Source organism: Malaclemys terrapin, unplaced genomic scaffold (assembly GCF_027887155.1).
Source record: "Malaclemys terrapin pileata isolate rMalTer1 unplaced genomic scaffold, rMalTer1.hap1 H_1, whole genome shotgun sequence".
Classification (NCBI taxonomy): Eukaryota; Metazoa; Chordata; order Testudines; family Emydidae; genus Malaclemys; species Malaclemys terrapin.
Genome location: NW_026530195.1, coordinates 298,466 through 575,755, shown reverse-complemented (window position 1 = coordinate 575,755; position 277,290 = coordinate 298,466). Strand labels below are relative to the sequence as shown.

Genomic DNA, 277,290 nt, shown 5'->3' with positions numbered 1-277,290 from the left:
CCAGGCAGTGTGAGTGCCACTGAAAATCAGCTCACGTGCCACCTTCGGCACACGTGCCATAGGTTGCCTACCCCTGCTCTAGGTGGGGGGATCAGGAGGAGTGATTGTTGCAGAGCCCAAGTGGGCCCCTGTGATCCTGTCTGCACAGAGAATGGCCGACACCCTGTCTCCTGATGGACTGGGCCCCTCCCCTGCAAAGGTGCCAATTGAAGGTGTTGGAGAACAAAGAGATCAGGTGACCTCCTGGCCCAGGAAAGAGTCAAAGCCCAGAGGAGGAGGGGCTGGAGGGGGTTTCAGAGTTGGAGCTGGCTGGGGACGTAAGGTGAAGTGCAGACCCCATCATGGACCCGGCCGAGGGGTCCCGTTCGCCACTGTACCAACAAGCTCTGGTTTAGACCGTATTCCTGTCGTCTAATAAACCTCTGTGTTACCAGCTGGCTGAGAGTCACGTCTGACTGCGAAGTGGGGATGCAGGACTCTCTGGCTCCCTCAGGACCCCGCCTGGACAGACTCGCTGTGGGAAGCGCACGGAGGGGCAGATGCTGAATGCTCCGGGGTCAGACCCAGGAGGTGAAGCCGTGTGAGCTCCTTGCCCTGAAGACAGTCTGCTCCCAGAGAGGAGACTTCACCAGAGTCCTGACTGGCTTTGTGGGGAGCAGTTCCAGAGCATCGCCCGGGGACTCTGTGACACTGGCGTGGGGACCCGTTCACCGTACCTTATGGGGACAGTGCAGCTCCCGCACGGTGGGGCAGGGTGGCTCCAGGAGGGATGGGGCAGCGCAGCAAAGATCCCAGTTGCCCCCGCTGCTGGGCACACAGAGAAAACAGCCCCTGGCGGGGATGGGGGGCGCTCGCCTGGGTGTGCAGAACTGCCCATGTCCCGCTGCCCACCCTGGCGAGAGCCGGCGGGGGTCCTGGCCCCAGGCTCTCGGCTGGGCCCAGCAGGCCCCCTGCAGTGACGCCCCTGCCCCCCACGCTGTGTAACCCGGCAATGTGGGTCCCCTCCCAGGGCTCTCAGCCGGTTCCGCCCCGTGGGGCCAGGGCCTGACCCCCCTCCCCGCTCAGACGCCAGGGCAGCCGGTGCCCCCCATGGCCAGGCGGCTTCGAGCTGGGACAGCGGGGCGGGCAGGGCCAGTCCAGCCCCTCGGTGGGAGAATAAAGACAGGCCCTGTGACAGATGGACGCAGGCGGCACCTACGGCTTTATTCAGCGACCGGACGCGCTAGGGTCGCTCAGCACAGCAGAGGGTGGGGGGCTCCCAGTGCGGCCCATGACCGCGCCCCCCGTGGTATCTGGGGGCCCAGGCTGCCCCCCAGGGGTGGGGGACATGGGGGGGGAGACCTCAAAGGATGCTGGGAAATTCTCAGGCTATGTCAGAAAAGGTGCAGAACCAGCATTGAGTGGGGGAAGGGCAATAAATTAACGATGGTGGCTGGGGGGCGGGGAGCCCGGGGGGGGGATCTCAGGTGGCAGAAGGAGCCCTCACGTGGGGCTTTCACAGGTGGTTTCTCAGGATGTGGGGTGCAGGGGGGGCCAGCAGGGGAGTTTCTCAGGCCCCCTGTGGCAAGGTTCCTCGGGGCTCATCCAGCTGTTGGTTCGCTCCTCGAAGGCGGGTTCCCCGCGGGGGGCGGGGGGGGTCGCTCTCCAGAGCTGGGGGTCTGCCTGCAACAGAGAGCCGGGGGGTCATGGGGGGGAACGGGTCCGACCTGGGCCCCTGCGCTGGGGGGAACCAGGCAGTCCAGGGTAACGGGGACCCAGGGTGGAGAGACAGATGGGGACCCAGCCCCTCCTGCACGGGACGGCTGCTACCACAGCCATGGGGGCGGTAAGTGGGGAGGCCCTTCCCCTCCCAGAGTCCTTTGTGGAGGCTCCCACGTGGTGCAGCCTGAGCAGGTGGCCCTGGGAGTGCTGGTGAGGGTGGGGAGGGGTCAGGGTTTGGGGTGCAGGGCACAGGGCGGAGGTGGGGCAAGGAAGGTGTGGGGGGGCCAGGGCAGGGCACAGGGTGGAGGGGCGGGGTAGGCATGGGGGGGGCTGGGGCGGGGTAGGCATGGGGGGGGCTGGGGCAGGGAAGGCGTGGGGGGGCGGCCAGGGGCATCGTACCTCGCGCTCAGCGGTGCAGGTTCTCGTAGTCGGGCCCGTCGTCCTCGCTCTCCCGGTCGCTGGCGCCTGTGACGGGAGCCGGAGGGGGTGAGACGGGGCTTCCCAGAAACCCCCCCAAACCCAACCCTTGGGGCTCCCCAGAACCCCTTCGGCCCCCCAGGGCTTTCCCAGAACCGCCCCCCCAGCCCCTCCCCACGGGACTGTCCCAGAACTGCTCCGGCCCCCTCCCCCCATGCTCCCCAGAACCCCCCCCCAGGCTCCTCACAATCCTCCCAGGCCCCACCCTCAGGGATCCTCAGAACCGCCCTCCCCAGCCCCACACACAAGGCCTCCCCACAGCCCAGCCCCCTTGGGTGCTACTCATACACCTGGCTTGTAAGGAGGTTCCTGGGTCCCCAGCGAGGTGGGTTCCTGGGAGGACAGGTCCCCCAGGCTTGGGGACCCCCCCACTCACAATAGCGGGGGAGGGGCAGACACCCCCCCAAACACACTCACCGTAGTGGGCGTCAGGGAGGCCGGATACAGGCTCTGGCATGTTGACGTACTCCAGGCTGTCAGCTGTGGGGAGCGATCGGGGGCAGTGAGCCACGGGGGGTGCAGGGGGACCCCCGACTGGGGATGGAGGAACTGCTCCAGGGGATCCCCGTGCACTGGCCCCTGGGGGGTTCAGTCCCCACTACCCCCCCACCTATGCACTGGGATCTCGACCCGGCCCCTGGGGATCCCGTGGGGGGGGGGTTCAGTCTCATCTCCTCCCCCAACCCCTCCCCTGCTGCTCCTCCCCATGGTCCCTGCCCGAGAATCGCTCTCTTTCCCCCGTCAGCCCCAGTTCCAGGATCCCCCCTCCATGAGCTGGGCCAGGCACGGACAGACAGATGGGGCTGGGGGTCCCGCACTCACCCAGCGACTCCCTCTGGGCCTCCGGCATGTTCTCGTACTCATCCCCCATTCCCACTGCCAGAGAGCGAGAGAAGGGGTCAGTGAGCGGGGAGGGCCTGCCCTCCAACTTCTCCCCACAGCAGGGACCTGGGAACTCCCCAGGCCCCACCCCCCAGGCTCCAATCTGGGACCCACCCAGAGATGTTCGGGTCACCCCTCTCCCTACAGATTACACCTGGATCCCAATACAGCTGGGTGACTGGGGGCCGGGGACACACCCAAATGGGGCGCGAGGGATGAGATAGTGACCAGGGCAAGAAGGGGTCAGTTGGCTGTTCCCCCCCCCAGCGCAATGCCAGGGGGCAGAGAGAGGTTAATGCTGATTGCAGGGGACAGTGGAACTGCCTGACACTAGATCCACTCAGAAACGGTCCCGGGACAGTATGGGCCCACGCCAATGCTGGGGGACAGGTACTCAGAGTGGCCCTCTGCTCCGGCCCTGTGGGAGATGGGTGGGCTGGGCGGTGGCCCCGACTCACCTGAGGACGCGCTGTCCCTGAGCTCTGGCCCCGAGGTGACCAGCTCCGTGGGGGACGTCTCGGTGACGCTGTCGGGAAGCACCTCACTGCAGGGGGTGGAATGGGAAGGGTGAGACTGACCAACCAGAGCATGCACCACACTCCTGCCTCTGACCCTGCCCCAACCCCCCCCATAGCAATGACCCCTGTGACACCCTGACACCCCCATATTCACCACTGTCATGTCACTAGGGTATGTTTGTACAAAGTCTGCCTTGTGAGGTGTCATTCTAAAAGTCCTGATCTGCTAGATATTAATATTTCGTTAGATTGTAGGTGCTATCGTCGTATGTGAAGTTATGAAGTTTGGCTGTGTAAGTGTTACTGAAACATGTTGTGAGGTTGAGAACACCCACAAGCAGCCTTCCAGGTACAACAACGTTAATGGCTTGTTGAGGAAATGCACAAGCACAAGGATCACCCCAGGAACTGCGTACAATAGAATCATAGAATCATAGAATATCAGGGTTGGAAGGGCCCTCAGGAGGTATCTAGTCCAACCCCCTGCTCAAAGCAGGACCAATTCCCAACTGAATCATCCCAGCCAGGGCTTTGTCAAGCCGGGCCTTAAAAACCTCTCAGAGAGAGCACCACACAATGGGGACTGTCTGAGCCAGGCCACAGAAAAAGAGCTTTCCAGCAAGTGGGGAGAAGATAGAAAAGGGGGAAATGACATCCTGGGGGGACCTCACTCCCCCCGCAACAACACACCTGGAAACGCCTGAGGGGCAAGGACTGAACTGGGGGAAGTGATGGGCCCAGGCTAGAAGGAGCTTTAGCCTGTGAATGAAAACCTGGGAAAGCCAAGGCAGCTTGTGCCTGAAGAGTCTGCCCGGCTGGTTATCACTCAGGGTGAGAATTTACTCATTTATATCCCACCTATCTCGTGTGTTAGGCTCAGGTTGCGGTTTTACTACGGTAATCTGCCTTGATCTGTTTGCTGTCCCTCATCATCACTTCACATCTATCCTTTGTGGTGAATAAACTTGTTTTTGTTTTCTCTAAACCCGTGTGTGGGATTCATAGCCGGGGGCCGAAAGCTGTGCAGATCTTCCCCCACATTGAGGAGGGGGTGGATTTCAGGAGCTTGCGCTCTGCGGGTCTCTGGGCAGTGCCAGATGATACAATTTGGGGTTCACTCTCCACAGGGGGTTTGCACTTGAGTGCTGGGCAATCTCCATGTCTGTGTCTGTGTCTGGCCCTACCTGTGTGTGCTGGAGGTGGCTTGAGGGCCTGGCTCAGCAGGGCAGGGTGAGGGAGCCCAGGCGGGTGGAACCGGGGGGGCTCAGTGGGACCCCAGAACATCAGGTGGTCCCCCGGTAGGGGGGGCAATCTGTCACAATTCCCATCCATGATCTTTGACCCCCAGGCTTGGCTCCAGTGTCACGCCCAGTCCTGCCACCCCATGGGCTGTCCCCCCAGGCCTCCCCGGCCCATCTCCCGCCCCGAGTCCGTCTCCCCCCTCTCATCTCCCTGCCCATCTTCCCCCAACAGCTCCTCCCCTGCAGCCCGTACACGTAGCCGGGGGTGTAGATCTCGTTGTTATAGTCGTTGTCGTCGTCGTCGTCCCCACGGGGTCGCTCTGCAATTGAGACACGGGGGGTGGGTTAGCATAGGGGGGCACCGGCTGCTCTGACCCCTTCTCTCCCTGCCCCTTCCCCTCCTGCCTGCCCCCCACCCTCTGCCCACCCCCCCACCCCCCCTCCCGACTCCTGCCCCACCCTCTGCCCACCCCACCCCCTCCCATCACCTGCATCGTCCTGCCCCCCAACCTGGCAGTGGTTCTGACACTGGCCCCTGCCCCCCCCCACGCTTCCCGGGGAGGGGGGTGGTCCAGACTCACCCTCATTCTCATAGCTGGGGACGCTGTCTAGAGGGGGAGGGGAGAGAAAGGTGTCAGTCACCCCCAAAGACCAATGACCCCTCCTCCCCCTCCCCATATCTCTGCCTGTCACTCCCGCCTCCTCCATCCTCCCCGTCCATCTGTCTGTCCATCACTGATATCCCGGCCGTCCATCTCCCGTCCCCGTCCCCCCAGCCGTCTGTCTGTCCATCACTGCTATCCCATCTGCCCGTCCCCCCAGCCATCTGCCCGTCCCCCCAGCCGTCCGCCCATCCCCCAAACCGTCCGCCCATCCCCCATTTGCCCATCCCCCGTCTGTCTGTCCATCACGACTATCTCATCCGTCCCCCCCAGCCGTCTATCCATCCCCCTGTCTGTCTCCCCGTGTTTCTGTCTGCACATCCCCATTTCTCTCACCCCCCCCCCCCCACTCACCGTTGTCGGTCTCTGTCCTGGTGAAGGAGACTTGGCGGCTCTGGGGCGCTTGTGGGGATCGCCTGAAATGGATGGGGGGCTGGATTAGGAGGGGCAGGCCAGGCCTGAGCCCCCCCCAGCCAGCACACGGACACCCCTGCCATCCCCGACATGTCCTGCCCCATCCGGAGCACACGCCCACCATACCCCCGGAGAGGAATTTTCTGTAAGATTTTGAGTGAATACGGTGGGTGCCTCAGTTTCCCTGGATGCTGCATTGTTCACTGGCGGGTGGGAAGGGCCCTGTGCTCTCTGCAGAGGCCCAGCGATGCAGGTGTGAGGGTTTGGGCCAGGTCCATGGAGCGTGTGTGAAGTCAATGGCAAATCCAATCACCGGGACGTTTGCTAACGACTGCCTGGCGCCCCCCCACCCGCAGGCAGGCAGCCAGGTGTGCCCCGCCGGGGAGGACAGAGGAGCCAGGCGGGGCTGGTAAGTGTTGGCTGGGGGGGAGCCAGGGAGCGGACAGGGCTCAGAGCAGGAGCCAGGGGGTCTCTGCAGCGGGCCGGGCCGGGCTGGGCTTTAACCTGCTTCTCTCTGGGCTACCCGAGGGCTGTGCCCGGCCAGTCCCACAGGGACCCGGCTGGGTCTGCAGCCGCTGCCTGGCCCCGCAGGAGCTGGCGCTGGCGGTGACACGTCTCCCTCAGGCTCCGACTCAGGGGGACTCGTGGGGCTCACCCTGGAGGAAGAGTGGGACCCCTGGGGTCTGTAGTCCCGACCCTGTGGCTCTGTGACACCAGCACACGCCCTGACACGCTTGCACCAACACACACCCTGACTTATCCCTGCTGACACACCACAGCAAGGTGACTGCAGCGCCCCCCCACCCCCCAGCAGTGTCTGTGGGGCCCGGCCGGCACCCACCAGCCCAAAAAACTGGACCTGGGGCGGCCAAGGCCTGTGGGGTGGACTCATGGGGCACTGGGGGAGCCACGGGTTCTGGGCAGGGATTGAGGGAAAGCCCCATGGGGTGGAAGTCAGCAATGTACAGGAACTGCTCAGAGTGGGGGTATCCTGGGGGTGGGGAGCAGGGCAGGAAGGGGGGGGTTGCTGGGGTACTCATGGGATGGACAGGAACTGCTCAGGGTGGGGGGCAGGGCAGGGAGGGGGGGTCGCCGGGGTACTCATGGGATGGACAGGAACTGCTCAGGATGGGGGGCAGGGCAGGGAGGGGAGTCGCCGGGGTACTCATGGGATGGACAGGAACTGCTCAGGGTGGGGGGCAGGGCAGGGAGGGGAGTCGCCGGGGTACTCATGGGATGGACAGGAACTGCTCAGGATGGGGGGCAGGGCAGGGAGGGGGGTTGCTGGGGTACTCATGGGGTGGACAGGAACTGCTCAGGATGGGGGTGTCCCGGGAGTGGGGGGCAGGGCAGGGAGGGGGGGGGGGTCGCTGGGGTACTCACGGGATGGACAGGAACTGCTCAGGGTGGGGGGCAGGGCAGGGATGGGGGTCGCTGGGGTACTCATGGGATGGACAGGAACTGCTCAGGATGGGGGTGTCCCGGGAGTGGGGGGCAGGGCAGGGAGGGGGGTCACTGGGGTACTCACAGGATGGACAGGAATTGCTCAGAATGGGGGTGTCCCGGGAGTGGGGGGCAGGGCAGGGAGGGGGGGTCGCTGGGGTACTCACGGGATGGACAGGAACTGCTCAGGATGGGGGTGTCCCGGGAGTGGGGGGCAGGGCAGGGAGGGGGGGTCGCCGGGGTACTCACAGGATGGACAGGAACTGCTCAGGATGGGGGTGTCCCAGGAGTGGGGGGCAGGGCAGGGAGGGGGGGTCGCCGGGGTACTCACGGGATGGACAGGAACTGCTCAGGATGGGGGTGTCCCAGGAGTGGGGGGCAGGGCAGGGAGGGGGGGTCGCTGGGGAACTCACGGGATGGACAGGAACTGCTCAGGGTGGGGGGCAGGACAGGGAGGGGGGTCGCCGGGGTACTCACGGGATGGACAGGAACTGCTCAGGATGGGGGTGTCCCAGGAGTGGGGGGCAGGGCAGGGAGGGGGGGTCGCTGGGGTACTCACGGGATGGACAGGAACTGCTCAGGGTGGGGGGCAGGGCAGGGAGGGGGGTCGCCGGGGTACTCACGGGATGGACAGGAACTGCTCAGGATGGGGGTGTCCCAGGAGTGGGGGGCAGGGCAGGGAGGGGGGTTGCTGGGGTACTCACGGGATGGACAGGAACTGCTCAGGGTGGGGGGCAGGGCAGGGATGGGGGTCGCTGGGGTACTCATGGGGTGGACAGGAACTGCTCAGAATGGGGGTGTCCCGGGAGTGGGGGGCAGGGCAGGGAGGGGGGGTCGCTGGGGTACTCACGGGATGGACAGGAACTGCTCAGCGGGTGGCACTGGTTGCTGTTTGATCTGGTTCCTGGAGGGATCTGGGGAGACAGGACAATGGCGTGACTGGGGGGCAGGGGGTGGGAAGATGGGGGTTCAAGGTGTGGAGGTGCAGTGGGGCACATGGCCGGGGATGGGGGAGCAGGGAGTACAGGGTGGGGGTGGGGAATAGGGGATGGGTGCAGGGGAGACGAGGGGTCACAGGGGAACAGGGTGGGGGTAGGGAATAGTGGACGGGGTGTGTGACATTATTGACATAATCTGGGACCATATAGAACATGGTTGCAACCAAGGTCCTGTATCAGGGGGTAGCCGTGTTAGTCTGTATCTACAAAAACAACAAGGAGTCTGGTGGCACCTTAAAGACTAACAGATTTATTTGGGCATAAGCTTTCATGAGTAAAAACCTCACTTCTTCGGATGCATAGAGTGGATGCACTCTATGCATCCGAAGAAGTGAGGTTTTTACTCACGAAAGCTTATGCCCAAATAAATCTGTTAGTCTTTAAGGTGCCACCAAGGTCCTGTAGTGGCACCAAATCTTGTATAAAGGGGGTCAAATGGGGTGTCTAAGACAAGGTTATGGTTTGCTGGTTATGATTATGCTGTCTATATGTGTGTATCAGTTTTGTAGTTGAAGTTACGAATATTGGCTCTATACTGTCTGTATTTCACACTTATGCTATGCTGCTGGGTGACATCCCAGACAAACTGGTGTTAGCTCTGTCTAGCCTGCTTGATGGCCCATTAAGGACCATCAGCTATACAATGGACCCATTGAGAGAAGGCAGATACGCCTTGTAACTCAGCAAAGTATGCAGGGACTGGCCCATGTGACTCCAGACTCCATTTTGCTGTAATTTTCCACAGTAAGAACAAAGAGGTGTTCTTACACCTGGAAAAGACTATATAAGGCTGATGCCTCATCTCCATCTTGTCTTCAATCCTGCTTCATACCTCTGGAGGGACTTTGCTACAAACTGAAGCTCTGAACAAAGGACTGAGGACCCATCCCAGCTGGGGATGTATTCCAGAGACTTGATTTGAACCTGCAGTTTATTCCATCGCTGCTGCAAGCCTGAACCAAGAACTGTGCCATTACTGTATGTAATTGATTCCATTTAACCAATTCTAACTCTCATCTCTATCTTTTTCCTTTTACGAATAAAGCTTTAGATTTTAGATTCTAAAGGATTGGCAACAGCGTGATTTGTGGGTAAGATCTGATTTGTATATTGACCTGGGTCTGGGGCTTGGTCCTTTGGGATCAGGAGAACCTTTTTCTTTTACTGGGGTATTGGTTTTCATAACCATTCGTCCCCATAACGAGTGGCACTGGTGGTAATACTGGGAAACTGGAGTGTCTAAGGAGATTGCTTGTGTGACTTGTGGTTAGCCAGTGGGGTGAGACCGAAGTCCTCCTAGTCTGGCTGGTTTGGTTTGCCTTAGAGGTGGAAAAACCCCAGCCTTGGGCTGTAACTGCCCTGTTTGAGCAATTTGTCCTGAGTTGGCACCTCAGTTGGGTCCTGCCAGAACCGCATCATTACAGGTTGCAGGGGATACGAGGGGTCACAGGGGTACAGGGTGGGGGTGGGGAATAGGGGATGGGGTGCAGGGGATACAAGGGGTTACAGGGGTACAGGGTGGGGTGCAGGGGATACAAGGGGTTACAGGGGTACAGGGTGGGGTGCGGGGGATACAAGGGGTTACAGGGGTACAGGATGGGGTGCGGGGGATACAAGGGGTTACAGGGATACAGGGTGGGGTGCAGGGAATACAAGGGGTTACAGGGGTACGGGGTGGGGTGCAGGGGATACGAGGGGTCACAGGGGTATGGGGTGGGGTGCAGGGGATACGAGGGGTCACAGGGGTACAGGGGGGGTGCATGGGGGGTACTCACAGTTGGCTCTGGTCAGCACCATGAAGCTGTTGGGGGGGACACAAGGTGGGGGTCTGTGGGGGGCAGAGGAGATGCCATTAGAGCCAGGCAAGGTCCCCCCTCAGCACCTGCCAGATACCCCCAGGGAGCCCCCCTGCCCCCCCAAACTCACCCCAAGGGAGCCCCCCTATGCCCAGACCCCCCTGCCCCCTGGCCAATCCCAGCCCTTAACACCCCACCCCACTGCCCCGCCCTTCGCCCCTCCCCCAGGGACCCCAAGCCCCTGCCGGGCAGCTCCCTCGTTGTGCGACAGACAGACAGACAGACAGACATGGGGACAGACGGACTCACTTGTACTCGTAGTCCCCGACTGCCTGGGCTCCGTGGGCTGGCGAGAGAGCAGGGCGCAGCGTTAGGGGTGGGGGGCGGGGGGGGCCGTCCCACTCTGCTCCTGCGGGGGATGGGAGAGATTGAGGGGACAGGACCCCCCATGGTAGCCCAGCACGGGGGAGGGGGCTGGTGTGGGGTCTGGAGGGGAGCAGGGTGTATGTTGGGGGGGCTCAGGGGGGAGGAACGTGTGGGGGTTTCCCTGGGGGGAGCAGGGTGTTTGTGGGGGGGTTCTGGGGGGGAGCAGGGGTGGGGGTAAGGGGGTACCTGGGGGGGCAGAAAGGCATGGGGGGCAGGTGAATGTCACGCTGCCCCCATGGCTGGAGCTGGGGCAGCCCATGTGCAGCCCCCCAGGCCCGGGCCACGTTGTATGGGGGCGGGGAGGGGGGGGCACTGGACTTACCAGGAGACCCCGTGTCCCGGCAGCCGATGCAGAGAGCCGTGGCCAGCACCGCCGGGAGAACCAGCACGAAGGCCCAGAGCACCCCGGCCAGAGAGATGGCCTCCATTGCACCTGGGGGGGGGGGAGAGAGTTAGGGGGACCCTGGCCAGAGAGACGGCCTCCATCGCACCTGGGGGGGGGGAGAGAGGGAGTTAGGGGGACCCCCGGCCAGAGAGACGGCCTCCATTGCACCTGGGGGTGTGGGGGAGGGGAGCCAGGACTCCTGGGTTCTCTTCCCAGCTCAGGGAGTGGGTGTCACGGAGTGTGGGGGGACACAAGGCCCTGCACCCCCGGCTTCCTGCGATTCACCATGACTCTCAGCCAGCCAGTAAAGCAGAAGGTTTATTTAGATGACAGGAACACAGTCCAAGACAGGTCTTGCAGGTACACACAACAGGACCCCCCTCAGTTAGGTCCATTTTGGGGTCGCAGGGCCCCACAGCCCCCTTGGGAGGTCAGAGCCCTGCCTGGGCTCCCCTCCATTACACCAGCCAGCTCCTGACAACTCCAACTCCCTCCAGCATCTCTCACCCAGCCACTCCTGGCTCCTCTCCCAGCCTTTGTTCAGTTTCCCGTGCAAAGGTGTCACCTGGCCTCTAACCCCTTCCTGGGTTCTCATGTTACATGCTCAGGTATTCTCCCTCGGTCAGTATCCCATCCTCCAATGCAGACCATCCTAGCCACACTCCCCTGCCTTCCCAGCCAACACTCCCCACTCAGGATTCAAAGACCACATTAAGAACAGACCCAGTTCATCACATCTCTCCCCCCTTCAAGACTGAACTGAGCGGGGTCACTTCAGCCAGTGACCTGGGGAAGTTCGAACCTACCCCCATTCCTGTGGATGCCCCAGCATCCCTCCCATTCCTGGGTGAGAATTACACCAGGCCCCTTCAGTTTCACGCCCCCCACTTAGGTCAGGGGTGCTCGATGGCACTGGTAGTTCGCATGTGGGAAGGTTTATGCGGCCTGTGCCCTTTTCCCACCCCCATACCTCTGGGGTTCCAACTGGGCTGTGGTCTTCTCCCAGCGCTCCAGTCTGGAGGTCGGTGATTCGGGCTCTCTTGGTTCAGAGCCCCCCTTTTTACCCTGGCCGCCCTCTGGAAAGGCTCCTCTATGCTGGGCAAGGGTCCTAAAGCCATTTCCCCTTGTCCCAGGCCTTCCTCCCCCTCTGACAGGGGTCCAGGATCCGCAGTACTGTCGGACAGTAACAAAGACCCCAGGCCAGTAAAAGCTCCGTAGCAGCCTCTGCTGGGTACGCCAGGTTCCCTGGTGCCCTGAGAGGGGAATGTCATGGGCCCGGCACAGCAGCTGGCGGCGATACTTCTGGGGTACCACCAGCTGCCTCCTGATCCCCCCTGACTCCATTTCCCCTGGGGGAGCCCATTCTTGGTACAGGAACCCCTTCTCCCACAGGAACCTTTTCTGGCCACCTCGTCCCATGGTCTGTACCGCACTGAGGTCGGCCAGGTCCCTTATTTTTCACAAAGAGAAATTTTTTTGCAATTTGGCCTGGAACTTAGCAGCTGGGACAGGGATGACCACCTGCTCTCTTTTGCCAGCTAGGTCTGAAGCCGCAGCCTCCCTGATCCGTGTCCCTGGGTGTTCCCTCCCCACCGTTGTCAGGGTGCAGTGCCCCTCGCCAGCTCTGGCTACAGGTTACGAGCAGGGCACCCTGGGGGTTGCTTGGCCAGTCCTCAAGGTCCCCCCCCCCATTAACACCTCAGTGGGCAAATGGTGGTGCACCCCCACTTCCTTGGGGCCCTCCTTGGCCCCCCACTTCAGGTGTACCCTCGCCACGGGCACCTTGAATGGAGTCCCGCCCACCCCCGTCAGGGTCAGGTAGGTGTTGGGTATCACCTGATCTGCAGCTACCACCTCGGGCCGGGCCAGTGTCACCTCTGCGCCCGTATCCCAGTATCCATTGACCTTCCTCCCATCCACCTCCAGGGGAACAAGGTACTCTCTCCGCAGGGACAGCCCCGCGCCCACCCTGTAAACGGAGAACCTTGAGTCCGGAGCATCCGGCCCCCCAGAGGAGCTGGCCGGGGGCACCCCTCCCGCCTGAGCCGTTGGGAAGCTGTCAGCCCTGCTTGCCTGGGCTGTTTTTACCTTGTCCGGCTGGGTCTCTACCAAGTTGATCCTCTGTGGGTTCGGTCTGCTCAGTCTGTCCTTGAGCTTGGGGCACTGGGCCCGAACGTGGCCTCTCTGGCCACAGTGATAACAGCCCATGTCCTGTGGGTCCCCTCGAGCCGGTCGGTTGGTCCTGACACTGGGTGTTCCCCTTGGGAGAGGGTTCGCCATGTTTCCCCGCTGGGAGGTCCCAGGGTCACTCTCTCTCTGCGTTGTGGCGGGCCTGTTCCTTTGGGACTCCTCCCTGTCATCCCCTGCCCGACTGTTCACAAACTCGTCGGCGAGCTGGCCTGCATGCTGCGGGTTCTCTGGCTTCTGGTCCATCAACCATCGCCTCAGGTCGGATGGGCACTGCTCATACACGTGCTCCAGTACGAATAGGTCAAGCAGGTCCTCTATAGTTTGGGCCCCAGCTGTCCACTTGCGGGGATACCCCTGCGCCCGGTTGGCTAGTTGTAGGTATGTGACCTCACGGGTTTTACGCTGACTGCGGAACCTTTTCCGGTACATCTCAGGGCTCAGCCCAAACTCGCGGAGCAGGGCCTTTCTGAACAGTTCGTAGTCCCCTGTCTCCGCCCCTTTCAGTCGGCTGTACACCTCCCTGGCTGTGGGGTCCAGTGAGGGGATGAGAAACTGGAGCCTGTCTGCAGGGTCAACCTGGAGCAGCTCGCAGGTATTTTCAAAGGCCGTCAGGAAGGTCTCCATGTCCTCCCCCTCCTTACGCTGGGCCAGGAAGCACTTATCAAAGCTCTTTGCAGTCTTGGGTCCCCCCTCGCTCACCGCAGCCGGGGCCCCACTGCTCCTCAGCCTGGCCAGTTCCCGCTCATGCTGACCTTGGTTCTCCTTCTCTTCCAGCTCCTGCTGACGTTGTTTCTTTTTATGCTGACGCTTTTTCCATTCTTTTCGCTTCTGCTTCAGTTCTTGCTTCCTTAACTCAAGCTTGTCTCATTTTCCATTCATATTCCAGCCGCCTCTGCTCCAGGGACGGGGAGCTCTGCCGGGACGATCCCCTGCTGGCCGCCGGGGTCGGGGTGCCCTCGGTATTCGCTGGGCTTCCCCCAACCCCTCCCCTAGGGATAGGTAGGCCGGGTCTCGGGATGTCCTCGGCAGCAGTCTGACCCCTCCCAGCCATGTCAGGCCCCGGGGCCCACGCTGCATCCGCCGGGCGGCTGGCCTCAGGGACAGGGCTCGGTTCATCCAAGCGATCCCTCTCCTCCAGCCGGGCAATGAGCTGTTCTTTGGTGAGCCTCCCAATGCGCAGCCGCCTCTGCTTGCACAGCTCCACCAGGTCGCTCTTAAGGCGTTTAGCATACATCCTCCTGCTGGCCACTCGCCGGCCTGTGCTCTCCGCTTTCCACCGTTCCAGGGGGACCCCTAGTGTGCCAGCCCTTCTTCAGGTCACCACCTCTCTGCCAGGGTCGAGCTGCAGCTCCTCTGCCCTGGGACCGCTCGCTGCGATCCCCCGGAGGACCCTGTTACTGCAACAGTCCTTCTCGCTGGTCACACACTCCCAGGGGTGAATCGCCCCCTGAAACCGTCTCTCTCTGACTCTTCAGCACGCCTGGTCCCCGTCAATCCCCCTTCATTTTACTGCTCCCCAGTCACTTACTGCAGACAGCACCGTCCACGGGGTGCAGTAGATCCCACCACTGCCACCAGTTGTCATGGAGTGTGGGGGGACACTAGGCCCTGCACCCCTGGCTTCCTGCGATTTACCATGACTCTCAGCCAGCCAGTAAAGCATTTAAAGACCACATTAAGAACAGTCCCAGTTCGTTACAGTGGGGTTTAGTATTTAGGGGAGGGGCTGGGAACCCCAACTTCTGGGTTCTCTCCCAGACTCTGGGAGGGGAGTGGAGCTTGGTGGGTTAGAGCAGGGTGGGCGAGTCTGGGAGCCAGGACTCATAGAAGATCAGGGTTGGAAGGGACCTTAGGAGGTATCTAGTCCAACCCCCTGCTCAAAGCAGGACCAACCCCAACTAAATCATCCCAGCCAGGGCTTTGTCAAGCCTGACCTTAAAAACCTCTAAGGATGGAGATTCCACCACCTCCCTAGGTAACCCATTCCAGTGCTTCACCACCCTCCTAGTGAAATAGTGTTTCCTAATATCCAACCTAAACCTCCCCCACTGCAACTTGAGACCATTACTCCTTGTTCTGTCATCTGCTACCACTGAGAACAGTCTAGAGCCATCCTCTTTGGAACCCCCCTTCAGGTAGTTGAAGGCTGCTATCAAATCCCCCCTCATTCTTCTCTTCTGCAGACTAAATAACCCCAGTTCCCTCAGCCTCTCCTCATAAGTCATGTGCTCCAGACCCCTAATCATTTTTGTTGCCCTCTGCTGGACTCTTTCCAATTTTTCCACATCCTTCTTGTAGTGTGGGGCCCAAAACTGGACACAGTATTCCAGATGAGGCCTCACCAGTGCCGAATAGAGGGGAACGATCACGTTCCTCGATCTGCTGGCAATGCCCCTACTTATACAGCCCAAAATGCCGTTAGCCTTCTTGGCAACAAGAGCACACTGTTGACTCAGATCCAGCTTCTCATCCACTGTGACCCCCAGGTCCTTTTCTGCAGATCTGCTGCCTAGCCACTCGGTCCCTAGTCTGTAGCAGTGCATGGGATCTCTCCAGATTCCTGGGTTCTGTCCCCGGCTCTGGGAGGAGAGTGGGGGCTGGTTGTTAGAGCAGGGGGGGCTGGGAGCCAGGACTCCTGGGTCCGTTCCCCAGCTCTGGGAGGGGAGTGGGGGCTGGTGGTTAGAGCAGGGGCTGGGAGCCAGGATGCCTGGGTTCTCTCCCCGGCTCTGGGAGGGGACGGGGGGCTGGTGGGTTAGAGCAGGGGCTGGGAGCCAGGACTCCGGGGTTCTCTCCCCATCTCTGTGAGGAGAGTGGGGGCTGGTGGGTTAGAGCAGTGGGGGCTGGGAGCCAGGACTTCTGGGTTCTCTCCCTGGCTCTGGGAGGGGAGTGCGGGCTGGTGGGTTGGAGCAGGGGCTGGGAGCCAGAACTCCGGGGTTCTCTCCCAGTCTCTGTGAGGAGAGTGGGGGCTGGTGGGTTGGAGCAGGGGGGACTGGGAGCCAGGACTCCTGGGTTCTCTCCCCGGCTCTGTGAGGGGAGGGGAGGGGGGCTGGTGGGTTGGAGCAGGGGGGCTGGGAGCCAGGACTCCTGGGTTCTCTCCCCGGCTCTGTGAGGGGAGGGGAGGGGGGCTGGTGGGTTGGAGCAGGGGGGCTGGGAGCCAGGACTCCGGGGTTCTCTCCCCGGCTCTGGGAGGGGAGTGGGGCCTGGTGGGTTGGAGCAGGGGGGCTGGGAGCCAGGACACCTGGGTTCCATCCCTGGCTCTGCTGCTGCCCGGCTGTGATATCTGCACCAGGCCCTCGACCCTTGAGCCTGGCATCACTGAGCCCGTCTCTCGTGGGGTCTGTGCAGCGCCCAGCGCGCCGGGTCCCAGGCTTGGCTGATGGTGGGACCGGATCCTGCCGGTTCCTGGGGGGCGAGGCTGAGTCACCGGGGTGGGGGAGGCCGGATCTGCTGCTGCAGCAGGTGGGTGGAGGGAGCGGGGCTGCTGGCTCAGGCGCCGCTCGGCTCCGTCTCTGCAGCTGCGGTTTCCACCCCAGCGGCGCCCAGCTCTCGCTGCAGCTGCCGCCCCCGGGGAGCCTCGGCTGGGGCCTGCACCAAGCTCCCGGCAAACAGCCGCAGCGGGGCCCAGCTCACACGCAGGCCAGGCCCCTGGGCCAGAGACCCCGGGGTGCGCCAGGCTCCCGCTGCCCCAGCCGTCTGCACCATCCCCACACACGCCAGAGTCACACCTCTCTGATTGTCCCTTATTATAATAGGACCTACCCAAACTCCCTGGGCTCTGCCCAGTTGCTCCTCCCCCACTGCCCAGATCAAAGGCCCATGAGTTCAGGTGCTGCCCAGACACAGAGGAAGAGACAGTCCCAGCCCCACAGCACTCGCAGCCCAAAACACACAAAGGGTGAGAAAGGAAACTGACGCTCTGCTGGGAGCAGGGACCAGCCCCAAGTCACACAGCTCCCAGCCAGGCCCCAGTCCCCTCCCAGAGCTGGGGAGAGAACCCAGGAGTCCTGGCTCCCAGCCCCCCCTGCTCTAACCCACCAGCCCCCACTCCTCTCCCAGAGCCCGGGAAAGAACCCAGGAATCCTGGTTCCCAGCCCTCCCCCCACTCCCCTCCCAGAGCTGGGGAGAGAACCCAGGAGTCCTGGCTCCCAGCACCCCCTGCTCTAACCCACCAGTCCCCACTCCCCTCCCAGAGCCGGGGAGAGAACCCAGGAGTCCTGACCCCTAGCCCCCCCTGCTCTACCCACTAGACCCCCCACCCCCGAACCACGACAGAACCCGGAGTCCTGGCTCCCAGTCACGACCCCCATCCTGCGCCTGTCCCAGTCCCCATGTGTCAGAGGGGCACAGCCCCACACAGGGCTGGACGCGTCTCCCTGGCAGGCCCCCATCCAGGCCAGGCCCTGCCAGTGCCGCTCCTGCAAACAGGCCCTGGCCGGGCAGCCTGAGCCCTGGAGCGTGGCCAAGGGGCGACCACAAACCACCGGGTCGGTTAGGGGCGGAAACCGGCAGCGCTTGGGAACTCACTCGAGAGGAACCAGGGGGGGTTGTAGGGGAGCTGGAGAACAAGATGGGGGGGACCCCCATCAAGGTCAGGATTGAGGGGCACCAGCAGGAGTAGGGTGGGGAGACCAGGGCTGATGGGGGCACTGGAGAGGTGGGGGGGAGCAGTGGGGGAGCCCGGGGCTAACGGGCGCTGTGGGTCGGGGTTGAGGGGCAGTGGAGAGGTGGGGGGGCAGGGGGGAACCCAGGGCTAACGGGGGCTGTGGGTCGGGGTTGAGGGGCAGTGGAGAGGTGGGGGGGCCAAGGGGGAGCCCAGGGCTAACAGGGGCTGTGGGTCGGGGTTGAGGGGCACTGGAAGGGGGGGCTGTGGGGGAGCCCAGGGCTAACGGGGGCTGTGGGTCGGGGTTGAGGGGCAGTGGAGAGGTGGGGGGGCAGTGGGGGAGCCCAGGGCTAAAGGGGACTGTGGGTCGGGGTTGAGGGGCACTGGAAGGGGGGGCAGTGGGGGAGCCCAGGGCTAACAGGGGCTGTGGGTCGGGTTGAGGGGTACTGGAGAGGTGGGGGGGGAGCAGTGGGGGAGCCCAGGGCTAATGGGGGCTGTGGGTCGGGGTTGAGGGGCAGTGGAGAGGTGGGGGGGGGCCAAGGGGGAGCCCAGGGCTAATGGGGGCTGTGGGTCGGGGTTGACGGGCAGTGGAGAGATGGGGGAGCAGGGGGGAGCCCAGGGCTAATGGGGGTTGTGGGTCAGGGTTGAGTGACACCGGATAGGTGGGGGAGCAGCAGGGGAGCCCAGGGCTAACGGTGGGTTGGGGTTGAAGGGTCCCAACCCCACGGCGCCGTTGAGTGACCATCCGGCTCCGCGTGGGCCCTGGCCGCATGCTTGCACTGCCTGTCCCGGCCCGAGGGGGGCGCCGTGCCCACGCCAACGCCCCGCGGATGGAGCTCGCGCTCGAGGCAGCAAAACAGGAAAAGCCGAGATGGTATCGGGGGGCGCGGCACACCCTGGAGACGCTGCCCCCCGGTGCCCAACCCCACCGTGCCCCACGGCAACACCTGCTCTGGGCAGCCCCCCAGGGTCACCACTGGCCCCTTCGCAACCTCATCTGCGAACCCCAGCGGGCCCCAGAGGGGAGATGCCTGGTCCAGGCCCCATCTCCGGACAGCGCCCAAGGCCCCCACTGAGCCTCGCCCCCACCTCTGTCCCTGCAGGGGTCACAGGCACAAGCCCCGGCTGGGGGGCCACAGCCCCCGTCTCCGGGAGTGGCCGCGCGGGGTCCAGGGAATAGCGCCGTGGGTCTGGGCCAGTGACTGGAGATTTGGGGGAGCTGAGAGGCCCCCCACTCCAACTCCCCATCAGGAGAGGCGGGGGGATTTCACAGACAGGGGGCCAAGCAGAGTCTGGCTCAGACCCACAGGACAGGCTGGAGACCCCCCAGTCCAGGGCCCTCGCCCGGCCCCCGAGAGGGCCCCAGCCCCGAATCCAGCGCACAATAGGGTCACCCAGATGGCAGGCTGATGCTAGCAGCTGGAGGCGGAGGGGAGCGTCCGTGCATCTGGCCGGCCCCGGGGGACAGACGCCACGTCCGGCTTCCTGTGGCTGCAGCCGGGCGGGGGGGCCCGCACCTACCTGGGCCGTGGCGCGTCCGGCGCTGGCTCCTCCGGCGCTGCCACCCACGCCGCGCTGCTCGCGCTCTCCCCCTGGCAGGAAGCTGCGGCGGGCAATGAGCTCCCGGCAGGAAGTCGTAGCGCTGAGCGAGCGGCAGGTGTGCGAGGTTCGGAGGGCCCCCCCCACAGGGGCACGAGGGCTCACGCTCTTGTGCAAGGGGGCGAGTGGCTCACCGAGGAGCAGAGCTCACACCCAGGGTAGGGGGGGCGTAGTGGGGGGCTAATGCCCTCCCAGGGGGGAGCCGGGCCCCGCAGCATGGCCCGGAGTCCTGCCCCCCGGGACAGAGACCAGCAGCAGGAGACGTAACAAAGAGTTTAATGGGGTGAAAATATGGTGGCTGGATGGGGGCAGGACCCCAGCCCCCCACAATGCAATGGGGACCTGTATGACCTTGGGGGGCCTCACAGCCCACCTCCCCAAGGAATCCAAGAGCCCCCCCATAGTCCCTAAGCCCTCCCTGCGCCAGGGGCCTGGGGGTGTTCAGTTGGGGGTCCCTGGCTTGTCCCAGCCCAGGGTGCCCCATCCATGTCCCTGACCCCGTTTCCTTCACAGGGGGCTCCACGCCCACATAAAAACCAGCCCCCCAAACTGGCACAGTTCCGCCCGCCCTGAGCCCGGCCAGTGGGGGGCAGCGAGAGTCTCTGCATGGCCGGCGGTGCCCGGCCCCAGCGCCGGGGGTGTGGGTGGTTCTCAGATGAGGACACTGGAGACGGGCACTTTGGTGGATCGGCCGCGCTTCGGCACCACAATACGCTCCTCCGGCTCGGTCTCCTCCGGCAGCAGGCCTGGCGGAGGGAGGGGGGAGAGTCAGGGGGGCTGACACGGTGGGCAGTGGGGCAGGGCTGGGGCAGGGCTCGATGTGGGGGCACCAGGGCTGCAGCCTGGGCACAGAGCTGCAGGTGCCATTGGGGATGGGGGGGGGGAATCTTGATTACCAAGATTTCGGGGCAGTGGGGGGCACTGTGGGGCTGTACGTATCCTGGGCACTCAGCTCGGCGGCAGCGTGGGGGGCTGGGGGTGCAGCAGGAGGTGACGGGGTTAGAGGGAAGCGGGAGGCAATGGGGTTAGGGGGCTGCGGGGCGCTGGGGGTTGGGGGGGGGATGTACCCTGGCTGCTCAATTCGGCGGCAGCGTGGGGGGGCAGGGGTGCAGCAGGAGGTGATGGGGTTAGGGGGCAGCGGGAGGTGACGGGGTTAGGGGTCTGGGGGTCGCTGGGAGTCAGGGGGACGTACCCTTGGCGCTGAGCTTGGCCTGCTTGCGGTTGCCCTGGATGAAGAGGGCAGGTGTGGGGAGCTCAGGGGGGAGCGGCAGGAGGCAACGGGGTTAGGGGGCAGCAGGAGGCTGGGGTGCGCTGAGCGGCGCTGGGGGTCAGGGGACGTACCCTAGGCGCTGAGCTCCGCCCGCTTGCGGTCACCCTGGATGAAGAGGGCGGGTGTGGGGGGCCGGGGGAAGCTGTGGGAGGTGACGGGGTTAGGGGGCAGAGGGAGGTGACGGGGTTAGGGGGCTGCGGGGCGCTGGGGGGGGATATACCCTGGCTGCTCAATTCGGCGGCAGCGTGGGGGGGTGGGGGTGCAGCAGGAGGTGATGGGGTTAGGGGGCAGCGGGAGGTGACGGGGTTAGGGGGCTGCGGGGCGCTGGGGGGGGATATACCCTGGCTGCTCAATTCGGCGGCAGCGTGGGGGGGTGGGGGTGCAGCAGGAGGTGATGGGGTTAGGGGGCAGCAGGAGGCGACGGGGTTAGGAGTTTGGGGGACACTGGAGGGCGCTGGGGGGACATACCCTGGTGCTGAGCTCGGCCCGCTTGCGGTCGCCCTGGATGAAGAGGGCAGGTGTGGGGGGCAGGGGGGAGCTGCGGGAGGCAACGGGGTTAGGGGGCAGTGGGAGGCAATGGGGTTAGGGGGCGCTGGGGGTCGGGAGGATGTACCCTGGGTGCTGAGCTCCGCCGGCTTGCGGTCGCCCTGGATGAAGAGGGCAGGTGTGGGGGGCCGGGGGGGAGCTGCGGGAGGCGACGGGGTTAGGGGGCAGTGGGAGGCAATGGGGTTAGGGGCCGCTGGGGGGACGTACCCTGGGTGCTGAGCTCGGCCTGCTTGCGGTCGCCCTGGATGAAGAGGGCAGGTGTGGGGGGCCGGGGGGGAGCTGCGGGAGGCAATGGGGTTAGGGGGCAGCAGGAGGCAATGGGGTTAGGGGGCGCTGGGGGTCGGCGGGACGTACCCTGGGTGCTGAGCTCGGCCCGCTTGCGGTCGCCCTGGATGAAGAGGGCAGGTGTGGGGGGCCGGGGGGAGCTGCGGGAGGCGACGGGGTTAGGGGGCAGCAGGAGGTGATGGGGTTAGGGGGTGCTGGGGGTCAGGGGACGTACCCTGGGTGCTGAGCTCCGCCCGCTTGCGGTCGCCCTGGATGAAGAGGGCGGTGGCGAGGAAGAAGCCGCCCCCCAGCACCCCGGCGAAGGCACTCAGCATTAGGGCATACTGCAGGCTGTGGAACTCCAGCAGGTAGGACGGGGGGCGGCCCCGCTGGATCCTGTCGCTGATCTGGGGGGCAGAGAGGGTGAGCGGAGCCGTCCCACAATCCCCAGCACCCCCCCGGTGCTGCGAGCTTCCCCCCAGCAGTGCCGCTGCCGCGCACTCACCACGCCGATGAGGTAGGGGCTGCCGGCGTCACCCAGCAGGTGGGACATGACGATCTGGAAGGACTCGGCCGTGGAGCGGCGTGTGGGGACCACGACGTACTGCGGGTGAGAGGGGCGGGGTCAGCACAGGCTGGGGGGGCCCTGCCCCCCATCCACCCCGCTGTGTGTCCGTCTGCCCCTGCCCCCTCCCCCGCTCTGTGTCCGTCTGTCTGTCCCTGCCGCCCCAGGTCGCTCCCAGGGGCCTGCTAAGGGCCGGGGCGGGGGGGTGTCACTCCCAGGGGCCAGTGCGGAGGGCGGGTGCCACTCCCAGGGGCCGAATAAGGGCCAGGGTGAAGATCACTCCCAGGGGCCGGCTAAGGGCCGGGGTGAAGATCACTCCCAGGGGCCGGGGCAGCGCTGGCCCTGTGGCTCTGGACACGCGGCCGCAGGACGGACTCACCAGCAGGATGTCTGCCACGATGGCCCAGTTGAGGGACAGCAGCGTCTCCCCAATGAAGATAAACACCTGCAGGGGGAGGGAGCCGGTTACTGAGGCTAAGGACCCCCCCTGCCCCTCCCTGAGTCCTCCCTCCCCGGCCAACGCTGGGCACCAGGCACACGAGTGTGTGGGGTGTCCACCCCCCAGCCCTGCTCCCCCCAGCCCCGGCCACCCCCCGGTCCCAGGCACCCCCAGCCCCAGGCACCCCCCAGCCCCGGCCACCCCCCAGCCCCAGGCACCCCCCAGCCCTGGGTAAATCTGGGTGCTGGAGATAGGTGACCGGCTGAGCAGTTTTTGGTTAAAGTCTGCAGCTTTGGGGGCGTGGACCAGACCTGGGTCTGTGCTGCAGCAGGCTAGCATGTCTGGCTCAACAAGACAGGGTTCTGGAGTCCCGGGCACCCCCTGGCCCCAGGCACCCCCGGCTCCAGGCACCCCCCAGCCCTGCTCCCCTCAGCCCTGCTCTCCCTGGCCCCTCCGGGACTCACATAGGTGGTGGGCCCCCGAGCCCCTGTCCCCCCGGCTCCAGGCACCCCCAGCCCCCGCCCCCCTCCCCCAGGACTCACGTAGGTTGCGACGCTGCTGCCCTGGGCCCCCCCCAGCCCCTCCCCCCCCCGGCTCCAGGCACCCCAGCCCCCGCCCCCCTCCCCCAGGACTCACGTAGGTTGCGACGCTGCTGCCCTGGGCCCCCCCAGCCCCTCCCCCCCGGCTCCAGGCACCCCCAGCCCCCGCCCCAGGACTCACGTAGGTGGCGACGCTGCTGCCCTGGGCACACACCAGGGCCAGGAAGAGGAAGGGCGCGGAGCCCAGCAGGCCGGCGGCGCAGACCAGGGGGTCGGCCCGGGGGTTGGTTCTGCGGAGGCGCTTGGAGATCTCCACGCCGGACCCCACGCCCAGGAACCCCGTCACACAGGTGATGAGCCCAAAGATCAGGCTGTGAAGACAGGGGGTCAGAGGTCACCAGGGAGAGAACGGCCCCCAATACCCGGGGGTCAGAGTTCAGGAGTCACCAGGGAGAGAACGGTCCCGACACCGGGGGTCAGAGTTCAGGGGTCACTGGGGAGGGACGGGCTTGACACCAGGGGGTCAGAGTTCAGGGGTCATTGGGGAGGGAACGGGCCTGACACCAGGGGGTCAGAGTTCAGGGGTCATTGGGGGAGATAACGGCTCTGATACCGGGGTTCAGAGTTCAGGGGTCACTGGGGAGGGAATGACCTCAACATTGGGGGGGTCAGAGTGCAGGGGTCACGGCAAGAGAACGGCCCCGACGTTGGAGAGGAGTCTGAGTTCAGGGGTCATTGCGGGAGAGAACGGCCCCAATTCCAGGGGGTCAGAGTTCAGAGGTTACTGGGGAGAGAACAGCCCTGCCACCAGGAGTCAGAGTTTGGGGGTCACCAGGGAGGGAACGGCCCTGACACCAGGGGGTCAGAGTTCAAAGGTCATTGGGGGAGATAACGGCTCTGATACCAGGGTTCAGAGTTCAGGGGTCACTGTGGAGAGAACGGCCCCAACATTGGGGGTCAGAGTTCAGGGGTCACAGGGGAGGGAACGGCCCCAGCATTGGGGGTCAGAGTTCAGGGGTCACTGTGGAGGGAACGACTGACACCAGGGGTCAGAGTTCAGGAGTTACTGGGGAGAGAACAGCCCCGACATTGGGGGTCAGAGTTCAGGGGTCACTGGGTGACTCCCTTTTCCAGAGTGGAGCTCAGGGCCGAGCCCCCCAGCGGCGCTCACCTCTGCTGGGAGCTGCAGGTGTCCCCGTCGGGGCAGGGCCGGCACTGCCCCGTGGCCAGGCAGGAGCGGTACAGAAACGCCGGGGCCCACAGTGCCAGCGACCCCGTCACGAACGCCACCGCCGTGAAGCCCAGCGACGACAGCACGAAGCTGCGGCTGCCGGGGGGGGGAGGGGGGGGGGAGAGGTGAGAGCCCCCCCCGAGCACCGATCCCATCCTGCTCCTCCCAGCGCCCCCACTGATCCCCAGCCCCGCCCCCCCCTCTGCCCCGATCCCATCCTGCTCCCCTAGCCCTTCACTGACCCACAGTCCCACCCCTCCCAGCCCCCTGGCCCCACCCCACTCCTCCCAGTCCCCTGCCAATCCCCAGCTCAGCCCCACTCCTCACAGCTGCACTGACCCCAGTGCCTCTCACCCCTCCCCATCTCCACCCCTCCCAGCCCTATACCCTGCTCCTCCCAGCCCCACCTCCTCCTGACCCCTTCTTTGTCTGACACCCCCGCACTTTCTGCTCCTCCCATCCCTGGCCCCTGCCGAGCACCCACAGTTCTCTCATCACCGGCCCCACTGCACCGCCCCACTCACTTGCGGCTCAGTGCCCGGACGTCGGCGGCCCAGGAGGTGTAGCGCAGGGGGGAGTCGGAGTGACGCTCCACGGCCCCCCGTGGCGGCTCCCGCAGCACCGTGACCAGCAGCACCACAGCCACCACGCCCAGTGCCGGTGTCACCTGGGGGGGCAGAGAGGGTGACCCCGTGTCACCATGGGGGGATTTTCTTAATGTTTGGTATGAATATTGTGTGTGCCTCGGTTTCCCCTGTGTGTTGCAGCTGAATTTCAGACAGAGCTGCAGAACGATTCCTCCTTAGACAAGCTGAAGGGCCTTGCTGGCCGCAGCGCCGAGGAACCCTTAAAGGGGGGCTGCAGGGAAACAGTCCCTTCGGGGGCTGGTGGAGAGGTTCAATGGGACCCTGAAGATGATGCTGAAGACTTTCCTGGACCAGCATCTGCAGGACAGGGACACGTATTTACCCCACGGGGTTCTCCCCTTTGCAGCTGCTGTATGGGAGGGGAGTGAGGGGACCCCTGGCTTGGGGAGGGGAAGGCTCCCCCGAGGGAGAACCAGTGCTGGAGCATGGACTGACTTTCTGGGAAAGGCTCGCTGAGCTCATGGGTCCGGCCAGGGAGAACCCAGCCAGGGCCCCAGGGAGGCAGAAGCTCTGGGACGACCGCTCAGCCTATGGCACCGGGGACCAGGTGAGGGGGTCTCGTCCCGGTGAGGAAGAACAAGCCACAAGCTGCCTGGTGTGACGGAGCAGGGAGCAGGGCAGATTTGACCTGGGAATGTTGCAGGGGGGTTGCAGTGGGGATGTGGGACTTCCCTTGAAGGGAGCTATCTGAGCTGTAACCTGAGCCAGGAACTGGGGTGGGGAGAATTAACACCTTCTGCCCGGGAGACTGGACAAAGGAGAGGAGGAGCTAGGGGGAGGAGGAAGAGAGGAGCAGCAGGAGGAGTTTTGGGTTTAGTTTCAGTTTGGGCTGGGTGGTGCAACGCAGGGAACCCCAAGCTGGGGTCTAAGCTCCCTGAACCTCCCAGAGGGACCTAATTGAGGGGGTCTGGTCAGACCTACACACTCTGCTTGAGACTGTGTTCCTGTCCTTAAATAAACCTTCTGCTTTACTGGCTGGTTGAGAGTAGCAGTGAATCTCGGGAAGAGGGGTGCAGGGCCCTGACTCCCCCACACTCCGCAACAACTGGTGGCAGCGGCGGGATCTACTGCACCCCGTGGACGGCGCTTCCTGCAGTAAGTGACTGGGGAGCAGTAAAACGAAGGGGGATCGACGGGGACCAGGCGTGCTGAAGCGTGAGAGAGAGACGGTTATTACCCCTGGGAGTGTGTGACCAGCGAGAAGGACTTTTGCGGTAACAGGGTCCCCCGGGGGGATTGCAGCGAGTGGTCCCAGGGGGGGAGGAGTCTGCAGCTCGACCCTGGCAGAGAGGTGGTGACCTCGAGAAGGGCTGGCACACTAGGGGGCCCCCTGGGAACTGTGGGGAGCTGTGAGCACACAGGCCGGTGAGTGGCCAGCAGGAAGATGTATGCCAAGCGGCTTAAGAGCGACCTGGTGGAGCTGTGCAAGCAGAGGGGGCTGCGCAGTGGGAGGCTCACCAAAGAACAGCTCATTGCCCGGCTGGAGGCGGAAGATCGCGCGAATGAACTGATCCCTGTGTCTCAGGGAAGCAGCCTGGCAAATGCAGCGCAGGCACCAGTGTCTGTCCCAGCTGGGAGTGGTCAGCCGGCTGCTGAGGGCTTCCCGAGACCCCTCCTTCCTATGCCTAGGGGAAGGGTGGGGAGGAGCCCAGCAAATACCGAGGGCGCCGTGACCCCCCCGGCCAGCAGGGGATCCTCCCGGCGAAGCTCGCTGGCCAGCAGAGGATCCTCCCGGCGACGTTCGGCATCCGTGGAGCGGAATTGGCTGGAATGGGAGAAAGAGCTAAAACTGAGAGAGCTGGAGGATCGTGAACAAGAGAGACAGCGTGAAGAGAGACAGCATCAGCATGAAGAGAGACAGCGTCAGCATGAACGGGAGGAGAAAGAGAGACAGAGACAGCATGAACGGGAGGAGAAAGAGAGACAGAGACAGCATGAACTGGAACTGGCAAGACTGAAGGGCAGCGAACCCCCGGCTGCGGCAAGTGAGGGGGGACCCAGGACTGCACGGAGCTTTGATAAGTGCATCATGGCCCCACGCAAGGAGGGGGAGGACATGGATGACTTCCTGGAGGCCTTTGAGACGGCCTGCGAGCTGCACCGGGTTGATCCCGCGGACAGACTCCGGGTCCTTACCCCCTTACTGGACCCCAAAGCCGTGGCATTGTACCGCCAACTGGAAGAGGCAGAGAAAGGGGACTACGAACTATTCAAAAAGGCCCTGCTACGAGAGTTTGGGCTGACTCCTGAGATGTACCGGGAAAGTTTCCGGAATCAGGATAAAACCCCTGAGATCTCATATCTGCAACTAGCCGTCCGCATGGAAAGATACGCCAGCAAGTGGGCTGATGGGGCCCAGACGAAGGAGGACTTGATTAAACTGCTGGTACTGGAGCAACTGTATGAGCGGTGCCCATCCGACCTGAGGCTGTGGTTGATGGACAGAAAGCCAGAGAACCCGCGACACGCAGGGCGGCTGGCCGATGAGTTTGTAAAGAGCCGGTCAGGGGGTGGCAGGGAGGAGCCCCAAAGGAACAGGCCCGCCGCGATGCAAAGAGAGAGTCACCCTGGGACCTCCCAAAGGGGGAATATGGAGAATCCCCTCCCACGGGGAATGCCCAGCGTCAGGGACAACCGACCGGCTCGAGGGGACCCACGGGACATGAGCTGCTATTACTGCGGCCGAAGAGGCCACGTTCGGGCCCAGTGCCCCAAGCTCAAGGACAGACTGAGCAGACCGAACCCGCACCGGGTTAACTTGGTAGAGGCCCAGACGGACGAGGGGCAGGCTTCTCACGCAAGAGGGGCTGGCAGCTTATCAACTGCTCGAGAGAGAAGGGCCCCCGGCCAGCTTCTCTGGGGGGCCAGATGCTCCGGATTCAAAGTTCTCCGTTTACAGGGTTGGCGCGGGGCTGTCCCTGCGGAGCGAGTGCCTTGTTCCCCTGGAGGTGGATGGGAAGAAAGTTTATGGATACTAGGACACGGGCGCAGAGGTGACACTGGCCCGGCCCGAGGTGGTGGCCCCAGATCGGGTGGTGCCCAACACCTTCCTGACCCTGACCGGGGTGGGCGGGACCCCATTCAAGGTTCCCGTAGCGAGGGTACACCTGAAATGGGGGGCCAAGGAGGGCCCCAAGGACGTGGGAGTGCACCACCATTTGCCCACTGAGGTGTTGATGGGGGGGGACCTAGAGGACTGGCCAAGCAGCCCCCAGACCGCCTTAGTTGTGACCCCTAGCCAGAGCCGGCGAGGGGCACTACGCCCTGACCTTGGGAAGGATGTCACACCGGAGGCACCGAACCCTACCCGGGTGGGGAGGGAACACCCAAGGACAGGGCTCGGGGTGGCTGGGGCTTCCGACCCAGCCGACGAGACGGAGCAGGTCCCCATCCCTTCCCCAGCCGCCGAGTTCCAGGCCGAGTTGCAGAAGGACCCCTCCCTGCGGAAGCTAAGGGGCCTGGCTGACCTCAGTGTGGTACAGACCATGAGGAGAGGATGCAAGGAGAGGTTCCTGTGGGAGAAGGGGTTCCTGTACCGAGAGTGGGCTCCCCCAGGGGAAGTGGAGTCGTGGGGGATCAGGAGGCAGCTGGTGGTTCCCCAGAAGTTTCGCCACAAGCTACTGTACCTGGCCCATGACATCCCTCTCGCAGGGCACCAGGGGATCCGGCGCACCAGGCAGAGGCTGCTACAGAACTTTTACTGGCCCGGGGTCTTCACCAACGTCCGGCAGTACTGCCGATCCTGTGACCCCTGCCAGAGGGTGGGGAAGGCCCGGGACAAGGGGAAAGCAGCGTTGAGATCTTTGCCCATCATAGAGGAGCCTTTCCAGAAGGTGGCCATGGACATAGTGGGACCTCTCAGCAAGACGACCCGGTCTGGGAAGAAATACATCCTGGTGGTGGTAGATTTCGCCACCCGCTACCCCGAGGCAGTGCCCTTATCGTCCATCGAAGCAGACACTGTGGCAGATGCGCTGCTGACCATTTTCAGCCGAGTGGGGTTCCCCAAGGAAGTCTTGACGGACCAAGGGTCCAACTTCATATCGGCCCTACTCCGGTGCTTGTGGGAGAGATGTGGGGTCCGGCACAACTGGGCCTCAGCATATCACCCCCAATCCAACGGGCTGGTGGAGAGGTTCAATGGGACGCTAAAAATGATGCTGAAAACATTTATGAATCAGCACCCGCAGGACTGGGACAAGTACTTACCTCACCTGCTGTTTGCGTACAGAGAGGTACCCCAGGAGTCTACCGGGTTTTCGCCTTTCGAACTGCTATATGGAAGGCGGGTAAGGGGGCCCCTGGACCTGATGAGAGACGAATGGGAGGGGAAGGCCACTCCTGATGGAGAGTCGGTGGTGGAGTATGTCCTGACCTTCCGGGAACGACTTGCCGAGCTCATGGACCTGGCCAGGGAGAGTCTGGCCAGAGCCCAAAGGAAGCAAAAGGTCTGGTATGACCGCACAGCACGGGCCCGCGCCTTCGCCACTGGGGATCAGGTGATGGTCCTCATCCCCGTGAGGAAAAACAAACTCCAGGCCGCCTGGGAAGGGCCCTTCAAGGTTGTCAAGCAACTAAACGAGGTAAACTATGTGGTGGAACTGTCGAACCGGGCACACCACCACCGGGTGTACCATGTGAATATGATGAAGCCATATTATGACAGGGGGAATGTGGTGTTGGCCGTGTGTGGACAGTGGGAGGGGCAGGGAGATGACCCTTTAGTAGATCTATTCCCTGGGACAAGAGCTGGCTTCCCCCTGGAAGCAATTCCCCTCTCTGATCGGCTAACCCCTGCCCAGCGAGCTGAGATCGGAAGGGTGCTGCATCTGTACCAACAGCTGTTTTCCAACCAGCCTGGACGCACTAATCTGACTGTCCACCGGGTGCAGACAGGATCGCACCCGCCTATAAAATGCTCCCCCTTCCGAGTCACAGGGAAAACTGCTCAGGACCTGGAAAGAGAGGTCAATGACATGCTGGCTTTGGGGGTGATCCAGCCGTCTTCCAGCCCTTGGGCCTCGCCAGTGGTGCTGGTCCCCAAAAAGGACGGGTCGATCCGGTTCTGTGTGGACTATCGGAAGCTCAATGCCATCACTGTAGCCGATGCCTACCCCATGCCCAGGCCGGACGAGCTCCTAGACAAGCTGGGAGGTGCTCGGTACCTTACCACTATGGATCTTACAAAGGGCTATTGGCAAGTGCCGCTGGATGCAGATGCCAGGCTGAAATCGGCCTTTATCACCCCTCTGGGGCTCTATGAGTTCCTGACCCTGCCCTTTGGCCTCAAGGGAGCGCCAGCCACCTTCCAGCGCCTGGTGGATGAGCTACTGAGGGGGATGGAGAGTTTTGCCGTGGCGTATATCGATGACATCTGTGTCTTTAGCCAGACCTGGGAGGACCACATATCCCAGGTTGGACAAGTGCTGGACCGACTCCAGGAGGCTGGGCTGACCGTAAAACCGGAGAAGTGCAAGGTGGGGATGGCTGAGGTATCCTACCTAGGCCACCGGGTGGGAAGCGGCTGCCTAAAGCCGGAATCAGCCAAAGTGGAGGTGATCAGAGACTGGCCCGCTCCTCAAACCAAAAAGCAGGTCCAAGCCTTTATTGGGATGGCAGGGTACTATCAGAGGTTCGTGCCCCACTTTAGCGCCATAGCCGCCCCCATCACTGAGCTGTGCAAGAAGGGGAAGCCAGACAAGGTGGTCTGGACCGAGGAGTGCCAGGAGGCTCTCCGGGCGCTGAAGGAGGCTCTGGTCAGTGGCCCAGTTCTGGCAAACCCAGACTTTGACAAGCCCTTTATGGTGTTCACCGACGCCTCAGACACAGGACTGGGGGCGGTGTTAATGCAGGAGGATGAAAAGGGGGAGAGACACCCCATCGTGTACCTGAGCAAGAAGTTGCTACCCCGGGAGCAGAACTACGCGGCCATCGAGAAGGAATGCCTGGCCATGGTTTGGGCCCTCAAGAAACTAGAGCCATATCTCTTTGGGCATCACTTCACCGTGCACACCGACCACTCTCCCCTGACCTGGCTGCACCAGATGAAAGGAGCCAACGCCAAGCTCCTGAGATGGAGCCTGCTCCTGCAGGATTATGACATGGACGTGGTCCATGTGAAGGGACGTGACAACCTGATAGCGGACGCATTGTCCCGGAGAGGGAGCCCTGAACTTCCCCAGGTCACCAGGCAGAGTGACCCCGCTCAGTTCAGTCTCGAAGGGGGGAGAGATGTGACGGAGCAGGGAGCAGGGCAGATTTGACCTGGGAATGTTGCAGGGGGGTTGCAGTGGGGATATGGGACTTCCCTTGAAGGGAGCTACCAGAGCTGTAACATGAGCCAGGAATGGGGGTGGGGAGAATTAACACCTTCTGCCCTGGAGACTGAACAAAGGAGAGGAGGAGCTGGGGGGAGGAGGAAGAGAGGAGCAGCAGGAGGAGTTTTGGGTTTAGTTTCAGTTTGGGCTGGGTGGTGCAACGCAGGGAACCCCAAGCTGGGGTCTAAGCTCCCTGAACCTCCCAGAGGGACCTAATTGAGGGGGTCTGGTCAGACCTACACACTCTGCTTGAGACTGTGTTCCTGTCCTTAAATAAATCTTCTGCTTTACTGGCTGGTTGAGAGTCGCAGTGAATCTCAGGAAGAGGGGTGCAAGGCCCTGACTCCCCCACACTCCGCAACACCTGGGACGGGCCCTTCGAGGTCATCCAGCAGCCGAGTGAGGAGAACGATGCGGTGGAACTGCCCAGCCGGGCTCACAGCCACCGAGAGGACCAGGTCAACGTGATGGAGCTGAACTGGGACAGGGAGAGGCTGGTCCTGGCCGTGTGTGGCCAATGGGAGAAGGGGGAAGATCCCCGGGGGGGTCTCTTCCCTGAGCCAGGAGCCGGCCCCTTGCTGGAATCAGCTCCCCTCTCTGACCAGCCAACCCCGGCCCAGCGGGCAGAGATCAGAGAAGTGCCGCATGTGACAAAGTGGGAGGTTTCTTCTTGAGGTTTTGCATGAATACGGTGTGTGCCTCAGTTTCCCCGTGTGTTACACAAGACCGAGCTGGTGGGGCTGCCTCTGGCTGCCTGCCCAGAGAATGGCGGAAGCACTCCGTAACCCGGCAACGGTGCCTGCAGCAAGGTGGAGCCGGGGGAGGGGTGCAGACCAGGTGACCCTTTTGCCCGGGAAAGGGACAAAGGACATAGGAGGGGCAATGGGCGTGTCTGAGGCCGGGCTGGCTGGAGTCGGGGGGGGGGGGGCAGGGTGTGAGGCCCTGCATCCCCCCACGATGGACTTTGCTGAATGTCCCTGATGTCTGTGCTAACAAGCCCTGTTGTATGCTGGGTTCCTGTCGACTAACCTGTCTGTGTCACACGCTGGCTGGGAGTCCCGGCTGGCTGCGGAGTGGGGGGGCCCCTTTGAGGGGCATGTGAGGCTTCCCCAGGAGTCCGATCACTGCGGGGAGCTCATGGGGTGAACGGGACTGAACGCTCCGAGGTCAGACCCAGGGAGGCCGAAGCCAAGCAGGCTTCTTGCGCTGGTGAGAGTGAGAGGAGTCATGCTGCCCCGGAGACCTGACAGACTTCATTCAGAGCGGCCAGGAGACTGACTCGTGACCCCATGTTCCTACCCGCAGGTGTTCTCCAGCCAGCCGGGGCTCACTAACCTGGCTGGCCATGGCGTGGGGACAGGAGCCCACCCTCCCATCAGGTGCTCCCTGTTCAGAGTCACTGGGAACACAGCCCAGGGCCTGGAGAGAGAGGTCGGGGACATGCTGGCTTTGGGGGTGATCCAGCCGTCCTCCAGCCCCGGGTCCTCTCCCGTGGTGCTGGTCTCCAGGAAAGACGGGTCGATCCGGTTCTGTGTGGACTATCGGAAGCTCAGTGCCATCACCGTGTCCAATGCCTGCCCCATGCCTGGGCCTGACGAGACCCTAGACAAGTGTGTGTGTGGGGGGGGCGCATTACCTCACTACTATGGATCTTACCAAGGGCGACTGGCAGGTGCCTTTGGATCCAGAGGCCAGGCTGAAATCTGCTCCTATCACCCCCTGGGCTCTGTGAGCTCCTGGTCCTGCCTTTCGGCCTCAAGGATGCCGGTCACCTGCCAGCAGGGGATCAGTTACTGAGGGGGTGGAGAGTTTTGCCCTGGCATACATCATGGATAATATCTGTGTCGTTAGCCAGAGCTGGGAGGACCAGGTGTCCCAGGTGCAGAGGGGGCTGGGTCACCTCCAGGATGCAGGGCTGGCTGTAAAAGCTGGGACGTGCAGGCTGGGGATGGCAGAGGCGTCGTACCTGGGCCACAAGGTGGGGAGTGGCTGCCTAAAGCCAGAGCCGGCCAAGGTTGCGGCGATCAGAGACTGGCCGCTCCCCAGACTGAGAACCAGGTTAAGAAGTGATTATTCCCCTCTATTCGACATTGGTGAGATCTCATCTGGAGTACTGTGTCCAGTTTTGGGCCCCACACTACAAGAAGGATGTGGAAAAATTGGAAAGAGTCCAGCGGAGGGCAACAAAAATGATTAGGGGTCTGGAGCACATGACTTATGAGGAGAGGCTGAGAGAACTGGGATTGTTTAGTCTCCAGAAGAGAAGAATGAGGGGGGATTTGATAGCAGCCTTCAACTACCTGAAGGGGGGTTCCAAAGAGGATGGATCTAGACTGTTCTCAGTGGTGGCAGACGACAGAACAAGGAGTAATGGTCTCAAGTTGCAGTGGGGGAGGTCGAGGTTGGATATTAGGAAACACTATTTCACTAGGAGGGTGGTGAAGCACTGGAATGGGTTCCCTAGGGAGGTGGTGGGATCTCCTTCCTTAGAGGTTTTTAACGTCAGGCTTGACAAAGCCCTGGCTGGGATGATTTAGTTGGGGGTTGGTCTTGCTTTGAGCAGGGGATTGGACTAGATACCTCCTGAGGGCCCTCCCAACCCTGATATTCTATGAAACGGGCCCAGGCCTTTACTGGGATAGGGGGGCTCTACCGGAGGTTTGTGCCCCACTTTATCTCCCTGGCAGCTCCCAGCACTGAGCTATGCGAGAAGGGGAAGCCAGACAAGCTGGTCTGGACTGGGCCGTACCGGAGGCTCTCCGGACGCTGAAGGAAGCTCTGGTCAGGGGCCCAGTGCTGGGAAACCCAGACTTTGACAAGCCCTTTATGGTGTTCACCAATGCCCCAGACGCAGAGCTGGGCACGGTGCTGAAGCTAAGTGGGAGAGACCCCCCATCGGGTACCGGAGCAGGACACTGCTGCCCCGGGAGCAGGGCTATGGGGCCACAGAGAAGCAATGCCTGGCCCTGGGGTGGGCTCTTAAAACGCTGCAGCCGGATCTATTTGGGCGGCGCTTTACTGTGTACCCGGACCACTCGCCCTGCCATGGTTGCACCAGCTGAGAGGGGCCAACGCCGAGCTCCTGAGGTGGAACCTGATCCTGCAGGATTAGGAGATGGACGTGGTCCACGTGAAGGGAAGTGCAAACGTTACAGCCGATGCTTTGTCACGGAGAGGGGGGCCTGAACTTCCCCAGGTCACAGGCTGAAGCAACCCCCGCTCAGTTCAGTCTTGAAGATGGGAGAGATCTGACAAAGTGGGGGATTTTCTTAATATTTTGTCTGAATGTTCGATGTGCCTCGGTTTCCCCTATGTATTGCACAATTCATTCTGTGGTGGGGCAAGAGCGTTGGATTTTGCAGAGACTCCTGAAAGGGGCACAGGAGAACCCCTGCCTAAGACCAGGTGTGACTGTCACCTAGCAGCTGCCTGGGCCCAGCCAATGATCAGACACTTTGTAACTTAGCAACTGATGGCGGGGGGGGGGGGGAGAGAGAACCTTGGGATGGAGAACAAAGGTCTGCCTGGGAAAGACGACAAAGGACAAGAAGGGGCAACTCTGGGTGTGACGGAGGGTCCTTGGTCTGGAGGGGAGAACCCGGGCTCGACCAAGTTGGACTTCGCTGACAGTTCCTGCTTTCTGTGCTGACAAGCTCTGTTCTACGCTGTGCTCCCGACGACAAACTGGGAATGTGACAAAGTGGGAATGGTCTTCATGTTTTCTCTGAATACTGTGCGTGCCTCAGTTTCCCCTATGTGTTACTTAAGTGTCTGGTGGTGGGATGAGGGTGTGTGATCGTTGCAGCGACCCCTAGCGGGCAGGTGTGACTGCGACTGGCTGCCTGGGACAGAGAACGGCCGACACTGTCACCTGGCAGGCAATGGCCGGGCCCATCCTCTGCAAGGACCAGCCAGAGGTGGGAGGTGTCGGTGCCGACCAGGTGACCTGCTGGCCTGGGAAAGAGACAAAAGGATGGAGGGGGGGAACAGGAGGTCTGGGGCCAGGCAGCTGGAACTGGGCAGGCTCCTGTTTGGGACTCGGAGGGGAGAGTCCAGGACTCAGGGTCCCCCAAAGACGGGCTTAGGTGGAAGTCCCTGATGTCTGTGCTAAGAAGCCCTGTTCTACGCTGAGTTCCCGAGGGCTGATAACCTGTCTGTGTCACACGCTGGCTGGGAGTCCCGGCTGGCGGCGGGGGGGAAGGGGGAGGAGAGGGGGAGTCCCGGCTGGCTGTGGAGTGTGGGGGGGGGGGGCAGGGCCCCTCCGCCTGCCCCACGGCCCCGTCCAGGGGGACTCGTTGAGGGGAGCTCATGGAGTGAACGGGGGGCCGGATGCTCTGAGGTCAGACCCAGGACGCTCCCCCTACTGATAATGTTCCCCGAGGGGTGTCACAGGACAAGAGGGTCCTGTCAGCATGTCACTCAGGGGGGCTCCAGAGCTCCGAGCCGGCCCCCGTGACACCCCACCCCCGCCCAGCCCCCCAGACTCACCCGCAGGGCCCAGTGCCAGTCATCAGCCAAGTCCTTCACCTTCGAGCCCACGATGTAGCCCAGCCCGCTGCAGGGGAGGGGGAGGTTAGAGCTGGGACCCGCACCAACACCCCAACACCCGCCCCTTACCCCCACTGCCCCAAAACCTGCCCCCGGCCCCAACACCCACGCCATACCCCCACTGCCCCCAACTCCAGGCTTCCACCTCCACCCTGCCCCTGGGCTCCCATCCCACCCCCACTGTTTCCACCGACTCCTCCACACTGCCCACTCTGACCTCAACACCCCTTACCCAGCCCCCTACCTGTCCCTCAACATCCCCAACCCCGCCTCCACTGACCTCAACACCCCCCACACCTACCTCCTTACACTGACCCTCGCCTACTGTGGGGGAGGGGAGGTGAGAACTGTGACTCCCACCCCCTCCCCGGCCTGCCCTGTGCCCCCCAGCGCCCCTCACCTGCCGACGGGAATGGCGAAGTAGAAGAAGGCCAGCATGCGGCTGCGCTGGTCGCTAACGAACAGGTCGGCGATGATGGTGGGGGCGATGGTGGAGTAGCTGGCCTCCCCCACCCCCACCAGCCCCCGCGTCACCAGCAGCAGCCAGAACCGCTGTGCGGGGGGGGGGGAAGAGGGAGAGACGGCTTAGAGACGGTGACGCACCCCAGCCTGCCGAGGGGTTGAGATGCCCAGGAATGGGGAGTTCACCCCCCAGCTCCCCACGAGCCACAGGTCCGGCCCGGCCACCCCACGACAGTAAACTCCCCATCACGCTGAGGAACCTGGAGATGGGGGAACCCAGTACGGGGGGGAACCCTGTCTGTAACGATTCACTCCGAGTGCCATGGGGAGCAGCCTGCGCCCCACGCCCTGCATGCACAGCTCCCCCCACGCACAGCCCCCAGCCCCTCTGCACCGCTCCAGCTCTCACCCCCTCCACCCTGCACCCACAGCCCCCCGCCCAGCTCCAGCCCCTCACCCCCGTGCGCACAGCCCCCCCCACGCACAGCCCCCAGCCCCTCACCCCCCTGTGCGCACAGCTCTCCCCACGCACAGCCCCCAGCCCCTCTGCACCCCCCTTAGTCCTGGGGGAATTCTGCACCAAAAAATTAAAAATTATGCGCACAATCTTTTGAAGTTCTGCAAATTTTATTTGTCAAAATAACACTACATAATCATGCCAGTTTCAATTATTTTGGTAATTTATTTCAACATACCTGTCAGCAAGTACGTCTGAAACAATACAGACGCACACAAAAATCCCCCCAGGAGCAGAGAGTTAAAGAAACCCCTCTGACAACCCAGTTCCTGTTTCTCTGCCCCCTTCCCCCTCCCAGAGCCCAGCCAGGGGGCCAGACACCCACAACACCTCCCCGCAAAGCCCAACCGCAGGGTCCCCCGGCCCAGATACCAGCACCCCTTCTCCCGCAGAACCCAGCCGCAATCCCCCTCGGCCGAGGTACCCTCCCCCCCCAGAGCCCAGCCAGGGGGCCAGACACTCACAACACCTCCCTCCCCAGAGGCCAGCCGCAGGGCCCTCCTTGCTCAGATACCTGCACCCCCTCCCGAGCCCAGCCGTGGCCCCCCCCCGCCCAAGCACCTGCCCTCCTCCTCCCAAGAACTCAGCCACAGGCCCCGACCCCCCTTGCCCAGACACTCACCCCCCTCCGCCCCAAAGCCCAGAGGGAGAAACAGCCTGATGTTCAGTCCCAGGTTTGCATGGAGTTTCCTGCACACCACCGTCTCCTTCCCCCAAGGCATGCTGGGAACTGCAGCTTCCAGGAGCCCTCCAGCTCCCTCCCCTTCCCCCCAGCAGTGTCCTCTATGTACGAGCTGGGCTCTGTGGGTCCAGCAGCCCCTAGTGGTGGCCTGAAGCCCTGCAGCCCATTTCTGTGGGGAAAGGAAATTCTGCGCACACGTTAATTTCTGCAAAATCGACTCCTGGGGGAATTCTCTGCTAGATATCCCAGCATTACTGCGCATGCACATAATTAATAAGCCGTGCATATTTTACATTTTTTATGCAGAAAAAAGCTTCTACCGAAACGTTGCTGCAGTTCTGCCTTTTGCCCACCAGAGGGTGCTGTGGCACAAGAACAAGCAGCTCCCAGCAGACAGTAACTTCTGCAGTTCCACCTTTGGCCACCAGAGGGCGCTGTGGCGATAGAACACAGCAGCAGCTCCCGGCCAGCGAAGAAAGAGAAAGAGACGGCCTTCTTTGCAGCAGGCCAGGTCAGGAGACAGGGGCTATGGGGGGGGGGGGGGGCAGACAGCGTGAAGAGCTGGGGGGTCACACAGGGGCTCATAGGGGCTAGTGAGGGAGGACAGACTGGGGCAGAGGATGAATGGGAGTGGAGGCGCAGGTACACATGGTAATGGGGGAGCAGGTACAGGGACACATAGGGACAGGGGGTGGCTGAGGAGGCACACAGACACATGGGGGCAGGGGGTACAGGGACACATAGGGGCTGGGTGGTGGCTGAGTGGGGGCACACAGACACATGGGGGTGGGAGTACAGGGACACACAAGTGACAGGGGAAGGGGGTGCAGAACCACATGGGGATGGGGGAGTGGGTGTCTGAGTCTAGGTGGAGGGAAACATGTGGACAGGGGGTGCAAGGACACATGGGGGTGGCGGGGACAGGGCAGATGTGCCTGACTGAATGGGAGAGGCTAGGGGTCAGCCAGAGTCTGCATGGGGGAAGCTCCCTAACAATCCCCCCCCCCCCCTCCAAACCTGTTCCAGACTTTTCGCACCCACACCCAACAACCCTCCAAGTTCACACCCAGGCTCCTTCCCTCTCCCTCAGCTCCTGCGTTACCCCTGACTCCCCCCAGCCTTTGCCCTGCTTCTGAGGGGGGCGGGAAATACGGTTCCGTATGGTAGTTTACATGAATTGTTACTGTGTTAATATGCCTAGTAAGGAATCTACTTGTCAAAAAGAGATTTTCTGAATCTTTTTTGTTGTCTGTATTGTTTCAGACGTACTGGCTGACAGAATTTTAAAATAAATGACCAAAAATAATTGAAACTGGTGTGATTACATGGTGTTATTTTGACAAATACAATATGCAGAATTTTAAGATATTGTGCACAGAATTTTAAATTTTTGGTGCAGAATTCCCCCAGGAGTAAAAATTCTGCATTGCGCAGTGGCACAGAATTCACCTAGGAGTACCCCCTGCACCGCTCCAGCCCCTCATCTCCACAACGCCCCCGGCCTGCGCGCACAGCTCCCCCCACGCACAGCCCACAGCGCCCCCCCCGCGCGCGGCCTGCCAGCCGGTACCTCCTTGGGGATGAAGCTGGAGCCCAGCGTGACGGCCGACCAGAAGGCAATGCCCAAGCAGAGCAGCCGCTTCCGGTGGTAGCGGTCGCCCAGGTACCCGAAGATCGGGGCCAGCACCATGTAGCTGCTGATGAACACTGCGGGGGTGGGGGGGTGTTAGAACTGGTGCACTGTGCGGGGCACAGCCCCTCCCCACCAGAGAAGACGCCGCCCCAGCCCCCAGAGGGTGTCACCCCACATACCCGGTGCGTCCCTTCTCCCATCGCTATGGGATCCCCTCCCTCCCCCTGCCCCCATACCTGTCTGGAGGAGCCCGGAGCTGCTGTCTCCAATGCGAAAGAACGACTCAATGTCGGGCAGGATGCCTGGGGAAAGCGGGGGTGGAGGGGTGTTAAAAAGTGGGGAGAGCCCCCCATGGACCCTGCAACCCCCCACCTCTGCCAACCCCTAGCCCACCTCCCACGGCAGATCTCCACACCCCATGCAGTCCCCCCGACCTCTGCTGGCCCCAACCCCCCACTGCTCACACAACCCTCTCCATCATGCAGCCCCGACCCCCACAGCTCCCACCCCGTCCACCAATACCCCCCACAACCTTCCCACGCACAAACAGGGCCACCGCCCCCTCCCCCGCACCCCCAACCCTCACCGGCCACGGTGAAGCGGTCCATGTAGTTGAGCAGGTTGATGTAGCAGAGAACAGCGACGATCATCACCGAGCGGGGGTATGAGATCCCGGTGACGGCCTGCACCCCCACTTCCGGCTGCCCCCGACCCGCCCGCGGCCCCCCCTCCGCCACCTCCTCCTCCGTCTCATCCGCCTGGCTCAGGAATGGGGCAGCGTCGGGGTGGGGGCCGTGCCGGGTCGCCATGGCCGGGAGTTGTGCAGCCGCCTCACAGGGAGCCCGGCTCCGGAGCGAGGCCTGCGGAGGGCAGAGAGAGAGAGGTTAGTTACCCCAGCACTACAGCTTCCCCTGCCAGTTACAACCTCCCATCCCCACATATCCCCAGCCCCACGACCTCCCATCCCCACATAACCCTGCCCCATCACCTTCCCAACCCCCAATAGCCCCGCCCCATGATATCCCATCCCCACATAACCCTGCCCCTATCACCTTCCCAACCCCCAATAGCCCCGTCCCATGACCTCCCATCCCCACATAACCCTGCCCCTATCACCTTCCCAACCCCCAATAGCCCCGTCCCATGATATCCCATCCAAGCAATAGCCAACCCCCCATGACCTCCCAACCCCCCCAAGAGCCCAGCCCACCATAACCCCACCCCGCAGCTCCCCCCAATCCCCTGTAACCCCAACCCCACAGCTCCCCCGCAGATCCCCCCGCTCCCATAACCCCAACCTCGCAGCTCCCCCATCCCCCCGCCCCCTGTAACCCCACAGCTCCCCCCACCGATCCCCCCCACCTCCATAGTTCTCCCTGCAACTCCCGCCCCCCATAACCCAATAGCTCCCCCCCCCATCCCCTGTAACCCCAACCCCACAGCTCCCTCCACGGATCCCCCCCGCCCCCGTAACCCCAAACTCGCAGCTCCCCCATCCCCCCGCCCCTCGTAACCCCACAGCTCCCTCCACCGATCCCTCCGCCCCATAGTTCTCCCTGCAGCTCTCCCCGCCCCCCATAACCCCATAACTCCCCCCATCCCCTGTAACCCCAACCCCACAGCTCCCCCCATGGATCCCCCGCCCCCATAACCCCACAGATCCCCCCGCCCCCGTAACCCCAACCCCACAGCTCCCCCACCCCCATAACCCCAAACTCGCAGCTCCCCCATCCCCCCGCCCCTCGTAACCCCATAGCTCCCCCCACCTCCATAGTTCTCCCTGAAACTCCCCCCACCCCCCGTCACCGCATAGCTCCCCCCCATCCCCTGTAACCCCAACCCCACAGCTCCCTCCACGGATCCCCCCCGCCCCCGTAACCCCAAACTCGCAGCTTCCCCATCCCCCCGGCCCCTGCAATTCCACAACTCCTCCCACCGATCCCCCCGCCCCCCATAACCATAACCCCGCGGCTCCCCCCGCCATGACCCCATTACCGATGCGGGGCACGCTATTCCCTGCTTCGATCATGTGACCCCCTGCGCGTCACCTGACCCATCGCGAGTCCCGCCCCTTCCGGGACGTCACCGCTGACCCCTAGCCACGGTAACCATGGTAACGGGGAACCCCCGCGGCACCATGGTAACCAGCCGCGACCCCCCGCTGATTTCCAGCGGAGACAGAAGCATGGCAACCACCGGGACAACCCCCCTCCCCACAGCAACCCCTGTCGCCGTCACCATGGCAACCACCGGGACCGGCTCCGTGCGCAGGCGCTGAGCCCAGGCCCCGGGGAGTGCTGCCCGGCGGGGGGGGCACTCGGGGGAGCCGGGCCAGGGCCGGGGCGGGGCGGGGGGGCCGGGCTCGGCTCGCCGGAAGCGGGAGCGGGGCTGGGGGGCGCTAGGGGGCGCTGTGGGGCGGGGGACTCAGTGGGGGGATGGTCTCCCCAGCGGTCAGGGCTGGCCCCAGGGGGGCGCTAGGGGGCGCTGTGGGGCGGGGTGGGGGGCTCAGTGGGGGGGCGCTCTCCCCAGCGGTCAGGGCTGGCCCCAGGGGGGCGCTGTGCGGTGGGGCGGGGGACTCAGTGGGGGATGGTCTCCCCAGCAGTCAGGGCTGGCCCCAGGGGGGCGCTAGGGGGCGCTGTGCGGTGGGGTGGGGGGCTCAGTGGGGGGGCGCTCTCCCCAGCAGTCATGGCTGGCCCCAGGGGGGCGCTAGGGGGCGCTGTGCGGTGGGGTGGGGGGCTCAGCGGGGGGCGCTCTCCCCCGCAGTCATGGCTGGCCCCAGGGGGGCACTAGGGGGCGCTGTGTGGGGCTCAGCGGGGGGCGCTCTCCCCCGCAGTCAGGGCTGGCCCCAGGGGGGCGCTAGGGGGCGCTGTGGGGTGGGGGGGGTTAGTGGGGGGGCGCTCTCCCCAGCAGTCATGGCTGGCCCCAGGGGGGCGCTAGGGGGCGCTGTGGGGCGGGGTGGGGGGCTCAGTGGGGGGCGCTAGGGGGCGCTGTGTGGGGCTCAACGGGGGGCGCTCTCCCCAGCAGTCAGGGCTGGCCCCAGGGGGGCGCTAGGGGGCGCTGTGGGGTGGGGGGCTCAGTGGGGGGATGGTCTCCCCAGCAGTCAGGGCTGGCCCCAGGGGGGCGCTAGGGGGCGCTGTGGGGCGGGGTGGGGGGCTCAGTGGGGGGGCGCTCTCCCCAGCGGTCAGGGCTGGCCCCAGGGGGGCGCTGTGCGGTGGGGCGGGGGACTCAGTGGGGGATGGTCTCCCCAGCAGTCAGGGCTGGCCCCAGGGGGGCGCTAGGGGGCGCTGTGCGGTGGGGTGGGGGGCTCAGTGGGGGGGCGCTCTCCCCAGCAGTCATGGCTGGCCCCAGGGGGGCGCTAGGGGGCGCTGTGCGGTGGGGTGGGGGGCTCAGCGGGGGGCGCTCTCCCCCGCAGTCATGGCTGGCCCCAGGGGGGCACTAGGGGGCGCTGTGTGGGGCTCAGCGGGGGGCGCTCTCCCCCGCAGTCAGGGCTGGCCCCAGGGGGGCGCTAGGGGGCGCTGTGGGGTGGGGGGGGTTAGTGGGGGGGCGCTCTCCCCAGCAGTCATGGCTGGCCCCAGGGGGGCGCTAGGGGGCGCTGTGGGGCGGGGTGGGGGGCTCAGTGGGGGGCGCTAGGGGGCGCTGTGTGGGGCTCAACGGGGGGCGCTCTCCCCAGCAGTCAGGGCTGGCCCCAGGGGGGCGCTAGGGGGCGCTGTGGGGTGGGGGGCTCAGTGGGGGGATGGTCTCCCCAGCAGTCAGGGCTGGCCCCAGGGGGGTGCTAGGGGGCGCTGTGCGGTGGGGCGGGGGCTCAGCGGGGGGCGCTCTCCCCCGCAGTCATGGCTGGCCCCAGGGGGGCACTAGGGGGCGCTGTGTGGGGCTCAGCGGGGGGCGCTCTCCCCCGCAGTCAGGGCTGGCCCCAGGGGGGCGCTAGGGGGCGCTGTGCTGCGGGGTGGGGGGCTCAGTGGGGGGGCGCTCTCCCCAGCGGTCAGGGCTGGCCCCAGGGGGGCGCTAGGGGGCGCTGTGCGGTGGGGTGGGGGGCTCAGCGGGGGGCGCTCTCCCCAGCAGTCATGGCTGGCCCCAGGGGGGCGCTAGGGGGCGCTGTGCTGCGGGGTGGGGGGCTCAGTGGGGGGCGCTCTCCCCAGCGGTCAGGGCTGGCCCCAGGGGGGCGCTAGGGGGCGCTGTGCGGTGGGGTGGGGGGCTCAGCGGGGGGCGCTCTCCCCCGCAGTCAGGGCTGGCCCCAGGGGGGTGCTAGGGGGCGCTGTGCGGCAGGGTGGGGGGCTCAGTGGGGAGGCCAAGCACCGGGAGAAGAGGCTGCGTCGCCCGGCTGGTGGAGCGGCTGGATGCCCACCCTGCGGGCGCTGTGGCTGCTGGACCCCGACAGGCTGGCGCCCGGGGCTGGCAGCGGCAGGAGCAGGGGGAGTTGCTGCCCAAGTGGCCCCGGTGCCCGATCCCGCTGCCAGCCCCTGCCCACAGCGGTGCCCCATGACGCCCCCCTGAGGCAGGGGTGGGAGGTGCAGGCCCAGCAGGTGCCCATGCTCTGCCCCCGGCCCCACCTCTGGCTGCTTGTCAGTGCCCCGGAGCCGCCCTCCCCAAGCGGGAGGAGCGTGCACCTGCTGACCATGCCATGTGACCTGTGCTGACCTCTGACCTCACGCCCTGCTGCCCCTGCTCCCCCAATCCATCATCTCCGAAACTCATCAAATCACCTGTGTGTGTGTGTGTGTGGGGGGGGGGGGTGCACAGGTAATACTCCCTGTGCTTTGAATTCAGTGGTTAAGGGGGGGGGTAATGGGGGCTGGGAACACAGGGCATGGGGGGCACGGGGGCCTCAGATGTTGGGGGATCTGTTGGCACTGGGAAGGGGGAGTTGGGAGACTGGGGGGTGATTACCTCCCCTCCCCTGGACAGGTAGGTGGGAGAGTGGGGGGCTGCTCCCACAGATGATGCCAACCCCCTTTGCCCCATGGCTACCGGGGAGAGGCCAGGGAGGCCCTGCCAGGCTAGGAGGGGTTAAGGAGCTGTCACGTGGAGGGGAGGCAGAACCACGTGCCTCCCCGCCCCCCTGGAGATGCGGAAGCAAAACCCTGGGCAGGGCCAGCTGCAACCCCAGTGTGAGTGCTGTAGGCCCGGATTCGAACTCAGCTCTGGGAGAGGTGGGGGGCTGGGGGGTTAGAGCGGGGGGCTCAGGGCCAGGGCTCCTGGGTTCTCTCCCTGGTTCGGGGAGGAGGGGATCCGGCAGTGAGGGCCAGGAGCCAGGACTCCTGGGTTCTATCCCTGGCTTGGGGTGGGGGTCTGGGAGCCAGGACTCCTGGGTTCTCTGCTCACAGGCCCCGCTTTGCCCCCCAGCCTGGGATGGACGTGGGTGCCTATCTCTCCCGCATCGGGTACCAGGGCCCGACAGAGCCCACCCTGGAGATGCTGCGGGGGCTGCACCGTTGCCACCTGTTCTCGGTGCCCTTTGAGAGCCTGAGCGTGCACTGTGGGGAGCCCATCACCCTGGCGCTGCCCCTGCTCTACGACAAGATCGTCCGGCGGCGGCGCGGCGGCTTCTGCTACGAGAACAACGGGCTCTTCCAGTGGCTGCTGCGGGCGCTGGGTTTCTGTGTCGTGGGGCTGGCCGGCCGCGTCCGGAACCGCTTCACCGGGCGCCTTGGGCCACCCTGCGACCACCTGGTGCTGCTGGCCCGGCTGGGGGACCAGCGCTTCCTGTGCGACGTGGGCTTCGGGGACGGCTTCCTGGAGCCCCTGTGGCTGGAGCCAGGCCTGGAGCAGCCGCAGGAGGGCGGCACCTTCCGGCTGGGCCTGGCGGGGGGCGTCTGGGCGCTGGAGCGGCTGCGGGCGCCAGGCGAGGAGGGGCAGATGCTCTACACCTTCACGCTGGAGGAGCGGGAGCTGGGAGACTTCGCCACCATGTGCTGCTACCACCAACAGGCCCCCAGCTCCATCTTCGCCTGCAAGTCCTTCTGCAGCCTGCCCCAGCCGGGCGGCGGCCGCCTCACCTACATGGGCTGGCGTCTCATCGCCACGCGGGGCGGGGAGCGCACGGAGACCCCCCTGCAGCCCCACGAGATCCCCGCCCTGCTGCAGCACGCCTTCGGGGCCCAGCTGAGCGGGACCCTGGTGCCCAAGGACCAGGAGATACAGCCGCCCCCCCGAAGGGGAGGAGATGGGGCCAGCTCCCCCCCACTGAATGAAGGAGCTCCAAGAAATGAGGTGGAGGGACCCAGAAACACCCCTGGGTGCCCGGCTCAGAGCTGTCGGGAGGGTGAGCTGTAAAACAGGCCGGCCAGGGCAGAAACCTGGCTGGGGGGAGCTGCTGGGCCCAAAGGGAAGAACGGGGTGGGGGGGGGGGGGCTGGGAGCCAGGACTCCTGGCTTCTGTCCCCAGCTCTGGGTGGGGAGCAGGGTCTAGGGGGTTGGGGCAGAGCTGGGGCCCAGGACTCCTGGGTTCCATGGCTGGCTGGGACACAGACTGTGTGATCCTGGGTGGGTCCATCCCTGCTGTGTATTGAGCGTGTGAGCTCTGTGGGTGCAGGGCCTGTCTCACACTGAGCAGCGAGGGGGCCCTGAACCCTGGGGGCAGGGATCAGTGCGGTGCCAGTCGCTCTGGCCCCACAGCTGCATCCACCCACCCCCTCCCCACAAGTAAAGGGCAAGAGGCTCAGGACCGACGGCTGGGTTCATTTCTTTATTTATTTCATAAAAGCAGCTTCGCCCCCCTCAGTGCTGGGGATAAACGCCCCTAAAGTCCCCTATTTACAGAACAGGTCGGCGGGGCTGGGTCTGGGTCTAGGCCTCGCTGACATGATGGGCAGGCTCCGGGCCATGCCTAGGTGCAGGGGGTGGGGGCAGGGCCGTGCCCAGCTGCTGCAGGGGGTAGGAAGGGGGATCCCCCAGGCTCAGGGACAGCAGCAGCCGGCTCCGTACCCAGCTGTGGGGAGGTATCCCGCGGGGGGGGGGGGGAGGGGGCGCTAGGCCCAGGCCTCCATTGGGCTCCAAGCCCAGCTATGCAGGGGCGGAGGCATCCCGGGGGGGCTAGGCCCAGGCCTCCATCGGGCTCCATGCCCAGCTATGCAGGGGCGGGGGCATCCTGCGGGGAGGGGGGCAGGGGGGCACTAGGCCCAGGCCTCCATCGGGCTCCATGCCCAGCTATGCAGGGGCGGGGGCATCCCGGGGGGGCTAGGCCCAGGCCTCAATGACGTCGTCGGGCTCCATGCCCAGCTGCTCGGGCGTGCGGGTCCCCGCCAGGCGCTGCCCGTCGAAGAAGAAGCGGAGCTGGTGGCCACCCAGCCCCATGGCCTCCTGGTAGCGCTCCATCAGCCGGTGCAGCGGCTCCGCCTGCCGGGGGTGGGGGGTTAGCAGGGTGGGGGCACACGCCGCAGACATGCACTACAGGGACTGCCCCAGCATCCCTCCCAAAGCAGCCCCAGGAGGAGAGGGGCCTGCCCCAGACTAGCCCCGCTCCCGTGACTGCCCCAGCCCCCCCTCAGCCAACAGCCCCTCCCCCCCGAGACTGTGACAACCCCCTCCTCCCCCCCCTCTGCAAACAGCACCTCACAGCCCCCTGGCATGGCCCCTCCCCCTGTAGGTGCCCCCCCAGATGGTGACCCCTCCCTGTAGCCCCCCCTTACCTTGGGCACGTTGAGTGTGAGCTGTGAGTCCTTCTCCTGGCCTCGCACGGTCAGACGTAGCTCCCCAGGGCCCGGCCCGGCCCCCGGCTCTCCCCCACCCTGCGGCTCCCCAGCTGCCATGTCCACCACGCAATCTACAGGGGACAGACGGAGACAGAGCGTGGGGGCGGGCAGCTGGGGGCGCTGCACTGATCACTCCTGTTTCCCCCGTCCCGGGTTGGGGGACCCCCACTGATGTCAGACCCCCCGCCCCAGCCCAGGGGGCACAGCATGCACTTCGGGGCCAGTAACCCGATTTCCACTACTGGCCGCGGACTCGTCAGCTGGCCGCCATGGAGCGGGAGAGAGGCCTGGTGCGTGGGGCCACCATGAGCCTCCAGTGGGAGGCAGCTATGGGGGAGGCAAGGGGACCCCAGGACGGCTCAGGCGGGTGCAGCAGAGATGCTGTCGGGACAGCTCCGCTGGAAAGCCATGTGCAGCATTGGGCGCCCCCAGAACACAGAAATGTGGGGCGGGAAGGGACCTTGACGGGTCACCGTGCCCAGCCCCTGGCCAGCCAAACCTGGGCCGGCCTTGACAGCTCTTTGTCCAACCTGTTCTTAGACACCTCCCGTGCGGGGGACTCCCCAACCTCCCTCAGCCTGTTCCAGGCCGAGCTCCCCCTCTTACAGTTAGACAGTGGTTCCTAATATTCGACCTAAGTCTCCCTGGCCGTAGACGGAGCCCATCACTGCCTGTCCTGCCTCCAGCGAACATGGAGAATAACTGATCCCTGTGACGAACGGGGAATTTTCTGTAGCATCTGTAGAAGTCTCACGCCAGCCTCGGTTTTCCCTATACTTTGCACGGCTACCCAGTACCAGGGGAGGACTAAGTTTGCTCTCAGGGCAGCCTAAGACACGGGGTATGCGCATCACCGCCCTGGCTGGTGGAAGAACAGTCATTAAGGAACTGGCTGAAACCGCCCCAGATCAGCAGTGGGGCCAGAGAGCCGATGGCAGCGCTCCTGACTCCTGGCCCCACGCTCTCAGTGGGAAGCTGGCACAGACCCCAGGTGGGGAACCAGGGGCTAGGAGGGGCGAGATGGACGCTGGGGGCTCTCACCCGGGAACAGACTCAGGAAGGAAGTCAGAGAGCGAGTGAGCGAGACACACAGCCTGCCCCAAGGGGCTTCCCACAGCCTGGGGGGGCTCTAGGCTGAGCAGAACGGACTGGGCTGTAACCTGCACCCCTCTGCGCTACCCTAAGGGCTCCCTGTGCCGTGCCCAGCTAACACACCTGACTTCATGCCAGCGCTGTGGGGCTGTCCCTGCCACGCTGGGCGAGGGGCACCGTCCCGGCAGCATGGGCACGTCTCTGCCAGGGTCTGGCTCAGCGGGACTCGCTGGGCAGAGCTCACGGGGGAAGCAGGAGGCTGCAGCCCAGAGGTTCAGTTCAAGGCAGTGAGGCCACGTGGGGGTCTGGCATATGGACGGGATTTCCCGGGACTCCGATACCAGCCCTCGCTAGAGCTGACCCCTGCTCTCAGGGCCCCTCCAGCTGCTGGGCTCTAAACTCACCCAGGTTTTAACCTTCCTCGGGTCAGGGTTTCAGACCCCGGCTCTGGACTCTCCCCTTTGTCCCCACTTGGCTAACGCCCGGTGCCCAGAGCTGCCCCCGGCATTCCAGCTGGGCCTGCCCAGCGCATGTGGAACAGCTCCCGCCCGTGTCTCACATACAGCGCTGCTGCTCACACCCCCAGCCGAGAGCCGCCTGTCCCACGACCGCGGCCCGTCCGCGCCTGCCCCGCTCTGCCCACAGACCCTGCACCTGTGCCAAGAGAAGCCCCCTGCCCCTCACTCACCGATGATGTCGGCTACGCCCAGGCCCAGGCCCTGGGGGGTGCTGCCGGGGGGCAGCTCTGTGTCTCGCAGCAGCAGCAGGATCTGCTCCGGCCGGACCTGCAGCCTCCCGGCCATGTGCTCCACCACCGCCTGCAGGGGCTGTGACTGCGCCGGGGGAGGGGACAGTCAGGGAGGGACAGGGGGACAGCCCGGCTCAGCCTGGCAGCCTGCTGGGCTGTTCGGGGCCAGCGTGAGCCAGGCAGCAGGGCTGGCACGGCCGGTGCCAATCGCCTGGTACATTCACCACCGAGTGACTCCAGCTGGGCCCATACAATCCCTGGGCCATTTCCGAGAGATCCAGTGTCGGGCAGTTCCGCCGCCCCCTGCAATCAGTCTTAATCCCACCCCGGCCTCCCAGCTCTACACTGGGGGGGTGAACCAGCCCCTTGACACCCTTCCTCCACCTGGCCGCTGTCCTGCCCCGACACCTCCCATGCCCTACCCACACCCGCCTAAGTGGTGCGCTGTGTGATCTGCGCTCTGCCTTCCCCGAGATCCTCCACCCCACAAGGGCATGGCCGGGGTCTGCACGCTGGGGCAGGGGCTAGCTCAGAGCCCAGCTGTGGGGGCAGGGTTGGAGATACAGTGTCTGCGGGGGGGAAAGGTTGTGGGGCTGGGCGGTGGCATGGGGGATATATACGGCCTGCACAGGGGCCCGGCACACATTGAGGGGATGGGGGGCTCACTCTCCAGCCACATGGGGATGTGGAAAAGCTGAGAGGTGGGAGTGCAGGGGGTGGGGGGGGTCACTCACCATCTCCATGGCGACGCGGTGGATCTCGGCCCGGCACCGCACCTTGAGCTGCAGCTGCCGGGGCGCGGGGGACGGGGGCGGCTCCACCAGGATCACGTCGTCCTCGGGCAGCTCCTCCCGCAGGCTGCGCTGGGCAGCCGAGAGCCACGTGCTGAGACCCCGCAGCTGGCGTGCCACCTCCCTGGGGGGCAGGGCCGTCAGACCCCCACAGACCCCTGTGCCCCACAGACCCCCCTCCCACACCTCCCTGGGGGGCAGGGCCGTCAGACCCCCACAGACCCCTGTGCCCCACAGACCCCCTCCCACACCTCCCTGGGGGGCAGGGCCGTCAGACCCCCCCAGATCCCTGTGCCCCACAGACCCCCTCCCACACCTCCCTGGGGGGCAGGGCCGTCAGACTCCCCCAGATCCCTGTGCCCCACAGACCCCCCCCCCACAGACACACCTCCCTGGGGGTCAGGGCCATCAGACCCCCACAGACCACCCCCATTCCCCACCTCCAGAGACTCCCCAGACAGATCCCCCCCAGAGACCCTCCCCGCTCTCTACAAGAGAGGTGCCCCCCAGAGAACCTGTCCCTCAATTCCACAACTCCTGACGGGGCAGAGATTCCAGCAGAGACCCCCACACCCAGCCTCAACACCCCCCCCCCCCCACTCCACATCCGGGGAGTTACTCACCGTCGGGTCCGGCCCCTCTGCCGGCGTGTGGGCTGTGGTGGGGGAGGGGGAGAGGGAGACTCGTCCCGGACCCTGAGAGAGAGTGTGAGCAAGCGAGTGCGCAGGGGGTGAGATGGGGGCTGTTGTGAAGGGGGCCTGGGAAGCTGTGCCCCATAAGTGACCCCCCCCAGGGGACAGACCCCAAAGCCAGAGGCCACAGAGCCTGAGCCACGCCCCCATCTCCCCTTTACAGCCCTACCCCCATGGTAACCCTGCCCCCACCCCCCATTAGAGCCCTCCCCCCATATACCCCCATGGTAACCCTGCCCCCACCCCGATCCCCCCCACCTCCCATTGGAGTCCTGTCCCCTCCCACCATACACCCCCCACGGTAACCCTGCCGCAGTCCCTCCCCCCCCACCTACGTTCTCGCTGCCCCCTGCTGCTGCAGCTCCTCCTCCGGCCAGTCAGTGCAGGGGCCCTGGGGGAGGCGTGGGGCGTGAGGCCGCTCCGGCCGGGGGGGCGTGACAGGGCCAATCTCATCGACGTCCAGATCCGCCCCTGGGGGGGGGGGGGGGGGGGAGGGGAGACAGCAGCTGTGATGGCCAGGCAGGGGGCACCTCTCCCCACAGCTGCCCCCCAAAGACAATAAACCCCCATCCAGTGCACGTACCCCGACCCCCCCAAACACATCCAGCACACAGCCACACATTAACGGAACTGGCTCCGCATATTGCCAGCCCAACACCAAGGATTGTAATGACTCTGTAAACTCTGGGGTCGTACCCTATGACTGGAGAGCTGCTAATCTAGCTCCTGTTTTTAAGAAAGGGAAAAAAACGTGATCCGGGAAACTCCAGGCCTGCTAGTTTGACCTCAATTGTACGCAAGGACTTGGAACCAATTCTGAAAGAGGAAGTTGTTAAGGACATGGGGTGAACGGTAACTGGGATAAACTACAACAGGGTTTTACAAAAGGTGGATCCTGCCAGACCGCCCTGAGCTCCTTCTTTGAGGAGAGAGCTGATGTTTTAGACCAAGGAAGTGCAGTGGATCCAATCCACCCGGCTGTCCGGAAGGGTTTGGATCCAGTTGCACATGGGAAACTATTCGTTACATTGGAGAAGAGGGGGATTGATAGGAGAACTGGAAGGTGAGTAAGAACTGGTTAAAGGGGAGACTGCAACCAGCCCTATTGAAAGGTGACCTGTCAGGCTGAAGGGAGGTTACTAGTGGAATTCCTCAAGGATCGGTCTTGGGACCAACCTTATTTAACATTTTTATTACACCTGTTGATTAATTGCAGTTAACTCACTCAGTTAACTCAAAAAATGTCATCGCGATTAATCACAGTTTTAATCGCACTGTTAAACAATAGAATACCAATTGAAATGTATTAAATAGTTTGGATGTTTTTCTACATTTTCCTATATATTGTATTCTGTATTGTAATTGAAATCAAAGTGTATAGTTTTTTTTATAAATGTTTGCACTGTAAAAATGACAAAAGAAAGAGTATTTTTCAGTTCACCTCATACAAGTCCTGTAGTGCAATCTCTTTGTCGTGAAAGTGCAACTTAAACAAATGTAGATTGTTATATAACTGCATTCAAAAAAACAAAACAACGTAAAACTTCAGAGCCTACAGGTCCATTCAGCCTCCTCCTTGTTCAGCCAATCGCTAAATATAAACCAACTTGTTTCTCTTCATTTACAGGAGATACTGCTGCCTGCTTCTTGTTTACAATGGCACCAGAAAGTGAGAACAGGCATTTGCATGGCACTTTGGTAGCCAGCTTGCAAGGTATTTACATATAGGTATTTTTTAATTGTGATTAATTTTTTTAATCGCTTGACAGCCCTCATTTTTATTACTGAGCTTGGCACAAACAGTGGGTGCACGCTAATAAAATTTGGGGATGATACAAAGTGGGGAGGCGTTGCCAATATGGAGAAGGACCGGAATATCCTACAAGAAGAACTGGATGATTTTGTAATCTGAAGTAATAGAAACGGGATGATGTTTAATAGTGCAAAGTGCACTGAGGGACCAACAACAAGAATTCTTGCTCTAAGCTGGGGACTTCTCAGTTGGAAGTGACAGAGGAGGAGAAAGACCTCGGTGTATTGGCTGATCACAGGCTGACTAGGAGCCGCCAATGTGATGTGGCCATGAAAAAGGATAACAGCCCTGGGGTGCATCAGGCGAGGTGTTTCCAGTGGAGAAAGGGATGCGTCAGTACCATTATACGAGGCACTGGTGAGACTCATCTGGAGTACTGTATAAGAACGGCCACACTGGGTCAGACCAAAGGTCCATCCAGCCCAGTGTCCTGTCTTCTGACAGTGGCCAGTGCCAGGTGCTCCAGAGGGAATGAACAGAACAGGGAATCAAGTGACCCATCCCCTGTCACCTCTTCCCAGCTTCTGGCAAAGATGTTCTGGTCTCTCATTTGTAAGGAAGATGAATTCAAACTGGAACCGGTGCAGAGAAGAGCTGCTAGGATGATCCGAGGAATGGAAAACTTCCCTCATGAGAGGGGACTCAAAGAGCTTGGCCTGTTTAGCCTGACCAGACGCAGGCTGAGGGGAGATAGGATCGCCCTGTATAAATACATCAGAGGGATACATACCAGCGAGGGAGAGGAGTTATTTAACTTAAGCGCCAATGTGGATCCAGAACATATGGCTATAAACTGGCCATTAACAAGGTTTCTAACCATCAGAGGAGTGAAGTTCTGGAGCAGCCTCCCAAGGAGAGCAGTGGGGAAACCCCCCAACTGGCTTCACGCCCGAGCTTGATAAGTGTATGGAGGGGTTGGTATGACAGGACTGCCTACAATGGCGTGCGACTGCCCGTAGCAAAAATTCCCAGCGGCCAGAGACGGGACACTAGATGGGGAGGTTCTGAGTTACTACAGAGAATTCTTTCCCGGGTACCTGCCTGGTGGGTCTTGCCCACACGCTCAGGGCTAACTGATCGCTGTATTTGGGGTTGGGAAGGAATTTTTCCCCGAGGTCAGATTGGCCGAGACCCGGGGGGGGGGGGGGGGGGTGTTCACCTTCCTCTGCAGCGTGGGACACGGGTCACTCACAGGCTAGAACTAGTGTCAGTGGTGGAGTCTCTGTAACTTTAACCCATGATGTGAGGACGTCAGTGACTCAGCCGGAGGGAGATTCTGTGGTCTGTGATCAGATCGGGGGTCTCTCAGACTTTAAGGGCACAGGAGGCCATCAAACATCACCACCCCTGTGGGGACTCCAACCACAGCCCGGCCAGACACAGCCCCCGAGATGTATCCCTGCTGCCTCCTCCCACTCCCCCACAGCACATACATAGTCCCCACCTCCCCGAGGCCAAACCCCCCTACTCCCGCCCCGCCCTAGCACCCCCTTACCTCCCTGCCACTGCAGGGCGGGCACCTCCTGGCGCAGCTCCGCGGGGCACAGTTGGAAGCTGCTGTTCACCTGGCGAGGAAGGGGGCATGTTACCCACAGGGCCCTGCTGCACGGGCACCCCCATCGGAGCACGAGCCTCAGGATGGGCACAAGAGGGATGAGCATGGCCGGGAGGGGGGGGGGGGGGGGGGGCTGGGAGCCCGGACTCCTGGGTTCTATCCCCGGCTCCAGAAGTGGAGAGGGGTCTGGTGGTTAGTGCTGGGGGAGAGGGGGTGCTCGGATGCCTGGGTCCCTGTTACCTTGTTCGAGTAGACAGGCACAGCAGGGATCTCGGTGCTGCACAGGACACGCCGGCGCTTGGGGCGCGGCTGCCCCGCTGCCCCCCTCGGGGGTCTCACAAGCTCCCCCTCGCTGTCACTGCTGCTGCTGCCCCCCACGTATATTGGGGGTGGGGCAGGGCCAACCTGGATGGGGATGGGAGAGCCAGGGTTAGGGGGCAGGACTCCTGGGTTCTACCCTGGGATTCCTCCAGTGCAGCCCCAGGGGGGCTCCCCCCACCTGCCCAGCGGCCCCCTCAACCCTGCGCCAAGACGGGGCTAGGGAGGAGCAGACCCCAAGTCCCCTCACCCACTGCCCCCCAGAGACCCCCCACAACCCCACCCCTTTGCCCAGAGACCCCCCCACTGCCCCCAGAGACCCCCCCACTGCCCCCCACCCCTGCCCAGAGACCCCCCCACAGCCTCGCTCCCCAGAGACCCCCACTACCCATCCTGCCCCCAGAGACCCCCCACAGCCCCACCCCTTTGCCCAGAGAGCCCCCCATAGCCTCGCTCCCCATAGCCCCCCCACTACCCCTCCTGCCCCCCAGAGACCCCCCACAGCCCCACACCCCTGCCCAGAGACCCCCCCCATAGCCTCGCTCCCCAGAGACCCCCCACTACCCCTCCTGCCCCCCAGAGACCCCCCACAACCCTGCCCAGAGACCCCCCACAGCCTCGCTCCCCAGAGACCCCCCACAGCCCTGCCCAGAGACACCCCCACAGCCTCGCTCCCCAGAGACCCCCACTAACCCTCCTGCCCCCCAGAGACCCCCCACAGCCCCACCCCTTTGCCCAGAGACCCCCCACAGCCTCACTCCCCAGAGACCCCCACTGCCCCTCCTGCCCCCCAGAGACCCCCCACAGCCCCACACCCCTGCCCAGAGACCCCCCACAGCCCCACCCCACTGACTAGCCCCCAGCCCCACCCAGAGACCCTCGCCACTCACCTGCTCCGCCATGGCGCGGGCTCCCAGGTCACTCCCACCCATTGGCTTAGACCTTCCCACTCAGCCCCGCCCCTGCCCTGCCATTGGCCACGGCTCCGGAGGTTCGGTGACGTCAGACCAGGCGGCTCCGCCTCCCGCGGCGCAGGGGCCGCTGGGAGTTGTAGTTCCTAGGTGGGGCTGGGGGGCTCAGCTCCACCCCCTGAAGCACAGGGGCCGCTGGGAGTTGTAGTTCCCAGGTGGGGCTGGGGCTCGGCTCCACCCCCTGAAGCACAGGGGCCGCTGGGAGTTGTAGTTCTCACGTGGGGCTGGGGGGCTCGGCCCAGCGGCTGGGAGACTTGGGTGAACCACAGGAAACCCCGCGCAAGCCTGGCACGCCAGCACCAGCACCGCCTCGCCGTAAAGCGGGAGGATTGTCGCGCCAATGCCAGTGTCCGCGAGAGGCGCCAACATCGTCAGCGTCGAGGCCCCGGTGATCCAGCCCCCGCTGAGGTGCAGCAGGCACCGTGCGCCCGACGTCCACCCACCAGAACAACCTCCGTGCGCCCAACGCCCCAAAGGAGAAAGGAAACGGGGAGGCCCAAAGAAAGGAAAGACAATGGTCACGCAGCCATCATGGGCCAACCCCGTCTTCCAACACCACCTGCCACGTCGGCCAACGAGTTCGAGGGTCAGACTCCTAAGGACCCATGAAAAATAAACCCTGTGAAAGCGATCGGCTTCGACCTCGAGGGAGCACCGGTGACGGGCTCCCAGCCTGTGTGACGAAACACTGCCCTTCGCTTTAAACCTGCTGCCTGTTACTGTCATTGGGTGACCCCTCGTTTTGTGTTATGAGGAGGAGTAAACAACACTTCCTTATCCACTTTCTCTACACCAGTCAGGGTTTTACAGACTTCTATCGTATCCCACCTTAGTCGTCTCTTTTCCAAGCTGAACAGTCCCAGTCTTATTAATCTCTCCTCACACGGCAGCCGTTCCATGCCCCTAATCATTTCTATTCCCTTTTCTGTACCTTTTCCAATTCCAGTCTGTTTTGAGATGGGGCGACCACATCTGCACGCAGTATTCAAGGTGTGGACATACCATGGATTTATATAGAGGCAACATGATATTTTCTGTCTCATTCTCCCTTTCCTAGTGATTCCCAGCATTCTGCTCATTTTGTGACGGCCGCTGCGCACTGAGCAGATGTTTTCACAGAACTGTCCCCAGTGACTCCCAGATCTCTCTCTCGAGTGGTACCAGGTGGCTTTGGCCCCATTGGGATAGCAGGGGGCTGCAGGCCTCACAAAACAATAGTCCCATGGATGATCATTGAGGTTTGCAAACAGGCAAAGTAAGAAAAATGCTGCTTGCGAACGCCTGAATTTGACTTCAGCCTTTTGCCTTTGTATCTGCTGTCACGTGACATTGGTAGTTTGTGTTTTAATACTTTATCAGGCTCTCACTTTGTGGAGCTCAGCAGTTACTGTCCTTAACTAATTATTGTCTGCCCCCCCCCCATTGCCTGGCCTCACCCCATAATGTCTCACTGTGACAAAGTGGGGAGCTTTCTTAGTGCTTGGCATGAACACGGTGCGTGCCTCAGTTTCCCTGTGTCTGTGTGTGTAACGAGGTGGTGGGAGAGGGTTTGTTGTTGCAGAGGACCAGGTGTGACCTCGCCTGGCAGCCGGGACCCTGGAGATGGGGGACCCAGCGAGCCCCCAGCTTGGCAGTCAGCTGGTTCTGGCCAGTGTGGGGCTGAGGAGAGAGGGGCCGGTGACCTGACCAGCCGGTTCCAGCCCGAGGGGAACAAAGGACGGAAGAGAGGGGCCCAGGTGACCTGTTTACCTGGGACCGAAGACAGAGGACGAAGGAGGGGCTGTTGGGGGAGGGAATATAGGGGGCTGGGCTGGAAGCAGGAGGCGGCTGGGGACAAGGAGCAGCCAGAGCCCATGGGGACGGGGACAGACCCAGCTGGCCGGGGCTGAAACTGGCCAGGCCCGAGGGCCCTGAGAACTGCCTGGGCTGGGCTCTGACATTCAATAAACCTCCTGTGTTCCCCGGCTGGGAGTCACTGCAGGGTGGAGACCGGAGGATGGCACATTGTTCCCTCTGGGGGTGGAGGCCCTGGGGGCCCAGAGCGAGGGGACTCCATGAGGGCCCCACTGCACAGACAGGCTGCTGAGGGCTCAGAGGTGCGGTCACCGGAGGCAGCGGAGTCAGAGGGACCTAACCCCAGAGAGAGAGCGCAGCCTTCCCGGGGGGCTGTGTCACACCGAAGGGGGGCTGCTCTCGGGGGCCGCACGGAGCCGGCAGCCCAGGGCCTGGGTGACAGCCGCCCCTGCGAACATTTTGGTTGGTGAACATGGAGCAAATGCTTAATAATAAACATTGCTCTTAGCTGTAGAAACTGTACAAAATAATTTCCAGGGCTCAGCCGGCTGCTGTCTCTGCCCCTCCTCCCGCTGCTGCTTCCCTCCTCCGCCCCCAGGTTCCTGTTTTCCCTCTGCGGCTGGTCCCTGGGGGTGCTGCTGGGCGTTGGCGTCCATTTCCCTGGCTCTGCTGGACGGGCCCCGCTCGCGGTGTCTGTGCCCCTGGCTCTGGAGGGGCTGCTCCGTGCAGGGTGCTCCCTGAGGAACGGCTGGAGTGTGGGCCAGCCCCAGGCTGGGAGTTCACCCTGAGTCCCGGAGCTGGGCTGAGACCCCCTGCTGGTACCAATGCCCCCAGCATGACAGCCCCAGAGCCAGGCCCTGCCAGCGGGATCTCCATCCCCAAAACTGCTCCTGCCAATAACCAAGCCAGAGACGCGCTCTCCCTGAGTCTGCAGGCTCCTCCCCAGCGCCCAGGGTTATCGGGGTATGGGGGGAGCTGGCGCAAAGCAGCCCCCACCCCTGGGGGTTTCTGGCTTGAGACGCTGGGTTGGGACAGTGCAGCCGCAGTTCCATCCTGAGTGATGTTGTGTGGGGAGGCCCCAGCCACACCCTGCAGCTGCCAGTTCCACAGGTGAACCATGTACTGTGTCTGCCTGGGAGATGGGACAGGGCAGCCCAGCTGGGCTCCAAGCTCAGGGATCCGGGTGTGACGGGATCCCCCCGGGGTGCCACTTGGAACTGGGGTACCACTGAGCCCGCCTGACCCACCAGCCTGGGCTCCCTTTACCCTGTGCTGCTGTGACAGGCTCTCACACCCCCTCCAGCTCACAGCTGTAGGGACACACCCAACTGCAGCTTGTACACACGGATGCTGAGATCAGCTGAGGAGTTGCCCAGTACTCAAATACACACACCCCCTCTAGACAATAAACCCAAACTTGTACCGTCTTGTGCTGCTGTGACGGTGCTGCCTGTGGGAGCCGGCTGAGGTCACTCAATCAGGGTGAACTGCAAACAGAACGGGGCAGCAAAACCCCAAACGCTGGTGGATCTTCCAATACTGAGATTTCCCAACCAGCCCAAAACAGCCTCTGTATTACCTCACTGGTTACTCAGAAGTCCAAATAATTTAATTCCCTTAAAGTGCCCAGCCTCAGGCCTCCGTCCAGACACACGTCAGATATGATGATGATTCCTGAAAATCTGATCTCATCATATAAAAGAAAAGGTTCTTCCAACCCCAAAGGATCAGCCACACACCCAGGTTCAATTAAAACTTGATCTTACCCAAAATACACGCTATAGTCAATTGTTAACTAAACTAAAATTTATTAAAAAAGAAAAGAGTGTGTTGGTTAAAAGATCAATATACAGACAGACGTGAGTTCAATTTCTTGAGGTTCAGATACCCAGCAGAGATGGTGAGTTTGTAGTTGCCAAAAGTCCTTTTAGAAATAGTCCATAGGTTGTTGTTTTTCTCCATTTGAACAATTTATTAGTATGTCTGTTTTACAAGTTTTAGAACAAGAATCCCAGGATTTTGCCTCCAGTGTTTTCGCCTTGCTTCCCCATGGTCCATGCTGCCAGCGGAAGTTGTCAGCACTATGTACCCAACTGACGTGAAGGCAAAAGGTTGTTCTGCCACTTTCCCAGGTCCAGGTTATAGTCCAATGTCCATATTCAGGGTGACTCCAGTCAGTGACTGGGGATCTCAATCCTTGTGGCTTAGGGTTTCAGATGTTAAGTTCACTGAGAGACTACAAGTCATCTCCCAAGTATCTAGAGATGAGAATGCAGGGGATGGCAGGTAAACTCAAGAGATTCACTGCTCAGCTGTCCTGCTCTGCAGACTCCGCTACCCCGTCTTCCCTCTGAACCGGAGTCACAGACTGGTCACTCCCAGAATCAGCCTGGAGACCTTCCTGTCCCAACAACCTTGTCTCCCCAACAAGCTGGCCAAGCACAACCACTTGGTCATAGGGCTGTTTAAATTCCTTAACAGCTTTTACTCCATCTGAGACCTTCTCTAAGCTACCCACACTGGATCTTTCACAAGGAAAGTCAGTGGCTCCATTCACCACAGAAAATTTCTGGCTGTTAGGAACTGAAACTTCTGGGGTGAGAGCAGTCGGGTTTATTAGCTGTCTGGGACACGGCCCAGAACGGCTTGGTTGGCAAACAGAGAACACAATGTTACAGCAGGGTCCTGCTTGCTCAGCCCAGCGCCCTCTGATGAGTCTCCATCTTCCAGCAGCCCACACTTAACAACCCTGCCTGGCCCCTCCTCAGTCCTTTGTTCCCCAGCTCATCCAGCCGTCCATCCGGCTTCCTGCAGCTGCCTCCCTCTGGGCAGAATCGAACTCTTTAGTAACTAATATCTAAAGGTTTATTAATAGAGAAAAGAAGACAAGCCTTAAACATGGTTACTAGCTCATATGCATACAATAATGGCAATGTTCTTGGATCAGGGCTGTAGCAGTGATGGAATAGACGGCTGGCTTGTAAAGTCTCGTAGCCAATTTCCAAAAGATTGGATGGTCCTCAGTCCATAGTTCAAATGACCCTTGTAGCTGTAAATCCAGTCCAGAGAATCGGAGCAGGAAATGAAGACAAATTGGAGATGTCTCAGGGGTCTTTGATAGCCTCTGCCACGTGCTGGGAATGTTACTGTCCCAAACAAAGCCCACAGGCACAGTGTGTGGAAAATTACTGGCCCAAGATGGAGCCCAGGGTCACATGAGCACGTCACATGACCTTACACGCCTTGCTGACTCACAGCGGCAGCCATTACCCGGATTCTGGCTGAGGCGTCCACAGGAAGGCTCACCTGGCGGGACCAGCTCCCTCTATGGTTAGGGGAGTCTCCTTTAATGGGCCATCGAACTCGGATAGTCCACGCCTGGGCGGTGTTACCCCAGGAACAAACACAAGGGCTAAGGGCTTGTCTACACGTAGATTTTATAGCGCTCTAACTCGCTGGCTCAGTAGCAGGGGTGACTCTAGCTTTTCTGCCGCCCCAAACACGGCTGTCCGGCGGCTTTCAGCGGCACACCTGCGGGAGGTCTGCCGGTCCAGCGGCTTCGACGTACCCGCCGCCGAATTGTCGCCAAAGCCGCGGGACCACGGACCTCCCGCAGGCATGCTGCCGAAGGCTGCCTGACTGCCGCCCTCGCAGGGACCGGCAGGCCGCCCCCCACGGCTTGCCGCCCCAGGCATGCGCTTGAGGCGCTGGTGCCTGGAGCCGCCGCTGCTCAGGGGGGTGAAAAATCACCCCCCTGAGCGCAGCAAGTCTGAGCGCTTTAAAGCGCTAGTGTAGACAGGCTCCTGGCGCTCGGAGCGACTCCCCTCGTGGAGGTGGATTACCAGGCGCGCTGGGAGAGTTGTCTCGTGCACAACCCCACTCGCACATCACAGTGCTGCTGCGGGAGCACTCAGGTGGCAGCGCTTTGAACTCTCTCGTGTAGCCGTAGCCTGAGTCGACACTTAGCAGCTTAAAGCGCCTTAAAGGGACAGTGCGGTCGCGCTCTCTGGTGGTTTGTCTGCGTGGGTCTGGGCTGAGGTGAACACACTGACACACAACGCAGAGCACACAAAGGAGCCTCAGGCCCAGTCCCCTAAAGTTGTGTAAAAGGTCACAAAGAGGCTTCCCCTATCTGGAACAACCTCACACTGGGCCAGTGGACGGGGGCGGGGGGGTGGTACACATATAAGCAGGATAGCCATACTTAGCTATTCGCAACTTTTCCAGTGACACCGGACATGACGTACTTGGTACAAGTTCTCTTGCAGTTGTAACACAGTGGCCACACCAATGCTGTACACAGTCACATATCAATCACACAGCATCACAAGGGGTCAGTTTGTTCTCTCCTCTCCAAGCAGTTTGCAGCTGGCTCTCTCTCTCCCCAGCACCGGCCGTAGCGTGAGTGCAGGACAGTCAAAAAATGGCCATGTCTCCATCCAGAAGCGGGCCACCTGGAGGGAGGAACAGAACGGGAATGAGGCCCCTGCCTGGGGACCCTGTGAATACACCAGGCTCAGTCCCTGGGAGCTGACCCACCTCTGCTCCGCACGTTGCCCAGGCCCTGCCATCCACAGAACAGACCCTGCCCCGAGAGGGGGAGAAACCACCCCCTGACCTCACCCAGGTGGGGGCTGGGTTCTGGGGGGCCCCAGAGCTCGCTGTCTGCCCTGGGAATCCTGGGACATACTGAGCTCAGACCTGGCTGTAACTGCTCCACGCTGGGTATCGGGGAAACAGCCCCCCCAGCCTCTGAGCTGTTCGTTAGCTCTTCCCTCCCCAGGCCAGAGAACCAGGCTGCCAGCATGGTCAGGTGCTGTCCACCCTGGGCGCTGATGGTGAGGGAGTTTGGAGAGCGGAGATATGTCCCACGCTGGCTGGTAAAGGGGAGAGTTTAACGTGTCTCTCCAGGGAACTGACTCGGGCTCCGCTGGGAAAGGGGGCGGGTGGGGAGAGACAGAGCTGATCTCACACGAGATGCCCATGTCCCGGCTCTTGGCTTTCTCCGAGCTGAGGTGTGAAAACATTTAAATCCCACGCACCCAAACAAGGAAGCACCAGGACTGGGCCAGGAATCCCCCGGGGCTCGTAATGTGCTTGTAACGGCCGAGCCCAGGGGGACCTGCTGACAGGTGACTCTAGCTCTGCTACCCACCCTGACGAGGGGATCACCAGCTGGCCCTTAAATCCCAGGGAATCCTTCCCTCCTTGGGGTAAAGGGGCAACATCCCTGCCCCAGGCTGCTGTGGGCAATGCTGCACACACTGTATTTACGGCTGCACAAGGGGTTTCATTCTACACCTTTGCTAAAGTTCCTGTGAGGTTTGGCCCCCGAGGTGACTCGTGTAACGTCTGGGCAGGATCCCTGCAGCCGTTTGAGCCGGAGAGGAACGAACGAGAACAAACGACTCTCTGGCCCTGGTGTGAAAAGCTCCCAGCCCCACTGACTGGCGCAGGGCTGCCGCTGAAGGTGCTGACAATCTCCCCGCACTCCACCCGGAGAGCTGTGTGTACGGGGCGGGAGCAGGAGCTCACAGGCACAGCTTGGTGGTGTATTGGCAGGGAGATGAGTGTGCCGTTTGCAGTGTGTCTGTATCTGGCCGGGCACGTCTACACAGCGGCCGGGAGGGGTCATTCCCAGTGGGGACAGACAGACGGCCTGGTGCTAAAAACAGCCGCGTGGCCGCGGGAGCTCAGGCTAGCCACCGGAGTACAGCCCTGCCTGGCCCCTGGGGGCGCACTCGGCGCTAGCCTGGCCCCCCACCCCCCGCTGTGCCCACACGGCTATTGTCAGGCGGTAGCTGGAGCAGACTGAGTGCGTGTCTGTCGATCCGGGCTGAGCATGGCACGTCCCAGCGGCTGGGCACACCCCTTCCAGGCCCCAGGAGCTCCCCTGCGAGGTGCGAGTCTGTCACCGCCCCTGGAAACGTGTTGTGGGAGCATCAGGCGACGGCTCGGAGCTGCCCCAGAACTTGGCGCTTCCTGACTTTGTAGGGTTCATGCTGGGGAGGGGCAGGCGGGGGGGTGGGGGGGATCACGTGTAACCAGCCTTCCTGTCTTGTAAACAGGTTGTAGACTAGGCTGATCTTCATAACCTGAGTCCAGGAGGTTGGGGCCAGGTGACAACTTCTGACAGGGAAGCTAGGCAAAGGGGCAGGAGGAGTTGGGGTGTGTGGCTGCTGAAGGCAGGAAAAAGGGGTTTCAGTTTGGAGCTGGCTGGGGAGATGGGGGAGGCCCGGCACCGGGGTCTGGGCTCCCCACCCCCCAAGATGGTCTTGATGGAGGGGTCCTGTTTCCTGTACCTACAAGCTCTGGTTTAGACCGTGTTCCTGTCGACTAATAAACCTCTGTGTTACTGGCTGGCTGAGAGTCACGTCTGACTGAGAAGTGGGGGGTGCAGGACCTTCTGGCTCCCCCAGGACCCCGCCGGGGCGGACTCGCTGTGGGAAGCACACGGAGGGGCATATGCTGAATGCTCCCAGGAGAGACCCAGGAGGTGAAGCCGTGTGAGCTTCTTGCCCTGGAGACAGTCGGCTCCGAGGGAGAGGAGGCTCCCCAGAGTCCTGACTGGCTTTGTGGGGAGCAGTTCCAGAGCATCGCCCGGGGACGCCGTGACATCCACTACACCCCATATCCAACAGAACCCCCTTCCCCTCCCCCTGCATTCTGTGCCCCCTATGCCCCAAATCTCCTTGTCTCCCCATGGCACCCCAATCCACACATGCCCCTGCAGCCCTGCACCCCACAGCCTCCTGCTCCCGCTGCGCTGATCTGCCACCCCCACAGCCCCTTTCCCCCGGTCCGTGCCCTGCTCACCCGCCGGCACGCCGGGGATTGTGATGTGTGTCTGCTTCATGCCCCTCACGCCTTGGAACGTGCAGCTGAAAGTGTCGTCTTCGCACGGGGTCTGGATGGTGAGGACGGACGTGAGCCGCCACCTGCCCAGCCCGAGGTTGCGCCGCCACGTCACCACGTGGTGCTGCTCCGTCTTCGGCATCAGCGTGTTCAGCTCCCCGGGCTGCCCAGGCCCCAGCTCCTTCCCCTGGCGCTTGCTCCTCCAGGTCAGGCTGTCTGTGTCGCGGAGCCTCCCCTCCGCCTCGCAGAGCAGCGCTGTCACGCTGCCCTCCGGCCAACACTCCCAGACACGGATCGAGGACACTGCGGGGAGGTGAGCGCGTCAGGCTGGGTGGGGGCAGCTGTGGGGCTGGGGGAGAGGGGACGGTGTGGGGAAGAGGGAAGGGTGTGAGCCCATAGGGAGGAGGGCGTGGGGGAGGGGAGGTGGGGGGAAGGGCGTGAGCCCAGTGGGAGAAGGTCGTGGGGAAGGGGAGGCGGGGGAATGGTGTGAGCTGGAGGGAGTGGGTCATGGGGCAGGGGAAGGGCAGGAGCCCATAGGGAGGAGGGCGTGGGGAAGGGGAGGCGGGGGGAAGGGCGTGAGCCCATAGGGAGGAGGGAGTGGGGAAGGGGAGGCGGGGGAAGGGCATGAGGCGGAGGGAGGGGGTGGTGGGGGAGGGGAGCGCAGAGCATGAGGCTGGGGAGGGAGGAGGAACCCCTCGGGGACGGGGTCTGGGCCCACTTACTGCTGATGCGATAGCTCCAGTACCCGATGCACAGCAAGACCACGACCAGTAGGGGCACCATGGCCAGCCATAACCACATCCAGACCCGAGTTGGGCTTGGTTCGGGTCCTGCGAGGGAGAGGCACAGCGTTACTGCTCCGCTCCCAGCCCCACACCCAGAGCAGTTAAAGACCATCCAGGCTCCTGCCAGGGGCTGCGGCGTGACTCAGGTTCAGTGTCTGGAGCCCAGGACGATGCCCCAGAAGCACCAAAACCAGAGACAGACGAAGCAGGCTGCTCCCTCCAGCAATGGGCTCCACCCACCCACCTTGCCCTAGGCTGAGACAGACTCTGCTCACAGGTTCCCCGGCGCCCGCGGGAGCAGATGAAAGTGGAGGCTGGTCATCTGAACACAGTTGGGGGAGCAGGGAGGGACCAATGCCAGGGAAGGGGGCAGCACAAGCGGAGCGATGCTGAGGCCGGCTAGGCCTGGGGGGGTGTTAGACCATGTCACGGAGTCCCCGGGCGATGCTCTGGAACTGCTCCCCACAAAGCCAGTCAGGACTCTGGGGAGCCTCCTCTCCCTCGGAGCAGACTGTCTTCAGGGCAAGAAGCAACAGAGGGTCCTGTGGCACCTTTGAGACTAACAGAAGTATTGGGAGCATAAGCTTTCGTGGGTAAGAACATGAAGAAGTGAGGTTCTTACCCATGAAAGCTTATGCTCCCAATACTTCTGTTAGTCTCAAAGGTGCCACAGGACCCTCTGTTGCTTTTTACAGATTCAGACTAACACGGCTACCCCTCTGATACTTGACATCCAGGGCAAGAAGCTCACACGGCTTCACCTCCTGGGTCTCTCCTGGGAGCATTCAGCATATGCCCCTCCGTGCGCTTCCCACAGCGAGTCCGTCCCGGCGGGGTCCTGGGGAAGCCAAAGGGTCCTGCACCCCCACTTCACAGTCAGTCGTGACTCTCCGCCAGCCAGTAACACAGAAGGTTTATTAGTCGACAGGAACACAGCGTAGGGCAGAGCTTGTTAGCACAGAAATCAGTGACTTTCGGCCAAGTCCATCTTGGGGAGTCGTGGGCCAGATGGCCTGGACTTCCCCTCTTCCATTCCCCCCAAGCAAACTGCCCAGCTTCCAGCGACCCCACCCCCAACACTCCCATTGCTCCTCCTCCTCCTTCTTTGTCTCGCTTTCCGGACAGTCACCTGGTCGCATCCCCCTCCTGGGTCTCAGGTTAGGAAGGGCACCAGTCATAGCTGGCCCAGCCTCACCTGCCCCAGAGGTCTCAGCCAAAGTCACACACCCCTATTCCCACCACCGAGGTATTGGTGCAGCACACAGGGAAACTGAGGCACAAACCGTATTCATGCAAAATAGTAAAACTCGCATACAACTGTTAGGAAGGAGTTAAAATTCAGCCAGCAAAAAAAGACAGAATCTGCTAAAAAGCAAGGACATAGTTTCTGTCAATACCTAGTAACTTAGCTCAGCTTAATAGTAAAAAAGAACAACGCTGACCCTCCCTTCACAACCCACCGGATGTCTGTGAGCACTCATCCCTACCCCCCGCCTCCTTCTTCCGCAAAATACCCATACAAATTGAATGCAAATAAAATAACCTCTATATGTACGCACTGTTCTTATTTTTACCTTTGTTTGGGGTTCTGTCTTGACTTATAACGTCTGTCTCTGTATGTACAAATAAATGCAAATAAATTAATAAAAGAATGTATATAACTGGCCACTATGGCACCATATATTTGAAGCTGCTTGTCAGTCTTCCCAATACCACAAATAACCCCCCTTCAATATCATCTATGCTTACCTAATTCTTTAAAAAAAAAAAAATCTTTTTGCTTAACACAACGTAACAAGGGAAAATCCCCACTTCGTCAAAGACACTCCCCCACCCCAACCCCCCGCCCGTCACACTCACCTTTCCAGGTGACGCTCTGCGCCAGCGGGGTGGGCAGCGCCGGGTGCTGCACGCGGCAGGTGAAGGCGACCCGGGTGTCGGGCTCTGGGCGGTCGAGGATGTAGCTACTGCGGAGGGTGAAGGACCCGTCCGGTTCCCGTGTGGGGAGTGATTCCATGCTGTGCAGGATCCCCCTGTCCCGCAGCCATTCCACCGTGATGTTGGGGGGGTAGTAGCCACTCACCTGGACCTGCAGGGCGCCCAGCCCCGCCGGTGTCACCACCGTCTGCAGGGTCAGGGAGGGCCGGGCTGCCGGGTGGGAAGACAAGGTCAGGGTGCTGGGCTCCCTCCCCATGGGCTGGGGCCCCCAGAGGGGACCATCATAGATTCATAGACTCTAGGACTGGAAGGGACCTCGAGAGGTCATCGAGTCCAGTCCCCTGCCCTCATGGCAGGACCAAATACTGTCTAGACCATCCCTGATAGACATTTATCTAACCTACTCTTCAATATCTCCAGAGACGGAGATTCCACAACCTCCCTAGGCAATTTATTCCAGTGTTTAACCAGTTAGGAACTTTTTCCTAACGTCCAACTGTCACGGAGTGTGGGGGGACACACTGGAGGGGCCTGGTGTAATTCTCATCAAGGAATGGGAGGGATGTTGGGGCATCCATGGGAACGGGGGTAGATTCGAACTTCCCCAGGTCACTGGCTAAAGTGACCCCGCTCAGTTCGGTCTCGAAGGGGGGAAGAGATGTGACAAACTGGGACTGTTCTGACTGTGGTCTGTGAATGCTGACAGGGGAGTGTGGCTAGGATAGTCTGCATGGGGGGATGGGAGACTGACCAAGGGAGGATACCTGAGCATGTAACATGAGAACCCAGGAAGGGGTTAGAGGCCAGGTGACACCTTTGCCTGGGAGACAGAAAAAAGGCTGTGGGGGGGTTGCTGAAGGGGGAGTTTCAGGAGCTGGCTAGGGACTTGGCTGGGAGGCAGATGGGGCTCTGACCTCCCAAGGGGGCTGGGGCACCTGGGGACCCCAAGATGGACCTAACTGGGGGGTCCTGTTGTGTGTGCCTGCAAGACCTGTCTTGGACTGTGTTCCTGTCGTCTAAATAAACCTTCTGCTTTACTGGCCAGCTGAGAGTCATGGTGAATTGCAGGAAGCCGGGAGTACAGGGCCCTGAGTCCCCCACACTCGGTGACACCCTGCACACCCGGCCCCTCCAGTTTCATGCCCCCCCTTAGGTCGGGGTGCTTGATGGCACTCGTAGTTCGCATGTGGGAAGGTTTATGCGGCCCGTGCCCTTTTCCCACCCCAATACCCCTGGGGTTCCAACTGGGCTGGGGTCTTCTCCCAGCGCTCCAGTCTGGAGGTTGGTGCTTCGGGCTCTCTTGGTTCAGAGCCGCCCTTTTAACCTTGGCCACCCTCCGGAAAGGCTCCTCTATGCTGGGCAAGGGTCCTAAAGCCATTTTCCCCTTGTCCTGGGCCTTCCTCCCCCTCTGACAGGGGTCACAGGATTCGCAGTACTGTCGGACAGTAACAAAGACCCCAGGCCAGTAAAAGCTCCGTAGCAGCCTCTGCTGGGTACGCCAGGTTCCCTGGTGCCCTGAGAGGGGAATGTCATGGGCCCGGCACAGCAGCTGGCGGCGATACTTCTGGGGAACCACCAGCTGCCTCCTGATCCCCCCGACTCCATTTTCCCTGGGGGAGCCCATTCTCGGTACAGGAACCCCTTCTCCCACAGGAACCTTTTCCGGCCACCTCGTCCCATGGTCTGTACCGCATTGAGGTCAGCCAGGTCCCTTATCTTCTGCAAGGAGGGATCTTTCTGCAACTCGGCCTGGAACTCAGCAGCTGGGACAGGGATGGCCACCTGCTCTTTCTCGCCGGCTGGGTCTGAAGCTGCAGCCTCCCTGAGCTGTGTCCCTGGGTGTTCCCTCCCCACCAGGTTAGGGTCCTGCGCCTCGGGCAAGGCACCCTCCCCAAGGCCAGGGCACAGTGCCCCTCGCCAGCTCTGACTGTGGGTCACAACCAGGACACCCTGGGGGTTGCTTGGCCAGTCCTACAGGTCCCCCCCCATCAACACCTCAGTGGGCAAATACGGGTGTACCCCCACATCCTTGGGGCCTTCCTTGGCCCCCCACTTCAGGTGTACCCTCGCCACAAGCACCTTGAATGGGGTCCTACCCACCCCCGTCAGGGTCAGGTAGGTGACGGGCACCACCCGATCTGGGGCCACCACCTCGGGCTGGGCCAGTGTCACCTCTGCGCCCGTATCCCAGTATCCATTGACCTTCCTCCCATCCACCTCCAGGGGAACAAGGTACTCGCTCCGCAGGGACTGCCCCGTGCCCACCGTATAAACCAAAAACCCTGAGTCTGGGGCATCCAGCCCCCTAGAGGAGCTGTCCTGGAGCTCTCCTCCCTCCTTAGCAGGTGGTACTCTGCCAGCCCCCCTTCCCTGGGAATGCTGCCTCTCGCCCGGTTGGGTCTCTACCCAGTCAACCCTCTGTGGGTTGGGTCCACTCAGTCTGTCCCTGAGCCTGAAGCACTGGGCCCGTATGTGGCCCCTTTGGTCACAGTGATAGCAGCCCATGTCCCGTGGGTCCCCTTGAGCGGGTCGGATGGACCTGACGCTGGATGTTCCCCTTTGGTGGGCGTTCTCCATATTTCCCCGCTGGGAGGTCCCATGGTGACACTCTCTCTGCGTTGTGGTGGTCCTGTTCCTTTGGGACTCCTCCCTGTTATCCCCTGCCAGGCTGTTCACAAACTCGTCGGCCAGCTGGCCTGCGTGCTGCGGGTTCTCTGACTTTTGGTCCATCAACCATCACCTCAGGTCGGATGGGCACTGCTCATACACGTGCTCCAGTACGAATAGGTCAAGCAGGTCCTCCATAGTTTGGGCCCCAGCTGTCCACTTGCGGGCATACCCCTGCGTCCGGTTGGCCAGTTGTAGGTATGTGACCTCACGGGTTTTACGCTGACTCCGGAACCTTTTCCGGTACATCTCAGGGGTCAGCCCAAACTCGCGGAGCAGGGCCTTTTTGAACAGTTCGTAGTCCCCTGTCTCCACCCCTTTCAGTCGGCTGTACACCTCCCTGGCTGTGGGGTCCAGTGAGGGGATGAGAAACTGGAGCCTGTCTGCAGGGTCAACCTGGAGCAGCTCGCAGGTATTCTCAAAGGCCGTCAGGAAGGTATCCATGTCCTCCCCCTCCTTACGCTGGGCCAGGAAGCACTTATCAAAGCTCTTTGCAGTCTTGGGTCCCCCCTCGCTCACCACAGCCGGGGCCCCACTGCTCCTCAGCCTGGCCAGTTCTAGCTCATGCTGACGCTGTTTCTCCTTCTCTTCCCGCTCCGGCTTCAGTTCTTGCTTCCTTAACTCGAGCTCTTCCCGTCTCATCTCCCTGTCACATTCCAGCCGCATCTTCTCCCGGGACGGGGAGCTCCGCCAGGACGATCCCCTGCTGGCCGCCGGGGTCAGGGTGCCCTCAGTATTTGCTGGGCTTCCCCCAACCCCTCCCCTAGGTATAGGTAGACAGGGTCTCGGGATGTCCTCGGAAGCAGTCTGACCCCTCCCAGCCATGTCAGGCCCCAGGGCCCACGCTGCATCCGCCGGGTGGCTTCCCTCAGGGACAGGGCTCGGTTCATCCAAGCGATCCCTCTCCTCCAGCTGGGCAATGAGCTGTTCTTTGGTGAACCTCCCAATGCGCAGCCCCCTCTGCCTGCACAGCTCCACCAGGTCGCTCTTAAGGCATTTAGCGTCCATCCTCCTGCTGGCCACTCGCCGGCCTGTGCTCTCCGCTTTCCACCGTTCCAGGGGGACCCCTAGTGTGCCAGCCCTTCTTCAGGTCACACCCTCTCTGCCAGGGTCGAGCTGCAGACTCCTCCGCCCCGGAACCGCTCGCTGCGATCCCCCGGGGGACCCTGTTACTGCAACAGTCCTTCTCACTGGTCACACACTCCCAGGGGTTAATCGCCCCAGCCCCCTTGGGAGGTCAGAGCCCCGTCTGCCTCCCAGCCATATCACCAGCCAGCTCCTGAAAAACTCTTCCTTCAGCGACCCCTCCCACAGCCTTTGTTCAGTTTCCCGGGCAAAGGTGTCACCTGGCCTCTAACCCCTTCCTGGGTTCTCATGTTACATGCTCAGGTATTCTCCAGTCGGTCAGTCTCCCATCCCCCAATGCAGACTATCCTAGCCACACTCCCCTGTCAGCATTCACAGACCACAGTAAGAACAGTCCCAGTTCGTCACACCAACGGAAACCTCCCTTGCTGCAGGTTAAGGGGGGCTCTCTAGGTAAGAGCAGGGGAACAGACACCTGTGGGGTCCAGGCAGAAGGAAGGGGGCCCCCAGTGGCACGGGGGGCTCAGTGAGGGGGTGCTGCATGGGAATGGGGTGCTGTACAGGGAGGGGGAGCTACACTGGGGACAGGGCTCTGGCAGTGGAGTAGGCACTGCTGAGGGGAGGATGGGGGTGCTGTGGGGTGCAGTATGGGGCGCGGTGCTGTGGGGAGGATGAGGTGCAGCGGCGGGATGGGGCTCTGGTGGGGGATGGACACTGAGGGGTGCTGCAGAAGCGTGTATAGACGTGGGGGTGCTGTGGGGATGGAGTTCTGTGTGGGGAATGGGGTGCAATGGGGGGTGGGGCTCTGGCAGTGGGGGTGCTGCGGAGGTGTATATAGAAGTGGGGGTGCTGTGGGGGGATGGGGCTCTGGCAGCGGGGGGTGCTGTGGAGGTGTATATAGAAGTGGGGGTGCAGTGGGGGGGTGGGGCTCTGGCGGGGGATGGTCAGTTGGGGGTGCAGTGGGGGAATGGGGTGCAGTGGGGTGGGGCTCTGGCAGTGGGGGTGCTGCGGAGGTGTATATAGAAGTGGGGGTGCTGTGGGGGGAATGGGGTGCAGTGGGGGGGTGGGGCTCTGGCGGGGGATGGGCAGTTGGGGGTGCTGTGGGGGTGCTGTGGGGGGAATGGGGTGCAGTGGGGTGGGGTGGGGCTCTGGCAGTGGGGGGTGCGGTGGAGGTGCTGTGGGGTGACTCACACAACACGCTCAGCCGGAAGGGCTCCTGGATCGGCTCCCCCAGGGCGACGTGCTGCACGTGGCAGGAGTGGTTGGCGTCGTCGTCGGAGATGCTGGGCACGAGCTGGAGGGTGCTGGTCGTGCTGTACAGGCCGTCGGGGCCCAGCTGGGCGGGAGGCGTCTCGGAGCCCCCCAGGACCTGCTTGTCCCGCAGCCACGTGACGTTCACGCTCCCGGGGTAGAAGCCGCTCACGCTGCAGGTCACCGGGCTGTGCTTGCCGGCCCTCACCACGGTGCCGCTCACCGAGACACGGGGCGGGGCTGGGGGGGGAAGAGGAGGGGGGAGTCAATGGGGTCCAGACCCCCTCATCTGCCCCCAACCGCCCCACACCCCCCTCATCTGCCCCCCACCCCATCTGCCCCCCACCACCACATCCACCCCCAACCGCCCCCATCTGCCCCCACGGTGCTGTCCATGGAGACTTGGCTGGGCCATGGGGAAGGGGCAGCTGGGGAGGTGGCTTAGTGGGGCTGACCCCTCAATGCAGCTGGGACCCTCCCCTCCATTGATCGCCATGTGGGCAGGAGCTCCCAACACAGATCTATCCAGAGGAGCTGGGGCCACGGGGCGGCTCTGGACCCAACGCTGGAGCCACGGCCCCTCTGGCCTCTGCCCTGGGACCCTGCCCCCCAACCAGCCCTGCCCCCCCCCAGCCCATCCTGCAGTTACCTTCCACACGCAGCTCCACCTGCCGGCTCTCCCGGCTCGGGGAGTGGATGACCATGCAGGTGTAGAGCCCGGCGTCGGCGCCCCCCACCCGCGGGAGGAGCAGGGAGGCGTTGCCGACCCGCAGCCCCTCCAGGGACAGGCTGGCCCCGGCCCTGGGGTACGACGGGGTGCTATCGAACTCTGCCACCAGGCGGTCCCCCACCTTCCACTGCACCACCAGCAGCTCCATGTCCACGGTGCCCCCCACGGAGAAGTGACAGCCCAGGAGCAGGTCGGAGCCCGGCTGGGCCCGCACCGGGGAAGTGGGGACGGAGGCCACCAGGGCACCCCCTGCACAGACAGACAGACGGACGGGATTACTCGCCGCTCTGCGGGGCATGGGGGCAGGGGTGGGGCAGCCCGGGGGGAGACTCTACCCCCCCCCCCCGGGACTGACCCCCTCCAGCCCTCACCCGCCCGGTGCCCCCCAGCCTAAGCCTCCTGCCCCAGCCCCCCACCTGCCCCAGCACCATGGGAGCCCACATCCTCTCGGCAAGGGCCAGTCAGTGCTGGAGATGGGGGGAAGGGGGCTCCAGGCCGAGGCGTGGCAGCCTCGTGTCCCACGTGGGCCGGGCGCTGGGTTTCCGCGGGGGCAGGCGGCACTGAGCGTCAGGCAGAGGAAGCGACACGCTTCCTGTTTGCGCAGCTTGTGGTGGGGCCGTTACATGGTTCCCCGGCACCACCCCGGTCACTGCCCCAGCCCCCCACCCGCCCTGTGCCCCCAGCCTGCCCCACCTGCTCCCCACTCACTCCCTGTGTCCCCAGCCTGAACCCCCAGCCCCCCACCTGCCCCCTGTGCCCCCAGCCTGAGCCCCCTGCCCCAGCCCCTACTCGCCCTGTGACCCCCGCCTAAGCCCCTGGCTCCAGCCCCCCACCTGCCCCCTCTGTACCCACAGCCTGAGTCTCCTATTTCAAGCTCCCCTCAGGGGCCACCCTCCCCGCAACTGCTCCCATGCTGGGGTGGTGAGCAGGACCCCTGCCCTGTGTCTGACCCCCACGTCAGCGCCACACCCAACCCCCACCCCAAAGTCAACACCACCTGCCCGACCTGCCTTCCTACTAATCGGGCAACTCTCCGGGCTGACTTGGTCAGGGCTCCGTGCACCCCCCAGCAGCGTTAACCAATTCGGTGGCCATGACACCCCCCTTGCCAGCCCCACAGTGGTCGCCCCAGGGCCCTGGCGTCAGCTCTGAGCTGGTCCCTGTGGGGGGCGGGGGGGTGTTGAAATTTAGCCCCAGAACCCCAGGGCAGGTTGTGGGCGATGGGTGCGATGGGGCTGGGGGGCAGGAGCAGCCTAGAGGGAGCGCGACCTGGGTTTGTAGTGGGGGCTGGCCATGGGGTGTGTCAGTGTGGGAGAGAACCCAGGAGTCCTAGCTCCCAGCCCCTCTGCTCTAACCACCAGCCCCCCCTCCCCTCCCAGAGCCAGAGAGAACCCAGGAGTCCTGGCTCCCAGTCCCTCTGCTCTAACCCACCAGCCCCCCCTCCCCGAGCCAGAGAGAACCCAGGAGTCCTGGCTCCCAGCCCCCCCTGCTCTAACCCACCAGCCCCCCCTCCCCTCCCAGAGCCAGAGAGAACCCAGGAGTCCTGGCTCCCAGTCCCTCTGCTCTAACCCACCAGCCCCCCCTCCCCGAGCCAGAGAGAACCCAGGAGTCCTGGCTCCCAGCCCCCCCTGCTCTAACCACCAGCCCCCCCTCCCCGAGCCAGAGAGAACCCAGGAGTCCTGGCTCCCAGCCCCCCCTGCTCTAACCCACCAGCCCCCCCTCCCCTCCCAGAGCCGGGGAGAGAACCCAGGAGTCCTGGCTCCCAGTCCCCCCTTTCACCCACCAGCCCCTCCGGCTCGGAGACCCCCCCAGGCCCGGCGGGACCCTGCGCCCAGCCCGGACCCCCATCCCGCCAAGGCACCGCCCGGGCTGGCCCCGGGGCCGGGTTTCCTGCCCACGCCGCCCCCCTGGGGCAGGGTCTGGGGCCGGGGAGCAGGGGGCGGCCCCGGCGGCTACTCACGGGCCCCGCTCGCCAGCAGCAGCAGCAGGAGGCCGGGCGCCACGGCGAGGGGCATCGTGCGGTGCGCTGCAGGGCGGTGTGGGGCGGCCCCAGCCCCCGTGACTTTCGCTGCTGCAGCGGGCAGGGGAGGGGAGGGGCCGGCCTGGCTGGGCGGGCGAGATAAGGGCAGGATACGGGGCTGGGCGGGACCCACCGCTCGGGGCTCCGAGCGCCACCGACCCACCGCCCCAGCGCGCAGAGACCCGGGCAGGGACCCGGGGGCGGACCCGTCGGGGGAGCGGGATTGCCTGGGGGGGTGGAGCAATGGGGGGTGCGCTGGGGGGATCCCAGCGGGAAGGTCCGGGACCCCTGGGGCTGGGGAGGGGGAGATCGGAGGATCCCTCCGGGGGAGCCCCAGGCTGGGAGCTGGGGGACCCGCCCCCCATTACCGGTGGGTAGGACAGCTCCCCCCGTCACCTGTGTGTTTCAGGCTGGAGGTCGCTGTCCAGCTCCCTATGGGGTCTCTTGGCCCAGCGAGTTTCTCTCTGCTCTGGGGTCTGGCTCGGTTCAGGCCCGGCCCGGAGGCGGGTGATGGGTCAGCGCTGGCCGGGTCCCGGCTCCTAGGGGCTCTGAGCTCGGCCCATCGGGTGGTGGCGTCGGTTCTGGCGGTGCCCCCGCCCCACCTAGAAACCTGCCCAGGTGGGGTTGGTTCAGGGGCCCGGGGGTGTCAGAGCCAGGAGCTGCCCCGGTTCCCCTGGCCGGCCGCGCACCCCTCATCAGAGAGGGACAGAAAATGCCGCACGCTTCTCACAGGGAATTAATTTTTAAAAAATTTCCTGCAAACTTTTCCTGGCTTTTCATCCCACAGCGGGAACCTGCCCTGCTTCGGGAGTTTCTTCTGTTCTCAGAAATCAACGTTTTTTTAATTGAAAACAGGAAGTTTGACCATTTTTAAAATGATAAACTGGAATATTTAAATTTGGTGAAAAATTGTCATTTTGGTGAAGAAGCCGCTACAAAAAACTGTCGCCCAGTTCTGAGCAGGCCCCGGGCCCCGGGTCCAGCCCGAACTCCGCTGCTAGTGAGAGAACGGTAACAGATACAGGAGAAGACGGAGAAGCCCTGTTTGTTTTGCTTTCCAGCAGCTGCACCCCGGTCCCTGGGGGGGGGGAGGGGTGCATTACATCCACACAGCTCACCCGCACACCTGGTTTGCTGCTATTTTTATTATTTGTTCTTTGCCTCACGGTGGCGCCCCAGGACCCCCAGCCGGGATCAGGGCCTTGTCGTGCCAGGGGCTGCACAAGACGTCCCTGCCCCGAGAACCGTACAGTCTCAGCACGAGGAGAGACGACAGCCGGCTGGAGACAGACAGACGGGACTGCGTTCGGCGTGCTAGACACGGCGCTCAGGGCTCCTGCAGATCTTTGCGAAATTCCCGTTTGTGAATTGAATTTCATCCCCTGGTCTATGTCTCGGGCCCGTCTAAACCCAGCACGTCCTTTGGATGGTCCCTCTCCCTCCCTCCCTCCAGCTCAGGCTCGGCCGAGTCGCCTTTGCTGGCGTGGAAGGGACGATTCTGCAAAGTTCTTCGGAGCACCGAGGTCTGTAAACGAGTCACTCGGGAATTAATCAAACACCTTCGCTTCTGTCCCGCCGGAGACGTTCCCAGGCTGCAAATCCCTCGCCTCAACGCCTGGTCCAGAGCCTGCGTCCCCGTGTCCACAGACCTGCCCCAAAGCCAAACCCAGAGGGGAATGAGGAACGCCACGTAGGAGAACGGGCAGCACCAGGCCATCCGCCAAAGCCTGGGGTAGAAACGTCCCATCTCCAGCGAAAGCAGAAGCAGGACGTGTGGCGCGTTTAGGAGGGAAGCTGATTTCTGCTGACTTGGGTTTTAAAAGCTGCCAAGGCCGCGTGGGAGTTAAATCCGGAGCCCAAACGCTGTTACCGACACGGCTCTTTATTATTATCTGTTACAGCAGCACTTCCCAGCGACCCCCGAGAGCGGGGCCTCCGGCACACCAGGTGCCGAGCAGACCCACCCCTCCGATTAGGGGTCGGGGCCCCCATCATGCCGGGGTCTGCGCAGACACCCCCCCCAGATCAGGGTCGGGGCCCCCATCATGTCGGGTGCCGTGCAGACCCCCCCCACACCAACTCGCCTCCAGCTCCCAGCCAGACAGTGAATTAAATCCCAAACCGAAAGTGAAAGGCAAAGGCCGAGCCAGGCCAGGCAGATCGCAGTGCGCCGCTGCCCCTGAATCGCTAACAAACCGAACACGTGCCCAGCATTAAACAAACACAGCCCCAAACCCCCAGCTCAGGGTGGGGCCCCGTAGGGCTGCCAACTTTCTAACTGCACAAAACTGAACATCCTTGCGCCCACCCCCTTCCCCGAGGCACCGGCCCTGCTCCTGCCCCCACTAGGGCCTTGTAGGTGGGCTAGATCCAGCCCTTCTGGGCCCAGAGCCGCCCCAAACAGCCTTTCCCCTGCCCCTCCCCCCAGGCCAGAACAAGACCCCGGCAGCCCCTAGCTGGATCCGCCTACACAGAGCCGGTTCCAGTCTGTGTCTGCAGCTGGGTCTGGCCTGGCCTGGCCTGGTGTGTGCTGGGAAGGGGGTTGAGGGCCTGACACAGCAGCCCAGTGCCAGGGAACCCAGGCTGTCGGGGCCGGCGGGCTCGGGGGGACCCCAACACATCCAGTGGCTCCCCACAAGGGGGGCTATGTGGGGATCAGAGGGGGTTAGGTAGGGGAGTTACGTGGGGATCAGAGGGGGGTTCCATGGGGATCGGAGGGGGGCTCCATGGGGATCGGAGGGGGTTTCGTAGGGGGGTTCCAAGGGGATCGGAGGGGGTTTCGTAGGGGGGATCCATGGGGATCTGAGGGGGATAGGTAGGGGGGTTATGTGGGGATCAGATGGGGGTTCCGTGGGGATCGTAGGAGGTTCTGTAGGGGGGTTCCGTGGGGATCAGGAGGGTAAGTAGGGGGTTACGTGGGGATCATGGGGGGAGGGTCCATAGGGGGGTTCCATGGGGATCGTAGGGGGATCGGTAGGGGGGTTCTGTGGGGATCGGAGGGGGGTTACATGGGGATCGGAGGCGGTTCCGTTGGGGCAGGGGGTAGTTGGGTGGCGCTGAATTGGTGTGGCCCTACTGAATGAATGGGGAGAACACGGCTTGACATGGCTGAACTGCGGAAGAGGATTCTGGGAGCAGAATCCTTCTCTCGGCGTCAGGCAGGCGGCCGAGGTGAAGCTGACGGCTCCACGCTGCGTGTCTGATCCATCCTGATCTCCGGGTCAGCGACGCCGTCCCCTGGGAAGCAAACGACACGTGTAGAACATCCTGAGTGGCACATGGGCCGACCGGGCATCTCGACCCTCTTGAGGGACAGCGCGCGGGGGCTGCAGGGAATGAGCGATACCGGAGTGAATGTGGGTCAGGTCCAGTTGGCACCGCTCCGCAGTCTCCTCCTAAAGCATCAATTGGGTAAAGGTCAGGAGCCCACTGGGCGCTCGTCAGGCAGGCGACTCCTCTGAGGGAAAAGTATAAAAATCAGGCAAATTAAATGACTGCTCATCATCGGCATGTTCCTATTACGCCTCTGGCGTTCAGAGCAGCGACGCCGCTCCCCCACCCCGTCTGCGTCTGGCGAGTCCTTCGATGCTTCCTCAGCCGTGTCCCCGGCTTTCAGCTCGGCTTCCACAGCTCTTCACCCCCTATAGCCCCCCATATAACCCCTCAGCTCGCCCCCTGCATCCCCATAGCCCCTATAACCCCTCACCTCGCCCCCTGCGTCCCCATAGCCCCCCATAACCCCTCACCTCGCCCCCTGCATCCCCATAGTCCCCCCTATAACCCCTCACCTCGCCCCCTGCACTCCCATAGCCCCCCATATAACCCCTCACCTCGCCCCCTGCATCCCCATAGCCCCCTATAACCCCTCACCTCGCCCCCTGCATCCCCATAGCCCCCCATATAACCCCTCACCTCGCACCCTGCATCCCCATAGCCCCCTATAACTCCTCACCTCATCCCCTGCGTCCCCATAGCCCCCTATAATCCCTCACCTCGCCCCCTGCGTCCCCATAGCCCCCCATATAACCCCTCACCTCGCCCCCTGCATCCCCATAGCTCCCTATAACCCCTCACCTCACCTCCTGCGTCCCCATAGCCCCCCATATAACCCCTCACCTCGCCCCCTGCGTCCCCATAGCCCCCTATAACCCCTCACCTCACCCCCTGCGTCCCCATAGCCCCCCATATAACCCCTCACCTCGCCCCCTGCGTCCCCATAGCCCCCTATAACTCCTCACCTCTCCCCCTGCGACCCCATAGCCCCCCCTATAACCCCTCACCTCGCCCCCTGCGTCCCCATAGCCCCCCCTATAACTCCTCACCTCGCCCCCTGCGTCCCCATAGCCCCCTATAACCCCTCACCTCTCCCCCTGCGACCCCATAGCCCCCCCTATAACCCCTCACCTCGCCCCCTGCGTCCCCATAGCCCCCCCTATAACTCCTCACCTCGCCCCCTGCGTCCCCATAGCCCCCTATAACCCCTCACCTTGCCTCCTGCGTCCCCATAGCCCCCCCTATAACCCCTCACCTTGCCTCCTGCGTCCCCATAGCCCCCCCATATAACCCCTCACCTCGCCCCCTGCGTCCCCATAGCCCCACATATAACCCCTCACCTCACCCCCTGCGTCCCCATAGCCCCACATATAACCCCTCACCTCGCCCCCTGCATCCCCATAGCCCCCTATAACCCCTCACCTCGCCCCCTGCGTCCCCATAGCCCTCCATATAACCCCTCACCTCACCCCCTGCACCCCCATAGCCCCCCATATAACCCCTCACCTCGCTCCCTGTGTCCCCATAGCCCCCTATAACTCCTCACCTTGCCTCCTGCGTCCCCATAGCCCCCTATAACCCCTCAGCTCGCCCCCTGCGTCCCCATAGCCCCCTATAGCCCCTCACCTCTCCCCCTGCGACCCCATAGCCCCCTCTATAACTCCTCACCTCGCCCCCTGCGTCCCCATAGCCCCCTATAACCCCTCAGCTTGCCCCCTGCATCCCCATAGCCCACATATAACCCCTCACCTCGCCCCCACACCCCCATAGCCCCCCATATAACCCCTCACCTCACCCCCTGTGTCCCCATAGCTCCCTATAACCCCTCACCTCACCTCCTGCGACCCCATAGCCCGGCATATAACCCCTCTCCTCACCCCTGCACCCCCATAACCCCCATATAACCCTTCACCGCGCCCCCTGCACTGCCCATAGCCCCACATATAACCCCTCATCTCACTCCCTGCGTCCACATAGCCCCACATATAATCCCTCACCTCGCCCCCTGCGTCCCCATAGCCCCATATAACCCCTCACCTCGCCCCCTGCACTCCCATAGCCCCCCATATAACCCCTCACCTCGCCCTCTGCGTCCCCATAGCCCCCCATATAACCCCTCACCTCGCCCCCTGCACCCCCATAGCCCCCCATATAACCCCTCACCTCGCCCCCTGCATCCCCATAGCCCCCTATAACCGCTCTCCTCGCCCCCTGCGTCCCCATAGCCCGGCATATAACCCCTCACCTCGCCCCCTGCACCCCCATAGCCCCCATATAACCCCTCACTTCGGCCCCAGCATCCCCATAGCCCCACATATAACCCCTCACCTCGCCCCCTGCACCCCTGTAGCCCCCCCATATAACCCCCTCACCTCGCCCCCTGCGTCCCCATAGCCCCCCCATAATCCCTCACCTCGCCCCCTGAACCCCCATAGCCCCCCATATAACCCTTCACCTCGCCCCCTCCGTCCCCCTAGCCCCCTATTACCCCTCACCTTGCCCCCTGCACCCCCCAGAGCTCCCCATATAACCCCTCACCTCGGCCCCTGCACCCCCCATATCCCCCCATATAACCCCTCACCCCGCCCCCTGTGTCCCCAAAGCCCCATATTACCCCTCACCTGGCCCCCTGCATCCCAATAGCCCCCTATAACCGCTCACCTCGCCCCCTGCGTCCCCATAGCCCGGCATATAACCCCTCACCTCGCCCCCGCACCCCTATAGCCCACATATAACCCTTCACCTCGCCCCCTGCACCCTCATAGCCCCCCATATAACTCCTCACCTCGCCCCCTGCACCCTCATAGCCCCCCATATAACCCTTCACCTCGACCCCTGCACCCCACATAACAGCCACATGGCTCCCTCTTTCCTCCTATTATCCACCACATGCCCCTCCCCACCCCGTGTCCCCTCGTGCCCCTGCCCCCTTAACAGCCCTTCAACCCCGAGCCACAGAATGTGCCCCCCAAACCCATATACCCCCTTCAGCCCCAGTTTACTCCTCCGCCCTGAGCTCCAGAACTGGAACCCGCCCCCCAGCTCCCTCCCACCCCATCTACTCAGCCCCACTTTTAACCCCCCAAATCCTTTCACCTCCCACCCTCAACCAGCCCCCCCAGTCCTGCCCCCCTCAGCCTGTCCCCTGCAAACTCCCCACCCAGCTCCCTGCCCTTCCCTACTGACCCCCAGTGATCTACTCACCCCAGACCCCAACCCCTCTGCCCCCAACAGCCCCAGCCATGCCCCTCAGTCCCCCACTGCCCCAAACCACCCCCTCAGCCCCCAACAGCCCCAGCCATGCCCCTCAGCCCCCCACTGCCCCAAACCTCCCCCTCTGCCCCTAACAGCCCCAGCCCTGCGTCTCAGCCCCCCTGCCCCAGCCTCCCCCTCAGACCCCACCCCAAAGTCCTGCTCAGCTCCAATTGCCCCAAACCTCCCCCCATCAGCCTCAAGCCTCTCCTTCAACCTCCCTACGGTGCCCAGCCCTCCACCCCCTCATCCCCAAGTGCCCCTCAGATGCACCAAACAACCCCTCCAGCCCCAGAACAGCCCCAAACCCACCTTGATGGGTGGGCCCCCCCTTGTGGGGTGCCACGGGATGTGCTGGGGTCCCCCCGAGCCCGCCGGCCCTGACAGCCTGGGTTCCCTGGCACTGGGCTGCTGTGTCAGGCTCTCAACCCCCTTCCCAGCACACACCAGGCCAGGCCAGGCCAGCCCCAGCTGCAGACACAGACTGGAACCGGCTCTGTATAGGCGGATCCAGCCAGGGGCTGCCGGGGTCTTGTTCTGGCCTGGGGGGAAGGGGAGGGGAAAGGCTGTTTGGGGCGGCTCTGGGGCCAGAAGGGCTGGGTCAAGCTCACCTACAAGGCCCTAGTGGGGGCAGGAGCGGGGAGTGCGGTGTGTTCCTAGCTGGTGCCGGGGCCCGTCTCTTGGAGCGGGAGGAGCTGGGAACCGGGCCTGCCTCTGTGACGTTGCACTCCATAATGTTTATGGAAATGTGCTTATGAGAGTGAAGATAATGTAACTGGGATATGCTTCATGCAAAAGGTCTCTTGTAAGGTATCATTACAAAGCTCATAATCTACTGAATGTGGTCATCCTATTTGCATGTATTATTTCTATGTCTGGAGTTAGGAGAATAAGATTTAAACTTGTGTTACTGATGTAAACATGTTAAGTGGAAGCCATTAAGGGTGCTTCAGAATCAATAAACTGTGAATGGGTTTGTTTACCTGCAAGTCTTCCTGGGTACAAAGTCAGCCAGCTCCTAGGTAATGAAGAAGGAGGTCTTAGGCCTGGTCTACACTATGAGTTTAGGTCGAATTTAGCAGCATTAAATTGAATTAACCCTGCACCCGTCCACACAACGAAGCCATTTACTTCGACATAAAGGGCTCTTAAAATCGATTTCTGTACTCCTCCCTGTCACGGAGTATTGGGGGACTCAGGGCCCTGCACCCCCGGCTTCCTGCGATTCACCATGACTCTCAGCCAGCCAGTAAAGCAGAAGGTTTATTTGGATGACAGGAATACAGTCCAAGACAGGTCTTGCAGGCACAGACAACAGGGCCCTCCTCAGTTAGGTCCAGCTTGGGGTCCCAGGGCAACCCAGCCCACCCCCCTTTGGGGGGGGGGGTCAGAGCCATCTCTGCCTCCCAGCCATCTCTCCAGCCCGCTTTCAGCACTCTGCCTTCAGCGACCCCTCCCACAGCCTTTGTTCAGTTTCCCGGGCCAAGGTGTCACCTGGCCTCCAACCCCTTCCTGGGTTCTCATGTTACATGCACAGGTATTCTCCGGTCAGTCTCCCATCCCCCAATGCAGACTATCCTAGTCACACTCCCCTGTCAGCATTCACACACCCCAGCAAGAACAGTCCCAGTTCGTCACATCTCCCCCCTTCGTGACCAAACTGACCAGGGTCACTTTAACCAGTGACCCGGGGAAGTTCGAACTTACCCCCGTTCCCATGGATGCCCCCGCATCCCTCCCATTCCTTGGTGAGAATTACACCAGGCCCCTCCAGTTTCACGCCCCCCCTTAGGTCGGGGGTGCTTGATGGCACTCGCAGTTCGCATGAGGGAAGGTTTATGCGGCCTGTGCCCTTTTCCCACCCCCATACCTCTGGGGTTCCAACTGGGCTGTGGTCTTCTCCCAGCGCTCCAGTCTGGAGGTCTGTGCTTTGGGCTCTCTTGGTTTAGAGCCGCCCTTTTAACCTTGGCCACCCTCCGGAAAGGATCCTTTATGCTGGGCAAGGGTCCTAAAGCTGTTTTCCCCTTGTCCCAGGCCTTCCTCCCCCTCTGACAGGGGTCACAGGATCGGCAGTACTGTCGGACAGTAACAAAGACCCCAGGCCAGTAAAAGCTCCGTAGCAGCCTCTGCTGGGTACGCCAGGTTCCCTGGTGCCCTGAGAGGGGAGTGTCATGGGCCCGGCACAGCAGCTGGCGGCGATACTTCTGGGGTACCACCAGCTGCCTCGTGATCCCCCCTGACTCCATTTTCCCTGGGGGAGCCCATTCTCGGTACAGGAACCCCTTCTCCCACAGGAACCTTTTCCGGCCACCTCGTCCCATGGTCTGTACCGCATTGAGGTCGGCCAGGTCCCTTATCTTCCGCAAGGAGGGATCTCTCTGCAACTCGGCCTGGAACTCAGCAGCTGGGACAGGGATGGCCACCTGCTCTTTCTCGCCGGCTGGGTCTGAAGCTGCAGCCTCCCTGAGCCGTGTCCCTGGGCGTTCCCTCCCCACCAGGTTAGGGTCCTGCGCCTCAGGCAAGGCACCCCCCCCAAGGCCAGGGCGCAGTGCCCCTCGCCAGCTCTGACTGCGGGTCACAACCAGTGCCCTTTGGGGGTTGCTTGGCCAGTTCTCCAGGTCCCCCCCCATCAATACCTCAGTGGGCAAATACGGGTGTACCCCCACATCCTTGGGGCCCTCCTTGGCCCCCCACTTCAGGTGTACCCTTGCCATGGGCACTTTGACAGGTGTCCCGCCCACCCCCGTCAGGGTCAGGTAGGTGTTGGGCACCACCTGGTCTGGGGCCACCACCTCAGGCCGGGCCAGCGTCACCTCTGCGCCCGTATCCCAGTATCCATTGACCTTCCTCCCATCCATCTCCAGGGGAACAAGGTACTCTCTCCGGAGGGACAGCCCCGCGCCCACCGTATAAACCAAAAACCCTGAGTCTGCAGCATCCAGCCCCCTAGAGGAGCTGGCCTGGAGCTCTCCTCCCTCCTTAGTAGGTGGTACTCTGCCAGCCCCCCTTCCCTGGGAATGCTGCCTCTCGCCGGGCTGGGTCTCTACCCAGTCAACCCTCTGTGGGTTCGGTCTGCTCAGTCTGTCCCCGAGCCTGGGGCACTGGGCCCGTATGTGGCCTTTTTGGCCACAGTGGTAGCAGCCCATGTCCCATGGGTCCCCCCGAATGGGTTGGATGGACCTGACGCCGGATGTTCCCCTTTGATGGGGTTTTTCTGTATTTTCCCACGGGGAGGTCCCATGGTGACTCTCTCTCTGCGTTGTGGTGGGACTGTTCCTTTGGGACTCCTCCCTGTTATCTCCTGACCGGCTCTTTACAAACTCATCGGCCAGCCGGCCTGCATGTCGCGGGTTTTCTGGCTTTCTGTCCACCAACCACAGCCTCAGGTCAGATGGGCACCGCTCATACAGTTGCTCCAGTACCAGCAGTTTGACCAGGTCCTCCTTCGTCTGGGCCCCATCAGCCCACTTGCTGGCGTATCCTTCCATGCGGACGGCTAGTTGCAGATATGAGATCTCAGGGGTTTTATCCTGACTCCGGAACCTTTCCCGGTACATCTCCGGAGTCAGCCCAAACTCACGTAGCAGGGCCTTTTTGAATAGTTCGTAGTCCCCTTTCTCTGCCTCTTCCAGTTGGCGGTACAATGCCACGGCTTTGGGGTCCAGTAAGGGGGTAAGGACCCGGAGTCTGTCCGCAGGATCAACCCGGTGCAGCTCGCAGGCCATCTCAAAGGCCTCCAGGAAGTCATCCATGTCCTCCCCCTCCTTGCGTGGGGCCAGGATGCACTTATCAAAGCTCCGTGAAGTCCTGGGTCCCCCCTCACTCACCGCAGCCGGGGGTTCGCTGCCCTTCAATCTCGCCAGTTCCAGTTCATGCTGACGCTGTCTCTCTTCATGCTGTCTCTGTCTCTCTTTCTCCTCCCGTTCATGCTGACGCTGTCTCTGTTGTTCACGATCCTCCAGCTCTCTCAGTTTTAGCTCTTTCTCCCATTCCAGCCAATTCCGCTCCACGGATGCCGAACGTCGCCGGGAGGATCCTCTGCTGGCCGGTGAGCTTCATCGGGAGGATCCCCTGCTGGCCGGGGGGGTCACGGCGCCCTCGGTATTTGCTGGGCTCCTCCCCACCCTTCCCCTAGGCATAGGAAGGAGGGGTCTTGGGAAGCCCTCAGCAGCCGGCTGACCACTCCCAGCTGGGACAGACACTGGTGCCTGCGCTGCATTTGCCAGGCTGCTCCCCTGAGAAACAGGGATCAGTTCATTCGCGCGATCTTCCGCCTCCAGCCGGGCAATGAGCTGTTCTTTGGTGAGCCTCCCACTGCGCAGCCCCCTCTGCTTGCACAGCTCCACCAGGTCGCTCTTAAGCCGCTTGGCATACATCTTCCTGCTGGCCACTCACCGGCCTGTGTGCTCACAGCTCCCCACAGTTCCCAGGGGGCCCCCTAGTGTGCCAGCCCTTCTCGAGGTCACCGCCTCTCTGCCAGGGTCGAGCTGCAGACTCCTCCGCCCCTGGGACCACTCACTGCGATCCCCCCGGGGGACCCTGTTACTGCAAAAGTCCTTCTCGCTGGTCACACACTCCCAGGGGTAATAACCGTCTCTCTCTCACTCTTCAGCACGCCTGGTCCCCGTCAATCCCCCTTCGTTTTACTGCTCCCCAGTCACTTACTGCAGGAAGCGCCGTCCACGGGGTGCAGTAGATCCCGCCGCTGCCACCAGTTGTCACGGAGTATTGGGGGACTCAGGGCCCTGCACCCCCGGCTTCCTGCGATTCACCATGACTCTCAGCCAGCCAGTAAAGCAGAAGGTTTATTTGGATGACAGGAATACAGTCCAAGACAGGTCTTGCAGGCACAGACAACAGGGCCCCCCTCAGTTAGGTCCAGCTTGGGGTCCCAGGGCATCCCAGCCCACCCCCCTTTGGGGGGGAGGGGGTCAGAGCCATCTCTGCCTCCCAGCCATCTCTCCCGCCCGCTTTCAGCACTCTGCCTTCAGCGACCCCTCCCACAGCCTTTGTTCAGTTTCCCGGGCCAAGGTGTCACCTGGCCTCCAACCCCTTCCTGGGTTCTCATGTTACATGCTCAGGTATTCTCCGGTCAGTCTCCCATCTCCCAATGCAGACTATCCTAGCCACATTCCCCTGTCAGCATTCACAGACCACAGTAAGAACAGGCCCAGTTCGTCACACTCCCCAACGAGGGGAGTAACGCCGAAATCAACATTGCCATTTCGAATTAGGGTTAGTGTGGATGCAATTCAACGGTATTGGCTTCCAGGAGCTATCCCACAGTACACCATTGTGACCGCTCTGGACAGCAATCTGAACTCAGCTGCACTGGCCAGGTACACAGGAAAAGCCCCGCGAACATTTGAATTTCATTTCCTGTTTGCCCAGCGTGGAGAGCACAGGTGACCACGCAGAGCTCATCAGCACAGGTAACCATGCAGGCCGATAATCGAAAAAGAGCACCAGCATGGACCGTACGGGAGGTACTGGATCTGATCGCTATATGGGGAGAGGATTCAGTGCTAGCAGAACTTCGTTCGAAAAGACAAAATGCCAAAACTTTTGAAAAAAATCTCCAAGGGCATGATGGAGAGAGGCCACAATAGGGACTTAGAGCAGTGCCACGTGAAAGTCAAGGAGCTCAGACAAGCCTATCAAAAAACAAAGGAGGCAAACGGTCGCTCCGGGTCAGAGCCGCAGACATGCCGCTTCTACGCCGAGCTGCATGCAATTCTAGGGGGGGGCCGCCACCACTACCCCACCTCTGACTGTGGATTCCGAGGCGGGGATAATCTCAGCCATGCCTGAGGATTCTGCGGACAGGGAAGAGGAGGAGGAGGAGGACGACGACGAGCTTGCGGAGAGCACACAGCACTCCGTTCTCCCCAACAGCCAGGATCTTTTTCTCAGCCTGACTGAAGCACCCTCCCAACCCCCAGACAATGAGGCCATGGAAGGGACCTCTGGTGAGTGTACCTTTGTAAATATAAAACATGGTTTAAAAGCAAGCGTTTTTTAATGATTAATTTGCCCTGAGGACTTGGGATGCATTCGCGGCCAGTACAGCTACTGGAAAAGTCTGTTAACGTGTCTGGGGATGGAGCGGAAATCCTCCAGGGACATCTCCATGAAGCTCTCCTGGAGGTACTCCAAAAGCCTTTGCAGAAGGTTTCTGGGCAGTGCAGCCTTATTCCGTCCTCCATGGTAGGACACTTGACCACGCCATGCTAGTAGCAAGTAATCTGGTATCGTTGCATGACAAGGTCTGGCAGCGTATGGTCCCGGTGTTTGCTGGCATTCAAGCAACATCCGTTCTTTATCTCGCTGTGTTATCCTCAGAAAGTGATATCGCTCATGGTAACCTGGTTGAAATACGGGAATTTAATTAAGGGGACAGAGGTGGCCATTCCTACTGGGCTGTTTGCCTGTGGCTGAAAAGAAATCCTTCCCTGCAGTTAGCCAAGGGGTTGGGGGGAATTGGCGCTGAGCGTTTCGCATTTGGCTAGCAGGGATCTTCCCTGATCCCAGCCACGCGGTGGGGGGAGGGGTAAAGCGATCATCCCAGATAATTTATGCGGGGGGGGGGTTAGTTTGGTTTCTGCTGCTGCACGTTAACACAAAAACCGCAGCACTCAATGGGCTTTGCTTGGTATGGGAAAGGAGGGCGCTGCTTTTCTGAAGGCTACAGAAGCCGAAAGACAATGGCTTACCATGGCCACATGCAAGCCGAATTCTGTTGCCCGGCCTTGCGTCTGTGATCTCTAACACCAAAGCCACAGGCACTCAATATTAAGATGCAAAATGCGACCTTGTACCGAAATCACATGTGCTATGTAATCTGAATAGTGTTGTTCACTGTGAAAGAGTATAAGCATTGTTCTGTAAAATGTATCTTTTAAAATACTTCTCTCCCTTTTTTCCCTCCCGCAGCTGCAAATTTTTCCTCCTCCGTCCCGAAGGCTATCTCAGATAAGGCGGCGAAAAAAACACACACGAGATGAGATGTTCTCTGAGATCATGCAGTCGACCTGCAATGAAAGAGCTCATCTGAATGAGTGGAAGGACATGGTATCAAAGTACAGGAAAGCGGCCAATGAACGTGAGGACAAGAGGGATGCTCGAGATGAGAGGTGGCGGCAGGAAGATCAGAGGAGGCAGGATGCAGTGCTGGGGCTACTGCATGATCAAACAGACATGCTCCGGCATCTGGTGGAGCTTCAGGAACGGCAGCAGGATCACAGACCACCGCTGCAGCCCCTGTTAAACCACCCTTCCCCCCTCCCCAAGTTCCATAGCTGTCTCCTCACCCAGATGCCCAAGAACGCGGGGGAGGGAGGGAGGCTCCATGAACCCTGCCACTCCACCCCCAGTGGACAGCCCAAGCAAAAGGCTGTCATTCAACAAGTTTTGAAGTGGCCTTTTCCTTCCCTCCTCCCCTCCTCCCAAACCCCACCTGGGCTACCTTGTCAGTTATCTCCCTATTTTTATAATCAATTAATAAAGAATACATGGTTTTTAAATGATAGTGACTTTATTTCCTTTGAGAGCAAGCTGTGATCAAAGGGGGAGGGTGGGTGGCTTACAGGGAATGAGTCAATAAAGGGGGCGGGTTTTCATCAAGGAGAAACAAACAGAACTTTCACACCGTAGCCTGGCCAGTCATGAAACTGGTTTTCAAAGCTTCTCTGACGCGCAGCGCTTCCTGGTGTGCTCTTCTAATCGCCCTGGTGTCTGGCTGCACGTAATCAACAGCCAGGCGATTTGCCTCAATCTCCCACCCCGCCATAAACATCTCCCTCTTACTCTCACAGAGATTGAGGCGCACACAGCAAGCAGCAATAACAATAGGGATATTGGTTTGGCTGAGGTATGAGCGAGTCAGTAACGTGCGCCAGCGACCCTTTAAACGTCCAAATGCGCGTTCTACCACCATTCTGCACTTGCTCAGCCTGTAGTTGAACAGCTCCTGACTCCTGTCCAGGCTGCCTGTGTACGGCTTCATGAGCCATGGCATTAAGGGGTAGGCTGGGTCCCTAAGGATAACTATAGGCATTTCAACATCCCCAACGGTTATTTTCTGGCCTGGGAAGTAAATCCCTTGCTGCAGCCATTTAAACAGACTAGTGTTCCTGAAGACGCGAGCGTCATGAATCCTTCCTGGCCATCCCACATTGATGTTGGTGAAACGTCCCTTGTGATCCACCAGTTCTTGCAGCACCATTGAAAAGTACCCCTTGCAGTTTATGTACTGGGTACCCTGGTGCTCCGGTGCCAAGATAGGGATATGGGTTCCATCTATCGTCCCACCACAGTTAGGGAATCCCATTGCAGCAAAGCCATCCACTATGACCTGCACATTTCCCAGAGTCACTACCTTTGGTAGCAGCAGCTCAGTGATTGCTTTGGCTACTTGGATCACAGCAGCCCCCACAATAGATTTGCCCACTCCAAATTGATTCCCGACTGACCGGTAGCTGTCTGGCGTTACAAGCTTCCACAGGGCTATCGCCACTCGCTTCTCAACTGTGAGGGCTGCTCTCATCTTGGTATTCTGGCGCTTCAGGGCAGGGGACAGCAAATCACAAAGTTCCATGAAAGTGCCCTTACGCATGCGAAAGTTTCGCAGCCACTGGGAATCATCCCACACCTGCAACACGATGCAGTCCCACCAGTCTGTGCTTGTTTCCTGGGCCCAGAATCGGCGTTCCACGGCTATAACCTGCCCCATTAACAGCATGATGTCCAAAGCGCCAGGGCCCGCGGTTTGAGAGCATTCCATGTCCATGTCCTCATCACTCTTGTCACTGCGCTGCTGTCGCCGCCTCCTCCTTGCCTGGTTTTGCAGGTTCTGGTTCAGCATAAACTGCACGAGAATGCGCAAGGTGTTTACAATGTTCATGACTGCTGCGTTGAGCTGAGCGGGCTCCATGCTTGCCGTGGTATGGCGTCTGCACTGAAAAAAGGCGCGAAACCATTGTCTACCGTTGCTCTGACGGAGGGAGGGGCGACTGACGACATGGCTTACAGGGAATTAAAATCCACAAAGGCGGAGGCTTTGCATCAAGGAGAAACACAAACATCTGTCACACAGAATGGCCCCCTCAAGGATTGAATGCAAAAGCCTGAGTTTAGCAGGCTGTTGATTTCATGGAGGGAGGGGGGAGCAAATGAATACAAAACAAAATCTGGTCTATTTCTTGTTTTGATCCACTCCATCTATCTTTTACATCTTAGGCTGGCAGCAGAAGGTGCAGTACGACTGCTAGCCATCGTCATCTCCTGGCTGCTCGCCAGAAGATGCTGTATTATGACTGCTAACCCTCATCATATTCTGGGTGCTCAGCAGAAAATGGAAAATGACCTGGCTGAGTCACTCCCATCTCTGTATGACGACGATGGCTTTCAGTCCTCATGCACCATCTGCTGCCAAAAGGCAATGAGCTGCTGCTGTGTAATGTAATCCCACGTCTGCCAGCACCCAGGAGACGTACGGTGACGGTGAGCTGAGCGGGCTCCATGCTTGCCGTGGTATGGTGTCTGCACAGGTAACCCAGGAAAAAAGGCACAAAACGATTGTCTGCTCTTGTTTTCACGGAGGGAGGGGGGGCCTGACGACATGTACCCAGAATCACCCGCGACAATATTTTTTGCCCCATCAGGCATTGGGATCTCAACCCAGAATTCCAATGGGCGGGGAGACTGCAGGAACTATGGGATAGCTACCCACAGTGCAATACTCCAGAAGTCGACACTAGCCTCGGTACTATGGACGCACTCCGCCGAATTAATGTGCTTAGTGTGAACGCATGCACTCGACTTTATACAATCTGTTGCCAAAAATCGAATTCTGTAAAATCGGAGTAATCCTGCAGTGTAGACATACCCTTACAGTGACGTGATCATGTCACCTGGTACTGAAATCCATCTTAAACCTGGTGCTTTTCCATTTAGAAGAAGGGGTGGGAACCCAGAGAGACAAAGGATTCCCACCTTGGGCCAAAGCTATAAAAGGGGGCCAGTCAAGAGAAATCCCCTAGTTACCACCTGAGCTGTACAAGAGCTGTACCAGGGGAAAGGATTGGGCCCAGACTAGGAAGGAGTCTAGTCTGTGAAAGAAGCTTATTGAAACATCTCTGAGGGTGAGATTTACCTGTATTCAGTTTCTTAACTGTATTAGGCTTAGACTTATGTGTTTTGTTTTATTTTGCTTGGTAACTTACTTTGTTCTGTCTGTTATTATGTGGAACCACTTAAATCCTACTTTTTATACTTAATAAAATTACTTCTGCTTATTAATGAGCCCAGAGTAAGTGAGTAATACCTGGGGGAGCAAACAACTGTGTATATCTCTCTATCAGTGTTATAGAGGGCGAACAATTTATGAGTTTACCCTGCATAAGCTTTATACAGAGCCCGGCAGCGTGCTCCAGAACTGACGCCACCACCCGATGGGCCGAGCTCAGAGCCCCTAGGAGCCGGGAGCCCGGACAGCGCTGAGCCATCACCCATCTCCGGGCTGGACCTGAACCGAGCCAGACCCCAGAGCAGAGAGAAACTCGCTGGGCCAAAAGACCCTGTAGGGAGCTGGGATAGCAACCTCCAGCCTGAAACACATGGGTGACAGCTGGGAGCTATCCTACCCACCGGTAATGCGGGGGGGAATCGCCCAGCTCCCAGACCTCCAGCCTGGGGCTCCCCACCCTTCCCTGAGGGGCATCCCCCCAGCTCACAACCAGGGCCAACGAGGGGGGGGAAGCCGGTATAAATTACCGGGGCCCGGGAGTCCGGAAGGGGACCCGGGGCCCGGCTTCCCCGGCTTCCCCCTCCTCTCGTTGGCCCTGTTTAGCCAGTCCGCCCTTGCTGGGGGGCCCGAAAATTTTTTTTCACTGGGGCCCAAACCCACTCTCAGTGGCCCTGCTCACAACCCCCCCATTGCTTCGCTGTCCCCTCTCCCGGCCCCCAAGGCAATCCCACTCCCCATGACGGGTCCGCCCCTGGGTCCCTGCCCGGATCTCTGCACGCTGGAGTGGTGGGTCGGTGGCGCTCAGAGCCCCGAGCTGTGGGTCCCGCCCAGCCCCGCATCCTGCTCTTATCTCACCCTCCCAGCCAGGCCGGCCCCTCCCCTCCCCTGCCCACTGCAGAAGCAAAAGTAACCAGGACTAGGACTGCCTCACACCAGACCGCCCCACACCGCACGATGACCCTCACCATGGTGCCCGGCCTCCTGCTGCTGCTGCTGGCGAGCGGGGCCCGTGAGTAGCCGCCGGGGCCACCCCCTGCTCCCCGGCCCCAGACCCTGCCCCAGAGGGGCGGCGTAGGCAGGAAACCCGGCCCCGGGGCCAGGGACGGAAGGGTGTGGGGCCAGCCCTGGTGGTGCCTTGGTGGGATGGGGGGTCCGGGCTGGGCACAGGGTGCCGCCGGGGCTTGGGGGATCTCCGAGCCGGAGAGTCTGGTGTGTGAAAGAGGGGAGCTGGAAGCCAGGACTCCTGGGTTCTCTCCCTGGCTCTGGGATGAAAGTGGGGGGCTTGTGGGTTGGAGGGGGGGGGATTGGGAGCCAGGATTCCTGGGTTCTCTCCCCCATGGCCAGGCCCCACTGCAAACCCACGTTGTGCTCCCTCTGGGCTGCTCCTGCCCCCGAGTCCCCTCGCACCCATCACCCGCAACCTGCCCTGGGGGACCAGCTCAGCGCTGACGCCAGGGCCCTGGGGCGACCACCATGGGGCTGGTGTGACGAACTGGGCCTGTTCTCACGGTGGTCTGTGAATGCTGACAGGGGAGTGTGCTGGGATAGTCTGCATTGCAGGATGGGATCTGCCCGAGGGCGCCCGATGGCGCATACCTGAGTGTGTAACATGAGAACCCAGGAAGGGGTTGAAGGTGAGGTGACTCCTTAGCCCGGGAAACTGAACAAAGGCTGTGGGAGGGGTCGCAAAAGGAGAGTGCTGGAAGCAGGCTAGAAGGAGGCTGGAGAGATGGCTGGGAGGCAGAGATGGCTCTGACCCCCCAAAGGGGGGTGGGCTGGCATGCCCTGGGACCCCAAGCTGGACCTAACTGAGGGGGGCCCTGTTGTCTGTGCCTGCAAGACCTGTCTTGGACTGTATTCCTGTCATCCAAATAAACCTTCTGCTTTACTGGCTGGCTGAGAGTCATGGTGAATCGCAGGAAGCCGGGGGTGCAGGGCCCTGAGTCCCCCAATACTCCGCAACAACTGGTGGTAGCGGTGGGATCTACTGCACCCCGGGGACGGCGCTTCCTGCAGTAAGTGACTGGGGAGCAGTAAAACGAAGGGGGATTGACGGGGACCAGGCGCGCTGAAGAGTGAGAGAGAGACGGTTATTACCCCTGGGAATGTGTGACCAGCGAGAAGGACTTTTGCAGTAACAGGGTCCCCCGAGGGGATCGCAGCGAGTGGTCCCAGGGGCGGAGGAGTCTGCAGCTCGACCCTGGCAGAGAGGTGGTGACCTCGAGAAGGGCTGGCACACTAGGGGGCCCCCTGGGAACTGTGGGGAGCTGTGAGCACACAGGCCGGTGAGTGGCCAGCAGGAAGATGTATGCCAAGCGGCTTAAGAGCGACCTGGTGGAGCTGTGCAAGCAGAGGCGGCTGCGCATTGGGAGGCTCACCAAAGAACAGCTCATTGCCCAGCTGGAGGCAGAAGATCGCGCGAATGAACTGATCCCTGTGTCTCAGGGAAGCAGCCTGGCAAATGCAGCGCAGGCACCAGTGTCTGTCCCAGCTGGGAGTGGTCAGCCGGCTGCTGAGGGCGTCCCGAGACCCCTCCTTCCTATGCCTAGGGGAAGGGTGGGGAGGAGCCCAGCAAATACCGAAGGCGCCGTGGCCCCCCCGGCCAGCAGGGGGTCCCCCCGGCGAAGCTCGCCGGCCAGCAGAGGATCCTCCCGGCGACGTTCGGCATCCGGGGAGCGGAATTGGCTGGAATGGGAGAAAGAGCTAAAACTGAGAGAGCTGGAGGATCGTGAACAACAGAGACAGCATGAACGGGAGGAGAAAGAGAGACAGAGACAGCATGAACGGGAGGAGAAAGAGAGACAGCATCAGCGTGAACGGGAGGAGAAAGAGAGACAGCATCAGCGTGAAGAGAGAGAGCGTCAGCAGGAACGGGAGGAGAATGAGAGACAGAGACAGGAGAATGAGAGACAGCGTCAGCATGACCTGGAACTGGCGAGATTGAAGGGCAGCGAACCCCCGGCTGCGGTGAGTGAGGGGGGACCCAGGACTTCACGGAGCTTTGATAAGTGCATCATGGCCCCATACAAGGAGGGGGAGGACATGGATGACTTCCTGGAGGCCTTTGAGACGGCCTGCGAGCTGCACCGGGTGGATCCCGCGGACAGACTCCGGGTCCTTACCCCCTTACTGGACCCCAAATCCGTGGCATTGTACCGCCAACTGGGAGAGGCAGAGAAAGGGGACTACGAACTATTCAAAAAGGCCCTGCTACGAGAGTTTGGGCTGACTCCTGAGATGTACCGGGAAAGGTTCCGGAGTCAAGATAAAACCCCTGAGATCTCATATCTGCAACTAGCCGCCCGCATGGAAAGATACGCCAGTAAGTGGGCTGGTGGGGCCCAGACGAAGGAGGACCTGATTAAACTGCTGGTACTGGAGCAACTGTATGAGCGGTGCCCATCCGACCTGAGGCTGTGGTTGGTGGACAGAAAGCCAGAGAACCCGCGACACGCCGGGCAGCTGGCTGATGAGTTTGTAAGGAGCCGGTCAGGGGGTGGCAGGGAGGAGTCCCAAAGGAGCAATCCCACCACAACACAGAGAGAGAGTCACCATGGGACCTCCCCGTGGGAAAATACAGAAAAACCCCATCAGAGGGGAACATCCGGCATCAGGACCATCCGACCCACTCAAGGGGACCCATGGGACATGGGCTGCTACCACTGTGGCCAAAAGGGCCACATACGGGCCCAGTGCCCCAGGCTCAGGGACAGACTGAGCAGGCCGAACCCACAGAGGGTTGACTGGGTAGAGGCCCAGCCCGGCGAGAGGCAGCATTCCCAGGGAAGGGGGGCTGGCAGAGTACCACCTGCTAAGGAGGGAGGAGAGCCCCAGGCCAGCTTCTCTGGGGGGCCAGATGCTCCGGATTCAAAGTTCTCCGTTTACAGGGTTGGCGCGGGGCTGTCCCTGCGGAGCGAGTGCCTTGTTCCCCTGGAGGTGGATGGGAAGGAAGTTTATGGTTACTGGGACACGGGCGCAGAGGTGACACTGGCCCGGCCCGAGGTGGTGGCCCCAGATCGGGTGGTGCCCAACACCTTCCTGACCCTGACCGGGGTGGGCGGGACCCCATTCAAGGTTCCCGTAGCGAGGGTACACCTGAAATGGGGGGCCAAGGAGGGCCCCAAGGACGTGGGAGTGCACCACCATTTGCCCACTGAGGTGTTGATGGGGGGGGACCTAGAGGACTGGCCCAGCAGCCCCCAGACCGCCTTAGTTGTGACCCGCGGTCAGAGCCGGCGAGGGGCACTGCGCCCTGGCCTTGGGGGGGGTGCCTTGCCTGAGGCGCGGGACTCTAACCTGGTGGGGAGGGAACGCCCAGGGACGCGGCTCAGGGAGGCTGCAGCTTCGGACCCAGCGGGCGAGAAAGAGCAGGTGGCCATCCCCGTCCCAGCTGCTGAGTTCCAGGCCGAGTTGCAGAGAGATCCCTCCTTGCGGAAGATAAGGGACCTGGCCGACCTCAATGCGGTACAGACCATGGGACGAGGTGGCCGGAAAAGGTTCCTGTGGGAGAAGGGGTTCCTGTACCGAGAATGGGCTCCCCCAGGGAAAATGGAGTCAGGGGGGATCAGGAGGCAGCTGGTGGTACCCCAGAAGTATCGCCACCAGCTGCTGTGCCGGGCCCATGACATTCCCCTCTCAGGGCACCAGGGAACCTGGCGTACCCAGCAGAGGCTGCTACGGAGCTTTTACTGGCCTGGGGTCTTTGTTACTGTCCGACAGTACTGCGGATCCTGTGACCCCTGTCAGAGGGGGAGGAAGGCCTGGGACAAGGGGAAAACAGCTTTAGGACCCTTGCCCAGCATAGAGGAGCCTTTTCGGAGGGTGGCCAAGGTTAAAAGGGCGGCTCTAAACCAAGAGAGCCCAAAGCACAGACCTCCAGACTGGAGCGCTGGGAGAAGACCACAGCCCAGTTGGAGCCCCAGAGGTATGGGGGTGGGAAAAGGGCGCAGGCCGCATAAACCTTCCCACATGCGAACTGCGAGTGCCATCAAGCACCCCCAACCTAAGGGGTAGCGTGAAACTGGAGGGGCCTGGTGTAATTCTCACCAAGGAATGGGAGGGATGCGGGGGCATCCATGGGAACGGGGGTAGGTTCGAACTTCCCCGGGTCACTGGCTAAAGTGACCCTGCTCAGTTCGGTCTCGAAGGGGGGAGAGATGTGACGAACTGGGCCTGTTCTCACGGTGGTCTGTGAATGCTGACAGGGGAGTGTGCTGGGATAGTCTGCATTGCAGGATGGGATCGGGCGCCCGAGGGCGCATACCTGAGTGTGTAACATGAGAACCCAGGAAGGGGTTGAAGGTGAGGTGACTCCTTAGCCCGGGAAACTGAACAAAGGCTGTGGGAGGGGTCGCAAAAGGAGAGTGCTGGAAGCAGGCTAGAAGGAGGCTGGAGAGATGGCTGGGAGGCAGAGATGGCTCTGACCCCCCCAAAGGGGGGTGGGCTGGCATGCCCTGGGACCCCAAGCTGGACCTAACTGAGGGGGGCCCTGTTGTCTGTGCCTGCAAGACCTGTCTTGGACTGTATTCCTGTCATCCAAATAAACCTTCTGCTTTACTGGCTGGCTGAGAGTCATGGTGAATCGCAGGAAGCCGGGGGTGCAGGGCCCTGAGTCCCCCAATACTCCGCAACAGCTGGCAAGGGGGGTGTTATGGCCACAGAAGTGGTTAACGCTGCTGGGGGGTGCACGGAGTCCCGACCCTTTGGGGGTTCAAAAGAGAGCTAGATACGTTCATGGAGGATATGACTATCAGTGACTGCTAGCTATGGGCAGGGGTGGTGTCCCTAGCCTCTGTTTGCCAGAAGCTGGGAATGGGCGACAGGGGATGGATCACTTGATGATTCCCTGTTCTGTTCATTCCCTCTGGGGCACCTGGCACTGGCCACTGTCAGAGACAGGATATCGGGCTAGATGGACCTTTGGTCTGACCCAGTCTGGCCGTTCTTATGACAAAGTCAGGCCGAAGAGTTGCCCGATTAGTAGGAAGGCAGGTCGGGCAGGTGGTGTTGGCTTTGGGGTGGGGGTTGGATGTGGCGCTGCGTGGGGGTCAGACACAGGGCAGGGGTCCTGCTCCCCACCCCAGCATGGGAACAGCTGTGGGGAGGATGGCCCCTGAGGAGAGCTTGAAGTAGGAGACAGGCTGTGGGTACAGGGGTCGGGTGGGAGCTGGGGCCGGGGGCTCAGGCTGGGGGGCACGTGGGGGTGGGGGGATTGGAGGGGGCTCAGTCCCTGGGGGGGGTGTCTCCCCCCGGGCTGCCCCACCCATGCCCCGCAGAGCGGCGAGTAACCCCGTCTGTCTGTCTGCGCAGGGGGTGCCCTGGTGGTCTCCGTCCCCACTTCCCCGGTGCGGGCCCAGCCGGGCTCCGACCTGCTCCTGGGCTGTCACTTCTCCGTGGGGGGCACCGTGGACATGGAGCTGCTGGTGGTGCAGTGGAAGCTGGGGGGCCGCCTGGTGGCCGAGTTCGATAGCACCCCGTCGTACCCCAGGGCCGGGGCCAGCCTGTCCCTGGAGGGGCTGCGGGTCGGCAACGCCTCCCTGCTCCTCCCGCGGGTGGGGGGCGCCGATGCCGGGCTCTACACCTGCATGGTCATCCACTCCCCGAGCCGGGAGAGCCGGCAGGTGGAGCTGCGTGTGGAAGGTAACTGCAGGATGGGCTGGGGGGGGCAGGGCTGGTTGGGGGGCAGGGTCCCAGGGCAGAGGCCAGAGGGGCCGTGGCTCCAGCGTTGGGTCCAGAGCCGCCCCGTGGCCCCAGCACCTCTGGATAGATCTGTGTTGGGAGCTCCTGCCCACATGGCGATCAATGGAGGGGAGGGTCCCAGCTGCTTTGAGGGGTCAGCTCCACTAAGCCACCTCCCCAGCTGCCCCTTCCCCATGGCCCAGCCAAGTCTCCATGGACAGCACCGTGGGGGCAGATGGGGGCGGTTGGGGGCCAGAGCCCCATCCTCCCCACAGCACCCCCACTTCTATACATGCCTCTGCAGCACCCCTACTGCCCATCCCCCACCAGAGCCCCATCCCCCTCTGCACCCCCACTTCTATATACACCTCTGCAGCACCCCCCACTGCCAGAGTCCCACCCCCCATTGCACCCCATTCCCCACACAGAACCCCCATTTCGCTACATGCCTCCGCAGCACCCCCCACTGCCCATCCCCGGCCAGAGCCCCACTTCCCACTGCACCCCCCGCTGCACCCCATTTCCCCCACAGAACCCCATCCTCCCCACAGCACTCCCACGTCTATACACGCTTCCACAGCACCCCTCACTGTCCATCTGTCACAGAGTGTGGGGGGACACAAGGCCCTGCACCCCCGGCTTCCTGCAATTCACCATGACTCTCAGCCAGCCAGTAGAGCAGAAGGTTTATTTGGATGACAGGAATACGTCCAAGACAGGTCTTGCAGGCACAGACAACAGGACCCCCCTCAGTTAGGTCCATCTTGGGGTCCCAGGGCCCCCAGTCCCCTTGGGAGGTCAGAGCCCCGTCTGCCTCCCAGCCATATCACCCGCCAGCTCCTGAAAAACTCCCCCTTCAGCGACCCCTCCCACAGCCTTTGTTCAGTTTCCCGGGCCAAGGTGTCACCTGGCCTCCAACCCCTTCCTGGGTTCTCATGTTACACGCTCAGGTATTCTCCCTCCGTCAGTCTCCCATCCCCCAATGCAGACTATCCTAGCCACACTCCCCTGTCAGCATTCACACACCACAGCAAGAACAGTCCCAGTTCATCACCCCCCCCACACACAGTGCCCCCTGCTGGGTGAGGCGGGGGCGGGAGTAGGTGGGAGCTCCCCCCACAGCGCTGCCCCTGTGATGGAGGCGGCCGGGCCGGCAGGGGCAGGTGTGCGCCGGTCGTGGTGACGGGTGTCCCCGGTTTGTGCCCCGCAGACCCCGCGAAGCTGCCCGCGGAGGAGCCGGAGGCCGTGGCCCCTCACGCCTGCGCCCCCGACCCCGACCCCCTGGTGCTGGAGAAGCTGGACCAGGCGCTGACCCTCCTGCAGCAGATCAGCCGCACGCTGGAGGCGGCGGGCGCCGGGGGTGGGGGGAAGGCCTGAGCCCGGCCCTGACCCCAGGGGGCGCCCGGGCTGCGCAGGGGGGCTGATCTCGGCACTGTGGGGCATCTTTGGGGCCAGCTGGGGGGGGGATATGCAGAGAGCGGCAGGGGAGGCATCGCGGAGGGAAAGTACCAGGGAGCTGCTGGAACAGGATCGGGGCTGGGGGGGCAGAGGGGGTGGGGGCTTTGCTTGGTGCTGCCTGTGGGGGGATGTGGCAGGGGGCTGTGCATTGGGGCAGGGCGGGGGTTGTGTATTGGGGGGATGGGGTAGGGGGGCTGTGCATTGGGGGGATGCTGTGGGGGGCTGTGCATTGGGGGGATGCTGTGTGGGGGGGCTGTGCATTGGGGCAGGGCGGGGGCTGTGCATTGGGGGATGCTGTGGGGGGGCTGTGCATTGGGGCGGGGTCTGTGCATTGGGGGGATGCTGTGTGGGGGCTGTGCATTGGGGCAGGGCGGGGGCTCTGCATTGGGGGGATGCTGTGGGGGGGCTGTGCATTGGGGCAGGGCGGGAGTTGTGTATTAGGGGAGATGGGGGCTCAGCTTTCGGGTGGCCCCATGGGGTGGCACTGGGACGCAGGTTGTGAGCTGTTGTCTGAATAAAGCCACTGGTGATGCACGATCTGTGTCCTTGTCTGCAATGCGGGGGGTGGGGGGTGAACCCCACAGTTGGGCCCCCATCCCGGCCCCACACTCTCTGCGCCTGGGGCGGTGGGACAGGCCCCCCCCTGGAGGGGAAGGGGGGTTGCTCCATCCCAGGGGGTGCAGGGTCCGGCCCCTCTCCCTGCTGGGACGCTGCCCGGGAGGGAGGAGAGGGTGTCCCGTGTCCGGGGTATTGGCTGAGGCCTGGCTGGGCTCGGGCAGCGCTGCCCCCGGGAAGGGGCGACTATGACCCGAGGGGAGCGGAGCTCAGAGCCGGGTGGGGGGTCACACACCCCTGGGCTGGGGTCCCCGCGCCGACACAGAGCAGAGCTGGGGCAGGGACCCGCCCCCGCAGGCCCGGCTGGGACAGCCCTACACGGGGGTCCGGGGGTCCCTGGGTCCTGGCCCCACAAGGTCACCGGCTGCCCCAGGATAAAAACAACCCGGGCAGACGGCGCCGACGTGCCTGGGGGGATGGGACGGGACGTCCCAGCCAATCAGGGGGCTGCTGGCCACGTTCGGGGCTTATCGGGGCCCTGCCACACGACTGGCCCTTTATCAGCACGGCCCTGGCACTCCGGTGCAGTGACGATGCCTCCTGCCCCCCTGCGCGCACCCCCAGAGATGTGTCTGCGTGGGGCCATGCTGGCCCTGTGCTGCGTGGCAGCTGGTGAGTATGGAGCCTGTCCCGCCGCAGGCCCCCCGGGTCTCCCCGAGACCGGCCCCTCGCTGCCCCGGGATCTCCCCGAGACTGGCCCCTCAGTGCCCTGGGGTTCCCCTGTGACCTCCCCGAGACTGGCCCCTCGCTGCCCCGGGGTTCCCCTGTGACCTCCCCGAGACAGGGCCCCTTGCTGCCTTGGGGGTTCCCCCTGAATCTGCTCAAGATGGGCAGGAGGGCGGAGCCAGCTCAGGGGGGAGATGAGAGCTGCCCCTGCTTTCCCAAAGGGGGAGGGCCAGGCAGTTCCCCCCATCATCCCAGGGCAGGGTGTGGGGACCCCAACAGGAACGACCTGGCCTGGAGAGATTCAAGGCCCATCCAAAGGTTTGGGGGCAGTGGGAACTGTCCAGCAGGGAGCAGAGGCAACCCCAGCCCAGGAGGGGTCCCCCCGCCCCAGAGGATGCTGGGAGTGAACGGGGAACCCCCCCGCCCCAGAGGATCCTGGGAGTGAATGGGACACCCGCCCTGCCCCAGAGAATGCTGGGGGAGAACGGTCACGCCCCAGAGGATGCTGGGAGGGACGGGCGCCCGGCTGGCGGTGCAGCGGGCGGGCCCATGGCAGACCAGCCCCGGCGGGGGTGACCCTGCCCCTCTCCCCGCAGCGGCCTGGCTGCAGGTGTCGGTGGGCCCCTCGCCGGTGCGGGCGCGCCCCGGGCAGCGCGTGGTGCTGGAGTGCCTCGTCGGGGCCGACTACCCGCCCCTGGAGCTGGAGCAGCTGCAGGTGCGCTGGCGGCACGAGGGGCGCACGGTGCTGGAGTTCGCCGGGGCGGTGCGGGCGGCGCGGGCGGGACTCAGCCTGGCCGAGGACGAGGTGAGGAACGGGAACGTCTCGCTGGTGCTGCAGCGCGTCACCGCCAGCGACAGCGGGGAGTGGACCTGCTACATCCTCTACCCGCCCGACCAGGCCCAGGGCAGCCTCACCCTGCGCGTGGCAGGTGAGCACGGGGGGGGGCAAAGCAGCACCAGCGCCCCCTGCTGGGGGGCACCGACCCGCCCGCACGGCCAGTTCTCCTGCCCCCACAGCGCCCCCTGCTGGGGGGCACCGACCCGCCCGCACGGCCAGTTCTCCTGCCCCCTCCCCGGGCAGCCCCCACCCGCTCGCACGGACAGTTCTCCTGCCCCCTCAGCGCCCCCTCCTGGGGGGCACCGACCCGCCCCACTCCTGATTCTGCCTGCACCCACCTGCCTTTCCAGTACCCCGCCCTGCTCCCCATCACCGCCCCGCGGGGTGAGGCCGTGGCTGGAGTGGGGCAGGCTGCCGAGGGGCCGGGACCCTGCAGTGACCCTGACGCGATGCCGTGCTGTTGTTGCAGACCCGACGGTGCCCCCCAACACCTGCCCCCTGGGCGTGGGCGCCCCACGGCTGCGGCAGCTGGAGGAGGTGATCGGGGGCTGCGTCCGCTCGGCCAGCGAGCTCCAGCGGCACCTGGCCCGGCTGGCTGCCGAGGTGAAGGAGTGTCTGGGCAGCCCGGAGGCCGAGGAGAGCCCACCCCGGGCACAGGCTGAGAGCGCCAACCAGACGGCACAGGCGTGAGCCCTCGATCGTCCGCCCAGAGCCCGCTGGGCTCGCAGTGTCCCCGGACACAGCTCCCGCAGCAACGGGGCTGGGATCCCTGGGGACGGACGGGGACACCCACATCACAGCAACGGCTTCGCTTCCGCAGGGTGTGACCGCAAATCCGGGGGGCCGGGATCCTGCGCGCACATGGGGACACAGGCCCCGTCTCCCCTAAGGGGCTCTGGGACATCTCAAGCCGCTGGGGACGCCTGGGGCCGGATGTCAGATGGGGGAGGCTGGCAGGGTCAGGGGCTGACGGCTGGACGCCCATGGGGGGGGTCTATCTGCCTGCACTGTGGCTGTGCCGCTGGGAGACCCCGGGTAGCGAGCTGGGCAGGGACAGCGGGGGTGGGGGGCATCCATGGGGGGCTGTTGTTCGGCGTGTCGGGAGGGGGCTGCGTGGGGTGTGATCAGCTCCCAGCGCGGTGCCAGCTGCAGTGCGCGGATAAGGAATAAAACGCTTATCACGCACTGTGTCCTGCTGCCAGTCGGCGGCCGCGTGTCCTTATCCCCGGTGGCTCCGGCCCCTGTGGGGGGTGCAGGGACAGGTCCGATTCTTCTCCCCACAGTCATTTGCCCTGGGCTTCACCCCCCCATACCCCGATTCCCCACTGGGCTGAAGCCCACACTGGGTCTGCCGGCCCAGAGCTCCTCAGCAGCACCGGGCCCCCCCACCCGCTAGGGAAGGAGGTGCCGGGTGGTGGCGTCAGGGTGAGCAGAGGCGGGTACACCGGTGCAAGCCGGGCATAGCCGAGCAGTTGCCCAGCATGATGGGCCATAGCTAGGGTGACCCAAAGGGAAAACGGGGCACCGCATGGGGCTGGCCGGAGCCGTCTCCCATCCCCCCACGCAGGGCTGGCATCGCCGCTCGTCCCCCCCGTATGTTCCTCCACACCCCACTTTTTTGACAAAACTGGGCATTTGACCCAACTGTTGGCCAGAGCAAACGGGACAGATGCCTTCTTCTGCCAAAAGCCAGGATGGCCGGGACAGGGCTTGCAGAAGGGACTGTCCTGGCCAAACCGGGATGTACCGTCACCCCGTAGCCAACACATACCTCGGCGGTGGTGCCCGGGCAGCCAGCGTGTGCTTAGCCCCGCAGTGCAAGAGGGAGGAAATGCCGCATGCAGATGGGGCCAGGCCCACTGCACCGGGCCTCAGGGGGCACCCCGTCTGCTCCCCGGGGACTGGGGAGGGAGCTCTCCGAATGCACCTCTCCCTCTCCACCAAGCCCAGGGCGCACTGGGCAGGGGCTGCACCCCCCCCTTTGCACCCTGCCCTGGGCAGTGGCATCTGCAGGAGACCTCAGAGAACGATGGCCCCCCCTGTGCCCAGTGGGGTGGGGGAGCTGCTGCCCCATACCTGGCTGGGAGGGGGCTTGACAGACGGGGGTGTGGACAGAGCAGGCCAGGGAGAACGTGGGAGTCTCCGTGGGGTCTCCCTGTCACAGGTTCGGTCACAGAGACCCCCTTGGGACTGTCACCTGATGTGCTGAAGTGACCTCTGAGCCTGTTTTCCCTGCCAGTTTGGGACTCCAGAACTATGCCTTGTGGAGCCAGACGCCAGCCTGCTGCAACACAGAGCCAGGGTCTGAACCACACCCCCAAAGCTGCAGACTTCAACCCAAAACTGCTCAGCATGTCACCTCTCTTCAGCACCCAGACACCCAGCTCCCAATGGGATCCAAACCCCAAATCAATCCGTTTTACTCTGTATAAAGCTTATACAGGGTAAACTCATAAATTGTCCCCACTCTATATCACTGATAGAGAGATCTGCACAGCTGTTTGCTCCCCCAGGTATTAAATAATTATAAAAAGTAGGATTGAAGTGGTTCCAAGTAATAACAGACAGAACAAAGTAAGTCACAAAGCAAAATAAAACAAACCACGCAAGTCTAAGCCTAATACATTAAGAAACTGAGCACAGGTAAATCTCACCCTCAGAGATGTTCCAATAAGCCTCTTTCACAGACTAGACTCCTTCCTAGTCTGGGCCCAATCCTTTCCCCTGGTACAGCCCTTGTTCCAGCTCAGGTGGTAGCTAAGGGATTTCTCATGACTGGCAGCCCCCTTTGTCCTGTGTCACGGACTCACAGATCGTGCCCACTCTTGGCCCCGTGCGGTCCCTGGGGGGAACTCCCTTCAGTGTGACAGCCCTTCTCGGGGGTCCACTCTCTCAGGGTCAGGTCCCTCCACCTCTTGGGGCCGCACCTCTCTGAGCCTTAGCACGTCTGTCTCTGCCGTGGGCCCCCTCAGGGAGTCCCCTCGCTCTGGACCCCCGGGGCCTCCACCCCCCCAAAGGGAATAACGCAACCCTGTTCTCTAGACTGGAAAATATTCCCCAAAGCCCCTTCACACCCTTTCCTGGGGAGGCTAGAGAATAATATACCAACCAATTGCTTAGCAATGTGAGCACAGACCAACCCCCCCGCGCCCTCCCCTACTCTACAGAGATCCCCTGGAGAGGGGAAGCAGGGCTGGGTCCAGGGGGAGGCCGAACTGTGCCCACTCAGCTCTGTGGAGTACCCGAGACTGTGGGGTGTCCCCCCGTCCCATCTCCCGTACTGCCCGGTGATGGAAGTAACTCCATAGGCTGTGACTCTTGCCGCTACACTGCGAAAGGGAGGTCACACTGGGGCCTTATCGAGTTTCTGAGGCCACTGAATGCGCCCAGAAGCGCAGGACCCACTGACACAGACTCGGGACTTTGCTACAGCTTGCAGTGTCCAGCGGGCCTAGCTTCCCAGGGTTGTGTCTGGGACCGGAGATATCGGCTGGTGTCATTTGGTTGCACAATCCAAGGAGCAGCTGACACGCCAGAGGCTGTGCGTGACCAGCCCAGGGGTGGGGAGTCTCACAGCAGAGCAGGGTGAGCCTGGCTCCCAGAGTCAAGCGTTGGAGTGACCTCGCAGATCACTGATCCGGATAGCAACAGAGGGGAACGTCACAACTGGAAAGGAACAAAATGACAAGTGAACATGGGCACAAACTGGAGAACAGCCTCCAGAGACTGAGACGACCTTCAGGAAGTGGAGAGCTTCCCAGTACCCCGGCACTTGGTACTTGGGCCCCTACCTGTTCCGTCTAAGCTAGTTTATCTACCAGATGCACATGGTCAGAAACTATAAATAACGATTATAGATTTTCAGACAGAAAGGTGAAAAATTGATTAAGCCTAAATTGGGTGGACGTGTGCCTCAGTTTCCCACCTTACAGGCCACTCCAGCCCCCCCCCCGCAGGCCATTCCAGTCCCCCATAGCCCCTGGTGGTGACCCAGGGTATGTTACAGTCACCTCAACTCTATCCAGACTCTGAGCTAACTCTGAGGCCACGTAGCCCCCTCACCCCCCGTTACACTGGGATTGACATTTTTTACCTGACTGGTAGTCCTTCCCTTTACAGACCCGGCATGCACACAGCAATAGGAAAGTCACGAGGAGGAGGATCCCTGAGACAAGTGCGACTATGTCACCTGTCCACCCTGCGCCATGAGAGAGAAAGCATCAGGCTGCGTTACCAGCATCAGAGCCAGGAGCAGCGGGGGGAGGGGGGGGAAATGGACACACATGGCCTGTGCACTGTTTAACGTGGCAGTAGTTTGTGGGCTGGGGCTGTGCTGTCCCCCCACACTGCAAGCCTTGGGCAGGAGCAGAGCGGCGCTGGCAGGGGTAGCTGATAAAGCTCCCTCACCTCAAAACGCAGCCCCTGTCAGCGGCGCCAGACACTTCCCGGGGGGGGGGGGGGGGGGGGGGCTGAGGTGGGCCTGACCCCCCCTTCACCATGAGACCTGACACCTCTGCATGGCCCCACCCCTGGGGCCCCAACCACTCATAAGAACATAAGAACGGCTGTACCAGGTCAGACCAAAGGTCCATCCAGCCCAGTATCCTGTCTACCAACAGTGGCCAATGCCAGGTGCCCCAGAGGGAGTGAACCTAACAGGCAATGATCAAGTGATCTCTCTCCTGCCATCCATCTCCACCCTCTGACAGACAGAGGCTAGGGACACCATCCCTTACCCGTCCTGGCTAAGTGTGTGGGTTTGATGCAACTGCAGAGCCCCCTCCCCCACTTCCTGGGGGAGGGGAGACAAAATTCCCCTTCACCCCACTAAAGATCCTACTGCCACTGGCCCCTGTAGCGCTGAGGGCTCCAGCCCCCAGATACTGACCCCATTGTACCAGCCCCCAATTCCTGAGGGCTCCAGCATCTCCCCTCCTCCCCTCCAATTTTCTCTGCTCTTGTGCGTGCGGTCCCCTCTTTAGCTCACTCTCTGGTCCCACAGCCCCAGGAATCTCTCCCCTCTGATGGGAGCTGGGGACTGGGGTGTGACAAGGGAAGAGTCTCCCCTGAGCAGTGACCAATCGGGGTAAGGGGTCCCCAAGGGAACCATTCCCCCTGCACAGACGCTTACATGTGATTATCAGGGCAAACTCCTCCTGCAGGGGCTGAACCAGAGCCGCGTGGCTGACGCGGCAGGTTAAGATGCTGCCTTTGTCCCAATCCATGGGGGTGAAGGTGTAGGTCAGGGTGAGGTTAAAGGTCCCGTCCAGGTTCCTCTGCAGGGGAGAATATGTGGATTCAGTCCGAACCCGCCCGTCTCTCAGCCACGTGACGGTGATGTCCCTGGGGTAGAATCCCCACATGTGGCAGGGGAAGGAGGTCTCTCTAAATATAATTCCCGATCGCTGGGGGATGATGATCCTTGGAGCGGCTGGAAATAAGGGAGAGAGGCTGAGTTGGAATCTGATGCACCGAGAGGCAAACGGCCCTGGTCGGTCTGAGCTCCCTGGGATCCTGCAGGAGCGAAAGGCCCGTTTGCCTGGCTGGGCCAAGGACACGTTTGTGTGGTCCCCGACTGATCCAGTCCTGCAGGGGATAGCCAGGGAACTGGTCCTGCCCCATAGCTCCTTCTCCACCCTGGTCAGTCTGGCCCCAGCAGCTCCCCCCTGCTCCCCACATGCTGCTGGCTCTGCCCACAAACGCCAGGGAGCTGCTGGATATTCCAGGTCTTGCCCCCGACAGCAGCTGGCTCCCCAACAGAGCCCAGCATGAAGTGGGGCCCGGGGTGGGTAATTCTGCTGTCGGAAAGTCCTGGGGCTCCCGCCAGGCAGCAGCAGGGTGGGAACGAGGTTTCAGTGAAGGTCTCAGGAGCGGCCGTCCCGGAGTGTGGATCTGACCTGAGCTTTGGGGAGCTCTGGCCAGGCCTATGTCGGTTATTCCCTAGTTAATCAGCTCTGATCGTTTGTGCCTCTGTGCAGAAGTGGGAATTTTCTGTACTATTTGTATGAGCCCAGTGCGTGCCTCAGTTTCCCTGGGCACTTTGCATTGTTCCCAGTGGGCAGAGCAGGGTAAAAAGCTACTCCGGGGGCAGAGCAGGAGACGTGAGGTGTGTGTGTCACATAACTGGCTGGGGGAGGGGGCGGAAACTGGGTCATTACGCGACTGGCTGAAACTGAGGGTCACAAAGACAAAGGGAGCCCCAAGGACTGAACAGCTGACACCTGCCCCAGGAAATCCCAGCCGGCGAGCGGGTGACCCCAGCAGGGCTCGGCGGGAGGACAATGGACGCAGGTGACAGGAGGCTGGGATAAGAACTGGCTTTGGAGACACTGCAGCTCTGCCCTTGCCTGGGACTGACAGACAAAGGGACAGGAACAGGGAGAGGAAACCCAGGTGACACCAGCCTCCATAGGGGATGTGACAAAGTGGGACTGTTCTTAATGTTTCCTCTGAATACTGTGTGGGTGCCTCAGTTTCCCCCATGCATTTCTTAAGTCTCTAGGTGGTGGGGAAAGGCCAGTGTGCATAAATCAGCGACACTCTCTCTCCCTGGTGACAAATGGCTAGGGAATAGCTAAAGGTGAACAAAGAGATAGAATCATAGAATATCAGGATTGGAAGGGACCTCAGGAGGTATCTAGTCCAACCCCCTGCTCAAAGCAGGACCAATCCCCAACTAAATCATCCCAGCCAGGGCTTTGTCAAGTCGGGCCTTAAAAACCTTGTGGAAGCAGAGACCGACAACCTCTAAGGAAGGAGACTCCACCACCTCCCTAGGGAACCCATTCCAGTGCTTCACCACCCTCCTAGTGAAAAAGTTTTTCCTAATATCCAATCTAAACCTCCCCCACTGCAACTTGACCATTGCTCCTTGTTCTGTCATCTGCTACCACTGAAAACAGCCGAGTTCCATCCTTTTTGGAACCCCCTTTCAGGTAGTTGAAAGCAGCTATCAAATCCCCCCCTTACTCTTCTCTGGTCAATGATGGGATATTAAAAGTTACTACAGAGAACATTTTCCAGAGGGTCTGGCTAGAGAATCTTGCCCACATGCTCGGGGTTCAGCTGATCGCCATATTTGGGGTCGGGAAGGAATTTTCCTCCAGGGTAGATTGGCAGAGGCCCTGGAGGTTTTTCGCCTTCCTCCGCAGCATGGGGCAGGGGTTGCTGGCTGGAGGATTCTCTGCGACTTGAAGTCTTTAAATCACAGAATTTGGGGACTTCAACAGCTGAGTCAAGGGAGAGAATTATTCCAGGAGTGGGTGGGTCAGCTTTTGTGGCCTGCATCATGCGGGAAGTCAGACTAGATGATCATAATGGTCCCTTCTGACCTTAAAGTCTATGAGTCTTCTGCAGACTAAACAATCCCAGTTCCCTCAGCCTCTCCTCATAAGTCATGTGCTCCAGACCCCAAATCATTTTTGTTGCCCTCCGCTGGACTCTTTCCAATTTTTCCACATCCTTCTTGAGTGTGGGGCCCAAAACTGGACACAGTATTCCAGATGAGGCCTCACCAATGTCAAATAGAGGATTATGATCACGTCCCTCGATCTGCTGGCAATGCCCCTACTTATACAGCCCAAAATGCCATTAGCCTTCTTGGCAACAAGAGCACACTGTTGACTCATATCCAGCTTCTCGTCCACTGTAACCCCTAGGTCCTTTTCTGCAGAACTGCTGCCTAGCCATTCGGTCCCTAGTCTGTAGCAGTGCATGGGATTCTTCCGTCCTAAGTGCAGGACTCTGCACTTGTCCTTGTTGAACCTCATCAGGTTTCTTTTGGCCCAATCCTCTAATTTGTCTAGGTCCCTCTGTATCCTATCCCTACCCTCCAGCATATCTACCACTCCTCCCAGTTTAGTGTCATCTGCAAACTTGCTGAGGGTGCAGTCCACACCATCCTCCAGTTCATTAATGAAGATGTTGAACAAAACCGGTCCCAGGACCGACCCTTGGGGCACTCCACTTGATACCGGCTGCCAACTAGACATGGAGCCATTGATCACTACCCGCTGAGCCCGACGATCTAGCCAGCTTTCTATCCACCTTACAGTCCATTCATCCAGCCCATACTTCTTTAACTTGGCGGCAAAAATACTGTGGGAGACCATATCAAAAGCTTTGCTAAAGTCAAGGAATAACACATCCACTGCTTTCCCCTCATCCACAGACCCAGTTATCTCATCATAGATGCAATTAGGTTAGTCAGGCACGACTTCCCCTTGGTGAATCCATGCTGACTGTTCCTGATCACTTTCCTCTCCTCTAAGTGCTTCAGAATTGATTCCTTGAGGACCTGCTCCATGATTTTTACAGGGACTGAGGTGAGGCTGACTGGCCTGTAGTTCCCCGGATCCTCCTCCTTCCCTTTTTTAAAGATGGGCACAACATTAGCCTTTTTCCAGTCATCTGGGACCTCCCCCGATCACCATGAGTTTTCAAAGATAATGGCCAATGGCTCCGCAATCACATCCGCCAACAACTTTAGCACCCTCGGATGCAGCGCATCCGGCCCCATGGACTTGTGCTCATCCAGTTTTTCTAAATAGTCCTGAACCACTTCTTTCTCCACAGAGGGCTGGTCACCTTCTCCCCATGCTGTACTGCCCAGTGCAGCAATCTGGGAGCTGTCCTTTTTTGTGAAGACAGAGGCAAAACAAGCATTGAGTACATTAGCTTTTTCCACATCCTTGGTCACTAGGTTGCCTCCCTCATTCAGTAAGGGGCCCACACTTTCCTTGACTTTCTTCTTGTTGCTAACATACCTGAAGAAACCCTTCTTGTTACTCTTAACATCTCTTGCTAGCTGCAACTCCAAGTGTGATTTGGGCTTCCTGATTTCACTCCTGCATGCCTGAGCAAGATTTTTATACTCCTCCCTGGTCATTTGTCCAATCTTCCACTTCTTGTAAGCTTCTTTTTTGCATTTAAGATCAGCAAGGATTTCACTGTTTAGCCAAGATGGTCGCCTGCCATATTTACTATTCTTTCTACACATCGGGATGGTTTGTTCCTGCAACCGCAATAAGGATTGTTTAAAATACAGCCAGGTCTCCTGGACCCCTTTGCCCTTCATGTCAGGATCCTGAACTCGACCATCTCATGGTCACTGCCTCCCAGTTCCCATCCACTTTTGCTTCCCCTACTAATTCTTCCCTGTTTGTGAGCAGCAGGTCTAGAAGAGCTCTGCACCTAGTTGGTTCCTCCAACACTTGCACCAGGAAATTGTCTCCTACACTTTCCAAAAACTTCCAGGATTGTCTGTGCACCGCTGTATTGCTCTCCCAGCAGATATCAGGGTGATTAAAGTCTCCCATGAGAACCAGGGCCTGCGATCTAGTAACTTCTGCTAGTTGCCGGAAGAAAGCCTCGTCCACCTCATCCCCCTGGTCTGGTGGTCTATAGCAGACTCCGACCACAACATCACCCTTGTTGCTCACACTTCTAAACTTAATCCAGGTGCCCTCCTGGCCCGGGAAAGAGACAAAGCCCAGGGAAGGAGCGGCTGGAGGGGGTTTCAGTTTGGAGCTGGCTGGGGACTAGGAGTGAGGGCAGATGGGGGTGTCTAGCTCACTGGGCCCCAGAATGGACCTGATTGAGGGGTCCCGTTCTCTGTACCTACAAGCTCTGTTTTAGACCATGTTCCTGTCATCTAATAAACCTCTGTGTTACTGGCTGGCTGAGAGTCACGTCTGACTGCGAAGTGGGGGTACAGGGCCCTCTGGCTTCCCCAGGACCCCGCCTGGACGGACTCACTGTGGGAAGCACACGGAGGGGCATAGGCTGAATGCCGCAAGGTCAGACCCAGGAGGTGAAGCCGTGTGAGCTTCTTGCCCCGAAGACAGTCTGCTCCAAGGGAGAGGAGGCTCCCCAGAGTCCTGACTGGCTTTGTGGGGAGCAGTTCCAGAGCATCGCCCGGGGACTCCGTGACAGGGGGTGTAACCCCACAGGGCCCCAGAGATTCTCTGGGCTCGGTGGCTCGCAGGACGGTTTGGTTACATGCCTGCGGGGCCGTCAGATATTTTCTGAGGACAAGTCTACATTGCTAAATTAACGTGACCCAAATTACATTAGCGTACAGCTAGCACAGGAATTCAATTGCTTTGGCACGTCCATGCTACGGCCCTTGTGTCAGCGGTGCGCGTCTCTGGTGAGGTGGGAATGGTCTTAATGTTCTGTTGGAATGCTGCGTGTGCCTCAGTTTCCCCTATGGGTATCTAGGTGGTGGGACAAGGGTGTGTGATCGCTGCAGAGACCCCTAGCAGGCAAGCGTGACTGCGACTGGCAGCCTGGGCACAGAGAACGTCTGACACTGTATCCTGGCAACTGATGGCCGGGCCCATCCTCTGCAAGGAGCCAGCCGGAGGTGATGGAGAACGAAGAGACCAGGTGACCGGTTTGCCCAGGAAAGAGACAGAGCCCGGAAGCAGGGCAGCTGGGCATGACTGAGGCTGGGCTGCTGGAAGGTGGTCAGTCTCCTGGTGTGGGACTCGGGGTGTGGGGGTGTACAAGAGTTGGCCGGGGCTCAACCCGCTCCGGGGAGCCACACCGACTCACTACCCTTGAGGCTGGGGCACTTGGTCTGGCAGCACGATCTTCTCTGGCAGCCCTGAAAGGTACAGTAGGCCCGGCCCTGGCTCAGGGCAGCACCAACGTTATCCGGGCTCAGACCCTCAGTTAGGGCTGAGCAACGGTCAACAAAGTATATAAGCTCAGGCTCTAGGCCAGGGCTGGGCACCACCAGTAATAGGCCTGAGCCTCAACAGGCCTGGGAGAAGGGGAGTCTGCCGCCCAAGGGGTGGGTGGCAGGGGGGGACGCAGGTCCTCCCACTCCACTGCGTCCCAGCCCGGGGCCCTAGCAGCGACGGAAACTCGCTGCTGTCAGTGGGGATCCCGGCCGCAACACACCGACCTCGGCTCTGGCAGTGCAGCAGCCAGACTGGGTTCGGCTGCCCTCGGGCTACTTCCACACTCCCCCTCGGGGCCTACCTTAGGGTTACCATATTTCAGCAAGCAAAAAAGAGGACGGGAGGAGCCCCGCCCCAGCCCCGCCCCTGCCCCTCCCACTTCCCGCCCCCCCCAGAACCCCCAACCCTCCCCCCATTCCTTGTCCCCTGACTGCCCCCTCCTGGGACCCCTGCCCCTAACTGCCCCCCAGGACTCCACCCCCTATCTAAGCCTCCCTGCCTCTTGTCCGCTGATTGCCCCAACCCTTATCCACACCCCCACCCCCAGACAGACCCCTGGGACTCCCACGCCCCATCCAACCACTCCCCACCCCCTGACAGCCCCCCCCCCAGAACTCCCAACCCATCTAAACCCCTCTGCTCCCTGTCCCCTGACTGCTCCGATCCCTCTCCCCACTCCTGCCCCCTGACAGCTCCCCCCCAGAACTCCCAAACACCCCCCCCACTCCCTGTCCCCTGACTGCCCCCTCCTGGGACCCCTGCTCCTAACTGCCCTCCAGAACCCCACCCCCTACCTAAGACTCCCTGTTCCTTGTCCCCTAACTGCCCCCTCCTAAGACCCCCCCAACTGCCCCCCAGGACCCTACCCCCTACCTGTACCCTGACTGCCCAAAACTTTCTCCACTCCCCCCAAAAAGCCCCCCCCCCGTTTCTTGACTGCCCCCTCCAGAACCTCCCTGTCCCTTCTCCTGCCCCCCCTTACCCTGCTGCTCAGAACAGGGTGTTGGGCTCTGTGCGAGCCGGACACGTGGCTGCGCTTCCCAGCACAACAAAACCCGGTCCCTGGCCCTGCACAACAAAACCCGGTCCCTGGCCCTGCACAGTGCTGCCAGACCGGGTTGCAGGGGAGAGCTGCCGGCTCAGAATGCAGGGCGGATCCGGCTCCTCTACAGCTGCTCCGGAGTCCAGCCCGGGACTTTCCTGCAGCCCTCCCAGCTGCTCGCTCTGCTCTGCCCGGGGAGGGGGGAAATCCCGGACATTGTGAGTGCTTTACAAATTCCCCCCGGACGCTATTTTTAGCACAAAAAGGAGGACATGTCCGGGTAAATCCGGACCAATGGTAACCCTAGCCTACCTAGGGGCTGGTGTCGGCCTCTGGGGGATCCAAGACCATGGGTTCGTCCGGCCAGGGATCATTTGGCAAGTCCAGGAGCTCCTCCGGATAGGAGACGCCGGGCAGGCCTGGCGGCTCCTCGGGGTAGCAGGCGCAGGGCAGGCTCGGCGGCTCCTGGCGGTCACTCTGGGCCGCAGAGGTTTCCCAGTCCCGAGCTAGGCTGGAGACGTCTGGTCTCTCCAGCTGCTGGCGCCAGACTGAGCTCTGAGGGCGAGACTTTATACTTCCGGGTCACCGTCTGACCCTCTGAGGGGCGGGCTCTGAGCTCCCTAGCTCCGCCCACTCCCGCCTCCGGATGGGCTCTTCCCCTTCCGGGGCAGCGGGGAGCCACACTGCCTCACTACAGGGGGGAAGCCCACGGCCCTGGGCCCCCCAAGACGGACTTTGCCGAATCTTCCTAATTTCTGTGCTAACAAGCTGTGTTCCATGCTGGGTTCCCAATGACTAATAAACCTTCCATGTCACACGCTGGCTGGGAGTCACTGCTGACTGCGGAGTTGGGGTGCAGGGCCCTTTGGGGGCATGTAGGCTCCCCAGGTGTCCCAGCCAGGTGGACTCTCACTGCAGGAAGCTCACGGTGTAAACAGGGGGATGAATGCTCTCAGGACAGATCAGGAAGCTCTGAAGACAAGGAGGCTCCTTGCCCTGGTGAGAGTGAGCCCAGCGGGGAGACACGCTGCACTAGACTCCTGTCATTCAGAGCGGTGCCAGAGCACCGAGACTGGGACTCTCCACAGCTGGTGGCAGCAGTGGGATAACTGCACCCTATGGGCGGTTGGCTGATGAGGTCACCAGGAGCGTCCAGCAGGAAGCGACTGGGAGCGGTGAAAGAAAGGAGAGTTAGAGGGAAGAGCAAAGAGATGGCCTAGAACCGTCTCCGTAGGAAAGATGTTGCAGACCTGTGCCGGGGAGGGGGCTGCGCACTGGAAGGTGCACCGGGGCTGAGCTGATTGTGCAGCTGGAGGAGGAGGATTGATCTCAGGAGCAGGGTCCTGACCCACGCGGGGCGACCAAAGTGTCTGGGAGCAGCCGGAGCGGCAGCCAGGCATCCCCAAGACTCGTGTCCCCAGCCAGCAGGGGGTCTTCACGACCGGATTCCCCAACAGTGGCCTGGACTTGGAGCTGAGACTAAAAGAGCCAGGGGGCCACAAGAAGGAATGAGAGGCCAGAGGCACCGACTCTGTGGGTGCTCCAGGCCTGGAGCACCCATGGGCAGCCCCCCCCACCAGCTTCCACCCACCCCCAGTGCCTCCTGCCTGCCCGTGGCCCTGCAGATCAGCATCTCCCGTCTCCCTCCCCGCACCTCCCACCCATTACAAACAGCTGTTCCGCGGCATGCAGGGAGGCTGGGGGAGGAGCCGGGACATGTCACAGTTAGGGGAGGGGGCGGAACCGGGTGGGAAGAGGTGGGTGGGGCCTTGGGGAAAGGGGTGAAGTGGGGCCGGGCCTGGGGCAGAGCAGGGGGTTGAGCCCCCCTCGGCAGTTTGAAAAGTTGGCGCCTGTGATGAGAGGACCGTGAGAAACAGCGAAAGCACAAGGACGAGCTGCAGGAGAAGCAGCGGCAGCATGAACTTTACTGTCCAAGATGGACTTTGCTGGGTGAGTCACTGCTGAGTGCGAAGTGGGGGTGCAGGGCCCACCTGGCTTCCCCAGGAGTTCCGCCCAAGTGGACCTGCTGTGGGACGTGCCCGGGGAGAACAGGGATGCTGAATGCTCAGAGGTCAGAGCCAGGAAGTTCATAGCCAATGAGGCTTTTTCCCGGTGAAAAGGTCCCCAAGGGGGGCAGCACGCTACACCAGAGTCTGGGCTGAGCCTCACACCGAGCAGTTCCAATGCACCGAAACTGCGACTCGGTGAGAACTGGGGTGAGGGGTGGGAAAACTGCAACCCATGGACGGTTGGCTGCTGAGGTGTGACGAAGTGGGGAGTGTTCTTCTTGTTTTCACTGGTTTGCATGCAGAAGGGGTGGGACTCAGTTTCCCTGGGTGTTACTGGTTTAACAAGGTGGTGGGAAAGGGAGTTTGTGGTTACAGAAGGCCAGCGAATGGCCAGGAGAATGGATACCCCAGTGACTGGTGACCTGAATTACTTTACAAAAACTTATCAGAAATAGCATCCTGAAAAGCTGGGACCTGGATTGGGGTCCCCTCCGCCACCCCTTCTCTGTCCCTGAGAAGTGTGACTGCTCCCCTCCAGGAGGTCAGTGACACAGTTCCTTCTCAAAACCTGGGTAACGGGCTGACTCACCCATTGGGTCCTGGGCATCCTCTCCCAAGTGACCAGTGAGGAGACATCCCTGTACCCCACTATTCCTTCCCCAGTTCCCTCCTCGGGGCCTCCTCTAAGACACATTTCTCTGTGCTCCCTAGGAAGGGTTTGATCTCTTGTTCACTGCAGAACTGTGCCAGCTACCAATGGGGACAGTTTCCTTAATCACAGACCACACCTCTCCTGCCCCTGTGCCTGAGGGCATGTTGCCTTCTGCTGGAAAGGAGCCAGTCTCAGCCCCTCCCATACTTGGGAGCACCCTGCTTCCCTGTGTTACAGAGTCACAGAGATCCTCACCCACCTCAGTGGTTCCCTGCCCCTTCTCTGGGCTCTCCTCTGGGACACATTTCTCCCTGCTCCCTAGAGCCGGGTCTGGGGTTCAGCTGTGACCCACTGGCAGCTAACAACCTGGACAGTTCTCTTCCTGGCAGGCATCACATCCCCATCCCTTCCTGATGTGGTGTTACCTCCAGCTGCAGTGCAGGGGCTTGTCTCAACCACCCTCCCCCCTGGAAGCATGTGGCTTCCCCCTGCTGCAGAAGAATCAAGGAGACTCTCTCCCATTCTCCCAGCAGTTTCTGAGAGCTTCCCCTTTCCCTCGGGGGTCCCAGCATAAAACTCCCTCCTGCTGCAGGCAAATACTTTAACCTGAGCTACACAGAAAAAAATCACTATCCAGGAGCGGGTCGCCTAGAAGGTGTTCCATTACCCCCACAGTCACAACACTTCCAAACCTTCCCACCCCACATGGATTTCAGCTAGTGGTACGAGGAATCTGCTTTCGCCCACCCCACAATCTCTGCCATTTGGCCAGGTAACATACTGGCCTTTGGGACCACACGCTGCTTAACCAGAGAGATCTGGGCCTCTGTATCCCTCTGCCCCAAGTATTCCCTGCCATTACTTCTAACAACCTTAACGTGCTCCACATCTGGTTCTGCAGAGGCTAATTTCACAGAACCGATATGACAGGTTTCGATTCCCTGGGGGGGGGGGGGGAGGTCGTCTGTGGTGAGGACGGCAGAACTAACATGAGCTATTGGTTCCCGGCTTCCTCCCAGCACAGGGCATTTCTTGTTCAGGTGATCAGTGGAGTTACACTAATAGCACCTCCTGGGCTCTTCTGCACTTATGGGTGAGAACCCAGCCTCCCAGCCTCTTGCTAGGGATAAAATGGGATCTCCCCGTCCCACCAGCTTCAAAGCCCTCTTTCAGTGGTTTGTTTTCAATAGATACCTGGGTCGGTTCAAAGGCAGCAGCAAGAGACGCCATCTCCTGCACAGACCTTACGTCTTTGTCCCATGGACACGGCTTCACATCCGCCTGACACATGCCCAGGAAATGCCCTTGGGCAACCAGATCCAACATGCCCTCACCTCTGCCCCTCACCCACTTTCCCAGCAAATCTTTCTTTTTGTTCACAGATTCCCCATTACTCATCCCAATATCCCTCTTAAGACTCCTGTGACAAAGTGCGTTTTTTTTCTTGTTTTCAGTGGGGTTTCAATGGTTTGCATGCGGAGGGGGTGGGACTCAGTTTCCCTGGGTGTTACTGGTTTAACGAGGTGAGGGGAGAGGGAGTGTGTTTTGCAGAGGACCGGAGAGAGGACTTGGGGACCCAGCCGATGGCCGGGAGGATGGATACCCCAGCGACCGGTGACCTGGTGACCCAGAGGCCCAGCTGAGGAGACGCAGCCGGTTCTGGACAGTGGGCGGACAATGGGCTGCAGAGTGAGGACCCAGTGACCTAACCAGCTGGTTCCAGCCAGAGGACAGAAGCGAGGAGAGGAGGCCCCAGTTTACGACCATGTTTCCCTGGAGAGAAGACAATGGACAGAGGCGGGGCTTGGGGCCGGGGATCTCAGATGCCCAGCTGGGAGCAGGGGGCTCGGGGCTGGAGAGGGGGAGCAGGCAGAGCCCACCTGGATGCAGAGAGACTGGGATGTGCCGGGCTGAGGGAGGCCAGGCCTGAGGCCCTGAGAGTTTCCTGTGCTGTGTTCAACTCTCAATAAACCCTCCTGTTTTATGCTGGCTGAGAGTCACTCCGGTCTAGAGAACAGGGTTACATCAATCCCTTCGAGGGTGGAGGCCCCGGGGGTCCAGAGCGAGTGGACTCCCTGAGGGGACCCACGGCAGAGACAGACGTGCTAAGGCTCAGAGAGGTGCGGATCCAGGAGGTGGAGGGGCCTGACCCCGAGAAGGGCTGTCACACTGAAAGGGGCACCCCCCCACGAACCGCACAGGGCCAAGAGTGGGCACGATCTGTGAGTCCGTGACAACGTGGTGTCAGCAGTGGGATATTTCGCGGCTGCACCCTGTAGAGGTTGGCTGCGGGCGCAGGCGCTTGGCAGTGAGCGGCTGCCAGCGATAGAACGAGGGTATTGAACGGAACCAGCCTGGACATGGCCTAGAACCAGCTCCGTAAGAGCGACCTGGCCCGTCTCTGCAGGGAGAGGGGGCTGAGCGTGGGGAGACTCACTAAGGAGCGGCTGATTGCTCAGCTTGTAGAGAATGACCCGTCTGAGGCGCAGGCTCCAGACCCCAGGGGGGCTCCCGGGGTGCCCGGAGAGCCGGGGAGTAGCCGTGGGGGCAGTCTGTGTAGTGACCAGGAGTGGGTCAGACCTGACTCCCCAGGCAGTACAGGGAGACCCCAGTCCGGTTCCTCCCTAGAGGAGCTGCGGAGATTGGAGCTGCAGCTGCAAGCGAAGGAGCTGGAGCTGGAGGAGCGGAGGCTGGTGGACAGAGAGAGAGAACGAGCGGACCGTGTAGAGCAGCGGAAGCACGAGTTGGAGATGGACGAGAGGCGGGCCAAGAGGGCCTGCCGCGGGGTAAGTGGGGAAGGGCCCCGAGACGTCAGTGGTGTGGGGAATCTAGACACCAAACTGCTGCCCCAGTTCGAGGAGGGGGCGGATATTGATGCCTACCTCACAGCCTTTGAGAAGGCTTGTGAACTGAACCAGATTGGCCCCGCAGACAGGCTTCGCTGTCTGACCCCCCGGCTGGGTCCCAAAGCCATACAGGCGTTCAGCCAAATGGATGGTGTTGAGACGGGGGACTATGACCTGTTCGAACAGGCTTTGCTGCTGAAGTTTGAACTGACTCCCGAGGTGTACAGGAAACAATTCGGGGGTGTGCGCAAGGCCTCAGGTGTCTCTTACAAGGAGGTCACCAACTTGCTGGGGGAATATCTCCGCAAGTGGGGGAAGGGCGCAGGGGCCACTACCGCAGAGGACGTGTATAACCTGGTGGGGTTGGAGCAGCTGTATGATATCTGCCCTCCAGACCTTAAGATGTGGCTAGTGGACCGGAAGCCCAAAGATCTGCGCCGTGCAGGGGCGCTGGCAGATGAGTTTGTGGACAGCAGATCGGGGGCAGGAGGGAGACCCACATCGGGGACTCATAAGGGGAGTCACCCCGAGACCTCTCAAAGGTGGGACTCCAGGAAGCCCAACTCAGGGGTGCCCGGGACTGCCGGGGCGGGGTGACCCCTCTCGTGGGACTTGAGGGACATGAGGTGTAATTACTGTGGCCAAAAGGGGCACAAGGTGGCCCAGTGCCTGAAGATGAAGGAAATGGCAGCCAAGCAGAACCCGCGGGGTGTTAACTGGGTGGAAGCCCACCGAGAGGGGGCACCGCCGGGCCCAGGGGCTGCAGTCGAGAGGGCCGTGCCAGGGGGAGGGGACCGCCAGGCCAGGCCAGCAGGGGATGGAGGAGCCCCAGGTCCAGAGCACCCGTACCCAATCCGCCGGGTGAGCGTGGGACAGGCCCCGGGGGACAATCGCCACATCATCCCCATTGAGGTGGGGGGAAGGAGCGTCCAGGGGTTCTGGGACACGGGTGCAGAGGTGACGCTGGCGTGGTCCGAGGTGGTGGACCCAGACCAGCTAGTGCCCGATGCCTACCTGACCCTGAGGGGAGTGTTTGGGCCCCCCGTCAAGGTGCCTGTAGCGAGGATACACCTGAAATGGGGGGCTAAGAGGGACCCAAAGAGGTCGGGGTGCACGACCACCTGCCTACCAAGGTCCTAATGGGTAATGACTTGGAGAACTGGCCGGATGGCGCTCAGAGCGCCCTGGTCCTTACCCGGAGCCAGAGCCAGCGAGGGGCGCGGGACCTCCCAAGGGGCGGGGTGGGGGGCGAAGCGCTGGGGGTAGGGCTCGACAGGGCTGGACCGGAGCCTCCGTCCCAGGGTGGGGAAACTGAGGCGCCACCAGCCAGGGCTGTATCCTCAAACCCAGCAGCTGAATTCCAGACGGAGCTGCAGGTGGATCCCTCCCTGGAGAAACTGAGGGCCCTGACTAGCCATGACAGTGCAGGATCCCAGGGGGAGGACCGCCGGGAGTGATTCCTGTGGGAGAGGGGATTCCTGTACCGGGAATGGACTGGTTCAGGGCGAACTAAATCTTGGAAAGTCGGGCGGCAGCTGGTGGTTTCCCCAGAGGTACCGCCGCAAACTGTTGTTCTTGGCCCTTTTACTGGCCCGGGGTCTTTGACGCGGTCCGACAGTATTGCAAGACCTGTGACTCCTGCCAGAGGGTGGGGAAGGCCCGGGATAAGTGTAAAGCCCCGCTGAGACCTTTGCCCATCATACAGGAGCCTTTCCAGAAGGTGGCTGTGGACAGAGTGGGGCCCCTCAGCAGGGTGACCCGGTCAGGGAAGAAATACATCCTGGGGGTGGTAGATTTTGCTACGCACTACCCCAAGGCGGTGGCCTTGTCCTCTATCGAGGCAGACACCGTGGCAGACGCGCTGCTGACCATCTTCAGCAGAGTGGGGTTCCCCAAGGAGGTCCTTACAGACCAGGGGTCTAACTTCATGTCGACCCTGCTCCAGTGCTTGTGGGAGAAGTGTGGGGTCCGACACACCTGGGCCTCAGCATATCACCCGCAGTCCAACGGGCTAGTGGAGAGGTTCAGTGGGACCCTAAAGAGGATGCTGAAAACCTTTATGGACCAGCACCCACAGGACTGGGACAAGTATTTACCCCACCTGCTGTTCGCATATAGGGAAGTGCCCCAGGAGTCCACAGGGTTCTCCCCGTTCGAGTTGCTGTACGGAAGGAGGGTGAGGGGGCCCCTGGACTTGATGAGGGCCGAGTGGGAGGGAAAGGCCTCTCCCAGTGGGGAATCAGTGGTAGAGTATGCACTGACTTTCCGGGAAAAGCTCGTGGAGCTCATGGGCTTGGCTAGGGGGAACCTAGCAAGGGCCCAGAGGAAGCAGAAGGTCTGGTACGACCACTCAGCCCGTGCCCGCTCATACGCTACCGGGGACCAGGTGATGCTCCTCACCCCCGTGAGGAAGAACAAGCGGCAAGCGGCCTGGGACGGCCCCTTCATGGTCAGCAGACAGGTAAACGAGGTGAACTATGTGGTGGACCTGTCCAACCGGGCTCACACCCACCGGGTGTATCACGCCAACATGATGAAGCCGTATTGGGACAGGGAGAAGTTGGTGCTGATTGTGTGGGGGCAGTGGGAGGAGAAGGGAGAGGACCCCCTGGTGGGACTCCTCCCTGAGGCTGGGGCTAACCCCTCGCTGGAATCGATCCCCCTCTCAGACCAGCTAACCCCTGCCCAGCAGGCAGAGATCAGAGCCATGCTGCATTCGTACCGGCAGCTGTTCTCCAGCCGGCCTGGGCTCACTAACCTGGCTGTCCACCGGGTGGAGACGGGAACCAACCCTCCCATCAGGTGTTCCCCATTCAGGGTCACTGGGAACACAGCCCAGGACCTGGAGAGAGAGGTCAGGGACATGCTGGCTTTAGGGGTGATCCAGCCGTCCGCCAGCCCCTGGGCCTTGCCCGTGGTGCTGGTCCCCAAGAAGGACGGGTCGATCCGGTTCTGTGTGGACTATCGGAAGCTCAATGCCATCACCGTGTCCGATGCCTACCCCATGCCTAGGACCAATGAGATCCTAGACAAGTTGGGGGGTGCCCGGTACCTCACTACCATGGATCTTACCAAAGGCTACTGGCAGGTGCCTTTGGACCCGGAGGCCAGGGCGAAGTCTGCCTTCACCACCCCAATAGAGCTCTTCGAGTTCCTGGTCCTGCCTTTTGGCCTCAAGGGGCACCTGCCACCTTCCAGCGCCTGGTGGATCAGTTGCTCAGGGGGATGGAGGGCTTTGCTCTGGCGTATATTGACGATATCTGTGTCTTTAGCCAGACCTGGGAGGAACATGTGTCCCAGGTGAAGAGGGGGCTGGGTCGCCTCCAGGATGCAGGACTGACCATAAAAGCTGAAAAGTGCAAGGTGGGGATGGCAGAGGTTTTATACCTGGGCCACAAGGGTGGGGGTGGCCACCTGAAGCCGGAGCCGGCCAAAGTGGAGACAATCAAGGCCTGGCCGCCCCCCAGACTAAGAAGCAGGTCCAGGCTTTCATTGGGATGGCGGGTGCTACCGGAGGTTTGTGCCCCACTTTACCTCCCTGGCAGCTCCCCTCACGAAGCTGTGTCGAAAGGGAAAGCCGGACAAGGTGGTCTGGACCGAGCAGTGCCAGAGGGCTCTCTGTGTGCTGAAGGGGGCACTTATCCAGGGGCCGGTGCTGGGAAACCCGGATTTTAACAAACCCTTCCTGGTGTTCACCGACGCCTCGGACACAGGGCTGGGGGCGGTGCTGATGAAAACTGATACTAAGGGGGAGAGACACCCCATTGTGTACCTGAGCGAGAAGCTGCTGCCCCGGGAGCAGCACTACGCGGCCATCGAGAAGGAATGCCTGGCCCTGGGGTGGGCCCTTAACAAACTGCAGCCGTATCTATTTGGGCGGCGCCTCACCGTGTGCACCGACCATTCGCCCCGACGTGGCTGCACCCAATGAAAGGGGCTAATGCCAAGCTGCTGAGGTGGGCCCTGCTCCTCCAGGGGTATGACATGGAGGTGGTCCATGTGAGGGGGAGGGCCAATGTTATAGCAGATGCTTTATCATGGGGCAGGGACCCTTAACTTCCCCAGGTCACTGGCTAAGTGACCCTGCTCCGTTCAGCCTGGAAGGGGGGAAGAGATGTGACGAAGTGGGGGGTTGTCTTGTTTTCTGTGGAGTTTCAATGGTTTGCATGCGGAAGGAGTGGGACTCAGTTTCCCTGAGTGTTACTGGTTTAACGAGGTGAGGGGAGAGGGAGTGTGTTTTGCAGAGGGCCAGAGAGAGGACTTGGGGACCCAGCCGATGGCCGGGAGGATGGATACCCCAGCGACCGGTGACCTGGCGACCTGGCGACCCAGAGGCCCAGCTGAGGAGACACAGCCGGTTCTGGCCAATGGGTGGACAATGGGCTGCAGAGTGAGGACCCAGTGACCGAACCAGCCGGTTCCAGCCAGAGGACAGAAGCAGGAGAGGAGGCCCTGGTTTACGACCCTGTTTCCCTGGAGAAAAGACAATGGACAGAGGGGGGGCCTGGGGCCGGGGATCTCAGATGCCCAGCTGGGAAGCAGGGGGGCTCTGGGCTGGAGAGGGGGAGCAGGCAGAGCCCACCTGGATGCAGAGAGACTGGGATGTGCTGGGCTGAGGGAGGCCAGGCCTGAGGCCCTGAGAGTTTCCTGTGCTGTGTTCAACTCTCATTAAATCCTCCTGTTTTATGCTGCCTGAGAGTCACTCCGGGCTAGAGAACAGGGTTACATCAACCCCTTCGGGGATGGAGGCCCCGGGGGTCCAGAGCGAGTGGACTCCCTGAGGGGGCCCACGGCAGAGACAGACGTGCTAAGGCTCAGAGAGGTGCGGCTCCAGGAGGTGGAGGGGCCTGACCCCGAGAGAGAGTGGCCCCCCGAGAAGGGCAGTCATACTGAAAGGGGCACCCCCCACGGACCGCACGGGGCCCAGAGTGGGCACGATCTGTGAGTCCGTGACACCGGCTGCCCTGGCATTTCTGTTATAAAGCCACAGTCAGATCTGAGCCCTCCTCCGGCCTCCTGGCACCCCCCACTACTGTACTGGGCCCCTTCAGCCCTGGGGGCATCAGCATCCCATCCCCCACCCCCAATATTCCCCCATGTACCAGCATGGGTCTCTGCTGGGGTCCCATGTTGGACTCAACTGAGTGCCCCCTTCAGCTGGGAGCCCAACACCCCCTCACCTGTGACAGCCAGGGGGAACTCCTCCCGCAGGGGCTGGGCCAGAGCCGCGTGGGTGACGCGGCAGGAGAAGATGCTGCCGGAGTCGCTCGCGCTGGGAGTGAAGGTGTAGGTCAGGGTGAGGTTAAAGGTCCCGTCCGGGTTCCTCTGGGGGGCAGAGCGGGTGGTGTCGGTCAGAACCCGCCCGTCTCTCAGCCACGTGACGGTGACGTCCCCGGGGTAGAATCCCCACACGTGGCAGGGGAAGGAGGTCGCTGTATCTGTCCTGGCCGATCGCCGGGGGATGGAGAGTCTGGGAGCAGCTGGAATGAGAGAGACAGTCCTGGGGCCATGTCCAGATGTACACATGATAATTTGGGGTTAACCCCATGTAACGATGCTGACTTTGGCACTCTCAGAAGTGTCCCACCAATGTGGAGAAAGTAGATAAGGAAAAGTTATTTACTTATTCCCATTATACAAGAACTAGGAGTCAAATGAAATTAATAGGCAGCAGGTTTAAAACAAATAAAAGGAAGTTCTTCCTCACACAGCGCACAGTCAACCTGTGGAACTCCTTGCCTGAGGAGGTTGTGAAGGCTAGGACTATAACAGCGTTTAAAAGAGAACTGGATAAATTCATGGAGGTTAAGTCCATTAATGGCTATTAGCCAGGATGGGTAAGGAATGGTGTCCCTAGCCTCTGTCTGTCAGAGGGTGGAGATGGATGGCAGGAGAGAGATCACTTGATCATTGCCTGTTAGGTTCACTCCCTCTGGGGCACCTGGCATTGGCCACTGTCGGTAGACAGGATACTGGGCTGGATGGACCTTTGGTCTGACCCGGTACGGCCGTTCTTATGTTCTTAATTCAGGACAAATTGCTTAGAGCAGGGCAGTTACAGCCGAAATCTGGGGTCCTTTGCACACCAAGGCACCAAACCAGCCAAACAGAGAGGACTTTGGTCTCACCCCACTGGCTAACCACAAGTCACACAAGCAATTCCCTTAGACACTCCAGTTTCCCAGTATTACCACCAGTGCCACTCGTTATGGGGACGAATGGTTATGAAAACCAATACCCCAGTAAAAGAAAAATGATTCTCTTGATCCCAAAGGACCAAGCCCCAGACCCAGGTCAATATACAAATCAGATCTTACCCACAAATCGCGCTGTTGCCAATCCTTTAGAATCTAAAATCTAAAGGTTTATTCATAAAAGGAAGAAGATAGAGATGAGAGTTACAATTGATTAAATGGAATCAATGACATACAGTAATGGCAAAGTTCTTGGTTCAGGCTTGCAGCAGCGATGGAATAAACTGCAGGTTCAAATCAAGTCTCTGGAACATCCCCAGCTGGGATGGGTCCTCAGTCCTTTGTTCAAAGCTCCAGCTTGTAGCAAAGTCCCTCCAGAGGTCAGAAGCAGGATTGAAGACAAGATGGAGAAGAAATCAGCAGCTTTTTATAGTCTCTTGTCATGTGGTCTCTGGTTTCTTTGTCCCAAGGACACTATCCAGCACATGGCTGGACACCTCCGAGTTCGGTCCCTAGGCAGGTCCCAGCCTTGCTGAGTCACCAGGTGTATCTGCTTCTCTCAATACGTCAGTTGTGTAGCTGATGGTCCTTAATGGGCCATCAAGCAGGCTAGGCAGAGCTGACACCAACTTGTCTGGGGTGTCACCCAGAAGCATAGCACAAGTGTGAACTACAGACAGTGTAGAGCCAATATTTATAACTTTAAATACAAAATTGATACACACACAGACAGCATCATCATAACCAGCAAACCATAACCTTGTCTTAGACACCTTATTTGACCCCCTTTATACAAGTTTTGGTGCCACTACAGGACCTTGGTTGTAAAAATGATCTATACGGTCCCAGTTTGTGTAAATAACTTCACACCCCATGAGTAAATCTGAGTGCAAATTACACAGATATACCCATGTCCTGCCAGCAATAATTCAGTATTGTTCTGGTGCACAAAACACCCTGGGTCACCTGTGAGGTTTTAATCCAGTAGGATGTCACGGAGTCCCCGGGTGATGCTCTGGAACTGCTCCCCACAAAGCCAGTCAGGACTTTGGGGAGTCTCCTCTCCCTCGGAGCAGACTGTTTTCAGGACAAGGAGTTCACACGGCTTCACCTTCCTGGGTCTCTCCTGGGAGCACTCAGCATATGCCCCTCCGTGCGCTTCTCACAGCGAGTCCGCCCCGGCGGGGTCCTGGGGAAGCCAGAGGGTTCTGCACCCCCACTTCACAGTCAGACGTGACTCTCAGCCAGCCGGGAACACAGATGGTTTATTAGCCGACAGGATCACAGCGTAGGACAGAGCTTGTTAGCACAGAAATCAGTGACCTTCAGCCAAGTCCATCTTGGGCGGCGGGAGCCCAGAGCCAGGGCTCTGCCCACGCCCTGCACCCTAAGCCAGCCGAGACCGACTCCTTCCAGCTGCCCGGCCCCTGCCCGGCCCGTTACTCCTCCTCTGTCCTGGGCCAAGAATCACCTGGTCGCGTCCCCCTCCTGGGTCTCAGGTTACGAAGGGGCCACAGCATCCCTGCAGGCAGCTGGAGCAGCCCCCGCAAGTCACCCCCCTTATTCCCACCACCTGGACATTGGTGCAATACACAGGGAAACTGAGGCACACACAGCAGTCACATAAAACAGTAAGACTCTCACATAGGCTCGCATACAACATAAGGAAAAATCCCCACTTCCTCACACATGTAGGAAGGTGCGTCAGACACGGTGACTGAGGTGCGTGGTACAGAAGGTGTCAGTGCCGGGCAGGGCAGGAGGTGGCTGGGTTACAATTTCCCCGGCTCACATCTCTTAGGAGCAGGAAGCGAGTGGGCAGCAGAACCCGGCACTCAGCTGTGTGAGTGCACTTCACGTACCCGTTGGGCAGCTGGATTCCCCCTGAAGGAATTACATCTGGGGGCAGGAGTCACAGATCTTATGGCCAGAAAGGACCATTATGATCATCTCATCTGACCTGCCGCATACACAGAGCCGAGAGCCCCCCCCAGTCATTCCTGCCACCAGCCTGGCACGTCTGGCGGAGCTAGAGAGGGTCTGTTAGAAAGACGTCCCGTCGGGAGTTAGAGACTCGGGAGAACCCACCACTTCCCCCGGTGAGTTGTTCCAGCCATTGATTCTCCGCCCTGGGAAAGACGTGCACATGGACTCTAGGCTGAATGTGTTTTGCTTCAACTTCGAGCCACTCGATCTCGTTCTGCCTTTGCCGACTGGACTAAACAGCTGTCTGCTTTCAGACATCGGTTCCCCAGGCAGGTCCGTATGGCCTGTGATCACGTCGCCCCTGAACTGGCTCTTGGTTACACCGGTCGGCTGTGCTCACAGGATACGGCCAACAGTCAGTGCTGCCCTCGGCTGTCAGTCACGGTGCCCGCGGTGCGACCTCTGTGGGTCTGACGTGCGCAGGAGGGACTCCTGGCCTGAGGAACACAGGCCTCAGAAACTTGCTTATGGTGATAATTCCTGGGACAGGAACCTGTGTAGCTAGCACAGCTCCGGTGCCTGTGGCCTCGCATCCCTGCTGAAGCATTTGTTAAACATGTCCCTGAGTTTGCAGCAGTCAGGACCCGGATGCACCAGGAGGGTAGCAGGGATTCCGGTCACCCAGAGGAAGGAGAGGGCAGTAGCTAGACAGAGAAACCCCAACAAAACTAAACAGCCTGAGTGTCTTGCTGTAAGAGTTGTTTTCCAGAGCTCAGATCTGCTCAGGAATGCAACTCATCCCATGAGGGGTCAGTAAATACCGATTACATACACATTTAATTAGTGCCGGTCTAATTCCTCTTGTTTATTACCAGGCTGCTAGCACTGGTGTACAGGCCACTGCTGAATTTCTTCTCTTTACATCCCTTGGTACCTTGATCCTTTCCATTCCGGCTACCTTGTCTCTGAGCTGTGTCCGAGCACATTGTCACGGAGTATGGGGGACTCAGGGCCCTGCACCCCCGGCTTCCTGCGATTCACCATGACTCTCAGCCAGCCAGTAAAGCAGACTGTTTATTTAGACGATAGGAATACAGTCCAAGACAGGTCTGGCAGGCACAGACAACAGGACCCCCCGCAGTTAGGTCCATCTTGGGGTCCCAGGGCATCCCAGCCCCCTTGGGAGGTCAGAGCCCTGTCTGCCTCCCAGCCATATCACCAGCCAGCTCCTGAAAGAAACCCTTTTCAGCGACTGTGACGAACTGGGACTGTTCTTGCTGGGGTGTGGGAATGCTGACAGGGGAGTGTGACTAGGATGGTCTGCATCGGGGGATGGGAGTCTGCCCGAGGGAACATACCTGAGCTTGTAACATGAGAACCCAGGAAGGGGTTGGAGGCCAGGTGACTCCGGGGCCCGGGAAACTGAACAAAGGCGGTGGGAGGGGTCGCTGAAGGGAGAGTGTGGGAAGCGAGCTGGAGAGATGGCTGGGAGGGAGAGATGGCTCTGACCCCCCAAAGGGGGGTGGGCTGGGATGCCCTGGGACCCCAAGCTGGACCTAACTGAGGGGGTCCCTGTTGTCTGTGCCTGCAAGACCTGTCTTGGACTGTATTCCTGTCATCCAAATAAACCTTCTGCTTTACTGGCTGGCTGAGAGTCATGGTGAATCGCAGGAAGCCGGGGGTGCAGGGCCCTGAGTCCCCCAATACTCCGTGACAGCGACCCCTCCCACAGCCTTTGTTCAGTTTCCCGGGCCAAGGTGTCACCTGGCCTCTAACCCCTTCCTGGGTTCTCATGTTACATGCTCAGGTATTCTCCATCGGTCAGTCTCCCATCCCCCAATGCAGACTATCCTAGCCACACTCCCCTGTCAGCATTCACAGACCACAGTAAGAACAGTCCCAGTTCATCACATCTCTCCCCCCTTCGAGACCGAACTGAGCGGGGTCACTTTAGCCAGTGACCCGGGGAAGTTCGAACCTACCCCCGTTCCCGTGGATGCCCCAGAATCCCTCCCATTCCTTGGTGAGAATTACACCAGGCCCTTCCAGTTTCACGCCCCCCATTAGGTCGGGGGTGCTCGATGGCACTCGTAGTTCGCATGTGGGAAGGTTTATGCGGCCTGCGCCCTTTTCCCACCCCCATACCTCTGGGGCTCCAACTGGGCTGTGGTCTTCTCCCAGCGCTCCAGTCTGGAGGTGGGTGATTTGGGCTCTCTTGGTTCAGAGCCGCCCTTTTAACCTTGGCTACCCTCTGGAAAGGCTCCGCTATGCTGGGCAAGGGTCCTAAAGACATTTTCCCCTTGTCCCAGGCCTTCCTCCCGCTCTGACAGGGGTCACAGGATCCGCAGTACTGTCGGACAGTAACAAAGACCCCAGGCCAGTAAAAGCTCCGTAGCAGCCTCTGCTGGGTACGCCAGGTTCCCTGGTGCCCTGAGAGGGGGGTGTCCTGGGCCCGGCACAGCAGCTGGCGGCGATACTTCTGGGGTACCACCAGCTGCCTCCTGATCCCCCCGACTCCATTTTCCCTGGGGGAGCCCATTCTCGATACAGGAACCCCCTCTCCCACAGGAACCTTTTCCGGCCACCTCGTCCCATCGTCTGTACCGCATTGAGGTCGGCTAGGTCCCTTATCTTCCGCAAGGAGGGGTCTCTCTGCAACTCGGCCTGGAACTCAGCAGCTGGGACAGGGATGGCCACCTGCTCTTTCTCGCCCGCTGGGTCTGAAGCTGCAGCCTCCCTGAGCCGTGTCCCTGGGCGTTCCCTCCCCACCAGGTTAGGGTCCTGCACCTCAGGCAAGGCACCCTTCCCAAGGCCAGGGCGCAGTGTCCCTCGCCGGCTCTGACTGCGGGTCACAACCAGTGCCCTTTGCGGGTTGCTTGGCCAGTCCTCCAGGTCCCCCCCCATCAACACCTCAGTGGGCAAATATGGGTGTACCCCCACATCCTTGGGGCCCTCCTTGGCCCCCCACTTCAGGTGTACCCTCGCCACTGGCACCGTGAATGGGGTCCCACCCACCCCCGTCAGGGTGAGGTAGGTGTTGGGCACCACCCAATCTGGGGCCACCACCTCAGGCCGGGCCAGCGTCACCTCTGCGCCCGTATCCCAGTATCCATTGACCTTCCTCCCATCCACCTCCAGGGGAACAAGGTACTCTCTCCGGAGGGACAGCCCCGCGCCCACCGTATAAACCAAAAACCCTGAGTCTGGAGCATCCAGCCCCCCAGAGGAGCTGGCCTGGAGCTCTCCTCCCTCCTTAGCAGGTGGTACTCTGCCAGCCCCCCTTCCCTGGGAATGCTGCCTCTCACCCGGCTGGGTCTCTACCCAGTCAACCCTCTGTGGGTTTGGTCTGCTCAGTCTGTCCCTGAGCCTGAGGCACTGGGCCCGTATGTGACCCCTTTGGCCACAGTGGTAGCAGCTCATGTCCCATGGGTCCCCTCGAGCGGGTCGGATGGACCTGACGTTGGATGTTCCCCTTTGGTGGACGTTCTCTGTATTTCCCTGCTGGGAGGTCCCATGGTGACTCTCGCTCTGCGTTGTGACGGGCCTGTTCCTTTGGGACTCCTCCCGGTTATCCCCTGCCCGACTGTTCACAAACTCGTCGGCCAACTGGCCTGCATGCTGCAGGTTCTCTGGCTTTTGGTCCATCAACCATCGCCTCAGGTCGGATGGGCACTGCTTATTCACGTGCTCCAGTGCGAATAGGTCAAGTAGGTCCTCTTTAGTTTGGTCCCCAGCTGTCCACTTGCGGGCATACCCCTGCGCCCGGGTGGCTAGTTGTAGGTATGTGACCTCACGGGTTTTACGCTGACTGCGGAACCTTTTCCGGTACATCTCAGGGGTCAGCCCAAACTCGCGGAGCAGGGCCTTTCTGAACAGTTCGTAGTCCCCTGTCTCCGCCCGTTTCAGTCGGCTGTACACCTCCCTGGCTGTGGGGTCCAGTGAGGGGATGAGAAACTGGAGCCTGTCTGCAGGGTCAACCTGGAGCAGCTCGCAGGTATTCTCAAAGGCCGTCAGGAAGGTATCCATGTCCTCCCCCTCCTCGGGGGGGGGATAGCTCAGTGGTTTGAGCATTGGCCTGCTAAACCCAGGGTTGTGAGTTCAATCCTTGAGGGGGCCACTTAAGGATCTGGGGCAAAATCAGTACTTGGTCCTGCTAGTGAAGGCAGGGGGCTGGACTTGATGACCTTTCAAGGTCCCTTCCAGTTCTAGGAGATAGGATATCTCCATTAATTTAATTTAATTTACGCTGGGCCAGGAAGCACTTATCAAAGCTCTTTGCAGTCTTGGGTCCCCCCTCGCTCACCGCAGCCGGGGCCCCACTGCTCCTCAGCCTGGCCAGTTCCAGCTCATGCTGACGTTGTTTCTCCTTCTCCTCCTGCTCCTGCTTCAGTTCTTGCTGCCTTAACTCAAGCTCTTCCCGTCTTATCCCCCTGTCATATTCCAGCTGCATCCGCTCCCGGGGCGGGGAGCTCCGCTGGGACGATCCGCTGCTGGCCGCCGAGGTCAGGGTGCCCTCAGTATTCGCTGGGCTTCCCCCAACCCCTCCCCTAGGTATAGGTAGGCAGGGTCTCGGGATGTCCTCGGCAGCAGTCTGACCCCTCCCAGCCATGTCAGGCCCCGGGGCCCACGCTGCATCCGCCGGGCGGCTGGCCTCAGGGACAGGGCTCGGTTCATCCAAGCGATCCCTCTCCTCCAGCCGGGCAATGAGCTGTTCTTTGGTGGACCTCCCAATGCGCAGCCCCCTCTGCTTGCACAGCTCCACCAGGTCGCTCTTAAGGCGTTTAGCATCCATCCTCCTGCTGGCCACTCGCCGGCCTGTGCTCTCCGCTTTCCACCGTTCCAGGGGGACCCCTAGTGTGCTAGTCCTTCTTCAGGTCACCCCCTCTCTGCCAGGGTCGAGCTGCAGACTCCTCTGCCCCGGGATCGCTCGCTGCGATCCCCTGGGGGACCCTGCTACTGCAAAAGTCTTTCTCGCTGGTCACACATTCCCAGGGGTGATAACCGTCTCTCTCTGACTCTTCAGCATGCCTGGTCCCCATCAATCCCCCTTTGTTTTACTGCTCCCCAGTCACTTACTGCAGGAAGCGCCGTCCACGGGGTGCAGTAGATCCCGCCGCTGCCACCAGTTGTCACGGAGTGTCGGGGGACACAAGGCCCTGCACCCCCGGCTTCCTGCGATTCACCATGACTCTCAGCCAGCCAGTAAAGCAGAAGGTTTATTTAGACGACAGGAACACAGTCCAAGACAGGTCTTGCAGGCACAGACAACAGGACCCCCCTCAGTTAGGTCCAGCTTGGGCTCCCAGCCCCTTGGGAGGTCAGAGCCCCATCTGCCTCCCAGCCATTCTACCAGCCAGCTCCTGAAAAACTCTCCCTTCAGCGACCCCTCCCACAGCCTTTGTTCAGTTTCCCGGGCAAAGGTGTCACCTGGCCTCTAACCCCTTCCTGGGTTCTCATGTTACATGCTCAGGTATTCTCCTTCGGTCAGTCTCCCATCCCGCAATGCAGACTATCCTAGCCACACTCCCCTGCCTTCCCAGCCAACACTCCCCACTCAGCATTCAAAGCCCACAGTAAGAACAGTCCCAGTTCGTCACAATGCCCTGCTCTGTTAATGCGCTCTGATCAGCCTCCAGAAGTGTCCCACAATGCCTGTTCTAGCCACTCTGGTCATCACTTTGAACTCTACTGCCCTGCCCTCAGGTGACCAACCGTCAGACCTGCCCTTTAAATTCTCTGGGAATTTTGAAATTCCCCTTCCTGTTTGCTCAGCCAGGCATGGAGTCCTCTCAGCGAATCTTTCCAGGTGACCACGCCTCCATGCACCAGGTGATCCCCAGTATGGAGCAATGGCAAGGTGCTGGATCTCATCAGTGTTTCGGGGGAGGAAGCTGTCCAGTCCTAGCTGCGCTCCAGCCATAGGAATTACGATACCTTCGGGCAGATATCAAGGGACATGATGGAAAGGGGCCAGAACCGGGACGCAGTGCAGTGCAGGGTTAAAGTGAAGGAGCTGCAGAATGCCTACCACAAAGCCTGCAAGGCAAACCGCCTTTCTGGTGCTTCCCCCGCAACCTGCCATTCTACAAAGAGCTGGATGCGATACTTGGGGGGCGACCCCACCTCCACTCCGAGCACCACCATGGACACTTCAGAGCTCAGTTCAACAAGGCAGGAGGAGGAGGAGGAGGAGCAAAGCAGGAGCGAGGGTGCTGAGGAGGAGGAAGACACCCCAGCATCCCTAGATGCATGAAGCCAGGAGCTGTTCTCAAGCCAGGAAGAAGGTAGCCAGTTGCGGTGGCCGGTACTTGGGGGAAGGACAAACACTAGAGGAGGTGCCTGGTAAGCGGCTTGTATTTTGGGAAGGAAGTTATTCGCTGCGGGCTCTTGGGGCGAGGAGGGTTAGGGCTGCACGCATGCCTAGATGCGGAATAGGCCGTTGATGTGCTCTCTCACATTGCAGTAATCGGCCTCAGTGATCTCTTCAAAGGTTTCATGCAGAACGTGTGCAATGCGCTTGCGCAAGTGTGACAAACTGGGACTGTTCTTACTGTGGTCTGTGAATGCTGACAGGGGAGTGTGGCTGGGATAGTCTGCATTGGGGGATGGGAGACTGACCGAAGGAGAATACCTGAGCATGTAACATGAGAACCCAGGAAGGGGTTGGAGGCCAGGTGACACCTTGGCCCGGGAAACTGAACAAAGGCTGTGGGAGGGGTCGCTGAAGGCAGAGTGTTGGAAGCAGGCTGGAGAGATGGCTGGGAGGGAGAGATGGCTCTGACCTCCCAAAGGGGGGGGGGCTGGGATGCCCTGGGACCCCAAGCTGGACCTAACTGAGGGGGGCCCTGTTGTCTGTGCCTGCAAGACCTGTCTTGGACTGTATTCCTGTCATCCAAATAAACATTCTGCTTTACTGGCTGGCTGAGAGTCATGGTGAATCGCAGGAAGCCGGGGGTGCAGGGCCCTGAGTTCCCAATACTCCGTGACAACTGGTGGCAGAGGTGGGATCTACTGCACCCCGTGGACGGCGCTTCCTGCAGTAAGTGACTGGGGAGCAGTAAAACGAAGGGGGATTGACGGGGACCAGGCATGCTGAAGAGTGAGAGAGAGACGGTTATTACCCCTGGGAGTGTGTGACCAGCAAGAAGGACTTTTGCAGTAACAGTGGTCCCAGGGGCAGAGGAGTCTGCAGCTCGACCCTGGCAGAGAGGCGGTGACCTCGAGAAGGGCTGGCACACTAGGGGTCTCCCTGGGAACTGTGGGGAGCTGTGAGCACACAGGCCGGTGAGTGGCCAGCAGGAAGATGTATGCCAAGCGGCTTAAGAGCGACCTGGTGGAGCTGTGCAAGCAGAGGGGGTTGCGCTTTGGGAGGCTCACCAAAGAACAGCTCATTGCCCGGCTGGAGGCGGAAGATCGCGCGAATGAACTGATCCCTGTGTCTCAGGGAAGCAGCCTGGCAAATGCAGCGCAGGCCCCAGTGTCTGTCCCAGCTGGGAGTGGTCAGCCGGCTGCTGAGGGCTTCCCGAGACCCCTCCTTCCTATGCCTAGGGGAAGGGTGGGGAGGAGCCCAGCAAATACCGAAGGCGCCGTGACCCCCCCGGCCAGCAGGGGACCCTCCCGGCGACGTTCGGCATCCGGGAAGCGAAATTGGCTGGAATGGGAGAAAGAGCTAAAACTGAGAGAGCTGGAGGATCGTGAACAACAGAGACAGCATGAACGGGAGGAGAAAGAGAGACAGAGACAGCATGAACGGGAGGAGAATGAGAGACAGAGACAGGAGAATGAGAGACAGCGTCAGCATGAACTGGAGCTGGCGAGATTGAAGGGCAGCGAACCCACGGCTGCGGTGAGTGAGGGGGGACCCAGGACTGCACGGAGCTTTGATAAGTGCATCCTGGCCCCACACAAGGAGGGGGAGGACATGGATGACTTCCTGGATGCCTTTGAGACGGCCTGCGAGCTGCACCGGGTTGATCCTGTGGACAGACTCCAGGTCCTTACCCCCTTACTGGACCCCAAAGCCGTGGCATTGTACCGCCAACTGGAAGAGGCAGAGAAAGGGGACTACGAACTATTCAAAAAGGCCCTGCTACGTGAGTTTGGGCTGACTCCTGAGATGTACCGGGAAAGGTTCCGGAGTCAGGATAAAACCCCTGAGATCTCATATCTGCAACTAGCCGTCCGCATGGAAGGATACGCCAGCAAGTGGGCTGATGGGTGTGACAATGCGGTTCTGGTGGAACCCAACTGAGAGTGCCAACTCAGGACAAATTGCTCAACAGGGCAGTTACAGCCCAAGGCTGGGGTTTTTCCACCTCTGAGGCAAACCAAACCAGCCAGACTAGGAGGACTTCGGTCTCACCCCCTGGCTAACCGCAAGTCTCACAAGCAATCTCCTTAGACACCCCAGTTTCCCAGTATTACCACCAGTGCCACTCGTTATGGGGACAAATGGTTATGAAAACCACTACCCCAGTAAAAGGAAAAGGTTCTCCTGATCCCAAAGGACCAAGCCCCAGACCCAGGTCAATATACAAGTCAGGTATTACCCACAAATCACGCTGCTGCCAATCCTTTAGAATCTAGAATCTAAAGGTTTATTCATAAAAGGAAAAAAATAGAGATGAGAGTTAGAATTGGTTAAATGGAATCAATTACATACAGTAATGGCAAAGTTCTTGGTTCAGGCTTGCAGCAGCGATAGAATAAACTGCAGGTTCAAATCAAGTCTCTGGAATACATCCCCCGCTGGGATGGGTCCTCAGTCCTTTGTTCAGAGCTTCAGCTTGTAGCAAAGTTCCTCCAGAGGTAAGAAGCAGGATTGAAGACCAGATGGAGATGAGGCATCAGCCTTATATAGTCTTTTCCAGGTGTAAGGACACCTCTTTGTTCTTACCGTGGAAAATTACAGCAAAATGGAGTCTGGAGTCACATGGGCCAGTCCCTGCATACTTTGCTGAGTTACAAGGCGTATCTGCCTTCTCTCCATGGCTCAGTTGTGTAGCTGATGGTCCTTTAATGGGCCATCAAGCAGGCTAGGCAGAGCTAACACCAGTTTGTCTGGGATGTCACCCAGCAGCATAGCATAAGTTTGAAATACAGACAGTATAGAGCCAATATTTATAACTTCAACTACAAAACTGATACACACATATAGACAGCATAATCATAACCAGTAAACCAGAACCTTGTCCTAGACACCCCATTTGACCCCCTTTATACAAGATCTGGGTGCCACTACCAGACCTTGCTTGCAACAATGATCTATATGGTCCCAGATTATATCAATAACGTCACACCCCCAACGCAAAATTGATGCAGGAAGGGATGTCACAAACATCACTGACTGCATCCCAAGAGCTCTCCACTCTGGACAATGCATCAGCTACAATATTTTCCTTTCCCCTTATGTGGACTATATCCATTTCATACTCCTGAATGGCTAAACTCCAACGCAGCAGCCTGGAGTTGTTGCCCTTGGCCCTGTGCAGCCAGACCAGAGGGGCATGATCACTCAACACAGTGAATTTTTTATTGTACAAATAGGGCTTAAGTTGCTTGACAGCCCAGACAATGGCATAACATTCCTTTTCAATGGTAGCGTAATTTTGCTCAGTGGGGGACAATTTCTTACTTAGATATGCCACGGGATGTCTCTTCCCTCCTTCCCCCTCTTGCATCAGCACTGCCCCCAGCCCAATATTGGAAGCGTCTGTACATAGTAAAAAAGGCTTTTCGAAATCTGGGCTGGCCAAAACAGGCTCCTTGGCCAAAGCGCTCTTTATGCTTTGAAAACCCTGCTCACAGGCCTCCGTCCACAGCACCCGGTCTGGTTTTTCCTTTTTCGTCAGGTCTGTGATGGGAGCAACAATGTCGCTGAATCCCTGCACAAATCTCCTGTAATAGTTGGCCAGACCAATGAAGGATTGGACCTGCTTTTTAGTTCTAGGGGTTGGTGTCACGGAGTATTGGGGGACTCAGGGCCCTGCACCCCCGGCTTCCTGCGATTCACCATGACTCTCAGCCAGCCAGTAAAGCAGAAGGTTTATTTGGATGACAGGAATACAGTCCAAGACAGGTCTTGCAGGCATAGACAACAGGGACCCCCTCAGTTAGGTCCATCTTGGGGTCCCCGGGCATCCCAGCCCAGCCCCCCTTGGGAGGTCAGAGCCATCTCTCCCCCCAGCCCTCTCTCCCTGCCTGCTTCCAGCACTCTGCCTTCAGCGACCCCTCCCACAGCCTTTGTTCAGTTTCCCGGGCTAAGGAGTCGCCTCCCCTTCAACCCCTTCCTGGGTTCTCATGTTACACACTCAGGTATGCGCCCTCGGGCAGATCCCATCCTGCAATACAGACCATCCTAGTCACACTCCCCTGTCAGCATTCACAGACCACAGTGAGAACAGGCCCAGTTCGTCACATCTCTCCCCCCTTCGAGACCAAACTGAGCAGGGTCACTTTAGCCAGTGACCTGGGGAAGTTCGAACCTACCCCCGTTCCCATGGATGCCCCCGCATCCCTCCCATTCCTTGGTGAGAATTACACCAGGCCCCTCCAGTTTCACGCCCCCCCTTAGGTCGGGGGTGCTTGATGGCACTCGCAGTTCGCATGTGGGAAGGTTTATGCGGCCTGCGCCCTTTTTCCACCCCCATACCTCTGGGGTTCCAACTGGGCTGTGGTCTTCTCCCAGCGCTCCAGTCTGGAGGTCTGTGCTTTGGGCTCTCTTGGTTCAGAGCCGCCCTTTTAACCTTGGCCACCCTCTGGAAAGGATCCTTATTGCTGGGCAAGGGTCCTAAAGCTGTTTTCCCCTTGTCCCGGGCCTTCCTCCCCCTCTGACAGGGGTCACAGGATCCGCAGTACTGTCGGACAGTAACAAAGACCCCAGGCCAGTAAAAGCTCCGTAGCAGCCTCTGCTGGGTACGCCAGGTTCCCTGGTGCCCTGAGAGGGGAATGTCATGGGCCCGGCACAGCAGCTGGCGGCGATACTTCTGGGGTACCACCAGCTGCCTCCTGATCCCCCCTGACTCCATTTTCCCTGGGGGAGCCCATTCTCGGTACAGGAACCCCTTCTCCCACAGGAACCTTTTCCGGCCACCTCGTCCCATGGTCTGTACCGCATTGAGGTCGGCCAGGTCCCTTATCTTCCGCAAGGAGGGATCTCTCTGCAACTCGGCCTGGAACTCAGCAGCTGGGACAGGGATGGCCACCTGCTCTTTCTCGCCCGCTGGGTCCGAAGCTGCAGCCTCCCTGAGCCGCGTCCCTGGGCGTTCCCTCCCCACCAGCTTAGGGTCCCGCGCCTCAGGCAAAGCACCCCCCCCAAGGCCAGGGGGCAGTGCCCCTTGCCGGCTCTGACCGCGGGTCACAACTAAGGCGGTCTGGGGGCTGCTTGGCCAGTCCTCTAGGTCCCCCCCCATCAACACCTCGGTGGGCAAATGGTGGTGCACTCCCACATCCTTGGGGCCCTCCTTGGCCCCCCATTTCAGGTGTACCCTCGCTACGGGAACCTTGAATGGGGTCCCGCCCACCCCGGTCAGGGTCAGGAAGGTGTTGGGCACCACCCGATCTGGGGCCACCACCTCGGGCCGGGCCAGTGTCACCTCTGCGCCCGTGTCCCAGTAACCATAAACTTTCTTCCCCTCCACCTCCAGGGGAACAAGGCACTCGCTCCGCAGGGACAGCCCCGCGCCAACCCTGTAAACGGAGAACTTTGAATCCGGAGCATCTGGCCCCCCAGAGAAGCTGGCCTGGGGCTCTCCTCCCTCCTTAGCAGGTGGTACTCTGCCAGCCCCCCTTCCCTGGGAATGCTGCCTCTCGCCGGGCTGGGTCTCTACCCAGTCAACCCTCTGTGGGTTCGGCCTGCTCAGTCTGTCCCTGAGCCTGGGGCACTGGGCCCGTATGTGGCCCTTTTGGCCACAGTGGTAGCAGCCCATGTCCCATGGGTCCCCTTGAGTGGGTCGGATGGTCCTGATGCCGGATGTTCCCCTCTGATGGGGTTTTTCTGTATTTTCCCACGGGGAGGTCCCATGGTGACTCTCTCTCTGCGTTGTGGTGGGATTGCTCCTTTGGGACTCCTCCCTTTTATCTCCTGACCGGCTCTTTACGAACTCATCGGCCAGCCAGCCTGCCTGTCGCGGGTTCTCTGGCTTTCTGTCCACCAACCACAGCCTCAGGTCAGATGGGCACCGCTCATACAGTTGCTCCAGTACCAGCAGTTTGACCAGGTCCTCCTTCGTCTGGGCCCCATCAGCCCACTTGCTGGCGTATCCTTCCATGCGGGCGGCTAGTTGCAGATATGAGATCTCAGGGGTTTTATCCTGATTCCGGAACCTTTCCCGGTACATCTCAGGAGTCAGCCCAAACTCCCGTAGCAGGGCCTTTTTGAATAGCTCGTAGTCCCCTTTCTCTGCCTCTTCCAGTTGGCGGTACAATGCCACGGCTTTGGGGTCCAGTAAGGGGGTAAGGACCCGGAGTCTGTCCGCGGGATCAACCTGGTGCAGCTCGCAGGCCGTCTCAAAGGCCTCCAGGAAGTCATCCATGTCCTCCCCCTCCTTGTATGGGGCCATGATGCACTTATCAAAGCTCCGTGCAGTCCTGGGTCCCCCCTCACTCACCGCAGCCGGGGGTTCGCTGCCCCTCAGTCTCGCCAGTTCCAGTTCACGCTGATGCTGTCTCTCATTCTCCTGTCTCTGTCTCTCTTTCTCCTCCAGTTCATGCTGTCTCTGTCTCTCTTCACGCTGATGCTGTCTCTCTTTCTCCTCCCGTTCATGCTGACGCTGTCTCTCTTCATGCTGTCTCTGTTGTTCACGATCCTCCAGCTCCCTCAGTTTTAGCTCTTTCTCCCATTCCAGCCAATTCCGCTCCCCGGATGCCGAACGCCGCCGGGAGGATCCTCTGCTGGCCGGCGAGCTTCGCCGGGGGGACCCCCTGCTGGCCGGGGGGGTCACGGCGCCCTCGGTATTTGCTGGGCTCCTCCCCACCCTTCCCCTAGGCATAGGAAGGAGGGGTCTCGGGAAGCCCTCAGCAGCCGGCTGACCACTCCCAGCTGGGACAGACACTGGTGCCTGCGCTGCATTTGCCAGGCTGCTTCCCTGAGACACAGGGATCAGTTCATTCGCGCGATCTTCCGCCTCCAGCTGGGCAATGAGCTGTTCTTTGGTGAGCCTCCCAATGCGCAGCCGCCTCTGCTTGCACAGCTCCACCAGGTCGCTCTTAAGCCGCTTGGCATACATCTTCCTGCTGGCCACTCACCGGCCTGTGTGCTCACAGCTCCCCACAGTTCCCAGGGGGCCCCCTAGTGTGCCAGCCCTTCTCGAGGTCACCGCCTCTCTGCCAGGGTCGAGCTGCAGACTCCTCCGCCCCTGGGACCACTCGCTGCGATCCCCCCGGGGGACCCTGTTACTGCAAAAGTCCTTCTCGCTGGTCACACACTCCCAGGGGTAATAACCGTCTCTCTCTCACTCTTCAGCACGCCTGGTCCCCGTCAATCCCCCTTCGTTTTACTGCTCCCCAGTCACTTACTGCAGGAAGCGCCGTCCACGGGGTGCAGTAGATCCCACCGCTGCCACCAGTTGTCACGGAGTATTGGGGGACTCAGGGCCCTGCACCCCCGGCTTCCTGCGATTCACCATGACTCTCAGCCAGCCAGTAAAGCAGAAGGTTTATTTGGATGACAGGAATACAGTCCAAGACAGGTCTTGCAGGCATAGACAACAGGGACCCCCTCAGTTAGGTCCATCTTGGGGTCCCCGGGCATCCCAGCCCAGCCCCCCTTGGGAGGTCAGAGCCATCTCTCCCCCCAGCCCTCTCTCCCTGCCTGCTTCCAGCACTCTGCCTTCAGCGACCCCTCCCACAGCCTTTGTTCAGTTTCCCGGGCTAAGGAGTCGCCTCCCCTTCAACCCCTTCCTGGGTTCTCATGTTACACACTCAGGTATGCGCCCTCGGGCAGATCCCATCCTGCAATACAGACCATCCTAGTCACACTCCCCTGTCAGCATTCACAGACCACAGTGAGAACAGGCCCAGTTCGTCACAGTTGGCCAGTTTTTAATGGCCTCTACCTTTACAGGCTCTGGGCACAGTTGCCCATTGCCCACCCTGTGCCCCAGGTAGGTCACCTCAGCAGCTCCCATTCTGCATTTAGAAACCTTAACCGTTAGATTGGCCTCCCTGAGCCGGTGCAGCACAATCCCTATGTGGTTCAGGTGATCTTGCCACGAACTGCTGAATACGGCCAGGTCGTCTATATAGGCCCTCGCAAAAGATTCTAATCCCCGTAGGACCTCATTTATAAGTCTCATGAACGTAGCCCCTGAATTTCGCATCCCAAAGGGCAGCACTTTGAACTCAGATAGGCCCGATTCCACTATGAAAGCGGATTTTCCTTGTGCCTCGGCATCTAGGGGTATTTGCCAGTACCCCTTAGTCAGGTCCAGGGTGCTTATAAACCTTGCCCCTCCCAGCGTATCCAGTAGATCCTCTATTCTGGGTGTGGGGTAAGGGTCAGGCTGGGTGATAGCATTTAGCTTCCTGTAATCCACACAAAACCTCATGGTCTTATCCTTTTTTGGCACCATCACAATGGGAGAGGCCCAGGGGCTCTGGGATCTGGTGATTATTCCCATTGTCAACATGCTTTCCACCTCTTCCTGGATCTGTCTTTGCATCTCTCCCTTGGCCCTGTAAGCTCTGCTAGGGGCTGGGCGGGGACCCACCGTCTGAATGGAGTGTGTCATCCTATCTGTGAGCCCTGGCCTATTGGAGAATGTTTGCTTGTGGTGTTTTAACAGCATCAGCAGTTCCTTTCTTTGAGGGGGGGTTAAATCCTCCCCCATCTCAATGCTCTCAAGAGGCGTCTCCTCCTGGCTTTCAGCAACCATGTCAATTAAAGGGGCAGATCCTGCCTCTTCCTCAGCATAACAGATTGTGTTCACATTTACCTCCCTTGCATGGTAGGCCTTCATTCTGTTCACATGCACTGTCTGCACACTTCCCTGGACCTGGGGCTTCCTCACATCATAGGTAACCTCATTAATCCTTTCCACTACCTCCATGGGTCCAGACCAAACATCTTTCATTTTGTTCTTCCTGACAGGATCTAGCACCAACACCATGTCCCCTATTTCAAACGCTCTCTCTTTAGCATCTCTGTCATACCAGGCTTTCTGCGTATCCTGGCTCTCTTTCAGATTCTGCTCAACCAACTTCATCATCTCCTGCAAATTCTCCTTGAATTGAGCCACATACTCGGCCACCGGCTGCTCTGCCTCCTCCACATTACCTTCCCACGAGTCACGAACCAAATCTAGGGGCCCCCGGACCTGCCTCCCATAGAGCAGTTCAAAGGGAGCAAACCCTGTAGACTCTTGGGGCACACTCCTGTATGCATACAATAGATACGGCAGCATAACATCCCAGTCATTCTGGCGTCTATCCACATACATTTTCAACATAGACTTCAGGGTTCCATTGAACCTCTCCACTAGACCATTAGTCTGGGGGTGGTAGGGAGCGGCTTTCAGGTGCTTCACCCCACATAACTCCCACAACTGTTTGAAAACCACAGACATAAAGTTAGACCCACGGTCAGACAATATTTCCTTGGGAAAACCCACTCTGCTGAAAATAGAGAACAAGGCCACTGCCACTGTCTCTGCCTCGATATTAGCCAAGGCTACAGCCTCCGGATATCTGGTAGCAAAATCTACCAACACCAGGATGTATTTCTTCCCATTTCTGGAAGGTTTAGGGAGTGGCCCCACAATATCCACAGCTACTCTGGCAAAAGCTTCCCCAATAATGGGCAGAGGCTGGAGGGGCACCTTGCTAGGCCCCCTTAACCCCTTACGCTTCTGGCACAGCTCACAGCTCCTGCAGTAATCTCTCACTGACCCCGAAAGGTGAGGCCAGTAGAAATTCTGCTCTAGCCTGTCACACGTTTTGCCTATACCCAGATGTCCTGCAAAGGGACTATCATGAGCCAACTTCAACAAATCATTGCGGTAACTCTCAGGTACCACAAGCTGTTTGCGAGCTGTTGCTTGGGAATTCTTCCTTCCCCTAGGTGGTTCCCTATACAACAGCCCATCCTGCATAAAAAACCTGCCTCTCTCTTCACAGGCCGGGACCTGACTCTGAGCATCATTCCTGGCCCTCTCTAGAGATACATCACTCTGCTGAGCCACAATGAATTCACTCTGGGTTTTGTTTGGATTTAGAATCATCTCTGATATTTCAGATAAACCCTCACCTGATCCATCTTGAGAGGCACTCTCTGTCTGTTTGCTGCCCCCCTCACTGCCATCAGTCAGGGTATCTGCCACAGCCCCAAATTCTTTCTGTGACCAGGTCACTACATTAACTTGGCCAGGCACCCCCAATATGTTATTTCCTACCAAGACATCAGCCGGAATCAAATCCCGGACAGCAGCTTTCACATCCCCTTTAAAGCCATCCCACTCCAGGTGGATTCTAGCCATCGGCAGGTTCACAGAATACTCGGATAACGCCACTACCGTCACATACTCCCCCGGCAGCATGTCCTCCGGCTTCACCAGATGTCCCTTGACTATAGTTACATCCGAGCCAGTGTCTCGCCATCCCGTGCATTCAACATCATTGACCTTTGCCTCCATGATAAACCTCTCACTCCCCTGCCATGCCTCAGTCCTGACATAACTGGTGAGCTTATCACCTCCTCCCATGCCACTGGAGACGATGGGGTTAACATTAGCTACTGCTGTGCTTGCACCTGAACTTAAGGTGGAGCTGTTGTGGCTTGGTTCAGCCTGAGTGCTCAGGGTAATGGAGTTGGCATTTATCGTGGCATTTGGGGTTGCTGGCTTTGGGCTGCCCTTCAGGGTCAGGCAATCTGGTCTCATGTGGCCCAGCATACCACAGTGATAGCATGTAATCTGTTCCGTCCTGGGATGAGAGTTCCTACCCTCCGGTCCCCCTTGAACTCCTCTAGAAGAGTCAGGGACAGATTTACTTTTAAATCCCTCCCTCCTCTTGAACTGGGGAGAATGGTGATTAGTTTTCCCCGGGGTTTTACACCCTTCTCGAGCCCTGTTCTGGGTATGGGCATCCGCAATCTCTGCTGCCCGTAGGACTGACTCAGGGTCCCTGTCACACACAGCTGCTCTCACATGGTCAGGCACAATATCTAAGAACTGTTCCAAAGTTATTAAATCCAGCAGTTTTTCAAAACTCCCATGCGCCTTGGCTCCCACAACCCACTTTTTAACAAAACCCATCAGCTTATGAGCACATTCTACAAAAGTACAATCCTTAGGCATTTTAAACTCTCTAAACTTAACTCTGTAAGATTCAGGAGTAACCTTGAACCGCCTTAACACAGAATCCTTAAACCGCTCATAATCTAAGGCTTCTTGTTCCCCCAAGTCATTAAATACCTCCCTGGCTTTTCCAGTCAGTCTGGTCAGCAGGACAGGCATTCGCTGACCCTCAGGGATCTGGTACAGATTGCAGAGGCGTTCAAAGGTAGACAAAAACTCCTCTATATCCTCAGTATCGTTGTAAATGGGACACATCCTTTCCCAGTTTTTCTCATGGCGGGGGGGAAGTGGAGTACCAGGTGGGGATGACTTTCTCCACTCTTCCAGTACTTGGAGCTGAAGTCTGGCCGTCTCCTGTTCCATCTTGTGAGTCTCCTGCTCCATCCTGTGAGTCTCCTGCTCAGCAGCGAGCAGCTCTAGACGTCCCTTACGAGCTCTCTCATCAGCCTCCTTCTTTCTTTGATCGGCTTCTTTCTCTCTCTCAGCAGCCTCCTTCTCTCTCTCTCTTTCTAATTCTGCTATTTTTTGCTTCTCCAGCAATCGAAGATCTGCTAGCTTCTGTTCATGCTCAAATTGCAGTTTACTTGTCACCCTTTGCATTCTAATTTTTTCTGCCTCTTCTGCAGCCTCAGGTAAGGGCTGTGCTCTTGCCCCCTGATCACTGGCTATTAACAGATTTCTCAGTTCCTGATTTGTAGCTTTCTTTCTAAAGCTTATCCTCTTTTCTGAACACAAATTTTCCAGGGCTTTTTTGCCAAGTCCCTCATATGCTCTTTGCTCAGCCATTGCAGCAGCTCTTTAACCAACAAAACTCTCAATCCCAAAATTCAAATTTGGACAGCGTGGGGTTCTGACCCAAAGCTTAATTGACCTGGTTCTGTGGATCCAAGCACGACTACGCCACTGTGACAATGCGGTTCTGGTGGAACCCAACTGAGAGTGCCAACTCAGGACAAATTGCTCAAACAGGGCAGTTACAGCCCAAGGCTGGGGTTTTTCCACCTCTGAGGCAAACCAAACCAGCCAGACTAGGAGGACTTCGGTCTCACCCCCTGGCTAACCGCAAGTCTCACAAGCAATCTCCTTAGACACCCCAGTTTCCCAGTATTACCACCAGTGCCACTCGTTATGGGGACAAATGGTTATGAAAACCACTACCCCAGTAAAAGGAAAAGGTTCTCCTGATCCCAAAGGACCAAGCCCCAGACCCAGGTCAATATACAAATCAGATCTTATCCACAAATCACGCTGTTGCCAATCCTTTAGAATCTAGAATCTAAAGGTTTATTCATAAAAGGAAAAAAATAGAGATGAGAGTTAGAATTGGTTAAATGGAATCAATTACATACAGTAATGGCAAAGTTCTTGGTTCAGGCTTGCAGCAGCGATGGAATAAACTGCAGGTTCAAATCAAGTCTCTGGAATACATCCCCAGCTGGGATGGGTCCTCAGTCCTTTGTTCAGAGCTTCAGCTTGTAGCAAAGTTCCTCCAGAGGTAAGAAGCAGGATTGAAGACCAGATGGAGATGAGGCATCAGCCTTATATAGTCTTTTCCAGGTGTAAGGACACCTCTTTGTTCTTACCGTGGAAAATTACAGCAAAATGGAGTCTGGAGTCACATGGGCCAGTCCCTGCATACTTTGCTGAGTTACAAGGCGTATCTGCCTTCTCTCCATGGCTCAGTTGTGTAGCTGATGGTCCTTTAACGGGCCATCAAGCAGGCTAGGCAGAGCTAACACCAGTTTGTCTGGGATGTCACCCAGCAGCATAGCATAAGTTTGAAATACAGACAGTATAGAGCCAATATTCCTAACTTCAACTACAAAACTGATACATATATATAGACAGCATAATCATAACCAGTAAACCAGAACCTTGTCTTAGACACCCCATTTGACCCCCTTTATACAAGATCTGGGTGCCACTACAGGACCTTGGTTGCAACAATGATCTATATGGTCCCAGATTATATCAATAACGTCACAATTGGGCCCAGACGAAGGAGGACCTGGTTAAACTGCTGGTACTGGAGCAACTGTATGAGCGGTGCCCATCCGACCTGAGGCTGTGGTTGAGGGACAAAAAACCAGAGAACCCGCGACATGCAGGCCGGCTGGCCGATGAGTTTGTAAAGAGCCGGTCAGGGGATAACAGGGAGGAGTCCCAAAGGAACAGTCCCACCACAACGCAGAGAGAGAGTCACCGTGGGACCTCCCCATGGGAAAATACAGAAAAACCCCATCAAAGGGGAACATCCGGCGTCAGGACCATCCGACCCACTCAAGGGGATCCATGGGACATGGGCTGCTATCACTGTGGCCAGAAAGGCCACATACGGGCCCAGTGCCCCAGGCTCAGGGACAGACTGAGCAGACCGAACCCACAGAGGGTTGACTGGGTAGAGACCCAGCCCGGTGAGAGGCAGCATTCCCAGGGAAGGGGGGCTGGCAGAGTACCACCTGCTAAGGAGGGAGGAGAGCTCCAGGCCAGCTCCTCTGGGGGGCTGGATGCTCCAGACTCAGGGTTTTTGGTTTATACGGTGGGCGCGGGGCTGTCCCTCCGGAGAGAGTACCTTGTTCCCCTGGAGGTGGATGGGAGGAAGGTCAATGGATACTGGGATACGGGCGCAGAGGTGACGCTGGCCCGGCCCGAGGTGGTGGCCCCAGATCAGGTGGTGCCCAACACCTACCTGACCCTGACGGGGGTGGGTGGGACACCAGTCAAAGTGCCCGTGGCAAGGGTACACCTGAAGTGGGGGGCCAAGGAGGGCCCCAAGGATGTGGGGGTACACCCATATTTGCCCACTGAGGTGTTGATGGGGAGGGACCTGGAGGACTGGCCAAGCAACCCCCAAAGGGCACTGGTTGTGATCCACAGTCAGAGCCGGCGAGGGGCACTGCGCCCTGGCCTTGGGGAGGGTGCCTTGCCTGAGGCGCAGGACCCTAACCGGGTCGGGAGGGAACACCCAGGGACATGGCTCAGGGAGGCTGCGGCTTCAGACCCAGCCGGCGAGAAAGAGCAGGTGGCCATCCCTGTCCCAGCTGCTGAGTTCCAGGCCGAGTTGCAGAGAGATCCCTCCTTGCAGAAGATAAGGGACCTGGCCGACCTCAATGCGGTACAGACCATGGGGAGAGGTGGCCGGAAAAGGTTCCTGTGGGAGAGGGGGTTCCTGTACCGAGAATGGGCTCCCCCAGGGAAAATGGAGTCAGGGGGGATCAGGAGGCAGCTGGTGGTACCCCAGAAGTATCGCCGCCAGCTGCTGTGCCGGGCCCATGACATTCCCCTCTCAGGGCACCAGGGAACCTGGCGTACCCAGCAGAGGCTGCTACGGAGCTTTTACTGGCCTGGGGTCTTTGTTACTGTCCGACAGTACTGCGGATCCTGTGACCCCTGTCAGAGGGGGAGGAAGGCCTGGGACAAGGGGAAAACAGCTTTAGGACCCTTGCCCAGCACAAAGGATCCTTTCCGGAGGGTGGCGAAGGTTAAAAGGGCGGCTCTGAACCAAGAGAGCCCAAAGCACAGACCTCCAGACTGGAGCGCTGGGAGAAGACCCTGTCGCGGAGTATTGGGGAAGTCAGGGCCCTGCACCCTCGGCTTCCTGCGATTCACCATGACTCTCAGCCAGCCAGTAAAGCAGAAGGTTTATTTGGATGACAGGAATACAGTCCAAGACAGGTCTTGCAGGCACAGACAACAGGGCCCCCCTCAGTTAGGTCCAGCTTGGGGTCCCAGGGCATCCCAGCCCACCCCCCTTTGGGGGGGTCAGAGCCATCTCTGTCTCCCAGCCATCTCTCCAGCCCGCTTCCAGCACTCTCCCTTCAGCGACCCCTCCCACAGCCTTTGTTCAGTTTCCCGGGCTAAGGAGTCACCTGGCCTCCAACCCCTTCCTGGGTTCTCATGTTACACACTCAGGTATGCACCTGGGGAAACTCCCATCCCCCAATGCAGACTATCCGAGCCACACTCCCCTGTCAGCATTCACAGACCACAGTGAGAACAGGCCCAGTTCGTCACAGACCACAGCCCAGTTGGAGCCCCAGAGGTATGGGGGTGGAAAAAGGGCACAGGCCGCATAAACCTTCCCACATGCGAACTGCGAGTGCCATCAAGCACCCCGACCTAAGGGGGGCGTGAAACTGGAGGGGCCTGGTGTAATTCTCACCAAGGAATGGGAGGGATGCGGGGGCATCCATGGGAACGGGGGTAGGTTCGAACTTCCCCGGGTCACTGGCTAAAGTGACCCTGCTCAGTTCGGTCTCGAAAGGGGGGGAGATGTGACGAACTGGGCCTGTTCTTACTGTGGTCTGTGAATGCTGACAGGGGAGTGTGGCTAGGATAGTCTGCATTGGGGGATGGGAGATTGCCCAAAGGAGAATACCTGAGCATGTAACATGAGAACCCAGGAAGGGGTTGGAGGCCAGGTGACACCTTGGCCCGGGAAACTGAACAAAGGCTGTGGGAGGGGTCGCTGAAGGCAGAGTGTTGGAAGCGGGCTGGAGAGATGGCTGGGAGGCAGAGATGGCTCTGACCTCCCAAAGGGGGGGGCTGGGATGCCCTGGGACCCCAAGCTGGACCTAACTGAGGGGGGCCCTGTTGTCTGTGCCTGCAAGACCTGTCTTGGACTGTATTCCTGTCATCCAAATAAACCTTCTGCTTTACTGGCTGGCTGAGAGTCATGGTGAATTGCAGGAAGCCGGGGGTGCGGGGCCCTGAGTTCCCCAATACTCCGTGACAGCAGGTTTCTCGGGAGAGCCGCTGTGGTCCTTGTCCCAGTCAGGCTAACATGTCTGTGCCACTGTGCAGTGAGGGGCGGGGGGACCATTGTTGCACACAGGCAAGCTGCATAAGGGCCAGGGAGGAAGCCGCATTGCAGTAGAAAACCCTCCCTTCCTTCCCAGGTCACCCTCAGCAGCCAGCTATCTTCCAGGATGAACTCTTGTGGAAAATGTGGGGACAGTGTTCAGTGTAGGGGCCCCCTGCAACTGTTGGCTCTCCCCAAGGCACAGAACCCCAGAATCAGTATGGCCGTGAAACAATCAGTCCCCCTTGACCCTGTGCTTACTCACCATTTTGGGGCTCCCGTGGGTTTATGTGCGCTCGCTTTGGGATGGCCAAATTATGCTATTGTGTAGACTGTGCTTGCCCTTAAGTACGGGGGAATCATTGCTCTGTCTGGTGTGAACAATGCTGCCTTTATAGATGCAACCTTGAGATCTCGGCTGTCGATGTTATCACCGTCCGAGAGACTGCACAGAATCAGGAAGAGGCCACGTAAAAGCAAAGAGGACCTGCTGCGTGAAGTAATGCAGCAGTCACTTAATGAGAATCTAAAAGTGCAGGAGTGGAGGGAGAGTGAAAGGAGGATCCGCCACCAGAATGCGGATCACCGGCGGCAAAGCACGGAGCACCGCAGCAAAGCACGGATCGGCTGATAAGCATCATGGAGCGCCAAGCAGACTCTATCCAGGCGCTCGTAGCCATGCAGGTGGAGCACTACCACGCCCGCCCGCCCCCTCCCCCTGCAGCCCTTGTCCCAAAACTCTTTCCTGTGTGCCCTCATGTCACCTCCAATCCACTTTCCCCAACATCCGGGTTCTTATCACCACCAGCTGCCTCCAACACCTGTAGCTTCACCACCCAGCCCTGAAAACTACGACCCTTACCCTCTGCACTCAACCCCCATCACCATGCATTACAGCCAGCCTGAAGTGCAACACTCATTGCACAGCACTCCAGACAGGACACACACACATCTGTGATTGTACCGTTCCCCACCCCACCCCCTTGCCCTTTCTGATTCCCAAGCAGTTGTGTTTCTTTCAATAAATGAATTTTCTTTTCAATAAATGGATTTTTTGGCTTTGAAAACATTCTATATTATTTCATAAAGTAAAAGATACCTTAGCCCAGGAAAGAAACAGGCACTGCAAGTCAGCGTAGCAAACACAGATTCCTACTAACATTGGAACCACCGCTCTTCACTCCCGTGCAGGGCACCAGACATTACGGTGGCTTTCAGCCTCAAATTGCTCCCTCAAGACATCCCTAATCCTTGCAGCTCCACGCTGGGCCCCTCTAATAGCCCTGCTCTCTGGCTGTTCAAATTCAGCCTCCAGGTGCTGAACGTCCGAGTTCCATGCCTCAGTGAATCGTTCACCCCTCCCTTCACAAATATTATGGAGGGCACAGCACGCAGATATAACCGTGGGGATGCTGTTTTTGGCCAAGTCCAGCTTCCCATACAGAGATCACCAGCGGCCCTTTAAACAGCCAAAAGCACACTCCACAGTCATTCTGCACCGGCTCAGCCTGTTGTTGAATGACTTCTTGCTGCTGTCAAGGCTTCCTGTGTAGGGTTTCATGAGCCACAGCATTAACGGGTAAGTGGAGTCTCCAAGGATCACAATGGGCATTTTGACTTCCCCTACAGTGATCTTCTGGTCTGGGAAAAAAGTCCCGGCTTGTGGCTTCCTGAACAGGCCAGTGTTCCGAAAGATGCGCGTGTCATGCACCTTTCCGGGCCAGCCTGTGTTAATATCAATGAAACGCCCACGGTGATCCACAAAAGCCTGGAGAACCATAGAGAAATACCCCTTCCAATTAACGTACTCGGAGGCTAGGTGGGGTGGTGCCAGAATAGGAATGTGTGTCCCATCTATCTATCCCATCTATCTACAGTTAGGGAAACCCATTTGTGCAAAGCCTTCCCTATGTCCTGCACGTTACCCAGAATCACGGTTCTTCTGAGTAGGATGCGATTAATGGCCCTGCAAACTTGCATCAACACGATTCCAACGGTCGACTTTCCCACTCCAAACTGGTTTCCAACCGACCGGTAGCTGTCTGGAGTTGCCAGCTTCCAGATTGCAATAGCCACCCGCTTCTCCACGTCAGGGCAGCTCTCAATCTCGTGTCCTTGCGCCGCAGGGTGGGGGCGAGCTCCTCGCACAGTCCCATGAAAGTGGCTTTTCTCATCCGAAAGTTCTGCAGCCACTGCTCGTCATCCCAGACTTCCATGACGATGTGATCCCATCACTCGGTGCTTGTTTCCCGAGCCCAAAAGCAGCGTTCCACGGTGCTGAGCATGTCCGTGAATGCCACAAGCAATTTCGTGTTGTATGCGTTACGCGAGTCAACATTATCATCAGACTCCTCACTGTCAGTTTGGATCTTAAGCAGTAACTCGACTGCCAAATGTGCCGCGCTGGCGAGACTCGTCAGCATACTCCGCAGCGTGGGCTCCATTCCCACAGACCGAAAGGGAAGACAGAGCGCGCAGTACAAAAAACATTGAAAGATGGCGCCAAATGTGGACGGAAGCAGAGGGATTGCTGGAATGCGAACCGATGCATCATGGGGTGTTGGGACAGGACCCAGAATGCCCCCCCCGCACCCTTCCCATAAGCCACAGCACCAGAATGGGAAGAGGTGCTCTGTGGGATAGCTGCCCATAATGCACCGCTCCCAATGCTGCTAGCAAGTGCCGCAAATGTGGCCACACCAGTGCACTTGCAGCTGTCCGTGCGGACACACTGCAGCGCTTTCCCTACTGTGCTCTCCGAAGGCTGGTTTAACCCAAGGAGCTCTACCGCTGCAAGTGTAGCCATGCCCTAAGAAACCACGTCTGGTGGAAGCCAGAGCGTAGCTGGTGTTTGCTGACAGGTTGCGGGGGTCAGAGCTGCTGGCCCAGGGCTGTGGCTACACACAGACACTCGGGGTGTGACCTGCAGGCTGTTGGTCTGGTTCTCAGGAGCCCAGGGTGGAAGCGACAGCAGGAAGCACTGGGAAGCACCCCAGGGTGCAGGGCAGGTGGTGACACAGCTGCTGACCGGTCTGGACTCACTGTCCCAGCAATATTAACCCACAGGTGAGCCAGGCCGATCCCAGCTCCGTCTCTGTCAGTGTTCAGCTGAGACACGGGGACCCTGGCATGAGCTGGCACCTGGTCTGCCAGTGTCACAGTCACACTTCAGGTGGGAGAGCGGCTGTGTCTGAAACCCATCACTGCCTCGCTCTGCCCGGGCCAGTGTCCGCATCCTCGCCTGCCTCGTCTACACACCCTGCCACTGGTTTAACTTTCCCTGTTTCACTTTCACTCACACCTGACACTGATCAGCTCACCCTGAACGGCTGTACACCGGTCACAGCCTGCAATCAGAGCGTCCACTGGGGGGTTGTGTTGGGTTACTGAACTCGGCTTCAATTCACACCTTTAGTTAAACCAGAGCAACCCTGTGTAGACAAGTTCTCACCCCACCCCCTCCTCCCACCTGCGGGATTGTGGCACCAACGCAGGAACAGCCAGTCCCCAGTTCCCAGCCAGGGAACGTCCAAGCTCTTCTCCTGTCCTTACCGAGCACACGGAGGGTCGTCTCTCCCTGCAGCTGCTCCGTACCGTAACCAACGACGCATTTATACAGCCCCTCATCCGACACCATCACACTGGAGAGCGACAGGGATGCGTTCCCATTCTCCAACTCCTGCTCCAACACGCTCGCTCTAACCTGGGATTCTCCCCTGCCCTGGTTGTACTGCGCGATCCTCTCCTCCCACAGATACCACTGAACCCGCAGGGAGCTCAGATCGACCGGCCCCCCGACTTCGAACCGACATTTCAGCAGCGCCCCAGAGCCCAGCAGGGCCTGGGAGGAGGGATCTGTGAATATCTGCAGCCGGGAACCTGCGCAGGGAAAGAGAAAATCACGCTCTGGGGCTCTGTGCAGGGCTGGGCCGTGCGGGGAGAGGTCACTGCCTGGGGATGGACGAGCCAGCGATGGGATCTGGTCCCGCAGGGAGGGGAGATGGTGGGGTACCTGGGGCAGGTGCCGGCTGTGCTCTGGCTCCCCTGGGTGTATCAGTTACTAGACACCCCTCCCCCCTTCTCCTTCCCAAACCGTCCCACACGGGGTCCCTCCGAGCCAGGACAATGCAGCAAAGGGAGGTTTTGCTAATAGCTCTGGGCTTCTTCCCGCATTCGCTCCAGCGGCTGAGGCCAGGCAGAGCTGGGCAGTGACTGACCCACATGTACCCAGGCCCCGTCCCCGGGACTTCACTCTGCCGGGAGCCCCGGGGCCCTGCCCTGCCCGCCCCCAGGGCACCAGAGGTCTGTACTTACCGGCCACCCTGAGGACGAGGAGGGGGATGAGAAGAACACCCAGCCCCATGGTCCCTGCCCTTCATCCCCCCAGAGTCACCATCTCCGCACCTGGCAGGGCCCGTAGCGAATTCCCTTTCACTTTCCATGGTTCACAGGGAGCGGCTGTAACAATGGGCAAAGGGCAGAGATAAGAGTTTACAGTTACTGATCCCGTGGGCCCAGCCCCCCACCCACAGCCCATGACTCCCTCCCCGCTGGGCTGGGGGTGAATCCCCTGGGGTTGGGGGGCCTGGGTCCCCCCAGGAATGGTTATGGGGCTCAGCGCCCATCCCACCCTGTGCTGGCTGCGGGGTGAATTCCCCCACCCACCCCTGGGGATTCACCCCTGGAGGAAAGAGGAGGGTTTGGCCCCAGTATGTGGGAGGCTGGAGTCCCAGGAGGCCCCGTCTCTTCCCTTGGGGGGCTCCCGCTCAGTCAGGGGCTGCCCTGTGGGCAGAGGTGAACCTGTTCTTGCCCGCCCTGCTCCGGGGTGAGGGCACCCCTGGACCCTGTTAGCACCCCAGGCAAAGGGGCCCCGTGTGAACCCCAGACGCCCCGCTGAGACGGCGGGAGGGATCAGGGAGCAGCCCGGCGTGACAGGAGCGATGGTCCAGCCGGGCTGCAGGGGGGTCAAGGCGGAGGCTGGGGGGTGCCCAGAAACCCCCCAACCCCTCCCCCCAGGCTGGGGGGGATGTAATGGCCACACGGCTCAGGCCGTGGCTACACTCGAAACTTGACAGCGCTCCTGCAGCAGCGCTTTGACGTGCGAGTGTGGTCGCGCGCCAGCGCTGGGAGAGAGCTCTCACTCCCCCACAGAGAGCTCTCCCGGCGCTGCGGTACTCCACCTCCCCGAGGGGCGCAGCTCCCAGCGCTGGGGCACTGTTTACACGGGCGCGTTACAGCGCTGTAACCTGCTGTGCTCGGGGGGGGGGGGCTGTTTTTTCACCCCCCTGAGCGAGAAAGTTGCAGCGCTGTACAGCGCCCGTGTAGCCAAAGCCTCACACTTGCGTCTCCTCCACCTCGTCCTCCCCACGCGCCACCCAGCCGAGTGTTAAACCCCTGCCTGGCTCTGCCTCTCCCCCACTGCCACTGCCCAGGGGGGAGCCGTGGGGGTCACTGGCTGTAAGGGGGGTTACGGGGGCTGTGGGAGCTGTGGGGGAGGGGTCCGGGGGATAATGGGGCCGGTTGGGGGGGTCATGGGGGCAGTGGCAGCATTTGGAGGGTGAGGGATGTTGGGAGGCAGGTGGGTTATGGGGGGATAATGGGGCTCAGGGTTGAGAGGGTAACATGGTGCTGGGAGAGGGTCCAGGGGCAAGGGGTGTCATGGGGCTTAGTGGGGCTGATAACTGGGGCTGTGTGGGGCAATCAGGAGGGTTAATGGGCTGTGGGGGGTCATGGGGTGATGGGGGCTGATGGGGCACTAGGGGTCAGGTAGGGACAATGGAGCTGACAGGGATTATGGAGGCCAAGGGGGTTCTGGGAGAGGTTTTGGGGTGTGGGGGCTGTGGGGGGTCAGTTAGGGGCCAGAGGTAACAGCCCTCATTGAGGGACAATGGGGCAGGGAGGAGGTTATGGGGCACAGGGGCTGTCAGGGTTGTGAGGACCCATTGGGGTTGTGGGGGGCACATGGAGCTGGGGGGATAGGGAGGGATTTCTGAGGGGAGATGGGCTATGCAGGGGCAGACTCCCAGAGGGGATTTGGAGCTGGGGGGAACAGGGCGTTTGCTCCCCCTTGCTGCCCCACAGACACGGCTCAGGCCCCCAGCTCGGTGCCCGCGCTGGGCAGCTGATTTCCGTCCCTTCCACACCAGTGTCAGGCCCGCGGGCAGTGCCACTATTCACAGCGTCCGTCTGTCCATCGGTCACCAGCCCTTCCCAGGCCCAAGAGGGGAGCAGGCTCCCTGCCCCGAGCTCTGTCTGGGCCAGGGCGCAGCTCGCCTGGCTCCACTGCGCCCTGGGCCTTGGGATCACGTTAATCCTTGGCTCCCCCAGCCTAACGAGCTAATCACAGCCCGAGCTTTTTGGGACACTAATTAGGGCCGGGCGATGATCTAGCAGGGAGCCTGTCCCCGGTCAGGGGAGCTGTGGAGGCAAAGGGGTTCAGGGCAGCGTTATGAGGGGAAGTGAAGGGATGGGGGATGAGGGGGGAGGACAGGCGTGGCAGGGGGAGTGTGGAGGGTTTGAGGTTTTCAGGGGCTGGGGGGTATGGGGCTGTGAGGGAGGCTGTGGATGGGGGGGTTGTGGGGGGAGGTTTGAAGGGGCTGGGGGGGTATGGGGCTGTGAGGGAGGCTGTGGATGGGGGGAGGATAGATGTGTGGGGAGGTTTTAAGGGGCTGGGGGGTGTGGGGCTGTGAGGGAGGCTGCGGATGGGGGGAGGATAGGTGTGTGGGGAGGTTTTCAGGGGCTGTGGGGTATGGGGCTGTGAGGGAGGCTGTGGATGGGGGGAGGATAGGTGTGTGGGGAGGTTTTCAGGGGCTGGGGGGTATGGGGCTGTGAGGGAGGCTGTGGATGGGGGGATGTGGGGGGAGGAGGAGGTAACGAGGGGGATTTGGGGCTCAGAGGAATGTCTGGGTGAAAGGGAGTTTATGAGGCAGTACGGGCAGCATCTGGGCTGGGGGATAAGGGTTTTGCCCCTGCCATTGGGTACCTGCCCCTCCCTGGCACCCACAGACCCACCCGCCCCAGCGGTGCCCCCTCGCCAGGCGCCCTGACCCAGAGCTGGAAGGAGCCCGGCTGCTCCACCTGCCCCCAGGGTCCCGGCATCCCCCAGCCGGGCAGTGCCTGCAAGGAGCCCCCGTGCCAGCCGGCAGGAGGGAGGGGGCACTGAGATGTTTCTCTGCTGGGCTCTGGGGTCTCGTGTCCGTGGCGCTGCCTCCGGGCCCCTGGGAGGTGAATGCCGCCGGCGTCTCCAGTCGGACCCCAGGTCGCTCGGTCGCTGGGGACTTTGCAGTGTCTAGGTGGCTCAGCCGTGCTGCGTATTCGGTGTGTTGCGGTGGTGCTGGGAGCCCAGCCAGGGAGCAGGTCCCCTTGCGCCGGGCGCTGCACAGACACAGAACTCGGAGATTGGCCCTGCCCCGAGGAGCTCACACGGCCCGGGCTGTGGGTCGTTCCAGACGCCCCGGCTAGACGGTCCCTGTCTGGGCAGCTGGGGGCGCTGGACGGCGCGGTGAGAGCAGGGGGCCCCCGGCGGCTGGGGGCTCTGGTGGGAACATTGCTCTCTGGGCTGGCGTCACTCTGCCCTCAGTGGCTGCTGCCCCCTTTACGCCTGGTCAGTGCCCAGCCCTGGGTCTTTCTGCCCCCGCCCCAGCACAGGCCCTGGGACCCGATACACGGGGGGACGGTGCCAATAGCGCTGGGAAAATAGCGAGAGCCGCACGTGGCCCTGATGATTCTTGTTACAGCTGCAGGTCTGTCGTGGTGGAAGAGAGTCACAGCCCGATTTTCCGGTGCCCGTGACTCACCCAGCAGCTGCAGCTCCTGTCCCACCGTGTCCCCTCTCAGTCCCAGGGACACGGGAGCTGCTGCTGACCAGGGTGCGTGCGAGGTGAGCTCCCTTTCCAGCTCCCTGCGCTGGCGGAGCGTGCTGCTGCGGGTGGTCGGCGCCCCCGGCTTTGTCAGGGCATTTTTAAATCCCTCTTCCCTCCGCTCCCGACTTTCACTAAACTCACCACGTGTGAGCGGTGCCTAGGAGGGACCACACTGAGAATGCCACACACAGGGCAGCCTGCAAGAAGCAGGGCAGACACACCCCAAAAACTGGCAGTTTGCTCTAGAATTAGATTCACCCAACCAGCACCAAAGTGAGCGTCTGCAGCCCCCCACCGGTTAACCAGAAGCCAAACACAGCCCCTGTTAGACACCCCAGCCCCTGGCTCCCGGCCAGGCAAACAGGGCTCATCTAGTGAGAGGTGACTGAAAACCCAGTTCACCACACAGGAGGTTCTTCCAATCCCAAAGGATCAGACTCTGACCCCCAGGGCAATTCGTCTCTCAGATCTTACCCCAGTACCATGCTGTCAGCCTGTCCTTAGTGAGCTAACAGAAGATTTATTAATAAAAGAAGAGAGAGTTATAAATGGTTCATACATCATGTACATGCAAGTGATTGCAAACTCTCCCGATCAGCTCTGTCGCAGCGATGCAATGGACGGCTGGCTGGAAAAGTCTCTCTGGTAACTTCCAAACAAAGTTCAAAATGCTCCTTTTAGTTGTATATCCACAGTCCAGAGAACTGGAGCAGGAATGAGGCAAATGGAGGGTCTCTGGTGTCTTTTATATCCTCTGCCACGTGCGTGGACATTTACTGTCTCAAGCAAAGCCACAGCCCCCGTATATGGAAAGTTACTGACCAAGATGGAGTTCGAGGTCACATGTTCACATCACATGTCCTTACGTGTTTTGCTGAATCACAGGGGTAGCCATTGGCATAGGCACCGACTTCCCCGCTAGCCGGGGGATGCTCAACCCCCTCCCGCCCCAGGCCCCGCCCCCACTCCACCCCTTCCCCCAAGCCCCTGCCCCACCCCCGCCCTGCCCCCACTCCACCCCTTCCCTCAAGCCCCTGCCCCACCCTGCCCCCACTCCACCCCTTCCCTCAAGCCCCTGCCCCACCTCTTCCCACCCCGCCTCTTCCCCTCCTCTTACTGCCTCCTCCCCTGAGTTCGCCCCATCCCCGCTCCTCCCCCTCCCTCCCAGAGCCTCAGGCACACCATGAAACAGCTGTTCACGGCAGGCGGGAGGCAGTGGGAGGGAGGGGGAGGAGTAGATCCGAGGGGCTGTGGGTGGGCGAGAGGTGCTGGGAGGCCGGGGGGGAGCTTAGGTGCAGGAGGCCGGGGGGGGGGAGCTTGGCTGCCGGTGGGTGCTGAGCACCCGCTAATTTCTCTCTGTGGGTGCCCCACCCCGGAGCACCCTCGGAGTCGGCGCCTATGGCCATTGGCTCCCGGCTGTCCGAGGTGTTGTCAGGAAGAGTTTTCTGGAGAGTTGATTCTTCCTAATGGCCCATCAAGCTCGAATGGCCCATTCACAAGGGGCTGGCGAGACGGGATGTGAACTACCTTGGGGGGTGTCATCTCCAGAACAAAACACATCTGAGATCCAAGCACACGGCCAATATCCAGCACTTCAGGCGCAGCGACAGTACCTGGGTTTCACCAGGACAATCAGACTAGACAGACCGTCACTTTCCCATTGACACCACACGACCGGCTGCGACACCGGCTGGGTAGGGCCGTTTGTATCTTCCAGGGGCACCTGGTCTCTGCTGGGGACTCCTGCTGCTTCTCTCTGCTCTGTGACCGTCTGGGGGTCCGGGCTCTCACGGGGAGGGGGCTAGAGAGAAGAGCACAAAGGCACTAAGGCCCCTGCCTGGGAATCCTCCCGCACCGTGCGGCCGCTCCCTGCTGGAGAGACCACCTCCCCGCTCAGGCCCAGAGAGCCCCGGGCAGCCGGGAGCAGACCTGGGGTAACAGGGGGAGAAATTACCCAGGTAACGTGAGCTGGGCAAGACGATAAATCCAGCAGGGCTGGCTCACCTGTCACCTGCAGCTCCCGGCTGCGTCTCTCCAGGGGGGTCTGTAGGGCGACGTGTCCCACCCGGCAGACGTACTCTGCCCCCTGGTCTCTCTGCACCGAGGGGGTGAAGTTGAGTCTCGTCTCCTGCTGGAAGCTTTTCCCGTCCTGTGTGCGGGGAGCTCCGGGCTCGATTCTGTACTCGGCAGAGCCCTGCAGGGGAACAGCAGCCCCGGCCCCCCGGCCCCTCCTGAGCAAGGTCACACTCAGCGCCCCGGGGAAATGCCCCGTCATGCGGCAGCTCAGGGTGATTTCCTCCCCCACCGTCACTGACTGGGGTTGGGAGATTTCCGACACCTCTGGGGGCCGCAGGAGACCTGGGGAATGAAACATCCAGAGACAGTTACAGGCCCCGTAAGGGGGAGATGGGTCCATCAGTGATTCCTGCTCATTCCCCATCTGACCCCATGGAGCCCCCTCACCTGTGTCCCCAGCTCTGATCTCTCTCTTGATCGAAGGCCCTTCGGGGCTTTGCTGAATGAACACTAGGATGCTGAACTATGGACGGATCAGTCTCTGGCTGGGGATTCTCCAGACGCTGGTAGCACTGAACGTGAGATCCGGGTTCTGGCTGATTTCTGGGCTCTCATCTTTCCATCTCTCTGCCCCATCACAGCTCCACTGGATCCGGTGAATCCCCCTGGGGTAAAAGTTCTGGATCTGGACGGCAAACGGCACCTCCTCCGGGGGCTTCCACTGCGGTAACACCTGGATCCCGGACACCTGCGGCTGGGCTGGGCAGACAGCAGGAACGTCAGTGACGGGGCAGTCGGAGGCCGGGGGCTCCATGTGACTCTGTGACACCCCGTCCGTCTCAGCCCCGCTCCCCAGGGCCGGTGCGTCGTCCCAGCGGGAATTATTTCCCCAGCTTGGAGTGATCTCCCCCCATCTGACCTCCCCCAGCCGAGCGCCAGGCCTTGAGCGTGGGGCTCTGTGACCCCCTCAGAGCTGGGCGACTCCCCGCTGCCCAGGAGGGGAGGGGAGCTAGACGGGGCTCGTTCCCACTGGGAGACTCAGGGCTGTGCGGGGCCTGACCCAGCCATGGGGAGCAGGGGGAGGGAACAGGAGCTGCCCCCCACCCACACCCTGCCCCTCCCCCACCCCAGTGGGAGCCTCAGAGACAGCTGCAGCCCCTTCACTCGCGGGAGCCTGGGGCTGCAGCCCCCCAGAGGGAGCGGGGGGAGGTGGGGCTGCCCCCCGAGGGTACATGGCCCCGGCTTGCAGGGGGAGGGGAGGGGCTGCACCGTCCCCAGGGGTGAGGGACTGAGCATCCGGCCCCTGGACTCACTGGGGCTCCAGCGTGGGGGGCACTTGGGGGTCAGCGAGGGGCTGATGGGGGCAGAACTGCTCTGATTTCACGGGCTGTGTTCGGCCGTTTCCCTTCACCCCCGGAATGGACGAGACGCTCCAGTGACCAGAGATTTCAGACAGAGACACTGACCCGTCACCTGCAGCTCCCGGCTGCGTCTCTCCAGGGGGGTCCGTAGGGCGACGTGTCCCACCTGGCAGATGTACTCGGCCCCCTGGTCTCTCTGCACCGAGAGGGTGAAGCTGAGTCTCGTCTCCTGCTGGAAGCTTTTCCCGTCCTGTGTGCGGGGAGCTCCGATGTCGATTCTGTACTCGGCAGAGCCCTGCAGGGGAACAGCAGCCCCGGCCCCCCGGCCCCTCCTGAGCCAGGTCACACTCAGCGCCCCGGGGAAATGCCCCGTCATGCGGCAGCTCAGGGTGATTTCCTCCCCCGCTGTCACTGACTGGGGTTGGGAGATTTCCGACACCTCCGGGGGCCGCAGGAGACCTGGGGATGAAACATCCAGAGACAGTTACAGGCCCTGTAACGGGGAGACGGGGCCTGGTGGGGGCTGCTCCCCCCTCCCTTCAGACAGGAGATCTGACCCCTCAGTGGGGCTGTGTGACGAAGTGGGGGATTTTCTTGTTTTCAGTGGGATTTCAACGGTTTGCATGCGGAGGGGGTGGGACTCAGTTTCCCTGGGGGTTACTGGTTTAAGGAGGTGAGGGGAGAGGGAGTGTGTTGTTACAGAGGACCGGAGAGGGAACTTGGGGACCCAGCCGATGGCCGGGAGGATGGAGACCCCAGCGACTGGTGACCTGAGACCCCGACCCGGAGGCCCAGCTGAGGAGACGCAGCCGGTTCTGGCCAGTGGGAGGACAATGGGCTGCAGAGTGAGGACCCAGTGACCTAACCAGCCGGTTCCAGCCAGAGGACGGAAGAGGGGAGAGGAGGCCCCGGTTTACGACCCTGTTTCCCTGGAGAGAAGACAATGGACAGAGGCGGGGCCTGGGGCTGGGGGTATCAGATGCCCAGCTGGGAGCAGGGGGGCTCTGGGCTGGAGAGGGGGATCAGGCAGAGCCCACCTGGATACAGAGAGACTGGGATGTGCTGGGCTGAGGGAGGCCAGGCCTGAGGCCCTGAGAGTTTCCTGTGCTGTGTTCAACTCTCAATAAACCCTCCTGTTTTATGCTGGCTGAGAGTCACTCCGGTCTAGAGAACAGGGTTGCATCAACCCCTTCGGGAGTGGAGGCCCCGGGGGTCCAGAGCGAGTGGACTCCCTGAGGGGTCCCACGGCAGAGACAGACGTGCTAAGGCTCAGAGAGGTGCGGCTCCAGGAGGTGGAGGGGCCTGACCCTGAGAGAGAGTGGACCCCCGAGAAGGGCTGTCGCACTGAAAGGGGCACCCCCCATGGACCACACGGGGCCAAGTGTGGGCACGATCTGTGAGTCCATGACATGCTGTTACCGCATAAAATCACCCCATGTGTGACACTGTTACACCCCGACCCATCGGTGTCTCCAGCCGAAAAGGGGGATGAGGAATATTAGCTCCCAAAACTCCTTCATCCCTCAGGGACCCTGTGGGGGGCAGCGATTCCTGCTCATTCCCCGTCCGAACCCCAGGGAGCCTCCTCACCTGTGTCCCCGGCTCTGATCTCTCTTTCAATCGGGGGCCCTCGGGGGCTTTGCTGAACGGATACGGTGACTATAAATTCCAGACGGGTGATTTGGTCACTGGGGAGTCTCCAGACGCTGGTAGCGCTGAACGTGAGATCTGGGTTCTGGCTGATTTCTGGGGTCTTGTCTCTCCCGCTCTCTGCCCCGTCCCAGCTCCACTGGATCTGGTGAATCCCCCTGGGGTAAAAGTTCTGGATCTGGACGGCAAACCTTATCCCGGGGCTCCCAGTGCGGTAACACCTGGATCCTGGACACCTGCGGCCGGGCTGGGGGTGGGCAGATAGCAGGAGTGTCAGTGAGAGCAGGGGCTGGGGATCTGAGGGGTTTCACCCCACATTGGGATCCCATAGAGGGAAATCCCGTCCCTGCTCACTGTGTAATTCACAATCCCTTCTCAGCTTGTTCTCCTGCTTCCCATCCCCCAGGGGAACCAGAGACTGGGCAGCGGAGGGGGTGGGGATCTCAGATCTCTGTTTGTACCTCTCACAGCCTCCATCCCCCTCCCATCCGAGCCCCCATCACCAAGGGGAGACTGGGACGGAATCCGGCCCAGGAACCTCCCTCCCTGCACCCTGGCTCAGCAGGGCAGGCGGGGCAGGTAGAGACCTGAAATCAGAGCAACACCCACCCCAGACCGGCTCCCCCAGCCCTCACCGGCGACGTCCTCAGCGAGCAGGGAGCAGCCCCAGGCCCCCCGGAGACGGAGTAAGAGACTCCCGTGCCTGGGGTCAGAGCGACACGCGGGGTCAGTGGGGGGGGGTCTGGGAGACGCATCCAGCCGGAGCTCGGGGCTGGGAATGACAGATCCCTGAGAGGCCCAGGGAGGTGGGGCTGGAAGTTCCTCCCAGAGGCGACATGTGGGGCAGTCACTGTCCCCCCTTTACATTGTGCCCCCCAGTATCAGGAGGGGCGAGTCGTCGGCTGCAGGGGGCTCAGTCTGCAGAGACCCCCCTGGGGTGTCGCTGGCTGTGTCCTTGTCCCCTCAGCCTCCCCGGACTCTGCTCCCTCTGGGGCCATGCAGACCCCCCACCCCTCACTCCCACTGGCCAATGGCACCGTCCCCCGTTACCTTCCCGCCTCCTCCTCCGGCAGTAAATGGCTAATGCTGCAGCTCCCCCTGCGACCAGGATCCCCAGGGTCGCCCTGATCGCGGATCTGGTGTGATCCGCTCCTGCACCGGGACGGGAAAGGGAGAGAAAGTCAGACCCGGCTCACGGCACCTCCCCGCGCTGCCCCACCCGCCGGGGGTGCAGGACGGAGGCGCAGGGCTGCCTGGGGTCGCTGGGCCCGGCCCTTTACAGCGTATTTTGTCAGGCAGAATTACAGCCTTGTTGTGCCCCCAGCCTGGGGCCTGCGCAGTGTGTGTGTGTGTGGGGGGGGAGCTGGGGGTCAGAGGGAGCCGGCTGCCCTGGCATTTCTGTTATAAAGCCACAGTCAGACCTGAGCGCTCCTCCGACCTCCCGCCGTCCCCCACTACTGTACTGGGCCCCTTCAGCCCTGGGGGCTCCAGCATCCCACCCCCCACCCCAATATTCCCCCTAATGTACCAGCATGGGTCTCTGCTGGGGTCCCGTGTCAGACTCAACTGAGTGCCCCCTGCAGCCCATAACATCCAACTGGGAGCCCAGCACCCCTCACCTGTGACAGCCAGGGGGAACTCCTCCCGCAGGGGCTGGGCCAGAGCCGCGTGGCTGACGTGGCAGGAGAAGATGCTGCCGGAGTCGCTCTCGGTGGGGGTGAAGGTGTAGGTCAGGGTGAGGTTAAAGGTCCCGTCCGGGTTCCTCTGGGGGGCAGAGCGGGTGGCGTCGGTCAGAACCCGCCCGTCTCTCAGCCACGTGACGGTGACGTCCCCGGGGTAGAATCCCCACACGTGGCAGGGGAAGGAGGTCACTGTGTCTGTCACGGCCGATCGCTGGGGGATGGAGAGTCTGGGAGCAGCTGGAATGAGAGAGACAGTCCTGGGGCCGTGTCTGGATGCATAATTATGGGTTACCCCCATGAGCCAATCTGAGTGTAAGTTACACAGATATCCCCAATTCAGTATGGTGGGGCACAAAACACCCCGGGTCACTGTGAGGTTCTACCCCAGTAGGATGTACGAAGGCGCGTCAGACACGGTGACTGAGGTGCGTGGTACAGAAGGTGTCAGTGCCGGGCAGGGCAGGAGGTGGCTGACACTGGCCACTCTCTGGAAAGGCTCCTCTATGCTGGGCAAGGGTCCTAAAGCCATTTTCCCCTTGTCCCAGGCCTTCCTCCCCCTCTGACAGGGGTCACAGGATCCGCAGTACTGTCGGACAGTAACAAAGACCCCAGGCCAGTAAAAGCTCCGTAGCAGCCTCTGCTGGGTACGCCAGGTTCCCTGGTGCCCTGAGAGGGGAATGTCATGGGCCCGGTACAACAGCTGGCGGTGATACTTCTGGGGGACCACCAGCTGCCTCCTGATCCCCCCTGACTCCATTTTCCCTGGGGGAGCCCATTCTCGGTACAGGAACCCCTTCTCCCACAGGAACCTTTTCCGGCCACCTCTCCCCATGGTCTGTACCACACTGAGGTTGGCCAGGTCCCTTATCTTCCACAAGGAGGGATCTCTCTGTAACTCGGCCTGGAACTCAGCAGCTGGGACAGGGATGGCCACCTGCTCTCTCTCGCCGGCTGGGTCTGAAGCCGCAGCCTCCCTGAGCCGTGTCCCTGGGTGTTCCCTCCCCACCAGGTTAGGATCCTGCACCTCAGGCAAGGCACACGATGGCATATATAACATTGGTGGACGTGCAGGTGAATGAGCCGGTGATGTTGTAGCTGAACTGGTTAGGTCCTGTGATGGTGTTGCTGGTGTAGATATGTGGGCAGAGTTGGCATCGAGGTTTGTTGCATGGATTGGTTCCTGAGTTGTTATGGTGCGGTGCGTGGTTGCTGGTGAGAATATGCTTAAGGTTGGCGGGTTGTCTGTGGGCGAGGACTGGCCTGCCTCCCAAGGTCTGTGAAAGTGAGGGATCATTGTCCAGGATGGGTTGTAGATCACTGATGATGCGTTGGAGAGGTTTAAGCTGAGGACTGTAGGTGAGGGCCAGTGGAGTTCTGTTGGTTTCTCTTCTGGGCTTGTCTTGTAGCAGGAGGCTTCTGGGTACACGTCTGGCTCTGTTGATTTGTTTCCTTATTTCCTTGTGTGGGTATCGTAGTTTTGAGAATGCTTGGTGAAGATCTTGTAGGTGTTGGTCTCTGTCTGAGGGGTTGGAGCAGATGCGGTTGTACCTCAGCGCTTGGCTGTAGACGATGGATCGTGTGGTGTGTCCAGGGTGGAAACTGGAGGCATGAAGGTAGGCGTAGCGGTCGGTGGGTTTTCAGTATAGGGTGGTGTTAATGTGGCCATCGCTTATTTGTACGGTGGTGTCTAGGAAGTGGACCTCCCGTGTAGATTGGTCCAGGCTGAGGTTGATGGTGGGGTGGAAGCTGTTGAAATCATGGTGGAATTCTTCCAGGGTCTCCTTCCCATGGGTCCAGATGATGAAGATGTCATCAATATAGCGTAGGTAGAGAAGGGGCATGAGTGGACGAGAGCTGAGGAAGCGTTGTTCCAGGTCAGCCATAAAGATGTTGGCATATTGTGGGGCCATGCGGGTGCCCATAGCGGTGCCACTGGTCTGGAGGTATATATTGTCACCAAATTTGAAATAATTGTGCGTGAGGATAAAGTCACAGAGCTCAGCAATAAGTTGTACTGTGTCATCATCAGGGATACTGTTCCTGACAGCTTGTATTCCATCTGTATGTGGGATGTTTGTGTAGAGAGCCTCTACATCCATGGTGGCTAGGATGGTGTTTTCTGGGAGATCACCAATGCATTGTAGTTTTCTCAGGAAATCTGTGGTGTCACGGAGATAGCTGGGAGTGCTGGTGGCGTAGGGTCTGAGTAGGGAGTCCACATATCCAGACAGTCCCGAGGCTGATAAAGGAGGTGTGGTTATCATCATGAACAGGTCTGACTAGACAACTCTCCAATACCAAATTCTACAGGCCACTTTCCTCAGATCCCACTGAGGAATATACTTAGAAACTGCATCATCTACTCAGGACACTCCCGACACTAACACAGGAACAAATCAACATACCCTTTGTCACGGAGTATTGGGGGACTCAGGGCCCTGCACCCCCGGCTTCCTGCGATTCACCATGACTCTCAGCCAGCCAGTAAAGCAGAAGGTTTATTTGGATGACAGGAATACAGTCCAAGACAGGTCTTGCAGGCACAGACAACAGGGACCCCCTCAGTTAGGTCCAGCTTGGGGTCCCAGGGCATCCGAGCCCACCCCCCTTTGGGGGGGGGGGGTCAGAGCCATCTCTGCCTCCCAGCCATCTCTCCAGCCCGCTTCCAGCACTCTGCCTTCAGCGACCCCTCCCACAGCTTTTGTTCAGTTTCCCGGGCCAAGGTGTCACCTGGCCTCCAACCCCTTCCTGGGTTCTCATGTTACACGCTCAGGTATTCTCCGGTCAGTCTCTCATCCCCCAATGCAGACTGTCCTAGCCACACTCCCCTGTCAGCATTCACACACCACAGTAAGAACAGTCCCAGTTCGTCACATCTCCCCCCTTCGAGACCGAACTGAGCAGGGTCACTTTAGCCAGTGACCCGGGGAAGTTCGAACCTACCCCCGTTCCCATGGATGCCCCCGCATCCCTCCCATTCCTTGGTGAGAATTACACCAGGCCCCTCCAGTTTCACGCCCCCCCTTAGGTCGGGGGTGCTTGATGGCACTCGCAGTTCCCATGTGGGAAGGTTTATGCGGCCTGCGCCCTTTTCCCACCCCCATACCTCTGGGGTTCCAACTGGGCTGTGGTCTTCTCCCAGCGCTCCAGTCTGGAGGTCTGTGCTTTGGGCTCTCTTGGTTCAGAGCCGCCCTTTTAACCTTGGCCACCCTCCGGAAAGGCTCCTCTATGCTGGGCAAGGGTCCTAAAGCTGTTTTCCCCTTGTCCCAGGCCTTCCTCCCCCTCTGACAGGGGTCACAGGATCCGCAGTACTGTCGGACAGTAACAAAGACCCCAGGCCAGTAAAAGCTTCGTAGCAGCCTCTGCTGGGTACGCCAGGTTCCCTGGTGCCCTGAGAGGGGAATGTCATGGGCCCGGCACAGCAGCTGGCGGCGATACTTCTGGGGTACCACCAGCTGCCTCCTGATCCCCCCTGACTCCATTTTCCCTGGGGGAGCCCATTCTCGGTACAGGAACCCCTTCTCCCACAGGAACCTTTTCCGGCCACCTCGTCCCATGGTCTGTACCGCATTGAGGTCGGCCAGGTCCCTTATCTTCCGCAAGGAGGGATCTCTCTGTAACTCGGCCTGGAACTCAGCAGCTGGGACAGGGATGGCCACCTGCTCTTTCTCGCCCGCTGGGTCTGAAGCTGCAGCCTCCCTGAGCCGTGTCCCTGGGCGTTCCCTCCCCGCCAGGTTAGGGTCCTGCGCCTCAGGCAAGGCACCCCCCCCAAGGCCAGGGCGCAGGGCCCCTCGCCGGCTCTGACTGCGGGTCACAACCAGTGCCTTTTGGGGGTTGCTTGGCCAGTTCTCCAGGTCCCCCCCCATCAATACCTCAGTGGGCAAATACGGGTGTACCCCCACATCCTTGGGGCCCTCCTTGTCCCCCCACTTCAGGTGTACCCTTGCCACGGGTACTTTGACTGGTGTTCCGCCCACCCCCGTCAGGGTCGGTAGGTGTTGGGCACCACCTGATCTGGGGCCACCACCTCGGGCCGGGCCAGCGTCACCTCTGCACCCGTATCCCAGTATCCATTGACCTTCCTCCCATCCACCTCCAGGGGAACAAGGTACTCTCTCCGGAGGGACAGCCCTGCACCCACCGTATAAACCAAGAACCCTGAGTCTGGAGCATCCAGCCCCCTAGAGGGGCTGGCCTGGAGCTCTCCTCCCTCCTTAGCAGGTGGTACTCTGCCAGCCCCCCTTCCCTGGGAATGCTGCCTCTCGCCGGGCTGGGTCTCTACCCAGTCAACCCTCTGTGGGTTCGGCCTGCTCAGTCTGTCCCTGAGCCTGGGGCACTGGGCCCGTATGTGGCCCTTTTGGCCACAGTGGTAGCAGCCCATGTCCCATGGGTCCCCTTGAGTGGGTCGGATGGTCCTGATGCCGGATGCTCCTCTCTGATGGGTTTTTTCTGTATTTTCCCACGGGGGGGTCCCATGGTGACTCTCTCTCTGCATTGTGGTGGGATTGTTCCTTTGGGACTCCTCCCTTTTATCTCCTGACCGGCTCTTTACAAACTCATCGGCCAGCTGCCCTGCGTGTCGCGGGTTCTCTGGCTTTCTGTCCACCAACCACAGCCTCAGGTCGGATGGGCACCGCTCATACAGTTGCTCCAGTACCAGCAGTTTAATCAGGTCCTCCTTCGTCTGGGCCCCACCAGCCCACTTGCTGGCGTATCTTTCCATGCGGACGGCTAGTTGCAGATATGAGATCTCAGGAGTTTTATCCTGACTCCGGAACCTTTCCCGGTACATCTCAGGAGTCAGCCCAAACTCACGTAGCAGGGCCCTTTTGAATAGTTCGTAGTCCCCTTTCTCTGCCTCTCCCAGTTGGCGGTACAATGCCACGGCTTTGGGATCCAGTAAGGGGGTAAGGACCCGGAGTCTGTCCGCGGGATCAACCCGGTGCAGCTCGCAGGCCGTCTCAAAGGCCTCCAGGAAGTCATCCATGTCCTCCCCCTCCTTGCGTGGGGCCAGGATGCACTTATCAAAGCTCCGTGTAGTCCTGGGTCCCCCCTCACTCACCGCAGCCGGGGGTTCGCTGCCCTTCAATCTCGCCAGTTCCAGGTCATGCTGACGCTGTCTCTCATTCTCCTCCCATTCATGCTGTCTCTGTCTCTCTTTCTCCTCCCTTTCATGCTGTCTCTGTTGTTCACGATCCTCCAGCTCTCTCAGTTTTAGCTCTTTCTCCCATTCCAGCCAATTCCGGTCCACGGATGCCGAACGTCGCCGGGAGGATCCTGTGCTGGCCGGCGAGCTTCGCCAGGAGGATCCCCTGCTGGCCGGGGGGGTCACGGCGCCCTCGGTATTTGCTGGGCTCCTCCCCACGCTTCCCCTAGGCATAGGAAGGAGGGGTCTTGGGAAGCCCTCAGCAGCCGGCTGACCACTCCCAGCTGGGACAGACACTGGTGCCTGCGCTGCATTTGCCAGGCTGCTTCCCTGAGACACAGGGATCAGTTCATTCGCGCGATCTTCCTCCTCCAGCCGGGTAATGAGCTGTGCTTTGGTGAGCCTCCCAATGCACAGCCCCCTCTGCTTGCACAGCTCCACCAGGTCGCTCTTAAGCCGCTTGGCATACATCTTCCTGCTGGCCACTCACCGGCCTGTGTGCTCACAGCTCCCCACAGTTCCCAGGGGGACCCCTAGTGTGCCAGCCCTTCTCGAGGTCACCGCCTCTCTGCCAGGGTCGAGCTGCAGACTCCTCCGCCCCTGGGACCACTCGCTGCGATCCCCCCGGGGGACCCTGTTACCGCAAAAGTCCTTCTCGCTGGTCACACACTCCCAGGGGTAATAACCGTCTCTCTCTCACTCTTCAGCACGCCTGGTCCCCGTCAATCCCCCTTCGTTTTACTGCTCCCCAGTCACTTACTGCAGGAAGCGCCGTCCACGGGGTGCAGTAGATCCCACCCCTGCCACCAGTTGTCACAGAGTATTGGGGGACTCAGGGCCCTGCACCCCCGGCTTCCTGCGATTCACCATGACTCTCAGCCAGCCAGTAAAGCAGAAGGTTTATTTGGATGACAGGAATACAGTCCAAGACAGGTCTTGCAGGCACAGACAACAGGGCCCCCCTCAGTTAGGTCCAGCTTGGGGTCCCAGGGCATCCCAGTCCACCCCCCTTTGGGGGGTCAGAGCCATCTCTGCCTCCCAGCCATCTCTCCAGCCCGCTTCCAGCACTCTGCCTTCAGCGACCCCTCCCACCGCCTTTGTTCAGTTTCCCGGGCCAAGGTGTTCCTGGGGGCTGGACTCTCAGTGGGCACTGCTCCTCGGAGGATGCTGGAGAGACTGAACCACGGTAGAGATTGAATCCTGAATTATCAGTGTAAGTAGCACATGGGTGTCACTGTGCCTCAGTGGGTCACAGCTCAGCACACCAGATTCAGGACAAATTGCTGAACAATAGGGCAATCTCCCCGCAAACGGGTTATTCTATCATTAGATTACACCAGGCCAGTAACAAATGTAAACGTCTGTCGCACTGCGCTGGTTAACAGGAAGTCAAAGACGCAGTCTCCTTAGGCATTCCAGCCTTTGTTTCCCCTCCCAGAGACTTGACTGTATGATGAGCGGTTACTGAAAACCCCAGTTTAATCAAACAAAGGGTTCTTCTGATCTCACGAGATCAGACACACGGCCAGGTCAATCTGTAACTCAGATTTTACCCAATCATCACGCCACTGCCAACACTTTAGTAGCTATCTAAAGGTTTATTAATAGAGAAAAGAAGGCAAGTGTTAAACATGGTTACTAGCTCATATGCATACAATAATGGCAATGTTCTTGGATCAGGGCTGCAGCAGTGAATCAGTGATGGACAAGACGGCTGGCTTGTAAAGTCTTGTGGCCAATTTCCAAAAGATTGGATGGTCCTCAGTCCATAGTTCAAATGACCCTTGTAGCTGTAAATCCAGTCCAGAGAATCGGAGCAGGAAATGAAGACAAATTGGAGATGTCTCAGGGGTCTTTTATAGCCTCTGCCATGTGCTGGGAATTTTACGGTCCCAAACAAAGCCCACAGGCACAGTGTGTGGAAAATTACTGGCCCAAGATGGAGCCCAGGGTCACATGAGCACGTCACATGACTTTAGACGCCTTGCTGACTCACAGCGGCAGCCATTACCCGGATTCTGGCTGGGGCGTCCACAGGAAGGCTCACCTGGCGGGACTAGGGTGACCAGACAGCAAGTGTGAAAAATTGGGACAGAGGGTGGGGGGTAATAGGACCCTATATAAGAGAGAGCCCCAAATATCGGGACTGTCCCTATAAAATCGGGACATCTGGTCACCCTAGGCGGGACCAGCTTCCTCTATGGTTAGTGGAGTGTCCTTTAATGGGCCATCAAACTTGAATAGTCCATTCACATTGTGCTGGCTAGACTGGATGTAAACAGCCTGATGGGTGTTACCCCAGGAACAAACACAAGGGCTAAGGGCTTATCTACACGTACATTTTATAGCGCTCTAACTTGCTGGCTCAGTGGTGAAAAAAATCACCCCCCTGAGCTCAGCAAGTCTGAGCGCTTTAAAGCGCTAGTGTAGACAGGCTCCCGGCGCTCGGAGCGACTCCCCTCGTAGAGGTGGATTACCAGGCGCGTGGAGATGGATTACCCTCTCCCAACGCTCACGCACAACCCCACTCGCACATCAAAGTGCTGCTGTGGGAGCGCTCAGACAGCAGCACTTTGAACTTTCTAGTGTAGACGTAGCCTGAGTCTACACTTAGCAGCTTAAAGAGCCTTAAAGGGACAGTGTGGTCGCGCTTTCTGTAAACCACCTCCACAAGGGGCACGGGAGCGTGGTTCCCAGCACTGGAGCCCGTCTACACTGGTGCTTTACAGCACTCAGACTTGCTGCACTCAGGGGGGTGAGTTTTCACTCCCCTGGGCGAGAAAGTTTCAGCACAGTAGCTTGCCAGTGTAGACAAACACAACGCTGATACAGGGGCACAGTCAATATTGATAATATCACATACAAAACTGATACATGCATCTGTAGCCCAAGGGCCAGTGGGCTTCAACAGCAGTCCTGGAAATGGCAAGTTGTGGAGTACAAACTGCAGCATGCTGGGAGAATGGCCTGGTTCCTGCCGGGAGGTACCCACTGCCCTCCCCGCCCAGAGTCTCTGCACGGACTGGGCTGGGAGCATGGAGCAGGCTGGCAGAGGGGCTGCTGGACTGTGATCCTGTTCTATGTTCTTTACAGAATAAAGCCTGTACCTGGTGGGTCTGGTCTGAGTGAACACACTGACACACAACGCAGAGCACACAAAGGAGCCTCAGGCCCAGTCCCCTAAAGTTGTGTAAAAGGTCACAAAGAGGCTTCCCCTATCTGGAACAACCTCACACTGGGCCAGTGGACGGGGGCGGGGGGGTGGTACACATATAAGCAGGATAGCCATACTTAGCTATTCGCAACTTTTCCAGTGACACCGGACATGACGCACTTGGTACAAGTTCTCTTGCAGTTGTAGCACAGTGGCCACACCAAGGCTGTACACAGTCACATGTCAATCACACAGCATCACAAGGGGTCAGTTTGTTCTCTCCTCTACGAGCAGTTTGCAGCTGGCTCTCTCTCTCTCCCCAGCACCGGCCGTAGCGTGAGTGCACGACGGTCAAAAAATGGCCATGTCTCCATCCAGAAGCGGGCCACCTGGAGGGAGGAACAGAACGGGAATGAGGCCCCTGCCTGGGGACCCTGTGAATACACCAGGCTCAGTCCCCACGAGCTGACCCACCTCTGCTCCCCAAGCTGCCCAGCCCTGACATCCACAGAACAGACCCTGCCCCGAGAGGGGGAGAAACCACCCCATGACCTCACCCAGATGGGTGCTGGGTTCTGGGGGGGCCCCAGAGCTCGCTGCCTGCCCCGGGAATCCTGGGACATACCGAGCTCAGACCTGGCTGTAACTGCTCCAGGCTGGGTATCGGGGAAACAGCCCCCCCAGCCCCTGAGCTGTTCATTAGCTCTTCCCTCCCCAGGCCAGAGAACCAGGCTGCCAGCGTGGTCAGGTACTGTCCACCCTGGGCGCTGATGGTGAGGGAGTGTGGAGAGCGGAGATATGTCCCACTCTGGCTGGTAAGAGGGAGAGTTTAACGTGTCCCTCCAGAGAACGGACTCAGGCGTCGCTGGGAAAGGGGGCGGGTGGGGACAGGCAGGGCTGATCTCACACGAGACGCTCATGTCCCGGTTCTAGTATTAAATCCCAAGCACCGAATGAGGAAGCACCAGGACTGGGCTAGGAATCCCCCGGGGCTCGTAATGTGCTTGTAATGGCCGAGCCCAGGGGGACCTGCTGACAGGTGACTCTAGCTCTGCGACCCACGGTGAGGAGGGGATCACCAGCTGCTCCTTAAATGCTGGGGAATCCTTCCCTTCTTGGGGTAAAGGGGCAACATCCCTGCCCTACCACCTGCCCCAGGCTGCTGTGGGCGATGCTGCACACGCTGTTTTTACGGCTGCACAAGGGGTTTCATTCTACACCTTTGCTAAAGTTCCTGTGAGGTTTGGTCCCCGAGGTGACTCGTGTAACGTCTGGGCAGGAGCCCTGCAGCCGTTTGAGCTGGGGAAGAATGAACCAGAACAAACGGATCTCTGGCCCTGGTGTGAAAAGCTCCCAGCCCCACTGACCGGCGCAGGGCTGCCGCCGAAGGTGCTGACAATCTCCCCGCGCTCTGCATTGAGCTGCACACAGGCTAGGGACCCGGAGAGCTGTGTGTACGGGGGGGCGGAGGGGGAGCAGGAGCTCACAGGGACAGCTTGGTGGTGTATTGGCAGGGAGATGCGGGTGCCGTTTGCAGTGTGTCCGTATCTGGCCGGGCACGTCTACACAGCAGCCAGGAGGGGTCATTCCCAGCGGGGACAGACAGACGGCCTGGTGCTAAAAACAGCCGCGGGAGCTCAGGCTAGTCACCGGAGCACAGCCCTGCCTGGCCCCTGGGGGCGCACTCGGCACTAGCCTGGCCCCCCACCCCCCGCTGTGGCCACACGGCTATTGTCAGGCGGTAGCTGGAGCAGATTGAGTGCGTGTCTGTCGACGCGGGCTGAGCATGGCACGTCCCAGCGGCTGGGCACATCCCTTCCAGGCCCCAGGAGCTCCCCTGCGAGGTGCGAGTCTGTCACCGCCCCCGGAAACGTGTTGTGGGAGCATCAGGGGACGGCTCAGAGCTGCCCCAGAACTTGGCGCTTCCTGGCTTTGTAGGGTTCATGTGGCGGCGGGGGGGGGGGGGGGGGGGGGGGGAAATCACATGTGACCAGCCTTCCTATCTCTTAAACAGATTGTAGAGTTGTTTATAGGCTTTTCTGTGTCGAACACAGGGACTGAAAGGGGGATGGGGTGGGGCGGAAGTGGGGAACAGGAACGTCCCCTCCCCTGACTCACTGAACGAGTGGGAATACGGAAGGCAGTGGGGACGGAGGAGGTGCAGGGTGAAAAGAAGCTAATGGTGTTGGGGGGCAGCGTGTCAGTCTTTACCCCCTAACTCCACCCAGCGGTGCTGGCCCTGTTCCGGTGAGGGGAGCCCATCCAGTGCTGCGTCTGGTCCCTAGGCCCGCCACAGCCCCTGGGAGCAGACGAGCCCCCAGCACCGGAGCTGGGAGCGTCTCTGCCCCAGGCCCCCAGCTGCTGCTGCTCCCCAGGACTGAGCTGGGGCTCACGGCACAGACGTTGCCTCACAATTTCCAGGCCAGTTTTCCAGCCATGGAGCATGGAGGGGAAGGGGGGGGATTCTCTTCTGTGAGGGCAGCCTGGCTACTGTGGTATGGAAACCATGGGAGAGGGTGGCCATCTTTGGTAAGGGCAGCCTCATTTTCATGTAGTCGGGCATCTTTCCCGAGGGCAGCCGGTAGATTCAGTGCCATTGAAACACAGGAGACAGCAGCCATCTTTACTGTGGGCGTCCTCGCCAGTGGAAAAGGGACCGTCTCTGCTGAGGGTTTGAGTAGTTCAACCCCAGGAGGTGGCGTCAGTCCCACGGCACGGTGTGGGGAGCAGCAGCTCTCCTGGGTAAGGGCCAGTTGTGCCCATGAGAGCAAGGACTGGGTACAGCCATTAATCACTTTGCTTAATTACAGCTTAATGTCTTCACCTGTCCCTTCGCTGCTCGTTTTCAGTGGGGTTTAGTCATGGCAGCGTGGGAAGGAGACAGACCCAGCTGTTTAGCAAACAGAGTCAACAAAGGTCAGACGCTTTAGGTAAAACCTTCTCAGAGGTCCCATTCCTGAACCAGATCCCAGATTTAGCTGAAATTCCCTAGAACATTCCTCCTCTGCCCTCAGACCCTGGGCTGTGAGTTCGGGGAGGACACATTGTTCTCCTCCTGCGAAACCATGAGGGCGAGTCCTGGCCTTAAGTGGAAAACTGAACCCAGTGTTAAACAGAGGGGCTGCTGCACCCGCCCATCAATTCTCTCCAGACCTGACACCCCCTTTCCCCAGCACTGGGGAACCTGCAAGCAGCCAACGGGCCAGTCCCCAAACGTTCCCGGAACCGCCCCACGTGCAGGGCCGGCTCTGGCTTTTTGGCCGCCCCAAGCAAAAAAAAAAAAAAAAACCTGCGTGGCAGCCGGAGCGCGGGTGCAGGGGGACTGGCTGCGGGGGAAGGAGGAGGGAGGGAGCGGGTGGGAGAGAGAGAGAAGGGGGCGGCCAGGGCTACAGCAGGGGCGCTGCCACGCGGCCCCTCCCACTGCGCCACCTCCTGCCGCGAGGGCTCCGCTCCGGTCGGTGGGGAGGAAGGAAGAGAACTGCCCTGCAGGGGGCTCTGGTTCTCTGCGCCACCGCCCCCTACAGGGCGGCCGGAGCGGAACAACAAACGGCCGTGCCGCCCTAGGATTGGGCAGAACGCCGCCTCCAACAAGCTGCCGCCCCAAGCACCAGCTTGCTCAGCTGGTGCCTGGAGCCGGCCCTGCGCACGTGCTGGGAACCAGCCGGGGGAGGCTCAGCCCAAAGTGCCGCTTTGTCTGGACGCTCCAAGTGCCTGAGAGCAGAGACCTCCTCAGCCACAACAACCCCAGCGTCAGCGCGGCGCTGCCCGGCCCCGCTCGCTCGTACCTCGCAGCTCCAGCAGCCCAGTGGATTTTGCTTTAGGCTCCTGTAGGGTCTGATGTTCCACAGAACACCGGTACTCTGCCCCCTCGTCCTCGAGCAGCACGGGGGTGAAGCAGAGCTGGGATGTCACGTTATAGGATTTCCTGTCATATGCGGCTGTGGGGTCTGGGGTGTCAATCTTGTGGGTCTCCGGGTTGTCTAAGCACCGGAACGCCGATTCTCCCCTTCCCCGTCGGTGCCAGGTCACGCTCAGCTCCTTGGGGTAGAACCTGGATATTTGGCAGCTCAGTGTAACCGGCTCCCCGGGGATCAGGACCTGTGGCCGGGAGATCTCGCCCAGAACTGGAGCCTGTGGGACTAGAACATGTGGAAATTGCACGTCATAGTTACAGCACCTGGAGATCTGACACACGCCCCCCGTCTCCATCTGGTGTGACCTGGCCCCGTGTCCCCAGCAGCCTCTGCCAGGCCCACCCCTCACCCAGGGAGAGCTCCCCTGAACGACTCCTGTAACACCCACAACCTCAGGGGTGCTGGGGTTACTGGGAGAGGGGTCAGGAGTGGGTGTGGGGCCACAACTGCCCTGACGGTGGGGGTCAGTTGAGCTCACAACCCCTATGCCTGCAGGCGTTACGCAAACCCATTTTCCTGCACATGCAAACGAGCCAGACTGCTCCAGTCACCAGTGAGCTCAGATGTGGCACCAGACGGTCAGAGGAGCCCAGGGCCACGTTCCCCAGTGCTCAGCACCAACAGGCCGAGTTCTCCTGGGAATCTCGCCACTTACTCTGGTGCCTAAATGGGAGCTGAGCTGTTTGGAAAAGCGGACCTTGGAAACTGACCTTCCACATACAGCTCCCCACTGCGTCTCTCCAGGGGGGTCTGTAGGGTGACGTGCCCCACCTGGCAGATGTACTCTTGCCACTTGTCTCTCTGCACCGAGGGGGTGAAGCTGAGTCTCGTCTCCTGCTGGAAGCTTTTCCCGTCCTGTGTGCAGGGAGCTCCGGGGTCAATTCTGTACTCGGCAGAGTTTTCTAGAGGAACCAGGATGTCTCCCTTCACCTGTCCCACAAATCGAGTGCTTGTAGATCTCTGTGTCCTGAACCAGGTCACACTCAGCACCCCGGGGAAATGCCCCGTCATGCGGCAGCTCAGGGTGATTTCCTTCCCCTCCGTCACTGACTCAGGTTTGGAGATTTCAGACACAGCTGGGGCTGGGGAATGAAACATCCAGAAACAATTACAGGCCCCGTAAGAGGGAGACGGGGCCTGGCAGGGGCTGCTCCCCCTTCCCTTCAGACAGGAGAGATCTGACCCCTCAGTGGGGCTGGTGTCATGAAATATGTGGGAGTCAGGGCCCTGCGCCTCCCACTTCCTGCAATTCACCGTGACTCTCAGCCAGCCAATAACAGAGGTTTATTAGATGACAGAAACACGGTCAAAAACAGAGCTTGTAGGTGCAGAAAACAGGACCCCTCAGTCAGGTCCATCTTGGGGGGTGAGGAGCCCAGACCCAGGTTTTGGGCCTACCCCCGTCTCCCCAGCCAGCTCCAAACTGAAAATCCTTTTTCTTGCCTTCTGCAACCACATACCCCGACTCCTCCTCCCGCTTTGTCCAGTTTCCCTCACAGAAGCCGTCACCTGGCCCCAACCTCCTCCTGGGCTCAGCTTACGAAGGGCAGCCGCCATCCTTTAGGTGCTGGCTGTCAAATATCATCCCTCAGTGAAGTCACCCCCTTATTTCCCATCACCATCTAGTGTTGGTATAGTATCCCAGGGAAACTGAGGCACGCTCCATGGCATGAATATATGGGGAAGGGTAGCAACCTGTATGTATCCCAGCCCATTCTGTAGCCTAAAATCCCTCCTTGGCAGCTGTACTGGATTGCCTTACCCATAAAGGGTTAAGCAGTTCAAATAACCTAGTTGGCACCTGACCAGACGGACCAATGAGGAAAGAAGATACTTTCAAATTGGGGGTGAGGGAAGGATTTGTTTTGTTGTTCTGTGTGTTGTTCTCTCTCCAGATGGAGGGAAAAGCCAGCAGGTACAATATCTCCTGAAACCATACCTGGAACAATCCATCTAAAACCACAGAAACTGTGAGTAGGGCAAGGAAATGTGTTAGGTTATCTCTTGTTTTGGCTTGTGAATTTCCTATGCTAAAGAGGTAGTTTCCTTCTTGTTATGTAACTGTGAAGCTGATCCCAGAGGAGAATCTTCTGTGTTTTAAATCTTTTTATTACCCCATAAAGTTCCCTTCCATCCTGATTTTGAAGGTGTGATTCTCTTACTTTTTTCTTTATAATAAAAGTTCTTATTTTAAGAACCTGATTAATTTCAGTGTCCTGAAGACAAAGGGTCTGGTTGCTGAAGTAACAGGTTGGTATTTTATTCTCAAGTCTCCCCAGGAACAGGGGTTAAGGAGCTTTGGGGGCTATATCGGGTGGATAGGGATTCCAAGTGACCCTTTCCTGAATTTTTGTGTAAATCACTTGGTGGTGGTAGCAATACTGTCCAAGGACAAGGAAAGGAATTTGTGCCTTGGAGAAGTTTTAACCTAAGCTGGTAGAATATAAGCTTAGAGGGTCTTTCATGCAGAGCCCCACATCCCAAAGACTGCTATTAACGCCCCCTCCCCCAGTCCGGAAGGGGGTGAGTCTGGAGTAGTGGGCACTGCCGGAGGGCAGTGTCCTGAAGAGGACCCCGCTGAGGGGCGAGCAACGCATGTCCCAGAGCAGAGCAGACAGCAGACAAGACACCACGCGCTGAGGGCCCTCCGCAGTAAACAGAGCTAATTCCCGGAGCAACCAGAGGGAGGCGCCAGCGGTGGTGAGTCTTGACCCCGTCACAGTCACATGGATTTATTTATTTATTTATTTATTTTCCTAGCTGAGAGCAGCTGGAGTTTTTTTCTCTTTAGTTAAGCTGCAACAAGGGAAATCACAGGCTGGGTTGTTGTTGTTTTTTCTAGCTCTTGGGCTAGGCTATAATCAGGGGCGGCTCTAGGCACCAGCAAAGCAAGCAGGTGCTTGGGGCGGCACATTTGCAGGGGTGGCAGGGATCCAGCCTGGGAGCTGAGAGCCAACAGGGGCCCTGGGAGCTGTAGTTCCTTGGTTCGCTCCCTGCCTAGAGAGCCAGCCCTGGAGCAGGGAAAGAACTACATTTCCCAGCATTCCCTTGGCCACTACCAACAGGAAAGAGGGGGAGGGAGGGAGCTGAGACCTCATGCTGCAGCCTGCTGTGAATGGAGAGCTGCACTGGGAAGGGCAGGGAGACCATATTTTAACATTCAAAAAATAGGACACTCCACGGGGAGTGAGGGTAGCCCCACCCTGCCCCCATCCACTCCCTCCGACTGCCCCCCACAGAAACCCCAACCCATCCAACCCCCCTGCTCCCTGTCCCCTGATCACCCCCTCCCGGGACCCTTGCCCCAACTGCCCCCCAGGACCCCACCCCCTATCTAAGCCCCACTGATCCTTGTCCCCAACTGCCCCCTCCTGAGATCTCCCTGCAACTTCCCCCCTAGGACCCCACCCCCTACCTGTCCCCTGACCAACCCCTGGGACTCCCATGCCTATCCAACCGCTGCCTGTCCCCTGACTGCCCCCCCCAAACCTCCAACCCATCCAACCCCCCCTGCTCCCTGTCCCTTGACTGCCCCCCCGGAACCCCTTACCCCTTCTCCAACCCCCCAGCCCCCTTACCGTGCCACTCAGACCAGTATGTCTGGCTCCACGCAGCGCCAGACACACTGCTGCATACATGCTGCCGTGCTCCCCTGCGGAGCCACAGCCCCCCCCCCCCCAGCACCTGCCTTCCAGATTTGAACACCTCAAAATTCAGGAGGGCTCAAGCTCAGTTTGGGCCGCTGTTACTTCATTTCTCCCAAATCAAATCTACTGATCCACTGTAACTTGCTGTAGAGAAAGTAGGATAAAATTGAGCAAGAAATGCTTCCCAGTGGTTATTAGGACTGGAATTGCTATTTTCAACAGCCATTGCCTTTTTAGTTTTGTTTGTTTAAAAGGAAGATAGTGATATTGCATTGGCAAATTCCCCATAGAAAGAAAGAGTGGAAGAAAAGAATAATAAAGGCACCTCAACTTTTCCTCATTTCTGTAGGACAGTCTTATAATATGCATCCAGATATCCTCCAGTCACACACGCTGAAAATTGTTCCACTTTACTGCAGTTCTGTAACCATATGGGAACCAATCCTGTCTGTGTTCTGTGCACATCCAAAATTCCTGCTGAATGACCTGCCCTGGGAGTGAGTTACCAGTTGTGACGGAGCAGGGAGCAGGGCAGATTTGACCTGGGAATGTTGCAGGGGGGTTGCAGTGGGGATGTGGGACTTCCCTTGAAGGAAGCTACCTGAGCTGTAACCTGAGCCAGGAACGGGGGTGGGGAGAATTAACACCTTCTGCCCGGGAGACTGAACAAAGGAGAGGAGCAGCGGGAGGGGCTTGGAGTTTGGTTTCAGTTGGGGCTGGGTGGTGCAACGCAGGGAACCTCAAGCTGGGGTCTAAGCTCCCTGAACCTCCCAGAGGGACCTAATTGAGGGGGTCTGGTCGTACCTACACGCTCTGCTTGAGACTGTGTTCCTGTCCTTAAATAAACCTTCTGCTTTACTGGCTGGCTGAGAGTCGCAGTGAATCTCGGGAAGAGGGGTGCAGGGCCCTAACTCCCCCACAATCCGCAACACCAGTGACCCAGGGCTGCGGCAGAAGGAGGGTGCAGGTGGGGGCGGGGAGAGAGCCCAGGGCTCAGGTGGCAGGAGGTATGTGTGGGGGGCAATGGTGGGGGGGGGAATGAGGGAGCCCAGAGCTGGGGCAGCAGGGGGTGTGGGTGGTGGGGGGAGAGCCCAAGGCTGGGGCAGCAGGGGGGTGCGGCGAGGAGCCCAGGGCTGGGACGGGGGTGTCACGGAGTGTGGGGGGACACAAGGCCCTGCACACCCGGCTTCCTGCGATTCACCATGACTGTCAGCCGGCCAGTAAAGCAGAAGGTTTATTTAGACGACAGGAACACAGTCCAAGACAGGTCTTGCAGGCACAGACAACAGGACCCCCTGTCCAGTTAGGTCCATCTTGGGGTCCCAGGGGCACCAGAGCCCCTTGGGAGGTCAGAGTCCCATCTGCCTCCCAGCCATTCCACCAGCCAGCTCCTGAAACTCTCTTCAGCGACCCCTCCCACAGCCTTTGTTCAGTTTCCTGGGCAAAGGTGTCACCTGGCCTCCAACCCCTTCCTGGGTTCTCATGTTACATACTCAGGTGTCGTCCCTCAAGGCCAATCTCCCATCCCCCAACACAGACTATCCTAGCCACACTCCCCTGCCTTCCCCGCCAACACTCCCCACTCAGCATTCAAAGACCACATACCACATTAAGAACAGTCCCAGTTCGTCACAGGGGGGCAGCCAAAATTTTTTTTGCTTGGGGCTGCAAAAAACCTAGAGCCGGCCCTGGCTATTATAGAGGCAGAAAGTCAGCAACATGACTGAGGCTCAGAAGAAGCTAAAACTGCACAGACTGCAAATTGATAAGAAGGAAAATGAGCATAAAAGGCAAATGCAATTAACACAAATGGAAATTGATGCACAATTTGCCAGAGAAAAAGCTGCTCATGAAAGAGAAATTGAAGCCCAGAAGTTAGCCCAGCAAGCTGCTCAGGAGAAGGAAAGAGGAAGCATGAACTGGAGGTGATAGAGTGGAAGAGACGGAACCCTTCAGCAGCTGGCTCCACTTCCCGAAAAATCCATAAATGGGAGCGGTTATGTCCACCATATGATGAATCCAGTGATATTGCCGAATATTTCATCACCTTTGAGAGACTGTGCACTCTCCATGCGATTCCTGAGGATCAAAAAATGACTACTTTGGTTACAAAACTGACTGGGAAAGCTCTGGACATATTCAATAAGATGCCTATTGCTGATGCTTCAAACTATGGTAAATTCAAGAAATTGGTTTTGAAATAGTTTCCGATTACACCTGAAACCTACAGGGTAAAATTCAGGAGCCTTAAGAGGGGAACTGGATTAAGTAATGTGGTTTATGTAAATGAAATGAGGGATTTGCTAAACAAGCGGGTGAAGGGAAAAGGCATTACAGGCTTTGAAAGGATGTGGGATTTGGTTGTACAGGAGCAGTTCCTGACTATGTCAAATGATGATGTAAAACAGCGTTTATGGGATAAGAAAATGGACTCAGCAGAAAGTCTTGTTTCTTAGGTTTATCAATACGAGCAGTCCCAGACTGTCAGAGAGGCAGGGCAGATTGGAACAAGATGGGTGGAGGTAGCAGAGAGGAAAAACCCAGGTCACAGTTTGGGCAGATACCGGAAGGGATGCCCTGAACCAACACCCTACCACCAGGGGCAGTCTAAGGCCCCCCCTACACCCCAAGGAAAACCTCAGATACCTTATCGTCAAACCACACCATTCTCCAGCAACCCACCTCCCCCAGTGACCAGTCAGCTTGGAGATGTTTTAAATGTAATGATCTGGGGTATGTGAAGGCAAACTGCCCCAAGAACCCCAACAGACTGCAGTTCATTACACCGGAGTCACACCAAAGGTCCCCAGGCCCAGATACTCTCAAAGCCAAGGGAAACTGCGTGTGAGTGGAAAGAAGGTTATCATGTGGAGGGACACTGTCAGCTATTCACCAATCCCTAGTGCACCACAAATTCATCAACCCAGAGGCCCAAGTGATGATTAAACCCTTCGTGTCACAGTCTGTAACCTTGCCTACAGCCACGTTGCATGTCCAGTACAAGGGCTGGTCAGGAATGTGGACTTTTGCAGTCTATGACAATTATCCCATCCCCATGCTGCTGGGGGAAGACTTGGCCAACCATATGAAGCTAGCCAAGAGGGTGGGAATAGTCACCCGCAGCCAGGCTAAGCAAGCTTTCACCCCCATCCCTGTTCCTGAGCCGTCCACCAGGGCCCCGTCTGTGTTACCAGAGACCCAGACAAAGGTGGTGGAACCGGATCCCCTGCCAACGACTGCAACAGCCGTAGTGGATCCAATCCCAGAGACCCAGCCAAAGCCAGTCCCAGAACCGGAACGGGCACCAGCGAGCCTGCACTGGCAGCAGCAGATAACCCTACCCAAGAGGCTCAGCCAGAGCCTGAGATACCACATAGTGCACCAGTGGACAGCGGATCACAGTCAATGGAAACAGCCCCAGCACCTGCATCACTTCCAGAGGGACCAAGCCCCAGTCCCCAATCCAGTGAGGAACTGATGTCTCCAGCATCAAGGGAACAATTCCAGGCGGAACAGGAAGCAGATGACCACCTTGGGAAGCTCATGGGGTGAATCACTTGGTTGCCACCCCTTACCACCATAAAACCAATGGCCTGGTGGAGAGGTTTAATGGAACTTTGGGGGCCATGATACGTAAATTCGTAAATGAACACTCCAATAATTGGGACCTAGTGTTGCAGCAGTTGCTTTTTGCCTACAGGGCTGTACCACATCCCAGTTTAGGGTTTTCACCATTGGAACTTGTGTATGGCCGTGAGATTAAGGGACCATTACAGTTGGTGAAGCAGCAATGGGAGGGGTTTACGCCTTCTCCAGAAACTAACATTCTAGACTTTGTAAGCAACCTACAAAGCACCCTCTGACACTCTTTAGCCCTTGCTAAAGAAAACCTAAAGAATGCTCAGGAAGAGCAAAAGGCCTGGTATGATAAACATTCCAGAGAACGGTCCTTCAAAGTAGGAAACCAAGTCATGGTCTTAAAGGCGCTCCAGGCCCATAAGATGGAAGCATCGTGGGAAGGACCATTCACGGTCCAGGAGCGCCTAGGAGCTGTTAATTATCTCATAGCATCCCCCATCTCAAACCTAAAGCCTAAGATATACCATGTTAATTCTCTTAAGCCCTTTTATTCCAGAGAATTAAATGTTTGTCAGTTTACAGCCCAGGGAGGAGATGACACTGAGTGGCCTGAAGGTGTCTACTACGAAGGAAAAAAGGATGGTGGCGTAGAAGAGGTGAACCTCTCCACGACCCTTGGACGCCTGCAGCGACAGCAGATCAAGGAGTTGTGCACAAGCTTTGCACCAATTTTCTCAGCCACTCCAGGACGGACCGAACGGGCATACCACTCTATTGACACAGGTGATGCTCACCCAATTAGAACCCCACCCTACTGGGTGTCTCCTCATGCCCAAACTGCTATACAAAGGGAGATCCAGGACATGCTACAGATGGGTATAATCCGCCCCTCTAATAGTGCATGGGCATCTCCAGTGGTTCTAGTTCCCAAACCAGATGGGGAGATAAGTTTTTGCATGGACTATTGTAAGCTAAATGCTGTAACTCGTCCTGACAACTATCCAATGCCATGCACAGATGAGTTATTGGAGAAAGTGGGACGTTAGGAGAAGGGGCAGAGTGTGGGCGGGGCTGCGGCGGAGCAGGGGTGGGAAGAGGTGGGGGGGCTTAGAGGAAGGAGTGGAGTGGGCATGGGGCAGGAGCAGCTTTCCTAGCCACAGGGGGCCAGCTCAGATGGCTGGAGGATCAGGCTGACCAAATTTCCTGGTGCCCTACGCAGCTGCATAGTTTGCGTATGGGTAGGGTTGGCCCTGGTTGTAGCTCCACATCCTGGGGGCCCTCCTTGGCCCCCCACTTCAGGTGTACCCTTGCCACGGGCACCTTGAATGGGGTCCCACCCACCCCCGTCAGGGTCAGGTAGGTGTTGGGCACCACCCAATTTGGGGCCACCACCTCGGGCCGGGCCAGCGTCACCTCTGCGCCCGTATCCCAGTATCCATTGACCTTCCTCCCATCCACCTCCAGGGGAACAAGGTACTCTCTCCGCAGGGACAGCCCCGCGCCCATCCTGTAAATGGAGAACCCATTGTCTGGAGCATTCAGCCCCCCAGAGGAGCTGGCCTGGGACCTTCCTCCCTCCTGAGCCGTTGGGAAGCTGTCAGCCCCCCTTGCCTGGGCCGTCTTCCCCTCGTCCGGCTGGGTCTCTACCCAGTCAACCCTCTGTGGGTTCGGTCTGCTCAGTCTGTCCCTGAGCCTGGGGCACTGGGCCCGTATGTGGCCTCTCGGCCACAATAATAGCAGCCCATGTTCTCAAGTCCTGATCCTGGTAGTTCCCCTTGGGAGGGGGTTCTCCACATTCCCCCTTTGGGGGGGTCCCAGGGTGACTCTCCCTCTGCACCGTGGTGGGCTTATTCTTTTGAGACTCCTCCTTCCCCCCCCCCCCCGCTCCCGACCGTCTGTCCACAAACTCGTCGGCCAGCTGCCCTGCGCTCTGCAGGTCCTCTGGCTTTTTGTCCACCAACCGTATCCTCAGGTCTGACGGGCACCGCTCATACAGGTGCTCCAGTACAATCAGTTTAACCAGGTCCTCCTTCATCTGCCCACTTGTTGTCATATCCCTGCATTCAGAGGATCAGTTCTAGATATGTTTCAGAGTAGCAGCCGTGTTAGTCTGTATCCGCAAAAAGAACAGGAGTACTTGTGGCACCTTAGAGACTAACAAATTTATTGGAGCATAAGCTTTCATGGGCTACAGCCCACTTCTTCGGATGCATAGAATGGAGCATATAGTGAGGAGATATATATACATACAGAGAGCATGAAAAGGTGGGAGTTGTCCTACCAACTGTAAGAGGCCAATTAAGTAAGAGAAAAAACTTTTGAAGTGATAATCAAGCTAGCCCAGTACAGACAGGTTGCTAAGAAGTGTGAGAATACTTACAAGGGGAGATAGATTCAATGTTTGTAATGGCTCAGCCATTCCCAGTCCTTATTCAATCCTGAGTTGATTGTGTCTAGTTTGCATATCAATTCCAGCTCTGCAGTCTCTCGTTGGAGTCTGTTTTTGAAGTTTTTCTGTTGTAATATAGCCACCCGCAGGTCTGTCACTGAATGACCAGACAGGTTAAAGTGTTCTCCCACTGTTTTTTGAGTATTTTGATTCCTGATGTCAGATTTGTATCCATTAATTCTTTTGCATAGAGACTGTCCGGTTTGGCCAATGTACATGGCAGAGGGGCGTTGCTGGCACATGATGGCATAGATCACATTGGTAGATGTGCAGATGAACGAGCCCCTGATGGTATGGCTGATGTGATTAGGTCCTATGATGGTGTCCCCTGAATAGATATGTGGACAGAGTTGGCATTGGGCTTTGTTGCAAGGATAGGTTCCTGGTTCAGTGTTTTTGTTGTGTGGTTGCTGGTGAGTATTTGCTTGTTGTGTGTATTGTAAGGCCTGGTCTACACTACGAGTTTAGGTCGACTTTAGCAGCGTTAAATCGTATTAAGCCTGGACACGTTCACACGACGAAGCCCTTTCTTTCGACTTAAGGGGCCCTTTAAACCGGTTTCTTTACTCCACCTCCGACGAGGGGATTAGCGATAAAATCGGCCTTAGCAGGTCGGAATTGGGGTAGTGTGGACGGAATTCGACGTTATTGGCCTCCGGGAGCTATCCCACAGTGCTTCATTGTGACCGCTCTGGACAGCACTCTCAACTCAGATGCACTGACCAGGTAGACAGGAAAAGCCCCGCGAACATTTGAATTTCATTTCCTGTTTGCCCAGCGTGGAGAGCACAGGTGACCACGCAAAGCTCATCAGCACAGGTAACCGTGATGGAGTCCCAGGATCGCAAAAGAGCTCCAGCATGGACCGAACGGGAGGTACGAGATCTGCTCGCCATATGGGGAGATGAATCCGTGCTAGCTGAACTCCATAGCAGTAAACGAAATGGCAAAATATTAGAAAAGGTCTCCAAGGCCATGAAGGACAGAGACCATAACAGGGACGCACAGCAGTGCCGCATGAAAATTAAGGAGCTAAGGCAAGCCTACCACAAAGCCAGAGAGGCAAACGGAAGGTCCGGGACAGAGCCGCAAACATGCCGCTTCTACGTGGAGCTGCATGCCATGCTAGGGGGTGCAGCCACCACTACCCCAACCGTGTGCTATGACTCCGTCACTGGAGAAACACACAGGGGAGAGGGTTTGGGGTACGAGGAAGAGAAGGATGAAGATAACGTAGATAGCTCACAGCAGCAAGGAAGCGGAGAAACTGGTTTCCCCAACAGCCAGGATATGTTTATCACCCTGGACCTGGAGCCAGTAACCCCCGAACTCACCCAAGGCGTGCTCCCAGACCCTGAGGGCACACAGGGGACCTCTGGTGAGTGTACCTTTGTAAATATTACACATGGTTTAAAAGCAAGTGTGTTTAATGATTAATGATTAATTTGCCCTGGCAATCGCGGCCAGTGCAGCTACTGGAAAAGTCTGTTAACGTGTCTGGGAATGGAGCGGAAATCCTCCAGGGACATCTCCAGAAAGCTCTCCTTCATGTACTCCCAAAGCCTTTGCAAAAGGTTTTTTGGGGAGGGCTGCCTTATCCCGTCCGCCATGGTAGGACACTTTACCACGCCAGGCCAGTAGCACGTAGTCTGGAATCATTGCATAACAAAGCATGGCAGCGTATGGTCCCGGTGTTTGCTGGCATGCAGACAACATCCATTCCTTATCTCTCTTTGTTATCCTCAGGAGAGTGATATCATATACGGTCACCTGGTTGAAATGGGGTGATTTTATTAAGGGGACATTCAGAGGTGCCCGTTCCTGCTCGGCTGAACAGAAATGTTCCCCGCTGTTAGCCATGTGGTGGGGGGGAGGGGTGAAGTGATCATCCCCGATAATTGGGTGTGTGGGGGGAGGGGGTTTAGTTGGTTTTGTGCTGCATGTTAACCTGGGAACCGCAGCCCCTCCTTTTACATTGCAAACCCATTTTAAATGGCCAACCCAACGGGTGCTTGGTATGGGAAATGAGGGCGTTACTGTTTGAAACCATTCCCACATGTTAAGAAGCTTAAAAAAGCCAAAAGACTGGCTTACCATGGCTGCCTGCAAGCCGAAATCTGTTGCCTGGCACTGCGTGAGTGATCTCTCACACCAAACCGGCAGACCCTCAATATAAGAGGAAAAATGCGACCTTGTAACGAAAGCACATGTGCTGTGTAATGTGAACAGCAAAATTTAACATGAAAGAGTGTACCCATTGTTCTCTAAAATGTGTCTTTTTTAACCACCTCTCCCTTCTCCTCCACCAGCTGCAAATTTTTCTCCTTCGCAGAGGCTAGTGAAGATTAGAAGGAGAAAACGGCGGACTCGGGATGATATGTTCACGGAGCTCCAGATGTCCTCCCACGCTGAAAGAGCACAGCAGAATGCGTGGAGGCAGTCAATGTCAGACTACAGAAAAGCACAGTATGAACGAGAGGAGAGGTGGCGGGCTGAATTGCGGTCTGAAGAGAGCAAGTGGCGGGCTGAAGATGATAGGTGGCGTCAGCTTGCAGACAGAAGGCAAGAGTCGATGCTCCAGCTGCTGGAGCATCAAACTGATATGCTCCAGCGTATGGTTGAGCTGCAGGAAAGGCATCAGGAGCAGAGACCGCCGCTACAGCCCCTGTGTAACCAACAGCCCTCCTCCCCAAGTTCCATTGCCTCCTCCCCCAGATGCCCAAGAACATGGTGGGGGGGCCTCCGTCCACCCAGTCACTCCACCCCAGATGATTGCCCAAGCATCAGAAGGCTGGCCTTCAATAAGAGTTAAAGTTTTAAACTGCAGTGTGTCCTTTTCCTTCCCTCCTCCCCCACCCATCCCAGGCTACCTTGGCAATTATCCCCCTAGTTGTGTGATGAATTAATAAAGAATGCATGAATGTGAAGTAACAATGACTTTATTTGCCTCTGCAAGCAGTGCTCGAAGGGGGAGGGGAGGGTGGGGTGGTGGGTTTACAGGGAAGTAGAGTGAACCGGTGGGGGGGTGGGGCGGAGGGTTCATCAAGGAGAAACAAACAGAAGTTTCACACCGTAGCCTGGCCAGTCACAAAACTCGTTTTCAAAGCTTCTCTGATGCGCACCGTGCCCTGCTGTGCTCTTCTAACCGCTCTGGTGTCTGGCTGCGCTTAATCAGCGGCCAGGCGATGTGCCTCAACCTCCCACCCCACCATAAATGTCTCCCCCTTACTCTCACAGATATTGTGGAGCGCACAGCAAGCAGCAATAACAATGGGGATATTCTTTTCGCTGAGGTCTGAGCGAGTCAGTAAGCTGCACCAGCGCGCTTTTAAACGTCGAAATGCACATTCCACCACCATTCGGCACTTGCTCAGCCTATAGTTGAACAGGTCCTGACTACTGTCCAGGCTGCCTGTGTATGGCTTCATGAGCCATGGCATTAAGGGGTAGGCTGGGTCCCCAAGGATCACGATAGGCATTTCAACATCCCCAACGGTTATTTTCTGGTCCGGGAAGAAAGTCCCTTCCTCCAGCTTTCGAAACAGACCAGAGTGCCTGAAGACGCGAGCATCATGTACCTTTCCCGGCCATCCCACGTTGATGTTGGTGAAATGTCCCTTGTGATCCACCAGAGCTTGCAGCAGTATTGAAAAGTACCCCTTGCGGTTTATGTACTCGGTGGCTTGGTGCTCCGGTACCAAGATAGGGATATGGGTTCCGTCTATCGCCCCACCACAGTTTGGGAATCCCATTGCAGCAAAGCCATCCACTATGGCCTGCACGTTTCCCAGAGTCACTACCCTTGATATCACCGGGTCTTTCATTGCCCTGGCAACTTGGATCACAGCAGCCCCCACAGTAGATTTGCCCACTCCAAATTGATTCCCGACTGACCGGTAGCTGTCTGGCGTTGCAAGCTTCCACAGGGCTATCGCCACTCACTTCTCAACGGTGAAGGCTGCTCTCATCCTGGTATTCTGGCGTTTCAGGGCAGGGGAAAGCAAGTCACAAAGTTCCATGAAAGTGCCCTTACGCATGTGAAATTTTTGCAGCCACTGGGAATCGTCCCACACCTGCAGCACGATGCAGTCCCACCGGTCTGTGCTTGTTTCCTGGGCCCAGAATCGGCGTTCCACGGCATGAACCTGCCCCAGTAACACCATGATTTGCACATTGCTGTGGCCTGTGCCTTGTGAGAGGTCTATGTCCATATCAATTTCCTCATCACTCTCGTCGCCGCGCTGCAATCGCCTCCTCAGCTGGTCCTGGTTTTGCTTTGGCATGTCCTGGCTCTGCATATACTCCAGGACAATGCACGTGGTGTTCATAGTGCTCATAATTGCTGCGGTGATCTGAGCGGGCTCCATGATCCCAGTGCTATGGCGCCTGGTCTGAAAAAAGGCGCAAAACTAGTATCTGACGGACCAGGGGAAGGAGGGAGGGAGGGAGGGAGGGGCGAGTGACGACATGGCGTACAGGTACAGGGAATTAAAATCAACAAAGGTGGCTGTGCATCAGGGAGAAACACAAACAACTGTCACACAGAATGGCCCCCCCAAAGATTGAACTCAAAACCCTGGGTTTAGCAGGCCGTTGATTTCACGGAGTGAGGGGGAAGCAAATGAATACAGAACAAATCTATTTTTTACATCTTAAGCTGGCAGCCGACGGTGCAGCATGACTGATAGCCCTCAGCATCTTCTGGGCGCTTGTCAGAAAATAACATACTACAACTGATAGCCATCATCGTCGAGACAGTTCGATAGGACTGAGCATGTCTGCCCAGGTGCCCATGATTGACAGCCACTGCAGTACGATAATGACGGATACCAGTCGTAATATACCATCTTCTACCAAAAGGCAATTAGCTGCTGCTGTGTAGCAATACAGTCCCACGTCTGCCGGCACCCAGAGGACATATGGTGACGGTGAGCTCAGCTGAGCTGAGCGGGCTCCATGCTTGCCGTGGAATGTTGTCTGCACAGGTAACCAAGGTAAAAAGGCGCGAATCTATTGTCTGCCGTTGCTCTGACGGAGGGGGAGAGACCTGACGACACGTACCCAGAACCCCCCGCGACACTGTTTTGCATCATTCAGGAATTGGGATCTCAACCCAGAATTCCAATGGGCGGCGGAGACTGCGGGAACTGTGGGATAGCTACCCATAGTGCAACGCTCCTGTCACGGAGTATTGGGGGACTCAGGGCCCTGCACCCCCGGCTTCCTGCGATTCACCATGACTCTCAGCCAGCCAGTAAAGCAGAAGGTTTATTTGGATGACAGGAATACAGTCCAAGACAGATCTTGCAGGCACAGACAACAGGGCCCCCCTCAGTTAGGTCCAGCTTGGGGTCCCAGGGCATCCCAGTCCACCCCCCTTTGGGGGGTCAGAGCCATCTCTGCCTCCCAGCCATCTCTCCAGCCCGCTTCCAGCACTCTGCCTTCAGCGACCCCTCCCACCCCTTTGTTCAGTTTCCCGGGCCAAGGTGTCACCTGGCCTCCAACCCCTTCCTGGGTTCTCATGTTACACGCTCAGGTATTCTCCGGTCAGTCTCCCATCCCCCAATGCAGACTATCCTAGCCACACACCCCTGTCAGCATTCACAGACCACAGTAAGAACAGTCCCAGTTCGTCACATCTCCCCCCTTCGAAACCGAACTGAGCAGGGTCACTTTAGCCAGTGACCCGGGGAAGTTCGAACCTACCCCCGTTCCCATGGATGCCCCCGCATCCCTCCCATTCCTTGGTGAGAATTACACCAGGCCCCTCCAGTTTCACGCCCCCCCTTAGGTCGGGGGTGCTTGATGGCACTCGCAGTTCGCATGTGGGAAGGTTTATGCGGCCTGTGCCCTTTTCCCACCCCCATACCTCTGGGGTTCCAACTGGGCTGTGGTCTTCTCCCAGCGCTCCAGTCTGGAGATCTGTGCTTTGGGCTCTCTTGGTTCAGAGCCGCCCTTTTAACCTTGGCCACCCTCCGGAAAGGATCCTCTATGCTGGGCAAGGGTCCTAAAGCTGTTTTCCCCTTGTCCCAGGCCTTCCTCCCCCTCTGACAGGGGTCACAGGATCCGCAGTACTGTCGGACAGTAACAAAGACCCCAGGCCAGTAAAAGCTCCGTAGCAGCCTCTGCTGGGTACGCCAGGTTCCCTGGTGCCCTGAGAGGGGAATGTCATGGGCCCAGGACAGCAGCTGGCAGCGATACTTCTGGGGTACCACCAGCTGCCTCCTGATCCCCCCTGACTCCATTTTCCCTGGGGAAGCCCATTCTCGATACAGGAACCCCTTCTCCCACAGGAACCTTTTCCGGCCACCTCGTCCCATGGTCTGTACCGCATTGAGGTCGGCCAGGTCCCTTATCTTCCGCAAGGAGGGATCTCTCTGTAACTCGGCCTGGAACTCAGCAGCTGGGACAGGGATGGCCACCTGCTCTTTCTCGCCCGCTGGGTCTGAAGCTGCAGCCTCCCTGAGCCGTGTCCCTGGGCGTTCCCTCCCCACCAGGTTAGGGTCCTGCGCCTCGGGCAAGGCTCCCCCCCCAAGGCCAGGGCGCAGTGCCCCTCGCCGGCTCTGACTGCGGGTCACAACCAGTGCCCTTTGGGGGTTGCTTGGCCAGTTCTCCAGGTCCCCCCCCATCAATACCTCAGTGGGCAAATACGGGTGTACCCCCACATCCTTGGGGCCCTTCTTGGCCCCCCACTTCAGGTGTACCCTTGCCACGGGCACTTTGACTGGTGTTCCACCCACCCCCGTCAGGGTCAGGTAGGTGTTGGGCACCACCTGATCTGGGGCCACCACCTCGGGCCGGGCCAGCGTCACCTCGGCGCCCGTATCCCAGTATCCATTGACCTTCCTCCCATCCACCTCCAGGGGAACAAGGTACTCTCTCCGGAGGGACAGCCCCGCGCCCATCGTATAAACCAAAAACCCTGAGTCTGGAGCATCCAGCCCCCTAGAGGAGCTGGCCTGGAGCTCTCCTCCCTCCTTAGCAGGTGGTACTCTGCCCGCCCCGCTTGCCTGGGAATGCTGCCTCTCGCAGGGCTAGGTCTCTACCCAGTCAACCCTCTGTGGGTTCGGTCTGCTCAGTCTGTCCCTGAGCCTGGGGCACTGGGCCTGTATGTGGCCTTTTTGGCCACAGTGGTAGCAGCCCATGTCCCATGGGTCCCCCCGAGTGGGTCGGATGGTCCTGACGCCGGATGTTCCCCTTTGATGGGGTTTTCCTGTATTTTCCCACGGGGAGGTCCCATGGTGACTCTCTCTCTGCGTTGTGGTGGGGCTGCTCCTTTGGGACTCCTCCCTGTTATCTCCTGACCGGCTCTTTACAAACTCATCGGCCAGCTGGCCTGCATGTCGCGGGTTCTCTGGCTTTCTGTCCACCAACCACAGCCTCAGGTCGGATGGGCACCGCTCATACAGTTGCTCCAGTACCAGCAGTTTGACCAGGTCCTCCTTCGTCTGGGCCCCATCAGCCCACTTGCTGGCGTATCCTTCCATGCGGACGGCTAGTTGCAGATATGAGATCTCAGGGGTTTTATCCTGACTCCGGAACCTTTCCCGGTACATCTCAGGAGTCAGCCCAAACTCACGTAGCAGGGCCTTTTTGAATAGTTCGTAGTCCCCTTTCTCTGCCTCTTCCAGTTGGCGGTACAATGCCACGGCTTTGGGGTCCAGTAAGGGGGTAAGGACCTGGAGTCTGTCCACAGGATCAACCCGGTGCAGCTCGCAGGCCGTCTCAAAGGCCTCCAGGAAGTCATCCATCTCCTCCCCCTCCTTGTGTGGGGCCAGGATGCACTTATCAAAGCTCTGTGCAGTCCTGGGTCCCCCCTCACTCACCGCAGCCGGGGGTTCGCTGCCCTTCAATCTTGCCAGTTCCAGTTCATGCTGACGCTGTCTCTCTCCATGCTGTCTCTGTCTCTCTTCATGCTGTCTCTGTCTCTCTTTTTCCTCCCGTTCATGCTGTCTCTCTTGTTCACGATCCCCCAGCTCTCTCAGTTTTAGCTCTTTCTCCCATTCCAGCCAATTCCGCTCCACAGATGCCGAACGTCGCCGGGGGGATCCTCTGCTGGCCGGCGCACTTCGCCGGGAGGATCCCCTGCTGGCCGGGGGGGTCACGGCGCCTTCGGTATTTGCTGGGCTCCTCCCCACCCTTCCCCTAGGCATAGGAAGGAGGGGTCTCGGGAAGCCCTCAGCAGCCGGCTGACCACTCCCAGCTGGGACAGACACTGGTGCCTGCGCTGCATTTGCCAGGCTGCTTCCCTGAGACACAGGGATCAGTTCATTCGCGCGATCTTCCGCCTCCAGCCGGGCAATGAGCTGTTCTTTGGTGAGCCTCCCACTGCGCAGCCCCCTCTGCTTGCACAGCTCCACCAGGTCGCTCTTAAGCCGCTTGGCATACATCTTCCTGCTGGCCACTCACCGGCCTGTGTGCTCACAGCTCCCCACAGTTCCCAGGGGGCCCCCTAGTGTGCCAGCCCTTCTCGAGGTCACCGCCTCTCTGCCAGGGTCGAGCTGCAGACTCCTCCGCCCCTGGGACCACTCGCTGCGATCCCCCCGGGGGACCCTGTTACTGCAAAAGTCCTTCTCGCTGGTCACACACTCCCAGGGGTAATAACCGTCTCTCTCTCACTCTTCAGCACGCCTGGTCCCCGTCAATCCCCCTTCGTTTTACTGCTCCCCAGTCACTTACTGCAGGAAGTGCCGTCCACGGGGTGCAGTAGATCCCGCCGCTGCCACCAGTTGTCACGGAGTATTGGGGGACTCAGGGCCCTGCACCCCCGGCTTCCTGCGATTCACCATGACTCTCAGCCAGCCAGTAAAGCAGAAGGTTTATTTGGATGACAGGAACACAGTCCAAGACAGGTCTTGCAGGCACAGACAACAGGGCCCCCCTCAGTTAGGTCCAGCTTGGGGTCCCAGGGCATCCCAGCCCACCCCCCTTTGGGGGGTCAGAGCCATCTCTGCCTCCCAGCCATCTCTCCAGCCCGCTTCCAGCACTCTGCCTTCAGCGACCCCTCCCACCCCTTTGTTCAGTTTCCCGGGCCAAGGTGTCACCTGGCCTCTAACCCCTTCCTGGGTTCTCATGTTACATGCTCAGGTATTCTCCAATCAGTCTCCCATCCCCCAACGCAGACTATCCTAGCCACACTCCCCTGTCAGCATTCACAGACCACAGTAAGAACAGGCCCAGTTCGTCACAGCTCCGGAAGTCGACGCTAGCCTCGGTACTGTGGACGCGGTCCGCCGACTTCATGCACTTAGAGCATTTTATGTGGGGACACACTCAATCGGCTGTATACAACCGATTTCTATAAAACCGGCTTCTATAAATTCGACCTAATTTTGTAGTGTAGACATACCCTGACAGACCCAGACTAGTGGGGTACAGGAGTCTGGTAGAGGGCAAATATACTGGCCACTGGATGAGTAGTTTTCTGTTTCCCTGAGTGACCAGAGCAGGGGCTGCACTAGAGTAATCAGGAACCTGCTAGAACCAGTTAAGGCAGGCAGGCTAACTAGGACACCTGGAGCCAATTAAGAAGAAGCTGCTAGAATCAATTAAGGCAGGCTAATCAGGGCACCTGGGTTTTAAAAGGAGCTCACTTCAGTTTGTGGTGGGAGTGTGAGGAGCTGGGAGCAAGAGGTGCAAGGAGCTGAGAGTGAGAGGGTGAGCTGCTGGAGGACTGAGGAGCACAAGCGTTATCCGACACCAGGAGGAAGGTCCTGTGGTGAGAATAAGGAAGGTGTTTTGAGGAGGCCATGGGGAAGTAGCCCAGGGAGTTGTAGCTGTCATGCAGCTGTTACAGGAGGCACTATAGACAGTTGCACTCCACAGGGCCCTGGGCTGGAACCCGGAGTAGAGGGCGGGCCCGGGTTCCCCCCAAACCTCCCAATTGACCTGGACTGTGGGGCCTGCCAGAGGGGAAGGTCTCTGGGCTGTTCCCCAACCTACATGGTGAATCTCTGAGGCAAGAAAATCCGCCAATAAGCGCAGGACCCACCAAGATAGAGGAGGAACTTTGTCACAGTATATATATATATATCTATAGATATATATCTTCAATATATGTTTCATTCTATGCATCCGAAGAAGTGGGCTGTAGCCCATGAAAGCTTATGCTCAAATAAATTTGTTAGTCTCTAAGGTGCCACACATACTCCTGTTCTAGATATGTGACCTCTGTCTTCACAAACAAGGTCAGCTCCCAGACTGCTGCACTGGGCAGCACAGTATGGGGAGAAGGTGACCAGCCCTCTGTGGAGAAAGAAGTGGTTCAGGACTATTTAGAAAAACTGGATGAGCACAAATCCATGGGGCCGGATGCGTTGCATCCGAGGGCGCTAAAGGAGTTGGCGGATGTGATTGCGGAGCCATTGGCCATTATCTTTGAAAACTCATGGCGATTGGGGGAGGTCCCGGATGACTGGAAAAAGGCTAATGTAGTGCCCATCTTTAAAAAAGGGAAGAAGGAGGATCTGGGGAACTACAGGCCAGTCAGCCTCACCTCAGTCCCTGGAAAAATCATGGAGCAGGTCCTCAAGAAATCAATTCTGAAGCGCTTAGAGGAGAGGAAAGTGATCAGGAACAGTCAGCATGGATTCACCAAGGGGAAGTCGTGCCTGACTAACCTAATTGCCTTCTATGATGAGATAACTGGCTCTGTGGATGAGGGGAAAGCAGTGGACGTGTTATTCCCTGACTTTAGCAAAGCTTTTGATACGGTCTCCCACAGCATCCTTGCCAGCAAGTTAAAGAAGTATGGGCTGGATGAATGGACTGTAAGGTGGATAGAAAGCTGGCTAGATCGTCGGGCTCAATGGGTAGTGATCAATGCCTCAATATCTAGTTGGCAGCCGGTTTCAAGCGGAGTGCCCCAAGATTTGGTCCTGGGGCCGGTTTTGTTCAACATCTTCATTAATGATCTGGAGGATGGCGTGGGCTGCACCCTCAGCAAGTTTGCAGATGACACTAAACTGGGAGGCGTGGTAGATATGCTGGAGGGTAGGGAGCAGATACAGAGGGACCTAGACAAATTAGAGGATTGGGCCAAAAAAAACCTGATGAGGTTCAACAAGGACAAGTGCAGAGTCCTGCACTTAGGACAGAAGAATCCCATGCACTGTTACAGACTAGGGACCGAATGGCTAGGTAGCAGTTCTGCAGAAAAGGACCTGGGGTTACAGTGGACGAGAAGCTGGATATGAGTCAACAGTGTGCTCTTGTTGCCAAGAAGGCTAATGGCATTTTGGGCGGTATAAGTAGGGACATTTCCAGCAGATCGAGGGACGTGATCGTTCCCCTTTATTCGACATTGGTGAGGCCTCATCTGGAGTACTGTGTCCAGTTTTGGGCCCTGTTGCGGATTGTGGGGGAGTTAGGGCCCTGCACCCCTCTTCCCGAGATTCACTGCGACTCTCAGCCAGCCAGTAAAGCAGAAGGTTTATTTGGATGACAGGAATACAGTCCAAGACAGGTCTTGCAGGCACAGACAACAGGGCCCCCCTCAGTTAGGTCCAGCTTGGGGTCCCAGGGCATGCCAGCCCACCCCCCTTTGGGGGGTCAGAGCCATCTCTGCCTCCCAGCCATCTCTCCAGCCTCCTTCTCGCCTGCTTCCAGCACTCTCCTTTTGCGACCCCTCCCACAGCCTTTGTTCAGTTTCCCGGGCTAAGGAGTCGCCTCGCCTTCAACCCCTTCCTGGGTTCTCATGTTACACACTCAGGTATGCGCCCTCGGTCGCCCTCGGGCAGATCCCATCCTGCAATGCAGACTATCCCAGCACACTCCCCTGTCAGCATTCACAGACCACCGTGAGAACAGGCCCAGTTTGTCACATCTCTCCCCCCTTTGAGACCGAACTGAGCAGGGTCACTTTAGCCAGTGACCCGGGGAAGTTCGAACCTACCCCCGTTCCCATGGATGCCCCCGCATCCCTCCCATTCCTTGGTGAGAATTACACCAGGCCCCTCCAGTTTCACGCTCCCCCTTAGGTTGGGGTTGCTTGATGGCACTCGCAGTTCGCATGTGGGAAGGTTTATGCGGCCTGCGCCCTTTTCCCACCCCCATACCTCTGGGGCTCCAACTGGGCTGTGGTCTTCTCCCAGCGCTCCAGTCTGGAGGTCTGTGCTTTGGGCTCTCTTGGTTTAGAGCCGCCCTTTTTACCTTGGCCACCCTCCGAAAAGGCTCCTCTATGCTGGGCAAGGGTCCTAAAGCTGTTTTCCCCTTGTCCCAGGCCTTCCTCCCCCTCTGACAGGGGTCACAGAATCCGCAGTACTGTCGGACAGTAGCAAAGACCCCAGGCCAGTAAAAGCTCCGTAGCAGCCTCTGCTGGGTACGCCAGGTTCCCTGGTGCCCTGAGAGGGGAATGTCATGGGCCCGGCACAGCAGCTGGCGGCGATACTTCTGGGGTACCACCAGCTGCCTCCTGATCCCCCCTGACTCCATTTTCCCTGGGGGAGCCCATTCTCGGTACAGGAACCCCTTCTCCCACAGGAATCCTTTCCCGCCACCTCGTCCCATGGTCTGTACCGCATTGAGGTCGGCCAGGTCCCTTATCTTCCGCAAGGAGGGATCTCTCTGCAACTCGGCCTGGAACTCAGCAGCTGGGACGGGGATGGCCACCTGCTCTTTCTCGCCCGCTGGGTCCGAAGCTGCAGCCTCCCTGAGCCGCGTCCCTGGGCGTTCCCTCCCCACCAGGTTAGGGTCCCGCGCCTCAGGCAAGGCACCCCCCCCAAGGCCAGGGCGCAGTGCCCCTCGCCGGCTCTGACCGCGGGTCACAACTAAGGCGGTCTGGGGGCTGCTGGGCCAGTCCTCTAGGTCCCCCCCCATCAACACCTCAGTGGGCAAATGGTGGTGCACTCCCACGTCCTTGGGGCCCTCCTTGGCCCCCCATTTCAGGTGTACCCTCGCTACGGGAACCTTGAATGGGGTCCCGCCCACCCCGGTCAGGGTCAGGAAGGTGTTGGGCACCACCCGATCTGGGGCCACCACCTCGGGCCGGGCCAGTGTCACCTCTGCGCCCGTGTCCCAGTAACCATAAACTTCCTTCCCATCCACCTCCAGGGGAACAAGGCACTCGCTCCGCAGGGACAGCCCCGCGCCAACCCTGTAAACGGAGAACTTTGAATCCGGAGCATCTGGCCCCCCAGAGAAGCTGGCCTGGGGCTCTCCTCCCTCCTTAGCAGGTGGTACTCTGCCAGCCCCCCTTCCCTGGGAATGCTGCCTCTCGCCGGGCTGGGTCTCTACCCAGTCAACCCTCTGTGGGTTCGGCCTGCTCAGTCTGTCCCTGAGCCTGGGGCACTGGGCCCGTATGTGGCCCTTTTGGCCACAGTGGTAGCAGCCCATGTCCCATGGGTCCCCTTGAGTGGGTCGGATGGTCCTGATGCCGGATGTTCCCCTCTGATGGGGTTTTTCTGTATTTTCCCACGGGGAGGTCCCATGGTGACACTCTCTCTGCGTTGTGGTGGGATTGCTCCTTTGGGACTCCTCCCTGCCACCCCCTGACCGGCTCTTTACAAACTCATCAGCCAGCTGCCCGGCGTGTCGCGGGTTCTCTGGCTTTCTGTCCACCAACCACAGCCTCAGGTCGGATGGGCACCGCTCATACAGTTGCTCCAGTACCAGCAGTTTAATCAGGTCCTCCTTCGTCTGGGCCCCACCAGCCCACTTGCTGGCGTATCTTTCCATGCGGGCGGCTAGTTGCAGATATGAGATCTCAGGGGTTTTATCTTGACTCCGGAACCTTTCCCGGTACATCTCAGGAGTCAGCCCAAACTCTCGTAGCAGGGCCTTTTTGAATAGTTCGTAGTCCCCTTTCTCTGCCTCTCCCAGTTGGCGGTACAATGCCACGGATTTGGGGTCCAGTAAGGGGGTAAGGACCCGGAGTCTGTCCGCGGGCTCCACCCGGTGCAGCTCGCAGGCCGTCTCAAAGGCCTCCAGGAAGTCATCCATGTCCTCCCCCTCCTTGTATGGGGCCATGATGCACTTATCAAAGCTCCGTGCAGTCCTGGGTCCCCCCTCACTCACCGCAGCCGGGGGTTCGCTGCCCTTCAATCTCGCCAGTTCCAGGTCATGCTGACGCTGTCTCTCATTCTCCTGTCTCTGTCTCTCATTCTCCTCCCGTTCCTGCTGACGCTGTCTCTCTTCTCGCTGATGCTGTCTCTCTTTCTCCTCCCGTTCACGCTGATGCTGTCTCTCTTTCTCCTCCCGTTCATGCTGACGCTGTCTCTCTTCATGCTGTCTCTGTTGTTCACGATCCTCCAGCTCCCTCAGTTTTAGCTCTTTCTCCCATTCCAGCCAATTCCGCTCCCCGGATGCCGAACGTCGCCGGGAGGATCCTCTGCTGGCCGGCGAGCTTCGCCGGGGGGACCCCCTGCTGGCCGGGGGGGTCACGGCGCCTTCGGTATTTGCTGGGCTCCTCCCCACCCTTCCCCTAGGCATAGGAAGGAGGGGTCTCGGGAAGCCCTCAGCAGCCGGCTGACCACTCCCAGCTGGGACAGACACTGGTGCCTGCGCTGCATTTGCCAGGCTGCTTCCCTGAGACACAGGGATCAGTTCATTCGCGCGATCTTCTGCCTCCAGCCGGGCAATGAGCTGTTCTTTGGTGAGCCTCCCAATGCACAGCCCCCTCTGCTTGCACAGCTCCACCAGGTCGCTCTTAAGCCGCTTGGCATACATCTTCCTGCTGGCCACTCACCGGCCTGTGTGCTCACAGCTCCCCACAGTTCCCAGGGGGCCCCCTAGTGTGCCAGCCCTTCTCGAGGTCACCACCTCTCTGCCAGGGTCGAGCTGCAGACTCCTCCGCCCCTGGGACCACTCACTGCGATCTCCCCGGGGGACCCTGTTACTGCAAAAGTCCTTCTCGCTGGTCACACACTCCCAGGGGTAATAACCGTCTCTCTCTCACTCTTCAGCACGCCTGGTCCCCGTCAATCCCCCTTCGTTTTACTGCTCCCCAGTCACTTACTGCAGGAAGTGCCGTCCACGGGGTGCAGTAGATCCCACCTCTGCCACCAGTTGTTGCGGATTGTGGGGGAGTTAGGGCCCTGCACCCCTCTTCCCGAGATTCACTGCGACTCTCAGCCAGCCAGTAAAGCAGAAGGTTTATTTGGATGACAGGAATACAGTCCAAGACAGGTCTTGCAGGCACAGACAACAGGGCCCCCCTCAGTTAGGTCCAGCTTGGGGTCCCAGGGCATGCCAGCCCACCCCCCTTTGGGGGGTCAGAGCCATCTCTGCCTCCCAGCCATCTCTCCAGCCTCCTTCTCGCCTGCTTCCAGCACTCTCCTTTTGCGACCCCTCCCACAGCCTTTGTTCAGTTTCCCGGGCTAAGGAGTCGCCTCGCCTTCAACCCCTTCCTGGGTTCTCATGTTACACACTCAGGTATGCGCCCTCGGGCGCCCTCGGGCAGATCCCATCCTGCAATGCAGACTATCCCAGCACACTCCCCTGTCAGCATTCACAGACCACCGTGAGAACAGGCCCAGTTCGTCACAGGCCCCACACTACAAGAAGGATGTGGAAATATTGGTCCAGTGGAGGGCAACAAAAATGATTAGGGGTCTGGAGCAATGACTTATGAGGAGAGGCTGAGGGAACTGGGATTATTTAGTCTCCAGAAGAGAAGAATGAGGGGGGATTTGATAGCTGCCTTCAACTACCTGAAGGGGGGTTCCAAAGAGGATGGAGCTCGGCTGTTCTCAGTGGTACCAGATGACAGAAAAAGGAGTAATGGTCTCAAGTTGCAGTGGGGGAGGTCCAGGTTGGATATTAGGAAACACTATTTCACTAGGAGGGTGGTGAAGCACTGGAATGGGTTCCCTAGGGAGGTGGTGGAGTCTCCTTCCTTGGAGGTTTTTAAGGCCTGGCTTGACAAAGCCCTGGCTGGGATGATTTAGTTGGGGTTGGTCCTGCTCTGAGCAGGGGGTTGGACTAGAACCTCCTGAGGTCCCTTCCAACCCTGATCTTCTATGATTCTGTGACCTCACGGGTTTTACGCTGACTCTGGAACCTTTTCCGGTACATCTCAGGGGTCAGCCCAAACTCGCGGAGCAGGGCCTTTTTGAACAGTTCATAGTCCCCTGTCTCCGCCCCTTTCATTCGACTGTACATCCCCATGGCTTTGGGGTCCAGTAAGGGGGTGAGAAACTGAAGGCTGTCTGCAGGGTCAACCCTGTGCAACTCACAGGCCGTCTCAAAGGCATCCAGGAAGTCATCCATGTCCTCCCCCTCCTTGCGTGGGGCCAGGATGCACTTATCAAAGCTCCGTGCAGTCCTGGGTCCCCCCTCACTCACCGCAGCCGGGGGCTCGCTGCCCCTCAGCCTCGCCAGCTCCAGTTCATGCTGACACTGCTTTTCCCGCTCCTCCCGCTCCTCCCGCTCCTTCTCTCGATCCTCCAGCTCTTTCAATTTTAACTCCCTTGGTAGCAGTCTGACCACTCCCAGCTGGGACAGACACCAGTGCTGGCTCTGCATCTGCCAGGCTGCTTCCCTCCTGGGCAGGGATCAGCTACTCCAAGTGGTCCACCCCTCCAGCTCGGCAATGAGCTGTTCTTTGGTGAGCCTCCCAATGCGCAGCCCCCTCTGCCTGCACAGCTCCACCAGGTCGCTCTTAAGGCGATGGTTATACATCTTCCCGCTGTTTCCAAGTTGTTGTGGACTCACAGGCCTGTGTGCTCTGAGCTCCCCACACTTAACAGGAAGAGCCCCTAGTGTGCCAGCCCTTCTCCAGGTCACCAGTAAAACTAGTAAAACTCCCATGCAACATTACCAGGTTACTCCATCACAGCTGGTAACCCATAAAATCACCCCGTGTGTGACACTGTTACACGCCGACCCATTGGCGTCTCCAGCCGGAAAGGGGGACGAGGAATATTAGCTCCCAAAGCTCCTTCATCCCTCAGGGACCCTGTGGGGGGCAGCGACTCCTGCTCATTCCCCGTCCGACCCCAAGGACCCCCCTCACCTGTGTCCTCGGCTTCGATCTCTCTCTTGATCGGGGGATCTCCTGGGCTTTGCTGAACGGACACTCGGACTCTGAGCCCCAGACGGTTCAGTTCCCGGCTGGGGATTCTCCAGATGCTGGTAGCGCTGAACGTGAGATCCGGGTTCTGGCTGTAGTCGGTTGGTTCAGATTTTTCCCAAACTTTCCCATCACAGCTCCACTCGATAAGGTGAAGCTCCCTGGGGTAAAAGTTCTGGATCTGGACGGCAAACGGCACCTCGTCCCGGGGCTCCCAGTGCGGTAACACCTGGATCCCGGACACCTGCGGCCGGGCTGAGCAGACAGCAGGAGCGTCAGTGAGAGCAGGGGCTGGGGAGCTGAGGGGTTTCACCCCACACTCCGATCCCATAGGGGGAAATCCCGTCCCTGCTCACTGTGTAATTCACAATCCCTTCTCAGCTTGTTCTCCTGCTTCCCATCCCCCAGGGGAACCAGAGACTGGGCAGCGGAGGGGGTGGGGATCTCAGATCTCTGTTTGTACCTCTCACAGCCTCCATCCCCCTCCCATCCGAGCCCCCATCACCAAGGGGAGACTGGGACGGAATCCGGCCCAGGAACCTCCCTCCCTGCACCCTGGCTCAGCAGGGCAGGCGGGGCAGGTAGAGACCTGAAATCAGAGCAACACCCACCCCAGACCGGCTCCCCCAGCCCTCACCGGCGACGTCCTCAGCGAGCAGGGAGCAGCCCCAGGCCCCCCGGAGACGGAGTAAGAGACTCCCGTGCCTGGGGTCAGAGCGACACGCGGGGTCAGTGGGGGGGGGGTCTGGGAGACGCATCCAGCCGGAGCTCGGGGCTGGGAATGACAGATCCCTGAGAGGCCCAGGGAGGTGGGGCTGGAAGTTCCTCCCAGAGGCGACATGTGGGGCAGTCACTGTCCCCCCTTTACATTGTGCCCCCCAGTATCAGGAGGGGCGAGTCGTCGGCTGCAGGGGGCTCAGTCTGCAGAGACCCCCCTGGGGTGTCGCTGGCTGTGTCCTTGTCCCCTCAGCCTCCCCGGACTCTGCTCCCTCTGGGGCCATGCAGACCCCCCACCCCTCACTCCCACTGGCCAATGGCACCGTCCCCCGTTACCTTCCCGCCTCCTCCTCCGGCAGTAAATGGCTAATGCTGCAGCTCCCCCTGCGACCAGGATCCCCAGGGTCGCCCTGATCGCGGATCTGGTGTGATCCGCTCCTGCACCGGGACGGGAAAGGGAGAGAAAGTCAGACCCGGCTCACGGCACCTCCCCGCGCTGCCCCACCCGCCGGGGGTGCAGGACGGAGGCGCAGGGCTGCCTGGGGTCGCTGGGCCCGGCCCTTTACAGCGTATTTTGTCAGGCAGAATTACAGCCTTGTTGTGCCCCCAGCCTGGGGCCTGCGCAGTGTGTGTGTGTGTGGGGGGGGAGCTGGGGGTCAGAGGGAGCCGGCTGCCCTGGCATTTCTGTTATAAAGCCACAGTCAGACCTGAGCGCTCCTCCGACCTCCCGCCGTCCCCCACTACTGTACTGGGCCCCTTCAGCCCTGGGGGCTCCAGCATCCCACCCCCCACCCCAATATTCCCCCTAATGTACCAGCATGGGTCTCTGCTGGGGTCCCGTGTCAGACTCAACTGAGTGCCCCCTGCAGCCCATAACATCCAACTGGGAGCCCAGCACCCCCTCACCTGTGACATCCAGGGGGAACTCCTCCCGCAGGGGCTGGGCCAGAGCCGCGTGGGTGACGCGGCAGGAGAAGATGCTGCCGGAGTCGCTCGCGCTGGGGGTGAAGGTGTGGGTCAGGGTGAGGTTAAAGGTCCCGTCCGGGTTCCTCTGGGGGGCAGAGCGGGTGACGTCGGTCAGAACCCGCCCGTCTCTCAGCCACGTGACGGTGACGTCCCCGGGGTAGAATCCCCACACGTGGCAGGGGAAGGACGTCGCTGCGTCTGTCCCGGCCGATCGCTGGGGGATGGAGAGTCTGGGAGCAGCTGGAATGAGAGAGACAGTCCTGGGGCCGTGTCTGGATGCATAATTATGGGTTACCCCCATGAGCCAATCTGAGTGTAAGTTACACAGATATCCCCAATTCAGTATGGTGGGCCACAAAACACCCCGGGTCACTGTGAGGTTTTACCCCAGTAGGATGTAGGAAGGCGCGTCAGACACGGTGACTGAGGTGCGCGGTACAGAAGGTGTCAGTGCCGGGCAGGGCAGGAGGGGGCTGGGTGACAATTTCCCCGGCTCACATCTCTTAGGAGCAGGAAGCGAGTGGGCAGCAGAACCCGGCACTCAGCTGTGTGAGTGCACCTCATGGACCCGTTGGGCAGCTGGATTCCCCCTGAAGGAATTACATCTGGGGGCAGGAGTCACAGATTTTACGGCCAGAAAGGACCATAATGATCATCTTGTCTGACCTGCCGCATACACAGAGCCGAGAGCCCCCCAGTCATTCCCGCTGCCAGCCCGGCACGTCTGGTGGAGCTAGAGAGGGTCGGTTAGAAAGACGTCCCGTCGGGAGTTAGAGACTCGGGAGAACCCACCACTTCCCTCGGTGAGTTGTTCCAGACATTGATTCTCCGCCCTGGGAAAGTCGTGCACATGGACTCTAGTCCCCAAAGAGAAATGCTGAGCTTGAATTAATATGGAAACGAACTTGGGTTTGAATAGAGACTGGGAGTGGCTGGGTCATTACAATATTGGATCTATTTCCCCATGTTAAGTATCCTCACACCTCTTGGCAACTGTCTGAAATGGGCCATCTTGATTATCACTACAAACGTTCTTTTTCTCCTGATGTCAAGTATCAGAGGGGTCGCCGTGTTAGTCTGGATCTGTAAAAAACGACAGAGAGTCCTGTGGCACCTTATAGACTAACAGACGTATTGGAGCATAAGCTTTCATGGGTGAATACCCACTTCGTCAGACGACATGTGTCTGACGAAGTGGGTATTCACCCACAAAAGCTTATGCTCCCATACATCTGTTAGTCTATAAGGTGCCACAGGACTCTCTGTTACTTTCTCCTGATGATTATAGCTCACCTTAATTAATTAGCCTCTTAGAGTTGGTATGACTACTTCCACTTTTTCACGCTCTCTGTATGTGTATATAGATCTCCTCACTGTATGTTCAATTCTATGCATATGATGAACTGGGCTGTAGCCCATGAAAGCTTATGCTCAGAGAAATGTGTTAGTCTCTGGTCTGGTCTATACTACCCGCCTGAATCGGCGGGTAGAAATCGACCTCTCGGGGATCGATTTATCGCGTCTCGTCGGGACGCGACAATCGATCCCCAAATCGGCGCTCTAACTCCACCAGCGGAGGTGGTAGTAAGCACCGCCGACAAAAAGCGGCAGAAGTCGATTTTGCCGCCGTCCTCACAACGGGGTAAGTCGGCTGCAATACGTCGAATTCAGCTACGCTATTCACGTAGCTGAATTTGCGTATCTTAAATCGACTCCCCGCTGTAGTGTAGATGTACCCTCTGAGGTGCCACAAGGACTCCTCGTTGTTTTTGCTGATACAGACTAACACGGCTGCTACTCTGAAATCTAGTCTGAATGTGTCTTGCTTCAACTTCAAGCCACTAGATCTCGGACGAAACAGCTGTCTGCTCTCAGACATCGGTCCCCCAGGCAGGACCGTAGGGCCTGTGATCACGTTGCCCCTGAACCAGCTCTTGGTTACACCGGTCGGCTGTGCACACAGGATACGGCCAACAGGGCTGTCAGTCACGGTGCCCGCGGTGAGACCACTGTGGGTCTGACGTGCGCAGGAGGGACTCCTGGCCTGAGGAATGCAGGCCTCAGAAACTTGCTTATGGTGATAATTCCTGGGACAGGTACCTGTGTAGCTAACACAGCTCCTGAGTGGTTAACCCGTGGATCCCCCCGACAGCTCCGCTCTGTGCTGACTGGTTCCTGTGTTTACATACGCCGGGCGCTGTCACCAGTTCTGGGGCGCTCCGTGCTGGGCAGGTCACTCCCCACGGCTCTGCTTGCAGAACAGCTCCGGTGCCTGTGGCCTCGCACCCTGCCTGAAGCATTTGTTACTCACATCCCTGAGTTCCCAGCAGTCAGGACCCGGACAGATCCGGGGTGTGTGGGGAGCCCCTGCTGACGGTTCTGCCCACTCCTTTTGAGTCCCTGCTGAGGGTTGTTTCTCTTCTTTGGAGCATCTTTTGGGCCCGCTTGACCTCCCCAAGGATTTGGCCGAGAATCCATCCCCCAGCGTGTCCTGCTGAGACCCCGGTTCCTTTGCCACAGTTAAGATTTCCAAGATGTTCTTCTCACCTGCTGCTCTGAGCACCTGACAACAACTGGACACGTCTCTACGCTTTGAACTTCTTGTTCTCTTTCCTCTGGTGGTCACACCCAGTTCTGCTTCTGGCTCTGGGAGTGTCTCCTCTTTCCCCCTTGGCCACAATCTGCCAATTCTCCTCTTGGTTTTCCACCCTCCCCTGCTCCCTTGGAACTGATTCCTGTGTGTGGTGGGACGTGCAGTGATGCAGCCTGGCTGCCCAAGGACTCTGGTGGTTCTCTGATGTGACACGGGGCTGGTGGCGTCCGTCAGCACCAGGAATCTTTCCCTGCACTCAAGCCAGGAACCTGCACGTCATGCACAGGAAGTGTCGGTCGTCAGGCAGGAAACAGACCATGGCACATCCCTCGCATGTCACGACAGCTGTTCCGACGCTGGCCACCACCGGTTACATAGAACTGGAGCTGGAGAAAGAGCTCCTCCCCTCCCACTCCTGTAAACTCCCTCCCTGCCCAACGCGGAGTGAGAATTAAATCCCAGACAGAGGCACACAATTTCCACACCCCGTCCTAGGAAGGAGCCGTTGGCTGCCCCCAGTGTTTGGCGGGACCTTTCCCGAGAAGGGAACTTTGACACTCCCAGCAGCGGCGCAAAGGCGCCAGCACCAACCTCAGGGCAGACTGTTAAAACCCAGCCACAAACCCCACCGGGGCTGTGAGTTCCACACTTACATTTCACCAGCCAGCTGCACCAAGTGCAAACTTCTCAGGCACATTAACAGCCTTGAATGGAGTCATAGGCGGTCTCCTGGGACACTCTGGTTCTCCCATTGCTGTAGTTAACCCATCTCCCCTAGAGGTAGTCGCTAGGTGGAGAGAAGAATTTTTCCTCGACCTAGTGCTGTTACACCGGGCATTATCTCAGCTTAACGCCGTCACTTAGGGGGGTGGGTTTCTCATGCCCTGAGTGACACACCTGGGTCAGTCTAACGTTTTAGTGTAGCCCAGGCCTCACTTCCTTTAGTTTGGGGGGTTTATCCCCCTCCTGCCATGTGCTCTGAGCTGCAAACTCCGCTGATGGGAGGAGTCCACTCGCCTGACGCATCTTCACGGGGCGGGAGCAGACCCACAGGAAGAGTTGTTAGCCCTTTTGTGGACAGTTTCTCAATCCAGGTGTCAGGAGTTTCCAGCTGTGAGATCCAACCCTGCCCTGGCTGGTATCGGTGGGTCTCCTCTTTCGGGGGGGACATGACAATGTCTGTGTAAAAGCAGCTCTTCCACTAACGTCCCTCTCCGGTGATTCCTACGGCCACAGAGACTCACACTGCACCCGCTCCAGTGTCACATCACAATACGGGGGACAGCGCTTACAAGTGAGATTCATGCAGGCGGCAACTCACAAGCGTGTGACAGAGTCCAAACACCGAACACTTCCTTAGATTTCTAACACCGACCTGTGACGGAAACACCCCTGTATTCACCCCCACACCCACTGCAATAACCTTGTACAGGGTATGCCTGCGGGGGGAAGGGGTCATTTGGAAACTAAGAACTCACTGGTTGATAACATCCTGGTGAAATGTGCGCAGCAACATGACATGTCAAGTTCTGGATCCCCCGAATAACGCTGCTTGCCACGTTCCAGCCCACGTAGCCCCGATTACACAGGACTGGACAGGCAGGGCTTTAACAAGGAATGTGAGTTTAACTAGGGCTACCATATGTCCGGATTTCCCCGGACATGTCCGGCTTTTCGATCTATAAATAGCCGTCCGGGGGGATTTCTAAAAATCTAAAACTGTCCGGGATTCCCCCCAGTCGGCTATATATAGATCGAAAAGTGGCGCCGCTCGGCAGCCAAAGCCCCTTCTCGGCTCCCCCCATCCCCTGCAGCCTTAGCACTCCCCCGGCCCCGCAGCTGTCTTCCCCCTCCTCCCCTCCTCTGAACGCTCCGCCCCCCTGCTCCTCCCCCTGCTCCTCCCCCTCCCCTGCTTCCCGCCAATCAGAGCTTCCCGCGAAGTCTGAAAAGCAGGGGCAGGCGGGCAGCAGGTAAGCTGGGGCGGGGGGGACGCGAGGAGGAGGGCTCCGGGGAGGCGCAACACGGCCCAGTTCGGCCCCGGACGACCCCAGCGGCTCCAGCCCGGCCCAGCTAGGGCCCCGGGACACCGGCCCCAGTTCCGGCCGAGCGGCGCCGGCCCTGACCCAGCGGCTCCAGCCCGGCTTGGGCCCCAGGGCAGCTGGCCCAGCCCCGGCCGAGCACCTCCGGCCTGGCCTCAAACCCTGCGACTCCGGCCAGAGCGCAGCCCGATTCCTGGGCTCTTGTTAAAGCCGGCCCTGGTCAGAGGACAGAGAGCGGGGGGTTAGATGGGTCTGGGGAGGCTGTCAGGGGGGCAGGGGTGTGGAGAGGGGTCGAGGCAGGCAGGGAGCAGAGGGGGTTGGATGGGTCGGGAGTTCTGGAGGGGCTGACGGGGGGCAGGGGTGTGGAGAGGGCATGGGAGTCCCAGGGGTCTGTCTGGGGGCAGGGGTGTGAATATAGGGTGGGGGTGTGGATAAGCGTCGGGGCAGTCAAGGGACAGGTAGGGTCCTAGGGGGGCAGTTAGTGGCAGGGGTCCCAGGAGGGGGTAGTCAAGGGACAAGGAGCAGGAGGGAGTTGGGGATTCTGAGGGGGGCAGTCAGGGGGTGGGAGGGAGTGGATGGGGGTGGGGCAGGGCAGAGGCGGGGCTCAAGCGGGGCTCCTCCCCCCCGTCCTCTTTTTTGATTGTGCAAATATGGTAACCCTAGTTTAACTCACCTTGAACCAAGTCTAGTTTGTTACGTTCAGAAAATGTTTTCTCTTTATTTCTCGTCACCATTTCTGAGTTTAACGCCTCAGACCCACTTAAAATTTCTCTCATTGTAGTTAAATAAACTTGTTTACCCTTTATTTAAAACGAATCCAGTGCTGTGAATTGTTGGGGTAATTCCCTGTATGGCAGACGACTGTGGCAGATTGGTCCCTGTAGAGGGGCAACAGACCTGAGCTGTCTGGACTGCCCAGGAGAGGGCTGGACCGTGCAGAACACAGACTATTGGGGGAACATCGGGGACAGGGAGCACATTGTAAGCAAGTCACCACGTCTGGTGGGAGCCAGAGCGTAGCTGGTGTTTGCTGACGGGCTGCGGGGGTCAGAGCTGCTGGCCCAGGGCTGTGGCTACACACAGACACTCGGGGTGTGACCTGCAGGCTGTTGGTCTGGTTCTCAGGAGCCCAGGGTGGAAGCGACAGCAAGAAGCACTGGGAGGCACCCCAGGGTGCAGGGCAGGTGGTGACACAGCTGCTGACCGGTCTGGACTCACTGTCCCAGCAATATTAACCCACAGGTGAGCCAGGCCGATCCCAGCTCCGTCTCTGTCAGGGTTCAGCTGAGACACGGGGACCCTGGCATGAGCTGGCACCTGGTCTGCCAGCGTCACAGTCACACCTTCAGGTGGGAGAGCGGCTGTGTCTGAAACCCATCACTGCCCCACTCTGCCCCGGCCAGTGTTCGCATCCTCGCCTGCCTCGTCTACACACCCTGTCACTGGTTTAACTTTCGCTGTTTCACTGTCACTCACACCTGACACTGATCAGCTCACCCTGAACGGCTGTACACTGGTCACTGCGACAAAGTGGGACTGTTCTTAACATTTCCTCTGAATAATGTAGGGGTCCCTCAGTTTCCCCAATGCATTTCTTAAGTCTCTAGGGGGTGGGATTGTTGCAGAAGAAAGGGCCAATGTGCATAAATGGCCGACACTCTGTCTCCTGGCAACTAATGGCCGGGGCCCTTCCCCCCTCTGCAAGGTGACAGCTAAAGGTGTTTGAGGACAAAGAGATCAAGTGACCTCCTGGCCCGGGAAAGGGACAAAGCAGAGGAGGAGGGGCTGGAGGGGGTTTCAGTTTGGAGCTGGCTACGGATGTGGAGTGAAGGGCAGACGGGGGTGTCTAGCTCGCTGCCCCCCAAAATGGACCTGGCTGAGGGGTCCCGTTCTCTGGACCTACAAGCTCTGTTTTAGACCGTGTTCCTGTCATCTAATAAACCTCTGTGTTACTGGCTGGCTGAGAGTCACGTCTGACTGCGAAGTGGGGGTGCAGGACCCTCTGGCTCCCCCAGGACCCCGCCGGGGCAGACTCGCTGTGGGAAGCGCACGGAGGGGCAGAAGATGCTGAATGCTCCAAGGTCAGTCCCAGGAGGTGAAGCCGTGTGAGCTTCTTGCTCCGAGGGAGAGGCGGCTCCCCAAAGTCCTGACTGGCTTTGTGGGGAGCAGTTCCAGAGCATCGCCCAGGGACTCCGTGACAGTCACAGCCTGCAGTAACAGTGTCCCCTGGGGGGTTGCGTTGGGTTACTGAACTCGGTTTCAATTCACACCTTTAGTTAAACCAGAGCAACCTTGTGTAGACAAATCCTCACCCCACCCCCTCCTCCCACCTGCGGGATTGTGGGACCAACGCAGGAACAGCCAGTCCCCAGTTCCCAGCCAGGGAATGTCCGAGCACTTCTCCTGTCCTTACCGAGCACACGGAGGGTCGTCTGTCCCTGCAGCTGCTCCGTACCGTAACCAACGACGCATTTATACGGCCCCTCATCCGACACCCTCACACTGGAGAGCAAGAGGGAGGCGTCCCCCGTCTTCAACTCCTGTTCTGACACACTCGCTCCAGGCTGGGATTCTCCCCTGGCCTGGTCGTACTGCGCAATCCTCTCCTCAAACAGATACCACTGAACCCGCAGGGAGCTCAGATCGACCGGCCCCCCGACGTCGAATCGACATTTCAGCAGCACCCCAGAGCCCAGCAGGGCCCGGGAGGAGGGATCTGTGAATATCTGCAGCCGGGAACCTGCGCAGGGAAAGAGAAAATCACGCTCTGGGGCTCGGTGCAGGGCTGGGCCGGAGGGAGGTCGCTACCTGGGGATGGACGTGCCAGTGATGGGATCTGGTACCCCAGGGAGGGGAGATGGTGGGGTACCTGGGGCAGGTACCAGCTGCGCTCTGGCTCCCTTGGGTGTATCAGTTACTAGACACACACACCCCTTTCTCCTTCCTAAACCATCACACACGGGGTCCCTCTGAGCCAGGACAATGCAGCAAAGGGAGGTTTTGCAAATAGCTCTGGGCTTCTTCCCGCATTCGCTCCAGCCCTGTTCACACCCCTCCAGCGATCTCTGCGGCCCTGTCTGAGATCTCAGTGTGCCCGTCCCTTCACTCAGACCCCGACCCCCCTCTCCCACTCCCAGGATTCCCCGCGGCTCCCCCGTTCCCTCCCCTGGCTCCTGTCACACTCTGGGGCATTCACACGGGCTCAGGGCAGACTCGAGGGCTGAGGACAGGCAGAGCTGGGCAGCGACTGACCCACCTGTACCCAGGCCCCGTCCCCGGGACTTTACTCTGCCGGGGAGCCCCGGGCCCCTGCCCTGCCCGTCCCCAGGACACCAGGGGTCTGTACTTACCGGCCACCCCGAGGACAAGGAGGGGGATGAGGAGACTCCCCAGCCCCATGGTCCCTGCCCTCCGTCCCCACAGAGTCGCCATCTCTGCACCTGGCAGAGCCTGTAGCGAATTCCCTTTCACTTTCCATGGATCACGGGGAGCGGCTGTAACAACGGGCAAAGGGCAGAGATAAGAGTTTACAGTTACTGATCCCGTGACACCCAGACACCCACCAAACCGGATCAGCCAGGGGAAGGGCCCAGCCCCCCACCCCCTGCCCCTGTGACCTCCTCCCCGCTGGGCTGGGGGTGAATCCCCTGGGGTCGGGGGGGGGGCTGGGTCCCCCCCCAGGAATGGTAATGGGGCTCAGCCCCTGTCCCACCGCGTCCTGGCTGGGTGTGACCCCAGAACAGCCCCCTGCACCCATCCCAGCACCCCAAGGGGAGGCAGCTCCGTGCTGAACTCTGGGGCTTGGGGAGCACATGGGGGTTTAACCCCATCTAGGGTTGCCAATTTGCTAATCCCTGAAAACTAAACAGCCTGGCCCCGCCCCTTCCCCAAGGCCCCGCCCCCTGTGCTTCCACTTCCTCCTGAGGCTCCGCCCCTTCTGTGTCCCTTCCCTTGAGACCCCACTCCCATCCCACCTGTCCCCCCCCCCACTCCATTGCTTGCTCTGCACCCCAGTCCAGGAGCGGCACCAGGGTTTTTGCCGCCCTAGGCAGGGGGTCCTTCCGCGCCCCCGGTCCTCAGCGGCAATTCTGCAGTGGGGGGGTCCTTCCACGCTCCTGGTCTTTGGGGCACTTCAGCGGCGGACGAAGGACCCGCCGCAGAATTTCTGCCGAAGATCCGGAGCGCGGAAGGACCCCCCGCCGCTGCCACCGCATTGCTGCCAAGGGCAGCAAAATGCCGCCCACGAAATCCTGGTGCCCTAGGCGACCGCCTAGGTCGCCTAAATGGAACCGCCAGCCCTGCCCCCATCCCTGTCACTCACTCCCCCACCCCCAGTCGGAAAGGGACCCCGGTGGCTCCGGTCAGCACCGCCGACCGGGTCATTAAAAGTCTGGTCAGTGGTGCTGCAGGGCTAAGGCAGGCTAGTCTCTACCTGTCCTGGCACCGCACCGTGCCCCGGAAGCAGCCAGCAGGTCCCGCTCCTAGGCGGGGGGGCCAGGGGGCTCCGTGCACTGCCCCTGGCCCAAGCACCAGCTCCACTCTCCCATGGGCCGGAAACTGGCCAATAGGAGCTGGGGGGCGGTGCCTACAGGCGAGCGCAGCGCGCCTTAGGCCTGGTCTACACTATGACTTTAATTCGAATTTAGCAATGTTAAATCGAATTAACCCTGCACCCGTCCACACAACGAAGCCATTTCTTTTGAAATAAAGAGCTCTTAAAATCGATTTCTGTACTCCACCCCGACGAGCGGAGTAGTGCCAAAATCGATATTGTCATTTCGAATTAGGGTTAGTGTGGCCGCAATTCTATGGTATTGGCCTCCGGGAGCTATCCCACAGTGCACCATTGTGACCGCTCTGGACAGCAATCTGAACTCGGATGCACTGGCCAGGTAGACAGGAAAAGCCCCGCGAACATTTGAATTTCATTTCCTGTTTGCCCAGCGTGGAGAGCACAGGTGACCACAGAGAGCTCATCAGCACAGGTAACCATGCAGGCTGATAATCAAAAAAGAGCACCAGCATGGACCGTACGGGAGGTACTGGATCTGATTGCTATATGGGGAGAGGATTCAGTGCTTGCAGAACTTCGTTCGAAAAGACGAAATGCCAAAACTTTTGAAAAAATCTCCAAGGGCATGATGGAGAGAGGCCACAATAGGGACTCATATCAGTGCTGCGTGAAAGTCAAGGAGCTCAGACAAGCCTATCAGAAAACAAAGGAGGCAAACGGTCGCTCCGGGTCAGAGCCGCGGACATGCCGCTTCTACGCCGAGCTGCATGCAATTCTAGGGGGGGCCGCCACCACTACCCCACCTCTGACCATGGATTCCAAGGCGGGGGTAATCTCATCAGATACACCTGAGGATTCTGCGGATGGGGAAGAGGAGGAGGAGGAGGTGGAGGAGGACGAGCTTGCGGAGAGCACCCAGCACTCCGTTCTCCCCAACAGCCAGGAACTTTTTCTCAGCCTGACTGAAGTACCCTCCCAACCCAGTATCCAAGACCATGATGTGACGTTATTGACATAAACTGGGACCGTATAGATCATTGTTGCAACCAAGGTCCTGTAGTGGCACCCAAATCTGGTATAAAGGGGGTCAAATGGGGTGTCTAGGACAAGGTTATGGTTTACTGGTTATGATTATGCTGTCTATATGTGTGTATCAGTTTTGTAGTTGAAGTTATGAATATTGGCTCTATACTGTCTGTATGGCAAACTTATGCTATGCTTCTGGGTGACATCCCAGACAAGCTGAGATTAGCTCTGCCTAGCCTGCTTGATGGCCCATTAAGGACCATCAGCTATACAATGGACCCATTGAGAGAAGGCAGATACGCCTTGTAACTCAGCAAAGTATGCAGGGACTGGCCCATGTGACTCCAGACTCCATTTTGCTGTAATTTTCCACAGTAAGAACAAAGAGGTGTTCTTACACCTGGAAAAGACTATATAAGGCTGCCTCATCTCCATCTTGTCTTCAATCCTGCTTCTTACCTCTGGAGGAACTTTGCTACAAACTGAAGCTCTGAACAAAGGACTGAGGACCCATCCCAGTGGGGGATGTATTCCAGAGACGTGATTTGAACCTGCAGTTTATTCCATCGCTGCTGCAAGCCTGAACCAAGAACTTGGCCATTACTGTATGTAATTGATTCCATTTAACCAATTCTAACTCTCATCTCTATCTTTTTCCTTTTACGAATAAACCTTTAGATTTTAGATTCTAAAGGATTGGCAGCAGCGTGATTTTTGGGTAAGATCTGACTTGTATATTGACCTGGGTCTGGGGCTTGGTCCTTTGGGATCAGGAGAACCTTTTTCTTTTACTGGGGTATTGGTTTTCATAACCATTTGTCCCCATAACGTGTGGCACTGGTGGTAATACTGGGAAACTGGAGTGTCTAAGGAGATTGCTTGTGAGACTTGCGGTTAGCCAGTGGGGTGAGACCGAAGTCCTCCTAGTCTGGCTGGTTTGGTTTGCCTTAGAGGTGGAAAAACCCCAGCTTTGGGCTGTAACCGCCCTGTTTTAGCAATTTGTCCTGAGTTGGCACTCTCAGTTGGGTTCCGCCAGAACCGCATTGTCACACATGACCCCATGGAAGGGACCTCAGGTGAGTTTACCTTTTAAAATATAAAACTTGTTTTAAAAGCAAGCGTTTTTTAATGATTACTTTGCCCTGAGGACTTGGGATGCATTCACGGCCAGTGCAGCTACTGGAAAAGTCTGTTAACGTGTCTGGGGATGGAGCGGAAATCCTCCACGAACATCTCCATGAAGCTCTCCTGGAGGTACTCCAAAAGCCTCCTGGGCAGTGCAGCCTTATTCCGTCATCCATGGTAGGACACTTGACCACGCCATGCTTGCAGCAAGTAATCTGGTATCGTTGCATGACAAAGCCTGGCAGCGTATGGTCCCGGTGTTTGCTGGCATTCAAGCAACATCCGTTCTTTATCTTGCTGTGTAATCCTCAGGAGAGTGATATCGCTCATGGTAACCTGGTTGAAATACGGGAACTTAATTAAGGGGACAGAGGTGGCCGTTCCTACTGGGCTGTTTGCCTGTGGCTGAAAAGAAATCCTTCCCTGCAGTTAGCCAAGCGCAGGGGGGGAATTGGCCCTGAGCTTTTCGCGTTTGGCTAGCAGGGATCTTCTCTGATACCAGCCACGCAGTGGGGGGAGGGATAAAGCGATCATCCCAGAGAATTGGATGGGGGGGGTTAGTTTGTTTTCTGGTGCTGAAGGTTAACAGGAGAACTGCAGCAGTCAACGGGCTTTGCTTGGTATGTGGGAAAAGAGGGCGCAGAAGCCGAAAGACAATAGCTTACCATGGCTGCATGCAAGCCGAATTCTGTTGCCCGGACCTGCGTCTGTGATCTCTAACACCAAAGCCACAGGCACTCAATATTAAGATGGAAATTGCGACCTTGTACTGAAATCATATGTGCTATGTAATGTGAATAGTGTTTTTCACCATGAAAGAGTATAAGCATTTTAAAAACTTCTCTCCTTTTTTTCAACCCTCCCTCCAGCAGCTGCAAATTTATCAAGCCTCCCTCCTCCGTCCCAAAGGCTATCTCAGATAAGGCGGCGTAGAAAGAGGACGTGAGACGACATGTTCATGGAAATAATAGAAGCCACCCGCAATGAAAGAGCTCATTTGAATGAGTGGAAGGACACTATAACTAAATTTAGGAAAGATGCCAGTGAACGTGAGGTCATGAGGGACGCTCGAGATGAGAGGTGGCAGGCTGCAACGCTGGGGCTGCTGCGTGAGCAAACGGACATGCTCTGGCGTCTGGTGGAGCTTCAGGAACGGCAGCAGGATGACAGAGTGCCGCTGCAGCCCCTGTATAACCTCCCTCCCCCCTCACCATGTTTCATATCCTCCTCACCCAGACGTGTAAGAACACGGGGGGGGGAAGGCTACGTGCACCTTCCCACTCCACCCCAGTGGACAGCCCAACCAAAAGGCTGTCATTACATTGAATTTGTTCAGTGGCCTTTTACTTCCCTCCTATCCTCCTCCCAAATCTCACCCAGATTACCTTGTTGGTTCTCTCCCTATGTTTATAATCACTTAATAAAGAATACATGACTTTTAAACGATAGTGACTTTATTTCCTTTGAAAGAAAGCTGGGGGAACGGGGAGGGTGGGTTCCTTACAGAGAATGAATGAGTCAATAAAGGCGGCGGGTTTTCATGAAGGAGAAACAAACAGAAATTTCACACTGTAGCCTGGCCAGTCATGAAACCGGTTTTCAAAGCCTCTCTGATGCACAGCGCTTCCTGGTGTGCTCTTCTAATCGCCCTGGTGTCTGGCTGCGCGTAATCAGCAGCCAGGCGATTTGCCTCAGCCTCCCACCCTGTCATAAAGGTCTCCCCCTTACTTTCACAGAGATTGTGGAGCACACAACAAGCAGCAATAACAATGGGGATATTGGTTTGGCGGAGGTCTCAGCGAGTCAGTAACGAGCGCCAGCGACCTTTTAAACGGCCAAATGCACATTCCACCACCATTCTGCACTTGCTCAGCCTGTAGTTGAACAGCTCCTGACTCCTGTCCAGGCTGCCTGTGTATGGCTTCATGAGCCATGGCATTAAGGGGTAGGCTGGGTCCCCAAGAATAACTATTGGCATTTCAACATCCCCAACGGTTATTTTCTGGTCCGGAAAGTAAGTCCCTTGCTGCAGCCGTTTAAACAGACTAGTGTTCCTGAAGACGCGAGCGTCATGAACCCTTCCCGGCCAGCGCAGGTTGATGTTGGTGAAACGTCCCTTGTGATCCACCAGTGCTTGCAGCACCATTGAAAAGTACCCCTTGCGGTTTATGTACTGGGTACCCTGGTGCTCCGGTGCCAAGATAAGGATATGGGTTCCATCTGTCGCCCCACCACAGTTAGGGAATCCCATTGCAGCAAAGCCATCCACTATGACCTGCACATTTCCCAGAGTCACTAACTTTCGTAGCAGCACCTGAGTGATTGCTTTGGCTACTTGCATCACAGCAGCCCCCACAGTAGATTTGCCCACTGCAAATTGATTCCTGACTGACCGGTAGCTGTCTGGTGTTCCAAGCTTCCACAGGGCTATCGCCACGCGCTTCTCAACTGTGAGGGCTGCTCTCATCTTGGTATTCTGGCGTTTCAGGGCAGGGGAAAGCAAGTCACAAAGTTCCATGAAAGTGCCCTTACGCATGCGAAAGTTTCGCAGCCACTGGGAATCGTCCCACACCTGCAACACTATGCGGTCCCACCAGTCTGTGCTTGTTTCCCGGGCCCAGAATCGGCGTTCCACGGCTATAACCTGCCCCATTAACAGCATGATCTCCAAAGCACTGGGTACCGCGGTTTGATAGAATTCCATGTCCATGTCCTCATCACTGTCCTCGCCGCGCTGCCGTAGCCTGCTCCTCGCCGCCTGGTTTTCCAGGTTCTTGTTCAGCATAAACTGCACGATAACACGCGAGGTATTTACAATGTTCATGACTGCTGTCTTGAGCTGAGCGGGCTCCATGCTTGCCGTGGTATGGAGTCTGCACTGTTCACCCAGGAAAAAGGCGCAAACCGGTTGTCTGCGGTTGCTTCCTGGAGAGGGGGGGAGGATATACCCAGAATCACCCGCGACAATGTTTTTGGCCCCATCAGGCATTGCGATCTCAACCCAGAATTCCAATGGGCGGAGGAGACTGCGGGAACTATGGGATAGCTACCCACAGTGCAACACTCCGGAAATCGACGCTAGCCCCGGTACATGGACGCACACCACCAAATTAATGTGCTTAGTGTGGTTGCATACATTCAAATTTATACAATCTGTTTTCCAAAATCGAATTATATAAATTCGGATTAATCCCATAGTGTAGACATACCCTTTGGTGAGGCACCTTGTGAAAGGTTTTCCTAAAATCCAAGTACATGTAAGCAGAGTCAGGATGAGCTCTACCCTGACATCTGGTGGTGAATTGTGGCGAATGTGGAAAAGAACTCCAGGGGCTGATCTGGTTTGCATAGGCACACCCACCCGCCTGGCATGAAACAACAGCAACTGAAAGTGGTTACTTTGGCTGGTGTGGGATCCCCAGTTTCTCTGTTATTGGGGCAGGAAGAATAAAGTTTTGTTACCCTGATTCTGTGAATCAAGGCCAGTGGAACTGTTGTATGACAGAAGGACTGAGTGAGTCCTTCACCATTACCTAAGTAGCACTTGCTTGTCAAGGGGCATGGGTTACAAAACCTAGTGAATGGAGAGAGGATGGGGGCAGGTATTTGTACCTGATGATATGGGCCTGTCTCTGAGGGGTTGAAACACCAATTGCACCATCTCCTCTCTCCACTGTTGAATGTCAGAGCTAACTTTGATTCCCTTAGGAGTCTAGTTACAGGCTGCTGAGCTGAATTCACTTTGGCCAATGGTGCACTAGCACTGGGGCTCCCCTATGAGCTGAAATTGCCAAGAGCTGAAATCACAAAAGAGCTAAAGTTATTATGAGCTGAGATCACTGAGTGCTGTGTTAACTAGTGGGGGAGCCTGAAGCTATATTGGTAAGTGGCTGGCGGAGCAATTTGTGGGGACGACTGGAGGAGCAGCGAGCGGTGCGGAGCCTTGTGGGGCCGGTTGGAGCAGCCCAAGGAATGGCGAGCGGAGCTGTTTGTGGGGATGGCTGGAGCGGCTCACAGGTCAGTGAGCGGAGCAGCTTGTAGAGCAGAGCAGTTTGTGGGATGGCAGGAAGTGGACTGGCTCGTGGTGAAGGCTGCGGCCGAACCCCACGGAGAGACAACCGGTCGGCCTCGGATCACGTAAGGTGCCCCTTAACACCCTGCGTGCCCCCCACCCCCCTTTTACTCTGGGGCTGCACTGACCAGGGACAGAGACATTTTCTGTTACACTCGGACTCCGTGTTTGCGAGAGAGGAAGTATTGCCTCTTAGAGGCTCCCAGGGGGTGGTATGTAATTGTCCCAGGTCACTGTGCTGACTCTTCCCCTACATATTGTGTTCATCCACGGGTCTGATCATTCTGTTCTTTACTATCGTTTCAACCCATTTGCCTGGTGCCAAAATTAGACTTACCGGCCTGTGATTCCCAGAATTGCCTCTGGAGCCTTTCTTAAAAATATACGTTACATTATCCTCCAATAATCTGGTACAGAGGCTGATTTAAGTGATGGGTTACATGCCACCGTTAGTAGGTCTGCAGTTTGATACTTGAGTTCCTTTAGAACTCTTGGGTGATACCATCAGGTCTTGGTGACTTACTGCTGTATAATTTATCAAATTGTTCCAAAACCTCCTCTGCTGACACCTGAAGGTGGGACAGCTTCATAGAATAGACTCATAGAATATCAGGGTTGGAAGGGACCTCAGGAGGTCATCTAGTCCAACCCCCTGCTCAAAGCAGGACCAATTTCCAACTAAATCATCCCAGCCAGGGCTTTGTCAAGCCGGGCCTTAAAAACCTCTAAGGCAGGAGATTCCACCACCTCCATAGATAACCCATTCCAGTGCTTCACCACCCTCCTAGTGAAATAGTGTTTCCTAATATCCAACCTAGACCACCCCCACTGCAACTTGAGACCATTGCTCCTTGTTCTGTCATCTGCCACCACTGAGAACAGCCGAGCTCCATCCTCTTTGGAACCCCCCACAGGTAGTTGAAAGCAGCTATCAAATGCCCCCTCATTCTTCTCTTCTGGAGACTAAACAATCCCAGTTCCCTCAGCCTCTCCTCATAAGTCTGTTGAGATGAGTTCCTGTCTGCATCCTGTAAAACTTGCCCATACCGGTATTGCCCTGGCCTCTTCTTTTGTCATTCAGTGTTGCATGCATTCTAAAACAATATGCATTTCCTCACCTTTTGGGGGCAAAGCCAGACTCTGAGGCACCTGCTCCCCTACTTGGTGTAAACTTTGCTTGTGCCAATCAGAAACGAACACAAACAGGTTTTGGGCCCCGTCCCCTAGGACACTTCTATGATGTCATAGTTGGTACTTTATGGGCTGTCTGTCATGTGCAGGCAGGGAGAGGAGAAAGAAAAATGAATCCTGTGTATCCTGTGTACACCTGTAACCGAGCCTGATCACCTCGAAGCCTCTCTCTCAGCTCACGTGTTTCAAACAGAGTGTCTACGTTTGCCGGTCGTTATGCGTTGGTTTGTATTTGTAAGTATCAGTTATTACTAATTGCTGCATCTTTGTTTATAAATATTGTTAGTAGATATTTTAGTCATTGTGTGTTTTAAGTTTCATTAACTCTATTAGCTAATCAAACGCTGCTCCCTTACCCCTTGTAATTATCCCCAATAAAACTTTAAATTGATTAATTTTAGTTGTGTGTGTGTGTGTGTGTGTCTGCAGTTTGCATCGTGACCCATACTCTCCTTGCATCCCTTACCAATATAGTCTATTGCCACGTGCAGCCTGGTAAATAACAGGCCTGCATTTTCTTTCGCCCCTGCGTGCCCGTGGCAATCCACAAAGTCATGTGCTCCAGATCTCTAATCATTTTTGTTGCCCTCCGTTGGACTCTTTCCAATTTTTCCACATCCTTCTTGTAGTGTGGGGCCCAAAACTGGACACAGTTCTCCAGATGAGGCCTCACCAAAAACTCCTCTGCTGACACCTGAAGGTGGGACAGCTCCTCAGATCTGTCACCTAAAAAGAATGGCTCAGGTGTGGGAATCTCCCGCACATCCCAGGCAGTGAAGACCGATGCAAAGGATTCATTTAATTTCTCCACAACGGCCTTGTCTTCCTGGAGTGCTGCTGTGGTACTGTGATTGTCCAGGGGGCCGCGCTGATTGTTTGACAGGCTTCCTGCTTCTGATGTACTTCAATTTTTTGCTGTTAGTTGTTGGTTATTTCCTAGTTAATCAGTTCTGATCGTTTACACCTCTTACCCCCACTCGCAGGTGACGCTGGGGCTAGGGAACCCCTTGCCAGGGGCACGGAGCTGTCTGACACCCGTCCCATGCATCCACACACATTCACACCTCTCCTCGCTCGCAGGCCACCTCGCTCACACCCCCGGCCTGATTCCAGGATCGGTAACATCAGCTCATCCCAATGGCGAAGCTTGGAAGGTAGGAACTGTTCTCTGCTCCTTACCGAGCATGTGGAGGGTCGTGTCGCCCTGCAGCTCTTCTGTCCTGTACCCGACTACACATCTGTATGACCCCTCGTCAGACCCCGTCACATTGGAGAGGGACAGGGAGGAGGTCCTGCGCTGCAGCCCCTGCTCCACAATGGGAATCTGGAAGTCCCCCCTCCCCTGATCATGTGTAGCTATGCGCTGATCCCGGAAATGCCAGTGAACCCGCAGGGAGCTCAGATCGACTGGCCCCCGACATCGAACCAACATTTCAGCAGTGCCCCAGAGTCCAGCGGGGCCCAGGAGAAGGGCTCTGTGACTATCAGCAGCTCAGAACCTGCACAAGAGGAAAGAAACATCTGGTTTGACTGTAGGGGAAACTACAACAATTCCTGTCCATCCTGGACGGTGTGAGAGGAGCTGGCTGGGAGAGACCTGCTCTCCCAGGTCCCCAAGGAGCCTCCAGACTCCCAGAGAGCTGCAGCCTGGTCTGAGGGGCCCCACATGGAGCAGGGAGGATACTACTAATGCTAGTCACTGGGGAAACCAAAACTAAGTGCCGAGTGTGCTGCAAAATGTGGTGGGAGAGAATCCTGAGTGAATCTTTAACGTGTCAAGAGCACGGCCACATGGACCCCTGGAGAGGCACTTTTTAATCTATCCACACAAACAATAAGGAAGTGTTATTTACTGCTTCTCATAACACAAGAACTAGGGGTCACCCAATGAAATTAACAGGCAGCAGGTTTAAAACAAACAAAATGAAGTGTTTCTTCACACAACACACAGCCAGCCTGTGGGACTCTTTGCCAGAGGATGTTGTGAAGGCCAAGACAATAACAGGCTTCAAAAAATAACTAGATAAGTTCATGGAGGACAGGTCCTTCAATGCCTGTTAGCCAGGATGGGCAGGGATGGTGTGTGATGTTATGAGTTAAATATAATATTTAATTGGAAGGTGACAGGGCCAGAAAGAGTTAATTAACTCACAGACTGACCTGACCCATGGCCGAACTTTAGAGACTGGTTAGGAAGATATGTAAATAAACAGAGCTTTGAAATGCAGCCGGCATTGTTAGAGGTAAAAGGGGAGATGTTTGCTCAGGTCTTGTGATGTAAGCAAACAAGTCTTGTCTATCACTATAGCTTTGATTCAAAGTTCAAAAAAGGAATATTAACATTTAGGAAGACACTGGAGTGAAATAATATTATCTATATGTCTCTTGGAAGGTTGTGGTAACCTGGATCTGAACCGTTTAATGGATAAATGACCCTGTGCTAATTGCCAGGATGTTTGGAAGAAGGAGAATTAAGCCTATTGTTTTCTCAGGCCGAAAGGCTGCTGGAAATGTATAAGACCCTGGGACACGATCCTGCTTCATCTCAGATCTGCTTTGGGTTTCAAGAGGGGGAAACCTTAAGCCACAAGGATTGAGATCCCCAGTCACTGACTGGAGCCACCCTGAATATGGACATTGGACTATAACCTCTGGACTATTTCTAAAAGGACTTTTGGCAACGACAAGCTCACCTCTGCTATGTCTGAACCTCAAGAATTGAATTCGAGTCTGTCTGTATATTGATCTTTTAACCAACACTCTCTCGCTTTTCTTTTTTAATACATTTTAGTTTAGTTAATAAGAACTGGCTATTAGTGTGTATTTTGGGTAAGATCTAAGTTATAATTGGACCTGGGTGTGTGGCTGATCCTTTGGGGTTGGAAGAACCTTTTCTTTTATATGATGAGATCAGATTGTCAGGAATCATCATCACATCTGACAGGTGTGTCTGGACGGAGGCCGGACGCTGGGCACGTTAAGGGAACTGCGTTGGTTGGACTTCTGAGTAACCAGTGAGGTAATACAGAGGCTGGTTGGTAAATCTAAGTATTGGAAGATCCACCAGCGTTTGGGGTTTGTCTGCCCCGTTCTGTTTGCAGTTCACCCTGATTGAGTGACCTCAGCTGGCTCCCACGCGCAGCACCGTCACATGGTGTCCCGAGCCTCTGTTTGCCAGGAGCTGGGAATGGGCGACAGGGGATGGATCACTTGGTGATTGCCTGTTCTGTACATTCCCTCTGGGGCACCTGACGGCAGACAGGATACTGGGCTAGATGGACTTTAGGACCTTTGGGCTGACCCAGTCTGACCACTCTTATGTTCTTATGACCCGTGGCAGGGGGTACTCACAGTAGCTGCCCCCCTGGAGCAGGAGGACTTAGGAGGAGGAGCCAGTAACAGGCTGAATCTGTGGGGGTTGGGCCGAGGGATGGCTAAGCAGAGCCGGTGCCAGCCCGTTGGTAAGTGACCATTTTTCGTAAAGGGAAAACGGGACAATGCGTGGAGCTGGTCTGAGGGCTCGCCTGAGCCTGCCCCTGCCTCCCTCCGCAGGGCTGGGCCGAGGCCTCCCACCTCCCACGCACAGGCCTGGGGCTGGTATCACAGCTCGCTTGAGCCCTGCCTGCCCCCCCCCCATGAGGCTGGGGCTGGTGTCACTGATTGCCCCCCGGCATGTTCCTCTGCACCCCACTTGTTTTGACAACAGTGGATGTGTGTCTTGTTTGCTCTTGCCAACTTTTGCCAAAAAAGCCGGGACAGGGCTTAAAAAAGGGACTGGCCCAGCCAAACCGGGACGTACGGTCACTCTACCCATTGGGGGCCCTAAGCAGGAATATTTTGCCCTCCCCCACACACAGAATACTAAAAAAAACGGTTACTCACCTTCTTGTAACTGTTGTTCTTCGAGATGTGTTGTTCACGTCCATTCCAATCAGGTGTGTGCGTGTGCACGTTGGCCAGAAGGTTTTTCCCTTAGCAGCATCTGTCGGGTCGGCCTGGGCACCCCCTGGAGTCGCGGCGCCTAATAGAGAGCCCTGCCGACCCGTCACCCCTTCAGTTCCTTCTTGCCGCCTACTCCAATAGAGGGGTGGGAGAGTGGGTATTGGAATGGACATGAACAACATATCTCAGAGAACAAGTTACCAGAAGGTGATTAACCGTTTTTTCTTCTTCGAGTGCTTGTTCATGTCGATTCCAATCAGGTGACTCCCAAGCAAAATTAGGAGGTGGGGTCAGAGCTGTCCACTGACTGGAGTACTGCCCTACCGAAGGCCGCATCATCTCTGGCCTGCCTAGTAATTGCATAGTGTGCGGCAAAGGTGTGTATTGATGACCACGTCGCCGCCCTGCAAATTTCCTGGGTGGGGAAAGCTGTTGATGAAGCTTGTGCTCTTGTGGAGTGCGGTGTTATCAGGGGCGCTGGGATCCTTGCTAGACTGTAGCACTCGGTAATGCAGGCCACAATCCATGATGAAACAGGCTGGCCCTTCATCCTGTCCACTGCTGTGACAAAGAGCTGTACTGACTTTCTGAACGGTTTCGTCCTTTCGATCTAAAAGGCCAGCGCTCTGCGGATGTCGAGAGTGTGGAGTCTCTGCTCCCTGCTACTCGCATGAGGCTTAGGGTAGAAAACCAGGAGGAAAATGTCCTGGCTGAGGTGGAACTGCGACACAACCTTGGGGAGGAAGGCCGGATGGGGCCTGTGTAGGGTGGCTCGGACGTTAGAGCCCTGAGCTCAGACACCCTCCGGGCTGAAGTGATCGCCACCAGGAATGCGACCTTGTAGGAGAAGTAGAGCAGGGAGCACGTTGCTAGAGGCTCAAAGGGATGCCCCATGAGCCTAGAGAGGACCAAGTTAAGGTCCCAAGCAAGAACCAGTTGGCGGACTGTGACAAATGCGGTTCTGGCGGAACCCAACTGAGAGTGCCAACTCAGGACAAATTGCTCAAACAGTTACAGCCCAAGGCTGGGGTTTTTCCACTTCTAAGGCAAACCAAACCGGCCAGACTAAGACTTCGGTCTCACCCCACTGGCTAACCGCAAGTCTCACAAGCAATCTCCTTAGACACTCCAGTTTCCCAGTATTACCACCAGTGCCACACGTTATGGGGACAAATGGTTATAAAAACCAATACCCCAGTAAAAGAAAAAGGTTCTCCTGATCCCAAAGGACCAAGCCCCAGACCCAGGTCAATGTACAAGTCAGACCTTACCCACAAATCACGCTACTGCCAATCCTTTAGAATCTAAAATCTAAAGGTTTATTCATAAAAGGAAAAAGATAGAGATGAGAGTTAGAATTGGTTAAATGGAATCAATTACATACAGTAATGGCAAAGTTCTTGGTTCAGGCTTGCAGCAGCGATAGAATAAACTGCAGGTTCAAATCAAGTCTCTGGAATACATCCCCCGCTGGGATGGGTCCTCAGTCCTTTGTTCAAAGCTTCAGCTTGTAGCAAAGTTCCTCCAGAGGTAAGAAGCAGGATTGAAGACAAGATGGAGATGAGGCATCAGCCTTATATAGTCTTTTCCAGGTGTAAGATCACCTCTTTGTTCTTACTGTGGAAAATTACAGCAACATGGAGTCTGGAGTCACATGGGCCAGTCCCTGCATACTTTGCTGAGGTACAAGGCGTATCTGCCTTCTCTCAATGGGTCCATTGTATAGCTGATGGTCCTTAATGGGCCATCAAGCAGGCTAGGCAGAGCTAATCTCAGCTTGTCTGGGATGTCACCCAGAAGCATAGCATAAGTTTGCCATACAGACAGTATAGAGCCAATATTCATAACTTCGACTACAAAACTGATACATACATATAGACAGCATAATCATAACCAGTAAACCAGAACCTTGTCCTAGACACCCCATTTGACCCCCTTTATACAAGATTTGGGTGCCACTACAGGACCTTGGTTGCAACAATGATCTATATGGTCCCAGTTTATGTCAATAACGTCACACCCCCAACGCAAAATTGATGCAGGAAGGGATGACACAAACATCACTGACTGCATCCCAAGAGCTCCCCATCCTGGGTTCTGTCTCACTACAGCTAGTATTGGGTTAGAAGCCGTACCAGTGTATAACAGAAACGGTTTATCAAAATCATGTTCAACCACATGATTGAACCTCTTTACAAACTCAAGGTAGCACTTAGTTAGAACAATAGTGGATTGGATCTGCTCTGGCAGCATGGTTCCTGTATGTGCCATGTGATCTTGCCAAGAGCTAAAGAAAACTGCTACTTTATCCATACAAGCTTGGGCAAATGTTTGGAACCCAATTAACATCGAATAAATGCAGATATTAATGTTCTTCATAGTCCAGGAATCTTGGCATTTAGCCATGAAAGCAATATGGTAGTGTGCCTCCGTCTTCCTTTTCATACAGCACATTAGGTCTGGAATGTCTTTTCCCCTGGGAAAAGTTCCCATATTGTTTATAGGCATGAACTGTGAAACCCCAGTGTAACAAGGCCTTTTAACATAACGTGTGTTCTCAAGTATTCCTTTTAACATGTCCAAGGGATTCTCCAAAAGATTAGGCACATTGTTAATTACAAAATTTAGCAATAACAACAAGTTCATTGCAAGTGTCCATCTACAGTCATGTTTGTCATGCCACACCTTTGGCTCAATACCATTGGAGTTTGGGCATTTTAGGGTTAACCTGTGGCTTCCCTTTGCAAAATTCAGTTTTCTCTTTCCTCCTTGTCCTGCAGGATCAAACCCCGATTTCTCTTGCTTAACAGAATTCACTGGCTGATGGGGTGGGCCCTCTGTGCTAACAGCTATTAGCAAGTCCTTCCTTTCCCAGCCAGGCAAGTAATTTGCACTACCCCAGACCAGAGCCAGTCCACCAGTTTTCATATCCTTAACTGCTATCATCTCCAAGGCTGGACTCTGTCTTAAAGAGATACCACACAAATCTAAAGAGTCTGCGGGTGAGAGTTTGCTTGCTCTCCCCCGCATCCTCAAGCATTTAGCCATAAAACTGCTCTGCTCTGACACATCAGTAACCAAATCTGTCCTCAAACCCTGAAGCACAAACTGCCCATTTAAAGAATCAGAAAGGAGACATTCCTGTTCCAACACCATTGTCTCCCCAACAAGTTGGCCCCACACAGCCACTCGGTTATAGGGATGCCTCAATTCCTTAACAACTTTTACTTCCTCTGAGACCTTCTCAAAGCTACCCACACTGGATCTTTTAAAAGGAAAGTCAGAGGATCCATTCACAACAGACAGTTTTTGGCTGCTAGGAACTGAAACTTCCTTGATTAAATCGCTCTCACACCCTTCAGTTGCAGGGAACTGCTTGCACCGAGTACCATGAGGATTCCTTTCTCCAGGAGCTTTTCTAAGCAGCAATTCACCCCTCACAGAAATTCTGCCCTTACCCTCTTCACCTAGGGCTTGCTCTAAAGGCACACTTTCCTGAGCAACAACAGACTCTGTCTGGGTCTTACTTACATTCAGGATCACCTCTGGCCCATCAGGCAGATCTCTACACAATCCCCTTTCAGGTGAACCCATAGACTTCCTAGATACAAGGTTAGAAATACTTCCCTTCTCTTTGCCACACACCAGCTTAGGAATTTTTTCCTTTTTGCTACAAGTTGTTAAACTGTCCGTAGGTAACACAACCAAATTACCTTTCTGCTCTCCTTGTGCCCTGGCTAGGGTATCACCCTGATCAGACAGAGTTGTTACACCCTTCTCCAACCACACATGAGCAACAGGCCCAATACAAGCATCAGAATTGTCTGGTCTCTGGGATTTTGCTAAGACACTAACTGGATGCAACCTAGTTACGGTGCCATTCTCCCCAGCAGATGCAAACTTAGGACCATTCCCTTCCTGGGCTTTAGTTGAATCCAGAACCAACTCTGAGACAACTAAATTACTCTCAACCATCACAGGCCGAAAGGCACCTTCTGTCTGCTCCACAGACAAAAAAGAGTTGGAGACGCATTTTTCTTTACTAGACATATAATTTGGGATTTCATTTCCCTTGTCCCAGCACACCGGGCTGTTCACAGACAACTGCTTGGAGACTGGGGTAGCTTCCTCCATAGGCAAGTCAATACCCCTGACAGACACAGGCACATTTCCTTCACTGTCACTATTCTTCGCACAGGAAACAGATAAGGTATAGGGACACTCATCTTCCACTCTCCTTGCCTTCCCAAACTGCTGACTAGATAAAGCCATCAGCTCACAAGACTGCCTAGGCTCATCCAAAATCTCCTTGTTCTCCTCTCCCTTCGCTTGATCTAATTCCAGATTTACTTCTGAGACATTAGATAGATATTCAGAAACTTCATTCACAGCCAAACAGCTACTTTCCAAAGACAAGCTTTTGGAGAAACCCTCCATAGGCACAACCTTAGGATCAATCCTCTCTTGTGCCTGGTTTGTATTAACTTGACTGACCATAGCTTTAATATCATTTCCAACCATAATATCCTTAGGGATTATGTCTTTTACTCCCACAACCATGGTGCCCTCCAATCCCTTCCATTTCAGGTGGATTTTAGCCAAAGGCACCCTGACAAAATACTTAGATAAGGCTACAACAGTTACATCTTCACCTGGCAAATAATCTTCCTTCCTGACAAGACTTGCTTTAACCAGAGTAATATCTGCTGCGGTGTCCCTCCATGCCATACACCTCACTCCATTAACTTCTGCACTGCTAATAAACTCTGCATTATTTCCCCCATATTTAGCTCTAATGTGAGTTTTAAGGTCAAATCCTTCCGAGACCACAGAAACAGCATTTGCACACAGGGCACCAATGCTGGGCTCTGTGTGGCTTGCCTGTGAGTTTACAACAACAGGGTTAGCACTGGCCGTGGCATTTGGGGTTGCTGGTTTTGGGCCGCCCTTCAGTGTCGGGCAGTCTGGTCTCATGTGGCCCAGCATACCACAGTGATAGCATGTAACCTGTTCCATCCTGGGATGTGAGTTCCTACCCCCCGGACCCCCTTGAACTCCTTTAGAAGAGTCAGGTTTATTTTTAAATCCTTCCCTCCTCTTGAACTGGGGAGAATGGTGATTAGTTTTCCCCGGGGTTTTACACCCTTCTCGAGCCCTGTTTTGGGTATGGGCATCCGCAATCTCTGCTGCCCGTAGGACTGACTCAGGGTCCCTGTCACACACAGCTGCTCTCACATTGTCAGGCACAATGTCTAAGAACTGTTCCAAAGTTATTAAATCCAGCAATTTTTCAAAACTCCCATGAACCTTGGCTTCCACAACCCACTTTTTAACAAAACCCATCAGCTTATGAGCACATTCTACAAAAGTACAATCCTTAGACATTTTAAACTCTCTAAACTTAACTCTGTAAGATTCAGGAGTAACCTTGAACCGCCTTAACACAGAATCCTTAAACCGCTCATAATCCAAGGCTTCTTGTTCCCCCAAGTCATTGAATACCTACCTGGCTTTTCCAGTCAGTCTGGTCAGCAGGACAGGCATTCGCTGACCCTCAGGGATCTGGTACAGATTGCAGAGGCGTTCAAAGGTAGACAAAAACTCCTCTATATCCTCAGTATCATTGTAAATGGGACACATTCTTTCCCAGTTTTTCTCATGGTGGGGGGGAAGTGGAGTACCAGGTGGGGATGACTTTCTCCGCTCTTCCATTACTTGGAGCTGAAGTCTGGCATTAGATAGATATTCAGAAACTTCATTCACAGCCAAACAGCTCCTGTCAAGTCTCCTGTTCAGCAACAAGCAGCTCTAGACGTCCCTTACGAGCTCTCTCTTCTCTCTCATCAGCCTCCTTCTTTCTTTGATCAGCCTCTTTCTCTCTCTCAGCAGCCTCTTTCTCTCTCTCAGCAGCCTCTTTCTCTCTCTCAGCAGCCTCTTTCTCTCTCGCTCTTTCTAACTCTGCTATTTTTTGCTTCTCCAGCAATCGAAGATCTGCTAGCTTCTGTTCATGCTCAAATTGCAGTTTACTTGTCACCCTTTGCATCCTAATTTTTTCTGCATCTTCTGCGGCCTCAGGTAAGGGCTGTGCTCTTGCCCCCTGATCACTGGCTATTAACAGATTTCTCAGTTCTTCCTTTGTAGCTTTCTTTCTAAAGCATATCCTCTTTTCTGAACACAAATTTTCCAGGGCTTTTTTGCCAAGTCCCTCATATGCTCTTTGCTCAGCCATTGCAGCAGCTCTTTAACCAACAAAACTCTCAATCCCAAAATTCAAATTTGGATAGCGTGGGGTTCTGACCCAAAGCTTAATTGACCTGGTTCTGTGGATCCAAGCACGACTACGCCACTGTGACAAATGCGGTTCTGGCGGAACCCAACTGAGAGTGCCAACTCAGGACAAATTGCTCAAATAGGGCAGTTACAGCCCAAGGCTGGGGTTTTTCCACTTCTAAGGCAAACCAAACCGGCCAGACTAAGACTTCGGTCTCACCCCACTGGCTAACCGCAAGTCTCACAAGCAATCTCCTTAGACACTCCAGTTTCCCAGTATTACCACCAGTGCCACTCGTTATGGGGACAAATGGTTATAAAAACCAATACCCCAGTAAAAGAAAAAGGTTCTCCTGATCCCAAAGGACCAAGCCCCAGACCCAGGTCAATGTACAAGTCAGACCTTACCCACAAATCACGCTACTGCCAATCCTTTAGAATCTAAAATCTAAAGGTTTATTCATAAAAGGAAAAAGATAGAGATGAGAGTTAGAATTGGTTAAATGGAATCAATTACATACAGTAATGGCAAAGTTCTTGGTTCAGGCTTGCAGCAGCGATGGAATAAACTGCAGGTTCAAATCAAGTCTCTGGAATACATCCCCCGCTGGGATGGGTCCTCAGTCCTTTGTTCAAAGCTTCAGCTTGTAGCAAAGTTCCTCCAGAGGTATGAAGCAGGATTGAAGACAAGATGGAGATCAGGCATCAGCCTTATATAGTCTTTTCCAGGTGTAAGATCACCTCTTTGTTCTTATTGTGGAAAATTACCGCAAAATGGAGTCTGGAGTCACATGGGCCAGTCCCTGCATACTTTGCTGAGGTACAAGGCGTATCTGCCTTCTCTCAATGGGTCCATTGTATAGCTGATGGTCCTTAATGGGCCATCAAGCAGGCTAGGCAGAGCTAATCTCAGCTTGTCTGGGATGTCACCCAGAAGCATAGCATAAGTTTGCCATACAGACAGTATAGAGCCAATATTCATAACTTCAACTACAAAACTGATACATACATATAGACAGCATAATCATAACCAGTAAACCATAACCTTGTCCTAGACACCCCATTTGACCCCCTTTATACAAGATTTGGGTGCCACTACAGGACCTTGGTTGCAACAATGATCTATATGGTCCCAGTTTATGTCAATAACGTCACACGGACATGCGGGTACAACCTGTTGAGGCCCTTCAGGAAGCGACTGACCAGAGGGCTAGCAAAAACCAAGCGGCCCAGTGCCCCCGGATGGAAAGCCAAGATGGCAGGCAGGTGTACTCTTATAGAGGACAAGGAGAGACCTTCCTGCTTTAGGTGGAAAAGATAATCCAAAATCTGGGGCACTGAGGCTAGCGCTGGGGGAAAGTTGCACTGAGCTGACCAGATTGAAAATCTCTTCCACTTGGCCAGGTACGTGGCCCTAGTGGAGGGTTTCCTACTGCCCAGGAGAACCTGTCTGACTTGTTCTGAACAGGAGAGCTCGAACATATTCAGCCATGGAGTCTCCAGGCCGTGAGATGCAGCGACTGCAGGTTCAGGTGCTGGAGCCGCCCGGGATCCTGCGTGAGAAGGTCCGGGACGAGCAGCAGGGTAACCGGGGCTCCCACTGACATGTCCAGGAGAGACGTGTGCAGTGGCGTAGCTAGGGGGGGAGCAAGGGGAGCGGCCGCTCCCCCTGACCCCATTCCCCAAAAGTGGCGCCTTTTTAATTTTCATACTCACTCGGCACCGCTTCCGGGTCCTTCTGCTTCCGGTAGCCTATAGCCGCCCGTGAGTCCTGCCTGTAACTAAGTAATGCACTGAGAGCGGGGATCAGGGATAGGGAGGGCTGGCCAAGCACAGCCCTGTAGCCCCTCTACCCTCCCCTCCCTCCCCCGGGCAAGGCAGAGAGCGAGCTGCTGCTGCTCTTGGTGCGGTGCAGAGCGGAGCAGGAGGCGCACGGGCAGGTTCTCGGGGAGCCTGGACGCACTGCTGGAAGCTGGGGGAAGTGTGTGCTATGCCTTTAACGCCTGGGTACAGTAGACATGTATAGTGTGTAGTGTAGGGAAAGTCTAGGCGGGGTTAAAGTTCAGCTCATGGAGCTGCTCAACGCTCGCTGCAGTTTAGCAGAGTTGGAAATGTGAAAGCAAGAAGCAGGCTAGGTTCTCCCCCCCCTCTTTCTCTCTCCCTCTCTCTCTCACACACACACACACACACACACACACACCCTCCAAACCACAACCCCCTCCACAGCAGTCATGTATTCTCCTCTCTGGCTCACCCAGGTAAGGAGCTGTTTGGATGCATTTGGGGCTGGTTTTGCTGGGTGGTGCATGTGTGTATATGCGCTGGGGCGGGTGCGGGGGGAGAAGTACAGCTTTAAGAAAGTAACTTTGTTTCCATTAGGTTGCATTCCTCTTCTTGCATGGCCATTTGTGTAGGCACATGGCTAATGGCGCCTACTTATTAATGGTTTAATTAATATTGGTGAGGGGGGTTTCTGCTCATATGCAATTTTTGGGGGGGATGACCCGCAGCCCATTTCATGCTTGGTCATCTGCAATCAATACTCACTGTTTGTGCTTCCGATGCGAGTAATGCATGAAAACATAGGTGTACTTAGGGTTATTTTTTTAATGTAGCATTAAAAGCTGATGCATTTTCTATTTTAAGATGTAATGTATTGCACAGTCTGCATTGATTTCCCTCCCTAAAGTCCACGCTGTTGTTTGTAAGGGTATGGTTCGTAGATGCAGTTAAGATTTGCCTATGAGTATCTCTCTGTACGTTACCCATGCCTGGACCTACATTGTACTCTCTGTAAGTACACTGCAGCCGTGCAGAGATCTACAGCTCTATACGTTGCACCCCAGGCACAGATCTGTAGATGCAGCCTCCAATGGTCAAGAACGTCTAGCTCTGTCTTGCTCCCTGGAAATGTACTGCTTTGACACACGTGGTTACTTTCCCGGGTGTCACATTTGCCTGGATGTTTGGGGAGTGGGGGAAGTTTGGATTGCAAGTTCCGTCCGTGTTTTTCACAGTTGCTCGAGCCCTTAGGGCAGCAAAGTTGCCTCTGTGTTATTTTTTTAACATGATTATTTCAAATGCCTTTCCCCTCCACATACTCCCTCCCTCCCCATTGCATTGTGCTGGATCTCTGGAGTTGAAGCTTGTGTGCTGACGCCCAGCCCTAGACTTGCCCTCCACTCCGGACGGTCTCTTCCCTTCACCGCTGCTGCTTTAGCTCCTGCTGCTCCAGCTACACTTAACTGCTCAGGACTTCGGCAACTTTTCTTCCCAGCCTCCTCTCCCTCCCTCTATACCTCCTCAGGAAAAGAATTACACTTTTGCTGCTCCAGATCCGGTGCTGGCATTTTTCATATTTATTTTCACTATTAAAAGGCATAAAGCTTCTGGGTCTCGGCAGTAATTCGGCGGCAGGTCCTTCTTTCTTCTGTGGCAAGACTTGGGTTTTTCTTTTTTTTTCTTCTTCAAGGCAGGTGGTGCCTTTTTTTTATGTGTTTGCTCCCCCTGCTGTTAAAACCTGGCTATGCCACTGGACGTGTACCAATGCTGGCGGGGCCAGGCTGGTGCTATGAGAATGACCTGAGCCCGGTCTCTGCGGATCTGGAGCAGGACCTTGTGGACGAGCGGTATGGGTGGGAAGGTGTACAGAAGCGGTCCCCCCCGTCCCCCAATGGAGGAGGAACACGTCTGCTGTGGAGCCCGGACTGTAATTGTGGAAGGAGCAGAACTGCTGACACTTCCTGTTGCGTTGCGTGGCGAAGAGGTCGATCAGGGGACAGCCCCACCAATGGAAGAGCAAAGATGTGACGTCCGTCAAGTCGAGGGTGGCATACCAGTCTGCTGGATCCAGTGAAGGGATAATGGAGGTCAAGGAGACCATGCGGAACCGGAGTTTCCTCACAAACTTGTTGAGGTCGCGCAGGTCCAAGATAGGCCTTAGGCCACCTTTGGCCTTCGGTATTAGGAAATAACGGGAGTAGAAACCCTCGTCCCTGTGCTCCAGTGGAACCTCCTCCACCGCCCCAGTGCTAGGAGCGACTGCAACTCCTGAATGAGAAGTTGCTCGTGAGAAGTGTCCCTGAAGAGGGATGGGGAAGGGGGGTGGAAGGGTTGGAGGGCACAGAACTGGATGGCTTATCCCCTCTCTACCGTGCAAAGTACCCAGCGGTCCGAAGTTATACGGGACCATGCACGGTTGAAAGGGGATAGTCGGGAGGAAAAGGTAAGGCGGGGTGAATCCAGTCTCTGGGCTGCTGTGCCGTCCTCGACCGCACCTTCAAAATGGTGGTTCGGGGCCAGAGGGCGGCCCTGTCACCATGACTCTTCCACCAAGGCAGTGAACTCAGACTGAGAGTCCGAAGGGACGGGCACCGTGAAGGGACGAGCCATGAAGACTCGAGGTGCTGCTGACAGGCCGAACGGGAAGAGAACTTGCTGAGCAAGAGCCAAGGGAAGTTCCAGCCGCCGTCACTGGCGGTAAGAAGGAACTGAAGGGGTGGTGGGTCGGCAGCGCTATATATTAGGCGCCATGAGGGCGTGATTCCAGGGGGTGCCCAGGCCAGCCCGACGGATGCTGCTAGGGAAAAATCTTCCGGCCTTTGTGCACACGCACACACCTGATTGGAATTGACACGAACAAGCAGTCAAAGAACAGGCGAGTTCTTATAGCAAAAGCGAATGGGGTCCGGTTGAACTGCTCAGGGCCCTAAGCACTTGCCCAGTCTGATTGTGCCTGGTGCCAGCTCTGTCACCCAGGGCAGGGGGCAGGATTCTGGGAGGGGGGCCGGGCTGGGGGATCCTCAGGAGGGTTTGGAGGGGAGAGTGTCCCCCAGCCCCCATGGGTCTGAGAGCCGGGAGAACTGTCTCCCCAAAGCAGCCCCCCGCAGCCACCTCTTTGAGTGTCACCTGGGCCCCTGGCAGGGTTCCCATGGTTCTGGTTCCCATAAAGAGGACACTGCCGGAGGGGTGGGGAGTGGGGGGTACAATCGAACCCCTGCCCATGGTGTGCTGGAGGCTGGAGTGGGGGCACCCCCGGGGGGGCAATGACAGCCGTCAGGCAGCACCTCCCTGCAGGACCCCATCCCCAGCAGGGCCTGGGGGGCGGGAGCCTGTGGCTGCAGGGGGATGGACCAATCAGCTGCGAGACCGATAGGGAAACGGACCAATGGAGGCTCCATCAGAGCTGCAGCTTGTCCGCTCTGCAAAGACCTGGGACGTGGCCTGTGATTTGTAACCCCCCCACCCCCCCGGACAGAGACAGAACCTGAGACACGAGGCTTTGTCCTGGGACACCCAGACGTGAGCCCCTCCCTGACCTGTGCAGCACGGTTTGCTGCTCCCCCCAGGCGGCCATTCCTGTCAGTCACGGTCCTGATTCAACGGGCTGGTGCGGTCCCTGGACCCAGAACAGCTCAGCATCCCGCCCGGCCCCCAGCTGAGGTGTGGGGCTAGGGATACCTCCCCGTTGGGCGTCTACCATGAGTCTCGTGATATTCGGTGTCAAGTCCCAGCTCCAGGAGTCATGTGATTATGGCAGAGTCTCAGCTTCCATTTAAACAGGCAGCATTTGCTATGGGGCAAAGGGGGCAGCCCCTCCCCCAACCTTCAGTAGGTCCCTATGCTGCATTATGTCATGCACTGCCCCACCCCGACTTGGCAATCACAGAGAACGTTCTACACCTGACACAGCTCTGCTCCCGCCCCTGCGTTTGAAAAGAGAAGGAAGTTTCTCACCTTTGCCGTTGCAGAGAAAAGCCGGAAACGTGACCCCTAAAGGCTCGAACCCCGACGGGGAATAAACAGCCCCGCCCTGTAGTACTGGTGGCAGCTGCTGTATTTCTGGGGCCTGACTCGTGATCTCTGGGGCTGGCGATGTGGGGTGCAGGGTCACCCCACCAGACAAAGGGGTGAGCGGTGACACAAGGGGCCGGAATAGGGAGAGTCGGCCCCCAGGCTTCATCCACACCAGGCACGTCAGTGATTTGTGCTTCATTTGCTGCCTTGTGCCAAGGGGCTGCACAGACAGTTCAGGGCGTGTGCACTGGGGGGGGGGAGAGGGGTTGTGTTTAATCACGTCCATGCAGGCAAGCGGCTGCAATACCCCCCACACACCCGAAGGGGGTGCCCCACACAGCATCCTCTCCTCACTAGGAGAGACCCGGCCTCCATCAGCCCCTGCTCATCTCCGCAGCCGGCAGCTCGCAGCAGGCAGTGACAGGACGTGGGGCTCAGACCCACAGCCTCAAAGGTGTTTCACCTCCTAGTCTCCATTGATGAGAGTGAGGAGCCGAAATACCTTGGAGGATCTGGGCCTAAGTCCCTTGGACAACATCTCCCCTGAACTGCCCCTCAGCCAATGAACCTCACATTACCCCCTTCTCCCAGACATGCCCCTGCAACCCCACAGCCCCAGCCATCCCCCCAAACTGTGACACCCCCCCCCTTACCCCCACATGCACCGTTCATGTCGTTAGCGAGCGAATGGACTGTGGGTTGTTACCAGTAAATCCCAGTGTGACAAAGCACAGGAGGGTCATTAAACTGGGACGTTCAGTCAGCGACCCCATGGGGCTGGGAGGGCAGCAGAGGAGGCCAGGGGGTCACAACTGGAGGGAGCCAAAGGCTGTAAGTGCCCCGCCAAGTTCTGACCCATAGGAGGCCTGTGGCAGGTTCCCCTTTCCCCGGGACACAGACATCCCCAAGCAGGTCCAGCGCCCTGACCCCAGCCATCTCCTCAGTATGTCACCAAGGGGGCGTGTGAGTCTCTGCTGAAAACTAAGAACGAGCTGCTTATCGTGGTCACTGTGGGATGTTTGTGGGAACAACTGGAGAGCTCCGGAACATGTCGGGTTTGGTTCCAGATCTGTGGGGAGTGAAACCCACCACCTAAGGAGGGGCTGTCAGAGAGCTGACCCAATCAGCACGAGAACAACAGAGATCCCAGCGCAGAGACCAGCCCCGGTCCCTGGGCACCGCCAAGCCCGGACGGAGCAGGGCCCCTGGAGCAGAGACCAGAGTCTCCACAAACGCCAGACGAAGAACTTCTCCTGACCCTGCTGCTCGGCCGCGACTCCCAGCACCTGCGGGACGGGCGGGGGCATCACACCCAGCCCAGGGGACACCGACTGACAGGACACGGGGACTTGCTAAGCACCTGATTTATTCACCTGAGCACAAGCCCCACAGCCAGACTGGGGCAGTGTGACAGAGACGGCGGCCAGGAGGGGCAGCCCAGAGCCCCGGCCTCCCCCACCCATCCCCTGAGCGAGCAGCCCCCAGACCAGCAAGTCCAGGGAGCCTCAGTTACTGTGGCTAGCTCCAGCCCAGGGCAGGGACCCACGTCAGACACAGGGAGAGCAGAGCAAGTGAGCGATGGCTACAGAGCAGCAGGGATCCCTATCTCCCATCACACATGCTGTCAGGGTTCCCCCCACACACTTTGAACTCTGGGGTACAGATGTGGGGACCCGCATGAAAGATCCCCTAAGCTTATAGTTTACTAGCTTAGGATAAAAATTCCCCAAGGCACAAATCCCTTCCTTGTCCTTGGACGGTATTGCTGCCATCACCAAGTGATTTACACAAAAATTCAGGGAAGAGTCACTTGGAATTGCCTAGGGAGGTTGTGGAATCTCCATCTCTGGAGATATTGAAGAGTAGGTTAGATAAATGTCTATCAGGGATGGTCTAGACAGTATTTGGTCCTGCCATGCGGGCAGGGGACTGGACTCGATGACCTCTCGAGGTCCCTTCCAGTCCTATAATCTATGAATCTATGAATCTATGGAATATCTGTCCCCCCAAAATATCTCCCCAAGCCTCTTCACCCCCTTTCCTGGGGAGGCTTGAGAATAAAATACCAACCAGTTTCCTTAGCAATGTGAGCACAGACCAGCCCCTTTGTCTTCAGGACACTGAAATTAATCAGGTTCTTAAAAGAAGAACTTTATTATAAAGAAAAAGTAAAAGAAACACACCTGAAACATGAGGATTTCTGGTAACTTTACAGGGTAAATAAAAAGATTTAAAACACAGAGGATTCCCCTCTGGGCTAAGCTTCACAGTTACAAAAACAGGAATAAAACTACCTTTGTAGCATAGGGAAATTCACAAGCTAAAACAAGAGATAACCTAACACATTTTCTTGCCTTACTTACAGTTTCTGTGGTTTTAGATGGATTATTCCAGGTATATTTTCAGAATTTGTACCTGCTTGGCTTCTTTCCCCATCCGGAGAGGGAGCAACAAAACCTCCCCGCCCCCCCGGTTTTGAAAGTATCTTCTTTCCTCATTGGTCCTTCTAGTCAGGTGCCAACTCGGATTGGACTGTTTAACCCCTTATGGGTAAAGCGATTCAGTACAGCCGCCAAGGAGGAATTTTATGTTACTGCATACAGAAAGGTTGTTACCTTTCCCTCTATGTTTATGACACACGCCATCGGCCGCCCCATGCCCCGGCTCCCCGGCTCCCCCAGCAGGGCGGCAATGGCCACATGACTCCCCTGGTGGGCATCTGGCACAGCACTGGCTATGCTGTCTGCTCGGAGTTGCCTGGAGAAGCGTCTGCTGTCCCGTCTGCCTGGAGTTCTTCCATCCGCTCGGCCCTGTCTGCATCATCTCCCCCGCGTGTGGCACTGGCCTCAGCCTCTGGATCTGGGCCCCCAGCTGGTGGGGCACCGACCATGGCATCTGCTGCCACTTTAGTCACTGGGGTGGTGCTGGCGACCTTGTCTCCTACCACACCGATTGCTGGCCTGGCACCGCCTGGGCCACCCCCTGCCAGTTCGCTGGTTGTGTCCTCGTCGGCTGTGTTGTCTCCCGCCTGCTCCTCTGCCGATGCGTCGCTGGATGTGTGCTCATCCGCTGTGTTGTCTCCCGCCTGCTCCTCTGCCGATGTGTCGCTGGATGTGTGCTCATCCGCTGTGTTGTCTCCCGCCTGCTCCTTTTCCAGTGCATCGCTGGTTGCACCCCCCTTTGCTGGCGTGGCTCTGGCCGTGTCATTCTGTGTCATCGTGGTGTCTCTGCATGTGTCACTCTCTGACTTGGTCTCAGCCCCACCATCTCCCCCTGCGTTGCCTTTTTGTGCCGTGTCACCTGCCCCCTCCTCCACCAGTGGGCCGGTCACAGCAGCCGCCCCCGGGCTACTCGCTGGCTCCTCTTCTTGTCCCCTGTTCTCAGACGCGGATGGTTTGGTTTCTGCAGAATCTGCGCATCCCAGAAAACAAACCAAGCGGGGGGGTGAGTCGCTGAGAGGCCCCGCGGGGTCAGTTCCTTTGGCAGAACCGGAGCCCCCGGGGTTACCCTGAACCTGGGGGCCACAGGCTGCCCCAACCCTGCTTGGGAACAGAGGGTTAATCCAGGCCCCACAGCCCCTGCCCAGGCCGGAGAGGAGTTTGATTCTGGGGACCAGTCGCTGCTGAAAGCCCCCAGTGCGGGAGGGACATGCTCAGGGTCAGAGATGCTGCGGGACTGAAACCACAAAGCAGCGTTACCAGCTCCCAGCAAATCCTGTCTCCTGCCCCAGACTGGGTCCCCTCCGTGTTACCCACCCCGGCTCCGCAGCACTGCCCCCCCAGGAGTCCCTCTGCCACGACCCAGCCCCCGAGCCCGGCCGGAGCCCAGCTGAGCCCGGTCAGTCACTGTCTGATCAGACCTTCCAGCTCTCAGCTCCCCCCACAGCCAGCCGGGCTCCTCCCCCCTTTCCATCCTCCAGGCTGGGCACTGGGCTCACCTGCCCCCCTGAACCCCAACATTCACCCTGCCCCACTGCTGAGTTCTGTGCTCCCACCTGGACAAGGGCCCTTCTGCCCCCACCCCTCGGCTCTCCTGACCCTTCCCCGGCCTCTCCTGAGAGCAGCATCCCGGGGGCAGCCCGAGAGCCGGGGCCGTATCACGGCGTTTGTCGGGGCAGGCGTGTGACCCTCGCCCCAGGGGTCTCTGCTCTGGGCACTGAGGCGCTTTGGGAGACCCCCAGTGGGGAACAGCCGGCAGCACCGGCTCTGCGGCCATGGGAGAGCTGGGCACAGCTGGGAGCATGTGCTTACACAGGGCAGAGAGGGGCAGATTGTCACCTAACCTGCCTGCACACGGGGCCAGTGCGAGTGATGGGACTGGGGCTAGTGACTCCAGCCCCAGAGCAGGACGGCTGCCGTCACTGCTGGGCGGGACAGTGTCTGCCAGTGGGGGCAAGATCTGCCGGGTCTGTGACATGAGCCTGTCCGGCCACTTCAGTACCGAAATGTATCCAGTGCTGGGGGGTCGCACACTGCATAGCTTGTGTCGGCTGAGTTCACTTCACCCAGCCAGGGGCTCCTCGCATCTCCCCATTCCCCCGACAAGCACCCTGCTGCCCCCTTCCCAGATCAGCAGGGTCCTGGCCACCGCTGCCCAGACTGTTCCCGGCAGGTTTGGAATTGACGGGACGTGGTGTTCAGGTGTCACCGCGTTACAGACAGACGGACACGCAGAGAAATGCCGTTCAGTGTGGGACCTCACCCCCTCGGCCAGCCAACATCTGACCGTCTGGGACAGCCCCTAGCTCCGATGGCCACAGAGCTCCAGCCGGGCTCCCCTCCGCAGCCGCTCTAGATTAGCCGGAGCTCAGAAACACCAGCTTGTTCTGGGCGGGCCTGGGGCGCTCAGCAGGGCTGCTGCTGGTCCTACTCCCTGTTATCCTGCTTCTCAAAGCTGGGAGCTCACGGGCCCCCCGGGCACAGACGCTGCTCCGGAGCCGGGCCAGGGCCAGGGGGAGAATCCCACAGAGGGACGGGCCTGGTGACGTAACACCTGCAGTACAGGGTGCGTGCGTATCCCACTGTGCGGTGCTGGGCGGGTCTGGAGGCAGGAACACCCTGTGGGCAGAGTGGCGGTGACCCAAGGGGGTGGTTGTTAACTCCAAGGGAGCGTGTGGATTGGCGTATCCCTGCGGCAGGCGAGCGGCTGTCAGAGGGTGACAGGGTGCAGGATTCTCCCTGTGCTCAGGGTCTGTTTTCAGGACTGGGGCCCAGCAGCCTTGGCTCAGTGGAGAGTTTGTATAGGTCCCATCGAGCCCGTCTGTGCTCCTCACTCTCCAGTCGGGTCCCTGAGCCCTGCCATAGCTGGGCTCTCTGGAACGGACTCCGCAATGGGTGTGCCTGGCTGGGAACAGACTCCTGTCCCCATGGATCTCGGCCCCATCATGCCAGTGATAGGGACCCTGCTCCTCCCGATCTCCCACTGACCCACACGAGGGGTGACACGGGCACCATGCGCTGACATTTGGGGTTCACCTGCTCTCTCCTGGCCATGCTCCTGCACGGCTCCCTGAACAAAAGGGGGCGCTGTGCTCACTCTGCCTGAAAATCTGCCCAGAACAACAGCTCCAGCCACGTTAGAAAGGAGCCAACCTGGACACAGGATGAGGTTGAGCTGCGATTCCCTTGTGCTCCAAAGCTGGGAAACTGAGTCAGCGGCCTCAGTGCTGGTTACAGGCATCCGAGGCCCATAATGTGAATACATCAGGAGTGAGGTGTAGCCCAATGTGACGAAGTGGGAATGTTCTTAATCTTTTCTCTGAATACTGTGTGGGTTTCCCCTATGCAGTTCTTCGGTATCTAGGTGGGGGGATCAGGGGGTGTGATTGTTGCAGAGCCCAAGTGGTCCTGTCTGCACAGAGAATGGCCAATACCCTGTCTCCTGATGGCCTGGGCCCCTCCCCGGCAAAGGTGCCAGCTGAAGGTGTTGGAGAACAAAGAGATCAGGTGCCTCCTGGCCCGGGAAAGAGACAAAGGCCAGAGGAGGGGCTGGAGAGTTTCAGTTTGGAGCTGGCTGGGGAAATGGAGGGGAGGCCAGACAGAGCTTCTGGCCCCCCAAAATGGACCTGACTGAGGGGGTCCTGTTGTCTGTGCCTGCAAGACCTGTCTTGAACTGTGTTTCTGTCGTCTAAGTAAACCGTCTGTGTTACTGGCTGGCTGAGAGTCATGGTGAATCGCAGGAAGCCGGGGGTGCAGGGCCTTGTCTCCCCCAAACTCCATGACACCCGAAATGAGTCTCCTCCCTGGGTAGAGGGTCTCACGCACCCCAGTGAAGAGTGCCTGAGACTAAAGAGCGGGCAATTTACAACTACAGACTGACCTGCCATCTTCAGCGCCCTGCTGCGTCTCTCCAGGGGGGTCCGTAGGGTGACGTGTCCCACCCGGCAGACGTACTCGACCCCCTGGTCTCTCTGCACCGAGGGGATGAAGCTGAGTCTCGTCTCCTGCTGGAAGCTTTTCCCGTCCTGTGTGTGGGGAGCTCCGGGCTCGATTCTGTACTCGGGAGAGTTTTCTAGAGGAACCAAGGTGTCTACCTTGCCCTCTACCCCAAATCGAGAGCTTCTGGTTGATCTCTGCTTCCTGAGCCAGGTCACACTCAGCTCTCCGGGGAAATGCCCCGTCATGCAGCAGCTCAGGGTGATTTCCTCCCCCGCCGTCACTGACTGGGGTTGGGAAATTTCCGACACCACCGGAAACTGCAGGAGACCTGGGGAATGAAACATCCAGAGACAGTTACAGGCCCCGTAAGGGGGAGACGGGGCCTGGCGGGGGCTGCTCCCCCCTCCCTTCAGACAGGAGAGATCTGACCCCTCAGTGGGGCTGTTACCCCATAAAATCACCCCCGTGTGTGACACTGTTACACCCCGACCCATCGGCGTCTCCAGCCGGAAATGGAGACGAGGAATATTAACTCCCAAAGCTCCTTCATCCCTCAGGGACCCCGCGGGGGGCAGCGACTCCTGCTCATTCCCTGTCCAACCCCAGGGACCCCCCCTCACCTGTGTCCCCGGCTCTGATCTCGCTCTTGATCGGGACATCTCGGGGGCTTTGCTGAATGGACACTCGGACTCTGAGCTCCGGATGGTTCAGTTCCCGGCTGGGGATTCTCCAGACGCTGGTAGCACTGAACGTGAGATCCGAGTTCTGGGTGATTACTGGGGTCTCGTCTCTCCCGCTCTCTGCCCCGTCCCAGCTCCACTGGATCTGGTGAATCCCCCTGGGGTAAAACTTCTGGATCTGGACGGCAAATGGCACCTCGTCCTGGGGCTCCCAGTGTGGTAACACCTGGATCCCAGACACCTGCGGCCGAGCTGGGGGTGGGGGGACAGCAGGAGCGTCAGTGAGAGCACGCGCTGGTAAAGGGGAGAGCTGTAACGTGTCTCTCCAGAGAACTGACTCAGGCGCTGCTGGGAAAGGGGGCGGGTGGGGACAGACAGGGCTGATCTCACACAAGACGCCCATAGCCCGGCTCTAGTGTTAAATCCCACGCACCGAACAAGGAAGCACCAGGACTGGGCCAGGCATTCCCATGGGCTTGTAATGTGCTTGTAACGGCCGAGCCCAGGGGAACCTGCTGACAGGTGACTCTAGCTCTGCTACCCACCCTGACGAGGGGATCACCAGCTGGCCCTTAAATCCCGGGGAATCCTTCCCTCCTTGGGATAAAGGGGCAACATCCCTGCCCCAGGCTGCTGTGGGCGATGCTGCACACGCTGTTTTTACGGCTGCACAAGGGGTTTCATTCTACACCTTTGCTAAAGTTCCTGTGAGGTTTGGCCCCCGAGGTGACTCGTGTAACGTCTGGGCAGGAGCCCTGCAGCCGTTTGAGCCGGGGAGGAACGAACCAGAACAAACAAATCTCTGGCCCTGGTGTGAAAAGCTCCCAGCCCCACTGACCGGCGCAGGGCTGCCGCCGAAGGTGCTGACAATCTCCCCCACTCTGCATTGAGCTGAGCACAGGCTAGGACCCCAGAGAGCTGTGTGTACGGGGGGGCGGGGGGGGAGCAGGAGCTCACAGGGACAGCTTGGTGGTGTATTGGCAGGGAGATGCGGGTGCCGTTTGCAGTGTGTCCGTATCTGGCCAGGCACGTCTACACAGCAGCCGGGAGGGGTCATTCCCAGCGGGGACAGACAGACGGCCTGGTGCTAAAAACAGTCGCGTGGCCGCGGGAGCTCAGGCTAGTCACCGGAGTACAGCCCTGCCTGGCCCCGGGGGCGCACTTGGCGCTAGCCTGGCCCCCCCTCCCCCCCGCTGTGCCCACACGGCTATTGTCATGCGGTAGCTGGAGCAGATTGAGTGCGTGTCTGTCGACCTGGGCTGAGCATGGCGCGTCCCAGCGGCTGGGCACATCCCTTCCAGGCCCCAGGAGCTCCCCTGTGAGATGCGAGTCTGTCACCGCCCCTGGAAACGTGTTGTGGGAGCGTCAGGGGACGGCTCAGAGCTGCCCCAGAACTTGGCGCTTCCTGACTTTGTAGGGTTCATGCTGCGGGGTGGGGGAGGGAATCACATGTGACCAGCCTTCCTATCTCTTAAACAGATTGTAGAGTTGTTTATGGGCTTTTGTGTGTCGAACACAGCGACTGGAGGGGGATGGGGTGGGTCGGACGTGGGGAACAGGAACATCCCCTCCCCTGACTCACTGGGATGTGTGGCAATATGGAAGGCAGTGGGGACGGAGGAGGTGCAGGGTGAAAAGATGCTAATGGTGTTGGGGGGTCAGTCTTTACCCCCCTAACTCCACCCAGCGGTGCCGGCCTTGTACCAGTGAGGGGAGCCCATCCAATGCTGCGTCTGGTCCCTAGGCCCACCACAGCCCCTGGGAGCAGACGAGCCCCCAGCACCGGAGCTGGGAGCGTCTCTGCCCCAGGACCCCCAGCTGCTGCTTTACTGAAATGCGGTGCCCAGAACTGGCCACAATACTCCAGTTGAGGCCGTATCAGCATGGAGTAGAGTGGAAGAATTACTCCTCGTGTCTTACTTACAACACCCCTGCTAATACCTCCCAGAATGATGTTTGCTTTTTTTGCAACAGCGTTACACTCTTGACTCATATTTAGCTTGTGATCCACTCTGACCCCCAGATCCCTTTCCGCAGTACTCCTTCCTCGGCCGTCATTGCCCATTGTGTATGTGTGCAACTGATTGGTCCTTCCTAAGTGGAGCACTTTGCATTTGTCCTTATTGAATCTCATCCTATTGACTTCAGACCATTTCTCCAGTTTGTCCAGATCATTCTGAATTTTAATCCTGTCCTCAAAAGCACTTGCAGCCCCTCCCAGCTTGGTATCGTCTGCAAACTTTATAAGTGTTCTCTCTGTGCCATTATCTAAATCACTGATGAAAATACTGAACAGAACCGGACCCAGAACCGATCCCTGCAGGACCCCACTCGTTATGCCCTTCCAGCATGATTGTGAACCACTGATAACTACTCTCTGGGAACGATTTTCCAACCAGTTTTGCACCCACCTTAGGGCTCCATCTAGGTTGCATGTCCCTAGTTTGTTTATGAGAAGGTCATGCAAGACAGTATCAAAAGTCAAGATATACCACATCTACTGCTTCCCCCCATCCACAAGGCTTGTTACCCTGTCAAAGAAAGCTATCATAGAATCATAGAATCATAGAATATCAGGGTTGGAAGGGACCTCAGGAGGTATCTAGTCCAACCCCCTGCTCAAAGCAGGACCAACCCCAACTAAATCATCCCAGCCAGGGCTTTGTCAAGCCTGACCTTAAAAATCTCTAAGGAAGGAGATTCCACCACCTCCCTAGATAACCCATTCCAGTGCTTCACCACCCTCCTCGTGAAATAGTATCTGCTTGGTTTGACACGATTCGTTCTTCACAAATCCATGCTGACTGTTATTTATCACCTTATTATCTTCTAGGTGTTTGCAAACTGATTACTTAATTATTTGCTCCATTATCTTTCCGGGTACTGAAGTTAAGCTGCCTGGGCTGTAATTCCCTGGGTTGTCCTTATTCCCCTTTTTATAGACGGGCACTAGATTCTAGTCCTCTGGAATGTCTCCCGTCTTCCATGACTTTTCAAAGATAATTGCTAATGGCTCAAATATCTCCTCAGTCAGTTCCTTGAGTATTCTAGGATGTATTTCATCAGGCCCTGGTGACTTGAAGACACCTAACTTGTCTAAGTAATTTTTAACTTGTTCTTTCCCTATTTTAGTCTCTGATCCTACGTCATTTTCACAGGCATTCACTATGTTAGACGTCCAGTCACCACCAGCCTTCTTGGTGAAAACCAAAACAAAAAACCATGTTCCTTTTGTTGCTAGTGGGGTTTAATCACGGCGGTCATGGGAAGGATAAACCCAGCTGTTCACAGGCGCCAGCTTCCTCCTTTCTTCGGGGGTGCTCAACCTCCACCCTGGCCCAAGTCCTGCCCCATCTCCATCCCTTCCCCCAGACCCCACCCCGCCTCTTCCTGCCCACGCTCTGCCCCAGACCCCGCCCCACCACTTCCTGCCCTGCCCCAGGCCCCGCCCCCACCCCTTCCCCCAGACCCCACTCCGCCTCTTCCTGCCCCCACTGTGCCCCAGACCCTGCCCCGCCTCTTCCTGCCCCCGTCCTGCCCCAGGCCCCGCCCCGCCTCTTCCCACACGTGCTCTGCCCCAGGCCCTGCCCCCACTCCCCTCCTTCCCCTAAGCCCTCACCCCTGCCCCACCTCTTCCCGCCCCCACCCCCAAGCACATCCCATCCCCACTCCTCCCCTTCCCCTCAGCGCCTCCTGCTTGCTACTGAACAGCTGATCCGTGGTGGGAGGAGGAGCTGGGAGGGAGGGGGAAGAGTTGATTGAGGTGCTTGGGCGGGGAGCTGGCTGCCGGTGGGTGCTAAGCACCCGTTCATTTTTTCTGTCGTTGTTCCAGGGCTGGAGTCGGTGCCTATGCAGCTGTTATTAGCAAAATGTGTCAACAAAGGTCAGAGACTTTAGACTTCTCAAAGGTCCCATTCCCGAACCAGATCCCAGATTTAGCTGAAATTCCCTAGAAAATTCCTCCTCTGCCCTCAGACCCTGGGCTGTGAGTTTGGGGAGGACACGTTGTTCTCCTCCTGTGAAATAAGTGCTTTAAATGGAAAACTGAACCCAGTTTTAAACAGAGGGGCTGCTGCACCCGCCCATCAATTCTCTCCAGACCTGACACCCTCTTTCCCCAGCACTGGGGGGACCTGCAAGCAGCCAACGGGCCAGTCCCCAAACGTTCCAGGAACCGCCCCAGGAACCGGCCGGGGGAGGCTCAGCCCAAAGCGACACTTTGTCTGGACGCTCCAAGTGCCTGAGAGCAGAGACCTCCTCAGCCACAACAACCCCAGTGTCAGCGCGGCGCTGCCCGGCCCCACTCGCTCGTACCTCGCAGCTCCAGTGGCCCAGTGGATTTTGCTTTAGGCTTCTGTAGGGTTTGATGTTCCACAGAACACCGGTACTCTGCCCCCTCGTCCTCGGGCAGCATGGGGGTGAAGCGGAGCTGGGATGTCACGCTGTAGGATTTCCTGTCTGGTGCGGCTGTGGGGTCTGGTGTGACAATCTCGTGGGTGTCCAGGTTGTCTAAGCACCTGAACGCCGACTCTCCCCTTCCCCGTCGGTGCCAGGTTACTCTCAGCTCCTTGGGGTAGAACTTGGATATTTGGCAGCTCAGTGTAACCAGCTTCCAGGGAATCAGGAACTGCGGCCGGAAGATCTCACCCAGAACTGGAGCCTGTGGCACTAAAACGTGTGGAATTTGCATGTCATAATTACAGCACCTGGAGATCTGACACACGCCGCCGTCACCATCTGTCCCCAGCAACCTCTGCCAGCCCCTCCCCTCACCCAGCGAGAGCTGCCCTGAACGACTCCTGTGACACCCACAACCTCAGGGGTGCTGGGGTTACTGGGAGAGGGGCCAGGAGTCGGTGTGGGGTCACAATTGCTGGGGGTGAGGTGAGCAGCAGTAGGCTGTTGTCCTCTATGTGGATCAGGCCCTACAGGGGGATGACACAGGCGCTGACTTTTTTCCCCAGTGGATGCTCCACCCCCACTCTGCCCCAAGGCCCTGACTCTCGCTCTGCCTCTTCCCCCAAATCCCACCCTCACTCTGCCTCTTCCCGCCCCTGCACCACCTATCACAGAGTGTGGGGGACACAAGGCCCTGCACCCCCGGCTTCCTGCGATTCACTATGACTCTCAGCCAGCCAGTAAAGCAGAAAGTTTATTTAGACGACAGGAACACAGTCCAAGACAGGTCTTGCAGGCACAGACAACAGGGTCCCCCTCAGTTAGGTCCATCTTGGGGTCCCCGGGAACCCCAGCCCCCTTGCGAGGTCAGAGCCCCGTCTGCCTCCCAGCCATATCACCAGCCAGCTCCTGAAACTCTCCTTCAGCCACCCCTCCCACAGCCTTTGTTCAGTTTCCTGGGCAAAGGTGTCACCTGGCCTCTAACCCCTTCCTGGGTTCTCATGTTACATGCTCAGGTATTCTCCGTCGGTCGGTCTCCCATCGCCCCCATGCAGACCGTCCTAGCCAACCTCCCCTGCTTCCCAGCCACACTCCCCTGTCAGCATTCAAAGATCACATTACAAACAGTCCCCATTCGTCACACCACCCCCTCCCAGAGGCCCTGCCCCCGCTCTGCCCCCTCCCCCAAGGACCCCCCTGCATGCCTGCCACTTGCTCCTCTCTGCCTCACCCAAACGCCTCCTGCCAGCTGCTCGCTGCTCCACTGCCCCCCCCCCGGAGGCAGCCAAACAGCTGATAAGCGGCCAGCCTGGGGCCCCAGTACCGCTGTGGCTGGTGGGTGCTTGGAGCCCCAGCGCACCCCCGGAGTCAGAGCCTAGGGGGGAGGAGACACACAGCACGGCCGTGAGCGTCACAGAGACCCGCTGACAGCGGAGGAAGGGGAGACACGGGAATCTTGGGTTCCATTGCAGGGTCTGCAGGGGAGCGTCTTCTGGTGGTTGCAGACGCTTCTGCTCTCATCTCCCAATGCCTCCCCCTCTGACCCCGTCTCACAGCCATGTCCCAACCCAGCCTGTCCTTTCTGTCTCTATCCCCCAGCCCAGCCCTTCCCTCACTGCTCCTCCCCGCAGTGCATGCCAGTCCGGCTGGGCTCTGCTTCTCCACGGCGCCTGGGTGCCAGCTAGGGGCGCGTGGGGCATTGAAAGCACAAGAGAGACAATCTCCCTATTCTCCGTTCCTGTGTCCGGTGGGAGCACAGAGCAAGGCCAGCTCAGCTCTGGCCCGGAGCACGCTCGGTGCAGATGGACTGTGCCGAGAACTCAGCTGCCAAACCCTGACATGCTTCTCCTGAGCACATGTCACTGGTGATTGTCAGAGGTGCACAGCGAGGCTAAATTTGGACCAATTTTCGCACAGTGGCAAAAGGTAATTCTGCCCCTAGTGACCCCCCCTGCCAAATTTCCAGTCCCTACTCCAAAGCACGGAGGTGCATGACGGTTAATATCAGCCTGGGGTGTATTAACAGGCGTGGCGTAGGTCAGACACGGCAGCTCATTGTCCGGCTCCGCTCGGCACTGGGGGGATTACCTAGCTGCAGGACTGTGGGCCGTTCTGGGTGCTGCGCTTTATGATGGGGACACACTGGAGAGAATCCAGAGGAGAGCTACAAAACCAATCAGAGGTTTAGAGACCTGACCTGCGAGGAAGGGTTAAAAACATGGGGTGTGGTTAGTCTTGAGAAAAGATGACTAAAGGGGAGACTTGATAAGTCCTCAAATCTGACAGGGACTGTATTAAAGACAGTGACCGATTGTTCTCCATGTCCACTGACGACAGGACAAGCAATAATGGGCTTCGTCTGCAGCCAGGGGGATGTAGGTTAGAGATCAGGAAACAGCGTCTAGCTCTGCGGGGAGCTGAGCCTGGAACCGGCGTCCCGGGGAGGTTGTGGAGGCCCCGTCATTGGAGATTTCAGAACAGGTTGGACAAACCCTTGGCAGGGCTCGCCCAGGTCACTGGTTTTCAACCTTTTTTCATTTGTGGACCCCTAACAAATTGTGAATGGAGGTGTGGACTCCTTTGGAAATCGTACACAGTCTGTGGTGCGGACCACGGGTTGAAAACCACTGATCTAGGGTTACTTGGCCCTGCCCCAGCACGGGGCTGGACTAGAGGGCCTCTGGGGGGTCCCTTCCAACCTGACATTTCTATGATTCTAGGAGCTTCTCAATGCAGCAGTTGTGAAAAAATTTTAACACCGGCAGAATGACGTATTTTTCCTAAACTTGTTCATTGAAACAGATGAACCATTTTAGCTGAAACGTCCCCCCTTTTGCCTGCCAGAAAAAAGGAGCCTGAGGCAGACACCAGCCTGGGAAATTTCAGCCTCAACAGTTAACGTTTGGCAAAGTTACAAGCAACTGAAAACAGGGTCTAATAATGGGAAGTGTCAGCAACTGTAGCTCTGGGAAGTGCCACCACCTGCGCCTAAAGTTATGTCAACAGCACCCGGGAGTGTCCGGGGGTCTCTCGGTGCAGAGGAAAGACACGGCCCCTCCTTTCAGGAGCTCCCCAGCTCTCGCTGGGTTACCATTTGGTTCTTTCACATAGATTGTGCCCCCTCAGAGTGACTCTGCCCACGCTGGCAGAACCCCACCAGAGATGGGGCACTTGTAGTGTGGCCCTTTGCTGACCAGCTGGAGGCCTCCTGCACATCAATTCTCTCCAGACCTGACACCCTCTTTCCCCAGCACTGGGGAACCTGCAAGCAGCCAACGGGCCAGTCCCCAAACGTTCAGGAACCGCCCCAGGAACCGGCCGGAGGAGGCTCAGCCCAAAGTGACGCTTTGTCTGGACGCTCCAAGTGCCTGAGAGCAGAGACCTCCTCAGCCACAACAACCCCAGTGTCAGCGCGGCGCTGCCCGGCCCCACTCGCTCGTACCTTGTACTTCCAGCGGCCCAGTGGATTTTGCTTCAGGCTCCTGTAGGGTTTGATGTTCCACAGAACACCGGTACTCTGCCCCGTCGTCCTCAGACGCCACGGAGATGAGGCGGAGCTGGGACTCCACACTATAGGATTTCCAGTCTGGCGCGGCTGTGGGGTATGAGGTGTCAATCTTGTGGGTGTTCGGGTTGTCTAAGCACCTGAACGTCGACTCTCCCCTTCCCCGTCGGTGCCAGGTCACGCTCAGCTCCCCGGGGTAGAACCCGGATATTCGGCAGCTCAGTGTACCCGGCTTCCAGGGAATCAGGAACTGTGGCTGGGAGATCTCGCCCAGAACTGGAGCCTGTGGGACTAAAACATGTGGAATTTGCATGTCATAATTACAGCACCTGGAGATCTGACACATGCCCCCCGTCACCATATGGTCTGACCTGGCCCCGTGTCCCCAGCAACCTCTGCCAGTCACTGAGGGGGCCCTCCAGGGTCAGTCCCTTTGGCCAAAGAGGAGCCCCCGGGGTTACCCTGAGCCTGGGGGGGGGCCACAAGCTGCCCCAGCCCTGCTTGGGAACAGAGGGTTAATTCAGTCCCCAGAGACTCTGACCAGTTCATCGGTCGGGTCTCCTGATATTTTGGCCCAGCCCCTCTGTAGAATTGATGAATGAAATTGTTTTTAATTGTTTACTTTATTAATGTAACTTCATAAGCAAAGTTTTATGAATGAAACAATATTCATTCATAAAACCGGTTACCCCAATAACTGGCTAATTAACAGTTAAGATGCTTGTTAAGAGCCATAGCTGTTCAGTCAGCTGCCTTTGTAAGTTTCACTATCAATCCAATTCCTGCTTAAATCACTGAGACTCGCACTGTTTCAGTATTGGAACTTCTGTTCACCATTTATTACACTTGCCTACAGTGTAACTTCTGTTCACTGTTTGCCATCCATTAGACTTGTCTATATTGTAACTTCTGTTCATTGTTTGCCATATTGTAATTCAAACCCCATTTTAAAACGCTTACTCCATTTTGTAAGGGTTTGCTGCAACCTTCATTTTTGCAAACCCTGCTGTAATCTTATTAGTTTAGTTTAGATGTGTGAATGAGGTATGTATGGATGATGGACTCAACCTCCAGCCCCAGCCTGTCCTGATTAAATAGAGTTCAAACACCAACGGCTGAAGATGCAGACAAGAGCCCTAACAAAGTAAGAAGAATCCACCCTAAAAAGAAAAGGTGCAATAGAAGGAAGATCAAAGCCAGGTCCCAGGCTGAAAGTCATGTCTGCAATTGACGGGTGATCAATCACCAAACTTGGAGGCAGCGTGACACAGCAAGACCTATAGACTCTGGATTCAAACTAAAGCCTACAAAAAGGATGGGTGAGATGGAAAACTTTGGAGGAGGGTAACATTCTGCTGCCAACATGGAAGGGCATCGGTGCGCCCAACAGAGACCCAGCTCGTCCGTGTGCCCGGCTTTCCCGCCACGAGCTATGAACCCAAGCTGCCAACTCAAGCCACAGACTCAAGCAGGACTGGTAACTATGCAGCAGCTGCAGAACATCTGATGGATGTGTGTGTGTGTGAATGTGTGTGTGTGTGTGTGTGTTTATAGGTATTAGGTATAATGTGTGTGTATTAGGATTAAAATATTAGTTATTGGTCATAAATCAAATTGTTATCATAATAAATGTGGCATCTTTATCTTGTCCCCTTTAATAAGATGTTGCTAGTTTTTATTGGTATAACATTATTGGTGGAGAATGCGAAAGGGGGAGCAAGCATAGAATCCACAGTTATTATAAAACTGGTGTGCACACCGCCAGCTTTAGCAAGCCTGGCACTATAGGAAAAAGAGCGTAAACTTTCAGTTAATTAACCAAACTCTGAAGGATATAGGAGTTTAGGTTTAAATTGTGTTATAGAGGTACATACACCCTCAGCCGTAGCAAGACTGAGCTAAAGAGGAGAACTTAGTGTTTCTCACTCTGATCCGGGGAAGGATTTGTATAATTGGTGTATGAACCCTCGGTGGTAGCAGACCGAGTAATACAGAGGGAGGCTTAGCGTCTCTCCCTCTGGCCCAAAGTGGGTTAAAAACGTAAGATTCAGATCTTGTTCTGTTAAACCAAACTCTGAAGGATATAGGAGTTTGGGCAGTGTAGCGTGGTTTATGAGCAAAGGTGCATACACCCTCAATCGTAGCATGACTGAGCATAAGGGGAGAACTTAGGGTTTCTCGCTCTGCCCCTGGGAGGGGTTTTTATTTTTGGTGTATGAACCCTCGGTGGTAGAAGCCCGAGCAATACAGAGGGAAGCTTAGCGTCTCTCCCTCTGGCCCAGAGTGGGTTAAAAATATAAGATACAAATCTTGTTCTGTTAAACCAAACTCTGAAGGATATAGGAGTTTGGGCAGTGTAGTGTGGTTTATGTTTGTTTTGTTTTGTTTTGTTTTGTTTTTTGTAAGTAATATTGTGGTAATTTCACAATTTTGCAGAAAATGTTTAAGGAATGGGACCAGGAAGGGTGGGGGCTAGTTGGAAAGCCCACCCTCCTTGCTAAATTGGTAGTGGAACAAGGCTTGTGCCCATGGAAAGGAACTGTTTATTGGAAAAAGCAGGATCGGGCCCAGGCAAGCAACAGATAGAAAAACTGAAAAACAGGTTGGGTACAGAGAGTTAAAACAGCACTCTCAAATCTTACAGCAGCAGTAACATCAGGAGAAGAAACATTTAAGACCCCAGAAGGGGGCAGACCTTTGGGACCCCTCTGGAGATTGGGAAGGGGGATATTTGGGATAAATTCCTCCTCCCAGGGCCAAAATGCCATTGAAACAGTTAACAACAGTGCCTGCTTCTGCCTCAGATCTCCAGGCCATGGCAAAATGGCTGGAAATTTTAAAACAGATTTTTTTTTCTAGATGGAGTGTTAACGCCCTTTTACTGAGAGAAAGGGAGCATTTACACTCACAAGAAATGCACCACTTAATTAGCATTTGTGCAGCCCCAAGTACCAAACACACTGTGGCAGAGACCAAGCAGGTTCTGCCATGGTGAAAGCACTGTGCTAATTTGTTTCCAAGCTTCTATCTTTCAGGCTCTGAACCAGAACATCAGGAGAGCTGGTACCAGCTGAAGAGTTATAAAATACCATGGTTATAGTGTCATGACAAAGTCTGTGTTCAGTGTTCTGTGTTGCATGTTCTGTGTCTGTCTCTAGTGGTGTCCTGTGTTAGCATTGGGTCCAGAGAGAGAGGGGATACTACACTAGACAGGGCAAATGTCTTTTCCTCTCTCTACTTCCCCCATGTCCATCCAATTTATCAATCACCACTTGTGTCCAAAAAACTTTGGTCCCCAGTGCATCAGGTTTATTTTTTGTTAGGTTCTCTAATAGTAATTTTGTTGTTAATTTTTGTTATTAATACATTTGTATTGTTAGTTACATTTGCTTGTATTGTTAATTTCACACTTTCCTCTATGCACTCTGGTTCTACTTCCCCAAGCCCTAAAGGGTAGCTCTTGGGCCCCCATAACCTGTAAAACCTTGGCCCATGATTGTAGGGCCCCATCTTTCAGATCCCCAGAAACCTCTTGAGAACAACTGTTAAAAATAGGAAATTCTGCAACATTTTAGCAACTAAACGTTAGTTTAAGTCCAAATCAGCTTAACCTTGCATAACAACTGTGATACTCCTACAAAATCTTATTTGTTGTGTGTGCTTAAGAAGGTCCTGACCTCAGTGACTTTTATTGTTTGATGGCTATTGCAGCATCAAACTTGGGCCTCATCTTGTTTGTCAATGTACCCAATTATTGTAATGGTAATGGTTTTATTGTATTCCCAATTATTATAATTATGACTGTTTGGTTTGTTTGCAACAGATCACCTGTGCCCTACAATAACAACAACTGCTGTAATAATCATAAATAAAGGGGCACAGTGTTGTAGGAGCAGCCCACCTGGTTAGCAGTTCTAAATATAATTTTTCATCCCATCATTGTCCTGTTAGTAATCCTAACTGTTATGTTGGTTCTGCCTTAAAACAATTACATAAAGTGTGACCCATTCAATACCCCTGGATTGAAGGGTCAAAAGGGGGACAATGTAGAATTGATGAATGACATTGTTTTTAATTGTTTACTTTATTAATGTAACTTCATAAGTAAAGTTTTATGAATGAAACCATATTCATTCATAAAACCGGTTACCCCAATAACTGGCTAATTAACAGTTAAGATGCTTGTTAAGAGCCATAGCTGTTCAGTCAGCTGCCTTTGTACGTTTCACTGTCAATCCAATTCCTGCTTAAATCACTGAGACTTGCCCTGCTTCAGTATTGGAACTTCTGTTCACCATTTATTACACTTGCCTACAGTGTAACTTCTGTTCACTGTTTGCCATATTGTAATTCAAACCCCATTTTAAAACGCTTACTCCATTTTGTAAGGGCTTGCTGCAACCTTCATTTTTGCAAACCCTGCTGTAATCTTATTAGTTTAGGTTAGATGTGTGAATGAGGGATGTATGGATGATGGACTCAACCTCCAGCCCCAGCCTGTCCTGATTAAATAGAGTTCAAACACCAGCGGCTGAAGATGCAGACAAGAGCCCTAACAAAGTAAGAAGAATCCACCCTAAAAAGAAAAGGTACAATAGAAGGAAGATCAAAGCCAGGTCCCAGGCTGAAAGTCATGTCTGCAATTGAGGGGTGATCAATCACCAGACCCAGAGGCAGCGTGACACAGCAAGACCTATAGACTCTGGATTCATAGAATCATAGAATCATAGAATATCAGAGTTGGAAGGGACCTCAAGAGGTCATCTAGTCCAACCCCCTGCTCAAAGCAGGACCAATTCCCAGCTAAATCATCCCAGCCAGGGCTTTGTCAAGCCGGGCCTTAAAAACCTCCAAGGAAGGAGACTCCACCACCTCCCTAGGTAACGCATTCCAGTGTTTCACCACCCTCCTAGTGAAATAGTTTTTCCTGATATCCAACCTGGACCTCCCCCACTGCAACTTGAGACCATTGCTCCTTGTTCTGTCATCTGCCACCACTGAGAACAGCCGAGCTCCATCCTCTTTGGAACCCCCCTTCAGGTAGTTGAAGGCTGCTATCAAATCCCCCCCTCATTCTTCTCTTCTGGAGACTAAACAATCCCAGTTCTCTCAGCCTCTCCTCATAAGTCATGTGCTCCAGACCCCTAATCATTTTTGTTGCCCTCCGCTGGACTCTTTCCAATTTTTCCACATCCTTCTTGTAGTGTGGGGCCCAAAACTGGACACAGTATTCCAGATGAGGCCTCACCAATGTCGAATAAAGGGGAACGATCACGTTCCTCGATCTGCTGGCAATGCCCCTACTTATACAGCCCAAAATGCCGTTAGCCTTCTTGGCAACAAGAGCACACTGTTGACTCATATCCAGCTTCTCGTCCAGTGTGACCCCTAGGTCCTTTTCAGCAGAACTGCTACCTAGCCATTCGGTCCCTAGTCTGTAGCAGTGCATGGGATTCTTCCGTCCTAAGTGCAGGACTCTGCACTTGTCCTTGTTGAACCTCATCAGGTTTTTTTCTGCCCAATCCTCTAATTTGTCTAGGTCCCTCTGTATCCGATCCCTACCCTCTAGTGTATCTACCACGCCTCCTAGTTTAGTGTCATCTGCAAACTTGCTGAGAGTGCAGTCCACACCATCCTCCAGATCATTAATAAAGATATTAAACAAAACCGGCCCCAGGACCAACCCCTGGGGCACTCCGCTTGATACCGGCTGCCAACTAGACATGGAGCCATTGATCACTATCCATTGAGCCCGACGATCTAGCCAGCTTTCTATCCACCTTACAGTCCATTCATCCAGCCCATACTTCTTTAACTTGGTGGCAAGAATACTGTGGGAGACCGTATCAAAAGCTTTGCTAAAGTCAAGAAATAACACATCCACTGCTTTCCCCTCATCCACAGAGCCAGTTATCTCATCATAGAAGGCAATTAGGTTAGTCAGGCACGACTTCCCCTTCGTGAATCCATGCTGACTGTTCCTGATCACTTTCCTCTCCTCTAAATGTTTCATAATTGATTCCTTGAGGACCTGCTCCATGATTTTTCCAGGGACTGAGGTGAGGCTGACTGGCCTGTAGTTCCCCGGATCCTCCTTCTTCCCTTTTTTAAAGATGGGCACTACATTAGCCTTTTTCCAGTCATCTGGGACCTCCCCTGATCGCCATGAGTTTTCAAAAATAATGGCTAATGGCTCTGCAATCTCACCCGCCAACTCTTTTAGCACCCTCGGATGCAGCGCATCTGGCCCCATGGACTTGTGCACGTCCAGTTTTTCTAAATAGTCCTGAACCACTTCTTTCTCCACAGAGGGTTGGTCACCTTCTCCCCATGCTGTACTGCCCAGTGCAGCAATCTGGGAGCTGACCTTGTGCGTGAAGACAGAGGCAAAAAAATCATTGAGTACATTAGCTTTTTCCACATCCTCTGTCACTAGGTTGCCTCCCTCATTCAGTAAGGGGCCCACACTTTCCTTGATTTTCTTCTTGTTGCTAACATACCTGAAGAAACCCTTCTTGTTACTCTTAACATCTCTTGCTAACTGCAACTCCAAGTGTGATTTGGCCTTCCTGATTTCACTCCTGCACGCCTGAGCAATATTTTTATACTCCTCCCTGGTCATTTGTCCAATCTTCCACTTCTTATAAGCCTCTTTTTTGCATTTAAGATCAGCAAGGATTTCACTGTTTAGCCAAGCTGGTCGCCTGCCATATTTACTATTCTTTCTACACATCGGGATGGTTTGTTCCTGCAACCTCAATAAGGATTCTTTAAAATACAGCCAGCTCTCCTGGACCCCTTTGCCCTTCATGTTATTCTCCCAGGGGATCCTGCCCATCTGTTCCCTGAGGGAGTCAAAGTCTGCTTTTCTGAAGTCCAGGGTCCGTATTCTGCTGTTCTCCTTTCTTCCTTGTGTCAGGATCCTGAACTCGACCATCTCATGGTCACTGCCTCCCAGGTTCCCATCCACTTTTGCTTCCCCTACTAGTTCTTCCCTGTTTGTGAGCAGCAGGTCAAGAAAAGCTTTGCCCCTAGTTGGTTCCTCCAGCACTTGCACCAGGAAATTGTCCCCTACACTTTCCAAAAATTTCCTGGATTGCCTGTGCACCGCTGTATTGCTCTCCCAGCAGATATCAGGGTGATTAAAGTCTCCCATGAGAACCAAGGCCTGCGATCTAGCAACTTCTATTAGTTGCCGGAAGAAAGCCTCGTCCACCTCATCCCCCTGGTCTGGTGGTCTATAGCAGACTCCAACCACGACATCACCCTTGTTGCTCACACTTCTCAACTTTATCCAGAGACTCTCAGGTTTTTCTGCAGTATCATACCGGAGCTCTGAGCAGTCATACTCCTCTCTTACATACAATGCAACTCCCCCACCTTTTCTGCCCTGCCTGTCCTTCCTGAATAGTTTATATCCATCCATGACAGTACTCCAGTCATGTGAGTTATCCCACCAAGTCTCTGTTATTCCAATCACATCATAGTTCCCTGACTGTGCCAGGACTTCCAGTTCTCCCTGCTTGTTTCCCAGGCTTCTTGCATTTGTGTATAGGCACTTAAGATAACTCAATGATCGTCCCTCTTTCTCAGCATGAGACAGGAGTCCTCCCCTCTTGCGCTCTCCTGCTTGTGCTTCCTCCCAGGATCCCATTTAAACTAAAGCCTACAAAAAGGATGGGTGAGATGGAAAACTTTGGAGGAGGGTAACATTCTGCTGCCAACATGGAAGGGCATTGGTGCGCCCAACAGAGACCCAGCTCGTCCGTGTGCCCGGCTTTCCTGGCCAGTTACCGCCACAAGCTACGAACCCAAGCTGCCAACTCAAGCCACAGACTCAAGCAGGACTGGTAACTATGCAGCAGCTGCAGAACATCTGATGGATGTGTGTGAATGTGTGTTTGTGTGTGTGTGTGTGTGTGTGTAGGTATTAGGTATAATGTGTGTGTATTAGGATTAAAATATTAGTTATTGGTCATAAATCAAATTGTTATCATAATAAATGTGGCATCTTTATCTTGTCCCCTTTAATAAGATCCTGCTAGTTTTTATTGGTATAACACTTCACCAGTCCTGGCGTCCATTGCGAGAACTGAAATGGTTTAAAGCCAGTTCCTGATTCTGGGGGGCCTGACTCGTAGTGCTTGATCCAGGTGGGCTGGGGAATACGGCTGGTCTCATGTGACCCCGTCAGCCCCCCCATGCAGTGTCCCCCCATCCTCCCACCGTGGGATTCACAGGCACACACAGCAGAAGGAGACGGACCCCATAGCGTGACCCCTCTGGAGTCGCTCTCCCCTCCTGCCCCTCACCTGTGCCCTGCGCCCCGTCCTGCTCCTGTGTCTCGCTCTGGCTCTGGCCCTGAGCAGGTAACAGCGGCTGCTGCTCAGACCCCTCCCCGGTGTCGCTGACCCCGTCATTCTCCATCAGCACCGTGTCCTCGCCGTGCTTCTTCTCTCCGCTCCCAGCTGGGTCCTCGGGGGGCGTCTCCACGGCACTGTAAAGACCTAGACAGAGACAATGAGACAGATGGGGTCAGTGTGGGGGGGTCTGGGAGACGCGTCCGGACGGAGCTCAGGGCAGGAGGGTGAAACCTCCCCTGGGGATAGGCCCTGCTGCAGGGGGCTCAGTCTGTAGAGAGACCCCCCCCCCCACAGCCCATAGGGTGTCCCTGGCTGTGACCCTGTCTCCTCAGGCTACCTGGACTCTCTGATCCCTCTGAGGCCACGCATCCCCTGGGGTGTCCCTGTCCCCTTCACCCTCCCCGGACTTTCTGCTCCTGTTGGCCCTGCACTCCCTGCTCCCCCCGTGCCCCTGGGAGCTGCTGCTCTGTGCCTCCAGCCCTCCCCCCCATCTCTCCTGCCCTTCTGGGCATTTCTACGATTGTAAACTTTCCAATTGCACAAAACCAAACACTGTTGCCCCGCCCTCTGCCCCACCCCTGCCCCTCTGCCCCACTCCTCGCTCACTGCCATCCCCCTCCCTCCGTCGCTCACTTTCCCCCACTGTCACTCGCTCACTCATTTTCACCCGGCTGGGACAGAGGGGTGGGTTGCGGGGGGGGGGGGATGAGGGTGAGGGCTCCGGCTGGGGGTGCGGGCTCTGGGGTGGGGCCAGGGATGAGAAGTTTGGGGTGCGGGAAGGGGCTCTGGGCTGGGGAGTGCGGCGGAGAGGTTCGGAGTGTTGGAGGGGGCTCCAGGCTGATGCAGGGAGTTGGGGTAGGGGGTACAGGCTCTGGGTGAGGGCTCTGGGCTGGGGCCAGAAATGAGGGGTTCAGGGTGCTGGAGGGGGCTCTGGGTTGAGGCAGGGGATTGTTGTGTCAGGGGCGAGGGCTCTGGCTCAGGGTGCGGGCTCTGGGGTAGTCCCAGAGATGAGGGATTTGGGGTGCAAGAGGGGGATCCAGGATGGGGGTGATGGGTCCTGATGTCCATTGCAAGCACTGAAATGGTTTTAAGCCAGTTCCTGATTCTGGGGGTGCTGACTCAGTGCTTGAGCCAGGGGGGCTGGTGAATACTGCTTAGGGTTACCATTTGTCCGGATTCCCCCGGACATGTCCGGATTTTTGAACTAAAAATAGCGTCCGGGGGGAATTTGTTAATGTCCGGATTCCCCCCCCCCCCCCCCATGCAGAGCGCGCGCGGCTAACAGGGCAGCCGGATGGTGCCACTTACATGGGGCTCCGACAGCGAGAGAGACCCCTCCTCCACTTCCCCCTCCTCCCCCTGCAGCAGAGATCCCTCCCTCCCTCCCTCCCTGCATTCGCCTCCGGCAGGCTGGAGCTCCTCCCCTGCTGCTGCCCAGCCTGCTGGGAGAACGGCTCAGACAGTTCCTGAGCAAGCTCCCAGAGAGCCCTTAGGCGAACCGAAGGCCAACAACAAGGGAGCCAGGGGGTCGGAGAAGGGGCAGGGAGCTTCTGGAGGGGGCAGTCAAGGGGGGGGTTTGGGAGTTCGGGGGGGGCTTTTTGGGGGTGTGGAGAAAGTTTTGGGCAGTCAGGGTACAGGTAGGGGGTAGGGTCCTGGGGGGCAGTTTGGGGGGGGTCTTAGGAGGGGGCAGTTAGGGGACAAGGAACAGGGAGGCTTAGGTAGGGGGTGGGGTTCTGGGGGGCAGTTAGGAGCAGGGGTCCCAGGAGGGGGCAGTCAGGGGACAAGGAGCAGGGGGGGTTGGGAGTTGTGGGGGGACTGTCAGGGGGCAGGAGTGCGGAGAGGGATCGGAGCAGTCAGGACAGGGAGCAGAGGGGTTTAGATGGGTTGGGAGTTCGGGGGGGGGGCTGTCAGGGGGTGGGGAGTGGTTGGATGGGGCGTGGGAGTCCCAGGGGTCTGTCTGGGGGTGGGGGTGTGGATAAGGGTTGGGGCAGTCAGGGTACAGGTAGGGGTAGGCTCCTAGGGGGCCAGTTAGGATGGGGGGAGGGTCTCAGGAGGGGGCAGTCAGGGGACAAGGAGCAGGGAGGCTTAGGTAGGGGGTGAAGTCTTGGGGGGGCAGTTAGTGCAGGGGTCCCAGGAGGGGGCAGTCAGGGGACAAGGAGCGGGGGGGAGGGTTGGGGGTTCTGAGGGGGGGCAGGAAGTGGGTGGTGCAGGGGCGGGGCTAGGGCAGGACAGGGGCAGGGCTAGGGCGGGGCTCCTCCCATCCTCTTTTTTGCTTGCTGAAATATGGTAACCCTAATACTGCTGGCCCCATGTGACCCCATCAGTCCCCTGTGACAAAGTGGGACTGTTCTTAATGTTTCCTCTGAATATTGTAGGGGTGCCTCAGTTTCCCCTATGCATTTCTTAAGTCTCTAGGGGGTGTAATTGTTGCAGAGCATAGGACCAGTGCACATAAATGGCCGACACTCTGTCTCCTGGCAACTAATGGTCGGGGCTCTTCCCTCCTGCAAGGGGATGCTGAAGGTGTTGGAGAACAAAGAGATCAGGTGACCTCCTGGCCTGGGAAAGAGACAAAGCCCAGAGAAGGAGGGGCTGGACGGGAGTTTGAAGCTGGCTGGGGACTGGAAGGGAGGGCAGATGGGGGTCTGCCTCGCTGGGCCCCAGAATGAACCCGGCGGAGGGGTCCCGTTTGCTGGACCTACAAGCTCTGTTTTAGACCGTGTTCCTGTCGTCTAATAAACCTCTGTGTTACTGGCTGGCTGAGAGTCACGTCTGACTGCGAAGTGGGGGGTGCAGGACCCTCTGGCTCCCCCAGGACCCCGCCTGGGCGGACTCGCTGTGGGAAGCGCACGGAGGGGCAGATGCTGAATGCTCCCAGGAGAGACCCAGGAGGTGAAGCCGTGTGAACTCCTTGCCCTGAAGACAGTCTGCTCCGAGGGAGAGGAGGCTCCCCAGAGTCCTGACTGGCTTTGTGGGGAGCAGTTCCAGAGCATCACCCGGGGACTCTGTGACACCCCCCATGCAGTGTCCCCCCTCATCCTCCCACCATGGGATCCTCAGGCACGCGCAGTGGAAGGAGACGGACCCCATAGCGTGACCCCTCTGGAGTCGCTCTCCCCTCCTGCCCCTCACCTGTGCCCTGCGCCCCGTCCTGCTCCTGTGTCTCGCTCTGGCTCTGGCCCTGAGCAGGTAACAGCGGCTGCTGCTCAGACCCCTCCCCGGCGTCGCTGACCCCGTCATTCCCCATCACCACCATGTCCTCGCCGTGCTTCTTCTCTCCGCTCCCAGCTGGGTCCTCGGGGGGCGTCTCCACGGCACTGTAAAGACCTAGACAGAGACAATGAGACAGACGGGGTCAGAGCGACACAAGGGGTCAGTGTGGGGGGGTCTGGGAGACGCGTCCGGCCGGAGCTCGGGGCCGGGAACAGCGGATCCCTGAGAGCAGGAGGGTGAAACCTCCCCTGGGGATGGGCCCTGCTGCAGGGGGTTCAGTCTGTAGAGAGACCCCCCCCCAGCCCCGCAGCCCCTGGAGTGTCCGTGGCTGTGTCCCTGTCCCCTCAACCTCCCCAGACTCTCTGCTCCCTCTGGGACCCCACAGCCACTGGTCTGGGCCCATGTTACCTTTCCGCACCCTCCTCCGTCTCCAGAAGTACATGGCTAATGCAGCCACAGCTCCCCCTGCGATCAGGATCCCCAGGGTCGCCCCGATTGCGGCGCTGGTGTGATCCGCTCCTGCTCTTGGGACTAGAAGGACAGAAAAGTCAGACCCGGATCACGGCACCGCCTCACACCCGGAGAACAGGTTCCCTGTAGCAAGGGGACACTGGGGGCTGTTCGGCCGGGCCTTGCTCCCAGCCCACCAGGGCCGTTTGCTGTGCTGAGGTCGGAGACGCCAGCCGCTGGGAGCAGTTGCAGAAGCGGCGAAAGCAGGGGGTGCTGCACCGGGGTAGGATGAAATGGGACCCAGCTGCAGCCACCCCTTCCCCAGCACCCCTGGACTCAGCGCTCTGCAGGGGAGACCCCCCCACCCCACCCAGGGGGCACTAGCGCCCAGGCGGGGCTTCCCTTTCCATGGGGGCGGGGGACAGGACGTTGGGAGCAGCCAGCCAGAGACACCCCCCGGAGCAGTTCCAGAGACCTGCCCTCCCTCCTGGTCTCTGCCCGACACCTTCCCCTCTTCTCCCCCTTCCTCGGGCGTGGCAATTAGCCGATCCCCTCCTAACGAAACCCACCTCTCTCTAGCTGCCTGCCTGTCCCTGTCCCCAGACACGCCCGTCCGTCTGTCTGTCCTGGCACTGCCCCGCCTCCGCATGCCAGTCACTCAGCGGGGTTTGGTTGGTTTTTACCCCTGAGGTTCCCAGGCCAGAAGGAACCGCTGGGCTCATCTTGTCTGGCCCCTGGACCCCACAGGCCAGAGACCTGCCCCCCAAATCCTTCTGCGCAGAACAACATCCACATCTTGTCTGAAAGTATGGTCAGTGCTGGAGAATCCCCCACAGCCCGGGGGAGAGCGCTCCAATCGCTCACTGCTCTCACGGGTACAGATTCACACCTCGGAGTAGACAGAGCCGGGAGCGCAGGGCCTGGTGTAAGACCCGACTCCTGAACCACAGACAGGCCCTGGGTCAAAGCAGATGCTGCACGTTCCCTGTCCGGTGCAGGAACCGGGCAGCAGCACGGCTAGTGTTGCTAAAACACAGACACTCCTAAGTACCAGGCACTGGGTATTCCTGTAAACACTCCGGACGGGTCGCACAGGCCGGCCCCGACACGGAGTTGTGGCATAAACACACTCCCGGAAGGTGGTACAGGGACACTGACCCCTCCTCAGGTAAGGCCGGGATCACGGGGTAATAAACGAAGAAGATTTGTTTGAACCAGCAGGTACCAGGTGTAGAGTGATCACTGACCACGTCAGAAGGGTAACACTGTAGAGGAGCGGACTCACCCCTGCGGCGCCTCTTGCTGGTGACTGCCAGGAATTAGCTCTTCCAGCTCCGGAGCACCCTCTGCAGGCCAGTGATCCGCCTGTCCTCTGGCCCCCGTGTCCCTACCCACTATTCCCACCTCGCCTCAGCACTAGGCCACTGCCAGTCACCAGCTAGCCCCCGCTCCCTGGGGCAGACTGCAGTATAGGCCACTCATCACTGGCAAGGTTGGGTCTGGACCTGCTGCCTTGGCCTAGCCCTGGGCTGCCCTCTGCAACCCCCAGTACCCCTTGGCCTTCTGCTGAGTCGAACAAAACCTCTTCATTTGTTAGCCCATCCCCTGGCCTTGCCCGAGGAGGGGTCAGTGTGTTTATGCCATAGCTAAGTATTGTTATTATCCACCACAACCCCAACACTTCCGCAGAGTCACTGCTGCCCAGGGCAGAGTCCTGCACTCTTTGCTTGCGCCCAGGTGACCAAGTGACCCCGATGGCTTTCTACCAGGGACCAGTGATCCTCTTCATTACCTACTACTCCCCTAATGGTGCGCTGCCCCCTTCCCCCACCCTGGGCCTGTCTGCTCTGGTTAGACTGATAGCTGCTCAGGGCAGGGACCGTGTCTGGGCAGCGCCTGGCACAATGCCCCCCCCCCCCCCCCCCCCCCCAGGATCAGTCATGACCAAGGCGCCATCCCTGGGCAGCAGACACTGTCATGGCAGGCAGGGGGCGGGGGGATGTGCTGGCCAGTATTTTGGCTGCACAGGGATCTGCCTGCCCATTGGCTCCTCCAGCCCCTCCCCACTTCTCACCCCTGCCAGGCTGGGTCGTCCCTTGTGCCTACTGCCCCACACCAGGTGCCAGCACGCCCCCCTCCCCTGCCCCCGACCATCCCAGCAGTCAGTCTGCTCCTGCTTAGGGGGTGTAGAGGGGACAAGGGACAATGCAAATCTCTCCCAGTCAGTGATAAACGGGGGCCTGGACCCCGGGATCCTGCCCTCCCCCCAGCCCAGACTCACCTGTGACATCCAGGGGGAACTCCTCCCGCAGGGGCTGGGCCAGAGCCGCGTGGCTGACGTGGCAGGAGAAGATGCTGCCGGAGTCGCTCTCGGTGGGGGTGAAGGTGTAGGTCAGGGTGAGGTTAAAGGTCCCGTCCGGGTTCCTCTGGGGGGCAGAGCGGGTGGTGTCGGGCAGAACCCGCCCGTCTCTCAGCCACGTGACGGTGACGTTCCCGGGGTAGAATCCCCACACGTGGCAGGGGAAGGAGGTCGCTGTATCTGTCCTGGCCGCTCGCCGTGGGATGGAGAGTCTGGGAGCAACTGGAACGAGAGGCAGAAAAAGTGAGTGCAGCATTAGCTCAGTGACCGTCACTGTCCTGCATGGGCAGGGCCGGCTCTAGGCACCAGCAAAACAAGCTGGTGCTTGGGGCGGCACATTTTTAGGGGCGGCATGGCCGGCTCCAGAATGCCGCCCCTAAAAATGTGCCCCGGCCGCCCTAGCTCACCTCCGTTGCAGCCGCTCGCCCGCCACGGTGCACGAAACAGCTGGTTCGCACGCCGCTGCTCCCCCTCCCTCCCTCCCAGGTTTGAGAGACTTGGAGGGAGGGGGAGACTCCGAGTGGCCGCGGCGCCCGCACCGCTTCTCCCCCTACCTCCTAGGCTTGAGAGCCTGGGGGAAGGAGGCAGGGCTGGGGATTTGGGGAAGGGGCGGAGCTGAGGCGGGGCCAGGGGTGGGGTAAGAAAAAAACAGGGGGGTGGGGGCGGCCAAAATTGTTTCTGCTTGGGGCAGCAAAAATCCTAGAGCCGGCCCTGTGCACGGGGCTGAGCCCCCAGCCACTGCACCAGCACCCGGCCCATTCCTGTGGCTGGGGTAGAACACGCTGTGTCCGTGATGGGCTGCACCGATCTGAGACTCTGCACACACACGGTGCACACACGCATGCACACCAGGTCTTTCACATTCCCTTGCTCGCATGCACACGAGCCACTCAGGCTGCCAGCCCAAGCAGCAGCGGGACAACGGCTACTCACGGTTTCTAGGCTGGGACTTTTGTGCCATCCTTACCCAACACATGGAGGGTCGTTTCGCTCTGCTGCCGCTCCGCACCGTAGCCGACCACACATGTATACTGCCCCTCATCCGACATTTGTACGTTCTCCATCCCCAGGGAGGCGTTCCCGATCCGTAACTCCTGCTTGGAGATGCTCACCCCTGGTGCGAATGTTTCCTCCCCTCGGTCGTACTGCGCCACACTCTGATCTGAGAAATACCAGTGAACCTGCAGGGCGGTTAGATTGATCGGCCCCCCGATATTGAACCGGCATTTCAGCAGCGCTGCAGAGCCCAGCACAGCCGAGGAGGAGGGTGGGGTGAATATCGTCAGTGGGTCACCTGTAAAGAGAAATGGGTAAATACACCACACAGGTTTGCAGTCCTGGGAACTGTCTCTGACGTCAGGCAGGACCCTGTGCGGTCTGGGAACCTGCTGCAGAATCTGTTTCCAGCCCTTCTAGGAATGAAGGAAACCGTCCAAACATCCTCCGGAGTGTGACTGACACAGTGATTTCTGCAGAGAGCTCGAAACGATTGCTCGGAGAGGGATGAGGCACCCCAGTTCTAGCAGCATGTTGTTCACTCTGGAGCTGAATGACAACATGATCATTTATGTTGCTATTAAGGGCTAGCTACAAAGCATCAGGCACCACACATGACACTCACAGGCCTGGCCACGCTCTCTGCAGTCCAGCTGAGATGCCACCCCCAGAGACTTGGGTCTGTCACAGCAGGACCTGGGTTCCAGGCCCAGCTCTGCTGGAAGGGAGCTACTCCTGGATAAAACGGGGAGCGATGCAGGTCCTCCGCAGCCCAGGAAGGCATGAGACTTTTCTCTCTTATGAAGTGTGGATAATTATTAACTAGAAGAGCAAACAGCGAATAAGGTGGCCTGGCAGGGGGAGGCCAGAATCCGTGACCCCTAGTGAGTGTTTTCACAGAGGCATGTAGGCAAGTGTTACCCACTGGTTCAATGTTAGCCACGTGTCCCCCTGTAGTGCCGGTTCACATAATAAGGTAAGACTTATTCAACTGCAGAACTCACTGCAACAAGATGTTGGTGCAAAGAATTTAGCAAGGTTCTGAAAGGGATTGAACATCCACTTGGAGAACAGGAAAAGCCAGAGTTAGAACGGTTCATGCAAACATTTTGGAAGGGATATGAAACCTCCTGCTCCAGGGCTTCAGTTGATCTCTAGCGATTGGAGACCAGGATGTGACCTTCACGGGGAGCAGATTATCGACTGCTGGGAGATTAAGGAATATGCCTGTAGCCCAGGTGGGAGAGATCTGCGCTGCAAGCAAGCCTGCAGGCAGTGTGCCCCCGGGGCAGAGCTCCAAGCTCCACCGGTCAGGCCTGTTCCCAGCTGGGGACCCCTGCGTTTCTTGGCTGAAACCCACCAGCTTTCTTTTCAGATAAGAAATTGTCATTCTTTGGAGAGAGGCGCTGAAATGAGCGAAGGACTTTGACTTGCAGGAGCTGGGCGTTGGTGTCTGTGGACTGTGGGTGCTGTCATGTTTATGGGAAATCGAGGGGGCCCCCTTGCAAAATGTCTCTGGACAGTTTACAGCCTTGCCGTAGGATCCCAGCTGGTACGGCCAGCAGGGCCCATTCTGCCCAGCCAGTCTGGCCAATTGTATAGCCCAGGCTGGAGAAGAGCTCCAGGGAGTCCTACGTCCAGCAGAGCTCCAGCCGTGCCTCCAGAGAGACGCCCGATCGCGCTTCGCTGACTCCAGGCGCTGGAGAAGCACCTGTTCCCTGGCGAGTTGTTCCAGGAATTAACTCCCCTCCCTGTTAAACACGGTGACTCATTTCTAGCCTGAGCCCATCCCGTTTCAGCTCCCCAGCCGCTGGGTCTGGTTCTGCCTTTGCTAGGGGACAGGCCCTCTGCTGCTAGAGTTTGTTCTCCGCGTGGGCGCTTCTAGACCAGGGTCCTGCCAGCCCCCCTGAACCTTCTCTGTGCTCAGCTGAGCAGAGCGAGCGCCTTGGGGTACGTGCACGCTGCAAAGAGAAACCCGCAGCACCAAGCGGGCCCACGTCTATTAACTCCGGCTCGTAGGCCTTGGGCTGCAGGGCTAAAAATGTTCCCAGCCGGGCTGGAGCCCGCTGGGCCCTGAGACCTGCCCCCCTCGCCGTGTCTCCGAGACAGGGCTCCAGCCCCACAGGAATGGCTACCCAGCTGTTCTGTTCACGCGGTTTCTTTGGGAAGTTTGAACAAGCTGACAAATCCCTGCCCGGTAAATATCAGCACCGAAACCGTCCCCACACCAGTGAGCTTCGAGGCATTAGAGAGGAATCTAGCCATGGGATCCTGCTACTGAACAGGGTGTTACGGCAGCGTGAGCAGGTTCCAGCGCCCGGGTCGTTTCCCACACTGCTACAGGCGACCCGGCAGCACGAGCCGGGGCACCAGTCCTGGGCTGTGGGACTCGGCGCTGCGGGTTTTTCCTGGCAGTGCAGACGGACCCCAAGTCTCTGTCCGTGAGGCAGGTCTCCATCCCTCCGGCCAGGGTCCAGGAGCGCCTGACCGAGCTCACCACCGAGCCCCCGAAGGCCCCTTTCCCCTTGGCTCAGCTCCAGAGGTTTCCGGTTCTGCCTGCGGTGAAATCCTGCTGTGCCCCACACCCACAGGCCCTGGCTTCCGAGGACGGAGCTGGCCAGAGAGACGGCAGAGCTGCCGGCAGGTCAATCTGCACAGAAAGGCCAGCTCAGCCCCTCCCTGCACACAGCCCCCAGCACAGCCCCCAGCCCCCTGCACACAGCACCCATAGCCATACCCCCCCCTGCACACGGCACCCATAGCCAGACCGCACCCCCTGCACACGGCACCCGTAGCCAGAACCCCCGTCCTGCACACAGCACCCACAGTCAGACCCCCCCCGCACACAGCACCCGTAGCCAGACCCCCCCTGCACACGGCACCCGTAGCCAGACCCCCCCTGCACACAGCACCTATAGCCAGACACACACCCCCCCCCCGCACACAGCACCCGTAGCCAGACCCCCCCCTGCACTCGGCACCCGTAGCCAGACACCCCCCGCCCCGCACACAGCACCCGTAGCCAGACACCCCCCCTGCACACACACACACACAGCACCCGTAGCCATACCCCCCCGCACACGGCACCCGTAGCCAGACCGCCCCCCGCACACAGCACCCACAGCCAGACCCCCCTGCACACGGCACCCGTAGCCAGACCCCCCCCCGCACACAGCACCTGTATCCAGACCCCCCCTGCACACAGCACCCATAGCCAGACCCCCCCCTGCACACAGCACCCATAGCCAGACCTCCACCTCCCCCCGCACACGGCATCCATAGCCAGAAAGCAGCTCTCCCTCTCGCCCTGGTCTGTCCCCCACCATCCCGTCCCGCCGCACAGCCTGTCCCCTCCCACCTCTCCCATGTACACAATCCCCTGCCACCTCCGGGTCATTCACACAGGCCCTGAGCAGAGCTGGGCCCTGCTATGACAGAGCCAGTCTTGGGCTCCATCCCCGGGACTTTACTCTGCCGGGGGGGACCGGGGCCCTGCCCTGCCCCAGGACACCAGGGGTCTGTACTTACCGGCCACCCCAAGGACGAGGAGGGGGACAAGGAGAACCCCCAGCCCCATGGTCCCTGCCCTCCGTCCCCTTCGTCCCCAGCGTCACTGTCTCCTTCTCCGGGCTGGCAGGGCTCCCAGCGAATTCCCTTTCACTTTCTGTGGGTCACAGGGAGCAGCTGTAGCACCGGGCAAAGGGCGGAGATCAGGGATTCTGATATCGCCGGGCGAGGCTCAGACACACCTGGCACGAATGTGCTCCCTGGGACCGTCCCTGCCCCCCCCCCAACCCCCAGCACTCTGGGGGCCCAGCTGGGGCAGGACCAGCCCGACACAGACGCTGCCCCAGGCGGGTTCCCTAGGCTGGGCCCAGGGGTGTTATTCTGCCCCGGAGCCACCTGGGTCCGGCTAACACCTGCTGAGGCGCTGGTCGAGTCAGGCTGTGGATTACAGGGTCACAGGCTGTCCTGGTACCCCGCCCCCCGCCCCATCTGAGCCTGGCCCCGCTGTGGGGCAGGCAGCGCTAGGATCCCCATTGCCCAGAGGAGACCCGAGAGGCCGAGTGACGGGCTGTCACGGACTCACAGATCGTGCCCACTCTTGGCCCTGTGCGGTCCATGGGGGTGGTGCCCCTTTCAGTGCGACAGCCCTTCTCGGGGGTCCCCTCTCTCGGGGGTTAAGCCCCAGGCCTCCACCTCCTGGGGCCGCACCTCTCTGAGCCTTACCACGTCTGTCTCTGCCGTGGGCCCCCTCAGGGAGTCCCCTCGCTCTGGACCCCCGGGGCCTCTGTTGGGTGTGATTTGTTAGACTGTTATAGCTTATTAAAATATGTGTATGTTAAACCCAATATGTCATTTGTAAGGTGTGATGAACTGGGACTGTTCTTAATGTGTTCTTTGAATGCTGAGCGGGGAGTGTTGGCCTGGGAAGGTTGCAGGGGAGTTTTGCTGGGACAGTCTGCATTGGGGATGGGAGACTGGCCTTGAGGGAAGATACCTGAGCATGTAACATGAGAACCCAGGAAGGGGTTAGAGGCCAGGTGTCACCTGGGCCCGGGAAACTGAACAAAGGCTGAGGAGACAGGGGCAGAGCTGGCTGGCGGAATGGCTGGGAGGCAGACGGGACTCTGACCTCCCAAGGGGGCTGTGGTGTAGTGCCCTGGGACCCCAAGATGGACCTAACTGAGGGGGTCCTGATGTCTGTGCCTGCAAGACCTGTCTTGGACTGTATTCCTGTCGTCTAAATAAACCGTCCGCTTTACTGGCTGGCTGAGAGTCATGGTGAATCGCAGGAAGCCGGGGGTGCAGGGCCTGGTGTCCCCCCACACTCCGTGACAATTGGTGGCAGAAGTGGGATGCACTGCACCCCGTGGACGGCGCTTCCTGCAGTAAGTGACTGGGGAGCAGTAAAACGAAGGGGGATCAACGGGGACCAGGTGGGCTGAAGAGTCAGAGAGACACGGTTCAGGGGGCGATTAACCCCTAGGAGTGTGTGACCAGCAAGAAGGACTTTTGCAGTAACAGGGTCCCCCGGGGGATCACAGCGAGCGGTTCCGGGGCGGAGGAGTCTGCAGCTCGACCCTGGCAGAGAGGGGGTGACCTGAAGAAGGGCTGGCACACTAGGGGTCCCCCGGGAATGGTGGAAAGCACAGGCTGGCGAGTGGCCAGCAGGAGGATGGATGCTAAACGCCTTAAGAGCGACCTGGTGGAGCTGTGCAGGCAGAGGGGCTGCGCATTGGGAGGTCCACCAAAGAACAGCTCATTGCCCAGCTGGAGGAGAGGGATCACTTGGATGAACCGAGCCCTGTTCCTGAGGGAAGCCGCCCGGTGGATGCAGCGTGGGCCCCGGGGCCTGACATGGCTGGGAGGGGTCAGACTGCTGCCGAGGACATCCCGAGACCCGGCCTACCTATACCTAGGGGCGGGGTTGGGGGAAGCCCAGTGAATACCGAGGGCCCCCTGACCCCGCCGGCCAGCAGGGGATCGTCCCGGCGGAGCTCCCCGTCCCGGGAGCGGATGCGGCTGGAATGTGACAGGGAGCTGAGACTGAAAGAGCTCGAGTTAAGGCAGCAAGAACTGAAGCAGGAGCGGGAAGAGAAGGAGAAACAGCGTCAGCATGAGCTGGAACTGGCCAGGCTGAGGAGCAGTGGGGCCCCGGCTGCGGTGAGCGAGGGGGGACCCAAGACTGCAAAGAGCTTTGATAAGTGCTTCCTGGCCCAGCATAAGGAGGGGGAGGACATGGATACCTTCCTGACGGCCTTTGAGAATACCTGCGAGCTGCTCCAGGTTGACCCTGCAGACAGGCTCCAGTGTCTCATTCCCTCACTGGACCCCACAGCCAGGGAGGTGTACAGCCGACTGAAAGGGGCGGAGACAGGGGACTACGAACTGTTCAAAAAGGCCCTGCTCCGCGAGTTTGGGCTGACCCCTGAGATGTGCCGGAAAAGGTTCCGGAGTCAGCGTAAAACCCGTGAGGTCTCATACCTGCAACTAGCCAACCGGGCGCAGGGGTATGCCCGCAAGTGGACAGCTGGGGCCCAAACTATAGAGGACCTACTTGACCTATTCATACTGGAGCACGTGTATGAGCAGTGACCATCCGACCTGAGGCGATGGTTGATGGACCAAAAGCCAGAGAACCCGCAGCACGCAGGCCAGTTCGCCGACGAGTTTGTGAACAGTCGGGCAAGGGATAACCGGGAGGAGTCCCAAAGGAACAGTCCCACCACAACGCAGAGAGAGAGTCACCAGGGGACCTCCCAGCGGGGAAATATGGAGAACACCCACCAAAGGGGAACATCCAGCGTCAGGTCCATCCGACCCGCTCGAGGGAACCCACGGGACATGGGCTGCTATCTCTGTGGCCAAAAGGGCCACATACGGGCCCAGTGCCCCAGGCTCAGGGACAGACTGAGCAGACCGAACCCACAGAGGGTTGACTGGGTAGAGACCCAGCCCGGCGAGAGGCAGCATTCCCAGGCATGGGGGGCTGGCAGAGTACCACCTGCTAAGGAGGGAGGAGAGCTCCAGGACAGCTCCTCTGGGGGGCTGGATGCTCCAGACTCAGGGTTTTTGGTTTACACAGTGGGCGCGGGGCTGTCCCTTTGGAGAGAGTGCCTTGTTCCCCTGGAGGTGGATGGGAGGAAGGTCAATGGATACTGGGATACGGGCGCAGAGGTGACGCTGGCCTGGCCTGAGGTGGTGGCCCCAGATCGGGTGGTGCCCAACACCTACCTGACACGGACGGGGGTGGGCGGGACCCCAGTCAAAGTGCCAGTGGCGAGGGTACACCTGAAGTGGGGGGCCAAAGAGGACCCCAAGGATGTGGGGGTACACCCGTATTTGCCCACTGAGGTGTTGATGGGGGGGGACCTGGAGAACTGGCCAAGCAACCCCCAGGGTGCCCTGGTTGTGACCCGCAGTCAGAGCCGGCGAGGGGCACTGCGCCCTGGCCTTGGGGGGGTGCCTTGCCCGAGGCGCAGGACCCTAACCTGGTGGGGAGGGAACGCCCAGGGACACGGCTCAGGGAGGCTGCAGCTTCAGACCCAGCCGGTGAGAAAGAGCAGGTGGCCATCCCTGTCCCAGCTGCTGAGTTCCAGGCCGAGTTGCAGAGAGATCCCTCCTTGCGGAAGATAAGGGACCTGGCCGACCTCAATGCGGTACAGACCATGGGACGAGGTGGCCGGAAAAGGTTCCTGTGGGAGAAGGGGTTCCTGTACCGAGAATGGGCTCCCCCAGGGAAAATGGAGTCAGGGGGGATCAGGAGGCAGCTGGTGGTACCCCAGAAGTATCGCCGCCAGCTGCTGTGCCGGGCCCATGACATTCCCCTCTCAGGGCACCAGGGAACCTGGCGTACCCAGCAGAGGCTGCTACGGAGCTTTTACTGGCCTGGGGTCTTTGTTACTGTCCGACAGTACTGCGGATCCTGTGACCCCTGTCAGAGGGGGAGGAAGGCCTGGGACAAGGGGAAAACAGCTTTAGGACCCTTGCCCAGCATAGAGGAGCCTTTCCGGAGGGTGGCCAAGGTTAAAAGGGCGGCTCTAAACCAAGAGAGCCCAAAGCACAGACCTCCAGACTGGAGCGCTGGGAGAAGACCACAACCCAGTTGGAGCCCCAGAGGTATGGGGGTGGGAAAAGGGCACAGGCCGCATAAACCTTCCCACATGCGAACTGCGAGTGCCATCAAGCACCCCCGACCTAAGGGGGGACGTGAAACTGGAGGGGCCTGGTGTAATTCTCACCAAGGAATGGGAGGGATGCGGGGGCATCCATGGGAACGGGGGTAGGTTCGAACTTCCCTGGGTCACTGGCTAAAGTGACCCTGCTCAGTTCGGTCTCGAAGGGGGGAGAGATGTGACGAACTGGGCCTGTTCTTGCTGGGGTGTGTGAATGCTGACAGGGGAGTGTGGCTGGGATAGTCTGCATTGGGGGATGGGAGACTGGCCTTGAGGGAAGATACCTGAGCGGGGGTGGGTTGCAGGCAGCTCGCTGGTTCGGCCCTTTCCCGGCTCTTGTCGGGTGAAGAGTTTTGGGGAGGGGTTTTGCTCCGATGGCAGGAACTGCAGAGTGCCCCGGACGGCCTGGACCTTGCCCTGCCGGCCTGTGACTCTGCCCCGAGGGGGCCGTGCCCTGAGCGGGGGGTCGGCCTGGGTGTAGCAGGGCCCGGCCGGGCACAGGCAATGCCAGAGGCACGTGTCACTAGTGACAGGTTCGTTCTCTCCTGGCTACGCAGGGCGTGATCGTGAAGCTGAGTGTGTGAGACGCACAGAGACTGTCTGAGTTTTATTAACGCCGTGATCAGTATAAGCAAAGTCACAGAACGAGAGAAACAAGCATCGCAGCCGGATCTGCACCGCGAACACTCACAGGGCCGCGGGCCGCGGGTTCCCCTTCCGGGGAGATAAGCGTTAAGGGCATCACCGCCCCGCCGGCCCGAGATCCCCCTGAGGGCCGGGTTTGGTTCCCCACCTGTCCCTGATTACCCCCCCCCTTTCTGAGACCACATGGGATTACAGGTCTGAATCATCTTACGCTGCGGTTACGTTCTGCAGTCAGCGCGTAAAGCGAAAACCGCGTATAGTCAACATTACATTGAGTGGAATGGCGGGCGGAATCGCCCACACTACAGGTACAGTATTTAAACTGTTATTTTTCTCTCTTTGTTTTGTTTTTGTTTTTGTTTTTGCCGACCACGTAAAGCTGAAATCGCGCATGTTAAATGCGCGTAAGATCCAACAGACCTGTATGTCTCGGCCACGTGCCCACGTTTGCCGTTCCTGGGGCTTGGACAGTTGTAAGTGTTTGCACAGCTGGAGGGGTCTCAGCAGCGCAGGTCAGGGGTCTGGCTGCATAAAGCTGTGGCGGGGGAGCCAGGATCATCCCACGCCCGGTGGCTAAATCTGGCCCCAGCTCCTCACTCAAGCTAAGGTTTGTTAGCGCTAACGCGGCCACCAGGCCTCCAGCGACACCCCGGCTGCAGGTCCCTGCCAAGCCCATTGCAATCTGCAACTGTCACGGAGTCCCCGGGCGATGCTCTGGAACTGCTCCCCACAAAGCCAGTCAGGACTCTGGGGAGCCTCCTCTCCCTCGGAGCAGACTGTCTTCAGGGCAAGAAGCTCACACGGCTTCACCTTCCTGGGTCTGACCTTGGAGCATTCAGCATATGCCCCTCCTTGAGCTTCCCACAGCGAGTCCGCCCAGGCGGGGTCCTGGGGAAGCCAGAGGGTCCTGCACCCCCACTTCGCAGTCAGACGTGACTCTCAGCCAGCCGGTAACACAGAGGTTTATTAGACAACAGGAACACGGTCTAAACCAGAGCTTGTAGGTCCAGAGAACGGGACCTCTCGGCCGGGTCCATTCTGGGGTTCAGAGAGCCAGACACCCACGTCTGCCCTCACTCCCCGTCCCCAGGTAGCTCCAACTCTCAAACCCCCTCCAGCCCCTCCTCTCTGGGCTTTGTCTCTTTCCCGGGCCAGGAGGTCACCTGATCTCTTTGTTCACCTTTAGCTATTTCCTTGCAGGGGGGGAAGGGCCCCAGCCATTTGTTGCCAGGGAGACAGAGTGTCAGTGATTTATGCACACTGGCCTTTATCTCTCCACCTAGAGACTTAAGAAATGCAAAGGGGAAACTGAGGCACCCACATAGTATTCAGAGGAAACATTAAGAACAGTCCCACTTCCTCACAGCAGCGCAGCCTTCGTTTTATTTGCACGAATTTAACAAGCAGGGGCTGGGGCAGGGCGGCAGGAAGGAGCCTCTCGAAGCTGGGGAAATATTTGCACTGCAGCGTTAGTTTTATTTGCACGAATTTAACAAGCAGCTGAACTCGTTCTGAGATAGAAACGATCACCTGAGCGCAGGTCAGGGGTCAAAGGTTGACGTGTGTGTGCCCCGAGGGTGCCAGGCGGGGAGTATCCGGGCCCAGCCGCCCCCAGGCAACGCCTGACCGAGCGCTGGTTCCCAGCAGACGGGTCCGTGGGGATCAGGGAGGGGTCACAGCCCAGTAACAACAGCTGCTCAGGGCGTGCAGAGAGATGGCGTCACTGCTGGCCTGAGCGCTGACCAGAGAGAAAACCACACCCCAGCCACACACCAGACACAGCGAGGGGCCGGGGACACGGGGGCGACCACGCAGTAGTCTGTGATGGTAGCAGAGGGGACACGGGCTGCGTCTGTGCAGAGAGCTCCTGCTGTGGCCGGCAGCTCAGTCACACCCTGGAGCAGTAAGGACAGAGTGCTGGACATGGCGGCTGGAACCCCTGTGACGGGCAGGGCCGGCACTTCCATTTAGGCGACCTTCACTCGCTCCGGGACCCACCACCGAAGTGCCCCGAAGACCTGGAGCGCGGAATGACCCCCCACCACAGAACTGCCGCCAAAGACCGGGAGCGCGGAAGGACCCCCGCCTAGGGCGGCAAAAACCCTGGCACCGCTCCTGGTGATGGGTTGAATCACAGAACCCCCCTTGGGAGCTGCCACCTCATGTGCCAAGACTACTTCTACCCCTGCTTTCCCTGCCAGCTCAGGATCCCAGCACCCTGTCTTGCTGAGCCAGGCACTCCCGTCTGCTCCAACACAGACCCAGGGTCTGAATTACTTGCCCCAAAGCTGCAAGTTTACCTGAAAGCAGCTAACAGAAGTGTGCTTGTCTTTAACACTCAGATGCCCAACTCCCAATGGGGTCTAAACCCAAATAAATCTGTTTTACCCTGTATAAAGCTTATGCAGGGTAAACTCATAAATTGTTCGCCCTCTATAACACTGATAGAGAGATATGCAGTTGTTTGCTCCCCCAGGTATTAATACATACTCTGAGTTAATTAATAAGTAAAAAGTGATTTTATTAAATACAGACAATAGGATTTAAGTGGTTCCAAGTAGTAACAGACAGAACAAAGTAAGTCACCAAGCAAAATAAAATAAAATGCACAAATCTATGTCTAATCAAACTGAATACAGATAATCTC

General features: G+C 58.5%; 10 protein-coding genes and 1 pseudogene across 11 annotated transcripts; 3 read left to right on the top strand and 8 right to left on the bottom strand.

The window, feature by feature from the left end:
* Positions 1-1,200: 1,200 nt before the first annotated feature.
* Positions 1,201-19,309, bottom strand: LOC128829635 (linker for activation of T-cells family member 1-like). Its single transcript, XM_054015114.1, has 13 exons — positions 19,255-19,309; positions 10,881-10,991; positions 10,442-10,478; positions 10,112-10,164; positions 8,189-8,252; positions 5,836-5,897; positions 5,401-5,427; positions 5,073-5,139; positions 3,519-3,604; positions 3,001-3,054; positions 2,596-2,658; positions 2,101-2,166; positions 1,201-1,662 (listed from the first exon to the last, which is right to left on the bottom strand). The coding sequence occupies exons 2-12, from the start codon at positions 10,984-10,986 to the stop codon at positions 2,108-2,110; spliced, it is 678 nt and encodes a 225-aa protein (XP_053871089.1). The 5' UTR covers positions 10,987-10,991; positions 19,255-19,309; the 3' UTR covers positions 1,201-1,662; positions 2,101-2,107.
* A 281-nt stretch (positions 19,310-19,590) lies between these two features.
* LOC128829626 (protein spinster homolog 1-like) lies at positions 19,591-41,062 on the bottom strand. Its single transcript, XM_054015104.1, has 13 exons — positions 40,988-41,062; positions 39,579-39,852; positions 39,229-39,294; positions 38,930-39,066; positions 36,099-36,250; positions 35,639-35,705; positions 24,711-24,853; positions 24,127-24,282; positions 23,137-23,326; positions 22,357-22,422; positions 21,918-22,016; positions 21,648-21,819; positions 19,591-20,078 (listed from the first exon to the last, which is right to left on the bottom strand). The coding sequence occupies exons 2-13, from the start codon at positions 39,799-39,801 to the stop codon at positions 19,984-19,986; spliced, it is 1,566 nt and encodes a 521-aa protein (XP_053871079.1). The 5' UTR covers positions 39,802-39,852; positions 40,988-41,062; the 3' UTR covers positions 19,591-19,983.
* Positions 41,063-44,085: 3,023 nt separating this feature from the next.
* On the top strand, positions 44,086-45,307 carry LOC128829631 (arylamine N-acetyltransferase, pineal gland isozyme NAT-3-like). The gene is made up of 2 exons (XM_054015109.1): positions 44,086-44,097; positions 44,333-45,307. Exon 2 carries the CDS (start codon positions 44,339-44,341, stop codon positions 45,260-45,262), a length of 924 nt encoding a protein of 307 aa, XP_053871084.1. The 5' UTR covers positions 44,086-44,097; positions 44,333-44,338; the 3' UTR covers positions 45,263-45,307.
* A 347-nt stretch (positions 45,308-45,654) lies between these two features.
* On the bottom strand, positions 45,655-54,647 carry LOC128829629 (NFATC2-interacting protein-like). The gene is made up of 9 exons (XM_054015107.1): positions 54,579-54,647; positions 53,611-53,775; positions 53,311-53,380; positions 50,338-50,473; positions 49,934-50,005; positions 49,254-49,434; positions 48,460-48,604; positions 46,617-46,750; positions 45,655-46,323 (listed from the first exon to the last, which is right to left on the bottom strand). The coding sequence occupies exons 1-9, from the start codon at positions 54,618-54,620 to the stop codon at positions 46,165-46,167; spliced, it is 1,104 nt and encodes a 367-aa protein (XP_053871082.1). The 5' UTR covers positions 54,621-54,647; the 3' UTR covers positions 45,655-46,164.
* A 3,594-nt stretch (positions 54,648-58,241) lies between these two features.
* On the bottom strand, positions 58,242-73,890 carry LOC128829627 (tyrosine-protein phosphatase non-receptor type substrate 1-like). The gene is made up of 8 exons (XM_054015105.1): positions 73,726-73,890; positions 71,685-72,014; positions 70,976-71,275; positions 65,954-66,241; positions 65,668-65,706; positions 64,031-64,138; positions 63,270-63,611; positions 58,242-60,907 (listed from the first exon to the last, which is right to left on the bottom strand). The coding sequence occupies exons 1-8, from the start codon at positions 73,778-73,780 to the stop codon at positions 60,870-60,872; spliced, it is 1,500 nt and encodes a 499-aa protein (XP_053871080.1). The 5' UTR covers positions 73,781-73,890; the 3' UTR covers positions 58,242-60,869.
* A 17,594-nt stretch (positions 73,891-91,484) lies between these two features.
* On the top strand, positions 91,485-98,658 carry LOC128829633 (programmed cell death 1 ligand 1-like). 2 transcript variants are annotated; one of them, XM_054015112.1, is made up of 4 exons: positions 91,499-91,565; positions 95,791-95,857; positions 96,866-97,195; positions 98,445-98,658. In XM_054015112.1, exons 2-4 carry the CDS (start codon positions 95,833-95,835, stop codon positions 98,609-98,611), a joined length of 522 nt encoding a protein of 173 aa, XP_053871087.1. In that variant the 5' UTR covers positions 91,499-91,565; positions 95,791-95,832; the 3' UTR covers positions 98,612-98,658. The 2 variants fall into 2 exon arrangements, with proteins under 2 accessions (XP_053871086.1, XP_053871087.1); XM_054015111.1 differs by lacking the exon at positions 95,791-95,857 and having other exon boundaries at positions 91,485-91,565.
* Positions 98,659-99,836: 1,178 nt separating this feature from the next.
* On the top strand, positions 99,837-101,857 carry LOC128829632 (uncharacterized). Its single transcript, XM_054015110.1, has 3 exons — positions 99,837-99,919; positions 100,570-100,902; positions 101,281-101,857. The coding sequence occupies exons 1-3, from the start codon at positions 99,841-99,843 to the stop codon at positions 101,499-101,501; spliced, it is 633 nt and encodes a 210-aa protein (XP_053871085.1). The 5' UTR covers positions 99,837-99,840; the 3' UTR covers positions 101,502-101,857.
* Positions 101,858-103,153: 1,296 nt separating this feature from the next.
* On the bottom strand, positions 103,154-152,661 carry LOC128829628 (natural cytotoxicity triggering receptor 3 ligand 1-like). The gene is made up of 6 exons (XM_054015106.1): positions 152,575-152,661; positions 151,813-152,139; positions 123,229-123,528; positions 105,943-106,242; positions 104,905-105,009; positions 103,154-104,477 (listed from the first exon to the last, which is right to left on the bottom strand). Exons 1-6 carry the CDS (start codon positions 152,621-152,623, stop codon positions 104,416-104,418), a joined length of 1,143 nt encoding a protein of 380 aa, XP_053871081.1. The 5' UTR covers positions 152,624-152,661; the 3' UTR covers positions 103,154-104,415.
* A 5,173-nt stretch (positions 152,662-157,834) lies between these two features.
* Positions 157,835-160,963, bottom strand: LOC128829619 (uncharacterized; annotated as a pseudogene).
* A 221-nt stretch (positions 160,964-161,184) lies between these two features.
* On the bottom strand, positions 161,185-163,129 carry LOC128829618 (RLA class II histocompatibility antigen, DP beta chain-like). The gene is made up of 3 exons (XM_054015097.1): positions 162,769-163,129; positions 162,200-162,301; positions 161,185-161,396 (listed from the first exon to the last, which is right to left on the bottom strand). Exons 1-3 carry the CDS (start codon positions 163,127-163,129, stop codon positions 161,185-161,187), a joined length of 675 nt encoding a protein of 224 aa, XP_053871072.1.
* Positions 163,130-169,555: 6,426 nt separating this feature from the next.
* Positions 169,556-211,442, bottom strand: LOC128829617 (tyrosine-protein phosphatase non-receptor type substrate 1-like). Its single transcript, XM_054015096.1, has 8 exons — positions 211,394-211,442; positions 210,457-210,783; positions 203,352-203,651; positions 202,782-202,883; positions 201,672-201,983; positions 175,756-176,127; positions 174,917-175,270; positions 169,556-171,520 (listed from the first exon to the last, which is right to left on the bottom strand). The coding sequence occupies exons 1-8, from the start codon at positions 211,440-211,442 to the stop codon at positions 171,483-171,485; spliced, it is 1,854 nt and encodes a 617-aa protein (XP_053871071.1). The 3' UTR covers positions 169,556-171,482.
* Positions 211,443-277,290: the final 65,848 nt, after the last annotated feature.

Bases quoted from the DNA above. Each gene is read 5' to 3' on its own strand.
- LOC128829635 (XM_054015114.1), bottom strand. From the start codon at position 10,986: ATGGAGGCCATCTCTCTGGCCGGGGTGCTCTGGGCCTTCGTGCTGGTT. The intron at 10,165-10,441 runs GTGAGTCCGTCT...TGCCCCCCACAG, and splicing joins GTCGGGGACTACGAGTACAA to ACCCCCACCTTGTGTCCCCC. The intron at 8,253-10,111 runs GTGAGTACCCCC...CTGTCTCCCCAG, and splicing joins GGTGCTGACCAGAGCCAACT to ATCCCTCCAGGAACCAGATC.
- LOC128829626 (XM_054015104.1), bottom strand. From the start codon at position 39,801: ATGGCGACCCGGCACGGCCCCCACCCCGACGCTGCCCCATTCCTGAGC. The intron at 36,251-38,929 runs GTACCGGCTGGC...CCCCCCGCACAG, and splicing joins CCAGCTTCATCCCCAAGGAG to CGGTTCTGGCTGCTGCTGGT. The intron at 22,017-22,356 runs GTGAGTCCGTCC...TCTCACCCGCAG, and splicing joins TCGTGGCAGACATCCTGCTG to TACGTCGTGGTCCCCACACG.
- LOC128829631 (XM_054015109.1), top strand. From the start codon at position 44,339: ATGGACGTGGGTGCCTATCTCTCCCGCATCGGGTACCAGGGCCCGACA.
- LOC128829629 (XM_054015107.1), bottom strand. From the start codon at position 54,620: ATGGGTGGGAGTGACCTGGGAGCCCGCGCCATGGCGGAGCAG. The intron at 50,474-53,310 runs GTAAGGGGGTGC...CCCCCCCCCCAG, and splicing joins CGCCCTGCAGTGGCAGGGAG to GGGCGGATCTGGACGTCGAT. The intron at 48,605-49,253 runs GTGAGTGACCCC...CCCCCGGCGCAG, and splicing joins ACCGCGTCGCCATGGAGATG to TCACAGCCCCTGCAGGCGGT.
- LOC128829627 (XM_054015105.1), bottom strand. From the start codon at position 73,780: ATGCCCCTCGCCGTGGCGCCCGGCCTCCTGCTGCTGCTGCTGGCGAGC. The intron at 72,015-73,725 runs GTGAGTAGCCGC...CTGTCTGTGCAG, and splicing joins GCTGCTGGCGAGCGGGGCCC to GGGGTGCCCTGGTGGCCTCC. The intron at 60,908-63,269 runs GTGAGCAGGGCA...TCCTCCCTCCAG, and splicing joins AATCCCCGGCGTGCCGGCGG to GTGGCCCGCTTCTGGATGGA.
- LOC128829633 (XM_054015111.1), top strand. From the start codon at position 91,511: ATGACCCTCACCATGGTGCCCGGCCTCCTGCTGCTGCTGCTGGCGAGC. The intron at 91,566-96,865 runs GTGAGTAGCCGC...CTGTCTGCGCAG, and splicing joins GCTGCTGGCGAGCGGGGCCC to GGGGTGCCCTGGTGGTCTCC. The intron at 97,196-98,444 runs GTAACTGCAGGA...TGTGCCCCGCAG, and splicing joins GGTGGAGCTGCGTGTGGAAG to ACCCCGCGAAGCTGCCCGCG.
- LOC128829632 (XM_054015110.1), top strand. From the start codon at position 99,841: ATGCCTCCTGCCCCCCTGCGCGCACCCCCAGAGATGTGTCTGCGTGGG. The intron at 99,920-100,569 runs GTGAGTATGGAG...CTCTCCCCGCAG, and splicing joins CCTGTGCTGCGTGGCAGCTG to CGGCCTGGCTGCAGGTGTCG. The intron at 100,903-101,280 runs GTGAGCACGGGG...CTGTTGTTGCAG, and splicing joins CCTCACCCTGCGCGTGGCAG to ACCCGACGGTGCCCCCCAAC.
- LOC128829628 (XM_054015106.1), bottom strand. From the start codon at position 152,623: ATGGGGCTGGGTGTTCTTCTCATCCCCCTCCTCGTCCTCAGGGTGGCC. The intron at 105,010-105,942 runs GTAAGCGTCTGT...CTCATGGCGCAG, and splicing joins GTTTGCCCTGATAATCACAT to GGTGGACAGGTGACATAGTC. The intron at 104,478-104,904 runs GTAAAAAATGTC...GTTCCTTTCCAG, and splicing joins AGGGAAGGACTACCAGTCAG to TTGTGACGTTCCCCTCTGTT.
- LOC128829618 (XM_054015097.1), bottom strand. From the start codon at position 163,129: ATGGGGGTAACCCATAATTATGCATCCAGACACGGCCCCAGGACTGTC. The intron at 162,302-162,768 runs GTGAGGGGTGCT...GTCCCGGTGCAG, and splicing joins GTTCCCCCTGGCTGTCACAG to GAGCGGATCACACCAGATCC. The intron at 161,397-162,199 runs GTAACGGGGGAC...GCCCACCCCCAG, and splicing joins CCGGAGGAGGAGGCGGGAAG to CCCGGCCGCAGGTGTCCAGG.
- LOC128829617 (XM_054015096.1), bottom strand. From the start codon at position 211,442: ATGGGGCTGGGGAGTCTCCTCATCCCCCTCCTTGTCCTCGGGGTGGCC. The intron at 201,984-202,781 runs GTAACGGGGGAC...CTGTCTGCTCAG, and splicing joins CCGGAGGAGGAGGCGGGAAG to CCCGGCCGCAGGTGTCCGGG. The intron at 176,128-201,671 runs GTGAGGGGGGTC...TTCATTCCCCAG, and splicing joins GATCGAAGCCGAGGACACAG to CCCCAGCTGTGTCTGAAATC.